This window comes from Camelus ferus, chromosome 32, assembly GCF_009834535.1.
Source record: "Camelus ferus isolate YT-003-E chromosome 32, BCGSAC_Cfer_1.0, whole genome shotgun sequence".
Taxonomy (NCBI): domain Eukaryota; kingdom Metazoa; phylum Chordata; class Mammalia; order Artiodactyla; family Camelidae; genus Camelus; species Camelus ferus.
The window spans coordinates 3,330,358-3,569,278 of record NC_045727.1 but is presented as its reverse complement, the minus strand read 5'-3'; the positions used below and the strand labels follow the sequence as shown (position 1 = coordinate 3,569,278).

At 41.0% G+C, this 238,921-nt stretch overlaps 9 protein-coding genes, 1 long non-coding RNA gene, 1 other non-coding gene and 1 pseudogene across 27 annotated transcripts; 8 read left to right on the top strand and 4 right to left on the bottom strand.

The window, feature by feature from the left end:
• Positions 1-16,773: 16,773 nt before the first annotated feature.
• On the top strand, positions 16,774-46,458 carry PPP1CC (protein phosphatase 1 catalytic subunit gamma). 2 transcript variants are annotated; one of them, XM_032471888.1, is made up of 8 exons: positions 16,774-17,057; positions 26,359-26,490; positions 27,363-27,593; positions 31,412-31,516; positions 32,577-32,800; positions 33,009-33,143; positions 33,517-33,577; positions 34,471-34,867. In XM_032471888.1, the coding sequence occupies exons 1-8, from the start codon at positions 17,003-17,005 to the stop codon at positions 34,539-34,541; spliced, it is 1,014 nt and encodes a 337-aa protein (XP_032327779.1). In that variant the 5' UTR covers positions 16,774-17,002; the 3' UTR covers positions 34,542-34,867. The 2 variants fall into 2 exon arrangements, with proteins under 2 accessions (XP_032327779.1, XP_032327778.1); XM_032471887.1 differs by lacking the exon at positions 34,471-34,867 and adding an exon at positions 46,084-46,458 and having other exon boundaries at positions 16,801-17,057.
• Positions 46,459-50,379: 3,921 nt separating this feature from the next.
• Positions 50,380-84,947, top strand: HVCN1 (hydrogen voltage gated channel 1). 7 transcript variants are annotated; one of them, XM_014553631.2, is made up of 9 exons: positions 50,380-50,457; positions 57,527-57,607; positions 61,967-62,006; positions 63,132-63,260; positions 75,310-75,594; positions 78,713-78,817; positions 80,350-80,581; positions 82,605-82,717; positions 83,087-84,947. In XM_014553631.2, exons 3-9 carry the CDS (start codon positions 61,986-61,988, stop codon positions 83,150-83,152), a joined length of 951 nt encoding a protein of 316 aa, XP_014409117.1. In that variant the 5' UTR covers positions 50,380-50,457; positions 57,527-57,607; positions 61,967-61,985; the 3' UTR covers positions 83,153-84,947. The 7 variants fall into 7 exon arrangements, with proteins under 7 accessions (XP_014409117.1, XP_006178139.1, XP_032327781.1 ...); XM_032471890.1 differs by lacking the exon at positions 50,380-50,457 and adding an exon at positions 56,780-57,002; XM_032471891.1 differs by lacking the exon at positions 50,380-50,457 and adding an exon at positions 57,095-57,144.
• On the bottom strand, positions 83,451-109,956 carry TCTN1 (tectonic family member 1). 5 transcript variants are annotated; one of them, XM_014553630.2, is made up of 15 exons: positions 109,661-109,956; positions 105,870-105,990; positions 100,656-100,786; positions 99,215-99,366; positions 97,694-97,781; positions 96,045-96,154; positions 94,602-94,622; positions 90,539-90,673; positions 89,867-89,992; positions 89,413-89,498; positions 88,722-88,862; positions 87,340-87,502; positions 85,171-85,296; positions 84,433-84,577; positions 83,451-84,027 (listed from the first exon to the last, which is right to left on the bottom strand). In XM_014553630.2, exons 1-14 carry the CDS (start codon positions 109,878-109,880, stop codon positions 84,434-84,436), a joined length of 1,764 nt encoding a protein of 587 aa, XP_014409116.2. In that variant the 5' UTR covers positions 109,881-109,956; the 3' UTR covers positions 83,451-84,027; position 84,433. The 5 variants fall into 5 exon arrangements, with proteins under 5 accessions (XP_014409116.2, XP_006178138.2, XP_032327775.1 ...); XM_006178076.3 differs by having other exon boundaries at positions 83,451-84,577; XM_032471884.1 differs by lacking the exon at positions 89,413-89,498 and having other exon boundaries at positions 83,451-84,577; positions 88,722-88,846.
• Positions 109,957-111,978: 2,022 nt separating this feature from the next.
• Positions 111,979-125,304, bottom strand: LOC116661014. The gene is made up of 3 exons (XR_004316784.1): positions 125,222-125,304; positions 122,732-122,734; positions 111,979-111,989 (listed from the first exon to the last, which is right to left on the bottom strand). It is a non-coding gene; the product is annotated as an uncharacterized LOC116661014 (long non-coding RNA).
• A 3,700-nt stretch (positions 125,305-129,004) lies between these two features.
• On the top strand, positions 129,005-164,029 carry PPTC7 (protein phosphatase targeting COQ7). Its single transcript, XM_006178129.3, has 6 exons — positions 129,005-129,517; positions 149,083-149,262; positions 154,015-154,213; positions 157,450-157,573; positions 158,961-159,090; positions 160,205-164,029. Exons 1-6 carry the CDS (start codon positions 129,289-129,291, stop codon positions 160,261-160,263), a joined length of 921 nt encoding a protein of 306 aa, XP_006178191.3. The 5' UTR covers positions 129,005-129,288; the 3' UTR covers positions 160,264-164,029.
• Positions 164,030-164,772: 743 nt separating this feature from the next.
• On the bottom strand, positions 164,773-188,506 carry RAD9B (RAD9 checkpoint clamp component B). The gene is made up of 8 exons (XM_032471207.1): positions 188,346-188,506; positions 186,724-186,823; positions 183,276-183,382; positions 177,619-177,725; positions 177,462-177,526; positions 176,803-176,925; positions 175,508-175,748; positions 164,773-166,033 (listed from the first exon to the last, which is right to left on the bottom strand). Exons 2-8 carry the CDS (start codon positions 186,753-186,755, stop codon positions 165,905-165,907), a joined length of 804 nt encoding a protein of 267 aa, XP_032327098.1. The 5' UTR covers positions 186,756-186,823; positions 188,346-188,506; the 3' UTR covers positions 164,773-165,904.
• Positions 168,699-169,094, top strand: LOC102518243 (annotated as a pseudogene).
• A 3,325-nt stretch (positions 188,507-191,831) lies between the features above and the next one.
• On the top strand, positions 191,832-199,119 carry VPS29 (VPS29 retromer complex component). Of its 3 annotated transcripts, XR_004316496.1 has the most exons (6): positions 191,854-191,918; positions 193,973-193,984; positions 194,577-194,653; positions 196,180-196,371; positions 198,153-198,388; positions 198,605-199,119. XR_004316496.1 is itself a non-coding variant. In XM_006178072.2 (5 exons), exons 1-5 carry the CDS (start codon positions 191,916-191,918, stop codon positions 198,720-198,722), a joined length of 561 nt encoding a protein of 186 aa, XP_006178134.1. In that variant the 5' UTR covers positions 191,834-191,915; the 3' UTR covers positions 198,723-199,119. The 3 variants fall into 3 exon arrangements, 2 of the variants coding, with proteins under 2 accessions (XP_006178135.1, XP_006178134.1); XM_006178072.2 differs by lacking the exon at positions 194,577-194,653 and having other exon boundaries at positions 191,834-191,918; XM_006178073.2 differs by lacking the exons at positions 193,973-193,984; positions 194,577-194,653 and having other exon boundaries at positions 191,832-191,918.
• Positions 199,120-200,215: 1,096 nt separating this feature from the next.
• On the bottom strand, positions 200,216-208,060 carry FAM216A (family with sequence similarity 216 member A). Of its 3 annotated transcripts, none has more exons than XM_006178070.3 (7): positions 207,769-208,060; positions 206,374-206,414; positions 203,922-204,043; positions 202,669-202,798; positions 202,404-202,587; positions 201,781-201,863; positions 200,216-200,572 (listed from the first exon to the last, which is right to left on the bottom strand). In XM_006178070.3, exons 1-7 carry the CDS (start codon positions 207,858-207,860, stop codon positions 200,454-200,456), a joined length of 771 nt encoding a protein of 256 aa, XP_006178132.1. In that variant the 5' UTR covers positions 207,861-208,060; the 3' UTR covers positions 200,216-200,453. The 3 variants fall into 3 exon arrangements, with proteins under 3 accessions (XP_006178132.1, XP_014409114.1, XP_032327097.1); XM_014553628.2 differs by having other exon boundaries at positions 206,380-206,414; positions 207,769-208,024; XM_032471206.1 differs by lacking the exon at positions 201,781-201,863 and having other exon boundaries at positions 200,453-200,572; positions 207,769-208,024.
• A 406-nt stretch (positions 208,061-208,466) lies between these two features.
• GPN3 (GPN-loop GTPase 3) lies at positions 208,467-219,682 on the top strand. Of its 2 annotated transcripts, none has more exons than XM_014553627.2 (8): positions 208,467-208,604; positions 211,493-211,601; positions 215,191-215,358; positions 216,323-216,447; positions 217,023-217,138; positions 217,290-217,386; positions 218,360-218,488; positions 219,061-219,682. In XM_014553627.2, exons 1-8 carry the CDS (start codon positions 208,482-208,484, stop codon positions 219,118-219,120), a joined length of 927 nt encoding a protein of 308 aa, XP_014409113.1. In that variant the 5' UTR covers positions 208,467-208,481; the 3' UTR covers positions 219,121-219,682. The 2 variants fall into 2 exon arrangements, with proteins under 2 accessions (XP_014409113.1, XP_006178130.1); XM_006178068.3 differs by having other exon boundaries at positions 208,506-208,644.
• On the top strand, positions 209,992-210,095 carry LOC116661029. Its single transcript, XR_004316796.1, has one exon. It is a non-coding gene; the product is annotated as a U6 spliceosomal RNA (small nuclear RNA).
• Positions 219,683-221,822: 2,140 nt separating the features above from the next.
• Positions 221,823-230,560, top strand: ARPC3 (actin related protein 2/3 complex subunit 3). The gene is made up of 7 exons (XM_006178067.3): positions 221,823-221,962; positions 224,105-224,204; positions 226,450-226,526; positions 228,036-228,104; positions 228,955-229,081; positions 229,653-229,747; positions 230,236-230,560. Exons 1-7 carry the CDS (start codon positions 221,957-221,959, stop codon positions 230,296-230,298), a joined length of 537 nt encoding a protein of 178 aa, XP_006178129.1. The 5' UTR covers positions 221,823-221,956; the 3' UTR covers positions 230,299-230,560.
• The last annotated feature ends 8,361 nt before the right edge of the window (positions 230,561-238,921 follow it).

The window sequence follows — 238,921 nt, the reverse complement described above, 5'->3', positions numbered from 1 at the left end:
ACATTAGCTCTGATGAAATTGCAATGAATGTTACAGTATACATATCCTGACGTCTTTTGAGGACCAAGGAAGCAAGTTGATCTAATAGTTAAGAAAAGGGCCTTCTGGAGTCAGGCACCTGAGGGTTCAAGTCTCCATTCCACCACTTACTGTATGACCTTGGGCCAGTCACTTAACCTCTCTGGGCCTCAGATCCCCGATGTTTAAAATAATTATTAAATAATAAGAAGCTTTATCACAACTAAAAAAAATTAAATAAAAATATGCATGCAAGATGCTTCTCTAAGCAGTGTGCCTGACTTGAAGTAAAATCTTAGCTGAGATTTTTGCATGTCCAATTTTCCATACGAGCAGGAAGTTGCTGCTCTGTTGGAGCAGCCAGGAAGATATAATTCACTGGGCAATATTTACTGCACAGTGCAAGTCACAAGACACTAAGATGGGAAATGAGGACTCTTAAAAAGAAGTGTTAACACTCTGCCTTGGCCCTTTTGGTGGACTGGAGTTCTTGCATTCCTCCCCCAGTAGAATCACACACTCACACCAACTGCTTTGCTTCTCCCTCCAGTGGGCAGAGTAAACTTTCCAGCAGCCTTGAGATCATCCAATTTATAAGTCAATTCAAAAGAAGGCAGAGGGCAAAGTTAGGAAAACTTGGTCTTTGGTGACTCTGTGGCATTACAAGCCCTGGGCTGCCCACACATGAACTTGTTTTAATGTGAAAGAAAAACAAACTAGTATGTGCAGAGTTTCTGTTTTTTGCAGCCAAAATTAATTCTATGGTGTCTGTCCTTTGTATTTTATTATTTTTTATGCTCTGGGCATGGCCCAGGGGGAGAATTGTGTTGTCTGGGGGTGTTGCCCAGGAAATTCTCAAGTTCTACAAAGAGGAAACAATTTCCAAGCTGATTCCTGCAGAGTTTTGCTGCCCTGTCGCCATCCTGGAGTCCAGCCCTCTTCTTATGTCTGTCACCTTGTCACCTGTCAAAGGGCTCCAACCGGGTGTGTCCTGATTTCTCTAAAGACGTGAAGGGGAGACTTGTATCAGTGTGGGATCGAGCCTGAGGGGTTGGAGCTGCCGGGATGTCAGGCAGGCCTTCTTCCCCTCCCCCTCTGCCCTGACCTCACCCGGCGTTTGTACTCACAGGACACCTGTCCGTCTTCCTGCCAGGCCCATTAATTAAGCAGCTGAGCCTTTATATCCCGACTGATATTTTTTTTTTTTTTTTTTGGCAGAACACGCCACAGCTGCCGAACAATTTTCAGAAATAATTTTCTGACTCAGCCAAAGATAGCCGGGTTGGAACCTTGGAGAAAGGAGGCCAACTGTTCCCTACAAGTTCGGCTACCATCTATTGACCACCTACTGTTTCCCTACCCACCCATCCCCCTTTGCCCCCTTCTTCAATGAACAACACCTCAGTTTTCCTCAGGACAGCCCCTGCCCCCACCAATGGTTCTTTTGGTCTGGGTGATGGCAGCTCCACTTTGGTGACCCGGATGGTCATGTGACCCAGGCCTGGCCCGTCAGAGCCCCACATGCCTTTGGCTGCAGTGATGGCCAACTCAGTTTGGACTACTGTGAGTCAGGTCAGGATTTTTTTTCCAACTGTTTGGGAAAGGCTGGCTCCCTGCTCTGCTGGTCTTGGTGTTATGACAGTGGCAGCTGCTGGCAACCATCTTTCCACCCACAGAGCAACATTTAACTGGGAGAGTAGAGTTAGCACAAAGGGAAGCTGAAATGAGTGATGGGAGGAGTGGCAGAGAGAGATCTGCCCTGATAGCATCATTTGAGCTCCTGGATCAAGCCACACCTGAATGTTTTCATTGTTCATGTACTTTTCATTCACATAAGCAATTAAATTTTCTGCTTAAGCCACTTGGAGTTTGGTTTTCTGTTTCTTACAAGTAAAAGTCCCAATCTTCTACCCCCCCTTTCCCTCATTATATCACCATATAATATTCTGTATAGTTTACTTATTTATCTTGTCTATTGCATTCCCCTACCTCTCCCCAGTGCTGCATAAAGGAAGTATTTTTTATCTTTTTCTTTTGGTGGTGGGGAGTCTGTTTTGCTTACTGCCAAAACCCTAGAGCCCAGAATAGTGCTTGGCACATGGCAGATGCTCAATAAATATTTTTAATAGAAAAATAAAGAGGCCTGAATAGTCCTGACTTGGAATTTGCCCCCAACTTACAGATAAGGACACTGAGGCTGAGAAGTTTAGTGTATCCAGAGTGACTGGCCTAATTAATGGACAATCTAACATTTACACCGATCCTCCTGGCTCAAAGTCCACTGCTCTTACATTATATTGCACTGAAGTTCCCCTTATCACTCTGAAGATATTACAGTCACCATGACAACTATCATTTACTGAACTCTTGCTGCTGTAAAGGAAACTCTCAGCCCTCAGTATTGCCTTGTTGAATCTAACTCCCCAATCTCCACCAAAGTAGGTACCATCATCATCCAACTCATAGAGAAAAAAACACTGAGGTACACAGATGGGATTAATGCTCTTATAGGAGACCCTACAGAGCTCCCTCACCCCTTTAGCCACGTGAAGACACAGTGAGGAGACAGCCGTCTATGAAACAGGAAATAGGCTCTCAGCAGACTCCACCAAACTGCAACACCTTAATCTTGGACTGTCCAACCTCCAGAACTATGAGAAATACATGTTTGTTGTTTATAAGCCACTCAGTCTATGATGTTTCTCATAGTAGCCTAAATAGACTGAGACATATGTATTATTACCTCATCAGAATATTAAATCAAAAGATAATTTAAAAATAAAAAAATTAAAAGAGCCAGGTATTCCAAAGCCAGCATTTTTCAAACTTATTCACAATGTTTGCAATGTGTTTATACCCTGTGTACTGTTACATATTTAACATGTTTAATCAACTTGCAATGTTTGTATTTAAAATCTATTTTAAGAAGAAAATGTTCATACATGGAATACCAGTGTCACTTGCCCTAAGTAGAAGATAAACGTAAATATAGATACTTAAATTCTCACAGGGTATTTTCACACCTAAAGGCTGGACCTGAAGTCTAATTTCTCTTTATTAAAAAGAGATTATCAGGGTTAGGAAACCATTAAGACTTATTAGCAACAACTGAGACTTTCTCCTTAAGGCAATCATTGCTTTAAATCAAAATATTAAATTATATTAGAAAGTAAATAACTGCTGTAAACCAAGGGTTGTCAGACCACGCCATGGGCCTAGCACATGTTTTTGTAAATAAAGTTTTATTGGCACACAGCTATGCCCAGTCATTTACATATTGTCTCTGATGCCTTCGGGTTACAATGGCAAGTCAAATAATTCCAACAGAGATCATTTGACCCATGGAGTCAAAAATATCGATTATCTGGCCCTTTATGAAAAAAGTTTGTTGATCCCTGCTCTAAATCATGTCACACTCAAATTCTTTGGTGTAGATTTTTATCACCTTTCAATGGAAGCATCTCCTTGTAATAAAAAGCCCACAGCAATCTGAAAAGGCCAAATGCCATCCAGCTTGTGTTGAAGCAGACTCTTTAGATGCAAAAGCCTTCCCAGCTTTCTGAAGGCAACAGCCAGAAATGCCGTCCCCAGTGGGAGAAGAATGGTGGGCCAAGCCCTTGTTTCTCACTCTGCTCCAGAAGTGGCATCTTCCCATGGACTTTGCTGGGTGATGGAATTATGTATGATTTTATTCTTTCCATGTTTCTATATTTTCCAAATATTTGATGTATTGTATTAGTTTGCTTGGGCTATCATAACAAAGTACTGTCGACTGGGTGGTTTAAACAACAGAAATTTATTTTCTCACAAGTCCAAGATCCAGATGTCAGCAGGGTTGGTTTTTCCTGAGGTCTCTCCCCTTGGCTTTTCAATGGCCACCTTCTCCCTGTGTCTTCTCCTAGTCTTCCCTCTGTGTGGGTCTGTGTCCAAATTTCCTCTTCTTGTAAGGTCCCTGGTCATATTAGATTAAAGCCCATCCTAATGACCTCATTTTACCTTAATTACCTCTTTAAAGACCCTATCTCCAAACACAAATCACATTGAGGGGCTGGGGGTTAGGACTTCAACATATGAATTTAGAGGAACACAATTCAGCCCATAGCACATGTATTAGTTGCGTTACTTAAAAACGAGTAGACTCGCATTTCTCGCTCCCTTATTGTCTTCGGAGATGGCCCGCTCTCTGTCTACAGAGTGTGTACCTACTTTTACTTTAACCTGGGCACCCAACCCCACACCTCGTGGTCTTTCTCTAGCCTTCTAAAACAGCCTATACACTATGCAGTATGTGTCTCTCTACAGAAATCTATCTTTACTCAAAAAAAAAAAAAAAAAAGAGTAGTAGATTGCTAAATATTTTTAAAATGTGGACTAACAATCATAGGCAACACTTTAGCCTAAAACTTCTAATATGTAAATAATGTGTGTCCAAAACTTTAAACATTCAAACAGCACAGACAGTGGCAAGAGGTTGTAGACACCTTCCTCTACGCAACCCACTCCCCGCTGTTGACAGTTTCTTGTGTATCCTTTCCAGAAATGTCCTCTACCTTCATGCTTTTTATTTTACACAGACAGGATTATGTTTTATGCACTGCTCTGCAACTTGCCCTTTTATACTGAACAATGAATAAATCATTGTCTATTTTCGAAGCAGTACATACATCTTACACCCCTAATCTCCATCTCAATGCCTGCTTCCAAAGAACCCAACTTGCAAACAAGTCACTTGGAAGCAAATCTCAGACATTGTGTCATTTCACTTATAAATATTTCAGTAACTATCACCAAAAGATCAGGACTTTGTTTTTATTTTTAAACTTAACCACAAGAACAATCAAACAAAAACCAGAGTAAGAATACAGGTGGTGGTTTGAAGAAGGGGGATGGTTAGTCTTTTAATTTTTATTGCATTTGATGATATTGCAATGCTGATTTGGGACTTTGGAAAACAAAATCAGTGAAGAGCCATTTGTTCCTCACCTCCATTCCTATCACCAAAATAAGCAAGGCTTTTCAAGCCCTAAGAATCCTGTTGGTGCTATTCCTTCCTTAGCCTGTAGAGCAGGGAGGCCAGAGTGTCCCAGGCCTGTTTTCTTACCCTGTAGTGATGGACACTCCAGGGCCAGACAGAAGCCTGCTCTGCCATGTGGGATGCTGGTTGTTGCAAACAGAAATTTTTTTTCTTGCAGCTGCTCAGGTAGATCTGGTCACAATGTTCCTATAAACCTCCAACAAGACAAATGTTATTCTCTGTTCTACAACTTTTTATCTCTACATGAATTTAAAAAAAAGTTAGACCTTTAAAAGTCAGAGCTTTGAGCATGGGCTGTCCTGTATATTTCAGGCTCTAGGCAACATTATTTTACAGAAGGTACAGAGCCAGCCTGACTAAGCACGGAGCACAAGGGTTAGAGCTAAGGGACTAGATCCAACATGGAGTCAGGTTTGTTCTTCTCTGTTAACAATGGCTTCAATTTATTCATTCGACAAAGTTCTACTGAGCATCTTGGATGTGCTAGGCCCTGGGAATACAGCAGTGAATCAAGCAGGCAAATCCCTACCCACACAGGAGACAGAAAATGGACAATGACATAAAACAATGGCAGATAACGAAGAGTGACATGGAGAAAAATAGAACAAGATAAGGGGAGAAAGGGTGATGGAGGCATTGGGGAGAGGGAGCTATTTTAGCCAGGGTTGTCAGGAAAGGCCTCTGACAGGGTGATGGCTGAACAGAGACTTGAAGGAAGTGGGGGAGCAAATATCTGGGGTAAAGCATTTCTGTCCAAGGAACTGTTTCAAGATGGGTTATGTGCTTGGCAGTTTTGAGGCACAGCAAGGAGGCCAGAGTAGCTGCCAGTGGCAAGGAGGGGAGGTAGTGGAGTCTGAGGCTTGAGATGTGATGCAGGGTCTCGCAGCCATGGTATGCCCCAGGCTCATTCATGTGACTCCCAAGAGCTGGGTGATGTTGCCTTGGTAGCTTGAAATTGATCATGGTGAGAGTATTTACACCATGGAAACTGGCAAAGGCTATACACCAGGGCTGGTTTTGTTTTTGTTTTTGTTTTTTGTTTTTTGTTTTTTGTTTTTGAGAACTGACTTACCAGCACACCACTGTTTGCCATAGGCCACAATCAGGGGTTTGGATTTTATTCCAAGTTTGACAGGAAGCCATTGGAGTCTTCAGAGCAGAGAGTGACATGATCATATTCCTGTTGCTAAGAGCTGGTTCCTGCCTGCTGGGTGGAGAAGAGACGGAAGGAAGGCAAGAGTTGAAACAGTTTACTTTAAGTCCTCCAGGCCAGAGGTGACGGTGGCTTGAACTTGAAAGGGTTGGATTTGGGACATGTTTGGATTTGCTGTTAATGGGGGGTGTGGAGTGTGAGTGAAAAAGACGTCAATAAAGATACACCAGCATCTATTGTGGCTCTTCTGTGTTCTGGTTATCCATTGCTGCATAACAAAACACCCCAAACTTAGTGGCTTAAAACAAGAGCAATCATTTCTTTAGCTGACAAATCTGTGATTTGGGAAGGGCTCTGTGGGAACAGCTCATCTTTGCTCAGGAGTGGAGGGAAGGGGGCTGGCAGGACTGCTTGATGCTGAGATCTTCTGAAAACTCACTTGCGTGTCTGAGAGTTAATGCTACCTGTTAACTGGGACCTCACCTGGGGCTGCACTACTGGGAACACTACTGGGACCCTCTGCATGTGGCCTTAGCTTCTTCACAGCACGGGGGCAGGGTTCCCAGAACCAGTGACCCAAGCGAGAGTGCTGGGGGAAGCAATACTACCTTTTCTCCCCAGCTTAATGGAGATGTTATTGACCTGGAACATAGGTAAATCTAAGGTGTACAATGTGATGATTAGAGAGATATATGTGACTATTGTAAAATGAGTACCACAGTTAGATTAGTTAATGCTTTCATCCCTTCACATAATTACAATTTTGTATGTGTCTGGTGATAGCATGTAAGATCTACTCTTAACAACTTTCAAGTATGTAGTGTAGTATTGTTGATTATAGTCACCACGCTCTGCATCAGAGTCCCAGGTCGTATCCATCGCATAGCTGGGAGTTTGTCCCCTTTGACCAACATGTCCCCATCCCCTACCCCCAGCCCCTGGCAACCACCATTCTGCCTTCTATTTCTATGAGTTAGGCTTTTTTAGATTCAGCATGTAAGTGAGAACATACAGGATTTGTCTTTCTCTGTCTGACATATTTCAGGCCAGGAAACAGTGGGATGGTATATATTATCTTTTGAGACCCAGCCTCGGAAGCCACATGGCATCACTTCCCCTATAGAGTTCCATCCAGACTCAAGGGTAGGGGCCGGGAGGGGGGGGGCACCTAGATTTCATCTCTTGATAAGGGAGTGGTAAAGGCTCTAGAAGAGCAAGTGGAACCGGAAATATTGTCATGGCCAATTTTAGAAAATACAGCCTGCTACATAATATTTCAGGTTCCACTCTAAGCAGTCCACATACACTATTTCATTCAATCCTGCACTATCTTCACTTCACAAAATGGAGGCCTAGAGCTGTCACTTGCCCGAGACTACTCAGCTACTAAGGGGAGAGGGCTGGAGTTTGATTCCAGGTAACAGGGAAATACCCGATGGAACAGATTTGGAAGTGGCAGAGAATGGCCTTTGGAGGTGAACCCAGAGTGGGGGCAGCCAGCAGCGCAGAGCTGGCTGCTCTGAGCCCACACGCAACCCCTCTGCTCCCCAGGGTGAGCTTTCCTTTCCCAGCTGGCTCTAAGGCCCCAGCTTTACTGTAATTTCAGGACTATAAAGAGATGAGGTTTGAAACACTCACAGGCAAAAAAAGACAATTTGCTCTGAGTCAGGCCCCGCCCTGGGAGGCTGCTCTGGTTTGGCTCTGGAGGGCCTGGAAATCTGGACAGAGCTTTCCTGCTGAGCTGGGTGGGGGCCAGTGTGTGGGCAGATGGCAAGTACTGGTGGAAAACATTTCAAGAACCCCTCACTGTGCCTCACAGCCTCAGCAAGGGAGCTGGAGCGCTGGGCATTCCAGACCATGCAGATCCACAGATCTGAGATCCCCAGAAGGCTTCTAAGCCAAGCCATCAGCCACTTTATTGCGATCGATCGATTTCCTGGGAGAAAAGGCCAGGTCAGAACAGAAACCAAGATGGTCTCTAGGGGCCGATGGTTTCTCTGCCCAGTGGCCTATCGTCAACTTCCGCTGCGGGCAGCTTTCAGTGGTTTTCCAGAGTCCTGGCAAGGAAGCCTTGATCTGGGGATGTGACCCCACAAAAATCGGCAGAATAATATGGGGGAGGAGTGGCAGGGGGGTGTCATAGAGTACATTTATTATTTTTTGTTTGTTTTTTGTGGTTCCCTTTTCTTATTTTGGAATGATCTCAAATTGTGTATTTTATTTTAAACCATCTCAGACATAAAAATGATCCAAACATTTTCCAAAAACTGGAAACCACCCAAATGCCTGTCAACAAGTGAATAGATAAACTTATTGTTATCTAGTCATACTATCAATATTATTCAGAAATAAAAAGAAATGGATTACTGACATACACAATCTGTACGAATCTTAAAAACATTATGTTGAGGGGAAGAAACCAGACACAAAAAGAGCCCACTCTGCATGATTCCATTTATCCAAAACTCTAGAAAAGACCAATCTAATCTATCATTGCAGATAGGAAATCAGTCGTTGCCTGGGACTGGGACTTGGGGGTAGAGGGAGACTGACTACCAAACGGTGTGGAGGAAATTTTGGGGGTGATGGAAATGTTCTCTATCTTATTGGGGAGGTGGTTACATGAGTGTATTCACTGGTCAAAATTCACTGAACTACACACTTAAAATGGGTGTGTTTTATCACATGTAAGTTGTATCCCAATGAAGTTGATTTTAAACACGTAATACAACGAACTCCCACCCGACCACCTTCCAATATAGGAAACAGAATATTAGAAAGAAAACTGTGCCTCCTGTGTCTCCCTCCCCAATCTCTTCCTTTCTCCTTTCCTCCTAAATATAATGTGTTTCATAAATGTGTCTTTGTATTTTCACTGCATGGAAACACTTTCCCAAATGTCTTATGTGTCTTTCTTGTGTGTCTTTATACTTCTACTGTATGGGGTATATTCCTAAACTGGTATGTTTCAAACTGCTGGTTGCTACCCTTTAGTAGATTATGAAATCTATGTAGAGAGTCACAACCAGCATTTTAATAATAAGGATAGGATAGGATTAAAAAATAATTGGAGTATGTCTTGTGAAATTTCTGTTCAAGCTTTACATCTGTATATATGTGTACTCGGTTGAGACATTAAATATCTTTTTCACAGCACACTGTGGCCCCCCCCACCAAAGTTTGAGAAACACTGTCCTAAATGTATGTTATATTACGTCATTTTAACTTTTATGTAAATAGTATGATACAGTCCTAATCCTTCCCCAGCTGGTTTTTGTTCACTTGACATTAGCTTCCAGATGCAACCATACTGATACATGTAGCTTGGTTTCATGCACTTCCATCTCTACATAAACATGCCACAAGTTATTTTTCCATCTTCCCATTATTGGATTTTTTTCCTTTTGCCAAATGGAACATTACAAAAAATAGCTGTCACTATCAGCACCATTTCATTTTAGGAAGGATGTTTTAATATAAGTAAAATTGGAAAGCGTTTCTCTCACGGTCTTTTTAATGGAATAAATCTGGCTTTATAAAAATGCATTCCATTTGCCCCCCCCCACTGGGGGAGGGGTAAGGTTGTTGTAGTTCCTTGTTGATTTTTAGTTTGTTTATAGTTTGTAAACTGATTTTAAAAAAAAACAAAACGCGATCCCCCATACAACAATCTCAGGCCAGCTGTGCTGGGGAAGGGGAGAGGAAGTGAGTAGAACGGAGAAGGGGTTTAAAGGGGGTCTCAGGTATAATGCTTTATTTCTTTTGTTACTAAGAAAAGTCTACATCAAATATGGCCAAATGTTAGCATTTTTTAACTCTGGAGTGTAAATGGGGTAATCCAAGCTTTGCTCTAAGCTTTAAACAGTTCATTAAAAATGTTTTCATCATCAACCAGAGTTAGGAAATTTCCGCTATAGATAAGACAGGTAAAAGTTTGGGTTTTGTCGTTTAAAATCCAGAGCTGCCAGCTTGTCGATTTCCCCTGTGATGTGGGTGAAGTCATTTATCTTTGCTGGGTCTCACGTCCCTCATCTGAATAAAAGGGCTGTGTCAACCCAAATGTCCATCAACAAATAAATGGATAAACAAAGAGTGGTCTCTCCATACAATGGAATATGATTCAGCCACAAAAAGGAGTGAAGTACTGACACGTGCTACAATGTTGATGAACCTCCAAAACATGATGCTAAGTGAAAGAAAGCAGGCACAAAAGGTCACATAGTGTATGATTCTACTAGAAATATCCAGGTCAGACAAAGCCAGAGACAGGAAACAGATGGGTGGTGCCAGGAGCTGGGAGGAAGGAGGGACAGGGAGTAGCTGCTTATAGGTACAGGGTTTCTTCAGGTGTGTGATGAAAACGATTTGGAACTAGATAGAGGTGTTGCTTGCATAACATTGTGAATGTACTAAACACTGCTGAATTGTACACTGTAAAATGGTTAGTTTTATGTTATATGAATTTCATATCAATTCAAAAAGGTGGGAGGGGGAAGGCTTGTGCCTCCTAGAATTATTGAGGAGGAAATTAAAAAGAACACAGATGCACAGCCCCCAGCACGTGCCTGCACAATGCCATCATTGCTCAAATTGCCATCTCACCTGTGGTGGGAGAAGGTGGGGCTGGGCTTATTAAGCTTGTTTCACCTACTAAGTCAAGTTAGTGACTTGCTCAAGGCCACACGGTGAGTCATGTGTGGACTCTGCACTAGAATTTGGCTTTTCCAATCTGTGAGTCCAGAATAACTTCTCTCCATGCTGTTTCTCCTACTTGATACCAGCACGGCACTTCATTGTTTATATTTTTCCCCATGATTTTCTTTCGATTTTTATTTTTATTGAAGTATAGCTGATTTATATTGTGTTAGTTTCAAGTGTACAGCAAAGTGATTCAGTTATACATACACATATATATTTTTTTTCAGATTCTTTTCCACGATGGGTTATTAGAAGATATTGAGTATAGTTCCCTGTGCTATACAGTAGGTCTTTGTTGTTTCTCTATTTTATGTATTGTGATCACCACATGATTTTCTAACACCCCTGGCTTCAGAGGCTCAGCGTGATAGAGAGGTTGAAGGGCATGGCCTCTAGAGTTGGACAAATCTGGGTTCAAATCCAGGCTCTGTCACTTCTTAATTGTATGTCTTTGGAAAGTCACCTCTCTGAACCTTGTTTTCTCCATCTATATATGGATAATAATGACCTACCCTATGCATTAAGTAGGAATAAAGATGGAAGATATATAAAGCAAGGGTTAGGTCGATGCCTAGTACATAGTAAACTCCGAATAAATGGTGGCTATTAGTATTAGTAGTTGAGTTACCCTGGCAAAGCACTGAACACATGCTCTTCTGAAAGAAGGACAAAACAACTTCAAACAACTTGTCATAGGCCCTAGATGCTGCAAAGGTTCTCATCGAGGAGTGGGAGGGTGATTTTGACCTTCCAGGGGACATTCTTGGTGGTGCCTGGAAACATGTTTGAATGAATATTGGGGAAGGGGGGATGCTTCTGGCTTCTAGTGTGTAGAGGTCAGGGGTGCTACCGAACATCCTAGATGCACAGGACCGCCCCACAACCGAGAATGAGGTGGCACCAAATGTCAGCAGCGCCCGGGTTGAGAGGCTCTGCTCTAAAATGAGCCTCCCTTCACCAGACTTAGTTGCAAACGACCGTGTAATCCACCCTCCAGATACTGGGACAACGTGCTGCTTTCCTGACCGGGGAGTGAGTCATTTTGTGAAGTTAAAGAACATTTAGCAAGGCGATAATGATCCTAATTTCTGTTGGGTAAGTCCAGATGGAAATATTTTTGAGGCCTTCTCAGACAGACAACACCCAACATCAATACAGATTCCATGAGGACCAAGGATGGTTTGAAAGACCCATCTGGATCCCCCCTTTTCAAATAAGGCTTTTGGAAACATCCCAAAGAATGTGCTCTCCTGATCATGCATGAAGGGCCTTAAGCGGAGAGAATGGTACACAGTAAGCACTCAATAAATGCTAGCTATCATCCTCCTCCTCCTTCTCCTCCTCATTATTACTATGCTCTCCCCAGGTACACAGGAAGGTACAGTCTCACAACCACCTTCTGAGATGGGTGATACTGTTCCCATTTTGCAGATGAGGAAACTGACTCAGTGATGCCACATTTTTCATCAGATCCCTCCCTGACTTTACAGCTTCCACTCCTCCTTCCTATTGTCCATTCTCCTCACAGACACCAAAGGGATCTCTAAAAAATGAAATCTGATCTTATTTAGCAGAAGATGCTCTCTGACGTTATGTGATATTTTATGATCTAACATTTCTTTTTTGTTGTTGTTAGTGGAGGTACTAGGGATTGAACCCAGGACCTTGTGCATGTGCCCTACCACTGAGCTATACTCCCAGCCTCCTGATGCACCATTTATGACTTAAGTATCTTGAAAAATTAAGAGTAATGCCATGGTTGCATAAGATGTTAATATTAAGGGGAAACTGAGTGAAAGGTATATGGGAAATCTTTGTACTATTTTTGCAACTTCTCAGTAAATCTAGAATTATTTCAAAATAAAAACTTGTTTAAAAAAAGAATCAGATCGTGTTACTCCTTGGCCTAAAACCTAGTGATTTCCCATTCAGCTTAGAATAAAATCCAAGTGTCTTCCTGTGGCTGACAAGGCCCTGAGTGATCTGGCCTTTGCCCATTTCTTCAACTTCCCCTCCTAACACTCTCCCTCTCTTAGTCTGCACTCCAGCCACTCTGGTCTTCTTCCCATTCCTCCACCACTGGAAGATTGTTCCTGCCTCAGGGCCTTTGCACTTGCGATTTCCCTCTGTTGGGAATACTCTTCCCCAGTGCAGTTCTTCCCATAACTTTCTCTTACTCATCCTTCAGATTTTGATCCAAATGACAAATCCTCAGAGTCCCTCTCCTATGTGGTCACATGACCCCTTCTAATTCTCTCACAAAACTCACGACCCTCTGAAATTAGCCTCTTCAGTGATTTCTCTGTTCCTGTCTGTCACCTCCAGTAGACTGGGAGTCCCATGAGAACAGAGACTGGGCGGCTTTGCTCACTGCTATGTCTCCAGCTTCTCATACGGAGTAAGGCCTCAATAAACATTTGCCAAAAAAAATATCAGTGGCTGCTGGTAATACCACAGGACATTGAAATAAAGCTGTGAACTTTGTCAAAGCACTTTCACCCATATGTCTTCCTATGGTTCCCTACTTTGCACAAAATCTCCAGAATATCCAGGCAGGTCCAGAATTGCTGGCAAACCTCATCAACAACATTTCTTTGAATCATTTAACAATAACTTGAATGCTCCTTAAATTGGGGGAAGGGAGTGGGAGGAGTTCATCCCCAACCTCCTAGAACAGAATTCCAAATTGTTGGCCTAGGGACAATTGTGGTCCATGGATACACGTTGTCAGCCTCACGCAGCGTTTTAGAGGAATCTGAGTTCATGACCAACTTTTTTTTTAAGTTGACTTATAGTCAGTTTACAATGTTATGTCGATTTCTGGTGTACAGCACAATTTTTCAGTCATACCTGAATATACATATATTCATTTTCCTATTCTTTCTCACCATGACCAACTTTTAAAAATTGGAACATTTCACATAAAACTCCAGATGCCCAAGTTTCCCTGAAAACTGAGAGGTTCTGCCCACACTGGGTCCCAGTTTCCCACAGGGTCGCCAATGGCCTAGAGGTGGAAAGTGGTCACTCCTTTGACGGGGTGTGCACATCTCAGTGTACCACAGTCCCTACCCAGCTGGGTTAATTCTCTCATATCAGCCTCTAGGCACTGGGACTCACCCTCAAAGTCTAAAGTATCCTTAGAAATATTGGTTTTCAAATATTTTGGCTACAGTCCTCTCCTGAAATCTTACATGGACACTCAATGTCTAAAGCAGATAACAATGATAATAGTTCATTTTGGTTGAGTGCTTACTGTGTGCCATGGTTTTGCGTCAGTTGATTCAAGGATTTGAGGACCAGAACCCCATCATCTTCAGGCCCCTAAGAAAGCTCTGTGGACCCAAGGAATACAGTTCAAAAAGTACATTTTAATCCTTCTCCTCACTTCACAGATAGGCAAACTAGAAGGGGGAAGGGATACTCCAGCTATTGGAACAGTTACCCTGCAAGTAAATGTTTGTCTGCTTGTCCCTAGGGAGGACACAAGTGTTGACAATGGCATAAAAAAGGCCAATAGGGGATTCATTCTTTCCTCCTAGAGCTGTTTGCCGTTTTCTGGGAGCCGTTCAGGCCTACCCTGTGAGCTCATGCCACTCTCAGGCTTAGAGCCAATTCTCTTAGACACATCCCAGTGAAACTGGACTCTGGAGGGGAGTTGCCCAGCAGAGAACGGCATGTGACGAGGCCCTCCTCATGTCTCAGTCCAGTCTGAAGTCCCCCTCCAGCCCTGATGTCAGCAGATATGAACACATCTGCTTCTTCGTATATGGAAAATTATGGCGCTCATTGTACGTAAAGACCCCTTTAGACCATTCCATTGGGTCCCACATTTGTTATGTGCCTAGTATGTGCCACAGTTGTGCTAGGCACTGGTAGTCACAGTAGGAACTTATTAAATGTGAACAAGGGCTTTGGTTTCTCTCTGTCCTGAGTTACAGCCCTGACTCTGTAACTTAATAGCTATGTTACCTTCGGCAAACAACCTAGCCCTCTCTGTGTCTCACTTCATCTGCAAAATGGGTGTGATTGACAGGAATAGTACATAATTCCTAGGACTGTCTTGGGGCTTCAGTGAGATAATTTTTGGCACAGAGAAAATGAGTGCAGTGTTTGTTTTTTCCCTCCACGAGCACTTATCAGAAGCTGACATTTTTATTTGCATCTTTGTTTTTTGTCTGTCTGGCTTACTAGATGACTCTCCATGAGAGAAGGGCCTTGTCTTTCTTGCTTACGTGTTTCTCTGCCTGGAACAATGCCTGGCACAGAGTAGGTGCTCCATAAATATTTGTCTGATGAATGAATCGCTGTCTTTCACATTCCTGCTCTAATTGCCACTGCCATGATGCGCCTTGAAGGAGCCCAAAGTCTAGTGGACTCTGGGGAGAGCCACCCTGACCTTGACAGACAGTTGTTCACAACAGAGCCGGGCATCCTACTGTTACCCACTGGGCTTTGTGCCCTGGACTGACAAATGACACTTGTGTGTCTTCTAGTGAACAGAGCTACAGCATGGGAGAGTGAGTTGGTGACTGGGGACAGTGGAGTGGGCAGCTGAGCCAAACAGGGGAGCTCTGAAATCTTGAAGTCCCCATGCCAGCAGCAGGGAGGCCACAGGTCCCGTGCAAGGAGCCTGGCTGCCACCATGAGCCTGGGTGCCACCGCTTCTTGGGCCCTGGGAGGACACCACTTCTGAGATTGAATGCTCGGGTGGCCAAATCAACACGATGGCATTTCGGCATGGGAATTCATGCATCCTGTGTGACTTGAGAAACAAAATTAACTTATCTGGGGTGAGGAGGGAGGCAAAGGGTTTTGCAAACTGTAAAGTGCTGCAGGAAAAAGCATTTAAGTGAAAAGGTCAGGATCCAAGAAAGCAGATGTGTTTGCTGAGTGTAGGCTGCACTTTCAAACTCAGCTAAAGGCGACATGTAGTCCCCAGAGGTGGCAAATTTTGGGGCCTCCTGAAGAGAGATGTACTTGGGGGAGACTGGGAAGCCGAGGGAAATGGGCCGAAGTTTCCTGGGGTGTCTGCAGAACCCAGGACCTCACCCCTGCAATGCCCGCGAGTGCAAACTCGCTCCGCTCTTCTGGCCTCGAGCTTCGAGCTCCGAGCTCCGACGCTCGCAATCTGCAAATGTCTCCCTTTATCTGCTGCACACTCGCTCACCTTCTGGCTGGAATCAGGGTAACCGTTCCTATAATTATGTAACTTCCCAAGTTCAAGAAAGATAAGCCAAAGATAGGGATAATGAAATTTTTTCAAGGGTGGATTAAAACAAAATTTTCCCCAAATGTAAGTTACAGACTGCGCAAAAAAAAATGTACATAAAAATAACCGTATTTCCGCCACTCAGAATGAATAACCTGTTAACATTTTTATTTATCTGGGAGGAGACTTTTTTTATTAGTCATCAAATAAACTCTTCCCTTCCCCGCAAATCCCAGTAAATCTGAATCCAAAAACATCAACCTACTTCTCTTTATTATTCTCCCTCTTGACCTCCTCGCCAGATTTACCTCAAGGGGGAATTCCAGGGCCCTCGAATGCTCTCCGTGGGCAAGGTCTGAAAACTTCTAGCCCCACTGCCTAGCGTCCCGCGGAGGCCGCAGTCCTCCGGCACGTAGTTGCACATTCCCCCACATCCCGCGTGCAACTTTGCAACTCACGCTCCCGCCAGGTGGCCTATTTACTCGGCCCGTTTGGCGGAAGGATTCCGCGCGCGATCGCAGTTACTCTCAACCGTCTCCTCCCCCTTCCCGCGCTCTGGCTCCGCCTCTTTCCTGAGTCCTGGCCCGCCCCCTCCCGCGCGGCCTACGGCCCATAAAGAAGTCCCGGCCGGGCCGCTGCACTCCCCGCGCGCATCCGTGCGCCGCCCGAGTCTGGCTAAGGAGTCGGCGGCCATTTTGTTCTTCTCGTGGTTCCAGTGGGGAGAGAAGGAGGAAGCAGGGAGCGGGGCGGTTGGGGGGGGACCCGCCGCGGCTTCTGCCACCGCCGCCACCACCACCTCTGTGCTCGTGGCGTGGGAAAGGAGGTGTGAATCCCGGGCGCGAGCCGGCGGCGGCGCCGCTGCGGGAGGGTCGGTGGTGGGAAGGCGATGGCGGATATAGATAAACTCAACATCGACAGCATCATCCAACGGCTGCTGGAAGGTGAAGGGGGCCGCAGGCGGGCTGAGGGAGGCGGGCGGCTCCGGGGACTCGCGGGGGAGGGGAATTTGGGGGGCCTATTGGGCTTGCAGCGCGGAGGGCAGTGAGTCCCGCGAGTTGGCCCGCGGGGCCGGGGCCAGCAGCCGGAGGGAGGCCGCCCGGGATCCCGCACTTGGCCAAACCCGCGGAACCTCTAGACTCCGTTCATTCATTGGAAGAGGGTGCAGCCTTCCTCCTGGCCATGAAATTTTAAAAATTCGCTCCCCACCCCCACGTTTCCGGTACGTACCCCTATGCGCCCCACAAACCGGACAAATCTTTGTAGGAGAGAAGGTTGGGGGCCCCAGTCTAACCTGCAGGACGGAGTGTGCCGAACTTTCTGGTACTCGTCCTCTCGGAAAGCAATTAGTTGGGGATATGGATTCCACAGGGCTTGAGGGTTTCTTTCCTATCCTGCCCATGTTAAATTTTTTGTGAGGCTGGAGGTCGAGAGGTCCGTTTATTGTTACTTGGTGACGAACGTTTGTATCTCAAGGCGATGTTGAAACCCTTCTCCTGCCCTCCCAAATACTCTCTTTAAGTTGTCCTTGTCTTGAAAAAAGGTCTCCGCGCTCTTTTCTGAATGTGTTTCTGAACAGGAAACCAGCGATGGTGACAGTTTCGTTAGGATCTTTCCAGTGTGTCAGGCTCTGTGTTAAGCACTTTGCGTTCATCTGATAAATAGTCATAATAATAGCCAGCCCTCCTAAAGCGCTTACTATGTGTCAGGCATTTTTGGAGCACTTTTACACAGATCTCATGTAATTCTCCGAACAACTTTACGAGGTAGGTGCTATTATTTTTTCCTGTTTTTCAGAGGAAACTAAGACACACAGAAATGAAGTCACTTGATCAGAGTCACACAGTTAGAATCAGGTTTTAAACCCAGGCAGCCAGGAGCTAGAACTCACTCAGTTCACCCTATGTGTGAAGGAAGGAGGTGTCTAGTGATTAAGCAAAGGTTAAGGTGAAGCTTTAATTTTGGCTGATCTAAGACTCCTGACGTGCCTGGCAATTGACTCTTATTGATGTGGGAGACATTTGAAGTTCGGATTTTAAAGAGGACGCTGAAGTGAACCCCCCATCACCACCCCTCCCGAATTCCAGAGGCTACTAATTCTGAAGTCTAATTACAAACTTGGGAAGAATTCAAATACCTTTCTTGATTTGGGTACTGGATGATACAGATTTGGCTGAGTTTGAGTTGTTTTTTGCCTCTTACACTGTTGTAAAATGTTATTGGACTAGAAATGCTGCGAGAGATGGAGTCCATAGTGTGAACGATTGGACAGCTCTGGTATTAGAATTTGCAGATCTTCTGATTAAGTCATTGGAATGAACTCTTGAAAATATCTTTTCTTAATCTGTGGAGGGTGTTTTATAGTTTTCTCAAAAGAAAAACCCATTAAATAGCCCCCTGAAATGTTTTTCGTTTGTGGGTGAAAACCTTGTTATTCATTCAATCCCTGGCATTTATTATAAGAACTGCAGTTTTAATACTAGTTAATACAGTTCTCTAATATATATGAGGCAGCAGTGGGCCAGAGACGGATTAAAACAGTTTGCAGTAAGGAACTTAAAATTTTTTTCATTCAGAAATTGTAAATTGTGTATATTTATGCAGGGACCTATGTGGCTGATTAGGGGTGGGCTTCATTTTGTTGAGAAAGTAGGAAAAAATGGAACCTGTGGATTACAAACATTAGAATTTTAAGATTAGTTAAGTCTTGTTAAGGTCTGGGTTGCACATAACTCTTGGATTCATATACCATCTTGTTAATATTAATCTTATTCTAAGAAATTTGCTTTGATAAACTTGGATCATCTAAAATGAGATTAATCATTGTTTCTTAATAGTTTTTTAAACTTTAAATTAAAAATTAATGTAATGAAGCAGTGTGTGTTAATGCCTCAGAAATAAGCTAGCTGCTCAAAATACTTAATACGAAATACTTAATTTTTTTCTCATCAATATTAAATTGCCAGAAAACAGTTGAAAATGATCCATTGAGGATCAAGGTAGAAGATGTTAATAAGTTTTGTGATTTTTTTTTTTTTTTATGCTCCACAATCTTTTTTCTCTAAGAATTTCAGTTAAGATTTAAGTATATCTGAAAGTGAGGGAGTGTAAGTTTTGTGAACTTGTTAGAATTTTTTACATGTTAGGAATTGTCTCCTCTTTTAGGGTAGAGGATTGTGCAAGCTAGTTGAGAAGTAGCTTGGTAACAATACTAAAAAGACAAAAGTGAAGTCTTAATTAAGAAAACACCATGTTGGTTTTAGATTTTAGTCACTACAGCTTTGCACTTCTTTCCTACTCTAAACTTGTAGTTTTTCCTTAAGGAGGCATCACTTCTGCAACCCACCATGGAAAGTCGGCCTTGGGGGTGATAAAACCTTAAGGTTGTTACTCCTTTGTATTACTAGTGTTCAATTATTTAAAAGATCTCACAGTAAAACTTTGGATTTAGAAAATAAACCAGCTGTTGATTTCTCTCAATTCCTACCTTGTGGGAGAAACGTGAGATTAGATGCGAATTTACTTTGTAAGCGAAGAAGTGGTGGTGATGGTGAACAGTTTTCTTGCGAAGCAGGCATTTGTAACTTAATTTTCACACCCTGATTTGCGAGAAGCATCTTGGCTTTGAAGATGGCCGTTGTCAAACTGCACGACTGTGCCAGGCTCTGCACAATTGCTTGTGTTGCTTTAGTAATTTAAATGTGACCTCTGCTTTTGCTCTCAGGAAGTGTTTACTAATTCAGTCCTTTGATTTGTAAAAGTAACCTGTGTGTTTAGCTTTTCAGTGTAACATGAATATGTTTATATTCTAATGTTGAAAAGACAGTGGTCTCTGGACCTGAAGAAAATAAAGGACAAACATAATGGCAAAAAAAAAAAAAAAAAAAATCTTGAAGTGCTGACCAAGGAAAGCAAAAGTAATCTTTCCTAATGAGACCTCTGCCATTATTTTTTCTTCACATGTCAGGTAATTTTAACAATTAGAGGCTTTCCTTGGGATCAGCTATCATAGGACATTATATAAAGACAGTAATAACATGAAAGTTGTGTTACTAGTTCCCTAACTGGCAAGAATTCTGTCAGTTGTATGCTGCATCCTCTCCTGTAAGAAAAGAAAGCTCTGTTAGAGCCGTGATCTGCAGTCTGCAGCTTGCACCAGACCTAAACCACAGCATGGAAAGGATTACTCTCCTTGAGCCTGCAGTGCCCCCTTGCCTGTCAGTAGTAGCAGGAGACAGTGAAATCTAACCGGATGGTGTGTGTCATTCTGTTGTGTTTGAGGGAATATTAGCCTTGGCAGCAGGCGGCCAGGCTTTCCTTCTCCAAGCTGGGCAAATGGGTACAGTGCTGGGCCATGTGTTAGGAGCCCGTCCATGGTTGAGGTTGGCTAGATTGTTTCATGCATCTTTGAAACTGCAGTCCTACAATGACCAGTTCTGCAAAAGTATGTGCCAGTGCCAGGGAGTCTTCTTGACAAGGTACGGATTACTGATCTTGAAGCAGGGAAATGATACACAACCTGGATCGTATATTTAATTTACAGTCGAGGGTATTAGTAGACCTTAAAGATCGAAATGTGAAGAAGATAATATTCTGATATGAATTGCTTTTTAAATGAGGAAACTGGAAAGTCTTATTCAAGAAGAGTACGGGAGGTTCAGTCCCTTTGGAGTTTACAGAATTCTGGGACAAATTAGCGAGCTTTGCTTAGCGAGCTTGATGATTATCTGAAATCTCCGTTTCTCCACTACTCTGGGATTGACTGGCATCCCTCATCTAGAGGAAAGTGTATGTCACTGATATTAAGGCTTATGAAAATGAAAACCACTCATAAACGTAGGGTCAGATGTCGACGTCTAATCAGTGGTATTTTATCAAAATAGGTAGTTAGACTATTGAGAATTAAACACTTTTCAATAAATTGGTGTCACTCAGTATGGAAAACTTGAAGTTCTTTATAGAGAGCAGTAGCAGTGTTTTGCAGCTATATCCTGATTATCTGCCTTGAGAAATGCCCAAACACCAGCAGTTAGGAAAGTCAAGATGGGAGAGAGGGTGACGGTGTGGAAATTAAGATGGTCAGAAAGTGGACGTCTTCCTGCTGGTGACTTTGCAGTGAAACCAAGTGATTGTTGATTAACATTTTTGTGGCTTACATTTTTTGTAGAAAAGAACTCAGTTGTTTGTGAGAAAGTTTTAATGTTACAATATTCACTTTTTTTGTTTTTGTTGGAGGTTTTATTTCCCTACATCTGTCAAATATTGTGAGGTTATTGATTTTGTCACTGAAATGAATGCGATGTGGCATATTCTTAAGATTACCACCTACTTTAATAGGATTATCTTATTAGGAAAATCTCTGTTGACTTATTTTTATACTGGTTGTGCCAATCTTAGGTTTTAAATCTTGATTATAATTCAGCTGAGGCTTTTTTAGTGGGTATGCTGTTGCTTTTCTGTGACCTTCTTTCAACAATTAAGGGGCAAAAAGAATACTTTTTTATTCCTCATAAATAATCCCAAAGTAGTCTTAAATTTCCTTCCATAATTCTCGTCTCTGCTATGTTGACAGTCTGTCAGAAAAGTTAATGTTGCTTTGTGAAAAAAATCTGGCATTATGCATAATCACTATTGGCATCCTTTTATTATTTCAAGTTTTTACCGTTTATTTTCAATAAAATTGCGTGCAAGTTTTTATCATGTGCTCATGTTAGTGATTTGCCAGATAAATAGATCAGATAAGTTGGAACGGAACAGTCTTTGCTGGTAACAGCCATAATGCATTTTTTCTGAATCTGCCATTTTAGCCAAATAAAGAAAAGCTTTTACTCAAAAGTGTTGACAATTTTAATATCTCGATCACTAACCTACATATGTTCACAGTGCCTACTGGTTTTATTTCTATGCAATGCCTAACAGTTGGATTTATGAGGAACATTCTACCTGGAAAATGATATTCTTATTTGTTAGAGTATTTTGAATTCCTTTGGCAGTTGTTGAAATAATTTATACGTCCTCCTTGAACTGCTACTTAGGAAGGTACCATGAGGAGACAACTTGACTGTCCCCTCCACGGTGTCCTTTTTGTGTAGGTTTCTCTCATCATGCACAGAGCACAGTGAGAGTTCTAAGCCTTGAAGTAAGTATTGACTGATGTTATTGAGCAGAGCTGTGTTGTTTGCATTTTACTTTATAGCTAATAGCCTTAAAATAGATATTCAAGCCTTTGTCTTTTTAATGGCATTGAAGATGTTATCCCTCAGATAAACTTCCAGTTTTACAGTTTTTATGGGGGGATAGTTCTGGCTATAGTGTTTATAACCATCTGCAGTTACCTAGTTTAGTTTGTCTTACTTCCTGTGTCCTCCACTAGAATGTGAGCCTCTTGAGAAGAAGAACAAGGTTTTAGTCTATCCCGTTGCCAGAATGTCCCCAGGATCCAACACAGGGTCTGGCATATAGTGGGTGGCTAGCAACTATTTTGTTCAATGTTTGAAGCATGGTAAATGAGTTTGGATAGCCTGAACAGACAGATTACATCATTTAGTTCTTTCTTAATACTTCCCATTTGTAAGGAAAGATGCCTTATGATTTTATATCCCATATCAAATTTTTTTTAGGGAGCAGTGACTGTATATTGGAGTTTCAGTAGTTTGTCCTGTAAAAACTCCTTTGGTTTAGAAGTTTAATGAAGAACATGTTAGTGAAAGAGTGATCGGGTAGAAGTACCACTTTAGACCTAGAGTCAGTCAGGGCCTGATGTCCTTAAAAACTCTGACCTTGTACCGAGTCATTGAACCTCTTCCAACCTGTAACAGAGAAGTGACAGTGTCTAACTTCATGGGATTGTTATGAGTATTAAATGGCAAAATTGAATGGTGTACAGCCTCTTAGCACAGTACATGGGAAGTGCTCAGTACGTGTTAGTAGCTACAACTAATAAATTTATTTGATGGACACTGAAAATAGTGAAGTAGAGTTTTATGCTATTGGCTAATAGGCCATTTTAAAGAAATGTCTACAGTGTTCATTCACTTGGACTGCCAAAACCCTTTTTGAAATCTTTACCTTCCGTTAGATAACTTATCTTCAACTTGAAACTTAAGAGTAATCCTAAATTTTCACAACTAGAAAAATACTCTAGTAAGACCTATAGGAAAAGGAAAATGACACTGTTGCTTTGTAATTTTAAAGCACAGACACAAATTTTGTTACTGTTTTTTGCTGATCAAAGATACATTGTCTGGAATGCATATTAATTGTAATGTCACAGATCAACAGTGCTTAGAGATTTATCCAGACTTCGTTCATGCAACATATTTTGAGCACCTGCCATATACTGACCAAGGCATGTACACCGCAGACCAAGTGGTGTGGTCATGGGGTTTACATTCTACCAGGAGGTCCAGAAGAATGGGTGGAAGCGAGCTGGCAGCTATAATACACACTATGTACTGGACAGTGACGGGTGCTGAGCATTTCAGGAAGAGTAAAGCAGGCTTGTTGAGGGGAGAGGAGATGGATAGGAGATGAGTAAGAGAGCTTTTTGAGGTGATACCTAAGCAGTCTCGAAAGATGAGCAGGTATTTGCCAGTTGGTAGAAGATGGTTTTGGCAGAGTTTCTAATTTCATAATTTTATTCCTTAAGCTAATTGTAGGGAATTTAAGAAGCTTTGGGACCATGTGTTGTTTGTAATGAGCGCTGTTCATCAAAAATCTTGATTTTTGGAAAAACCGCGTTTAATCCTCACTGCACATTAAGGGTATATTAAATCGCTTTTTACTAGTCTCTGCACTCCTACTCAGGACAAACAGAAAAACAGAAGAGAACTAAAACTACCATGAACTATGTCTCAAGGTGGTGGTGGGAAGCCTGCCAAACAGTAAAAATTTGTATTAGCATTGGTTTAATCTGATGGCATTGGTGAAATATAGCAGCATTCATACTAAAAGTATAGCCTGTGTTCCTTACAGGTGTCCGTCAGTGCATACTCTCCTGAGGCTTAAGAGTGCGCTCTTCACTTATAAGTGTGGGGCTCTGCTGAAAAAGATTCAGGTTGAAAGCAGAAGCGTCCAGGAGTCCCCGAGCCAAAAATAAAGTTTCTGGTTGCGTGGTCGGCCCCAGCTCCTGACTGACTTGTGGTAAAGTCACTGATGTTTGGGGTTTTCTGGCCAGGGAAGCAGGGCTCCCACTATCTTTCAACCAGGAGTGTTTCTTACGTTCTTTCCTATGTGTGTCTAGAGAGAAAAAATTGCTGTGGTTCTGGGGGAAAGACTTTTGTTTTATAGACTGCTCAGTCGCTGTTGTATTATTATATGTGTCTGTTTCGCATCTTCTGTCAAAGGTTATCCTTACTATGCTTTGCCTTTGATTGCTTCTTGTTTCTTAATATTCTGATCAGAATGAGACGGCAGTCATTTAGTTCAGTTTACATATTTTGGGGTCCAAAGAGGTGATTTGCCCAAAGCTATGAAACCAATACAGCAACGTGGGGCTTCAGGCACCCAGTCCAGCGTGCTCTCAACATTTTCTCTTCGTTGTGCCTTTCAGGAGTTTGCCTCTTCCCTTGTGTCACCCTTTCTTGTTTATTATCTTTCATTGAAAAAAATAATACCCCTCTACACAGCATTCCATTTCTGCTCAAAACTTGTTTCTTCAGAGAATTCAGGGTTTCAGTGGCTATTCAGATTGAAGGATGGCTTTGCCTAAGACAGTATTTCTCAAACTTGGACACAGTCCCTTTTAATGGAAGAAAATTCTTAACAGACATCAGGGGTTTTTTACTTATAATTTTAATTACTCTGTAATTTTACTAACATATTTACAGAACAAAGCTAGGTAAAAACCAGTTAAACCTATTGCTCTTGTTCAGCTATTAGGCTAAGTGATTTTGTCATTTAAATACAAACAAGGCCTCCACAACTGATAAAATTTAAATTGACAACATTGATTTAATCTGTATCATGGTTTTGCTAAAACGAAATCGCTTTATATTAGGTTTAAAGGTGGAAAGATGTAGCCTTACATTCTATATTTTGTCTGGTCCTGTGTTTTTGCTTCAATTCTAATTCAGAGAATTCCTGCTTTCATAAATCTTTTACACAAAACACGTGTTAAGACTTAGATTTCAAATTGATGATAATCAGTCCCGGTATTTAACCACTGTGCCAGCAAGCAGGCCAGTTCATAACTATAAAATTAGGTTGAATTTTGCAATTCAGTGCTATATTTGTTATGTATTTAATGAATGTCTAATCTGTTATAACTGGAATCAAAACAGAATTTTATTTCCTACTGCTTCCTACCTGCTGATGAATGCCTTGTTAGAAACCCAGAGGATATGTTGTACTTCACTTTGATAGTAGAACTCAGTGCTCTGATGCAGGCACTTGTGAGTATAGGACGCCTGGTGCTGTGCCATGATGTCTGTCTCCCTTTTCTTGATTTTAATCTGTTCAGATTTCTAGGAAACCTCTTTCTCACAGCACGCGCTGACTTCCTTTGCCCTGTACAGGCATGATTGTATTCACAAGTGCAGGCCCAGAAATTGTACAGCAAAATACACACAACAAGTGTACAATGTGTTTTAATGAAATGAAAACAACACTTAAGTTTTTTCATAGGATAAATCTGGGACCCTTGTGAAAAACCCTGATTGGGGGGGGTGGATTCTGAGCATTTCCAGTCTCACATTTTAAAACAAGGAATTCTTAGGACCAACTCAGTAACATGACAATCTCTGCAGTCTCCTGCTGTACAGATACAAATTCATTGTAACGCTGGAGAAGAAAAGACAAGACAGGGAGGCAAAAAGAGCTGGCCTGGTTGACAGGTTGTAGGTGAACAAGGCTGATTGTTTGGCTTGGATGCAGAAACGAGGCTTGGAGCTGTGCCCACGGGGAGTCTGATTTCAGCAAGCATTGAAAGGAAGACGTTTCTGACAGTGTTCGTGCACAGGGGGGGCCGACCCCTGGTTCAGGATAGTGTAAAGAAATCTTAACTTGGTGTAGAAAATGCAACTAAATAATCTCTGAAATCTGTCTAAGATTTTGAGATTCTAATTTGGTATTAAAATCATGGTTTTTTTTAAGTGTCATGAAAATAAAGCCCAGCCAGAAAGCTAGTTAAACTAAATTTTTGCCTCCTTTTTATTTAAAACTTGTATCTTTTCAGATATTTTTAGTTTTTATGTTAAATCTTACTTTGACTTCACCTGACTAAATTGGGGTTTTTCTCTCCTACAGTGAGAGGGTCCAAGCCTGGTAAGAATGTCCAGCTACAGGAGAATGAAATCAGAGGACTGTGCTTAAAGTCCCGAGAGATCTTTCTCAGTCAGCCTATCCTACTAGAACTTGAAGCACCACTCAAAATATGTGGTAAGTTTTGGCACACTCGTTATCTTTGGTTAGGTGATTGACTGAGTCATGGATATGTAGATGACCTTATATTAGTCAGCCATTTACTATGTATGAATAACCTGAAAGTACCTAAAATTGAGTTAAATAATTGTGGCTTTAGAATAGTGCCTTCTAATGAACTTAGTTTACTTAGATGTGCTTCAGATTTTGTAAAAATTATTTCACTAAAGGAATATAAACATTGCAGAAGGAAAGAAGGAAAGGGAACAGAATGGAGAGCTAAGAAAAGGTCTGAACTATATGAATATATAGGAATTACATTTAAGCTTAAAGAAACACTGGTTATACCTAAAAATAGACCTTCCTTGAGGCCGTTTTGTAGTTCTTCTGTGTCTACATGATGGATGCAGATAATCTGTATAAAAACTAAGTAGAAACGCTATATTTATTCTAGCATATTTGACTACGTTGATAAAGCTTGTATGCATATTTTTAAAGTAAAACGCTCTTTGGTGTTATCTGGCAAGGAGAAATTGAAAGCCAGATGCATGAGTGTGTGTAATGTGTGCACCTTTGATCACAGGGGGCCAGGGCTCACTAGAAGTGCAGCAGTCCTGCCAACACAGTACCGGAGACTGGGCTGTCGGAGATCTAATCTTTATCAGCCGACCTGGAAGGAAAACCATGCCACTTGGCAGGAGTTAATAGTCCTTTCCACAAAATAAGTTCTTAATTAGTTGAGTTTTGTGTGAGATTCTGGATATACACATACATTTAAAACTTTTATTAAGGTCAATTGAACTAAATATGATACAAGATTGGAGGCTAGTTATGTCAGTGGTTTGAACTGTAAGTATGAAGACACCATGTAACAGAATTCTTCCTTCTAGGTGATATCCACGGGCAGTACTATGATTTGCTTCGACTTTTTGAGTACGGTGGTTTCCCGCCAGAAAGCAATTACCTGTTTCTTGGGGACTATGTGGACAGGGGAAAGCAGTCGTTGGAGACTATTTGCCTCTTACTGGCTTACAAAATCAAATATCCCGAGAATTTCTTTCTTCTCAGAGGAAACCATGAATGTGCCAGCATCAATAGAATTTATGGGTTTTATGATGAATGTAAGTACTTTCTACGTCTAAGGAAGAGTTATTTAAATTGAGATACTCAGTCATAAACTGAACATATTTCTGTTAAGAGTTTAGATGCAGTGTTATAATCTCCTTATAATTTCATTAACTTGTTTTTACCCTAGTTTTTTCTTTTTTGGGGTAAAAAATAACACTGTCACTGCAGTATAATAATGCCCTGGATTCTTTTATGATGTGATGGTTAGATTAGGAGGTATTTGTTGCTCTCAGTGGCCATTTCTTTAAGATAATTGTTGTGATGAATATTCACGGATAACTTAATTCTTAGTACCAGAGAATCTGTCCAAATAGATAGCTTTGTTTTCAACAACTTTATTGAGATAAAATTTCATTTTATGAAATTCGTTTATTTTAAATGTATAATTAAGTGATTTTTAGTTAATGTATAGAGTTGTACAGCCATCACCATAGCCCTATGCAAGCACCAGTCTACTTTCTGTCTCTGTAGGTTTGCCTTTTCTAGACATTTCATATGAATGGAAACTTGCAGTATACAAATAACTGTTTTTTTGAAATTTGTAATGTAGTTTTTTTCCCTTCTGATATATCTGCATCCAGGAAACATGACAGTTACTATCTAAAATTATGCTGAAAGGAGAAAGCAAAATTTTTTTTAACCTAATTAAAAATATTTGTAAAATTCATACATTTTATGACCCATTTTAGCTTATTTAGTTGAAGGTGCACTTTGAGTTGATAATTGACAAAAACAAGATTCTTTAAACCTTGAAAATAATGAGTTTTGGTGGAGAATTTTTTTGTTGATGCTACTGTTTGAATAACTATAAATTTTTTTTTAATATTTTTTTAAATCCTTACCTCCACCTTCCTTTTGAATTCACAGTTTGTGCCATGAGAGGAGTGCTTAAGGAATTTGAATTACTAGTGCTTGCTAATATAATTATAATGAGTCCAGTAAAGCGTTGTCACTGTTGACCCTTCCCTAGACTATAATCATAACTTATAGCCCAATCTGTAGGAGTTGGTGTTTTTCCATCTCAGTTTCACATAGATGTGTTTGGCTAGCTTATTTGTTAGAAGTTCACTGCTAGAAAAGTTACATTAGTAGACTCAGCCCTGATACTCCCAGCCTCTCCCATGACTATGTTTGCTTGGTCTGTGGCCCTGAGACTTAGCTGATAAAGATGAGGTGGGAGGGATTACCAAGGAGAGGAAAAATCCTGTAGGTTCTGAACTGACTGGGACAACTGAGGGGAGCAAGAAAGATATTTGATATTGACACTGAGTCTACCAGAAAAGTACTAGTAAGGTAGTTACTACTCTTTAGGTAATGAAATGAGAGGCAGGGAGTTTTAGAACATTGTATTTTGGATATTTGTTACAGATACTACTTTTTAGAACAGGTTAAGAAGGGGTGAGAGGGGTATAGCTCAGTGGTAGAGTGCATGCTTAGCATGCACGAGGTCCTGGGTTCAATCCCCAGTACCATACATACATAAGTTCTCTTCAAAAAAGGGGGTTCCTTTTACACAGCTGTTAGCAAATATTTTGATGCTTTCATTGATGAAGTTCAAATCCATAAGATCTCTTTGTTGTGATATATATATCCTAGTGTGAGTGTATTAGCTATATCATTTTTGGTTTCTGTTTAATACAGATGCCTTAATGATTTAGAAACATCAGCATTGATAGTTGTGAATTTTGACTTGTTTGTCCTCAAGACTGATTTAATGACCTTGTACTCCAGCTTTCCCCTCTCCTATCAGGCAGGTATAATTTGCCACCCAGTCTGTTTGTGGGCCTAAAAGTGTCCTTGACATAGGTGGCTTTCAGTTGATGGTTTGCTGAGTTTTTTTTTAATTGATAATTTTATTAAAGATTTTATTCAAACGTAGATTTCCGTGGAACAATTTAAAAACCAGTGCTTTACGTGATAAATTAATTTCCTAAGTATAATAAGCACTCTCTATGATACCATCTTTTTTTCCCCCTATCTTTATGACTACAGTCCTAGAAAGGCTGAGGTATCTGTTATTAGATAAAATGTGAATGTGTATTATCCTTTTCTGATACCAGAGCTGTCGGATCTGTAGTAGTAAGAGACTGCAATTAGGGGTTCTGGCTTAGAATCCCAGGATTTGGAAGTTTGAGGAGACTTTGGCAATTATCCAGGAATCCTTCCAGAGCCAGATGCTCCTAGTGTCTGAAGTGGCCTCAGGGAGGAAATGTAGAGAGGAAAGAAAGCAGGGACCCAGGAGTTAGTTAAGATGCTCAGAGACAAGGGAAGGAAAAATCTTAATTTTCGATGGAGAAGCCAACAAAAATAGCAAAGAAATCTGCAAGAGAAGCTGGAGTGCGTTATGTAACTAAAGAATTGAGGAGTGAAGCAGACTTCAAGATGGAAAAGATTTTGTCAGCCCTGGCAGATGCAGCATCTGGGCAAAGGAAGGATCTAGGGGAGCCCCTGGATGGTTCTTCACCAAAGGACTTCAGCAGAAAATGAGACAGAACCAAATCACTTTAATAGATAGGGGTTAAGACAGCCCGGCCCTGTTCTTGTGTGATGATCATTATTGGATATTGAAGGTGGTGATTGTACACAGGTTCCCCTTCAGACTTGTAGAGAGGAATTCTGTTAAGCTTCCAGAACCCTCCAGTGAAGGAAGATACGGGACAGGGAATTCATGGCCTCCAAAGAAGTACAGACCAGGGTGAACCATGGGGAGGGTTATGCCCATGTCAGGGAAAAACAGACTATTAGGGAAAAAGACAAAAATCCTCCTCTGTAAAGGGAGAAGTTAGATGTTTGAGTTTGCATTGCATTTCCGACCCTGTGCTCATCTTCAGGCTTAATTTGCAGTAGAGGGAGAGATGTGGTCCAGGAGCCTGTTGCATGGGCCCTTCTGTAGCTCTCAAAGAAGGGGGTGCATTGAAAGCTGTAACTTTCAATGTCTGCAGGATAAGAATGGAGAAGAGACTGAGGACAAACTCTTGGTTTAGGAATAAGATTATGCTTTGACCTTTGGAGTTTTTTTAGTATTGGGTACAGGAGTCAAAGACACCCCAACAACGGGGCCAGCCTCAGCCAATTCAGACAGATAAGTATTTCCAGAGTTTATGACTAGGTTTTTAACTCAGAACATAATTTTCTTGGGGGAAGAGTGACTTAAAGGCATGCTTCTGTTTGAATCACGCAGTGAACCTAGAAAGCATGAGATACATGGGCTAGTCAGGGGAACATAACCACTCTGTTAATGTCTTATCTGAGGGAAGTGTTCTAAGCGTTTGTGCAGCATGTTAGGGACATGCCTGGTGTGCCTGCAGTAAGCAGCTGTACCCCTGTTATCATTGTGCTTCCTACTAGAATATTTAGGGGGGCTGGAAATTATCGGGTACCAGTAGCTTATTGAGGGTGGTGGGAGATGGTATGGGTGTGAACTCTCAGGAAGATGAAAATGGCACATGTATGAGTTGTTCTTAATTGCCTTTAGAAATAGGAAGCTACCTGTATGTTGCGATTGGGCAAAACAAACTAGATTTCAGAGTTGGTGCTACCAAATAATTGTTGGGGTTTAATGGTAATCCTTAGTCATTATATCTGGAATTCTGATTGCAGACTTACGTGGAATTTTTAAATATTGAAGTTGTTGCTTACAGATCACACATCTCCAAGTATTAGATACATATGTATCTAATTTTCTGTTTTTTAATAAAAGCGTAGTTTTTGTTTACTTAAGGTAGTCAGAATCTTTCCTTGGGGGAATTGTCCTGAGAGAATGTACCTACAGAAGACCAGTCACGCTTTAACCATCCCCAAATTTTCACAGGTAAAAGAAGATATAACATTAAACTATGGAAAACTTTCACAGACTGCTTTAACTGTTTACCGATAGCAGCCATCGTGGATGAGAAAATATTCTGCTGTCATGGAGGTATGTCGGCTGATTTTAGTTCCACACAGATTTTGATCTCTTCTAAAGGGTGTGAACACTTTGACATTTATGAGTTATCATTGGGATGATTCTTCTGTCAGATAATTCTCCTTTATCGATGTTTACTCCATGGGTTCACTCTGGCACATCCAGGATCATTTGGATACAAGTCTGAAGTAAGCAATTGATTTGTTACAGGGACTTCTAGGCTCTCGAACCAGTTTGAGTTGAAAATAGAGCAGAAAGTATTTTTGAATATAAAATGAACAATTTATATGCTGTACCAAATCCTCTAGAATACTGAAAATGTGAATAGACTTTCCTTTGGTCTGTATTTGATCTTTTTTCAGAAATTTTTCTGAGTTAGATGTTAAAAGTTGTTTTGCTCAGTGGTTGTACTTTGTATGATGTAATTAATCTAATAATTGCAAAGAGGATTTTTTTTTCATCTGTGGGCATAAATTAGACAGGCATCAAAGAGCCAGTTCACTATTTTAATAAATCCACTGTCCCTGCCCTCCCTTATATACTTAAACTGGCTTTCGTAGAGTTGGACATGGGATTTTAAACTCAGATGAGAATCAGCTACTTCTGAGCTGGTCTAATAGTTGATATTCCTTGGACAATACAGGTTTCCTAGGAAGCTACATCACCCGACTTTATGCCCAATCACCCGACTTTTGCATCCTTTATGCCCAATCTTCACAAATGGGCAATAATAAAATCTAGGATATGCACTGTTCATTATTCTCATCAACTAGAAAGGTGCCCAGAAGAGTGGAGTAGTTTTTAAGTCACTGTATTTTAATTTTCTAGGGCTCTGTATATTGAGATAACTTTCCATATTCTGTTTAAATACACCATGCCCCACTAATTAGTGCATGTAGTAAGTTCCAGTGCTTTTTTTTTTAACCAAAGCTAAATAAGAAAACATAGCCGAAGATTTAATGTAAACCTTTGTGTTAGTCATTGAGTCTCTCTGTAGACAAATGGAACTGTTAACGTGCTAACAATCCTTTTTTAAGGTTTTGTTTTCTTCATTTTTTTTCTCATTTAATAGGTTTATCACCAGATCTTCAATCTATGGAGCAGATTCGGCGAATTATGCGACCAACTGATGTACCAGATCAAGGTCTTCTTTGTGATCTTTTGTGGTCTGACCCCGATAAAGATGTCTTAGGCTGGGGTGAAAATGACAGAGGAGTGTCCTTCACATTTGGTGCAGAAGTGGTTGCAAAATTTCTCCATAAGCATGATTTGGATCTTATATGTAGAGCCCATCAGGTATTGATTTTGAATTTTACATGTACACTTAAGAGCATGTGTGTGAGCACAGATTCTCCTTGTTGATTTTGGTGGGTAGGTATTGCTTATTTATACAAAATGTCTCTGGAAGTGACCTACAGGATATCAGGCTCAATGGGAAACTGAAGAGTGGTTTTACTCACCTAAAGTTTGCACCTACTTATACTGAAAACGTTTTCTCTCCAAGGTGGTTGAAGATGGATATGAATTTTTTGCAAAGAGGCAGTTGGTCACTCTGTTTTCTGCACCCAATTATTGTGGAGAGTTTGACAATGCAGGTGCCATGATGAGTGTGGACGAAACACTCATGTGTTCTTTTCAGGTAGAGGATGTTTTCAACATTGTTTCCTTTTCTTTTGTCTGAATTTTACTGATTTAGAAAAAGTGCTACTTACTATCTGCTGTTCATTTATGTTGAGTTGCCTGAATTCTTATTTTCTTTAAAAAATTGTCACTTTATGCAGAGGCAAAATAATTTGTCCAGATCATGATTCATAGCTGTATTAGAACATTTATTACCAAAATGTTTATTTGTCAGCTTGTGAGGCTTTCAAAGTTAATATGCTGTGAGGCTTTCAAAGTTGTGGCAGTTATAAACAAAAACTTCCTGAACAAAAGATTTGAGGGAAATTTAAGAAATTTAAGATTTGGGGTTGAGTATACTTCCTAAAATACACTCTTCTGAATCTTTGCAGATTTTAAAGCCTGCAGAGAAAAAGAAGCCAAATGCCACGAGACCTGTAACACCTCCAAGGGGTATGATCACAAAGCAAGCAAAGAAATAGATGTCATTTTGACACTGCCTAGTTGGGACTTGTAACATATAGTGTATAACCTTCATTTTTAAAACTGTAATGTGTATTGGTCAGCTTGCTCAAGTAGTGTCTGTGGGGCCCCCCCCTTCCATTTTTGACTTAATGAATGGTATTTGCTGGTTATAACAGCAAATGAAAGACTCCACTCCCAAGGAAAAACGTTTTGTTTTTTAATTCTCTGTTCCTTTTGCAAACAACTTCAATGATGGTGTTAAAGCTGTACTCCCCAGGACAGTTTATCCTGTCTGGGGGATGAATGTACAGCTGATCTTTTTAATTCAGTACAGCTCATGAATAATGTCAGTGCTCATTTTCTTTAGGATATAAAGAGAGCCCTAGGGTGCTCAATCTGTACATGTTATTGTTATAAAATGCATACTGTTTTTACAAACCACTGTGAACATTTTTTTTTTTTTAGTTTTGTTTCAAAGGGATTGCTTTTTTTCTCTCATTGTCTTGTCATGTACAAACTAGTTTTTATAGCTGTCAACATTAGGAGTAACTTTCAACCTTGCCAGCATCACTGGTATGTATATTTAATTAAAGCACACTTTCCCCTACGGTATACTTAAAATGACTATTAAAGCCATTATTTTAAATGTTTGTGACAATTTCCTAAAGCCAAAGTTTCTGTTGAAATATATATATTGACACTCCCCTAAGTCCAAGATGGCATGGTTGTGTACACATGCCACCTTCTTGGGGATTCAAAAACAGGTTTTTGAGTTTGAATCGCAATTAGTAACATAGTGCTGTTTAAGCTATTAATGATTAAAGTTAATAACATTTTGTACAATTTCCATATAGTCTATTCATTAAGTAATCTTTTTACAGTTACATCAGGCCTGAACCCGTCCATTCAGAAAGCTTCAAATTATAGGAACAATACTGTTCTATACGAGTGACCGATAATGCTTTCTTTGGCCTACATTCTTTATTCTGCGGTGAAGTTGAGGCTTATAAGTCAAAACAAAGGAACTAACTTACTATCCACCAGTTTATACAGAACTCACAGTATCTATGACTTTTTTAAACTAAGATCTGTTAAAAAGAAATCTGTTTCAACAGATGACCATGTACAATACCATGTGGTGAAAATGAATTCAGACTTATTAAATGATGAACTTGTTAAATCCTCTCAGTGTCTATTTATCAGCACAATACACACAGGAGAACTGTTGATGGCCTATTGAATAGATTTTAATGAATAAATTGCTCTGGAAACCATGCAGTTTCAATTTGGATTTGTCTTCCTTCAAGTAGTCTGTTTTCCAAAGATGGATTAGAATATGGATGCTCATACGTTTCGAGTTCGAGCCTGGGTATAAGTTTCTGAAGTAGAGCGATGAGCTGGCACTGTCCTCCCCTGCTGGTTAGGGAGGCACGGGACTTGGTGAGTTGTGATATCATCTGTAACCAGTTTTCTTTTTGTCTGGGCTCATTTGAGCTTGACAGTAAAATTCAGGAGCTACTTTTTAAATTATTCTAATTCAGCCACCAATGTTTTTAGACAGTCTTTTGCTCTCTTCTTCCTTCCCTTACTTAGTGGAGCACAATGTCTTACTACATTTGTCACAAGTGTGTTGAACGTGTATTTCTCAGAGTACATTAAAGTGGATGGAGAGTGTGTCATTTGAAAAGCACTTTTTTCTGTCAAAAACTGGTGTCCCTCGGGGAGTCGGGAGAGGCCCTCCTAGTGAAAGGTTATTTGAACCTGTAGTTGCATGTGGAGAGAAAGCGCCACGGGAGCGCTGGGTCAGCCCTGACCTGCGCCCCAAGCCCTGGTCCTGAGGCCGTGTCTCTGACCCCTGGTGTGCTCGTCTTGTGACCTCTACCTCCTTCCTGCTCCACGTTTGTGACAAATTCAGAGTTTGCGTTTTTAATTTTTCATGATATTCTCCCAGATCTCTGACTCCAGGAAGAAGGTGATGAGCAATAATTTGTGTCAGTTTCATAAATATTTAAGCTATGCCCTGGACATTATCAATTGTGTCACTTCTAGGATTTCAATATCCTATAGTTTTAAAATTAGGCCATTCTGCTTGGGTTATAGAGTGTGGCATGTGGTATCTAGCTTAAATTTCTCTTCCAAAAAGAATAGGCATAGCACTGGTTTAGAGACAAAATCAGTCTTTGGTTTTAGGACATAAGATCTTAGGAGAGACTCAAGTATTTGACACTAGTATGTGACAGCAGAACTTCAGGCTTTGCCTTGTAAATCCCAATCTGCACTAACATTACTTCCTCATTTGTCCTTTATCTCTGCATGTAGTTGTGGTCACATCTGCCTTTGTAAACTAGTGGTTATACTCAGTCCAAGTCCCGGCTCCTCTCCTAGCTACGTGGTTTGAGTGGTTAACTTTTTGAGCCACTGTCCCTAGCTCACAGGGACAGTGTCTGCCTCGCATTGTGAGTCACTGAGTGAAATAATGGGATATGTTCAGAAGGATGCTTGACTCAGAATAGTACTCAGTAAACATTTACTGTTTGTTATCTTATAATTAATCCCAGGTGTTTCATGTTTTGATAGCTCAGTTGGCTGAGTTCTAGGTAGCCTTTTGTTTGTAGCCCTATTACAATCTGATACTGAGCCATGGCTAGCTAAGCATGTCTAACCATTGACTGTGTAGAGAACACCTATAGACATTTTCAGCAGATACAAAAGAAATAACTAGGAAACAAAGTTGTTGCAATCATTTGTAATTTTTTTCAATTCTAGTTTTAAGTGATTATATAAAAGTATTTTGGCTCTCAAGATGACAGCACCTTTACTAAACCATTTAGAAAGACAGGTGAGAGCCATCCTTATGTAGCTAAATAGTCAACATAATATAGTATAAACCCATCTGTAGAAATTACTGATTTGTACCTCCTGGACTAGGCTTACCCACATCTAGCTGCAGTGAACAGCAGATACAAACATAGCACCTTGTTCTTCAAGCCCCTTGATTTAAGAATAGAGACTTTTCAAGTAACATAACGAATATGAGATAATGGGAGTTGAGAACAAATGAGTGCTGAACCATGAAGAAGGCACAGGATTTAGACTGATGGAGAGGAAGAGACCTAAGGTTCCCAGTGTGGAGCCATGATGAAAGGTTGAAAGGAAACTTGTGCTGGCCAGTGAAGATGTAAGAGGAGCCAGTACAACTAAGGCGAGGTGGGCATCATGGTACCCAAGAAAGACAAAAGCCATCGCAGGGAGGTTCTGTGTGAATAACATTAGGCTCATATTGGCAACTTGCAGACTAAGTGTGTGAATTAAAACAGACCCTCTAAGGTAAGGATCTTATCCAAGTATCATGAATGTAGTGGAAGAGGAGCTAGAGCTGGTGATTGTTACAAGGGCGAGGAAGGAATGTTTTGCATGTCTGGGTACGTGGAAGACATCAAAGAGCTTCAAAAATAAAGAGGTTTCAAGTTCTTTATACCATTTCCCACCTCGAGAAAAGTCAGACCCAAAGTTCATTGAGCCCTGCAGACCAAGTTAGTTTGAATCTGCAGGGATGGTTCTTCAGTTTTTTTAGTTCTGCAAATGAGATGTACACACCAGCCTACAGTGGAAGAATATGACATCTTTCCCTCCAGGCTTCGGTGTCCTCACCTGTAAAATGGTGGAATTGTGAAGATGAAACCCATAAAAAGTGCCTGCAATTTGGCTTACACGTAACAAGCATTCACTAAACAGCTATAAGACCAAAGAGTATTCCCAAAATTTATATCAGTGGCAACACAAACTTAAAATTACATGAGGAAGACTTGGTACAGATACCGGCAAGAGTCAGTTTCCATTCATCCTTGCTGGATTATGTATGGGAACCTCAAACAGAGTGAAACGGAAGATGTACTATCAGTGCCTTCAACCTCAGCCCAGGAAGAAGGATGAACACTTAAAATTTCTGCATCCCTGAATTAGTGCGTGATTGATTGTGTGAGCCCAGAGATGACTGCTGTCCATCTGGTCAGTACAGGAGCTTCAGTCCCTCACACAGGCCTGGCATTTGGATTTATTGCAAACATTTGAATTTCAAAAGCAGGTAAGCGTCTTGTGAGAATTTTGTCATGTGTAGGTATCTGTCAGTTACATGACGTGTACGTTATAGGTTTAAGTAAAGCACTTCAGTTAATTACAAACACTATTTTGTAACCAAAAAGTTAAAACTAAGAAAGTTAGCAGTAATTAAATAGGGAAATAGATTGTTACCTAGGTACTTTCAGGATGAACTTTATATTCTTTGAGCTAACAAAAGTTGATAAGGCCTGCAAGACATTAGAAGTTAATCAGTGTGGCAGAAATCTTTTAAGTCCTGAAGATAGTTAGCATCTTGAGGCACTGCACAAAGCTTCAGATGGAGGGACTGTAATGTTAAATCATTGTCATCAACCAATTCCAGATTTTAAATCTAGGAATTGAGGAAGATTTAAGTCTTACCTTACTATTAGGATTGCAACACTCACTTTGGTGGTAGGGCCAGCCAAAAGACAACTTCCTCTTCTACCAGCTTCAGGTAAAAACATCTGCTTAGTGTTACAGATGGGCAAATACTGACCACAGGAGCAACAAAGCAACTGATGGTGATAGGTGTCATTCCTGCCCAATGTGTACTTTGGAAAATTCTGACAATTTTAAGACTTAGCTTTTTTTGCTTTTGTTTTTGTTTTGGATAAATTTCAAATTCTTGTGTCCCAGAGAGCCAGTTCTTTCGCAGTGATGTTTGGCTATAACCAAACACTGAATTTTAATAATCATTCAGCTGAGATATATACTTGATGCAACTGTAGAAAAATACTAAGGAGCCACTTTAAAAACGTGTATTCCATTTTCCTTCTAGCCACTCAATTAGCACAGAATCAAATACCATGTCTCCCAGAGAGGACCAGCCCACACACCAGTTGTTCAGGGCTTGTGAACAAAAGAACAGTAACCAGTCACTATGTTCTGGGACAGACTGGCTGCTTGACCTTTCCAGCAAAAAGCTCTGACAAGTTAGGTAGGTGTGGCAGGAGAGCGGGTGGGATAAAGGGTGTTCCTGCTGAGGTTGGCAGAAGTTCACGTGCCATCTGAGGGAGATCCGCTCATTCACCAGCTCCACGAGCCTTTAGTGGAGTCAGATTCTGTACCTTTTATTTACCAAAATAAAATCACTTCTTTCCAAGTTTTGGTGATCCACCAACAAACACCAGTATCTATCTTCCTCGTCATGTTTAGTTTAAGGGATAGCTAAAGTTGGCTGTAACAGATGGTAGACTGTAATCCCCTTGGTCGGGAGGCTGTGCAGCGTAAACAAGACATGCACGTGTGGGCCCAGTGTGGTGGATCAGGGTTTAGCTGGATCTTGCTCACCAGTGTGGCTTAGATTGGCTTGAGGTCTGCTTCGTGTTCCTCCCTCTGTCCTAGGATATTTGGGTGTTTCTAATGATGATGGACTAAGGACAAGAGAAGAAAGCAAGCCAGCAATCCTAATGGTTGCTGCAGTGCAAATTGCTTATTGGGTGCACAGTTTGGTCACCATTTAAAACTTCAGTCTCTGCTTTTGCATTTATACAGAGTCAAAAAAGGTCATCGGCATTCTCTCCCCATGCTAGGGAGCTAGTATTCCTCTAAGACAATGCTGTTTAAACTTTTTTTTTTTCTCGGCCGGATGAACCCTTCAAACAAAATCATGCCAAAGGCATCGTAGGTAAAATGAATAAAATCAGAAAGGCTCTATTAGAAGCAGAGACTTAATCCTGCTTACAGGCCTATGAGCATCTGTGAGATGCTATTAGAGCCTTTTGAAACTGTGTGATGCCTCATCTTAAGATCTAACTAGCTAAGAAGTTCAATCCAAGTTCTCTATAGGTGGAAAGTGAAACAAGTTAACCACTTTCAGAGCTGCTTTAGCTGGCTTTCATTTCTTTTCATTGCATTATGGGACACAGTAGATGGGGAAAGTGTTCTGCAGTTCCAACAGAACGTCCTTTAGGAGACCAGGGTTTTCCGTTGAGGGAGTTCCAGTGCCACATTTTTTGTTTTGTGTGTGTGTGTGTGTGTTTGTACAACTTAATTAAATGTATTGTAATGTGTATATATAAATCAAAGTATTACCATTTTGTGTGTTAAATGTTTTGTATGCTGTATGTTTTTAGTGTGTTTTTTGTTTGTCTTGTTTTGGTGGGGGAGGTAATTAGGTTTTTATTTACTTATTTTTAATGGAAGTACTGGGGACTGAACCCAGGATCTTGTGCATGCTAGGCCTGTGCTTTACCACTGAGCTGTACCTTCCCCCTAGTGTATATTTATTGAATTATCTTAAACAAACAAACAAACAAAAACCTGTAAAACACCCATATATGTACCACCTGGTTTGAGAAATAGATTACCAATATCTTAGGAGCTGCCTGAGTACCTCCCCAGTTACATACTCCTTCCAAAGTTAAACACTGTCCTGAATTTGAAATATTTTGGTGCTTACCTGCTTCCCAAAATTCAAGGCTCTTCCTCTTTGTTTAGGCATCAGTCTGCTAATCTCTTTCCTGCCTGCCCTATAGTTTATTTTTTTTTAACATAACTTTTACATTTCATTCAGCATTTTAGTTAATCAAGAGGGTCTTTCAGGGTCTTTCTCCATCCTTTGATCTCTCCAAGTCTCTGAACTCATTTCTACTTCAGTAGTGGATCTAATTAAGTTAAATCCTTGGCACTGTTTTTGTTTGTTTGTTTTATGAATTCAAACATGCCACCACTTAAACCTGGAGACTTTAGAATTCAGGTGCCTGTCAGATTTCTCTTTTGATCCTGGATCCCACTTCAAATGGGAATTGTTTTTTACTTTGAAGTTACCACCTGCAAATCCTTTTAAGATCAGAGTTTGATGTAGCAAATAGTTTATTGGGTGGGTGTATTACTACTATTTTAAAGACCCATGTTGGTTTTTATTCTTATTTTTCATTGAAGTGTAGTTGATTTACAATGTTAGTTTCAGGTGTACAGCAGAGCGATTCAGTTATACATATACATGCATACCTATTTTTTTTTCAGTTTCTTTTCCATTGCAGCTCATTAAAAGAAATTGAATATAATCCCCTGTGCTGTACAGTAGGTCCTTGCTGCTTATCTGCTTCACATGTAGTAACATGTCTCCATCAAGCCCAAACTCCCAATCTATCCCTCCCCTCTTCCCCCTGGTAGCCACAGGGGGGCTATGTTTTCTATGGCCATGAGTCTATTTCTAAAGACCCATGTTGATTTGTTATGCAATTTTCGTCCTGTAAGAATTTATTACACCACTTGGGTTCCATGCCAGGAAGTGAAGCGACTAGTGGAAAGACTGTCAGGACTTGGAGAAGCCAAATAAATTGAGCAGCGAGACCAGGCAGCAGAAGCGCCTCACTCCGTAATCCCACAAGTTCAGCTTCTGGGGTTATTGGTCTGGGTCTGTGAGCTCCCTGAAATTCTATGTAATGTATTATTATTCTTCCCAAGGAAAGGATTTATAGCTCCATTAAGTTTGCATAATTTAGAGAGGTAAGTGGTGGTGTGAGTGAGTGAAGGCCTGAGTCCTACCTCAAACCTCATAATGACTGCCCTAATTCTAGAGAGGGTTTCTAAAACACAGAGATAAATTCTCAGGCGTAGAATTTAATTCTTCTTTTTTAAAATCTTATTTTTAAATGGTCTGTATGCACTCTTGTTAGTAATTATTTCACTCATGGTTTCTTTGCCAAGAGTAACAGAGATCCCATTGGTAATAACTTTAGTATTTATGTTGAGCACATCTGTGTTCATTTTGATAAAAAAGCAATAGAATCGTACATCTTCCAGCCACGAGGGAACTTTCTGAGTTGTTAATAGTTTCTTAACCAACATAGATGGGCAAGACTCAATTGAAGCTTTTTATTCCTGTAGGAGTCGTTTGTTACAAAGAAGTAGGAGAAAGAAAACTGATTTTAAGGTTTTCTGCAAACTCTGCTGCTCAAGCTAGTTCTTACATCAACAGAGGTACCCGTTTCTGTAATGAGTTTGTAGATACATGTGGCCTTGAGTGCATTACCCTAGCTCTCAAGTCTACAGAAGCCCACGTAGGCAACAGCCTGCAGCTCCTCCGCCCGAGGGCCCTACTGGGCAGTGGTTAGAGCGTGGGCTCTGCCTAGGGCCCACGTGGGAATCATCACTCAGTACAGGTCTTACTCCATCTTTCTTTTTTTTTTTTTTATGCCAGTGGTATTGAAATACTGTTTTCATTATCGTAGACTTTCCCCTATTAGTACATTATATGACTACCTCATTCCTTCAACGCAGCCCCTGATTCTGATTTTTCAGAAAGCTTATTGAAAGAACATTCTTCCTCCTTTTGTTGAAAATAGTGTGAAGTCAGGAGTAAATAGAAAAATGTGGGGAGGGAAAACCCTGCCGTGATCTGACACCGGGACCTGTTTTATGCCAACAGAATTGACAGCGTTTACCCGGAAACACTTGTTCCTCGTAATGAGCCACGTTCCCGACCCTGGTTCCTCAGGTTCAGGCTGAGGGGTGTCTTCTGAATTGGTGCCGAAAGAGAGAAATGAGCCTATAGGCCCCCATACAGCTCTGTGTTTGTACCACAAGGGAACAGAGGGAGGGCTGGGCAGGAGACAGTGAGGAGGCCCGTGGAGCCTGCCTGCCAGGTGTGGCAACTCACGTATAACGATGCTGCCCCCATGTCCATGAACCCTAGAGAGTCTTGTCCAGATTTTCTTACTGGTTTTATATAGTGGATAATGGCGATGCACGTGGTTTAAGTTTTTTTCCTGAAGATAAAACAGGATAGACAGTGAAAAGTCTCTAAAGCTTCAGTTTTCCTCCCCAGACAGCGGCTTTCCAATCCTGTGTATTTGTGAGTTGATCCTTTTTTCCTTACACACTAATTTTTAACACACTTCTACATGTGGATATAAGTTATATTAACCTATACTCCATAATAAATCTTGGAGATTGTCCTACATTATGTGTAAGTATTGCTGCCCTGTTCTTTGAAGAGTTTGTATGTCTTGACCATAATTAATTTAGCCAGCCCCCAATGGATGGACTTTCAAATTGTTTGCCCTTGTTTGCTGCTGTAATAATGCTGAATAAATATCCTTGCCCATACTGAGGTGTACACACGTTTATTAGCTCAAGTGCTATCTCTTGAATAGATTCCACAAAGTCAAATTGTTAACTCAAAAGGGGATGTCAGATTTTTAAACTTTTCATCCTGAAAATTTTTCAAATGCATAATCAGAAGAATTCTGAAGCCCCATGGAGCTGTCACTCCGCCTCCATAGTCAACTTGGAGCCAAGCTGTGTCATTTCTACAAAACTCCCCTAACATCCTTTTGAAGTAAGTCCTAGATATCATTGTATTTATCGACATTTCAGCCTGTACCTCTAAAAGATGGTTTTTTAAAACATGACTATAATACCATTATTACACCTAATACCCAGTCAGCATTCAAATACACTGAAGTCCGTGACACGAAAACATTAGGGATGGATGGTAAGACACCTATATTCTGATGCTGTCATCATTCCTTCTTTATTTGTCACCAAGAATACGTCTCTACAGAGAAACTTCCCTTCCTCTGCTATTTGATTACCCTGAGTTATAGAAGGATAAATGCTTTACTTTTCCCTTTATTTATGAATTTGCAAAGTAGATGTGTTCCCCCAGCACCCTGTCACAGGTGCCCAGTGAGTTAGGCTCTGGTGTACTATCATCATGAACTTGTGGGTTTCAGCATATTTGAAACTTCAACCCATTGCAGTTTGTCTTCTCAAAGTTCTCGTTTCACCATCAGCCTCTTTGAGTTTCCCCGCATCCTTTTTTTCCCTTCCTGTATCCTTTTGACGTGACTCTACCATGGGTTTCCTTGCCTCCTGCTCTGACTAGAGGTTCTAGGTGCGTTTTGAAATTTTCTCCATTTCTCCTTGAGTGGGAAAAATAACCTGTAGTCTGAGTGTTGGGGTTGAGGCTCAGTGCCACTGAGTTGTTTCTAGGCCTTTTCAGTGAGCAAAGCCAGGAAATAACCATTTCTAAGATAAGCTAAATGATTAATTCATGCAATTTCCAATCCAAGTTTAGGATTTCATTTCTTACTTTTCTAATTTTACATTTGTATCTTTTTTTTATTACAATGAAAATCTTAGTTCCCAGCAGTAGTAACATTTATTTGCTTCATCCTATCATGTATTAGTATACTAGTTTCAGAATAATAATAAATATTATTAGCAATATAAATAATAATTTTTTAACAGTTCTTTTTGTCCTTAGGGTCCTTTTTAATCCTGGATGCACAAATTACTGTGTTTTAAAGTCACCTGAGACAATTCCTCTCAGTGGGATTATGCCAGGACAAAATAAAATTGCTCATTTGTTTCATTTTGCTTTTTAAAATTTATTTTTATTTAAATTTTGCTTTTGTACTTAAGGATAAAATATTTACATGGTCCCAAAGTCAAATGTACAAGTTATATTCAGAGACATCTAACGTGTCTCCCTGCCCTCTCCACCCTGTCCTTACCTCACCCTGTTTATCCTGAGTGTGTGTGTCTAGTATAAGTAAACACATCTGAGTATAAACAGACCCCCTCTTTCTTGGAGAATGGAAGCATATCAGACACACTGCTCATACCTCACATTTTTCCCTTAACAGTTTCTCTCGGAGACCATTTCATAGCAGTTCCTCTTGCGCTTTTCCAGCTTTGTGGTCCTCCAAGGTTGGGGATGTAGCAGTTTATTCCACCAGTTCTGTCAGTGACGCTGGGGCAGTTCCCAGCTCTCACCGCAGTGTTGTGGTCAGTAACTTACACACATGTTTCCATGTCACTGGCCTAGTGGCGTTGGGATAGGTTCATAGAAGAGAGATTGCTGAGTCAAAGGGTACATGTATATGCTTTTTTAAAAAATATAATTTGATATAATAACTTGCCTTTCAAAGAGAGTACTCCCTACAGCATTGTAAAATGACTGTAACTCAATAACAAAATGTTTTTTAAAAAAAAGGAGAACACTTCTTGCCTTCCTTCAACATCCTTTGAGAGCACACTGGCTTGAAATGCTCATCGGCACAGCAGTGGCACCCAGTTCCGCATCCCGGTGTGTCACCGGTGTCCCTGCTTCACCCCTTGAGCCCCTGATAAGTCGCTATGTCACAGGAGGTAGGCCAGGTACAAACAAGGAAGGATGATGGGAGGGCCGCGCCGATTTAAAACCAGAAACCAGGGCCATTTAGGTGCCAGCCCTTCCATGGTCTCACGTGTCCTCTGTTCTTCTAGATCAGTTATTTTTATTTAGGGGCACGTGTGTACTTGTGAGTAGTGTGCACACATCTGGATGTGTCACATCAAGTTTCAATGACATTATCAGTTAGTGCCTTTTGATTACAGGTCAATGCATCCTTAGTTCCTTCCGTCAAAGACAGATATTTGTTGAATGCTGACATGTCCTCAGCGTACAGTAGAGGTGCCAGAACAGATTCTTCCCCCTTCCTTGGGTTCAGGGTTATTTCTGTGAGGGTGAAATTGGACACAATTGGAACACAACACGGCCTCCCACTAGGCGCTCTGGATGGGAATTTCAGGCTCAGGAGGTGGAGCCTGATGCATCCCTGGGCTCAAGTATCCTTTTTCCTCTCAAGTTTACTTTGGGAAACTCCGTTGCTCACACTTAGAAATCCCCCCAGCTTTTGGACAGTGCAGTTTCCCACCCCACACCCACCGTGGACCCCACCCTCTCCTATATATAGAGCCAAAGGTTGGACGGAATTAATCCCACTACTCCTTGGCACAGAAGCTGGTTTAGCCATAGTCAGCCCTGCCCAGGCCACCTAGCACATGGCATTTCTCTGGCCAATGTGTTGTTTAGGAGTGTAAAGACACCCCAGATTGGTCTAATCAGAACAGAAGGAAACCCAGGACCATTCTCTGGGGGAGAAGGGGTGCCAAGAAGACCTCTGGCCTTTGGAAGTTGTAAGGATGTCAATGTGAAGCCTATAACGCCTACATTTTGCAACAAGGAGGAAAACTGGTCTGAAGAAAAATCCAACCGGAGATAAATAGCAGGGCCAAGAGAACAGAGAAACAGAGCCAGAGCCTTGATCAGACTGTACTTGAAGCTTGTTCTACCACTGGACTGGTTCAGTTAAGTGACAGATTTCCTTAGAATTTAGCTTTCTATTGCTTGCAGCCAAAGTGGACTTCTGGATTTTTCATCAGTTTATTTAGTGCAATGATAGGAAACAAAGCAGCCTCTCAACAGAATAGTTTAAAAATGCTACCAAATACCAACAGCTCCTTTGTTCAAGTACCTATATATTTGGTTTTCCCAGGAAAAACCATAAATTGATGTCCTCCCAATGCAGTCCACACTTCCCAGTGGCAGATTGGGTGGAATTTTATGAGAGGATCGTTTTAATATGCTTTTCCCCCCTTGCTTCCTTCTCCAACAGCTAGAATTAACAACCAGCAGAGGCGTGAATTCCCCCACATTGACAGAAAGGCACTGAGCACCTTCAAGAGCAGTTGCATTTGTAATCGTTCCAGATGAACAGCCAAGCCTGAAGTTGGGAAGTGCAGAGAGGAAATGGTGTTGCCAGCACAAGCTCAAGAAACTGGACGTTCTATTTGGGGCCCAGGAAGAGACCCAGCAGGTGTTGTGTGGGGCCCTTGTTTTGTCTGTTGTAAAACCCGGCACCTGTCTGAGGTCGGCCCTCACGGCCCCTCTGACTGTGTGCAGGCTGCACGCTGAGCCCGCCCCGCGTTAGCTTGTTCAGTCTTCCACACCCAGAGTAGGTACTCTGATCCCCTTTTCACTGATGAATGAGGAAACTAAAGCACAGATTGTTATTATTAAGGCAAATAACATGTTTTAAAATAAAGGTCAGTCGGGTACATAGTAGCCACTCAATAAATTCTTGTTAAGTGAAGGAATGTGTATTTTACTGGAGTTGCAAAAGGCTGCCACCTCCTTAGTACCTTTCTTCATTCGGGGACTAGTCACAGCAGCTGCTCTGCACAGGCCGTGGGAAGGCAGCAGTCCGGGCCCCAAGGAACTCACAGCCTGGAGGAGAGGCAGGTGTGAGCAGGGAGCTGACCAGGGCCGGCCCGCCCCGGGGGGGTTGAGGGACTTCCCTGAGGAAGTGCCACTGCAGCAGAGCTGAGTGTGAGAGGGTGACGGCTGCACCCAGATGGTGTTTCCACAGGAGGAACCGCAGGCCCGCCAGCCCCGAGCAGGGAGCCTGGTGCAGGAGAGGAAGTCGAGGCAGGGCGGCAGGAGCAGAAAGGTGTGGCTGAGGCTCAGGGGAACAGGGCCCAGGCAGAGAGTGCCTCCTCCACCACGTTAGGGAAGGGAAGTCAGTGAAGGTTTCTGAGCTTTATGACTCAAGAAAAATACTTTATTCCTTAATCTGGTGGTGAGGATATGGCCGTTTTTATAGTATCCTATATAGTGTTTGAATATCTGCAGTATTTCATAAGAGAAGAAATTTTATAAAGATCACTCTCGGTGCAGGGAGCAGGTCTGAGGAAGAGCGTGGAGGCGGAAAGACTGCTGCAAGCAACAGGTGGTGGTGACATGGCCCAGGACGGTGACAGTGAGGACGAGAAAGAGGATGGAGAATCCTGGGGCTTCGGGTCATCAGGTTGGGGGTGGGGACAGGTCAGGGATAAGGAGGACTCAAGACTCCTTTTTTAGCAGGAGTAAAAAGTTCCTGTGCCCAACATGTAAAGAGTTCTATTTGCATTCTAAAGACAGAGCAGGCAGTATGGCAAGGTGCTGACTGGTGGGGACTTGGGACAGACAGGAACTGGTTTCAGATTCACCAGCAGAATGATACTAGGCAAGTCAGTTAGCCTCTCTGAGCCTCCATTCCTTTCCTTAAAGATTTTTCAGTGGTTGTGATCATTACGTGGGGGTGTTTACATGAAGCACTTCCACGGCACAGTGCTGGGCACCCATGAAGCAACCAGGAAGTGTTCCTGTTTGGCTGTTTTTGACTTATTTTAATATCAGAGTTGGTGGCAGGATCTGGGTTGGATCCCAGGTCACCTGATTCAGCCATTGGTTCTCAGATTGGGTGCTGTGGGAACCCCCTGGAGTGCTTGACAGAAGTGCAGGGTCCTGGGTCTCACCTCCAGAAAATCTGATTTGGAAGTTAGGGCCTAGGAAGGTGCATTTTCATCAAGTTTAATATCAGAGGGGTGCAGACACTGGGGGTTCGTGGACCACACCTGCAGAAACTCTGCTCTAAGGCCCTACTACTTTCTTAAAACATGCACTGTTCCCCGACTCCCCCAGGAGGTGATAAAAAGAGGCCTGACCTCTCTGCCTCCATCAGTTGGCCCTCTTCAGGTGGCAGTCACAGGAAGATCAGTCAGACTGGCTGTAGCCAAGCGGGAATTTACTGGCTTGTGCAACTAACATGTCCAGGGCAGCTGTGAGCAGAGCTGTGAGCAGGGCCTGAAATGAGATCAGCAGGATTCGGCCTCCATTTTTCCATCAGATGCCCGTGCTCTTCTCTGTGCTGGCCTACCTCCTACCTCCTAGGCAGGCCTTCTCCACACGACCTCCAGGCTCACCCATTCTTGCAAATAGCAGTCCCAGCAGAGGACATCTCAGCTGAGATCCCAGCCAGAGTCCTCTGTGGAGCCCCACTGGCCTGGTTGGGTCAGCCTCTCTCAAACTACCGGGATTGAAATTGGGGGGTGGTTGACATCACCAGAAGGAGGGGGACAGACGCCGAGCAGGAAACACCAAAGATGGCCACCTCGCTCTCTAAGGGAAATCTCTAATCAGAAGATATCCCCAAACACCACGAGTGTCTCAGATAGTGAGCTCCCCATTGCTGGGGTAAGACGGTCCCCGAGAAAAGCTTTTCTTTCCTCTAGATCTCAGCTCTTACGATGTCCTTTCCCTTTTCCCACCCGAGGAGACCCAGCTTAAATACCACTTCCCCTGAGAAGCCTCCTCCCCACTGCTGCCCCGAGGCTCTGCTTTCCTCGGTGTGACTGTAACCACAGCCCATAGACAGAGTGAGTCCAAGTCCTGCCATGCCACTTCATGCTCGGGTGACCTTGGACAAAAGACTTCACCTCTCTGAGCCTTGTTTTTCTCATCTGTAGAATTACTGGCAGTTTCCCAAAAATCTCTCTCCACTCCTTCAACAACTGTAGTCTTTTTAGCTGGGCACAAGGGGCCCTGGATAAAGACTGCATTTCCCCTGTTCCCTTGCAGCCAGGCGTGCTGGGACTGAGGGCTTCCCATGGGATGCGAGCAGCAGCGCCATCGTGAAGCTGCTCTGCAGCGATGGCTGCCACACATCTAGTGTCCCTTTCTTCTTCACCCCTCAGTCATCCTGCCCAAAGCCCAGAGGCTGCCATCCTGGTGAGGAAGAAGGCCCTGGGAAGGCAGAGCAGTGAGCTGGGAGGTGCTTGGTGGAACGGAGGCACCTCCAGCCTTTGGCGTGAGAAGGTGACTTCTGACACTTTGAATTTTGTATGACAGCAGAACCTAATCCTAACTCATCAGAGTTCCCGTCTCACGGGGTGGTTGTGATTAAACGGGGAGATGTGTGTAAGGGGCCTGCGCAGGGCCTGCTGTGCGGTAGGCAGGTGCGCACTCGGGTGGTGGCTGTCACTTCTTCCAGTTACCCTGCTTTCCTCCCCTGTCCTGCCACTCGTTCCAGTGGGTTGTTTAAAATCCCGCCTCCAGCACTAGGCGTGCACCCAAACAGCAGGGACTTCCTCTCTCTCCCTCAGCTCCTGGCCTGGGTTCCATGGATGCAAATGAGGGAAACCCACCCAGGCTGACTGAAGCCAACAGGGAGTCCAGTGGGAGCCAGTGAGGACCCCACAGAATGGAAGGGAAGCCTGGAGACCCAGGCTTGGTGCAGACAGGCACCAAACCCCAGAGCTTCTCACCGCAGATCCTGTCCTGACGTGAGTGCTCTCTCTGTGCCTCTCCCATTGGCTCTTTTTGAGTCACGTGTCCAGCTCTCAGCTAGAGGTGAGCTGAGAACAGGTCCACCAGATTCGGCCCAGCAGGTGAGTTAGTTCCCTTAACAGCAAGTGGATGTTGTTACCGAGAGCAAGTGGGATGGGCGCTGAGCAGCAGCCAAAGCCCAGCAAGCGTCCAAGTACGGATGAGGGCTGGGTGCTCTTGGCAATAAGTTTCAGAAACCTTGACCCAAACAATAGTGAAATGCATCATCTCTCAATGGAAGTATGCACGTGGCTGGGGGCCGAGTGGCTTGGTGACTCACAGCACCATCAGAGCCCCACGTGCTTTCCACCCCCAACCCTGCCAGGAGCCGGAGTGCACTCCAGACATTAGGTCCAGACCTGGACCAGAGAAAGGAAAAAGGCAGGCTCCTCCTACAATGCTCCTGAGAAGGGCGAACTCCCCCTTGGGTCTCACAGGCCAGAGCGTCGGGTCACACGGCCTTTTCTTGAAACAGACACCAGCCAGGAGGGACGGCATAGTTTAGACTAATCTCCTGGGTGGAGAGAAGTTGAGGAGTCAGCCCTGGGTCTGCTTCTGGACCAATGTGGGACCCACCCATCCAGCTGAACCTGCAGCTGGCCAGGAGGGCTGAGCCCCACGGGCAAGAGCAGTTTCCATGGGTAACCAGCAGGTGGAACAAGGTGCTGCGACTGAATCTTAGCTCCAGGCTCTGCTCACACAGTGGGAGTCAGAAAATACTTCCCGTGTCTTCTGTCCTTTCCTTTCCGGTGTTAAAGTCTTACTCACTTCAATAGACACAGAAGATTCCAGAGAACCAGAGAACAGGACCCCCGAACATGGGCGCCCACTGCTTCTGGCTCAGGTAGGGAAGGAGTCCGCTGAGAGTCCTGTGCTGGGAGCACGGTTCGTGTTCCAGCTCGGCCTCCGACCAGCTGTGTGGCCTTGTAATTCAGTCTTCCCTGTGAGGCGGGGACAAGACGCTCAGCACATCCTAGCCTGACATCCATCTGGTAGGAGCCGGACGCATGGGCGTCCCTGCATCCCAGGCTCCCCCTGCTAGGCCAGGGGGACCCCGGTGTGGGCCCTACCAGCCCTCCGGCCTTTGTCTCATCTCTCTGCTCCCTTCCATGGTGACTTCTTCTCTGCCTGTCCTCCTCCTCCCCTCCTCTCCGCACTCTTCAGCCCACTCCCATCAGCACTGACACCGTTTACACACTCTCTTCTTGGGTCCCAGGACCCCACGTGCCCTGGGTTTCTCCCTCTACCTCCCGGTTACCCTCTCTGTCTCCTTTGCCGCCTCTTTGTTACCTGATTGACCTCTAGCTCAGACCTGGGCCCCTCTGTCTGCACTTGGGACCGGGAATCTCAGCTCGGCCCATGGTTTTCAACACCAGCTGTGTGCCGATGACTCACTGACAGAAAAACTCCATGTTTTCTCTACACTCGATACTTTCATTTCAACAAATGTGTGGGTTTTGCACACCAAGCAGTTCTGACACTAACTGCCTGGAGTTAGCACAGACCCCCCAGGTTAAGGGTGCAGCCCCAGAAGCCTCCCTCTCTCTCGCCCTCTCCACCCTTCAGACAATAATCACAAGTCCAGGTTGTCACTTGTGCTTCTGACTGATCAGCTGCAAATCAGAGACTCCTATGACCCCTCCTTTGATAATTTGCTGGAATGGCTCACAGGACCCAGGAAAACGGTCTACTAAGTTGGGATTTACCACAAATGGACACAAGTCAGGAGCAGCCAGATGGAAGAGATGCTCAGGGCGAGGTACTGGAGGATGGAACAAGCTTCCCTGCCCTCTCCGGGCCGCCACCCTCCCGGCACCTCCACGTGTTCACCAACCTGGAAGTTCTCCCAGCCCCTTCAGTTAGGGTTTTTAATGGAGGTCTCGTTCTGTAGGTGTGATTGATCAAATCACCGGCTGCTGGTGATTGACTCAGCCTCCCCAGCCCCCAGAGAGGTGGGTTGGGAGGGGTGGGGAGCTAAATGTTCCAACCCTCTAACCATTAGGTTGGTTCCCCTGGCAACCAGTCCCCCTCCCCCTCTCTTTTTGGGGCTTTCCCAAAGTCACTTCATTAACATAAACTCAGGTGTGGTTGAAAGGGGTTTGTTCTGAATCACAAGAGGTGCTCCTTTCACCTTAGTTACTGGAACGTTTCAGGAGCTGAGGACAAAACCAAATATTATAAGAAAAGATGCTCCTATTACTCTTACCACTTAGGAAACTGCAAGGTTTTAGGAGCTCTGACCAGGAGCCCAAGGGCAAAAACCAAAATATGTATTTCTTCAATCACAAAATCACATCCTAAATCCCTCTGCCAAGTTTTAGACTCAAATCCTATTGCCTTTTATCTTGTAACCTATAATGAAAAAGAATATGAAAAGGAATATATGTATGTATATGTATGACTGAAAGATGTTGTCCACCAGAAATTGGCACAACATTGTAAACTGACTATACTTCAATTTAAAAAGAAAAAAAATCCTATAACCCTCATGACAGTGCCACTTTGACAGTTCAGACCAAACATTATTAACAACAACTAGGACGTCCCTCTGCCTGGTCCCCTCCCATCTCGGTGGTAACACCACTGTGCACTCAGGGCTCCAGCTTCTTCCTCACCCGCCTCGTCCAGTCCCTCAGTTCCTCATCTGTTCAGTCTCCCAAATGGGTCCCAAATCCACGCCCTTTATTCCTTCTCTACTCCCCAAATACTAACCGAAGCCATCATTCTCTCTCACCTGCACTTTCATTTTTGCCTTCCCTATAATCCAGTCCCACCCAGCAACCACAGTTATCTTGGTAAAATCAAACTCTCTCAGTGGATGAAAGGATAAACAAAATGTGGTCTGTCCACACAATGGAAGGGAACACTCACACAGGCGACAACAGGGATGAACCTCAAAAGCATGCTGAGTGAAAGAAGCCAGCCACAAAAGGCCAAGTGTTGCACGATCCCATTTATGTGAAATGTCTAGAATAGGCAAGTCCATAGAGATAGAAAGCAGATCAGTGGGTGCTTAGGGCTGGAGGTAGGCAGGAGCGAGGAGTAACTGCTTAATGGGAACAGGTTTCTTTTTGAGATGATGAAGAAGTTCTTAAATAGAACAGTGGTGAAGGCTGTACAACATTATGAATATGCTAAATGCCACCAACCATACACTTTATAATATGATTAAAACGGCAAAGTTATGTTACAAGTACTTAACCACAGTAAAAACAAATCAAGCTGCGACTGTCTCACTGCTTAGAGCCCCCATGGCTTCCTGCACTTTGAAGTCCAGCCTTCCCATTGGCCTCTGCCCTCTTCTCCGACTTACTTCTCACCACTATCTTCCCTTCTTACCCTGCTTCGGTAATTCTGGCCTCCCTTTGGTTTCTCACCAGGCCAAGCTCTTTCCCACCTCAGGCCCTTTGCATGTACTGTTTCTGCCACTTAGAAGATTTCCCCCTCTCTTCATGGGAAGCTCTAAAAGCTTTCTGTACTAATTTAAATGTCACAGAGAAGCCTTCCTTGACTCTCCTGCCTTAGTGGGGCCTCATCGCTCTCCCCACCACTGTTATTCTCTGCCATAACCTCCTGGCCATTTCTTTCATGTTTCATAATTTGGTCTTTGTGTGTCTCTCTGTAGAGAGTAAGTTTGATGAGAGGAGGTGGGGCCTGTCTTTCTCATTTGCCTCTGAATGCTGTGTCTAGCACACAGCTGACACTCAGAAACTATTTGCTAAGTTAATGAAAGATCACCCAGCTAGCATGATCTTTCATCAAGGGAAGGGATGGAGGCAGGATTTAAACCCAAGGCTCTTTGATGCCAACTCCTGTGTTCTTACTACTCTTTCCTGTATTTCTGAGCTATGAAGCAGAAGTTTGAGCCAAGTACCAGAGAAGAGGGTCAAGGTTAGCAAAGACCTTCTAATGTAGCCACATCACCATACATATGTACCCACGCCTGGTGCAGATATCCTTGTGTGGCTGTCACTGCTGTAGATGAATCACGTCTGCTAGGAAAGGAGCCTCTCGACCCAGATGGCAGATATAACTCTGGGAAATCCAGAGTCCTGCCCCAGCTCTGGCTGAGATCTCATGTACTTCTCTCCTCCTTTCTGTTTTTGTGCATTCTCCTACAGCCTGGCATTTCCCCTAGGAAGGGAAGTGGTCAAGTGCAGCAGCTGAAAACACTGCCCTGGGGGAACCAAAACCAGCAGAGATAGCCTTCTCTCTTCTTGCTGGGTAAAACCAGAACTGGCCACTGCCCAGCTTTTCTAGGACACAGGCAGGCCCAGACCCAGGGGCCATGCTTAGAGAGCTTCCTCAAATGCTCCATAAACATCAAAAGGCAGGGTGCCCAGAAAGCACCTGGGGCAATGACTGCCACATCCTTGAGCAAGCTGGGCTCGCTGCTTGGTAAGAAATGTGAAGGATGGCGGGTGGGGCCGCAACTCCCTTGTGAAAGAGAACTGTGTCGGCATCACCCAAACCAGAGAACACATCCTTCCTTTAGAGCAGGAGTTCCTAATCTGTTTGATAACGTGGGTCCTCCTCTTAGAGTAATGTTTTTGAATGTGTAAAATAGAGTGCATCCTATTACAGAGGACCCCAGTTATCCTGAAATGCAGTTATTGGATTATTTTTCTAATTGTGATAAAGTAATATGTGAAGTTCTCTGTTAACACATTAAACTATGAAGAACTAAGAACCAGTTTGATAACTACTGTAATTTTGAAGTAGTGGTAAGTATAAGTTCTATTTTGAGATATCTATAAATACTACATTACAATTTGAAAACATCTTTGATTTTGATTGACCACAAAGTCATGGGTGCTGCTAATACAACTGAAGTTTGTTACCTACATTCTGAAGGTTACCTATAACTGACAGAAATGCTAAATTTCAGTTAGAGGTTAATGAAAATTAAGATGTGATTTTTTTTTTCCCATCCAAGTTTATGGACTTCTGTGGACCACAGGTGACTCTGCCCTAAGGACTGTTGGCATCATGTCCTCAACTACAAAAATGGGAGCTCTCTGAGAACAGGGTTGCCCTTTCATCTTACAGTATTAAGTACCTAGAAAGGGCCTGCCACACAGTAGGTATCCAGGGCCAGTCTACTGAGCCTCTTGGATTTTCTAGGTAGACAATCACATTGATTGCAGATGATAGTTTTTCTCTTTTCAGTCTTTGTACTTCATGTTCCTTTTCTTGTCTTATTGCATTAGCTGGGATCTTCAGTACAGCGTTAAACAGAAGCAGTGATGGTCAGCATCCTTATTATGCTCAATATTCATTTATTAATTTATGCTATTGCATAATTACATAATGGAATGTAAAGTACCCGCTATGTGTCAGACTCTCTGCTAAAGATGTTAACACAGTTAAGATCTGTTCCTGTCCACCAAGAAGGCTGAGTATTAGAGGGATCCCAGTGAAAACAGCTGTATTGAGAATATTTCTAAATTCTCCAGACTTGTGGACCAGCTCCCTCAGGATCTTGATTCCTTAAAAGGTATGGAAATAGGTCCCTGCTGGCGGCTCCAGTCTCCAGGGCATTGGTAAGGTTGGCAGCTGCAGGCTTCCCCAGGAACACTGCAGTGAGGGCCAACAAGGCAGCACATGGGAAGCATAATGAGTGATGCCTCCAGCAGGGGTCAGCCAGAGGGTCAAGCTAGGGGCAGCATTTGAGCCTTGCTGTCATAGGTCCTGTTGAGACCACAGCCATCTGTACTAAGCTTAAAACTACAGGCAGGACTAGTTGTTAAAACCAACAGAAAGCAGATTGCAGCTTTGAGGTGGGCAGTTAGGTGACGGGGATACCTGAACCTGTTCCCTTACCCTCTTCCCATCCCTAACCCTAAGGGAGTGAACGCGGGGGAGGGACTGGGAAGAACAGTCCACACATTCTCTCCACTTGCCTCACTGGCCCTGGGGGAGGAAGGGAATTTTTAATAAAATATAAAGTTGAAGTTTAGAATGGATCAGACTATGCCTTAGGGATCAGAATGGGACTGTTGTAATAACAATATATGACTGAGAAGGCAGGTCCGACTGAGATGCTTATAAGAAAGCCTGCTACCCCGCAGGAAGCAGGAGACAGGATTGGGAAGAGCAGACTTGACAATGGAAACTATCTCTGCGTATGCAGAGTCCTGGCGCCCCATAGATCTCCAGAACCTGTGACTGTGCTGCATTACGTGGCCAAAGGAACTTTGTAGGTATGATTAAGTCAACGATCTTGAGATGGGGAGATTATCCTAGCTAATTTTTCAGTATTTAAACATTAACTGTTTACATGGGTCTTTTTAAGGGGGAGGGAGAAGGGTCAGGTCTAGAGAAGGAGGTGTGATGATGAAAGCAGAGGTCAGAGTGATGCAGCCAAGAGCCGAGGAATGCAGACAACCTCTAGGAGCTGGAAGAGGCAAGGAAAAAAGTCCCCCCTTGAGCCTCCAGAAGGAGCACAGCCCTGCCAACACCTTGATTTTAGCCCTTCAAGATTCCCTTGGATTTCTGACCTCCAGTGCTTTGTTGTTTTAAGTGTTATTTTTGTGTTGTTTTAAGCCACTGGGTTTGTGGTAATTTGTTACAGCATCCACAGGAAACTAACACAGCTCCGAGGAGTTCAGACTCCCCCCTCCCTGCAACTGAACCAGAAGCAGGGAGGTGTGTAGAAGGTACATGGCTTCTGCCCTTGAAAGTTTGGGACAAGCGGTCTTTTGGGGTAGATGGAGGCTAATGGCATAACTGTTTCCAGCACGGACAGTGCCAGAAATGAGGTATGAACAGAGTTCAGAGGAAGCTTGGGCAAGGGAGGGCCCACAGGGGAGGGACATTACAGCTGGGCCTGGGGGGAGAGTAGGAGTTGGCCTGAGTAGGGGTATGCTCCATCTTCAGGCAGGAAGGCTCCTCCCTCATGTCAATACCAGCCCTACAGCCCGGCACCTCCAGCCTCATCCCCCTGTCTAGGGGTGTCCTGGCACCTTCCAGGTTGGCCACCTCCTTAGGGCAATCTGCCCACCGTACACCTCGTGCACTGCAGACACTGTACAGGGGACAGTAAGGCCACTCGGGGCCACCCTTAAGTAATCAAGTGTTGGCGGGGCGGGCGCCTGGGGGAGAGGGTAGGGAGCAGGAGCCAGCCCTTCTGTCCCGACTGTGTGTGGTGGGGAGGAGGGTGGACCTGCTCCCAGTTCATCCCGTCGGAGGAAGGAAGTGGTTCCCTCCTCCCACCCCTTCTCTTAGGGTCGCCGGGGCCAGGATTCTCGTGATTCGCGATTGGCTCCCACGGGCGGGACCTTTGTCCATCTGCGGGACTGCGGGAGGCCCAGGCCGGGCTCGGGCCTGCGGAGCGGGTGGAGGCCGGGTTGGGGGAAGCTAGAGACCAACAGGGACACTGACGGACAGGCAAGAGCGGGGGACCGGGGGACCGGCCGCACGCTGAGTCGGAGGGCGGGCACCGGGAGGGGGCGGGGAAGGGGCGGGCGCGGGGCGCGCGGGCGCCGGGCGCGCAGTTGCTGCGGTGGCCGCGGGGCGGGCCGGGCGCAGGGTGAGTGCTCCGGGGCGGGCCGGGGCGCGGGCCGCTTTCTCGGAGCGTTCGCAGCCCGAGCCTGCCGGGGGCCCCGCGGGGTCCCAGGCGGCCCCGGTTGCCCTCGGTTCTAGCGTTCTTCAGCTTGGGCCACCGCGGTTGGGCAGGGATAACCCGGGGACCCCTGCCTGGCCCCTGGGGTACTAGAGTCCAGTGGACAGGAGATAGGACCGCAGGACCCGGGACGGAAGCCCCTCGTGTGTCTCCCCTTGAAAACGGGAATGTTGATAAGAACTACCCTTTGATACGGGGTGTTTGCCTGGGCCAGGTGCCTTCACTTCGTCACATGCCTGTAGCAGCCGCAGCAGGTGAGGTGGGTTCCATCCTTGTCTCCCTCTTCCAGGTGAAGAAACCAAGACTCAAAGAGGCCAAACCACTCGCCAGGGATCACACAGCTGAAGGAGACAGAGCCAGACTCGCCCAGGTGGGTGTGAACCCCTAAGTCCTCTTACTCAGCGTGCCTGCCCTGCCCTCCCTGGGCCCCCAGGGGGACTGCATGGAGAAAACTGCTGGGAATACTGGGAGGACGCCCAGCCTGCTGGTCCCTGCAGGGAGAACCTCCAGGGCAGCAAATCCTTCACCTGGGCAGGGGGCACCAAGGAACAAGAAGGTCGGTTGGTGCCAGGTTAAACTCCAGGACAGAGAAGGGAGAGCAGGGCAGCCTGTCCAGGAACTCCCAGGCCTGCACCCAGCACCCCCACTGGGCACAGGGGCCTCTTGTAGGGACTTCCATTCTCCCTGCCTCAGTTTCTTTATCTGTTTCCGTTGTTTATCCTTAACCTTGGAGTTAAGCATGGTAACTGCCTCAGGAATGCCGAGACGGCTAAATGAGGTGGTTGGCGCAAAGGCCTGGCCCCATGCCTGACCCAAGCTGTGCCCCCCTCCATCCGCTCCCCTGCCCATCTGAAAGCACTTCTCTGTCATTCAGCCTCAGGTCAGTCAGAGCTATCTGAGAGATGCAGTGTTTCTGACAGCCCTACCAGTGGCTGGAAGCTTCCTGAGTAAGACTCATGCTGGGGGCGGCAGCTCCTCCCTCTCTGCCTCTCAGGGAAAGGCTGGTAGGGGCAGGGTTTTGAAAATCTTTGGGCTGAAGCTTGCATAATTCCAGAACTACTCTGTAGCCCCCAAGCCCTCCCTCACCACTGGTTTAGCAAGAAGGAGGAAGCCTAGCATTTTCTGCTCCTCTCCTCATCCCCAGCAGCTAGGCCAGCAGCAAGCTCACCCCTCAGCATGTTTTGAATCTGGTCACTGCCTCCGCACCTCGGCCCCCAGGCCCTCAGCTCTGTCTGCCAAGCTCTCTGCACGGTCGGGTCCTGACCTGTCCCCCTCCTCACTCCACTGCCCAGTGCAGCCACACCGGCCTCCTCTTCCTTCCTTGGCCATACTAAATCCTCTGCACTCTCAGGCCTGTGCCCATGCCCTTCTGCTCCTTGGAATACTCTTCCCTGACATCTTCTTGTGACGTACCTCCTCGTAATTCAGAGACCACCGTAAAAGTCCCCTACTCAGAAACCTTCCCTGTTTACACCCCACTGCAGGAGCCACTCTTGCCTGTCTTCTGTTGCATTTCTGTTTTAACTTCTGGGTGATATTGCCTTGCTTGGGTGTTTCTTGGCTAAAACGTCAGCCTGCCTGGGCTCTGACCTTTGTCTTGGGTCTTCACTTTGGATTCCCCAGAACTCAGCCTTGCACAGAGGAAAGGTTCTGATAATCTTGTACAGTTGCAGGCAGTGTGTGCAACCATCAGGGTTCTGCCTCTCATTGCTTAACAGCCTTCTTTCTACATTTCTGCATAGACCACAGAATTATCATTCCTCCCTCGGCCTTACTCAGCTTTTCCCTAAAGTGAGGTTGATAGGCTGTTTCGAGGTTCTGGCCATAATATCCAACTTTGCTTTTAAACATTGTGGTCCAAATGGCACCTTTTTTTTTTTTTAATGCTTTCAAATGATTTTTAAGTTATGGTTCCCAAACTGATGTGTTCAACTCAAGGGTATGATCATCCTGAAGGCACATGCCACTTATTACCAGGTGGCTGCTTAGGAAAAAGTATCCCCAGCACTGTGTGCAAGTTTTCCTTCAGCCCCGGAAGCATTGGGTTTTTACATTTTTGTTTTGTCTAGTTTAATGGGGAGGTCATGGCAGGTTTAAATTTTCCGTTGCTTGAATTAGTGAATCTGGGTGTTTTTCTATGCATGGGCCAGTTCTGTTTCCTGTCTTGTGGAGGAGGGAGAGCTCCAGGGCACCCTCATTTTCCCCTTCACCTTCACTTGTGGTGGTGGTTCCACTTGAGCCCATCTCGTGAGAGCAGGGTGAGGGCCCTCAGGGGCTGGAACAGGAACACACCAAGGTGAACTCTGCTGGTTGCAGGAGCTGCTCTGCCAGTCAACCAGCAAGAAACTGTGAGAGTCCCTTGTGCCCTGAGCCTGGTACTATGGGGAGAGAAAGAACTCATTTTTTCTTAAGCCTTTGTGAATAGTTTTTTCAAAATGGTAATTTTTTAAGTTAAATTAGATTTTTAAAAAAATGAAAGTACTGGGGTTTGAACCCAGGACCTTGTGCACGCTAAGCGTGCACTCTATTACTAAGCTGTACCCACCCCCGCAAAATGGTTTTTTTTTTAAATTATAAAAGTAACATGGTGTGTAAGGTTATTCATTGGAACACTTAATCTAGAACACACTGAAGTGGAACCATCTCTGGGATACTGTATTAGACTCCTGCGGCTGCTGTAACAAATGATCACAAATCTGATGGCTTAAAAACAACATTAACTTATCTCACAGTTCACATCTCCAAAATCAGTCTTGGTGCACCAAGATCAAGTTATTGGCAGGGCTGTATTGCTTCGGGAGATTCTCTAGGGAGAATCTGTTTGTTTGCCTTTACCAGCTCCTAAAGGCTGCCCTTACTCCTTGGACTGTGACCCCATCTCTCCATCTTTGAGAAGCATAACCTCTTCCAATCTCTCTGACTCCAGCCTCTGCTTCTGTGGTTGTATAGCCTCCTGATTCCCCTGCTCTACTTGTCAAGACCCTTCTGATCACGCTGGGCCCACCTGGATAATCCCCCATCTTGGAGTCCTTAGTTTAACCACACCTGCAAGTCCTTTTTGCCACGTAAAGTGACATACTCACAGGTCTCGGGAATTAGGACATATACATCTCTGGCGGGAGGCATTATTCAGCCTACCACCCCCTAAAGGGAAATAAGCAAGGTTCGGAACAGTGTGTGGGCTCACATTTGTTTAAGGGGGGAAAAAAAGAATAAATATGGATGTGGTTGGGAAGACCTAGAATATCCCCGAAGGCTACATGGAAAACTGGTAGGAGTGACTGTTTCTGGGAAAGACAGAAGTAAAAAAGAAGACTTACTTGTCATAGTTTATCTTTTTGTATTATTTAAATTTTTTACTACATAGGTTGCCTGCCAGCATTAAAAATAAGTTTTAAGAGGTAACATATAGTCATTGTAGAAGTTCAGACCTTCCAGAAGCAAAGAGAAGGAAGATAACCCACTCTACCCCCAAATTACTCCCATTTTCTCCAGCAATAACCACTGTGAAGAGTTTGGCTATATCCTTACAGACTTATAAAAAAAAAAATGCACATATAATCTTTTCATATAGTTGGGATCATACTGTACACATTATGCTATAATGTGATGGGGGAGCTTGTTAGTTACCTCTTTCCTCCTCCGCATTTGAAGATTTAACAGCACTGGGGTCTCCCACTGTGCGGATGTGCCCTAACTGACTCGACCAGATCCCCGTTGGTCGACGTTTAGATTTTTTGCTGCTTTCCAGGGCAGTTTCGACACTAACATGTCTGTCTGGTTCTTTTTTTTTTTTTTTTTTTCCAGTCTGGTTCTTTTTAATTGGAGTGAAATTCACATAATGTTATTAACTTTTAAAATGAGCAATTTGATGTCATTTAATACATTTCTGATGTAGTACCTGCCACCTCTGTGGTGTAGTAACTACCACCTCTGTCTAGTTCCAGAACATTTTCATCACCTAAAAAGGAAACCCTGTCCCCATTAAGTGGTCACTTCTCATTCCCCTCTCCCCCTAGTCCCTGGACACCACCAGTCTGCTTCTGTCTGTGCAGATTTGCATATTCTGGATGTTACACATCAGTGGAACCATGTCATACGTGACATTTTGTATCTGGCTTCTTTCACTTAGCATAATGTTTTAGAGGTTCATTCATGCTGTAGCATGAATCAGTACTTCATATCTTTTTTTATTTTTTTATTGGGGTATAATTGACATACAACATTAGTTTCAGGTGTACAACATAATGATTAGATGTTCATATATATTGCAAAAGTACTTATCTCTTTTTATGGCTGGATAACGTTCCATTGTGTGGATATGACATCTTTTATTTATCCATTCATGTTAATGGACACAGGTTGTTTCCACTTTTTGTCTGTGAATATTCGTGTACATGTGTTTGCTTGAGTGCCTGTTTTTAATTCTTTGGGGTATATACTCAGGTTGTATGTCCTACATACACTTTGAGCTGTATTGCTATTTTCAGACAATGTTAACTTAAGCAAGTTGAAAATAACTTGTAAGAAAGTGTTTTGCAGGGGGAGGGTATGGCTCAGTGGTAGAGCACACGCTTAGCGTGCACCAAGGTCCTGGGTTCAATCCCCAGTACCTGCATTTAAAAAAAAAATTTTTTTTAAGAAAAAAAAGAAAGTGTTTTGCAAAACATATACTGAGACAAATGATGGCAGTACGACAGATGTGGACAAATGTTTCCTTATTTTCCAGAGCCGGAGACGACAGGAACATGGCCACCTGGAATGAAAAGGTAAATTGATTCTGGTGGACTAGCAGCATTAAAGGACCTCCCAACCCTAAGAAGATAGTTCTGTTTGGTATTTCTAACAGGATAGAAGGGAAACACCTGTTCTGGGTGCTTCTGCCTGACCGAAGTGTTTAAAGTCGCAAAGGTGAAAGCTATTGAAGGCATTCACAAAACCTCAAGATAACCTGATAACCGGAATCGGTCCACTCAAATGCCAGCTCTGCATTTTCACAGCCCCGTGTCATTCGACTAGGCCCTTCGCCTCCCTGAGCCTCAGTTTCTTTATCTGAAAATGGGGGAAAGTTCCTTACCACCCCTGTTCCTGAAGGCTCGTCAGGAGGAGTCAAGGAGACAGTGGTCTCAGAATGCTAGGCCAGTACTGAGCCCATAAGGGGCTTTTCCCCACCACTTATTTTATAAAGATACTTGGGCACAAAGAAATAAAGCTACTTGCTCAAGATCACACAGGTAGGAAGTGGCAAAAATGGGATTTCATCCTGGTCTAACTCCAAAGCGAATGTTCTGCTTCTGGTATTGTGTGGCCATCCAGAGCAGGACTGATAAATACTGTCCATGATATCTGGGACGCAGGCTTGTTGGATTTGGGGAGACATGGGTTGTGAAGGGTGGGACAAGGTGGAGAGGAAGTGTTGGCTTTCAATTTCAGCTGTTCACTTGGAGGTGGTGGGGGCCTGGTCAGGGCGGTGCCAGAAGCTCAGAGTAGCAGCAGGGTGATGGGGGCAGAGTCTGGGAAGCAAATGTGCGGGTTGGCAGGACCACGGGAGGGTGATGATGGGGATCTTGCATTTCATCACATTGGTGGCTCCTTTGTAAAACTGTAAGAGTGTTTCTGATTTAAAGCTGTTTACAATGTGAGGTGGGGGGAAGTGGCCAATGACACAACATGCCACCAGTTGTGATTTCAGAAATGTTGAAATATAGGGAAAATGTTCATCTTTGCATTCATGAAATATGGTGGCATTTCCAACAAAAGGATGACCATGTTGTGAAAATTCCTGATGAGACGTGGGAAGCTCAGTGTCTGCCACTCAATACGGGAGCTCCATGAGTTCCAGTTACCGTTAATCCTCATGGTGGGGCAAATGCAACAGTGTCCTTCATTTACAGCTCCCTACTAGGCAAACCAAAAAAGCAAGCGGAGATGCTGATAGCGGTTATACTGTGGTGAAACCGCCTCACTCCATCTCAAGAGGGGCTGGATCAACCCACACGACTGTGCCGGAAAAAACCTTGACGGTGTGTATTAAGAATCATGAAAATGTTCATAGTCAAACCTGGTCGTCTCGCTTATGGGAAAGGAAACAGCCCATAAAAAGGAAAACGTACAATTGACAGCATAATTTAGAAACTCAAATTTACGTGTTTCTTAGCACATGAGATACCATTGATTGTAGATGCACCATTATTTTATGTGCTGTGAAGAAGAAAAAGTGCCACCATTTACTGTGATGTAATGTGACCTGATGCTGGTCAATTGTAAGACAGGTTTCACGCGTATGGCTAGTGGGAAAAATAAGATAACAAAGTTGTCTGCAGTCGTCGATTCTAATTGTAAAGGACACAGAGAGTGAGATGGTAGCTAGGTAAATGATAAATCTGGTGTGCTGGGGTTATTATGAACTTATTTCTGTTTGCTCGTGTTTTCACAATAGTGATATTGAAATAGACCTGGGGTAAAAGTCTGCTCACTGGGATGAATGGTGGCAGGTACACCTGGGGGGCCCAGGTGAGTCAGGGATCTAGCTGCAGGGACAAGTCCTGGTGGTGGGGGTGGGTGCACGGAAACATCAGGGAAACCAGTATTGGCGTGCAGACCTGGGGACCCATCTCAGGGGACTCCTGGGGGGCGGGAGCCTGTCTGTCATGCACAGAGGCTAATAGTAGGGGCTGGCCCTAGTTGTTGGGGAGCCAGGGAAGGTTGGGCCAGGGCCACTTGGAGCAAATAAGCCTCTTACTGACTCAGAGAACAAGTTTCTTTTAGTAATTTACCCTGATGGAGTTAGTTTTGTTTTCAAGAAATTGTTTTAATAGGTTTGCTTTTAAGAGCTTTTTAATTGTCCAGCTCCTCTAGTTTGGGGGAGGAAAACAGCTGTGTTGTAGGAGAAACTGGTGGGGTTTTTAGCTGTCGTTCAGACCCGACTTGCTGTCTCAGCTCTGCTGAGAGGGGGCCCAGCAGCTGTGGACACCTGCCCTCTTCAGAAGCCCTCCCTGCCCCTTCCCACTTCTCTGGGCCTCCGCTTTCCTCTTCTGTAAAATGAGATCAGTGACGAAGAAACAGGTTGTGCATGGAAAGCACTCAGCAGGGTGCTGGGCTACAGCAGACCCTTAAAACACAGGAGCTGTGATGCCCTCACGAGGGTAAACTGAGTTTTCAGCCCGTCAGCTGACCTGTTCCTCATCACAGATAAAGATGTGTGTCACCAGCCACATCCGGGGAGCCAGATATGCTTAGAAATCCTTGTGGCCCTTTGCACATTTCTCACAAAGTGTCTGGAGGCTCTGGGTTCTTTTACGATGTTGGTTCTTGACCTTGACTTCACGTGGGAGATCCCAGTACCCAGGCCACCCCCAGACCGACTGAATCACAATCTCTGGGCCTAAGACCCAGGCATTGGGGTTTTTTAAGCTTCCAGGTGGTTCCAATGTGCAGCCAGGGTTGAGAGCCATTGGTTAAACTGGGGCTGCACTGGGCCTCCTTCCAAGGACCGCACCAGAGCAGGGCAGGAAATAGGGGTGCCCTGAACTCTGTTTATCCCGTCTTTTCCACGACTGAAGCATCACTAAGACACTGGGAGATGGGGATGGCCCAGATGACTCAGTCACACTGGTGCTGGGTCCTGATTTCTAGCTGGATGACTGTTTTTTTTTTTTTTCCTTTCTATGCTTTCATAACACAAATAGCAGCATGACTTATGCTTCCCAGTTAACGTGGCTGATTCACAGGCTTTGGGCAGGTCTGCCACCTCTCTGACAGTCAGCATCTCTCTCCCCCAGGGAAATAGATGGGGTATAGCCTCCCCACTATACCCTGGTGTGAGTCTTTCAAACTCAACCCATTGGTGACTCCTGAAATCCATTAATGGGCTACAGTCAGCCTTTTAAGAAATAAAGTGGACAACATAAGCCTCTCACATATTAACATGAGTGTTGGTTAATACATGGAACGTGTATATATCAGCACATCCTAAGAGGCGGGGTATAAAATGTGTTTCTTATTGAGTAACACTGGGCCGAACTCCCAGGGCAGCACTGGCCTTCAGCAGTGGTGAGCCAGAGCCAGGGCAGTGTTCAGAGAGGTCATGCAGGAGGGAGGGGGCTCTGGGCCAGGCATCTGGCCCAGATAAAACTGATTTTACATGCAAATTAAAGGACAAGTGCTCGCCGCCAAAAAAAAAAAAAAAGTCTATTTCAGTATTACTATTGTGAAAACTCGAGCAAAAGGAAATAAGTTTATAATAACCCCAGCACACCAGATTTATCATTTACCTAGCTACCATCTCACTCTCCGTGTCCTTTACAATTAGAATCAAAGACTGCAGACAACTTTGTATCTTATTTTTCCCACTAGCCATATGCACCAGACTTAGGCCTTTTTGATGGCCAAGAAATTTACCAAGAAGTCAGTGCTCTCACTACTGCATTTTCTGATTATTCATTTTTTAATACCTTTTCGACCTGGTTGGAATCTGAGCTTTGCTTCTTCCTGGCTGTCTGACCTGAGGCAAGTCATTTGGCCTCTCTGTTCCCAGTTTCCTCATCTGTAAATGGAGAGGATTCAGTCCCCACCTCATGGAATTGTTACCATTCTTTGCCCAGACCTCAGAAAATGGCAGGTGCCCTGGGGAGAATTACAGTCACCAGTTCCCACTACCTTAAATGTTACTCCTCACATCGTCTCCTCCCAGCCCCACGATCCTGGCCGGGCTGGCAGACTCTTCTATCAAGACAGGAAGGGTTCTGACCCTATAGGAAGAGGAGAGAAGAGTTGGAGAATACATCTCTGGGGGCACTGGAGCTGCAGGTGGGCTCCTTGGCTGATAAGCAGCCCCGCCCACCCCAAGCTGGTCAGCTGTCGTCGTGGTTATTTTCGTGAACCTCAAACTTCCTCCCCACCCTAGAGAAGGAAAAGCTGCTACGCTTATTTAAAGACTTCTTTGATTTAAAAAATAGGCATTCCTCAGAACACAAACCCCCGGGGCCTGGGCGGGGGGCGGTGCTAGAGTCTGTGAGCCGCTGCAGTACATGAGTCCCCTGAGAGGAGAGGTTTGCTCGAGGGATTCGCTCCACCCTCCAGGTATGTTTTCCAGGCACGTAGGATATAGAGGATATGGCATGAGCAGGAACTGCACCCCCCACCCCAGGTCTCTTCCCTAATGGGGAGTGGGGAGCAGAGGAGGTAACAGACTCCATTACACAAACTGGTGAATCCATCTCGACTGGGAAGGCACGTTGGCCATGCATGAATGCAACAGGGGAGGTACACATTCAGCTTCGTGAAGCTGGGATGCTTGAGGGAGACCTCCTGAAGGAGGAAAACAAAAATGACAAGGTAGAAGAGGAGGGGGCATTCCAGGCGGAGGAAATCACATGTGCAAAAGCCCTGTGGTTGAAGGAACCTGTTGAGAACAAAGGGCTGAATGGAGACATTGTGGCCACAGCAGAGAAAGTGGTGACAGGTGAGGTCAGATGGGTAGGCAGAGGCCACGGTGTGCAGAACAGGTGTGGGTATCTGGAAAGCACTTGGGTCTTTTAAGATCAATGGGAAGCCAAAGAAGAGTTTTGTGTTAGGGGTTCCCAAGATCACCCCAGGTCCAGTGATCTGCTAGGAGGGCTCATAGGACTAAGCACACAGTTCCACTCATGACTAAGATTTTTACAAAGAAAAATCAGCACAGGACATGGAAAAAAGGTGCATAAGGTGAAGTCCAGGGGAAACCAGGCACAAGCTTCCAGAATCCTCTCCCAGTGGAGTCACGTGGGACTTGCTCCAGGAACAAGTTATGACAACACATGTGAAACGCCATCTACTAGGAACGCTTGTTTTTATTTGGGGGCTGGTCACATGGGCCAAAATTCCAGGCACTCAAAATCCCAGGCTCCCCAGAGGACAGCAGGCGTTCAACATAAACTACATTGTCTTTATAAACCGCCCAGGCACAGTGTGCTGTTCTTAGCAGGTGGGAACCATTCCCAAATCCAAGCTCCCGGATGCCAGCCAAGGGCCAAGCAGGCCTTTCTAAGGGCAGCAACCTCAGACCTTTTCTGCACAAGGAGTGATGTGATTGTGTTCCGAGAAGCGCTCTCATGCTGCTGGGAGAACACTGAGGAGCTGGTACCTCCTCCAAGTAAAAGTGGAAGCTGGTGGTGGTGTTGGCAGAGGTTGGGAAAAGTCTGCACCGAGGTGGATTCAAGGGTCATTTAGATGCTAAAACACGCAGGGCTTAGTGATGGGTGGGCTGTAGTGGAGGGGGAGGGAAGGCAGGGATCGGAGACGACTTCTCTGCCCTGGACCCAGAAGACAAGAGACCCAGATGTGAGTCTGCAAACTGTCTGCTGGCTGGTGGTGGTTGCCTTGTTGCAAGTTCTCAGTTTCCCTTTATAAGGAAGGGAGGGTTGCATCTCAGAACCTTGATTCTAACTCTTTCAGTATCATCATTCTGTTGCTTTAAAAAGCCACCTTTTCTGCCATGTTTTCCCCTGTTGACAGAGCACCTTGGAAAGAACGAGGCTAGCAGACTTGAGCTCATGTGCCAGCTTTGCTACTTACTTACGTTTCTTTGTTTTTAAAAATGTATGTGTAAGTTCTCAATGTAAGAAATTAAAACAACAAACAGGCGTAATTAGGTTGAACCATAGGAAATTGTCAGTGTCTACCAATTTTAACCTACAAAAATGGTAATTTTTTCAAAATTCTTGATTTCAGGAAAGTTGTCTTGAATTTTATCTTGAACTATTCTGTTACATTGTTTTGGTTTTCTCATTCAGGGATCCACTTATGTATATATTGGATATATAGTTGTATGTGTGTGTGTGTGTGTGTGTGTGTGTGTGTGTGTGTGTAAATTCTTCCTCTCTCCTGCCCCCTGCCTCCAAATACTTCATTCTTTGCAGGCTGGATCTCACCCCTAAAATGGCTATGTCTTATGGTTGAACTTAATAGAAAAAAAAAAATTGCAAGTCTCTCTTCATCCTCCACCCCAATCCCGGCCCCTCCCTAGAGGTAACCTTTTGGTATGGGTTGTTGATTTCATCTGTTTCTAACAAAAATGGAATTAGGATACATTCTGGTCTGTAATATGCTGGCTTTTACTTGACTATAGATCAAGGACCCCTTTCTGTGTCAGTACTTGGAGCTACGCTGACTTACTGTGCTCTTAACAGCTGTGTAGTGTTCCACAGTGTATTTAACTGTGGCCCTTGAGGTTGTTTCCAGTTTGGGGTGTGGTAACACCAAGCATCTTTGTGCTCTTGTGTGAGTCCCTTATCAGGTCAAACAATAGGGACATTTAAAATTTTGATAGAAGCTGATTGAAGGCTGATCCCCTCTTTGCTCTCATGCCTGGCACATTGGAGAGACTTAAATATTTTTTCAAAAGATGAAAGAAGCTGGCCCAGTGCGCTCCTAAGGAGGGCTTACCCATTTCCACGCCCACCAGGGAGTAGAGAGGAGTGCCTCCCTCCCTCCACCTGACAACCTGCCACAGCAGGTGACTTTGGGCAGTCGGTCTCTCCTCCCCAAACCTCAGTTTCCCCTTCTGTAGAGTGGAGAGCCTGCCCCTCTCTGCCCTGCCTACTCCTCAGGATTGTTACCAGCATCAGGTGAGAGCAGGGGGTGCTGAGGGTGTCCTGTAAGCTGTGAGCAAGCAGCAGCTCCTGCTGGGATTGGCTGCAGAAACAGTCTGGGTGGTTTTGTGACCTTCAGAGGAACCTGCTTCCTCCCAGGAGTCAGGGTGGATGTGTGGCCCACCAAGATACAGGGGGAGAGAGAGCACGTGGTCTGTGGCCACCTTGGCTGAAGGCACAGCCCCTGTGTAGTAGCTTCCTGGGGCTGCCGTAACACGTGACCGCCGACAGGCGGCTTAACACGACAGAAATTTCTTCTCTCAGTTCTGAAGTCCAGAGGTCTAAAATCAGCGTATTGGCAGGGTTGGTCCCTCTGAAGGCTCGGAGGGAGGATCTGTTCCAGCTCTTTCTCCCAGCTTCTGGTGATTGCTAGCAGTCGTTGGCACTCCTTGGATTGCCATGCACCCCTCCAGGCCCTGCCTCCGTCTTCTCGTGGCCGCCTCCTCTGCGTGTCCTCTCCTCTTCTCATAAGGACACTGGTCATTGCATTGGGGGCCTACCCTAAGTCCGGGATGGTTTTATCACAAGACCTTTAGCTAATGACCCTGGCAAAGCCGTATATTCCAAGCGAGCTCACATTCTGAGGTTTCAGGTGGATGTGAATTTTGGGGGGCAGCCACACCTCAACCCACTCCACACTCCCCGCAGGTAAATCTCTAGTCACCGCTGCCCGGCTGTTTCTTGGCCACGGGTTCTGTCTAACACGGGGGCTCCGGGTTGTCCAGCCCAGGGGCAGAGCCTGGCTCTGCCATTTTCTGAGTGTGTGACTTTGGGCAGGTAAGTCACCTTTCTCCCCCTAGACCCAAAATAATGGCCTCGACCTCAGAGGGTTGTTAGGAATTAAAATGAAATAGTACATGTAAGGAACGTGGAGCTTAGCAGTGTGCTAATGTAACAAATAATACATGATCGGTAATAATAGACGTCGCTCCCATTGTGTCTGGTCAACGCGTGGGGGCGGGGCTGTTGGTGAATAAGAACACCCAGTCCCCAGAAGCAGGCTCTGGGAGGGAACCGGGAAAAGGGGACTTAAGGAGCACTGGGCCCTGGGAATCAGGAGGTGGCTGAATTTCTTAAAAGTACCCTTTCCTGTGATTGTTGGATGACCAAGAGATAGGGACTTTCCCCTCCCACAGGTGGCAGCTTCAGAGCCTGTAAAAATAGACACGAGAACATTTTCTCTCCTTCAGTTCTAGGTCTGTTTTTCTCATCTCTCCCCATCTCTCCCAGGTAGTAATTTTTCTGGTATAATACCTGTCATGTGTAAAAGAGAAGTAGGCGATGTTTTTACCTTTGACGTTTTGTTGCTAATTCATTTATTAAATATATATTGAGCCCCTCCCTGTAACTGAGGGAGGAAGAGTGTCTGCCCTCCCAGCAAGCACAGACCAGGGCAGGAGACAGACAGCGCCAGGCTGTCACAGTGCTCGTTAGCGAGTGGCTCGATGGGGAGAGAGGAAGGGCCCTCACCAGCGGGCGGCCTCCCAGGGGAGGTAAAATCTAGGTGTCTGTAAGGCCGGAAAGAGCACGCGGGTGAGATCAGGAAGGGTATTCCAGGCAGTGGGGACAGGCCGGCAAAGTCCTGGAAGCAAGAGAGAGCGCAGTTGGTTCTAGAACCCCAGTGTAGTTGTAACTGGAGTGCGGCGGGCAGGGGCTGGGGGAGGAGACCAGGGCCTGGGGAGACTGAGCGAGCTTGGACTTTGTCCTGAAGGCAGTGGCTGGCAGGGGGTGAGGGTGGGGGGTACTGAAGGTAATGGGAAGGGGAGGGTGGGCGAGAGCAGGGACTCAGCCAGACCAGCCCTGCAGAAAGGAGACCCTGGCCACCGCCAGGTGGAGGAAAGCTCAGAGGCTGGTGCTGGCGTCCTTGCAAGAGGTGACAGTGCTAGGAGGGAGTCAGACAGAGAAGAGACGGTGCAGTGTGAGTGATATTTAGGAAGTGAGATTGACAGGCTTGAGGAAGAGAGAGGAGCCAAGGATGAGCTGTAGTTCTTGGGCAGCCGAGTGGATGTGATGCCCTAGGGGAACATGGAAGGACGAGTGGATTTAGGGGAAAAGATAAGAAGTTAGTTCATTTTGGGTCACAGCAAACTAATGGCCTGGCAGGCTATCAGACAGCAGGCTGGAGACTGATTCGCACTGAGCAGCATTAAGAACACAGGTGTGCAGGGACCACCAAAGGGAAAGAGTCGCCCTGTGCCAAGAGAAGCTCAGGGCTGGGGACTCGCGGACTCCACATGGCATGGGGGCAGGGACATGGGACAGGAAGGGCGGCCAGAGAGGGGAGAAAAACCAAGAACCGAGTCCACGGTGTGAGAGGATGCAGTACAGTCCAGGTGGGAACTGCAGTCCTGGGGTTTGGTATGGAAAGGTGACCCCAGAGAGAGCAGTGACAGGATGTAGTGGAACAGCAAGGGTTAATGCAGCAGAGGTGGAGACTGGGGTGGGGGGGTGTGAATGGAGAGATGGGACTCTATATTCTCCAGTTCACAAGGAACAGAAACCGCTCCGTCTAGCTTCAGGCACAAAGGGCATCTATCAGTCCCTGTCACTAAATAGCCTGGGCTTGTAGAGGCCAGCCGCGGGCCAGTAACCAGAGAAGTGCGAAGTACCCACAGATGGTGATGGAGTCGGAGTAGTGGAGGTGAGGATTTTTGTTGTTGAGAAATAATACCAGCCGGCGCTTACAGAGGGGCTGCTCCAGGCCAGGCTCCGAGGCTGGTGCCCCAGGTAACTCACTGAGTCAGCTCTTCCGTCCACCTAGGCAGGGTGGGGTGGTCCTGAGAGCTGAGAGTCCAGGCTGGGTGGTAAAGTTGCCGAGGCCCACAATGTTTTCATGATCAGCTATATCTTTGCCCCTTTTGGAACTTATCTGCTTCCAGCATGACAGGTTCTTGACTTAAAACCAGAGTAATTTTCTGCTCTGCTGGGTGCCATAAATATTTTCATCCCAAATTACTGAAAGTTGCTTCTTTACTGGACGCAAAGTTTTAAAAAGAAAATTTCCTTTTTTGTGTAAAATGTGAATGTGGTTTTTGCAAAGCACCCTGAGGCTCCTACCATGCTAAGAACTAGTACAGGAGGTTTCCATCTGCCAGGTGAGGTGTTTCAGGGGACAGTTGTGGCCCGTAGCGCCCAGAGAGCTTCAGGTTAGCTGCGGGCATGGCCCTGGGAGCCCAGTAATTGGAGGGCTGGCCCAGGAGACAGGGCACCAGTGCTCTCAGCCATCAGGCACTTGACAAGCTTCTGCTCTAGGTCAGGTGGCACATGATACTCTGGGGACACAGACTCTTGGATCTACATGTGTATATTTTTCCATCAAATTTGGAAATTTTTTCCAGCCATTATTTCTCCAAATATTTTCTCTAATCTCTCATCTCCTTTTGGCTTTCCAGGTACATGTATATTAGGCCACTAACATTGTCCCTAAGGCTCTGTTCCTTCCCCGACCCCCAGCCTTTTTCCTCTCCATGCTTCCACTGGTTATTGTCTCTTTTTCATCTTTAAGTTCACCAATCTTTTATTCTGCAGCATCTAATCAGCCGTTAAGCCCATCTAGTGATTTTTCATCTCATGTATGTATTTTTCAATTCTAGAGTATCCATTTGGGTATTTTTTATAGCCTCCATTTCTCTATTGAGATTCTCCATTTGTTCCCTCAGTAAGTTCATGTTTTCCTTGAAATCCTTGAACATATTTGTAATAGCTATTTTCAAGTCTTTGTTGGCCAATTCCATTATCTTTCTCTGTTTTGAGCTCATAAGCTGATTTTTCTACTGGCTATGGCCACATTATTTTGCTTACTTATCTGTCTAGTAATTTTTTTTTTATCACATGCTGGACATTATGAATGTTATGTTGTTTAGGGTATTTTGCTGTCTTCTCCAATGGAGAATTGAGTTTTGTTCCAACAGGAGTTTAATTTACTTTGAGATTATCTTGATCTTTTTTAAAAGTCTCATTTTTGAGCTTAGTTGGGACAAGTCTAAGGTAGCCCTGACTGGAGGGCTAGAGTAGGTCTGCTTATAAGGCATGACTTTTCTGGACTTGCTGCTGATGCTCAGCGTGTTCAGTGAGATTGCTTTACTCTAGCTATTTGAAATTTACAGGCCTCCCAACCCAGCCCTGCATAATCTCTGGCAGTTCAGCTCACAGTTTCGTAAGAGTAGAGTTTTGCCTTTTTGTTTTTGTTTTCTCCCTGAAAGTTATATTTTGCCTTGCCTCATGGATTCTTGCTCTGCACATGTGAAGTTTAGGACTCAGCCAAAGTCCGATTTTTGGAGTTCTTTCTCGGCAATGCTTCCTTTTCTCTGGTACCTTGCCATGCAAATTCCCGAGGAAGGGAGGTTCAGTAGCCCTGAACTATCATCTTTGCCTCCACAGTCCAGAAAGTACCTCCAGGCAGAAAGCCAGGGTGATTGTGGGGCCCACCTTATCTGTTTCTCTTCTCTCAGGGATCACAGTAAATTTCAAATATTTTATCCAGTTTTATGGAAGTTACTCTAACTGGTATCATTGGTTGTATGGCAGTTGCTCTAACTGGAATAGTTTTTTATACTAATAAAGTTACTCTCTCACAGCAAGAAGCAGAAATCTCATTCTTTTATATATGTATGCTCACATTCCAAAAACAGTATATGGTAACATTTTGCAGCCATTGAGGTAGGAGGAAAACCAGAAGTCTGTGGAATCCTAGAAGCCAATGAAGGAAGATTTTGAAGAAAGGGAGTGATCTACTGTGTTCAGTACTGCTAGAGGGGGTACACGTGGGTGTCATCAGTGATTATATAGAGACTTAGTTAATTTGTTTTACCTGCTGTATAGTATTCCATCACACAAATAGAGAAAATTCATTCCTCTCTCTCCTACCATTTAGGTGAACATTTGCAGTAAACATTCTTAAACGTGCCACTGATTTGAGCACATGCAGAGAGTTTCTCTTTGAGGCCTGTCCAGGGTGAAATTACTAGATTATTGATATGCACAACTTCAACTTGACAAAACAATGCCAGAGTGCTACCACAAATGGTGGTGCCAGTGTCTATTCCTGTCTTCAGGGTTTAAGAGACCCCCATTGCTTCACATCTTCACCAATATTTGCTTTTATAGACTTTAAAATTATTGCCAATCTCAGGAATGAAAAGGTGTGTGATTGTTACTTCAATTCACATTTTCCTGAATATTAGTGAAGTTGAGTGTCTTGGCCATTTGGGTTTCCTCTCATATGACCTGCCTGTTAATATTCATTACCTAATTTTCTGTGGAGTTGTCCTTTTCTGATAGGGTTTCTTTATATGTGCTAGACACTAAATCTTTGTCTATTAAATATATCACAAATATTTACTCCCAGTCTGTGATGTGTCTTAACTTTGTGTGTGTGTGTGTGTGTGTGTGTGTGTGAGACAGAGTGAGAGATAAATTTTTGGGCTTTGATGAGTTAACTCTATCCATTTCTTCTATGTGTTGTGTCTTGTTTAAGCACTCTTTCCCAGTTCTGAGGTCATGAAAATACTTGTCTGTATTTTATTCTAAGACATTTAAAGTTTTTAAAAACATGTTTATATAGGTTAATACCACTGAAATGTATTCTGTGTGTGTTATGAGATAGGAATCCTTTTCTTCTTCCCTTGTTGGAAAAGCCAGATGTTCTAACCTCTCCAGCCTTTCTCCACTGACCTGGACTGTCATCATCATCACATCCAGGTTCCCACAGGGACCTGGGTCTGTTTTGGGCTCTCTCTTCCTGTCACACTGATCATACTGCCTATTCTTGTCCCCATTCCTGAAAGTTTTCATTATTGAACTTTCTAAACTGATGTCTGGTAGGATAAGTTGAGCAAAGAGGGGTGGGCAGGATGGATTACTAGCTTTTTTGCTTTGAAGTTATTGGTCTTTAAACAACTGTCCTTAATATATTTAAAACAGCACCGGCAGAATGTAGGAAAAATCCACTTGGCGCTCACCTTTCAAGGACTGATCTGTGACTTGAAAGCGGGGTGGCGGGTCTTCACTTTTCTGTGAAACCCTGGTACTTTTACTTTTGCCTTTTCCCTCTCCCCACCCTACCAACTCTCACCTCGGGGTTTTTAGGTAGTGATGTCTCTGAACCATGAGCCTCGCTTCCGGCATTTACACGTGGGCCTGTGGTGGGTATTTTGCGATGGGGCTGCAGTACCTCTTTTGTTGGTGACTGCCAGTCAGACCGCAGTGATAGGCCTGATGGAGTCTGGGGTTTCCTGTTGCCTCACCAGCCCCGAGACCCTGGATTCCAAAAATACACTCGCAAGAAACCACTGTGACCTCACGGTCTGCTTGCACAGTGCTCTGAGCGCTGGGACTGTCTTCCCCCCCGTGGCCCAGGGTGGGAGGGCCCCGGTCCCCATCAGAGTGACGTGGGATCCCAGTGGTCCCGCCTGAGCGCTCGTTCTCTGTCCCCTCCCTTCAGGCCGTCACCCGCAGGGCCAGGGTGCCTCCCGCCGAGAGGATGAGCAAGTTCCTGAAGCACTTCACCGTCGTCGGGGACGACTACCATGCCTGGAACATCAACTACACGAAGTGGGAGAATGAAGAGGACGAGGAGGACGAGGAGGAGCAGCCGCCTTCAGCACCGGCGGCGGCAGGCGAGGAGGGCAGAGCTGCTGACCCGGCCACCACCCCTGTCCCCACGCCCAGGCCCCGCCTAGACTTCAGGACCACTTTGAGGAAGCTCTTTAGCGCCCACAGGTTTCAGGTAGGTGGGCAGAGGCCGGAGATGCCCGGGGTGGGGCAGAGCCGTCAGCCAAGAGTCACGAGGCTGGGTGGGGCCACCTCCGCCACCACCTCATTCACTCGCCACGCGCCCCCGCGTGCCGTACACCACTGGGCACAGCGGGCGGGTCCTGTGTCATCAGGGGTAAAATAAGTGCTAATCCAAAAGTCAGGGGTTCATCACCTGATGAATGGATAAACAAAGCATGATCTCTCCAAACTCAGCCACGAAAAGGAAGGAAGCACTGACACGGGCTACAAGGTGGATGAACCTTGACGACGTCATGCTGAGTGTAGGAAGCCAGACACAAAAGGCCACCCATCTTATAATCCAATTATATGAAATGTCTAGAATACGCAAATCCACGGAGACAGCAGACTGGTGGTTACCACAGGCTGGAGGGAGGGAGGAAGGGGGTAACTGCCTGATGGGTACCGAGCTTCCATGTAGGGTAATGACGATTTTCTAGAACTATGTAGTGGTGATGGTTGTGCAACTTTGTGAATGTGCTTAATGCCACTGAAGTTTATACCAGTTTTAGAATAGTTAAAATGGTAAATGTCATACCAATTTTACACACACACAAAGTAAATTAAAGGGTAAGCATTGGAGGCAGATAAAACATTCCGGCATGTATTCAGCAAACACTCAGGGCCTGGCTAAAAGGGTCCCATGCCTCACAGACGGGGTGCTCCAGTCTCTCATTTTGTGAAGTGAGGCCAAAAATATCTGCCTGGCTTAACCTCCAGGTGTGGCTGTGGGGGGAACATGAGGGGAGGTGCAGGTTTGAAAGAGCAGCGAAGGGACTGGGACTTCCTGCAGGGTTCAGTGTCACCCCAGCATCGTCCCGCTCTGAAGGACAGGTGCAGGCTGAGTCTGGCCAGCCCCGTCTGAGCCCCACTCGCGGCCCCGAGGTGGGCCAGCAGGTGTCTGCAAGCACGTTCCGAGGCTCGGGGAGATTAAGCAAGCACGCAGCTTCTCATCAGCCCAGGCCCTGCACAGCGCCACTCGGGGCCCCTGCTGTACGCATCGTCCTCGGCCACAATAACCCGGTCCCTCCCGAGAGCCGATGGCCCTTCTGGAAGCAGAGAAGCACCCCTTGCCTCTCTCATCACTGACTTTGTTCCAGGGTAAAATAGAAAAAAAGGAAATTATTTTGTTTTGTTTTGTTTTTGCGCTCTCATGTGGCTTAGACAACAAAGCAGGCCAGACAACCCAGCACTGCTGGCAGCTCGGAGCTTTCCTCTGTGGTTCTGACAGGAGAGGAAACGTGGTATTAAGTTGTTGAGGTTGAAATCCCAAACCCTCAATTTCAGGAGCAGAAGGAAGGAGCTAGCTTTCTTCCAGCTGCAAGGGGAGCCCTCGGGAGGCCCCCCTCCTGACTGGGCCCACCAGGCCACGTGGCTTGGGGGAAAGCAGAGTAGAGATGTTTGTTTATTCATTCACTCAACAATCCCATCTTAGCACCTACTAGGGGCTGGGGGTGCAGCACCAGGCATGGTGGACACGTCCCTGCCCTCACTCGATGCTCTGCAGAGAGGCGGGCCTTCCAGAAATCAGACAGAGGCTGGTTACAAGAGGAGAGAAGCTCTCTGCAGGGGAACTAAGTTAGGGGGCTCTGAGAGATCCCAGGGGCTGGGGGAGACCTGATCTAGGGTCGGGAGGTGACATTTGACCTGACACCTGAAGGCTGGGCAGGAGTCAGCTCTGTGGATGGAGGGGAGGCGCTTCCCAGGCAGAGAGGCCATGTTTGCAAAGGGCCGGAGGGAGGAATTGAGAAGGGTCCACGTGGCTTGTGTGTATCCAGTAGAGGGAGAGGAGGCACTGGAAGTCCATCTGTGGGCAGCCATCGAAGGTTCTGAGTGGGGATGGGGAGGGAGTGACACGACCAGATTTGTTGAGGGGCTCAGAGTGGAAGTAGGGACGCCACTTTGGAACGGGGGACAAGGGTTCAGGGGTTTGATCGCTGCCAATATAACCAGCATACAGGAAGATTCTGGAATCCCCTTCTTGGATGCAGTTTCCACCTATTCCCATGTTTCAGGGTGGCCAAAGCGACATGATACATACATAGTTCACTGCTGTCATTGTCACTTCTCACATGGGATGGTACAGCCAACCTAGGGAGAGAACTTGGGGTGAGTCAGGCCTCCATGGAAACCACGGCTGGACAGGGTAGCTGGGCCAGGGGAGGATAACCATGAAGGTCAGGACCTCGCTTTTATTACCTGCTCACTGTGCCTGGGCCCTGTGCTAAGCACTCCTCACACGTCGTCTCGTGCGATGCTCCCACTGTCACTCTGGGGTGCAAAATGCAGCCAACCCTGTTTTCCCCGGAAGGACACCGAAGCTCAGAGTTAACGCCGAGGCTCGGCACTATCGAGAGCGGGGCCCAAGGTCCAGGCTAATGGGAGAGCCAGGAGCCGGCCCAGGACCGGAGCCACTGTATCTGCTGCACAGCACGGCCGTCTTCCAGGAGAGGATTTGGAATTAACCAGCTCTCCCAAATTCTCAGCCATTTTCCTCTGTGATGTGGCTCCCCTCAGAACTGCTGCTGCCTTGTGGAGTGGCAAGTTCAGGGCCTGAGGGCCTGAGGGGTTCGGTCACAGAGGCCAGGGCTAGGACTGTGGCATTGTAATTTTGTGACTTTGGGTCTCTCACTTTTTTAAATTGAGGTGAGATTCACATACCGTAATCCTTTAAGGTGGATAATTCAGTGGCATTTAGTACATTCACAGTGTTGTGGAACCATCACCACTGTCTAGTCCAGAACACTTCTGTCACTGCAATAGGAGATCCAGTACCTGTTAAACTATTAACCCCCAGTGCCCCAGCTGTCGACAGACACTAGTCTACTTTCTGTCTCTGTAGATTTGCCTATTCTGGACATTTCATATAAATGGGATCATATACGTGGTCTTCTGCACTTGGCTTCTCTCACTCAGCATCATGTTTTCTAGGCGCTTGGGCTGTGGGCAGTGACTTCCCATCCTTGGCATCTTTCCCCAGTGGTTTCACTCGGATGTTTCCAGCCCTTAAAGATGGAACGAGGGCCCCTGTTTAGGTCTCATGATTTCTTGCTCCTTCTGTTGGTCCACAGGTTATCATCATCTGCCTGGTGGTTCTGGACGCCCTCCTGGTGCTCGCTGAGCTCGTTCTGGACCTGAAGATCATCCAGCCTGACAGGAATAACTATGCGGCCCGGGTAGGGTGTCAGCGGCCCTTTTGTACAATTCACTTCTGTTACCTGCACTCAGGGTGGGCAGAGTGGGGCAGACGGCACCTGCCTTGGAGTAACCAGGCCTTATCTGAGAGTAGTTTCATTGGGTGCTTTCAGTCACAGAGCGGAGCAAACGTCTTCCTTTCCCAGTTATAGACTCGCATTTACTACAAGCAGGACACCTCCTCTGGTCACTCAGTGGCCTGAATCTTGAGCTGTCTTAGATGGCAGAGCTGGCGTGTGTCACTGATTCTAGGGAGAGGGTCCGCCCAGGAGAATGATACCTTCCCATCTCAACAGGAAGACAAACTGTTTCTCCTGTCGACATTCTGACGTGGTCCCTGTGCTGGAGCCTTTTGGGCGATGTGCCCACCATTTACTCCCTGATTCAGTTACTGCCTGAGGCTGTCCCAAATCTCCACCCAGAGGGCAGTGCGTGGCCTGGTATGGTGGCACACTGGGCCAGGGGCCCACTACTAGTGATACTCTGATGGATCACTTGGTTAAGGTACTAAATGCTGAGCTGCTCCAGGGGCTCTTAACTGGCCAGGGGCTCTTTTCCCTTTGCAGTTATAAATAATCTGCCCAGGGCCACTTCAGTATCATGCAAATTTCTTCTTCCCCCATTTCACCCACTAATGATCACTGTGTGAGTCAGTGAATACACAGGGGGCTGCAAACTGGTGATTTCTAATTCTTTCTTTCCTTCTACATCTAGTAGTCGGTATTCGTTTATAAAACATGTTCCTTTTGTTCCGTGTGTGCAAGTGTGTGTATCACTGTGGACTTGTGGATTTCCTTTTTTGGTATTGAGAGTATTACAATCATAGTCATTCTCTTTGCTATTCAAACTGTCCCAAATCTGGTCGCTGGGAGCCTCTTTGAGCTGACTGCCTTGTCCTTGTGACATGACTCCATGGCCTTTGAGCATTTCCTTGCTTTCCAGCCCAGGATCTTGTCCCAGCTTACTTTGTACTTACCATGTCCCAAAGTGGAAATGGTTACTTTAGCGAAGATCGGCATTTTTAAATCAAGATCAGGGAACTCTCTTCACTTACCATCCACCTTGGTGATCATTTCTAGTCTTCTGAACTGCGCAGCGCAACACGTGGAGGTACCGTAACGCATTTAACAAGTGCCCTAGTCTAATGGACATTTTTATTGCTCTACAAACAACGTAGAAAACTCTTTTGTTCTGCGAATGATGCTGCAGTAAATATCCTTTGTGCCCGTGTGAGCTTAGCTGTAGGATAAATTCCTAGCAGTGGAACTGCTGGGACAAAGGGTGTGCTGGATGTTTTTGATTCTGCCTTTGCCCCACTGCCCTTCAGAGAGCAATGTCAGTGCTGTTCCCAGCTGTGTTCCCAGCCTGAGAACAGCGCCTGGTGCTGGCAGGAATTCGGGATGGGTCAAACGAATGGATTCTCTCTCTGGTGACCAGGCAGGTGCACTCAAAGCCAGCTCGTCCGTGCGACCAGCCTGGGTCCGCTCTCACGGTGCCTCCTTGTCCCTTTCAGGTGTTCCATTACATGAGCCTTGCCATCTTGACCTTTTTTATGATGGAAATCGCCTTTAAAATATTTGTCTTCCGCTTGGAGTTCTTTCACCACAAGTTTGAAATCCTGGACGCCATCGTTGTGGTGGTTTCCTTCATCCTCGACATCGTCCTCCTGTTCCAGGAACACGCGTTTGAGGCTCTCGGGCTGCTGATTCTGCTCCGGCTGTGGCGGGTGGCCCGGATCGTCAATGGTATGTCCTCTGTGCTCCTGAGCTGTGGAGGGGATGGGACAGTGGGTGGAGCCTGGGAGTGGGCATGGCGGCCCCATCCTCCCGGCCCTCAAGAGAAAACATGAAGTGGTCTGATCCCATGTCCCACTGCCACCTCTGTGGCTACAAACTGATACCAGGACATGTGCTCTGAGAGGAAATACCTCTCTCCTTTAGGCTCTATTTTCATGATTATTGAAAGATAGCTATGGAAGGGGTTAGGCTAATCCCTGATCAGTCCTTCCTGGCTTGCTTCCCAGAACACCTTTGTTTCTAATTTAGTGTTTCCTGGGGAGTGTTCTAATCAACCCCGTCCCCCACTGGGAGGGCCGCCATCCAGAAGGGGAGCAGAGCAGGGAAGTTGAAAAGTGCTGCACTGTAGATTCTGCCCACTTTGAGAAGGTTACAGCACAAGTTAGCATGATGAAGGCTCTGATAACTGTTCATTGTTTTCCAAACTGACCAATTTGACACCTATTAACGTGCTGTAGACTCTGGTCTGGAGAACACTCTCGGGGAAATACCTCCTTACTTATTCAGGTCCAAATCCCTCACGCCCACCCTGCTGGTGCAGGGGGCCGCCGTTTCAGAGAAGCTGTTTGTGCTGTGACTTTACGTGGAGCTAGTGGCTGCCAGCTGGGTAGCTGTTCAGCTGCCTGTCAACTAGTCAGAGTGGCTCAAATGCCTGTCTGTGGACCTCCTGCATCAGAACTGCCCTTGACATGTTTTTTAAGTGGAGGGTCAGCTGCGGAGGTCTGGGGTGGCGCCCAGCCCGGGTGTCTGTCTGTGAAACACTCTCAGGTGATCTGGGTGTCCAGCAGATTTGGGAACCCCTAGCCTGGGGCCCAGCACAACAGGCTGTGTGCCGTTGTTAGGAGGCAGGCCTGTCCTGACCGGCTCCTTCTCTCAGTGGCTCAGCGAGTCCCATCACAGCCACCTGTGCCCTGCAGCCCCACCTGCTGCACGGGCACCTGGCAGGTGAAGGGGCTGAGTGGCTCTGTGTGGGCATGTGGGCTTGCGATGGCTTTAGGGACGGCCAGTTCAGATCTAGTGATTAAAGCCTATTAAGAACATTTACTTGGGTTCTGTCAAAGGAAATAAAGGAAGCTTTTGAGATAATATTGAAGGTACCTATGCTGATTGATGTTTTTTATTAACCTAACAAAAAGATACTCTGTGTAAAGGTTATGTGAGGGAGATAAACCATCAGTGATTATAAATGACTCATGAACCAGTTACCACCCAGTAGTTTCCCATCACACTTGTGAGATGTGCTTTTGCAGGTGAAACCAGAAGTCTAAGATTTGTTCAGTTTCTTTGTCTAAATGGCTAGTGCCCATTATCACATTGTTATCAAAGTTAGTAGTGAGGCTGAAAAAGCAACGCAAGGCCAAACCGGACTCAGTGAGACAACCAGGGACTTGCTGCCAGGCCTCGTGGGCACTGCACGTGTGGGTGACGGGTCCAGACTCTGTCACTCTTACTTGGAAGGGAAGGGAGCAGCCCCACGGTGGCACAGCCTCGAGGCCGTGTCCCCCTGCGGTGTGGGCACTTGGGAGCCATCAGACGAGGCTGATGACCCGCCCCTGCCCCATTGCCTGACAACTAAAATGGCCACAGCCCTGGAGGCCGGGAGTTGGGACAGTGCCAGCCCCAGCTCCAGGCTTGAGCATTTCCAGGCTTGTACTTCTTGCCTTTCGAACAACTGCTGCTAAGCAGTGATTCTGTGAACAAACTCCGTATTGAGGAGCTCAGTGCTCATCTGGTCGGTGATTATTTTTAAGGACGTCTCAGCCCCTGCGACCAGAGGGAGGGACTGCACAACTGGGCAGTGAGGAGCTCAGAAATGCACCTCTGCCCCTCCTCGTTCTGAGGCCTTCAGGCCGGGACTGTTCTACTTGTCACCACGCTTCCCAACTGTGTACATTTATAAAGAATACAGATTTGTTTTCCAGTGGTTAAGTTAGACACCAGTATCATGGAGACCCTCACCGTTATTTTTCAGGGATAATTATCTCGGTTAAGACACGTTCAGAACGTCAACTATTAAGGTTAAAACAGATGAATCTACAACTGGCCACCAAGATCCAACACCTTGAATTCAGCTGCTCTGAGAAGGTAAGAAGACGCCGGGAGATGCTGTCTGTTTACACACTGTGCCCTCCCTTCAGCTCGGCACTTCTCCCCGCCAGGCCTCTGCTCATGTGGTGCCCTGAGCCCGGGGCCCCCTTCCCTTGCTCAGGTCTTTCTCCTCCTTTCAGATTCCGCTCAGGCACCACTTCCCTCCCTGCACCTTCGCCAGGGCGCCCCTCCTCTAGGTCTCTCCCCTCACTGCTGTCCGCTGGGCCCCTGAGGGCTGATTCCACGAGGAGTGTGGCTTTCATTCAGCTGTGTCCCCTGCATGCCTGGGGCTCACTGCATGACTTGCCACATCCCTGGGGAAGCTCAGAAGGTAAATTCAGATTTTATCTGCTTTTGTAATAATAGGAACAAGAAATTGAAAGACTTAACAAGCTGTTGAGACAGCATGGACTTCTTGGTGAGGTGAACTAGATACCTACCTGCTCCACCCAGAAGGGAAGACCCTGCCTCACAGGCCTGTGCCTGCGATGAGAAGGCCAGCCCCTCTCCTGGGGCCGTGTCGGGGAGACGTCTGGTTTGATGCCGTTGCCTCACTGCCGCCCACTCGGATTCTGGGGGACACAGTCTTTCAGAGGCTCTGTCTCTTCCTTGGTGTGACTCAGACTGTCCCATCCCATTCCCACCCCACACTCTAACAAACGTATCAGAAACTCTACTTCTCTCGTGTTGAACACTTTACTCTCGCTTGAAAATGAACGAAGCTGGACAATTACGAGCTGTATGTAAAATTTAATCTCATCAAATGTACAGTTTTCACATTTTACATGTATATTGAGAAACCAGTGCATCCTTTCACATGAACACTTTGAAAGACAAAAAAAAAAAAAAAGGAAGCTACCTTAGCTACCAGCCCAGTCTAGAAAAGTCTTTCATATTTCTAAGTTGTTCTGTCTTACCGCAATTCCCCCCAAGGAGGTTGTTCTCAGAGCCCAGCCCCCTCCTGTGCACCCTCCAGCTTTGAGCTGGCTCCACCCAGTTCTGCCACCTGACAACATTTTTCTCAATTACTGTACAATTAACATGTAAAATAAACTGTCTCCTTCCCTCGGGCCCTCCTACTACTCTTGCCAGCTTCAGCTGCCTGGAATTGCTCTGTGGCAGCCCACACCAGCCCACTCGCTGGAGAGTAGGCGCACTCCCGTGCCTGGGACAGAAGTGGCAATTAGACCCAAGACTCCACTGTAATTACCATGACATTTTGGGGAAGATCCCCTCGTGAGGTCTTGTACTCTACTTGCACGATTTTATACAATAAGTTGCTATTTTTGTACTCATTTCAACGGGACCTGAAAAGAAAGAAAACCTGAACTAAAAACAATGAATATTTTATTTTAAACTCACATTAAAGCAGGGGGTGAATAAACTGGATAAACCCTCAACACCTCGCTACTTCAAGATCTGTCCTCTTTACCGTCCTCCCAAATGCGCAGTTTGGTCCCACAATGCGACCTGTGTGTTGAGATTATTGGACATGACCAAGGCCAGATGGCACCCCTTCTAAAGTCAAACCAAGTAGAATGAAATTTCCAAAAGGAGAAAAGAGGGAAGTGAGTGGAGAAGGGAAGTGTGCTGACTTGGGGGCAACCTCAAGGGTTATAAGCGTAATAAAGTGGGATGTTGCCAAGGGACCCTGGGCTCTGCACGTGCTCGATTCTATAGGTGTGGTGTTGTTTCCTTAATTAACGACTTACGTCAAACAAATGGGAAGAAGAAATTGAAGGGCAGCCTGGCGTTGATGGCTGGCCGAGCTCTGAAGCCTGCCTCTGCAGGTGCAGATACGTCCACAAAAGTAACCGCAGTGGAAATAAGAATCGTCCTTTCATTTCCTGAGCTGGTCTGTAATGAAAAGCCAGAGTGCTGAAAGCCCCGCCCCCCAGGGCGTCACCAGGATGACAAAGCTTTCATCCCTTCCTCAGCCAACTGCTGGCAGTTCATGGACTTGGTGGATACATACATAGGGGGGGTTAATCAGTCGTTAACTCAGAAGAGAGACAGTTTTCACTCAGGTTGTCCTAACACATCAATGTCAATCACAATTCAGTCTTCACAAGAATTTTAAAGATCAAATCTAAACAAGAATGCTAATGTGAATAAAAGCATTGTGTTCAGAGGAGTTGTTTTTCTCTAAAATATAATGACTGCTAAATTGTTTTTAAGAATGCAGATTGTTTAAATTTTATAAAACAGTAAATTTAACCTATCACAACTGACTTGTGTCTGGACTTGTGTCTTAACCTGTACACAGCTTTAAAGTCAGGCCTATTTGCACCTCTTGGGGAGTGATAGAAATGTTAGGTATCTTGGTGGTGGCTCACAGGTGTATATACATCTATCAAAATTCATCAAATTGTACATCTGAAATATGTGGTTTACTGTACAGAAATTATACCACGATAAAGTTGTTTAAAGAAAAATAAAGTTCGGCCTACCTCAGGAAACGAGGATGAAATTAGATTTGCAGTTACATTGACTATTTTAGCCTGTGGGTTCAATAAGGATCCGTATTTAGTCCACTTCACTTCTATAGCCAAAGCCACTGGGAGCTGGCAAGAATCCTGCAAAACAAAATGCCATTAATCAGTTTGAGTATTATACTACCTCAAGTCAAACTTAATCTGCAGTTAGGCAGAGTTTTAATTATAAAATGTTTCACATATTACAAAATGTTCTGAACAAGAGAATGAATAGACTCCAAAAGTTCAGATAAAAACAGCTTAGAGAAAGCACATGTTTTAAAGTACTCAATGCTCAAAAAATATTTTAATACCTAAAGCATAATTTTCCATCTCCTCCTATTTCTAGAGGCCAGTGTTACCTGAGAGGTGTGGGAACCCCACACCCAACTGGGGAACCTCCGGGGCTTTAAGTACTCTGACTTCACCCACCTGTTCACATTTACCCCAGGATAATTCAGAAGAGAAATTATGGGGGGGAAGGTGGAGAAGAATGCTGTTATTAATACACAGAAATTAAACCAGGCTGCATATCATGTTAAAAATGCACTTATAGGAAATCTAAGTGCTTTCTTTTCATTTATCTGATTCCATCAGTTGGCAATTAAGATGTTACACTGGGGTATACAGGCAGGGTCTGAAGCTGTCCAAGATATAAACTGTCCACCTGAACTGATGGCACTGGCTCCACACTGGAGCTGCCCAAGGTCAGGCCCGGACACTGGGAGCCAGGCCTGAGGCTCTGCCCCATGGGAAAAACAGGCCAGGGGGCCTGCCAGACCTCCTCCCTGCCTTTAGAGTCTTCAGCTGGCAAATGTGACCAAGTTGAAGCTGCACAATGGGGAGATGGAATTCCACTGTAGTATCCTATTTCTGTGTATGTATGAAATTTTTCAAAAATAAAAAGCTTTTAAAAATAAGCCTCTTCAGGACATGTAAAGCTAGCAGGCCTGCTAAATTTGGTGCCTGCCAAAAAGGCATGGGTGGAATTCCTTGGCTTAGAACTCCCTTTTAAGAAACTTACAGGCTGAAAAATTCTTGAGAATATCCTGTTATTAGGAGAAGATGCAACATGCAGCTGGCACAAGCTGAGGTTAGCAGATGCTGCCTTGCCTGCTCCACCTAAAAAGCCGGCACAAAACCCGCTCCAGGCCCCCGGAGCTCCCTGGACCAGCACAGACCCCGGCAATGCTGATGTAAGCGCCACTGCCTTTTTCCTATCAACCTACATTTTCCCTTCTGAGCGGGAAGTAATAACTGGATGTCTTAACCCATCTCCAAGAAGCAGAAGCAATCTGCCTGGTTCACTGAGGCAGCAGAGCTGAGGCAAGACTTGGCAGCTGAACAGTAGGGACTGAGTAATCACGGGTCTGCCGGGACTTGGTGGGGAGGGCGGGATCAGAGCTGGTGAGCTAGTCCTCACCCCCATTGTCCCCAGGCTATAAATATGCTAAGCAGATAATAAGAGGCCTGAAGGAACTGTGACAAGAAAAAGCTGGGCAATTAGAGGATAAGCCGGAGAGCACACCTCCAGTGAGGGGCGGCCCGCACGCTGACTGCTGAGACAAAAGGAAAAGGTGGGCAGAAAAAGCACACGTGAACCTATTTGTAGGATGTCAGCTTCCATTAAACTCTTCTGGGAACTTTAGACTTGACAGCGCTCACGTGTGGACTGCTTCTACAGACCAGGGGACAATGGGTGGGACAGCTGGGTGGAGGGGAGGACGTCTGTGGAGACAGTCCTCACACTCACCTAGCCTACCACGATGCCTGGAGAAAGCCTTGTGTGACACCAAAAAGGAGCAGGACAGTGACTGGTAGCGGTTCCCTTTTATGGGGTGACCCCTAGGCACCATGAATGTCATCTCATTTAACTCTCAACAAGCCCTGAGGTCGGAACTATAGGTACCAGATGAAGAAACAGAGGCTCAAACCTGTATAGGTCACTGGGCCAAAGGCAACAGTGCTAACAAGGGACAGAATCAATATTCAAGATCCAGGCCCACCGGACAAGAAAGCCCCAGCTCCTCCTCCTCAACAGCCCCCACCCCGCTGCTCCCCCACCCACCCCGGGGGAGGAGGGGCAGGCACACAGGGAGAGACCACGAGCATGTGGCCTTCAGCTCCACCCCCACCCCGCTCTACCTTCACGTGGGATGTCTGGGTTATGAAGTGGACGGGCACCCAGTCCAGCACATCCTGGGCCCGGGAATTTCCAAAAGGGGCCACGTAATCGGGGAAGCCCTGGCCCTTCAGCAGGCTCTTCACCTTCTGTGCTACCAGCCGACACGTGACAGCTCCGGTCAGTCTTTCAGGAAGGAAAACGAAGTCAATTGAATGAGGCGATTGTTCACACCTGCAGTTTATACAGGTCTCAACAACACGTGTGTTCTCTCCAGTTTATCTTCTCACTCTCCAAAAAGGAGATTATTTGATAGAATTTAAAGTGTCCCTCGCTTTGTGAAATCCTGGTTGGCCATGGAGATGAATCCAAAACCATGTTTCCCAAACTGTATTCCGCTGAGGCTCCGTACAAGAAGGGTTCCATGGCCGAAAACTGGGGAAATACTGCATACCCGTGTCCCTCCTGAAACACACCAGCATGTTAAGGAGCCTGAGAAGTCCCACAGTAAGGGCTCATGTTTTTAACTTTAATTTGGTGTTTCCCAACACACTGGACACCCCTGCTGCCAGCTTACGGAAATGTATTCCATGGAAACCTCTGAGAAATGCAGGTCTAAAGTGATCGAAACTAATAATGTAAATGGTGACTATTGGTCTAATCAAACTAATGATGCAGATACCCTGGGGAGATGTAAGGATGGGGGTGAGTGGGTGGTGGGGTCGGGGATGAAGGGGAAAAGAGCCAAATCTTCACCTTTCATAGTGGGAACTCAGTAAGTCAAAAAATTCAGAAATAGCCTTACATGTGGGTTACTTCAAGATCTGGGGGTAAAGTTCCCCCAAAATCAGCTATTAGAGTTGAAAGTGATTGCCTCTGGCATGGGAGAAATGAGAGTAATAACTACTGTTTTTATAACAAGCCAAGCAGAGCCGTTTGAAATTTTACACTATGTTTGATGATACAAAGATAAATTAAAAACAGAGATCACATTCAGGCTTCCTCTCTGTGCTGAGTTTGCTGTGCTGAGTGTATTAAAATTCAGAAATACAGGAAGGACTTTCAGGGAAAACATCTTCTGCTGTGAACTCAAGGACTACCACCACCTTAGAAAGGAAACATACAAAGCCTTGAGAGTTTTACTCTGCTGTATCTGATAAGTAAAAGGGTTGTAACGGTTTTCCTTTGGATCATGACAAATGGTTTATGGTTATGAGAATTAAAATTAGAAAACCAAAAGCTGCATCATTCTAAGTTACCGTTAACTGCTGCTATTATCTACTAATAATAATGCTAATAAGCCTGTCAGCGGATGCAGAGGTCTGGTTAAAACGGGGAAGAGTATGAATGTTTTGTTTTCTGATCAACACAAACAGGCTTGGACAGAAACAAGTTACTCTCTTACCTGAGCTTACAGCCAGACTGCATACTGTAACCAAATAACACTGGGGTCCGGATCCCCTCTGCTGCTAAGCAGTCTTGCTCAGTTGTGCTACGAAGAATCGTCAGTTGTCCGTATCTATTTGTGCTCTGAATAATCCCAGACATGCACAGAAAGTTAAGGGAGTTGCCCAGCACCGAGGCAGCTGATTCTTAGGAAATAATATCACATGTGTGACATGAGACAGGACTGAGACCCAAGTATCCCCTCCCTGGGCCTCTGGAATTTTGACAGTTATTTCATAAGAGAAGGCAAAAAATAGTTATAACTATTTTCCTTGATTAGAAGATGCTGAGAAGAATTCTCAGAAACTGGCTCCTCAAAATTAATTCTAAGTTTTCAAAATCACTAAATTTGCTTAAGTGTCTATGTAAGTGCAAAATTAAATACATCTAAATGTCTGCCAACTTTTCTGTCTTAAGATTTTCACTGGAAGACACTGGCAGTCCTGGGGCCACACTGTTTCACCCGGTCGGGCTCCACGCAGCCCTACTTCTGTGCAGGGCACAGCGACCACCGACCAGAGCCACCCAGAGGAAGCTCTGGCGGAGACTGGACTCTCCCAGCCCTCAGGGCCCTCAGCAACGGAGGGAAGTGTGGCCCACACGCATGGACAGGGAACTCAAGCCTCTCTCCACAGAACCAAAAAGGATATCCCTTCTGAGGCTGAAATCCGGCAGCTAATGGGAGCCCCACAACATAACCAGGGTTTCCACTGAGAGGAACCGGCTTTGTATTTTGCTGAAAGACAAGGCAGAAATGCCCCAGGTAATTCTCACTTTAATAGGGAAATGGCAGAGGGAAAGTGAAATGATTTTCATAATAAAATCTGGGATCACCAACCACTAGAAGAATTTCTCCCCCTACTCAGAACTATAAATACACCGACTGAGCGTAGGAGTCCATCATGCTGTAAAAGAACAAGCTCACATGGGAGAGACTCTCTGGCCTGATTTCATTACGAGCTCCGCATGCCACATGCAAACCCTTTGTTCAGTACAAACTGTTAGATGTGGTAATACTTCTAACTTGAGATTTTTTTTTTTCACTAAGTCATGATTTCTTTACACTTAGCAGTTCTATACTTGTACAAAATTGATCGAACTTACCTGAATAAAATAAATTTCAAACTTCTGCTGCAGTGGAACCATTGCACTGCTAACTGCACCCAGAAGGAGAGAGAGATCAGCTTGTACTACTTCACCTGCATCTGTGTATGTGAGGCTGTATTTTACCTAAAAACAAAATGATACTTCAGTGACCCCTGTTCCCAACACATTTCTGTAGCTGTATACAAAAAAAGAGAAAATATATACGGGGGCAAATCCCTTCCCATTTCTCTACATGTTGAGATGCTGACGCTCTTCTCTCTTATCCAATCGGATCATGGGAGGTGTTAGCTCCGCATCACCCCCGGCTGACAGCAGGGTCATCTGAGCCTCTCTGTGCCCAGTTATACAAGTTCCAAATCAGCTGGTCTGAACAGAATGTAATCAGCCCATCTCTGCAGATAATTATGTTAAAACAATAGCAGCAACAACAAATTTGGATGTATTCTCATAAGTCACTAGATTTGTGGAGAAAAACCACACATTATTTCAGAGTCAAAGAGGCTTTCTCCAGTGAGACAGGATAAAGGCAAGCAGGAGGTCAAGACAAGAAAAGCAGCACCCTGGATGGGCCAGAGCCCCCTGTGGAGGGCGTCCGGTTATCCCTCAGGATCACGCAGCCTGAGTCAACCACAGACAGAGAGAACTTTCAGAGCCCCACTGGGTGCCTACCTCAAGAACGACGTTAGTGCAGACTTGTACCTGCCCAGTCTCGACAAGAACTTGCCTCAATACGTCAGTGTCTTCTAGTCGGGTTAGCGTTTTATTTAGAGACCGAAAGACGATGGACTGAACAGTGATAGGGACCTGCAAGGTGAAGAAGCCCTGGATTACTACAGACACACCACAGCAGAGGGGAACGTGTCAGAGTAACGAACACCTCGAGCCACACCTCCACAGATACACTGCCAAGTAGGGGAAAGCACGCCAAAGACCAACATGCACACTAGAGTTCAACGTCTGTAAAAATACAGATACTGATATGTAAATCCATACGTACATTCACAAAGAAGATATGTGATGGACATAACTGAAACATTAAAAGTGATTTCCTCTGAGGGGGAGGTTATAGCATTGGTAGAGCATGTCCTTAGTATGCATGAGGTCCTGGATTCAATCCCCAGTACCTCCATTAAAAATAAACAAATAAACCCAATTATCTCTCCCGACACCCCCCCCCAAAAAAAATCTAAAAAAAAAAAAAAGTGATTACCTCTGAAAACATGTTTGCACAAATAACTTGTACCTTCACAGCAGCATTCATAATAGCCCCAAACTGAAAACAGCCCACTGTCCATCAATTGATCATTGGATAAATAAAATGTGGTGTATCCATATAAAAAAATACTATTCATCCATAAAAAAGAATGATGAAGTACTGACACAGGCTATAACATAGATGAATTCTGAAAACATGATACTGATATTACATGATTCCACTTATAGGCAATGTCCAGAATAGGCAAATCCATAGAGACAGAAAGTGTATTAGTGGTTGTCAGGGGCTGGGGGAGAATGAAGACTGACTGCTAATGAGCATGGGGTTTTTTGGGGGGCGGTGATGAGAATATTCTGGAATTAGATAATGGTGATGATTCCACATCCTTGTGAATATACCAAAAACCACTGAATTGCACACTTTAAAGTGGTAAGTTTTATGGTATGTGAATTATACACCAACTGCGCACACACACAAAACTCTCATCACACCATGAAATGCATACAGATACTCTCACCTTCAAACTGCAGCTCCTACTGATAAATGCACTCGCTCTAGACACACAATGTGCAAATTCTCCACAGTCCCCAGGGCCATCCCCCTAAGTCCCCACAGCCTCTCTGAATATAAGCCTGACCCAATTACACAACTCCTACACACACCCTTACACACACGTTGGGTGCTGGGATCACGGGTAAGAAAAACAGAGACAAATATCTTAAGCAGAATCAGAAAGCCCTGGTTAGAACAATGCTGTTAAAGGACATCATCGCCAGCAGAGTGACAAAGCACCAAGCAATCCTTTAAATGGCTCGAACCCCTAGATACCTGGGCCTCTTCATACCGTGTCTCATACCGTGAGACAAATCTGACGTTTGCTCTTACTGTCAGTTCTCAGAAACCACTGTTTAGGAAGGAACCTAACTTGTATCTAGTTGTTTATATTGCTTTGAACTTTGCCCTCAACCATGTACTATACTGTTTATAATTCAAAATTACTAAGTACTGAAGCTGTCATTTTATAGATAAACAAGTAGTTCTTACATGTCTGCTCCCATGACCAAGACGACCTGCAACTGTCCTTGTAAGTCAAACCTCTACATAAGAACGTAACATGGTTTGGAAGCAAAGATGAGCTGTCACGTGACAGTCACTAAGGGCAACATCAGCCACCAAAATGCCCTCTGCACAGCAAGTCGTACCACTGGCTTTACGAGTTAAATAGGGAAAGCCATGCTTCCAGCTGACACTGGATTCCGTTACCTGAACATGCCCTGATCCAGCAATGGTGCTGCATTCCAAGAAAGTGCACACCCTTTCATACCAGCCTCTGATGGAGCCGTGCCAGTGGTGGGTGGGTGTGGCTGGCAGAAACTGAAGGGTTCAGTTTAAACAAGCTTTGTAAAGACTATCGGACCACTGGAAGTGGCAAGAGCTGCACTAGTCTAGCCACATCCACTGGGATAGTAACAAGAATGAAACTGGCAGGGCTGTTCTGGTTTCCTGAATGTCCTATTCAGTCATAGCCCATACCCAAACTACCCACTGACAAAGGACTCAGTCACACTTAGCAGTGAAACTAGAGGACCATGACAGTCTTCCACTGACAGTTCAACAGATGTTAACAACGGTTCCAAGCAATTATAATGGGGTTCACTTAATGGGGAGACCGAATCTAATTTTCATATTCCTGATCCTCTAACAGACCTGGGAAACTGCTTTTTAAACACATCTCTGATATGAGTTGATGTCCTTCGGAGCACAAGCTTTGGTTTAACACAGATCTGAGTTGGAAGTCCCAGTCTGCCACTTCCGCTTCCTGACTGTTTGGCCACAAGTTGCAAGGAGAGAATGTGTGTGAAGCTTCGAGCCCAGGGCCTGGCACAGAGTATAGCTAGTCCAGTATCACAATTAGGAATAAGGCCTCTGGGGCCAGACAGCCTGGTTTTCTCTCGCAGCTCTGCCTCTTCCCGCTGTGTAGCCTTGGACAAGCTAATTCAACTCTCTGTAACTCATGAGCTGGAGAGTGACAGGAACAGGACCTACCTCCCAGGACAGCCGGGACAACTAAAGGACTGCAGACATGCACAGGACATGGAACAGTGCTCGGCAACAGTACACGCCTTTCAGTAACGTCCCACTGTCCCTCATAGGAGGTCTTCCCTACCTGAATGAATCCAATCCCTAGGCATCCTTTCAATTAACACATAACCCACTGAGTGCCCAACACATATAAGGCACCACCCTAGTACTAACGCTGTACAGTGGACATGGCGGCTGCCCCCAGACATTTCAAGCTTTGAATGGTATAATAAAAGCACTTCTTAGTGGCTGGAGGTATTTGACAGCTAGTCTATTATGTGACTTTCAAGATGGGTTTCTGGGATCTGCAGGGTTCCTCTGAGGGACCAAACCGGAGAGAGCTGGGGAGGCCGGGTAGGTAGAAGGCTTCTGGCCCCACTCCTGCTCCAACTGGGGGCTTTGGATTCAACCCATGTTACACACTAGGGAAGGTGCTGCTTGAGATTTCATTTGAAGAAGCACTATAACTACAAGAAGTTTGAAAGCACCTTCACAAACGAGGAAATCCAGGCCCACACACAGTAGTGTGAATTCCAGCCACATGACCATTTCGTCCACAAACACGTTTGTGTCCAGAGGCTTCCTGGAATCAACTGCAGGAGGCGCTGCTGTCCGTGCTGCTTCCTGTGTGTACGACGTTGCCCTGAGCATCTCACGTGTGCTTTCTCTCTTGAGCCTTACATGAAGTCTCTGGGGCAGATGCCTACCATCCACTTGCAATCAGGGAGACTGAGGTATATGTCACATGAGGAAACAATGGCACAGCTGAGTTCTGAACCAGGAACAACCAATTCCACAGGCTTTGGGAGACTCTGACAAGGCCATTGCCCTGGGCCTCTTTGGAGCTGTATGCAAGGCAGGCACAGGGCGCAAATCCAAAAATAAGACGTAGATCCACCATCCTTCTCTCTGACGCATCCGCAAAGGGGCCTTGGCCTCCTGACCTCAGCCCTACAGAGTCCCCAGGTCGGGACAATAATGCTTTGAACAGAACCTACCTGCAACTCAAGCCCAGAAGCTACCCTGAGAGTGCTCAGCTCCTACACAGGTGTGCACATTCCCTGTGCAAAATGTTTCTATCTTCTACATTGGATGGACAGCAGCCTGGGAGCTGGCCAGCTCTCCTGACAAGAGACCAAGAAGACATCAAAGGATGCCCTGAAAGCAGAGAAGCCAATCACACCCACTGTCAGTCAAGACAGCTATGTCATTTAAACATGAACAAGTGTGCACTACAAAAAAAATAAGGGAATTTGAAAATCTGACCCTTCTGTGATAAAAGGGTGGCCTGCTAAGGAGTTTCCCCATTTCATTTCTGGTTGCTTTTTGGCAAATGTTTTTGTTACTGGCAGTAAGGTACCCTTGTAATCATAAGTGTATTCATTTCAAAGGGCTCAAAAATAAGACAATAATTCCATTAAGTAGTAGTCTTACCTTTGTTCCTGAATTAGGCACCTAGACAAAAAGAAACAGCACATTTTGTTAAAGACAACAAAAAGAAGCATTTTTATTGCTTCTTCAGACCGTAGGCTAAAGGGCATATTCTTCTTATTAAAGGCTTCTCAAAAAGGAAAACAGACTTGCCACCTACGTATCTCTGTATCTGTGTACATTTTCCCTTCTATATTCATTTCCTGCAGATTGGAAGCTTAACAGACCAGCCCAACAGAGCTAGTCTCAGGAAGCCTCCGTGCATCTGTGAAATTATTCAGTATTTTCCATGCGATCATCAGTGACGTAACACTGGAGGGAAGACATGGCTCCCATCCCCCTGGTAACCTGCACTGTGCCTGCTGTCACTGGAAGGACAGCATCGCTGCCCAGGTGATTCCCACAGTCTCCTAACTGGTCTTCCTGCCTCTAGCCCAACTCCCCACCCACCGCCCCCGATGCCCAGCTCCTGCCTCCCCTACACAGCTGGAGCTCTTTCTGAAGGGCTCAACCTCCCTTCATTTCCTGTCCCCATCTCCCCCAGACCCACTTCTTAATCACAAGACACTCTATTAGGCCAAAGTTCCTATTAGGGAGCTCTGGGTGGGTGGGGGAAGGCCCGTGCTGAAACGGAGCTGGGCCTGTGTGCCTGAGGGACTACATGTCTCCCAGGACAACTGTGGGAAGTCAGGCGGACTGGAAGAATTCTCAGACCCAGATGGCTGACTGTGAGGAGAGAGGGAAAGGGAGGGAAGAGGAAAAGGCTAAACGTGATTCTGAAAACCGCAGGTCAGATGGGTGCAGGTGCCATGGGCCACGCTGCCCCGACACACCCCTCAGATAAAGGAAATCAGGAGAGGAGGGGGCTTCTGCAATAATCATACGGGTTTTAATCACTGAAAAATGTCTTCGCCCCTTGTGACCCTCCACGTTATCCACCAAAGTGGGCCAGTGGCCTCTCTCATCTATTCAGCTCAGGCTTCAGTCACTGTAACCAGAAAGAAGGGCCTTCACACCAGGGCCTTTCCCTTCCCCAGTAACTCTATTTCCTGTCCTTTCCTGGGTGCTTATTTCATCTGCCAACCAGAAAGATATCTTTTTGGTGCTAATAGGATCATTTCTGTGACAGACATTAAGATGTTTTTATAATTCTGAAGTCTTTGGTTATTAATAAGGTTTTTTTTTAATTCAGGAGACTATCGGTTACCATCAAAATGAAAAAAATGAATGAAAGCAAAATATGAGCTAACTATATAAAAATAAAAATTAATTTAAACGACTATTTCAAAATCTTTGGTATCATTATACCAAAGAACTGGAGAAGAAAAATTTTGCTTTGAGTGTCAATCATGTACTGAAATTCTTCTCCTCTTGTCATACTTTAAAAAGGTACAAAGAACAGAAAACAAACCTAATGAATCAGTTTCACTTCAAAATAATTCTTACCCTCAAAATTTTAGGGCTGCTGTAATAAGCCATGCTCAGGGTTTCAATTTCTTCACACTGTTCCAAACTTATGCTTCTGGTGCACTTAACAGCTTGGTTGACCAGAAATGCTGGAAATCGTAACATTCCCAAGAGAAAGAAAGAAAAAAAAAAAGAAGAAAAAAATTGCAACTGCCCGACAGTAACTAAAAAATTGTAACGTAAGTAAAACCACAAAATAAGTTACGGCACAGACTATACAACAAGGTTAGGATAGGGTTTAAAAAATTATTTTCCCAATAAGTAATACATGATTCAAACTTGATGCTGAGAGAAGTCTCCCTTCAACCCCAGCTCCCCAGCTCCTACCAGTTCCCTCCCCCAGAGACAATCGGCATGAAGTTTCTTGTGTATCTTTCTGGAAATATCCTATGCAGATCCGTGTGTGTGTGTGTGTGTGTGTATGTGTGTGTAGGATATACACACACACAGACACATCAGTATTTCTTTCCCCTTCAGAAAACAAACATAAACTATATGTTCTGCCCTTTGTTTTTTTCACTGAGCAATGCCTTGGAGTTGTCTATCCGAGTACATGAATAGCCTCCTCCTCCCTTCTTTGGGGATAATTAGTATTCTATTACAGACATGCCATAATTTATTCAACCAGTTCCCTATCAGCAGACACTTAAGTTGTCTCCAGCTTTGCCATCACAGACAAGGCTGCAATCTATTGTTTTGCACGTGGGCCAGAGCTTCTGTAGGACCAGCTCCTAGATGTAGAACAGCTGGGTCAAAGGGCATATTCATTTGCAATTCTGATACATATCGCACACGTGCTCTTGACAGAGGCTGTACCAATATTTAGTCCCACAAACCATACAGATGAGTGCCTACTTCTCCACAGCCTTAAATTTCTTGAGCTTTGCCAATCCATTAGGTGGAAATGATACTTCAGTTTGGCTTTAACTGACACTGTTCCTATTGTGTGAGCAAGGTTAAACATCTTTTCAACAGACCTCGTTTTCCTTCATGTATCAAGTACAGCTTCATTAAGCCACATGCTCTCACCCTGGCTTAGCAGGCTTCTGCACAGTGAGGCTGGCTAAGGACTGGAGAGCCATGCCTGCTGCCTTCTACTGTCAAGAGGGTTATTCCCTGGACTGGATGATACTCCTGAAAGGAGAAGCAGGACCCACCACAGCCTGAGTGAGCCTGAGCAAGAAACTGCAAGTTTCTCAGTTTCCTGATCTAAAAAATGAAGATAACCCTCCCTCAGAGGATCACTGTAAGGATTAAACGGAAAAACACATGCAAGCACTTAACACAATACCCAGCACACAGTAAGTGCTTAATAAATGTTAGCTATTGACAAATTTCAGCTCCAGTGAGTAAAGAACTTTCCAACAACTGGAAAAGCTGAACAACTGAATGGGCCGGTTGCAGGTAGCGAGTTCTCCATCACTACAAGTGCTCAAGCAATGCCTGCACATGGGAAAAAAGATTCTCGCACTGGGTGGGAAACTCAACTATATTTATCAACCTTGGAGACTCTTTCAACCCTAAGACTCTCTGTTTCTAGCTATGAAGCCTGTTTAATTATGACTACTATACATTTAAACTAAGAGCAAACTCTTTGCAGAGAGAAAAAAAAAAGCCCATTCTCTTACCCGCGGGGTTATTATCGCTGCAGAGAGATGACGTAAGGGGAGAAGGAAATCTCAAAAATGAATCTGAAGTCTGCAGACAAACCCCATACTGCAAACAGAACAACCAACAGCTGTCATATTGCTATTACGCATCTGTTCAACACTTACTGGACACTTCCTACGTGCCTGGCAGCAGTGAAGGCCCCGGGAACACAGGGATGAGCAAAACACAGATGCAGTCCCTGCCCGCACAGAGCTCACATCTAGCTGCCCCACCCTTTTCCTTTTAAGGATGTATGTTTGTGTGTGTGCATGCTACTGTACTTGCAGGCTTTTTTATTCTAGAATTCCTCTGGAAGGGTACATAAAAAGCTGACGTAAGTGCCAGCAAGGGAGAAACAAGCTCTCTCCTTCCCTGGGGCTGGGACTATAAACTCCTGCAGTCTTTATGGAGGTCAATCCGGTATCGATGTTTTAAGTTCCCATTCATTTTGACCAAGGTAGCCCATTTATTTAGGAATATATCCTAAGGATTTAATCAGATAAAGATATATGTATTTATAAGAATGTTTATTGTGGGTTATTTATAATAGTCTATCAAATAGTGGAATGGCTCAATAATAAATGATACATCCACGGAAGGAATATTTTGCATCAGTAAAGTGTAGCTCCAACACGAGCTCTTGCCTATACCTAGGTTTTCCTCATCACTTAAATGACATACGCTTCCCACGGCTGTATGCAGTAATGTCTGAAAAGTTCTGCACAGTGCCTGGCACATGGAAAATGCTCAAGAAATGGTAACTTTTATAGCGAAGTGGGAAGGTGCATAAAATTTATCACTGAACAAATAAGGATGTTTATAGAACAATGTAGATAACTGGAAACCCCGCTTCTGCACAATACTATGTGTATATTTTAATAGATGCATTTAAAAGCCAAGAATATATACCAAGGTGTTAACAGCGATTTGCAATGTGCATTTTAATGGGGACAGGGGCCTTTCCATTTGTACTTATGTACCTCTATACCTTTAACTTCCAGAATTTGCACACATTGCTTTTACACTTCTCTCTTAAAAAGATGCTTCCAAAATTTTTGAGGTTTAGTAAAAGTTAATGTATACCATTTTTAAAGGTTTACTAAGAATGGTTAACAAATAGCACACATCTTCCCAAAGTCTATAAAACTACACACAGCTTTGAGAAGAGGGGCAGGCATCAGCCCATCCACCCTGTGTTCCCAGCAGCATGCCGCAAGCACTTTGCTGCCTCTTCTGAGGCGGAGAAGAACAAAGAATTCCACAGAGACAAATGCAAGCTTACCACAGAATAAACGACTCGAAACCCTATGTTAGAATTCAACTACATAATTTTAACTTTAATGATCTTTGATTTATAGACACAAACATTAAGTTTTTTTAGTCTCTGATGTGAATTCTATGTCTCAGGAAAGATGGTTTTGCTGGGAACATGGCGAAAAGTTAACTTCCAAGGACAGGCATCTGCAACGGAATGAGTACACTTAAAATCCTTGACTCACCTCATATTTTGCAGAATTTGGAGCGTCCGGTTTGTCTGTGAAAGAAGCATCTGATTCTGCATTCAATGAAAAACCATCAGATGTTTTCATCAATTTATCAAAATTGTTTTCATCAGGCACTTCTGGATTAATAAAGGATAATGCAGGTTTATCTGTTTTTAGAAAAAGTATTTTAAATCAGTACAAAATGTAATAAGTATATTATATATAACATATATAGTATTTTGGAAACAATTTCTAGAAGCATTAAGGCTGATGTGAAAAAGTTAAAGTGGATCTTTTTATATTCACTTCCTTCAAGATTTCTTGAATCTTATTAAATAAACAGGATCCCCAGACAGGCCTATTTTTCTAACATCATAGAAGCAAGTTTCTAAAGCCTACAGGTAAACAGCATAAGAGAAGCCAGTAATAGTCTCTTTCTGCAGCTCATGGACTGTGACGTCTGCTGCGTAAACCTCTAAGGGGAAACTCTCTCCATAAGGCTACAGGAAAGAAAGATCCTGTTTCTACCCTCACACAGCCACCTCCAAAGCCCAGGAGAATAATACGCTGTGTACGTGAGAAGGAGAAGTAGGGAATGCGCTGGTGTGTTCCCTGGGCCAGTTATGTTAGAGAACACGACAATGACTGACCAGTCATTACCTCAGATTACAAATCACAGAGCATTTGCCTATGTTTTCAATTGCAAGGGAACAAGACTAAAATATAAAGACACTCTAAAAAGATGATAAAGTTTAATTGATAAAACCAGTGTGTCTCTGATTTTTGATATCTTGATAACATTTTACACTTACATGTACTTTGACACCTAACTGAGCCAAATGCTCAGATAAAAATAAAGATCCTGTTTTCATGCAAATGTTCTTAGTAAAAATAAAAGAGAAAAAAGGAAATTGAAACCAAAGCTGAATGTGATTCTCAACCATTCAACCAGGAGGAAATAAAGTAAAAAAAAAAAAAAAAACCCACATACCTAAATAAATCTAGATTCCTATGCACGTCCACATATTATAAACACCTTTGAAATACACTATGAGGTTCCAAAAGACAACCACACAGCACAATTAAGGAAAATGTGCATGCCACAGATCTATAAAGTTACTTGCAGTTGTCTGTGGAATGGCCTCAGAAGATAAACTCTAGCCAAACCATAGAATATTTGCTTTAAATCTAACTGAATGGGACATTTTCCCATAAAAGAATTTTTTTTTGAGTTATAGTCAGTTTACAAAGTTGTGTCTATTTCAAGTGTAGAGCACAATTTTTTAGTTATGCATGAACATACATATATTCTTTGTCACATTCTTTTTCGCTGTGAGCTACTACAAGATCTTGTATATTTTCCCCTGTGCTATACAGTATAATCTTGTTTATAAAAGAACTTTTAAAAGAAAAAATTTTCAGAGTTTCACAAAGTATATCACCATCAAATACTTACAGTTTGTAATATGAATGCAGAAAATAGATGGGTTGATCTGCTCCACAAGTTTAAATATTCTCTGAGGTGGGTCGGCTGTAAAATTCAATGAATAGATGGCTGCTTTTTGACTACAAAACTGACTATCACCCCTGAAAATTAAAAAAATAATAATACAAAGTTTTAAGGCATATGCACACAATCTTAGTAAGATTATTTTGAAACTGTCAGATGCTTGCACTGTACTGTGTTAACAACTACATGGAGGATATTTATGAGTGTGATGTTAGAATTGAATCCATTTTTATTTCGTCTATTCAGTGCTAAAATGTTTGACTTTTGAAATTTTTTTCATCCAACAGGGAAAATATTAAGACAACTACAATGAATAACCTTTAAGGAAATCTTGTCAAGTACGGAAATATAGATTGGGGTATAATTTTGATGTAAATGAACCTTGCAAACTCTGATAGAATCAATTTTATAAAATTTTGCAGAACTTCAGACTATTTATAATTACCCTGAATGGATCCAAAAATTCCTTGTCTTTAGAATAAAGCTGTCTTCACAAAGGACAGTGAAAATGAGAAAATGTAAAATCAGGAAGTTCAGGGGCCTGGAAGTTATGGTATAGTCAAGTCTTCAACCAATCCTATACTTAACAAACCCTAATCAATTTGATATAGATACAGATATATTACAGACATAGAAATATAACAAAAAAAAGATTATACTACATACTGCTTTGAAGCCCTTTTTCACTTAATATGTAGTATATATATGTAGGAAATATGCCCAATATTTTCCATGTCATTAAATGCATTTTTGTATTATTATACTAAATGGCATCACTGTATATCAATTTATTAAGATATTCCCAATTTTTTTAAACCAATCCTCTACCATTGATCTAGGCTGTTTCAAATTTTCTGTGATTTTATATGATGCTATAATGACATCTCTGTATGTACATTTTATTAATGTCTCCAGTTATTTCTTTAGGCCGTATCTCCTGAAGTGGAATTTCTGGGTCAAAAGGCAAGTACATAATTTTAGGTGTCTGAGACATACTCCAGATTGCCCTCCAAAAAGGCAAGATGCATCCTCCCAACACTGTAGTAACAAAAGTGACTATTTTCCCATACTCTTGCCAAGATTGGATACTATCAGTCAGTTTTTACCCTTTGCCAATTTCATGGGCAAAAATCTGTTACCTCATTGTTTTAATTTGAATTTTCCTCATTTACTAGAGAGGTTAAATATTCTTCCATATGGAAAATATGCTCACTGGTATTTCTTCCCAGTAAGTTGACCATTTTTTATTAGAATGTTTGTCTTCTCATTGACTTAAAAGAACCTGTATTTTTAAGAATCTCTTTTGAGTGTTATAAATACTTTTTCCCAGTTTTTTAACCTTTCAGTTTTATGGTGTTTTTGGCCACACAGAAGTTTTAACTTTTTTTTTTTAATCATAATTCCTTTTTTCAGGTATTAAATGATTTTTAAAATAATGACATTACCAATCTTCTTTTATGGCTTGCCTTTGGGTTTATGCTTAAAAGACATTCCCGAATCCAAGATTAATAAATGTTTGCCTATATCTTCCATTCATTCATTATTTTCTAACATTTCATTCTTCAATCTATTGATAATTTACTTTGGTATAATGCTATGAAGCAGTAATCTAATGTTTTCTACTTTTCAATAATCATTCTACATCATCTACTAAATGATCCAACCTTTACTCCACAGATGTGAAATACCATACTTACATTAAATATATAAATAATAAAAAAAACTGTAATACTTTAAAAAAAAATCAGCTGTGTGTAAAATCAGTACACACAACAGATTTTTGGCCTTTCTATTCTCTTCCAACGATCTACTTGTATGTCCTGAATCAATACACATTGTCGTCTTTACTGCAGTGTTACAATATGTTTGAAACCTGGTAGTTTGTGCTTCCTACTCGGTAACATCTTGGCTGTTCTCATCTATTTATTCTTCCAGATGAATTTTAGAGTCCGTTTGATACTTTCCGTCTCCATCTGACTGGAATTACATTATAATAAATTGGATGTTTATGTGACGACTTTTCCCATCCCACTACACAGGCTATCTCTACATTTATTCAAATGTTTTGTCTCACTATATTTTGAAGTTTTCTTCACATAAATTCTGAGTAGTTAAGTTTAATTCTCATTATGTTATATTTCATTGGTGTTATGAGTAGAAGCATTTCCACTATATTTTTTCAATGGTTACTGCTGGGGTATTGCTTTATTTTATAACTGGCCTCTTTCCCAAATGCTCTATATAGTTCTAGTGGTATTATCAGTTGTTATGCTGGGGTATTGCTTTATTTTATAACTGGCCTCTTTCCCAAATGCTCTATATAGTTCTAGTGGTATTATCAGTTGTTACTATGTGCATAAAGAATATTTTGAAAAACTATGAGCAGTATTTAAAAGAAGAGATCCAGCACTGAAAAATCTATGAGTCCTACTGGCCTTAAAGGATGAGTAGGAGTCAGACAGAGAGGGACTGGGAGACTAATCCACGTGCACGAACGGCACTGGCCAAGGATGTAGTGATGGTGTTTGGAAAACTGAGTACTAAAGTTGGGCTGGATGGAGGATTCAAGATGGGGTTAGGAAGAAATTAGATCTGAAAGAGGTTGGGATGGATCTGAATCCAGGTTATGGGTTCTGTAGGTAATAGAGTTTCTGAAGATTCTTTAGCAAGTGAGTGACAAGATGAGATGTGAGCTTATGAAGAGAAAGGGAACAGGAAGGGACAGACATGAGGGCAATCATGGAGGAAGACTCAGCAGGAGGGGACTCCTTACTCCTCCCCTTCTGGTCAGCCAGGTCTCTAATCCTGTGCAGTGTATCAGTAGCAGGTCTGCACACATCCCTCTAGTCCCACCGTCATAACCTTCAGGGTGAGGAGGAACACATCTGTTAATCCTCATTCGCTATAGCTTGTTACTTGGTTCCCTGCCACCAGGCTTGGCCCCTGTGATCCACTGTCCATGCTACTGCAGAATTTAAGTTGGGAATCTGATTCCCTCACTTCTTGGCCCCCTGAAGAATTCAGGAAAAATCCAAACCCCTCAGCACACACACAAGGCCCTCAGGATCTGACCTCTGCCACCTCCCCAGGCCCCTCCTGCTCTGCCCTGCTCTAGCCATGCTAAGTCACCTGCAGTGCAGCCAACAGGCTATACTCCTTCATCCCCAGGATGCTCCTGTGCACTCCCTCCGCCTGGAATGCCCTTCCTGATTCTGTGCTCGCCAACTTCTACTTGTTCTTCAGGACCCAGCTCAGCTCAGGTATTTTCTAGAAGGCCTTCCCCAGTCCAACTATCTGGGGTGGATACCCCTCCTTTGAGTTCTTCTAGCGCCTGGGGCAGAAACTGCCATCCACTCATCTGTCTCCCTTATTCAAAAAGCTCTCTCTTTGAAGGCAGGACCATGTCTAACTCATCTTTAAATCCCCACTGACACAGAGGAGGAGCTCAGGAAAGGCATGGTGAGGTGTGAAAGATGGCTTAGATGTGAGAAAACAAGGAAGAGGCAGGAGTCAGGGCAGCCTCCTGGTTTCTGGCCTGAAAGAACAATGGTAGAGAAAGTCAAAAGGGGATACTAGAGAATCAGTCAGGGGTGGAGGAGAGAAATTTCATCCATTCAACTCATTTTTAATGAGGGCCAACTATGTGGCAGGAGCTGTGCCAGGCACTAGTGGTAACGTAGTAGGTAAGAGAGATCATTGTTACTATGATGCTTACACCTAATAAGGAAAACAGACATTAATCCGATAATCTTTACATTAAGTTTACAATTTACTAGGTGATAGGATTAGTTAATGACAGTTCAGCAAATGTAAACATACCTTTTATGAATTAGAATCTACACAGCAAGAACACTCAATTAGCAGTATTAGTTTTGATTTCATTATTTCTACACTTTATATTTAGGAGAAAGTCACAAACAAAACTAACTCAAAGAAATTCTGAGGTCCTTTCTTGAGGGCACTATGGATTCAGCTATAACTTCTAAACCTAATTAGGTGTGGTCCATAAACCACACCTAATTTTGTGAATCAGTTTTACTGAAACATAGTCATGCCCTTTCATTCACATACAGCCTATGCCTGCTTTTGCTCAACAATGGTAGAGTTGAGAAGCTGCAAGAGAGACCATACGGCCTGCAAAGCTTAAAATATTTATTATGTGGCCTTTTACAGAAAAAGCTTGCTGACCCATATTCTAATAGTCTGTATCTAAATTTGCAATACAGGCTGATTTTTTTAAAAAATTATATTCTAAATAATGGTCTCAAATTGGACTCTCAGTCTCCTAGTACTTACTAAAGCAGGAAAGCAGAATGACTTTCAGCAGAGACTGAACCACAATGCAGTCCGGGTAGCCGCAAAAATCATCTGACTATAACATCCCATGCTCCAGGCATTTTTACAGTATCAGAAGCAGACTCAACTTCCCATTGATCAGTGAAATAATTTCTCATTGGAAAAATACACTGCACCTCCAAAAAGGCATTCAACCTATCAAGTATCAATTGCTGCAACTTGGTACAAGGCTCAATTTAAATTAGCTGTCTCTGAATAATAAGTTGGTCCCATCATGAATAAATTAACCTCTTCTAAGTGCTGCTATTTTATCCAAAAGCTTTGAAATCCTGAATTACGAGAAAACAGATAATTTAGAAGAGATTCCTGACTGGGAATGTCATTTTCCGTTATTCTCCTACACAATGCGAATGAGAATTTCTGGTAGATTTATAAGTCAAAAAAGTATAAACAAAGCTTTCCTGACTATTTAATTTTTCTGTTACAAGTATTATGTCTACAACAAAAGCTGTAAAATTAAACTGCACTTTTCACCCTATGCTATACATGAGACTAATTCATTGACACAAAAATGTAACACATTATCTGTTTACAAATCAAAGTGAAATGCAATTCAGTCTATGAACACAAAGATTTCATTATACTCTTTGTCTCTCTTCTCTTTTGCCCGCACTATCATCTAGCTAACGCAAATACGGGATAGACACTCTCCTACGCATTGGTTTGGACAGCATGGCTTCTGAATGATGTAAAATTCAGGAAATCAGGTTTGGGTTTTTCAGCCTGGAGAATTTTTCACTTTCTGTCCCCAGATTCTATAATCTTGGTCCAATTTTATCAAAACTGCATGTGTCACAAACTTACATGACAACTGGAATTGAGCAGGCAGAAAAGATACTGAAATCTGTGGAGCTGCAATCAGGATCACAACAGCAGTTGACGTCACACTTTTCTGGAGACAAGTCACAGACACACAGAGCAGCAACTATAGAGGAAGAGAGGAGGGGTGCACAGCATCACAATCAGCAGGTAGTGACTGCCCCCTGCCACTGCAATGTACCAAAAATCCATTTCGTACAAAAGGTCTGTTTTATTCTTCCTATTGCGTTTTGGGGTAAATCTGTGAAAAGTTGTCAGTTTGAGCACTTCTCAATCTGAGGTTTCCCCAAAGTGGCTAATCATCTGATTCACTTGGGAAGTTCTGTTTGTGCTCCACCTACAAAGACTGTTTCGGTAGGCTAACTCTGAAACCCAAACGCCTGTGTTTTTCAAAAACTTTCCAGATGATGCTAATAATTATGAAAGGTTTAAGAACCAGCAGGGTAAATCACTTGCCAGACCATAAGAACCATCACAGATCGTTGCAAAGTCCCAAACTCTGCCTCTGGAGATGGAGATTCAGATGAAGGGACCACTTGAGGCTGCCCAGAATGAAGGTTCTCCATCTTGTTCCTCTCCTCAGATGTCACCTTCAGCTTTGAAGCTGAGCCCACGTTCATAGGCTACTGGCCAAGGATCCAACAGGCTCAGGTTCTTTCTACTTGATGTCCTAGAAATACCTTTGGTAATTTAGACAATAAAGCAGGGGAGGGGTAGGAATCCCCACTTAGGAAGCTTTAATTTTTAATAATGATGGCTATTTGGATTTTTAATACCTTATTTTAGTCTGTCAAACAGGGGAGAAGCTTTTTGTTTAATTTACTTTTTTTCCCTTAAACGGAGGCACTGGGGATTGAACCCAGGATACTGTGCACGCCAAGCACGCACTGTACCACTGAGCTATACCTCCACCGCAAAAAATCTTTTAAAGAAATAGCAGAGCATGAGAATGATAAACACTGAACTCACAGTAGTTTAATTATTGTTAGAAAAAAGGGAGTCAGATCAGTCTTCAATCTTACCTGTAATGTTTTGTTTCTTTTTTCAAAAAAGGATTTCATGCAAAAACCAATCAAAATAAGAGATCTCAAGCAAATGTTAGTAGAGCATCCATACAACATTCTTATTTGCATGCATGAATTCTTTCACAATAAAAATGAGCTTTAGAAAAAACATAGCTCAAAAAAAGGTCTAAAAACATACCCTGGGAAGAAGTGTGTAAGGAGAAGGGGAAATTTTTGTCAATAAATACACAATCCTTTCTTAGACACACACACACAAGTTTTTCCTCTAAAGTTTACTATGTTTCTCTCTAGCCAAGGGCTTCTCCGTGTGCTTGGTAAAATAACACAGCTCGTGCATGCTAATACTAAAAATGGTGTTTAGGCGGTCTGCCTTATGTGTTTAAAATTAACCTTGATTTGTTTTCCAAAACTTAAACCCCTCATAGGTAGGTAACTATAAGACTACTAGGGACAAAGCCATAGTGTTTAACAACTCTACTCAGGGGAAAAAAGTCTCTATCAGGATGTGAGTGTACTTAATCAGCCAACAAGTATCTGTTGAGAACTCCCAGAGTCTCAGTAGCACTCAGCTGCTCTTCCAAGCCTCTTCATATCTACATGCCTGGCTCTCAAAACAGGGTACTAATGAACAGAGCTCAGATTCAAGATGAAAGTTATTCTTCTCTTCTACCTGTAACCCATCCTTCTCTTCTACCTGTAAATGGCTGCCCAGTTCTCCACTCAGAGTCAGCCTCCTGCTCCAACAGTACCAGGGGAGTGTCCTAAAATCAGGCAAGTAATTCACTTACCTGAAAAATGAGGATAACCCACATCATAACGTTGTTAAATACAATAAATGCAATACATCACAGATGAAATGCTTAGCACAGGGTCTGCCATATAGTAAGGAGTTAATAAATGCCAGCTGTCATTTATTATATTACCTGCATAGGTCTAAACAGATGCCCTTAAAAAAGATGAAGGAAAGTGCAAATTCCTCCTCCCATATTGGGAAAAACACCCCTGAACACATAATCTGTTAATGATGGTTCATTAATAACTTCATTTTGGGCAGGAAATGCATTAACAGATAGAATACTTACAATGGATAAAAGACAACTCAGTCCAAAAAACCTTAGAGAAATTTGGATATTGAATACTCAGCTGTATTCTGTCCCAATTTATCACTTAACTTCCGTACTAATTCATCAAATCAACAATTTCAATATAAAACAAAGCTTTGTTTATACTGAAGTGGCATATATGTTTCTCTGTACTTTTTCTTACAGACTAATCATAATTTATAAAGGAGAAATAAGGGTTCAGTAACTGAAGTTAAGTTCTAGAGTTCAGGATGTCAGCCAATGATGACTTTTCTATTTACTAATACCAAGCCTAACTCAATTTAAGAAAAGATCGTTTTCTCTTAAGAAGGGCTAAAAAATACTACGTATCTATTGCGGTTACAGTCAGAAGACATAAAACGTTTTTTTGAGATCACAAACCCATTTGAGAAACTACTCACTGCAATGAATCCTCATCCCAGAAAAATGCATATTCATAAATATGCACTTAATCTCAGAGCCACAGATATCCTTTGAAGTCATCCTTGTCAAGTAAGATTACAAAAGTCACTAAATGTGTAACTCCAGGATTAGATCATCCCCTGATAAATGTTAATGACACCTAAGAAAATTAACCTTGATTAAACCTTGATTAACCTTCTTTCCTAAGAAATTGGCATAACCCCTCACCCCATAACTTCCTGTAATAGAAAAGAACAAATCTGACTCCATATTTGATCTACTCCTTTGACTTCAACCCCATGCTGTTTCCTGTACTGAGTCATGCTGATTCTGCACCTTTTGTAAAAGAATGTTGCCTATAGCCTCAAATATACAGGGTAGCCCATTCTCAAGGCTCTAACCTTTAAGGGTATAACATTTTCCCATTCATATAAAGATAAAAAGTAGCAGAATAGAAAATAACATTTATCTTGTTGGAGGTTTGCAGGAATACCACCACCTGACCTACCTGGACAGCTCCAAGAATTAGGATTCCAATATCAATAAGTCTGCAACAACCAACCACACCCCCTTCCCTTTGTAGTTTAAAAGGAACCTGAATCCTGACTTGGGGGAAGATGGTTCTCCAGAACTATTACTCTGCGGTCTGGGTCTGCTGGCTTTCTCAGTAAAGTCGTTATTCCAACACCTTGTCTCCCAATTTACTGGGGCCTGTCCTACAGTGAGCAGAACAAGTTTGGACTCAGTAACATTCCCACCTCCAACTCAACACAGGAGGAATCCTGGGATTTTATAATTCAAGTCAACAGACACAGGCCTTGAGCTAGTCACTTTCAGTAAGCTAGCCTTTTGACGTCTTTTTTTGATAAGTGAAAAATTCAATGTATTCTACGCACTTAATTTCCACACCTGTCTAGAAACTTTAGATTTAATTTCGTGTTCAGCTGCAAAGATGCAAGGATTCATTATTGCCTTTAGCATTAATATTGTCCAGGACCACGGCAAGTTCTTTCGAAGATTTATTACATTGTCCCACTTAGCTCTCTGAGCCTTGGTTTTCTTATCTGTATGACAGGGATAATACCTCTAAGGGTTTAGAGAATTGATGCCTATGAAACATTTACCAATGCCCGCACATAGTAAATGTTCAATAAAAGTTAACTATCATTATTACAACCCCACCCAGGCTATCCACCCCCCAGGCTGGATCAATGCAGATCCCCAGGAATTGGCACTTAGTACTCACCGTCCGTGACTGGGGTGGGCCTGGGGCCTGAGGAGGGCCTGGGAGCCCTGGAGGTTTCAGGGGGCCTAGGAGATAAGGCGGGTCGGAGAGTTGTTGGGGCTGGCTCTGTAGAATTGAGGTCTTCCATCGTCACCACCGGGGTGGCCCCGGCCTGGGCGCTCACGAAGGCCCAGCAGTCCAACAGCACGAGTAAGAGGTGCAAGAGGCCCCGCGGTCCCATTTTCCAGCCGAACCCCGCGCGGGCCAGCCGCTGAGGACCGCTTGTTGCCTAGCTACCGCAGCGGCCGGGCGCAGGGCATCACGGGAAGGGTCGCGAGAGGCTGCAAGGGACGTCAGAGGCGGGGGCGGGGCCTGAGAGAGGCTGGCGGGCGGGGGCGGGCGGGGCGGGGGCGGGGCGGGGCGGGGCGGGCGGGGCCTGGGAGAGCCGGCGACAAGGGGCGGGGGCGTGAGGCGCGGACGAGGTGCGATGTGAAGCCATTGGAGAGCAGGGGGTTGTGAATTCTTGCAGTGGTTTCCCAGTGGACAGTGGTGTTTGTTTACAAATACAGATTTCCAGGTTCCATCTCAAGGGATTCTGACTCAGTAAGTCTAGGGCAGAGTCCAGGGATCAATATTTTTAACAAATGTCTTAACGCAACCAGTGGGGGGTAGGGGACAGAAATTTGGGGAACTGCTCTCCTAAAGCTACTAAATAGGGTCTTCTGAAGAAGCACAGAGATCACTTCACGATCCTTGAATTTTCTCTCACTGTCGATACTTGCTTTGCCTTTTCTGTTTTAGATATATGTATCCCAGGAGGTTGCCATATAACTTATGTCCACTGTTTCGTGGTAAGGGGAACAGATGAACACAATAATTTTATAAATTAAAAATTGACGGAAACTAAGAATGACTGATAGGTCTTAAAAGGAAAAGACAAAGCAAATCTACTGTAACACTACAAAGTGACACGAAGACCACAAGACCCAGGGAAGCCCCTCCATTCTAAACTGGCTTATGTATAGAAGTATTCCAGCCCAGGGATGTTGGCTATACCTTTGACGCTTAATTGTCTTACAATTCAGAAGTAAATGTCAAAATACTTAAATATATCGTGATATTTATTCAACAAACACATTTACCAATTCAGAAGAATGCCAAAACAATATATATACCTAGTTTATTAAATTTATATAGCAAAGCTAAATCATCAAAATGACATCTTTTACATATTTCCAGAGAAAGTGTATAAAATATAATTGGATCAAATGTGTAATACAGATATTTCTAATTTTTTTTACAGACTAATGCTTTAGCATCCACCTGAAATTCTGAACCATTTTTGATAACTGATGTAAAATTTCCCTTAAAAAATTTTATTCTCTAGGCCTCTCACTCCCTTGCCTTCAGAGATAGCCCGCACCCTGTACTGTGTATCTACTTTTACTTTAAACTGCACAACCAACCCTGCCCTTGTTGCCTTTCTCTTGCTTTTTGAGATGGCCTGCACTGTCTACGGACTGTGCATCTCTCTGAATAAATCTTTTACTCAAAAAAAAATTTTTTTTCCAAACCTTCATCTTACAACTTTTAAACCTGCGACTTGTTATTGTTTTAAAATCTTCTTTCTTCCAGGTCTCTCCTTTCTTTTCCATTCCTCAATATGTGTATCACTTTGTCCCGTTTTCGGATTTGAAATTTTAGGCAGTTGGACTAAATTTTGATAAGGTGCCCTTCAGCACTAACATCTTTGTCTTTATGGTTTGGGAAATAATCTAACCAATACTTTTGGTTCAATCTCAAACACTCCGTAGGTACCCCAAAAGTAAATTTATGACATCTTACACCGTCAAAATGAGGGCTGCGTCAACTCAGATCCATTTTGCAAACCTGGAAACTTTTCATTTCACAGGTGTTCCATTTCTGCCAGGTTTTTTTCATCTTTCAACCCAGAGGACTCCTTCTCCCTTCCTTCCCATCTAGTCTTGGCAGGTTCTGTCATTAAGATAGAAAGACACAAAGAAGGGCTAAGATCTATTTCCATATTTTGTCCAAAACTGCAGCATTTGGGTTGTGCGTAAATGTTTGTGATTTAAAATGCCCATCTGTTTCTCTAGGATTATCGTTGTTCTCCACTCCTTATAGTCTGTGCCAACATTGGGAGGAATCAAGACAATTCAGCTTTTTGGAATTCTGCTTTTGAAAGCCACCGCATATGAGGAGCCTGAAAAACCAAAGACAGGAGTAGCTCGGCAAAAAAAATAGCTATGGCATTGTTAACCACTCTGTCTCGGTTTTGGTTTGGCTACATTGGCTATCATTGTTGTTATTATCATTGCTAAAGTCATGGCTTCTAATCTGTCTAAAATTAAGTATCTGGTTTTACCTATGATTAAATATATCCATCCATCTGTATTCATCTGAGCCAAATATTTTATAAATAAGGAGGCAGAATCATCAAGCTTTATAAAAGGACTGCTTAGAACAATGGGAGATCAAGGCTGTGTGAGGACAAAGGACTGACTGTCATTTTGACTGAAGTGAATAGTTCAGTAGTTGAATTCTAAATCACCACCCAGAAGAAAATAATCCTCAAAAACTTCTCTCTTCCTCCCATTTTCCATGTGCTTAGTCAACCACCGGATACTGTTCTTGTTCTTCAAATGTTTTCTGAAACATTATGGGGGCAGAAGGGCTATTTGAGCAGACTTCGCATTCTTGAAAGGTCTCAAATTTACAAGTTTGACCTTTTCTGACAATGCAGTAAGAAATACGGTCACAGACATACACTGACAAGAATGAAATAATTCTTTGTTTGCCAGACAACTTTAAACTTGCATCCTATTATTGGAGCATACTACAGTTTGAATAAACCAGTTGGCTTTTTAAGAATCCTTTAAAAATTATTTTTATTATATGTATATTTGTTTGTTTTTTGGGAGGGATAATTAGGTCTATTTATTTTTTAGTGGTGGTACTGGGGATTGAACCCAGGTTAAAAAGTATTTTTAGGTAGAAACATTTCAATCCTAATAAAAAGTATAAAAAAGACCACCATACACTGCACCAAGATCATTCAGATTTGATATTTTGCCACATTTATTCCACATTTCTTTTTCGTCAGTTTTATTGAGGGATAATTCAGATACAATTTTTTGTGTAGAGTTTTTGATATACAGGTTTTCTCATATATCAATGTACAGTTTTTCTGGTGTACAGTTTTATGAGTTTTAACAAACACACATAGTCACGTAACCACAACCACAAAAGAAACAGAACAATTTTACCTCCCATAAAATTTCCCTCATGCTCCTTTATAGTCAGCCCCTCCTCCTGCCCCAGCCCCAGAAGACACTGATCTACCTACTTTCTGTCCCTATGGTTTTCTCTTTTCCAGGATGTCACATCAATGGACTCATTCAGTGTGTAGCCTTTTAAGCCTGGTTTCTTTCACTTAGACTAACGCCTTTGAGATTCATCCATGTTGTGTGTATCTACAGACTATTTCTTTCATTATTAATATTAAGGTAAAAAAAAAAAACCCATAACATTAAATTACCATCTTAATCATTTTTAAGTGTACAGTTCAGCAATGTTAAGTATTTTCACATTGTTAGGCAACAGATCTCTAGAACATTCTCACCTTGCAACATTGAAACTCTCTGCCCTCTAAATACTAATTTCCCCTCCCTCCAGCTCTTGGAAACCTATTTTCTTGTTTCTATGATTTTGACTCATATGATTTCATATGTGTGGAATCATAGAGTATCTGTCCTTTTATGACTGGCTTATTGCGCTTAGCATAATGTCCTCAAAGTTAGCATGTGACAGGATTTCCTTCCTTTTTAAGGCTACATAATATTCCATTGTGTATATATATATCATGCTGTCTTTATCCATTCACTTCTCAATGAACATTTGGGTTGCTTCCACCTCTTGGCTATTATGAATAATGCTGCTATGAGCATGGGCACACAAATACCTCTTCAAGATCCTGCTTTGAAAATTGTTTTATATTTCTTTAATTTTGTATTCAGATAAGATGATGGATTTTCACTAAACTTAATGTGATAATCACTTCATGATGTATGTAAATCAAATCATTATGCTGTATACCTTAAACTTATACAGTGTAATATGTTAATTATATATCAATAAAACTGGAAGGGAAAATATCCTGCTTTGAATTCTTCTGGCTATATGCCAGAAATGGGATTGCTAGACCATATGTAATTCTATTTTTATTTTTTTTAGGATCCTCTATACTGTTTTCCATAATGACTGCACCATTTTACATTCCCACCAACAGTATACAAGTGTTTTAAATTTTCCACATCCTCATCAACATTTGTTATCTTCTTTCCTTTTGACAGTAGCATCCAGAGGAGTGTGGAGTGATGTTTCATTGTGGTTTTGATTTGCGTTTCCATAATAATTAGTGATAGCAAGCATCTTTTTCTGTGCTTTTTGATGACATGTGTATCTTCTTTGGAGAAATATCTATTCAAGTTTTTTGCCCAATTTTTAATCAAGTTTTTTTTGTTGTTGAGTTATATAAGTTCCTTATATATTCTGAATATTAATCCCTCATCAGATATAAAATTTTCAATTACTTTCTCCCATTCTATAGGTTTCCTTTTCCCTCTATTGTTTTTTTTTTTTTGACACACAGAAGTTTTTAAGTTTGATACAGTCTCGTTTATCTAATTTTTCTTTTGTTGCCTGTGCTTTTGGTATTACACACAAGAAATCATTTCCAAGTCCAATGCCCTAAAGCTTTTCACCTATGTTTTCTTCTAGGAATTTAATGGTTGTAATCTATTTGAGTTAACATTCGTACATGACAGAAGGTAAGGGTCTAATTTCATTCTTTTGAATGTGGATATCCAGTTTTCCCAATGCCATTTGTTGAAGAGACTGTCCTTTCCCCACTGTATAGTCTTGGCACCGTTATTAAAAATCATTTGGCTAAATATGCAAGGGTATCTTTCAATCCGCAAGAATTCTGTAATGAATATGCCATGATTTCTTCATTCATTCACCAGTTGAAGGAATTTGAGTTTTTCGAGTTTGGGGCAATTACAAGTAAAGCCACTGTAAACATTCATACACAGATTTTGTGTGAACATACATTTTCCTTTCTCTTGAGTATATACCTAGGAGTGAGATTTCTGAGTTGCATGGTGAGTGGATATTTAATTTTATAAGAAACTGCCCAACTTTTTCCCAAAGTGACTGTATATTCTGCATTCCCATCAACAATGTTCGAGATTTCCAGTTGTTCCCAGGCTTGTGAAAACTTGCTATTAGTCAGTTCTGTTCTCATTTTCATTTTCAGCTATTCTAATAAGCATAAGGTGGCCTCTCACCGCGATTTGATTAGTTGACTTTTAATAAATCGAATCATCCTGTAATGGCACATTTACATGGCATTTTAGCCTTGGGATGCCAGAAGTATTTGTTAAATATTAAGAAATGGATTATTCATTTTTCTGTAAACAAAGAGCCTCAAAAATGGAAATGAGCTGACCTCTTGGTAACCCTGAGGGGCACCGCTCTCTCCTCCCCTACTTCTATTTCGGTTTCTGTGTTGTAAACATGTTTTCACCGTTATCCTCAGGATCTGCAGGCAATTCCGTTTTCAGTCACCCCTTCCTAGCAGCCTGTGAGTGAATTCTTCCTGAGAGCTGAACTTGCTTCATTTTGCCCCATCATGGGGTCAGGCATTTCTGCTACAGCTTGTTCCAAAGCTTTTATTTTTTTGTTAACCTAAATTTGTTGGAAAGAATGTGGAGATCAAAGAAAAGCAAATACAAGATTGGGTAAGCCTATGTCAAAGGCACCAACCTCACACTGTTAAAGCATGTTTTCCACGCCCCAGACGCATGGTCTGAAAAGTGTGATGTAGTTAGGAAGACAGTTAAAAAAAACTGGAATGTCCTGGAAACATCAGAGTTATCATGGCCATAATCATGAAAATTCTGGATGGAACTAACCCTAATTCCAAACCCCCAGAATCCTCATCTCTGCATTATTGTCAATTTATTGGGCAGGGGGAGGAGATGGTCTGATGAGAAAAGATGAAGTTTAACGAGGTCTGTTTGGACAAAGACTCATACTGACATCTCTTTTTAATAAAGGTCATTTGTGAATTCCTTGAAACAAACAATGAAAGTCTATCCAATCTAACTCCAGCTGCAGGTCTTCTCTCAGAGGGCAGTTGCTTACTATCGTGGGGTAATAAAAGATCAATCATATTTTAATCAATCAATCATATTCTGTCCCCTTCTAACATGGATCCACCTAAAAATTTCCTCTTAAAATGTTCTCTGCAAGACTTAACAAGCTGGTAATTGTAACCGTTTCTAGGGAGGAGAAAGAAAGGAGAGTCAATCTTCAATCTATTGTACATGTATTACTTTTCACTCAATAACTGATTTTTTAAATTAAATAACCACAACAATAAAACAAAAATTTAAAATATATGTTCCCTCTCTTAATCATCTCATTCCTATATTTCTTTAGGCGGAGCATTTGGAAAATAGGGCAAAAGTCCTTCCCTCCTGCCAGCCTTGTCCAAAGTTTACTGCTTAAACTAGACTTGAAAGCAAAATTTAAAACCTGTGAACATTTTTCAAGTCTAAAAAAAATTAGACTCAAACCAACACTGTAGTCTTCTATGGTTGTACTGTACAAAGTATTTATTTTGAGGAATTAGTGAAAATACATATCACCGCTTTTGAAATTTTTTAAAGGGATGGCACAGAGGGAGACTAGTTGCTGCCCAGGTTAACTTCTATTGGTCACTAGTGACCATGATTTGGAGGCTGGCTCTTGGTCCTGACATTCCAGAAACAAACTCTTTGCAGGTCAGCCCAGGATTCCTGGGTCATGGTAAGCAGATCTTCCACTGATCAAGAGAAGAGAGGTCCATTTATTGCTCCTACTTATCCTTCAAATTTCACCTCCTCCAGGAGGCCCTCCTGCCCTGACCTACCAAGGAGGCAGACCCTCATAAATTTTGGAGTAAGACCAGTCTGGGTTAATCCTGTTCCATCCCTTATTAGCTGGGTGACCTTGAGCAAGTTATTTAACGTCTCTGACAAAACCCATCACACTGTTTCCAATTAAAATCAAGACTAGAGGGGTTTTACTTAACCACACTGATCTTACATATGTATTTCCTTTCTCCCACACCACAAAGTTTGGTTGTCAACAGCTCCAACATAATTTATTGTTTGTTTTGTCCCACAATACGCTTAACATAGTGCTGTCTCTGAATAGCAATACCAATACACAAAACACATGATTATTTTTTAACGTTAAGACATTTTAGCTGCACACTTTCATTTAATCCCCTTGCGTTTGGCATGCTGCCTCACCTTTACCCTTTTTTCTGACTGCCATCTCTGAACCTAGAGCTGCCATGTTTCAAGTTCTCCAGAGAACTTTGTTTGCAGTGACTGAGGCAAGGAGTCACAGGAGGGACTCTGGGGTTAACAGTTCCTAGTATACATTTAAAATTAAAGATCTCATTTCAGCCCCACCTCTCACCCAGGTACCTAGGACCTTCAATTCCTGAGCCTGCTGGGCTGCAGCCAGATTACTCCTCGTTGGCATCCCCTTCTGCGAGACCTGGGGCTTCTCCACTCAGGTAAGTCATCCATCTACTTCCTATCTTTCAAAAAGGATTTGACAGACACCTCTCATGAGCAGTCATTTCTTTCCTATTCTTTGTGGGCTTAGACATTTTGGATTCCTTTTTCTATCGTTTTAGTAGTGTTTCAGGAGAGAGAAGAGAAATCTGCATGGGTTTCATTTGCCATGTTTCTATATGTTTCACGTAAACATTTTACATATCAGGCATAGACAAGTAGTATAGTGAAACGATTAAACACACACATTCTGGAGCCACAGTGTTTAGGTTCAAATTCCTACTTTTGCCACTTGCTAGCTGTGTAATTTGGGCATGCTTTCTGTGCTCAGATTCCTCATTTATAAAATGGAGATGCTAGTGGTACCTAATACAAAATTGTCTGTGTGTGGGATGGCGCTGGGCACTTATTAAGCACTCCAAAGGCTTTAAAATGTTATTAAAGAAAGGGTTCAGGGTTCCTTAATTGGAAAGGACCAAACGATGTTGATAATTCTGCCTTAAGCTAAAGGAGGAAAATTGATTCGTTGGTAACTTGCCTTGAAGCTGACTGTGTTTCCCTCAGGGTTTAGCCATTCTGAATCGTGTAGTTTCCCTTTTTTTCCCTGCAGGTGGCAGCCTTTGTCACCAAAACTTTGCTCCTCACACAAGCTGACCCTGAGAGGAAACCAAAACCTCTCTTTTTTCTTTCATTGGATCTATTATTCAATCAACAAGTATTTACTGAGTACCTACTACATGTCAGGAGCCAGGGAAATGGCAGTAGTCAAGCACACATCATCGCTGCCTTCTCAAAATTTACAGTTTGCTTCACCAAAGATGACATATAGATGGCAGACAGGTGCATGAAAAGATGCTCAACATCGCTAATTATCAGCAAAATGTGAATCAAAACTACAATGTGGTATAACCTCACACCAGTCAGAGTGGCCATCATAAAAAAGTCTACAGTGGTGAGGGAAATAGCTCAGTGGGTTCAATCCCCAGTACCTCCATTAAAAAAAACTACAAATAATAAATGCTGGAGAGGGTGTGGAGAAAAAGGAACCCTCCTACACTATTGGTGGGAATGTAAATTGGTGCAGCCACTGTGGAGAACAGTATGGAGGTTCCTTAAAAATCTAAAAATAGAGTTACATTATGATCCAGCAATCCCACTTCTGAGCATGTATCTGGAGAAAACTCTTAATTAGAAAAGATAGACTCACCCCAGTGTTCATAGCAGCACTATTTGCAACAGCCGAGACATGAAAACAACCTAAATGTCCATCAACAAATGAATGGATAGAGATGTGATACACACACACACACACACACACACACACGAATATTACTCAGCCATAAAAAAGAATGAAATAATGCCATTTGCAGCAACATGGATGGACCTAGAGATTATCATATTAAGTGAAGTAAGTCAGAAAGAGAAAGACAAATATCATACGCTATCACTTATATGTGGAATCTAAGAAAATGATACAAGTGAGCTTATTTAAAAACAGACATAGACTCGCAGACATAAAAAACAAAGTCATGGTTACCAAAGAGGAAAAGAGAAGGGGAAGGATAAATTAGGAGTTTGGGATTAACATATACACACTACTATATATAAAATAGGCACCCAACAAGGACCTACTGTATAGCACAGGGAACTATACTCAAAATTTTGTAATAACCTATAACAGAAAATAATCTGAAAAAGAATAAATATATATATATATGTATAACTGAATAACTTTGCTGTACACCTGAAACTAACACAACATTGTAAATCAACTATACTGCAATAGAAAATTTTTTTTTAATTTATGGTTTCTAAGTTTGTTACAGCTGCAGAACTTAATTCAAAGAAGTGGAGGCACAAGCCCTAAATGGAGTCCTAACTCTGAGACAGAATGCCCTCTTGAGCAAAATGATGCTGTAAAGGGCATTACTTAGTACCAATTATTTTTCAGGCCTACTTGCCTTCAAAAGGAGGTTTTCATGAGCTCCACTCTCAGAGGAAAAGATAAGGAGGCTAAGGGGCACTGAGATAGTCACCAATGCACAAGGGGGTGTTGAGGTATTGGAATGGGTGGACAGGAGGATTTAGGAAGTATAGGCCAGAGATGATAATTCTGAAAATGTCCCCACATTTTTAAGCTAAACATTTCCTTTTTAAGAAAAATTATCCAAAATTTGGAAATAAGACCAAGAGAGGGAAGTGTAGTTCCTTCCGTATCAAGGACATTGTTTTTAACAAGCCCACCTAAGGATTAATTGTCTAGCAGGGGTTGGCAAACTTTCTGTAAAGTCCAAGATAATAAATATTTTAGGCTTTGGGGCTATATGCTCTCTGTCAGCTATTCAACTCTGTCACCATACTACTCTGATTTTGTAGTGCAAAAGTAGACTTAGACAATATGAAAACAAATGGATATGGCTGTGGTCCGATAAAACTTTATTATAAACACAAGCAGCAAACCAGATTTGGCCCACTGGCCATATATGAAGGCCAATGAATGTATCTTTGTTTGCCTAGCAGTTTACTGCTGATTAAAGTCTCAGAATTTTGCCTGGTTTGAGTTTCAAAGTATTCCTCTCCAAAATAGAAAAGAACCCCAAAGGTTAAGTTTTTATTACGCTGACGAGATTAACCGGTTTAGTATCTAAGACTCCTAACTTCCTCAAATATCTACTTCCTCAAAACACTCTGAACCAGCTTAACCATCTTACTGTTTCCTCTTTAACAAGCTGAATAAATTTTTGACATGTGTTCATTCTCTATTTGAATGAGTCACGCTTAGATGTTGTTGTCTGTTATACTTTTGTTGTTCCCCAGTAATTAGCAGTAAAACCTATTAACTAAGACCCCTGTGCTACCATGGAGGGTACCAAAGGAAGAAGGAATTTAGGAACTGCATCTCATTCTATTGTTAAACTCAAGAGGACAGAAGGAGGGAAACCCCTTGTGAAGGGGACAGAGTTTTTGCGCCTTTGGCAAATAATAAAAAGCCTATATAACTTCCCCCCAAAATTCCCCTACCCTCAGCCTGAATAAGGCATAATTCTTTATACTTCCAAAAATGGACTATGGGAAGAGTCATTCTATCTCACCCAGCCTCAGAGTTGATCTCTAGGATTTCACTTTCACATTTCAGTCCTAAAGTCCTAACCTCCTCAAGTCGACTTTTTAAAACAACCCCACACCCAGGTGTTATGGACTGAATTTCTGTGTCCAACTTTTAGGTTGTGCATTTTTTTCAGTCAATACCTGGACTTTTGGTATCAAATCCATGAAATCATTGCCAAATCCAATAAAATGAAACTTTCCCCCTGTTTTCTTCTTAGAGTTTTATAGTTCTAACTCTCATATATAGGTCTTTGATCCATTTTGAGAAACTTTTAACTATTAAAATAGACAGATCCATCAAATTTTTCCTTAACAGCCTGTGCCTTTTTATATATTTTTGAAACCATCATTTCTTACCCCAATATTCTGTATCTTCTTCTAAAAGTTTTAAAATTTTGCTTTTGCTTTTACCCCTGGAATTTACTCTTGTATACGGTGTGAGTTAGGGATCCAATTTAATTTCTTTCTCCCAGAGGGATAACCAATGTCCTCCTTCCATTTTTTAAATAATTTTTCCCCCAAATTTGTAACCTTACCTCCATTTCCTCTCAGGTTTCCACATAGGCATGAGTCTCTTCTCCCTCTTAATATTTACCTAGCTGAGCCTTCAAAAAGTCCTTTCCCTTTCATATCTGTTTGGTTGGTCTACTAAGATCACAGTTCTAGCTGTAAAAAATCCCTGCCCTTCTTGGGAGAGTAATCAGTGTGAAAATGGGAGCAAGCTGGCAGGGACCACAGAGGAAAAACATCCCACAGGGCACAGGGGACCTGGGTGAAGTCAATTATGCCAGCACTGAAAGAAAAATCCAAGCAAAAACAAGCAGTTTATGGAGTACAAGCCTCCCCCATTCTCCTCCTGAGACCAAGGATTTCATGCCCCAGAGAGGGCACCAGATGGGAGAAGACAGAAATCTGCTGTTACCTCTGCCAGTCTCACTTCCATATCTATGTGTCTGTTTCTCTTTCACATGATTAAAAATACTGTAAATTAAAAAAAATCCCTGCTTTCCTCCAGTTTAGCCAGCCGGTCTTCCTTTATTTGTCTTTCACTCCTCTACTGGTTCTGTTCTGGTAGTATGACAGAAGCTTTTTTTAAAAAAAAAAAAGTTAATGTATTTGAGGTATATTTGACATTATATTAGTTTCAAACTGATTTGATATTTGTATACATTGTGAAATGATCACTACAATAAGACTCGTTAACACCCGTTACCAAACATGCTTAGGATCAAAGTTTTTTCTTGTGATGACGACTTTTACGACCCACTCTCAGCAACTTTCAAAATTATATGCCAGGGGGAAGGGTATAGCTCAAGTGCGCACATGCTCAGCATCCAAGAGGTCCTGGGTTCAATCCCGAGTACCTACTCCAAGTGGAAATCAATGAAGAAACCTAATTACCACCCCCTCATAAAAACAAAACAATACAAGCCAGAAAATATGCCATTGTGCTGTACACCAGACACTGACACACTGTAACTGACTGTACTTCAATAAAACAAAAGCGTATGACAGAATCATATTTTTAAAAACAACCTAGCTCTTCCTTGATTCCCTAAGCAAACCTTTTTCCCAGAGACAGCCTTCTAGGCATAAGCTTCATTAACTGCCTTTTTAGGTTCTGTATTTTCATTAGCTTTCTCTACCTCCACCCACAAAGAAGTATATTTCCTCTATAATAAGGATCATGTTCTTTTCATTTGTTTTCTGTAATAAAATATAACCCCATTCTGCAGGTAAACTCAGTCTGGTCTCCTCAAAAGTCCAAAACCATGATCAAGGATTATACAATTAACAAATCAGAGCCAACTTGGGATCCCAGGAGTGAGGTGAGCCTTACCAGCATGTGACAAGCCAAATAGAGTCAAGAGATCAATGCCTCCACAAGTCCTGCTCATGACCCTGATTGAGGCTCAGAACAACCTACAGAACAGATTCGGGGCTGCTAACTTTGCATTATCCACCTACTCCCTGTGTTCATGCTGTAAAAAGACTACAATCTCACAAACAAGAGCTCTGTTCACCCTGTAGAATTTAGCTGGCTTTGCTGTTTAAAATCCAGCCTAAAACTTTGCTGAAATATGTAATATAAGAAACAAAAAATTTCTCCCATCAAAGCCTGACCGTCTGTAAGCTAAAGTGCTGCCCTCTTTAAAGTAAGCCTTCCCTGGGACAGAAAGACTTTTTTCCCCAACAAACGTAACCCCTGCCCGAGCCACCTGCTGAGGTCAAAGCTGTACTCATGCGGGTTAGGTCAAGGCCTGCCCTAGAGGTCCTTGAACTTGGGACCCTGCCAGTTAAAATCTTGCTGAACAACTGTAGCTGTCACAAACTGTCCAGGTCAAGCATCCACTTGACCCAAAATTACCTTTAAGCCTAAAGCCCTGAATGCATCAGAAACTCGATACCCATGTGGTATTTTAGCCCCCAAATGTCAGGCCTTATGCCTGCTTCTGAAGTTTTCTGAAGAGAAAATTAACATGTTGGGGGGTTATGAGGTGATAATTAATTATCCCCTTCTTGGCCTTTCTCAATTCTAAACCCACTGAGACATACATGCATAAATCGGGCAGCTGGAGTGCCAAAGTATCAGCTTTATCAATAAGGCTTATTAGAGAACATGGCTTTATTATGCACACAATCCCCATTTGGATTACACTGACTTACCTGGTCACAGACTGGGTTCCTGCAGGCCTCCTCCCAAGGGACAGGCTCCCCATGATGGAGGAGGAAACATGAGTATCCAAAGGTCAGACCACAGCAAGAAAGAAAAAAAGAGAAAAGACTGGGCCACATGCTCGCTAAAACCAAGCTCCCCCAAAACTGAGTTCCCCTGCTGAGTTTATGATTGATCTCTCTATCCAAAACTTTATTACTTTTCCTGTCCCCCCTCTTCCCCTCAGGATTGAGAAGTATCAAGAAAGGAGGGTGGCTGAAACTGAGCAGGACCTTGTGGGGCCTTCCCAGGTACAAGTCCCTTGGTGTTCCCCACTTCTTGTTTGATTGGAATCAGAAGGCTGATGATTAAATATTCCCAAAACATCACCCTGTTACCTCACCACCAACCAATCATAAAAATGTCCATGGGGCTGATCAGACACCCTACAACCCTCACCCCAAATGTTGCCTTTAAAAGCCCTTGCCTGAAAGCCATTGGGGAATTTGGGTCTTTTGAGCACTAGCTACCTGTTCTCCTTGCTTGGTGCCCTGCAAATAAATGCTTACTTTCCTTCACCACCACCTAGTGTCAGTAGATTGGCTTTGCTGCATGAAGGGCAAGGGGACCGAGATTCAGTTCAGTGACATCAGCACCTTCTTCTGAATCCACCAATCAGACCCACTCCTCATCCCATGAAGGTAGTAAGAAAGAGATCACAAGTTTTCCCTCAGTAGTTTTTCTACTGAGGAACAGTAGTTCCCTATCCTCTATCTAAATTAGCAGAGCATAAATTCCCTTCTAAAAGCTGCCTTTGGTTTGGTGACTTATTCTTGATTCAAAATTGTAGTCATGGTATCAGGATCACAGGGTGTTTTCAGGATTCACTTTGTTACAAGCCAAACTCAAAGTGGCTTAAGGAAAAGAGGAAATTAATATGAGTTCAGGGACTGATCTTCCTACAGGCAAAGCTGGATTCAGGGGTTTAATCAATATCAAAAGGCCTCTGTTTCTTACCATCTTTAGGCTCTGCTTCTCTCTGAATTGCCTTCATTCTCAGGCTGGCTCTTCCCAAGTAGAGGCAAAAATGGCCTTCAGCAGCTCCAGACTTTCATTCTACCAGCTTAGGAATCCTGGTGAGAATTTCTTAATGCTTTCAGCAAAATCCCATAATGGTGTTTTGTTGGCCTAGCTTGGGTCAATGTGCCTTCTTACTGCACCAATTACTGTGACCAAGAGAATGAAATGCTCTGACTGGTTAGACCTGGGTCATGTGCCCTCTCCCCACCCCACCAGTGATCCAGTTCCACCCAAAGTGCATGAATCAACATGGATTATTCCTCCAAGGAATGAAAATACTATTGTCAGAGAATGGGAGGAATGGATTCTAGGTGGGAAAAACATGACCATCACACAATGCAAAGCAAGATAAATTCAATGGAAAGAACAGCCTGTGGCTAGTGCCTTCAAAAGGGCTTTGCAGGGCAGCACAAGAGTGTCCTGGACACCTCTCCAGTTAGCCCAGCTCAACCCGTTACATTTCTCTGGGAGTATCATGTTACTTGCCCCCCTTTTCTCAGCTCTAAAACAAGTTGCTTGCTCTATGCGACCTCTTAATCAACAGCATTCACTTCTCAGGTACTTATTTAGCACCTATTGGATGCTAGGCACTGTTCCTGACACTTGAGATAAATAGAATGGTGAATAAAATACACAAAATCCCCTGCTCTTCTGGAAATTACATTTTAGTCAGGGAGGAGACAAAAAATAAAAAAAAGAAATCAGTCCTATGTGTTATGAAGGGAAATGCAAATAGGCCGTTGGGAGTTTTCGCATTTAAAGAGGTGGTCAGTGTAGATGAGGCAGGTAATGTATATGGGATGTGCTCAGTCTATGGTATCTATTGTTCTCACTATCATTATTACTCTTATTTTATTTTTTATTATTTTATTATAATTATAGTATTATAATTAATGCATATTAATAGCATTTGGTGACCCCCTTGAAGTCTCCGGCATTAAGTATCATCAGCTTAGCATATAAGGCCCTCTGCAGTAGGTCCTAAGCTATTTTTTTGATTGTGATATAATTCACATACCACAACATTTACCCTTTTAAAGTGTACAGTTCAATATATTCAGTATGTATCTAAGGTTGTGGGACCATCACTACTGTCTAATTCCAGAACATTTTCATTACCCTAAAAATGAACCCCAAACCCATTAGCAATCATTTCCCATCCCCCCTCCCCTCAGCCTCTGGCAACTACTAATCTACTTTCTGTCTCTATGGGTTTGCCTATTCTGGACATTTCATATAAATAGCATCATATGATATGTGGTCTTTGGGGACTGGTTTCTTTAATTTAGCATAATGTTTTCAAGGTCTCCATGTTGAGGAATGTATCAGTCCTTCACTTCTTTTTATGGCTGAATGGTCCCTAAGTTATTTTCCTAGCCCCATTCCTCATTATTCCCCATTCAAGCCCTGAGGCTGAGCTGCGCTAGACTAGTTGTTCTCCAATCACACGCTGCCTTCGTTGTGGTTCCATTTCTTTTTCTTGGAATGGTTATACCCCCTCCTCAGACCTCCGTCTGTCCATGTAGGCCTCTAACAGTTGTCACCACTTCATGAAGTGCCCTGAGTGTTCTTTCACCCCATAGGATCCTCTTTCTCCTCCTCACACTTTGCTTTTATTTTCTCTATATATTTACTTAATTTTAACCCTCCTACTACACTGTGACTGCCTTGAAGGGACCAACCTTAGCCCAGAGCCTCAGATATAACAAGTGCTCCCCAAATATTTGTTCTGTTATAAGGAATTGGTATAACCCAGTGTTTCTAAACTGGGACTGACTTTGCCCCCTGACCCCAACCTCCAGGGGACATTTGGCTATATCTGGAGACATTTTTGATTGTCACAACTAGGGGGTGAGGTGTGCTACTGGCATCTAGTAGGTAAAGGTCTGGGATGCTGCTAAACTCCCTCCATTGCATAGGACAACCCCCCACAGCTAAGAATCGTCCGGCCCAAAATGTCAATAATGCCAAGGTTGAGAGACCTTGCCATAAACTAATTAATTCTTCTTTGAGTAGGTTAGCAAAAAGAAATCAGACAAGATCTGTGTACCAGTCCGGCAGAAAATCTCATTAGGGATTTTGTGTGTGTGTGTGTGCTTTTTTTAGGAGCTAGGGGTGACTCTAGTGCAAAGCTCTTTCCTAATGCCATAGAGGTGCCCTGGGAGCACAGATGGTATTTTCACCACTCGCTCGCTTCTGAGAGTGACAACTGACCTCCCAGGAATCCTTGAAGTGCTAGGAATGTAACTCTGCTAAGGAAGAAAACTCTTAGGGTTTTTTAAGTCTAGCAAAATGCCACAAGTGAATTGTGCTCCTAGGGGAGGGCACGGGAAGATGGTTTTTGTTTCTGGTTTTATTTTTTTTTCCCAAGTAGCCTCTTCTGGCTACTGGGGTATTGCCATGAAGTGAAACTTTTCTTAATTGCTCTGGAATAAATGATTCAAGGGAACCTGAGGCCCTGTCTCCTCTCCTTTCCAAAAAGTGCAAAGGAGCTTTGAGAAAGGATTCTGTTCGCATTGTGCTCCAATGAGCAACTCATTTGCTGAAAACTCATTTGCAGGAAATTCAAGGCACTCGTATCATCTAACTGTGAAAACAGTAGCCCTGTCAGAGCAGAGGTTACCAGCTTCAGAGTCACATCTTATGTTCCTGCTCATCTCAACCAACCGGTTCTTGTGAGTGACATGGAAATTAGGTAATGTATGCCTTGGAAATGAAAGGTAGGAGCAGTCTGAAGGAGTTTGACGAGGCAAGGAATAGGGGTTGACATGCTATTTTAAAAAGTTTGTCCTTGGGGTAGAATTACCTGACAGCCTGGTTGGGATTTGGAAGTGGTGTGAGCTTAAAAAGAACAACCTTTAGCACAGCTGGCATAGACATAAATGCCAAGTAGAGGTTCCGCAAAGCTCCACCCCCTCTTCTAGGTGTACTCCAATTCCTGTGGGTCATAAAAAAAGGCAAGGTGTGATTGCATTCCTAGGATTGCTGTATTTTTTATCCAATAAATGATCTTTTTTTTTTTTTTTTTGGTCTACGTATTTGACAAAATGCCACTCACTATGTGAAGTGATTTGTTCAGGCCCATTTTGATGAAAGCTCAAAGGACAGAAACATATACTTAGCACACTGTGAACCGCAGAAGTGTTTAATGATGACGGTAACAGGATAACGGAATGTGCTTGGAGTGGATGGTTGGCAGGCCTTTAGATGTATTAAGACAGGTATAAAAAAGAGTCATTTAAGAATGAGATGGGACTCCGCAGAGTGACTGAAGTTCTGTCAAAAGTGAACTGGAAAAGGACCAGTGCTTCCGGGTGAGTTTATGTTTCAATAAAAAGAAAAATTATTCCAAATTAGATCACTTGCCTCAAATCTCTTTTTCCTTTTATTTGTGAACCCTTTCATTCAATCATTCCTTTATTCAACAAATACAATTTTTATATTATTTATGGTTCCTATTCAATTATGCCTTCTTTAATTCAACATTTACAAATTGCTTTAGTTCTAATAATACAATGGCAAATGATCCTTGCCTTTGGGGAGCTTGGGATCTAGTGAAATATTTATTCATTATTTCATTTATTTACTAAAGTGTTTACTGTGTGCGCATATGTTCTGGGGATACAGTAAGAAAGAACACAGGAACCTCAGGTAATGGAATTACAATCTAGTGGGTGGAAGGACGGCCTAAAGCAAAGGTCCTGAGACAGCTGTGAGCATGGCTAGAGCCCAGTTAGTGAACGGGGCACAGCACCAAAGAGTATGAAGAGGTATGCAGGTGCTAGATTATTTACTGTTTCACTAGTATGGTCTGTAATCTGAATGTACTCATATACACATACAAACATGTAACACATATTTGGTGAGCTAATCTTCCCACTAGATTACAAACTCCCTCATTAAATTTAGTTATTATTCAACCTAAGTCATTTCAGAAGATTGCTTAGTCAAAATCTGGAGAAGGCAACTGTGATGTCTTTGTTAAGGGTAGGCTGAGAGCTTTAAAAAAAAAAAAGTAGGGGAGGGACTGCCTTTCTTGCCAAGGTCTGTCCTTTTGATGAGAAGGGATGGCAGCTGTAGGAGGAGAGAGGCGGCCTGTCATCTTTGCAAGTCTTTGGCACTGCATGACCTCTCTGAGTGCCCAAGTCAGAGGTGGGGAGAAGACCTGCTTACCCAGGTGGACCCGCAAGAAAATTAAGATTTGGGGCAAAAAAATGGGGGGCTGGAATTTTTTATTCCCCACTTGGCAGAACCATCTGCAAAGTCTAAAACACTTCTGTATGACAAGTCTTCAATGGCCATTCCTGTATCTCCATCATCATGTTAATAGGGACAGATAACATTTTCTCGAATTTCCTAAATATTATGCAAAACGGCTCTTCTTTACAAACAGACTGCCGCCCCTAAACCTTTCCAATATATAAGTTCTGGAGGTGTCACGAAATTTGTGTACTTCAGTTTCTTAGTATAAATACTACAAAATAATAATACGTAACCCCATAGTTTCTTTCAGGTTTTCCTCTAAAAGAACAGTGGTGTTGTTTAGAACAACACCCTTTAAAATATATGGTTAAAACAAGGGAGAAAACTTTCAAGTACCCACTTGTAATTCTCAGTACTTAGACTCGGCGTCTGGGGAATCCTCCTAGGTCCTAGATGCTAGGCAGCGAAGCAAAGAGCGACTACAACTCCTGGACTACAGCTCCCAGGAGACATTGTGTCAACACCCTCTGCGCACGCTCCACCTCTGTGACTGCATAGGGCACCGAGCCCAGGAGGTGGGGCTTGAGCATGAGCCGCGAGTCGTGGGCGGGGCTAGAGGCGTGGCCATAAAGGGGGCGGTGCTGCCGGGGGGGCCCGGAACACGCTAGTGGAGCGGAAGATGGCGGCGGTAGCGGTGGCTGCAGCTGGGACCCCGGTCGGGCTGAGGTGGAGGGGCCGCCGGCTCTGACCTCACTCTGGCTCCGGTGCGCGCGGCAGAACGTGTGCGAGGCTCCGCGCGGCGGGCAGGGGCGGCAGCGGCGACTGCGCGCCGCCCTGAGGAGCGTCTCAGGGGCGGCGCGGCTGCGGCTGAGGAGAGAGCCGGCTCCGGGCCTCCGCGTCCTCTTACTCCCCGGGGCCCCCGCCTCCTCGGGGGGGCGGCGGCGGCGATGTTCTCGGTCCTCTCGTACGGGCGACTGGTGGCCCGCGCCGTGCTCGGCGGCCTCTCGCAGACCGACCCCAGGGCCGGCGGCAGCGGCAGCGGCAGCGGCGACTACGGGCTGGTGACGGCCGGCTGCGGCTTCGGCAAGGACTTCCGTAAGGGCCTCCTCAAGAAGGGCGCGTGCTACGGGGACGACGCGTGCTTCGTAGCCCGGCACCGCTCGGCCGATGTGCTCGGTGAGTGCCAGGCCGGGTCCCCCGCCCTAACCCCGGTCCACCTCCCGGGGACTCCCCTGCTCCGGACTTTCCCCGCTCCTCTGGGCTGTAAGAGGAACCCTAGAGCCAGTAGTAGCTCACTTGTAGGGAGCGCTTACTATGTGCCAGGCGCCGTGCCAAGCTCTCCAGGGTGCGCGTTCCACTTGAACAGCCCCCATTTTAGAGATGAGGAGACTGAGGCGCGGAGCGGGTGAGCCACATGCTCAAGGTCACACAGCCAGAGAATGTGACCAGTTTGTCCGATCCCGGAACCGCAGTGTTAGTCACTTGGCAGTACTAGCCCCGGTCGACCTCGTCCCCTCCCCCGGCGACACCTGCAGGCTCCGAATCTCGCTCCTGTTCCCTCCCTCCTCCCTCTGCGTGCCCCGGGGATCCCTGCTTCTTCGTGCTCCTGACGCCACAGCCCGGTTACGGGCTGCGGGATCCCGAGCAGACTGCCTGTCAGGAGCCGAGCTGCATTCTTTCGTCGCCTCGTTAGAGACAGATCTCCATCCTTGTCCGAGTCTCGCAGTGGAGGCCGCTGGCCTGGTGAAAAATCACTTGCATTGCATTCTTCCAAACTGACCTTGCCCACTTGAGGTCACTTGGGGTAGAAGAGAGTCTCCTTGACGCAAAATAGAGTGGCCAAACCCTCTTCTAGACTGCGGCCAAGAAAGCCTTGAGAATTGGTGAAAGCCTTTTCAGACCACAGGTGCTTCCAACGGCCTATTCCAGTTACACCTTAGGGGGTAAGAGATCGCAGAGATGTTTAAGTATACTTCACAAGCAATCAGAAACTTTAACATAACGTGTGCCTTTGGAGACAATGTGTATGCCGTAGAATCCTGTGCCAATAAATCTCTTAATAAAGCACTTCCTTTGAAAATGAAGGACATGCTGTCATTGAACTTAGGTTCAAGTATCACTTTGGTTTCACTTCTCAGGTGAGATTGAGTTTCTGATTACTTTACATTTCATATGCCAAGGCAAAATTTGGCATTGGAACAAATGGTCCTGTAACTTTATGACAATTACTTTTAAATTTGGTCTCAGAATAACTGCCTTTTATCTTTGTTTCTACTCATGTAGTTTTGTGAACATGGAACTAGAAAGGTTGTTCTCAGTTTAATTTATGAAAGATTCCATTACCTGAGTTGAAAAATCATTTAGTGTTTAGGCAATACTTGAGACTCCTTAGAAGTGAACTTGCAGATTGAAGTCTGTACAAATCCACTGTGAAGTCAGCTTGACCCCGACTCAGTATCTTTTCTTAAAGGGCCGTTGTCAGTCGCTGTCTTTTTTCAATACAATTAGAAGCACTTCACTCAATGAGATTGTGACCTGTGCTACTTTTTCAAGTTGCAGTTACAGTGCAACAGGATAGGAGATATAAAGTCACTAAGGTTCCCCTCTGTGTGCTGGCTTATGTGAAGTGTTTGTAATTTGAGTGATGATTTGGGGATATTTTAATGTGTCAAATTCCTCTGCTGAAGCTTGATTTAAAGATTTTTGAAGGGTCCCTTAATGGAGTGGGGTATTCATAAGGATATTGGGAAATTTTGATCAAGCCCATTCTGAAAAAAGTATAAACATGACGTCCTGCAGAAACTGGCCTAGTTTGGTGCTCAGCTTTGCCACTCTGATCTGTGGTTTGGGGCAAGAGCCTCTCAGCTCATTTTACTCGTCTAGACTAGAGGATGAAGGGGGTGGACTTCCTGACCCTGAAGAACGTCTGACCATCAGATCGTATTTTCTTTCTATTTTGAAAAGACAGGACCCTTTGTTATTTTGGGCCTCAAGTAACAGACATTACTTCCTATCTTACATGGGCACCTTCAGTAGATTTCTTCTGTTTTCTATCTCACGCTTAATCAGTGGTTCTTAACTTTCTTTGGTTCACTGCCCAAGGGCTCTTTCCCCAGAAAAAATGTGCAAAGAGACAAAATTTTGCATAGACCTTTCGAGGACTTCACTGACCCCATGAGATCCATCCATGTACCACCTATCAGTCCATGCATGGATACCAGATTAAGAACCACAGCTCCTTACCCTTCTTGAAAGGAATGTCGCTAGGCATAACCAGACAGATAATTGCTTATATGACCTTGGGGTGGTTGTTGACCATATTTGACAAAGAGCCATTTTGAGAGAGAGAGAGAGTGTGTGTGTTGTAGCAAATCAGGGGAAACATTCTCTAGGACTGTCCTTTTCTTCCAGAAAGCCATCTTGGGAGCCACCTGAAACAACTTCTGAATTGGCCTCATTTGATCTTTAGTTTCCACAAACCAGGTCATATGATGGTGATTTCTATTTTATTGACACTGTCGCATTTTGGGCAGGTCTGATTATCTTGGTGTGAAAGGTAATGAGTCTTAGTCTTTAATACTGCTTTTACTCTGAAAGTTGGAGTTGTAAACTGAATTGCATTAAAAGGCTATGTTGAAGGGGGAGGGGTATAGCTCAGTGGTAGAGTGCATGCCTGGCAAGCAAAATGTCCTGGGTTCAATCCCCAGTACCTCCATTAAATAAACAAACAAACAAACAAACCTAATTACCCTCCCTCCCCAAAAGGCTATGTTGAATAATAATGTTGTGCTGAACCTCAGTGCTTTGAACCTTCTAGTTCTATAGATAATTCATTTTCTTTGGGTTGACACTGTTTATTGCTAAGTATCTATGCAACTCACTCTGGTTGTCTAGGACTCATTGTCTGTTTGGAATGAAAACTGTTTTTCTTTTCATATTAGAAAGAGAAAGCTGTTTTATTTCTTTAATTTAGAATTGATCTGTCCTGTTAGTCATGCAGTGACTAAAAGTACTTGGTCCTTTACAACATTTTTGTATAGTCCCACTGGATTTCTTTTAGGAAAAACCAACTATGGCGGGTGTGGTGAGACATAGGAACCACTCCTATCCCCTGGAAAATTGGCAAAGGTGCTTTCTCTTTATTAGGTCCAACAGGAGTAAACCAGTACCAGCAGGAGCTATGTGCACTCTTCTTTTTCCTTCCCTGTGACTAATACTGAGTTCTCTTATTACTCTATATGGCATGGATGCCTAAGTACACAAAAATATGAGAACTGCCTGGTGTACAATTGCTGGGCCTCCCACAACCCTAAGCTACTTAACAATAGAATCAAAGACTGTTGAGAGCTGTTAAGACTTAGAAATCTTGGAATCCAGTTCTTTCATTTTACTGAAGAGAAAACGGGGGCCTACAGAGGGTCAAATGATTTTGCTAAGGTTACTCCACTAGTTAATTGCAGGATTAGGACTCATGTTAAGACTCCTCATTCCTGTCCTTCTTCCATTAGATCACTGTTTAAGTTTTCTTGAGAAGATAGGTGAACTCAAAACCAGTCTGTCTTCTGGTACTGTTAAAGCATTCTGGTATTGCTTTTCTTACTTAAGGGTGTGTGTGTGTGTGTGTGTGTGTGTGTGTGTGTGTGTGTGTGTGTGTGTGTGTGTGTGTGTGTGTGTGTGTGTGTGTGTGTGTGTGTGTGTGTGTGTGTGTGTGTGTGTGTGTGTGTGTGTGTGTTTACAACTTCTTTGTTCACTCTCTGACTCATAATTAAAATGCAACAAAAACTCCTCTGCATACTAAACCACAGTTTACTGAATCCACTTTAAAAAATGACAGCATGTTGTATGCCATGTAAATTCTAGAAATTCTTATAAAAGTAGGATATTTATTTAAGCTTGATTTAACTTGAAACCTTAAAAAGAAATGAAGACAATTTCATATTCTAGCCTTTAGATATGATTTTGATTGTGGCCAGGAATTTGAAGTGTTTTTGTGAGTAATGCCAGTCTTAAAATGAATTGTTTTAAGGTGCAAGAATTACATGAACAATATAAAGATCAAAATTTTATTTAGGAAGTGGTAAGGTAGCATTTGATGTTTTCCGACAGTCATGATAATTTTAATATATTTGGTAGAATCTGTATGAATGAGTTGTCCTTTTAACTCATTTAAAGTACTGGTCACCTTGGGAGAGTGTGTATGTGCACTAATTTCAACCTTTCAGAAACCCTTTTTCTGATTTCCCTCAGCTAGATTTCAAGCCATGTCAGGAAAGGAATCTTATTATATAGTTATAATTTTCTGAAAGTCAAAGTTCAGCTTGATCTGCCTGTTGACAGCAGATATGACCCTGATTGAATTTTTAAAAATTGAGATATGTAATTCACCTGCCATAGCATTCACCTTTTAAAGTGAAAAACTCAGTAGCACAACAGTCATAAGGTTGTGCAACCACTACCACTAACTAGTTCTAGAACATATTCGTTACTCCAGAAGAAAACCCCTATTTAATAGCCGTTGCTCCCCAGTCTCCCCTCCCTCAATACCTGGCAACAGAAAGTAGATTCTGACTCTATAGATTTACCTATTCTGGAAATTTCATATAAATAGAATCACATATGTGGACTTTTGTGTCTGGCTTTTTTCACTTAGCATTAGATTTTCAAGATTTACCACCATCATAACATGTATCAGTATTCTGTTCCTTTTTATGGCTGAATAATATTCCCATTATATGGACATTCCACGTTTTGTTTATCCATTCATCTGTTAATGGACATTGGGTTGTTTCTACTTTTTGACTGTTGTGAATAGTGCTGCTTACGTATAGGCTTTAGTGTGAGCATATATTTTTTCATTCTCTTGCATATGCACCTAGAAATGGAATTGTTGGGTCATATTGTAACTCTAATTTTATGAGCAATAGAGTTGTTTTTTATATATTTATTTTAAATAGTTCTCATGTAATTATTTAATAGGAGGGAAATATTTTTAAATGTCAGATATGTAAAGTTCTAAGATCAATCACTACTTTAAATATGCTGGATTTAATAATTATGCTTTTAAGAAAAAATTGTGGAATGTTAAGGAAGTGTAACAGTTGTGGGTTCAGTAAAAGAGCCTTCTAGGACTCAGAAACAGCAGGATTTAAGAGGCTACTGATCACAAAAGAAAAATAAAGCTACTGACTTGTTGCTCTCTGATTCTTCTGAGTATTTCTGTCGTTCTGTAATAAACAGACTATACAATTGATGGATAGAGGAATTTGCTGTTTGTTTCTTAAATTCCTGCTCCCTGATATTTTTCTCATTTTCCTATATAAATATATTGTACTTCTCATAAGGTTCTTATAAGGCACATTATTTTTAAAGTCATTTCCTCATTGTTATACTGTCAGAGCTACTTTTCCTTTGTGCAGTCTTTAATCTAGAAATTCTTGAGTGTAGTTTAAAATTTTCCTAACTTCCAGCTTCTTTTTCACTTTGTTAATAATCACTTTAAAGAAATCTGGATGAATCTTTTTTATAGAGCAAGTAATTGAATTTTAAAAGCATGACTGTTTATGCTTTTTAGAAAGTATATTTTTGTTAAAAGGTTTTAAATTGTAGCAGAAGGTAGGGTACAGATGTTGGCTGTTTGTGCTGGGTTTTAGAGGGGGGGAATGGGGGACGTTGAGGGAATCTGGATTGGAGTGTTCTTGAACTTTAGCACTGCTTTCTGAAACTGGGCAGTCCATAACCTGAATGATTGCAACAGTATCCAAATGGAATTTGTACTAGTGTGTGACTTAAACACTACACCAGGTTAGAGTATTTGACCCACAACCGCATCCTTTGAATAAACGCTTGTGTCAAGTTCAAACTCAATGTCAAATTCACTTTATGTAGGTCCCTTGCCTTTTAGAGAGTCCTTACCTGGTGCTTTAGATTCAGAACTTTCAGGAAATGCTTTGGAGAGGTAAGTTGACAGTATTTTTTTTCTAAAGAAATTTTACTTTTCTCATCAGTTGAAGAGTGGTGCGCCTTGTGAAGTTTCCCTTTCAAAGTTAATGTTAACTTTTGGTCTCACTTTAGGAACTGGTTACCTAGATCCTAAATTTGTCATTAGTAATAAAATTCAGTGATCTGTCTTGGTGGAGAGTTGCTGAATATTTTAAAAATCTGGTAGTTTTATGTCTCTCTGAGGTTGAAAATAATTTGTTTCCTGTTGTTAAACAATTCACAGAATTACATCATAAATCACAACTTTTTTTGCAAAAGCTGATCCATGCAGAAGGCATTGGGTTGATAACACACACTCATTTAAACTTGAGTTGGCAAGTGGCACAGCTCTTTCAGTTTAGTTTAAAATTTTAAAGAAGATGCTAATTACATTTGAATGGGATCCCAAACAGGATTTTGGGTGGATAGGGTAGGCAAAGCTTTTCTTTAAAGAGTGAAAATACTTCACTCTGTTTTCTCCTAAGCATTTATTCAATATCTGACACAAAATATGACTCGTCTTACCAGTGGTTTAAATAGAGCTTTTTATATTTTACTACGTATTTTTATGTTGTACCTTATTGAATCTTTTAACCATGAAATAGCTGCTCTTATCTCCCCTTAATCTGCATCTGTTTCCTCATCTATAAAGTTGACTCATCTGTGAAGTCAGTCCAGCTAGTATCAAAACTGAGACTTGAACCTAAGTTTTCTGCTTGTGCATCTAGTGCTTTTAAATAAATGGTTTTGTTTTGTGCTTATAAAAGTAACACATGTTCAGAAAAGCACAATATTAAATACCTGTAACTCATACTCAGCTTCTCAGTGTGGTTTCCTCCAGCCTTTGTGTATATACAATTGTATATTCATATTATTAAATAAAATTGGGTTAATGTGTATTCTGCTCTGTAATGTTATTGTTATGTAATGTAAATTGAGCATGTTTCCATACTAATAAGCATAACTGTCATGTTTTACTGTGTGTATAGTCCATGGAGTCCTCTACTTTTAGTTATTTAATTTCCAATTTTCTTTTGCAAGTAACACTTAAATATCTCTATATCTGAGTATTTCCTTAGTATAAATTCGTTGAAAAGGAGTTCCTGAGTCAAAGAATGTGAACTTTTTGAAAGAGTCTGATTTAAATATTAGCATAGGTCCTTCCAGAAAAGTTATACTGATTTGTGCTTTTCCATTTGTTGTGAAATTGCTCTCATCAATAACAACCACTTAACAGTTTATATATTTATGAGGTTCTTGAACAGTTGTTTTTGAGGTGAATAAGTTTGTAGCTGGTGAATAGTTCTAGAATCGATTGAATTGTTGGTATGAATCCCAAGGACTACAAAATGACTGCAAAAAACTTTGCCAGAGACTACAAAACTGACTTGCTACAAAGAGTGCTTTCTGTTGAGGGACTCAGTACTGTTTTGACTCAAGTCAGTTCCAACACATTTTTGCACTAATTTTTCTTTTATTCATTATCAGACTATGTTGAAGAGGGAACTTTTTTCTTTTTGTCTAAGTATGACTGTGCAGTTTGATCTTTCAAGGATGCCATCATCCAGCAGGTTTTTTTTTTTGACTTATCAAAATTATTCTGTACTGTCATTTGAGGTAGATGCAAAAGTTTAGTTGTGCTGAATGAAGCAAGCAAAATGCTTTTGTTTTCATATCAATGTTTGGATAGCAGTTTTGGGTAAGAAAATAGATTTGAGCTATTTACATGAGAGCTAGAAAACTGTTCGTTGCCTTTAGGTTGAACACTATTTGGTAATATGGTCATCAGTGTTTCCATGAAATGAGAAAGTCTAAACAGAGATGTCTTACTCATGCACTGTTTTTAAAAATCCACTTCTCTTGATTCTTGATTGATAACGTTGATCTTATTGTTTTTCTTGTTCATGTATGCTGAATTCACGAACAATCAATGGTCTTTGGATAACAAGGTTAGTGTGCTTTGCGAATACATTCTACACATATTTATTTACAGATCATCTAAATTCAGTGAAGCCAATTAATCTATAACTATCTTTTATTCTTTTATCAGAATTTCAAATTGAAAAATAATTGGCTTGCCTATTTATTAGTGGCTTACAAGAGAAAAAAACTTCTCCAACATTCTAGTCAGATGGTTAAGACTAAAGTAAAAGGACATAGGCCAGTGTTTTTACCCTGAATCATTATTGAAACTTCTCTGAAAACATATATGTGGCAGGATAATGAGGGGAAAGGATAAATTGAGAAGCCTGAAATGGAGCCTTTGCTTCAAAACTAGTTCAAGCAGTGAATGTAATATCGTACGTGAAAAATAAAGTATAGCTGTATCTGTTAACTTTTATAGAGTTTCTAAAACAGTCTCCCTTTTCTTGCAGTGTGACTTAGAATCCCAGAATCTTAGATCTTAGAAAAAGGAACTCTCAAGAGATTTGTCCTCCTACCCTTTATTTCACAGATGACAAACTAAAGTTTAGAGATGTGATTTGGCCAGTGTCCTACAGTCAGTTAGTGGCAAAGAAAGCTGGGAGCTGTGTCTTCTCCAAGATTCCTTTTTAAAGCTCTTTCCACCTGGCCTTTTAACAGTCTGAGAGGAGCATCTTTTAGCCAGCTCCCACCCGGGGCACAACACCTTGTGCAAGTCTAGGATGACATATGGGCTCATTCTCTTTTTGGAGTTCTCAGATGAAAGTTGGTGTACCAGAGTGCTGGGATTCTCACTTATCAGTACTGCCAGCTATATTCATTTACTCATTGTTCTGTTAGTCCTTGACAGGTGCTGTGGAGAAGACCAAGAACAAAATAGACTTTAGCCTTGAAGCTTCCTAGTCTGACGGAGAAGGTACACACATGAACCGGAACAATAAAAAAGAATATTCAGAGATTAGATGTTGTGGAAGCTTGGATTCAGGCCTCGAGAGATGGGTTTTTCAGTAAATTGAGGCAAGTGAGGAGAAGATCGGCAAGGCTCGCAGATGGAAGGATCAGCAGAGGCACAGAAGGAGACTCCCTGAACTATGCTGTTTTGTGGCTAGAGTAGTTTGGGCTGGCAGGGTGGATGGGAGGGCAGTTGAGAATTTGTTAGAAAACAGGTTAAGACCAAATTGTTGAAGGTCACAGTTGCCATGTTGGGTGTTTTGTTTTGTGGTAGGAAACCATAGATGTTTTTGCTTTTGTTGTTTTGGGTTTAGTCTGGTTATTTCTGAAGAGGCAGCACATTTAGATGGTACAAAACTCAAAATGTATTCAAAATTCAGAAGGATTTTGAGGTTTTGCATCTGGAAGCTTCTTTAAGTTTTCTGGCCTGGAAGTATGGATAGGTTGGGCTGCCATTGATCGGGTTAGGAAATGCAAGAGAAGAATCACATCTGGGAATTAAAAATGGAATTGCATGCTACAAGAGGCATTTCACAGACAGAATCACCTGGCTCATGGTACACTTACATTCACTTGGCCTTTGTTGAATGCTCCTGCAGTGAGTCTCATTAGAATCACCTGTACAATTTGTGGGTTTGGTTTTAGTTTTTTGTTTTGTTTTATTTTTAAGTACTTTGCTAGAAGGCCCAGGCCTATCCTGGGCATACTGACTCAGGAGGTGGGGCTTGGGTTCCACAGGTAACCTCAGTGTGCAGCAAGAATTGAGAACTGTTGTGCCAGAAACCAGGCCAGCACTTGGGGATGAAAGATGTTTACCAGTGTGAAAGACATCCCTGAAGGGGGTCACAGTATGGAGAGGGAGAAAGGAGACAGGAAAGTCATGATAGAGGCACTGTAATTATTGTAGTGACCCAAGGAAATGGTTAGACCCACTAACATTTATGTTAGTAGTTGTTAAAGATTTTCCATTTAAAATGAGATTTTTCTAAGTCTGAATGCTGCACATAGTAGGGAAGCAAGCCCTTAAGAGATACTTGTCAAATAAGGTTACTTTCAGAATCACTTCTAGAAAAAGAAAACTGATTTCTTCAAGGTGCAGGTGAATCTTTTTTTTTTTTTTTTTTTGCCTTGTGTATTTTTTGGAGACAAATATAGATTTGTTCCTTAGTAATTGAAAATGTTGCTGCTAAATGTTTAATGGAATATTGAATGGTGGTAGATGTGTGACCAGAAAAGTTGAATGGACCACTCATCTTTTAAACATTACTTGTGGGTGGGCATTGTCTTTTGATTGTGACCACAGAACATATTTGTAGAGCTTGCAGCCTACGCTAATCGAAGACTCCTTTTTTCTGATTGCCACAGGGTAGACCAATCTGTATACTGTTATTTGGTCTTTTTTAAAGAGAGGCATAATCTTCATTTATTGCATGTCAGCTATGAGCTGAGCACTGTGACAGGCACAATTTAACACCATTATCTCTGTTCCTCACACCAGCCCTGTGATGTTCATAATTTTATTTCCATTCACAGGTGAAGGTACTGAGGCTCAGAGAGCTACCCAAGGCACCCTTCCTAGTCCTGGAGCTGGAATTTGAACCCAGATCTGACTCTGAAGCCTGTGCCCTTGCCCATTGTGGGTATGCTGCCTTTTAAGTCAGAAGTGATCTCTTAGAACTTTGTTTTACTAAGGTGATCTTTGCTGAGTCTGTGTACTACTTAGAACTATTCCTAGTTTAATAGTTGAGCAAAGCCCCCTAATTAAAGCAAATAAAGGCCTCAGGGAGCCTTGTTGAACTAGTCCAGTGGGTGACAGGAACTTTGGCGACCTCAGGCCAGTCCTTTCCTTCCGGGGGACCTCCTAAATACCTTAACTCCTGCAGTGCATTATTTGGGCTGATTGCTTGTGAGTGGTTCCTGGCAGGAGAGTGATAGTCATTTAGCCGGAGGTGAGGTTTCTCTCCTCTTGGAGCTGAAACCTCTCCTTTATTACTTGTACTTTATCTGTATTAGTCAAAATCTGCCCCAAATGCCTCTCTCCTCAACCTCCTCCCCAACAACTCATATATTCATCAAGGCTTATATCAGACACTTCTCCATGAATACTTTTCTGATTCCAGTAACTTTCAGATTCCTTCAGCTAGATGAAATCTGATCTTCCTTGCTTTTAGTGGTGCATATTGTTTTGTTTTATTACAGCCTCTCCAACCCACCCCCCCCAGTCACAACCACTTGATTTTAAGTTCCCGTGGGCAGGAGATCTTTTATTATATGTAAATCTCTTTTGATTCCCTTTTACCATAATGCCTCACTATAGGAAGTGTTCAGTAAAATGTGTTGAATAACTTTAATACTGAATGTAAGCCTAAAATATAGTTCTAACTGGATTTATATAGTTTTTTTGTCATCTCTCCCATAAAGGTAACTTGTACTCATTACTGAAAAAATGGGAAAAGCGTGGAAAATAAAAAGAAGAAAAAAAATTATTTGTCCTACCCTCCCCCCTGCCAAAGATCATTACTTAATTGAACAGCATGTAGGGAAAACATAATTAGTGTTCAGAAATTAAGGGACAGCTCTCCACTTGTCAGGCTTATTCAAAAGAATTATGTTGTCACTTAAAAAAAAAAAAAGGGAGCTCTTGTGCCAGGGCAGCATGTGACTCAACCTCTCCCAGAGGGTGGTATTTTAGTAAAGGCCAGCTCTTATTTTTATAGAGGGGTGAAGAAAGCAGGGGGTAAATACTATTCTCTTTGGGGTTAGGTCAGGGATATATGACTTAATTGTTATAAATATTAGGTTAACCTTTAAGACCAGAATTCTAGATACAATCTTAGGAAGGAAAAATACTCTCTTAGCCTAAAGGGCTGGTATAAGTAGGTGCACATCAGATAACTGGGCTTTAATTGCTGTTACTTTCTTACTTAAACGTTAAATTATTAGGCATTGTATAACACTACCTAATATCTGGAAACTATAGAAACCTCAGCTTTAATAGAAGCCCTTAATTCTGTAACACAGAAAGGGCCCTGCCTCTACTGTTCATAATTGATAATAAGTGTGACCACCCCCCATGATTTGCTGCTTCCTCCTGTCCAGAAGGCGTTGCTAACAGCATTTAACATTTGAGGAAGATACAGTTACTGCTCAGAAAGGAGTGAAGTGACCTTTCTCTGCAACTTCACCTTCAACTTTAATGACACCCAAGGTCCCTAGCTGCAGTTAAGCCAAAATACCTCATTCCTCTTTAAGTATTTGGTATTTAAATGGAAGAGCTAAAGTGAGAGGAAGAACATTTTTCTTTTAAAAAGGTTGGCTTTGAGTTTCTTTGCCTTCACACTGTCATTTCCTAATCCTCTTTTTTGCTGCCCAGGATAGTCTGGAAGTTACCGTCACTAGTTAATGAAGTATACTGGACAGTAGGTGTAAGTGTTTGTGTGTGTGCATTTTAATTTGATTAATTATTAAGTAATTTCATGTTTACTAAGCTAGAAAGGAAGAGCTATTTTGGTTGGAATTCTAAAACATTTAAAATAGACTGTTTATTCCTGTTTTGAGTCCATATATGAGTTTCGTTAACTGTCCTGGATAGTACCATTTCCTTAGCAGAATTTGAGTTTTGCTTATAGATTACCTTTTCATGCATTTTATCACAGGGTTGAACCTTTCTTCCTTCCATCCTTTCAGCTTTATTGTCTCAGCTTTGAGTTAGCTGATCTGCTTAGAGATCTTGAGTTCTTGACATAGACTTGGTCTCTGGAGAATCAGAAGACGCAGGTTTCATTATGATTAAAGCAGAGTGGTTGCTTTGGGGAAACTTCTCTCAAAGGGAATATATCAGTTGCTTGTTAAAGTAGGAAGAACATCATATCTATGTAATTTCACCTCTAGAGAACTGAAAGGAGTGTTAGTCAAAGTAAATTGTATTTTTCTGAATAAATCGACTTTTGAATACATTTTTCCAGTAATCTTCCTTTTTGTTCCCTTTGGGATAATTATTTGCAGATACGTTTCACAGTCTTGAATCACAGGGGAGTGTTCTTAATACCCAAACAGTTGAGGCTTCAGAGTTGTTGATACAAGTGTGATCTGTTCCGTTTGATAGAAATTGAGTTTATACTCTGATCTCATTTTTCTCTGGTTATAATGCTTCATGTTGTGATGCCTCTAGACAAGTAAGTTTGGCTCTGAGAACACTAGATTATAGTATTTGAAGAAGAGCCTTGGCATTTGAAAAGAAGCCAGCTGTAGCACTGCAGTGGATACTGCCTAATCAGAGCCTCATTAGATGGAACACTTGCTGCAGAAAGTGTAAAACCAGATATCCTTCCTTATCCCTTGAGTACTGAGGGTCTCCTGCTACTCTTATTATTCAACTCTTGTGATCCAGCCAGATTCTTACTCAATTTCTCCTCTGGAGTTTCAGTTGACTATCAAGTACCCATCCTAGTAGATAGGAGATGTTTCACTGATGGAAAAACAATCCCTGTAGAACCATCTTGCTTCATTAGAGAGTGTGAGGCTCAGTGTAAAATGCCTTGAGATCATCAAAGATGCAAGGGATAAAGCTCTATTACCTTTGAGTACTACTTAGTATTTGAAATTCTGCCAGAGCTGTTTTTGGGCAAAATCAAATTACTAATTTTTCTTCACTACTACTTATATTAAAATTAAAATTTAGAGGGTGGGGGTTATAGCTCAGTGGTAGGGCATGTGCTTGGTGTACATGAGGTCCTGGGTCCAATTCCCAGTGCCTCTGTTAAGGGGGAAAAAAACAAAAGAAATTTTTTTTTTTTTTTTTTTTGAAATTAGGATTTATTTTGGGGGCCATTACTTTCTTCCGGAAAATATTTTGTAACTGATTGCATGTCAGTTTGAAGATGAGTATAGCAGGAAGAATTTAAGAAGAACCACAGCCTCCTGCTGATGGCTGATAATGGACTGTGCTGGAGAGACTCAGGCCAATGTTGTCTTAGTTCAAAATCTTTTTCAAGGTGAACCTTTTGCAACTACACAATTAGGTGGCCATATGATTAATTGGAAAGAGGATTTTTAAGCTTCCATAATTTCAGCTTACTTACCAAGCCCTTTTTTCTCTTGAATTTTTGGCTTAGAATAAAGCTATTAACTAAAATTCTGAGTTTAATAAAAAGCCAGATGATTTATTCAGGTACAGCAAAGTTTTGTTTTTATATGGTTCTAACTAAGGCAAAGACAAAAATGTGTTCATTAGAATAATTGAAATTGGCTATTTAAGAATTTTCTTATGAAAAGACATTTAAATGAGATGATAAAGAATATGAAAAAGAATATATATGTGTATGTATAACTGAATCACTATGCTGTATATCAGAAATTAACACAACATTGTAAATCAACTATGCTTCAATTAAAAGAACAAACTAAAATAAATGGGAGACACCAGAATTACTTTCTCCTTATGTCTTAACTCTTCACTTTAAAAAGCAGTCAATGGAAAACTTAGCAAAATATTATATACAAATCATAAATATAAATATTTTCTAGTGGCTGTTTCCGACTTTATAAAACTTGACATTTCTAGTTGTAAATGGTACAACTAAAGGAATTTTCTGTACCTTAGCCTTTTTGCACAGCTATTTCAGATATGTAACCGTTATCTTAATCTAATAATGGTTTTAATTGGATTTTGGGTCAAAGGAAACACTTAAGCTAGACATGCGCTGACAGAATGTTATTAATGGAGACATAAGATGATTACAGTGAGTTCAAGGAAATAGCTTCTGTATTCGGTGCAAACTCTTTATCTTTGCATTCAAAGCCTTTCCAGTTCAGTCTACCGTTTCAGCTTCTCCTTTAAAGAAATTTCATTCTTAACAAACTGGATTACTTAGCTGTTCCTTAAACTTAAATCAGTTATCATACTTATGTTTGCAGTGTGATGCCTAGAGTAAGGTGCAATTCACAAATGAGCTACTTGGCCAGGAATTCTCATTCCTAAGATAAGATCCCCCTTAACTTTTTTTTTTTCCTTCCCCTTAACTTCTTAAGTTTTTGCTCTCTTCTCCCTGAGTATCCAGTCTACCCCTTGGTGTCAGTTCCAGATCTTTGTCAAAGATCTGGCCCTGATTGCCTTCCCAGCTGTAGTCTCATAGTTCTTGACTTTATACAGAACATTTCCACAAAAATGCCCTGCTGGCGCCTGAAACTCAGCATCCCTGAGACAGAATTTAGTATCTTCTAAAGGCATTTCCACCCCCTTAACTAGGGAATCATCTAATCAATACTCAGTCCTGAAATTTGAAACCTATTGGTATAATACGTATTGATAAAGAACCCAGGTGTCTTTATGTCCTATGCATTTCCAGTTATTGTCTGTTCTACTTTTCTCATTACTTCTAACCTAAAATCTTGCAGCTGATGTCTGACCTCTTACCTCTCTCAACCTGTTCTCTCCACTGCTATCAGGATTATTTTTTTTAAATATAGATTGGATTATCACTTCCACCTAGAAAACTTGTTGACTTTTTATTGTGTATAGATAGTAGTTCTCTTCATTAGAAAGATACTGTAAACTATGTGTGTAATCTTAAATTCTCTAGTAGCCACATTAAAAGAATTAAAATGAAACAGATGTTAATTTCAATTAATATATTTATTTAACCCAATATATCTGAACTATTTCAGGACATTCAGCATGAAACCAGCATGAAAAAATTTTACAGTTTTTTGGTACTACGTTTTTGGAATCCAGAATGTATTTTACATTTAACAGGACATCTCAATCCAAATTAGCCACATATCATACTGACTAGTTCACATGTGGCTAGTGGCTCCCATTTTGGACAGTGCAGGTCTATAGCATAAAGCTTTGAGTTCCTGGACTGCAGTTTTGGGCCCTCTACAACTTCAGCTCCTGCCCTGCACATGTCAGCTTCTCCCCACTCACCCAAGCTCCAGTCGTACCTCATTGTCTGCCATTCTTTTCCTTTAATTACTCTTCCCTGCATGTGGAAATCTGACTTACCTTCCAGGGCCAGATCTGAATGCCACTTCCTGAGTAAAGGCTTGCTCCATTCTCTCAGTGCCGCATAAGCATTAACCACTTGCTCTTGACCCTTCTGTAGCAGCATTTGTGGGAGCTGTTTGCCTAGTTCTCATGTGAGTATTTAACTGCGCACCAGAAGGTGAGCTTCTCAGGGGCAGGATGTGTCTCCCTCAGCCCTCTTATTTCCCTAGTGTTCACTGCAGCCTCCCTCCATCTGCTCTTTAGGTATATTATCCTTTGTTGTTTGATATCTTCAAGATCTGAAGCAGCACTCCTTCAACAGTTGTTTTCTTTACCTCTGAATGAAATTTCCCTTTATATCTGGATCAATTCCACGGTTTAAAAAGTGTTCTCTCTCTTTGTGGATTGAAGCTTTTTCTTATGCAAGAGAGGAAAATATTCATTTCCTATAGAAATAACTGCCTAATATGAATTAAACTGGGTTTCAAATGTAGGTTGTTCTCGTTTTAGCCTGGTTCTAATTCCAGATACAATTCTTCCTGTTATGTAACTTGTTCTTTGTAACTAAATTATGTATATATATCAAGACTTTTCCACAGCTTTATTGAAAAGTTTATATGCTTTTTAATCTCTTTTCCCCTAGAGAGATTTGGCCTATGGAGCCTGTTGTTTGGTTTTTGTTTTTTTTTCCCATATTAAAGCAAACAGGTGCCTGAAAGGTTGCACTCTATTCTGGGAGAAATCTGATTAATGTTGAAGGGGTATGCCAGGTCAGATTGTATAACCCGCTGACAGATGATTTAGTGAGTGTCAGGATCAACTCTCAACATTATCTCAGGTTTTAATGGTTTTCTTCTGAAGGGCATTTGCAGATGAAACTAGTTTGTATTTAAAGTTAATTGTGGCTCTTACGTCAGAGATTGGTTAAGAAGAAATTATTTTCTTCGAGCAAGCAGTAGTTTGAAAGAATGAATGATTCATCAGATTATAATTGCAGTCTATGTTGTAACACAAGTTGTTGCATTTTATATTGTGGTAAAATCTTAACCCCTGGTGAAGTAAGAATTCCTCAAAAGAATTTACTATTAAACTATCTTAAATTTTCTTAAGAATTTCTAGATATCCTCACAGCTGCTTGAAAAACACAGAAAGAGGTAGTACTTCTTCCTGGTAGGGTAGACCTCAGTCATCCCTGATGTTTCTTTTTTCCCCACTCTCACTGCCCCCCTTCCAGTCTTACCTGTAAGTCCTTTTGTTTCACTGGATCCCGTATCCCTGCACTGCCACCATTTCACAGCTGAGCTGCTGAGTTAGATTCTTGACTGATTCCCTTTTCTGCTCTTGCTCTCCGCACAGCAGGCAGAAGGATCTTTTTTCTTTTTCTTATCATTATTACTATTTAAACTTTATATACTAGAAAATTTCAAGTATATCAAAGCAGAGGGATGAGTGTATGTACCTCTTATTCAACTTCAGTTATTCATTCATGGCCAGCTTTGTTTCATCTACTCTTCCATCACCTCTCCCCCCTATTTTGAAACAAATCTCAGATGTCATATTATCTAATCAGCTAATTTGAAATTGTCCTAAAGTGAAATTTTGCCTGTTGGTTGGTCACAAAAGGTCGGAAAGTTTGCTGCCCCATTAGTGATAAGTTGTCACCTTCTTTACTGTCTTCCAGTTCTGTTTAGTCTTATTTTTTTCAGGATGTATCCACTTCTGTTTGATGAATACCGTCACCAGAAAAATAGTTTCATGTGTCCATTTCATGTTAAGCCAGTTTTTCAGGGCTGCATATATAGCTACTCTCCTGCTTTTGCATTATATATGTTCTTTAAAACGTGTGTGAAAGTACAAAAAATGTAAATATAGGTCAATTATACTTCAAAAACAAACTCATAGAAAAAGAGGTCAAATTTGTGGTTACCAGAGGCGGGGGAAGGAGGAATTGGATGAAAGCAGTCAAAAGGTACAAACCTCCCAGTTGTAAGATAAATAAGTACCAGGGATGTAATGTATAACACAATAAATATAATTAACACCACTGTATGTTAGATATGAAAATTATTAAGAGAACAAGTCCTGAGTTCTCATCACCAGGAAAGTTTTTTTTTATTTTTTTAATTTTGTATTTATATGAGATGATGATGTTCACTAAATTTATTGAGATTATCAGTTTATGATGTATGTAAGTCAAATCACTATGCTGTATACTTTAAACTTTTACACTATTGTATGTCCATTGTATCTCAATAAAGCTGGAAGAAAAAAAGTATAAATGTGTATGTGGCAAGGGTGCTTCATGCTAAGAAAGCCTTAAAAATTATAAAAATCCCTTGCAGGGGAGGATATATAGCTCAAGTGGTAGAGTGCATGTTTAGTGTGCACAAGGTCCTGGGTTCAATCCACAGTACCTTCTCTAAACATAAATAAATAAATAAACCTAATTACCTCCCCCCTGCAAAAAAAAAAAAGAGAAATAATTCGAGAACCAGAAAGAGGAAATAGAGAACAGAATGTTCCTATTAAAAAAATGATAAAATCCCTAATTAATATTTTTAATAAAATAATAGATGTTCATTATAAAAATAGAATTTAATATAGAACAGTAGGAAGTAAAAAGCTAAACTGTGTCATTTTTTCACTGATCACTTTCAGTTCCTTATTTCCAAAACAACTACTGTTAATATTTCTTGTAGATACTTGAAATGTTCATTTATGGTCATTTAAAGCCTGAATAATGTATATATCTGACATTTTAGTTCTCTGTTTGTTTGAATATAGTAGACAGAAATTGATTTTAATGTTGAACAACTAGCTTGGTGTTGCAAGGAGTTGGATAGGAGATGGTATGATGTTGACTTTGATGTCTTATTGGCTTTCTTGAGCTCTAGTTTGCTCTTGCTAAGAGGAAGTCTTACACAGACTTGAGAGTCTTACACTCCTTGATAAGGAGTCTTACATAGACTGTGAACTCATCAACAGCTCTATAGACCTGTAAAAATCTCTACCAATGTTGTCCGATAGAAATACAATGTGAGCCACACATGTCATTTTGAATTTCCTAATATTCACATTAATTAAATAAAAAGAAATAGGTGCCATTAACCTTAATAATGTATTCTCTTTAGCACATTGTATCCGAAGTATTACTTCAACATGTAATCAACATAAAAATTAATGAAATCTTTTACCCTTTTTTTCATAATAAAGTTTCAAAAATCCAGTATGTATTTTATACTTAGAGCACTTCTCAGTTGGGATCAGCTCCATTTCAAGTGCTCACTAGCCACACGTGATAGTGGCCATTATACTGGGCAGTGCAGCCCTGTACAGGATAGTGGTTGTCGCTGACAGAGGAGGAAAAAGGATGGGATATACTCTTAATTTTGTTTTCTCTTTCACAGTTACTGACCAATATTTGAAGTTAAAAGTTTGCTGCTAGTACTTCCATTAAAAAAATAAATAAACCTAATTACTCCCCCCCAAAAAAGTGTTCTGCTTTTGGTATTCTTAATGATGGCCAGCTCTGGCTCAGTTGTATTCTCACTAGCATCAGCACTTAAAAAAAAATCAATTTTCATTCTTATAAAATACAACAAAGATTAATAACACAAATACTGTACAAAGATGAAAATCCTGCTGAAATTAAACTCTTGGCTGGTAGGCAGTGCTACTCAGTGGTAGCTCACGTGTTTTATTCATTAATATGTGAAAGATCAAATTCTAAATAATGTGGCTTAGGAGTATTAGTGTAATACATTAAACCGAGCACTTTTTATTCTGAATTTCAAGGTAAATATATGTACTAGTATGTAGTAAAATTGGTTATTAGTAAGACAGGGGTAAGAATTCCTGAGAAGCTGGTAAAAATATCCTTTAAATTTTTTTTTTTTTTAAGGGGTTGCAGATGGTGTAGGAGGATGGAGAGACTATGGAGTTGATCCGTCTCAGTTCTCAGGGACTTTAATGCGGACATGTGAACGGTTAGTAAAAGAAGGACGGTTCGTCCCGAGTAATCCCATTGGAATCCTCACCACAAGCTACTGTGAGTTGCTGCAAAATAAAGTACCTTTGCTTGGTAAGTAGATAATCTATGCATTTTCCTCTCTAAAGAAGCCCAGGAAATGGTTAACAATAAAACCGAGAAAATCACTTGCCAGCCCAGTTCTTCTTCTGAGGTTCTTCTTATTAAGCAGTTTGATAGAAAAGCTGTGGGCTAACCAGAGTCCTTAATGCTGCTTGAAATAGTACAGCTACTTTGGGATAAAGTTAAACATGAACAGGTAGTATGCCCCAGCAGTTACACACTTCTATACCGTGGACTAGAGAAACTTAAATATTTGTTTATCAAGAGATAGGTGCAAGAACATTGTTTATAATAGCAGAAAACTGGGAATAACCTAAAAGCCCATTTATAGTAGAAAAATGAATTTTGAAAAGGAACAAATTAAGGCTGCACGCAATACTCAGGAACATGTTGAGGGAAAATAAGACATTGCAGAATACCACTCAGCAGTCTGATTCCATATATTTCAAGTTCAGAAACACAAACAAGTAAAACTGTATTGTTTAGAGACTCTAAAATTAGTCTATATAGATCCCTGTTAATTTTGTATTAGAAAATTTACAAATACCTAGTGTTTGTTTATCTGGTATGCTAATAGAGCATCCTTTGGCCAAGCTTCTGCATTTGTTTCTTAAATGGTTTCCTGGGAACTTACCCAACAGCTTACCAGCTTCTCAGAAAGCAGACTCTCAGAAAGGGTATTATTAAGTTTCTGCTAATTGCCAGCATCTTTTTGGTTACTAGAAGGCCTTCCTCCCAGTCACCATCTACATTTAAAACCAGTTTCTGTTCAGTGTTAGAGATCTCCATGTTGTAGAATTTTGCCTTCAATTTAAATCCTTTGTAAGAAGGAGTTCTTTTCATCCTGCTGTCATCTTCTGCATTCTCTGTGCTGTGATTAACCAGCTTATTCTCCTACCTGAAGAGAAATCTTGTCTTGAGGTTTCAATATACCACTTTGTCTTAATCTGCTAATTTAGACATGCAATCTTGAGCTTGCCTGGTCCTAAGAAATGTCCTAGATTCTATTTCTAGCACCTGTTTGTCAACTTGCCATATGACTTTGGGCAAAACCACTTAACCTCTGACCTGCCCTTTCTTTGTATGTTAACCGGAGGAATCTTTTTTTGTAAAAAGCAATGACTTAAAGCTTTTTGGAATACCCAGAAACATGTCGAGGGGAAGAGGACATTATAGAATACCATCTGTCATCTGACAGAGAGCCTTTAGACACAGATGCCAGGGGCCTGACTCCTGCACATTCCCATGACTCTTCTGCTAACACCATCCCACCCACCATCTTGCAGTGCATTTACTGTGACTTGGAATAACCAGTTACAAAACAACAGCTATCCTGATTTTGCACCTTGAAAGCTTTGGGTTTTGCTAGGTTTCTTCCTTATTCCTACTTTTTTTCCTATTCACCTTCATGTAACTGGGAGATCTTAATAAAATAAATTTAAGGACATAGAAGAGATTTTCTTACACTGAATATTACAATTACCTCTTTCTCCTAAAAGACACATTGAAATAATCCTTTGTTACCATGTTTGACACATACTTCTCTTTCACCTTCCCTAAGCTATTTTAACTAAACTCAAACATATTTTGGCAAAGACAGGCTGCTGAGTATTACTGAACCTCAGCTATAACTGCAGATAATGAGAACTTTATAAGATTAGGTAATCCTTTTTTCTATCCTGCAATTGCTAGAAAGCCTATATCATAATTTCAATATAAAGGGCAAGCTGCTAGCTGTAATCACTTATTTCTTGAGAATTTCTCACTGCTTTCAGATCTGGGTTGGCATCACAGGCTAATTGTTGACATACACTATTTCCTCAAACCCTTAAGTGGATTTAGGTCTTATGAAGCCAACATACCTTAAGAATTTTGAGGGGTCAGTCCTAACAAGGTTATCCCCTTCTCTCTTTGCTCCACAAAAGGCTTAGTAGTAGTTTATAAGATAAAGGGCTAGGTGATAAAAATATTTCCATTTTAGCATGAGAGGTCTGCCTGGGGACCTGTCTGGATTGCTCAGTCATCAGCCATCTGAACATCCAACACTGCCATTCTTGACACTCTTTTCTTCTTTGCTTGTTGTTCCTCTCCAAACGTAAGAATGTTGAGCTCTTGTCCCAGCATTAGGCTTTCAGGGCCTGAGCCGTGTGCACACATCAGTAATTTGAAGAGGTAGGGGGGAGTATACTCACCACAAGTCCAGCGGATTCTATAAGGCCAAACTTCCGTTCGTTGGTGCTGCTTTGCATATTAAAGCTCCGCCCAGCACTCACGAGGACCATTTTGATTCTGACTCTGCGGGTTACTGCCACAACGGTAACAAAATGATAGCCTGGGTTTGACAGTGAGTAATAATGAATCAACATGAGTCCTTCCTACAGCGCAGTTTTCAAGGCTGTTGAATTCGTCTATCTTTTTTTCTGTTCCGTTAGATTAACCCCATCAGCTTTCAGATCTTTTGTGTAGTGATTCTATTAATGATGTATATGATTGGAGTTTTTGTGCATTGGGTTAGGAAGGAAGAGTAATTGGTGATCTTTTCTCTAATATAAGCTATGAAGTAGGTTCTCTGGCAGCATGGCCAATTAGTAACAATCCCCATGTTTTTCTTTTTTTAGATGATTAATGGATAGGGACTAGATAGATTAGCATTAAAGTGTCAGGTTAGTACCCGTGCATATACTGTGGATAACAAGGAAACAGGATTTCTGAACATTATGCCGAGACAAATGCTTATATTTAAATTAAAGTTTTTATATTTAAATTGGTTTTTAAATTAAGTAACATTTTCATTAAGAAAAAATTATTAACAAATTACCTGTAATCCCACTAGGAAGACTGTTTATTTTTTAGCGATTATGCTCCCTGATTTTTTTTCTATGTATGCTTGTACATAGAAGGATAGTAAGAGGAATTGCATCTGCTGGGTGCCACAACAGCCTCAATGAGGTAGGTTTGTAGGTACTTTTATTCCCCATTTTGTTAGGAAGAAACTGAGGCCTAGAAAAAACAAGTGGCTTGCCCATCGTCACATCACACGGCTAGAAAATGATAGAGCACTGGGATTTAGCACAGCCTGGGTTTTTTTGTTTGTTTCTTTTTGCTTATTTAACTGTCATCTTAGCAGATTAGTCTTTGTCTATATATTGTGCTATTTAAAAAAATTACAGTAAATATCACCCTTTTTGATGTGCAGCTCTTTAGATTTGATACCACTTTTTTAAGGAAACATTAATACTTGTAATCTACTTGTTTCACTTGAATTATCTTTTATTTTCAAATACATTTCTCTAACACAATTTTAGTGGCTCTCAAATAGCTAGCTAACACTTATTATGTGTTATAAGTGTTTGACATGATTTAACTGATTTTAATCCTTACAAACAACTTTATAAGATAGTTACGGTTACCCTGTTTTTATAGATGAGGAAATTGAGGCACAGAGAGGTTAAGTAATTTGCCCTCGGTCACACAGCTAAGTGACAGAGCCAGCATTCAGGTGCAGGCAAGCTGACTCCAGTGTCTGCCTTCCTAAGTATTTTGCGACAGTGCTGCATAGCTTTCCATTGTATGGATGTACTGTAATTTATTTACCCAGTCCCTTAATTTTAGATTTTGAAGTTGTTTCCAGTTCTTCCTGATCTTAAATGGTGTTTTTGTACTTGAAGTCTTGTTTATGTCTCTAATTATCTTCTTATGATAAATTCTTACAAGTGGAATTGCTAGATCAAAGGAAATGCATTTTTTTCGGGGCTGTATTGCCCTTTTAAAGGTTGTTTAGTTTTACTCTCACAGCCACGGAATGAGCGTGACCAGTGTTTCCTGTACTGTTACCAATACCATGCATTATCTTCTTTTGTCTCTAGTTAAAATAATAGGCAAAATAGTTACTAGTGCAGTGATCACTTTCTAAAAATATGTTTATAGACCATTTATGTTTATTTTTTGGTGAACTGCTAATTTTTCTATTTTGCCATTTTTCTTTAGGTACAGGTTGAAATTTCAGTACTTGAAAGCAGTCTCACTAATTGTACTATCAGCCTCAGTCTGGGGAAGGTCATGTGAGAGCTGTGTGCTGCAATGGTGCACAGAAGCTTTTTGCTCTCTGCTTTGAATGTGTTCTCTTCCCTGTGAACATAAGTCGTCTCCGTAAAGTGAACAGGGTGATTCCACAAGCTCCCTGGGAAAATTGGTCTTGTTACTTCATAGTGAGTCAGTCTCTAGTAAAAGTTCTTCATGACCTCAGCAGATGGAAATCTAGTTAAAAATTGTAGTTATGGACCCTGTGTTAAATGTTGGTGAATTTCACAGAGAAGGCTTCCTGCCAGTGACTAATGAGAAATGTCAGGGAAACGTAACATTCTCATTCTGGCATTTAAGTATTAAAACTTAGTATTTCAACAACATCCTTTTGAGCATTTGGCATAGGTTATAGTACTATTGAAATGAAATGATGTGGTTAAATAGCAGCCATTTTTATTGTTTTTTAATCTCTGCAAATGGAAGAATCCAGATCATCAGTGACCCACTTACTATGTATAGTATAAATCCTTTTTTCTTTCCCCATTATGTTCACCCTGATCAGGTTACTATTCACAGTGAAGGGAGCATAGCTAAGAAAGGTCCTGTTCAGACAAAGGAGGATCAAATTATGGCATGTTGCTCTTTGGGGTGATATGATAAAATGTGTATTCAGAGACAGCCTAGGAAGAGAAAATAAGTGGTAATCATTTTTGTTTCTAGGTAGCAGTACTGCCTGCATCGTGGTGCTGGACAGAACTAGCCACCGCTTACACACAGCAAATCTGGGCGATTCAGGCTTTCTGGTTGTCAGGGGTGGTGAAGTTGTACACCGATCAGATGAGCAGCAGCATTACTTCAACACTCCATTCCAGCTCTCCATAGCACCCCCTGAAGCTGAAGGAGTCGTCTTGAGTGACAGGTAATCTCTCCTTTCTAACCCACGTTCCCCCTTAACTACAGTGGAGATAGGCATTTTCCATTCTCCTGTGAGAAAAGAGGATACATTGAGGACCTTTTAATTTGACTTTGAAAGATATTCTGCTTGAACTCAATCTTGCAGCCAAGTTGAATTTTGATAAACACCCAATAATTTGAGAAGACTGTGAAAATACTATTTCAAGTTTACAGAATACCAGTTTTTCACACCAAGAAAGACCACATGGTACCTATGGTCGTATTTGTTAAATTGTGCTGGAGAACTGAGTCATTGTTCCTGTGTGCCATTGCGTATGTGAGATTTTGCGTATGTTATTAGGGAAGAACACCAATAGACAATCTACTGTATTTACCAGAATAACTTCCTGATTCTCAGGGCCTCCTGTAATACACATCAAATAGAACTTGCAATCCCTGCAAAACCTGACAGAGCCAAGTTAACTTGCAGGAAATGGACTTAAAGGTGGTCTTGGGTGTGTTCTGTGATGGTACTCTTGAGGTACCTTCTTTTTTTTTTTTTTTTTTTTTTTTCCTTCTGACACCTTCTCTCAGTTCTTTTTTAAATTGTTAAGAACCTTCCAAGACAGTGTGTACTTTTTTGAATCTTCTTTTACAGTTTGTCTTTTCTAAGATCAGAGTACAGAGTAACATTAAGACAGTCTCAGATTCCACTGCCTTTAACAATCTTATAGGGCCTGGCACAGACATTGTTGGCGGTTCATAAATGTGGTTAAATGGGTAATGAACCTTTTGTAAAAGTAGAAGCATTCTAGCAAGTGCCTATTGTCTCTACTTAATAGTTCTTATTAAGCTAGATCTTAAGTCCAAAAATAAAATGATCATTACTGCCATCTTTTAAACTGGAATGAGCAGATTATATAACTAGGTGTTCAGTATTGCCCATCTAAAGTCTGTTGCTGGCTCCTAGAGAGAGGAGCATTTTTTACTGTAACTGGAAGAATATTTGATTATAGGCCCTTCTTCAGTTGACTTTAATGCACATAAGTATTAGCCATATTGGGGAGAACTCAGAACCCCAGGGCTTGGTAGATGTCAAGTTCAGCTAGCGGTTTTTGGAGAATAGTGTTTTAATTTTCCTTTATTTGATTTTTGTTGTTTTGGCTTCTAAGTGCTAGAGTGGCCCTGCCGTATCTCACACACTGTCTTTGGGACAGTCTGGTTAAGGCAGCACTTGGCCTGGCTTGCCAATAAGGTAGAGGTTGCTTCTCCTGGAGCCCAGAGACAGCTTGCTCGCATGTGATTTCAGCTCATGTTTCCGTGCAGTCAAAAGTTTCCAGCAGCACAGTATGTTCAATCAAAATGGGCAAAACTGCAGCTGGCGGAACACCAAGCTCATGGGTGGGAGTGTTGGGAGAAGAGGACAAACTGTCCAATGGTAGCGAGTCTCTCACAGGCAGAGTAGCAAAGGACACTCCTGGGGAAAGAAAAACCTCAGCATAAAACAGAGCTTCAGTGCCAACCTGGTCATTAATCTAAACTTCTAGAATCTGTTAAGTTTCCAAAGACTCAGCACATGCAAAATTTCTTCTATTGTTTCTCTTTATTTCAGGAAGAAATCGACCTGGTTTTTACCAATTTTACAGTCTTTTTTTTTTTTTCTTTCCTTTTTCCCCCCTTGCTTTATGTTATCTCAACTAGTCCTTCTCATCTATAAAGTATTGTAACCTTAACTCTCAGGTTTCCTTTAGTAGCTGTTTGTACAAGGTGTTTGTTGTATCCATGTGTAAGTGGAAGCTCACTTTCATTTGTTCCTTGCCAGAGCCCGTCACAGAGCTTTTAGATGTGCTGCTGCTTTCCTTAGAAGAGAAGACGAGCTAGAAATTTTCTAGTGCACTTGTATAAATCCCTCGCAAGCATGGGTGGGCTGCTTGTTTTTATGTTTTCCCTTCACAAATTTTGTAACATGGCACTTAAACTGAGTTAGAGGGGTTTTCTGTCAAGCTTAGGATGCTTTGGTTCTGGTCTCTTCCTTCTGGGTCAGTGTATGAATTTTTTTCTTGGCTCTTGTTCCCTAATTACAAGTTAAGGCAGATTATCAGATATCTCACCTTTCCCTCAACTTGGAGGCTTGGGAATGGTGGAGCTGGCCTTTGGAAATGGCCAAAAAGCCTCTGAGGAGGCCATTAACTCCTTGAGTTATCTTTTCTCTTCTCCCCACCTTGGATTTCCCCTGCCCCCATTCTTATGTCTCTTTTCATCAAGGAAAAAAGAAAAATCCCCCATCTATTTTTTTTTTAAGTTTTACACAAAAAAGATGTAGTGAAATATATACCTCCTATCCTTGCCCCCATCCACACAGTCAGTATCTCCTCAGAAGTAGCCACTGTTACCTGTTCCTTTGAATCCTTCCAGATTTATTCTCTGCATATGGAAGCATCTGTATCTTTGGATCTCCCCTTACACACACACACACACACACACTCTCACACTCGCACGCACATACACTCACACAGTACCTTGTTCTCTTTGTTAATATAGTAATGAGTTTTTTCTCCAGTTGGAAGTTACTTTGTTTCCTCATCTATTAGACATTTCTTGAAGACCTGCTATATGCCAGGCTCACTAGTAAATAAACACCTGTGCAGGATGAGCACTTTGTAAGCCCTGGGAGACACACAGTCCTTACTCTGCCAGAGTAAGTATGACTTAGTAATAGTGATTATGCTAGTAATTGCTAGTATTATACTAAGAAATACCATTGTAGGTATTGCACATGAATTAATTATAGTATTTGTGCACTCTCCTCCATGGCGCTCGGTTACTCCACTGTAATGCAGCCTCCTGAGAGCCAGATTCAAGCCTGCAAGGAAACTGATGAGTGGAAAGTGAGTAAGAGAGGATGGAATTTGGCTCTAAAGAATTAGGAAAACAAAGACTCATTTCCACTTGAATTTTAGAGGCATTTTAGTATCTGACTCAGAAAAAACCCTTCTGCTTTTTAAACCACATTTCAGTAATCATCAGACTCAGTTTTACTTGATAGTTTTAGTTAAGCTTTTGAAATATTTATATCAGAGTCTTCAGTTAATTTTTTTCAAGGTTAGGAATTTCAGAATGATGGTTTTTATTTTTGACCATTACTATAAATAAGTTTTTCTTAACGCCTCATTACATTGTACCATAGCGCCCATTGGAAATTTTTAACAGTTATCTCTAAAGGGCTCTCTCAACTTTGCCCCTACCCTGTCCTTGTCACAGCCCGGATGCCGCTGATAGCACATCCTTTGATGTCCAGTTAGGAGACATTATCCTGACGGCAACAGATGGACTCTTTGACAACATGCCTGATTATATGATCCTTCAGGAGCTAAAAAAGTTAAAGGTAATTAACTCAAAGGTTGGCCCTTGGAAACAGTAGCCCTCTCTGGGCAGCTGAGTTTTATTGATTCAATTTTATTATCTTTCTCTGTAGTTTTGGAAAGACTATTTTGTGAATTTAGGAAGATGATAATGGTTCTAATCTTTCAAGCAATTGTAAATGGAAATAATCACAATTAGAAAATTTGAGGGGAAAAGAGGCTTCTCATCCAAGCCTTTATATAGTTGGGTGGTAAAGGTAAGGAAAGTCCAGTTGGGGAGATTTCTTGTTTGTTTTTAATTGCATTTTAATTGCATTTAATGGTGTCAGTTGCTGGTTATCTTTTTCACTTTTTATTCTCATAACAAACCCAGCAGGTGTTGAGGCTGGGAAAGATAGGAAGTCATCATGCCAGAGCCAGCCAAGGCAACAGGCAGCAGGCAGCTAGGGCCCTGATGTGATGTGAACTGTCAGTAGTAACGAAACAGTCCAGACTTGGCCCATACAGAGAGTGAAAGGAAGTGAAAACCAGTCTTTGCGAATTCTCCTGGCTTTGTAGAAGTGCTAACTCGTCTTTCCTTATGTTTTTACTACTATCCAGTATGACTTTGAGTAAGTTTCTAAGCTTTTTAAGCAATATTTTCCTCACCTGTAAAATGGAGAAGGAACAAAAGATCTATTTCCTAGGGCTGTGGTGAGGATTAACCAAGACCACTCGTTAGAAATCCTTCGCGCCATGCCTTGTCTGTGAGGCTCAGTAAAGGTCGGATGCTTACACACTTGGGCACTGTGCCTCTGTGGTGACAGGGCAGCAAACAGAAATGACACATTCTCTGCCATTACGGAGTTTATGTTCTAGTGGAAGAAGACAGATAATACAGAGAAAGAAATAATAGATAGAATGTTGGTGGTAAATAAGAAGGAAAATAAAGCAGGGCAAAGGGATAGAGACCAGAGAGGGCTTTTTAGTCAGGCAACTGACAGCCCTTTCTTGGACAGTACTGTGGTTGGCTACGAGTGAATTCCTAAGCAAGGAAACTTTTGAGGTCATCCTTAAAGTGCTATCAAAATCTGCCTTTTCAATCCCATCCCTTTTTAGCAAGAATGCCTTAAGAATTTCAAAGGTGGGGGGGCAAGTATGAAAATCCAGACTTTAGGGCCCAAGGGCATCCTAGCAAAGGACTTTCTGATTGACATCTTGGGCAGGCAGCACTGTTGAGCTCATTCATTTTAGCTAAGGGGTAACGCTTCAGTGTCTTCTCTAACTGAAATAAAACTTTAAATAAAGGTGGAAACTGTGATTAGATACATGTTACCATCTTAAAAAGTGATGTTTGCAAGAAGTATACTTGTCTGCAGAAATCATGTGAGGCATTATGGTGAAAATAACTCCTTCATCTTTTCATCTTAGAATTCAAACTATGAGAGTATACAACAGACGGCAAGAAGCATTGCTGAGCAAGCTCATGAACTGGCCTATGACCCAAATTATATGTCACCTTTCGCACAGTTTGCATGTGACAACGGTTTGAATGTGAGAGGTAAGCATTCTTCAGGAAGGTCATAGAGACTAACTGGGGACACAGAAGGATGGGAACATTCCGGGCTGTGAGTGAAGCAAACTACAGCCCTGGGAAGAGACTGTTGTGGTGTCCTTGCCCAGCTGTGAGCCCGTGGCTTTAAGAAGGTCAGGAGGCGTAAACGCTGGAGGACAGAGCAAGTGCATGTCATCGTGTCTTCCCCACAGGGGTGCCCTTCAGACCTGAACTCCGTTGGCCGCAGAGGCAGGTGGGAACTGAAGCGTTTATTGCCACTTGCACTGCTTGGACCTGAGCCCAGAAAGCCTCCCAGCTCTGCCTGGAGGGCCTGGACATTCCTAACAGTTCAAACATTCTGCCCTTCATGAGTCTGACGTTTCACTTCTCCCTTGCCCTGGCTCAGAGGGACTCGTTGACAGTATTTGCCTGCCAAATTGCCACAGCAGGTTTTGAAGAGGGAAGCAATGTTAGACTGTCCTTGTCTGAAGAGTCCTCCTATCTGCTGAGCGAGGTGTGACTTTGGGAGCAGGCCAGTAGCTCAGTCTCAGTGCTCAGGGGACATGTTGATGCTAACAGAACTAACAGAGTGGTCAGTTTCTCGCTGGTATAATATTATGACATATACAGCATCTCTTAGCCATTCAGGAATATTAAAATAGAAAAAAAGCACATACCATAGCTGTTTGCCAGATTAGAATACAAGACTATTTCTGGTTTCAAAACATTGGATATGTTTGTCCAAATTAGGATTATGGGTAGAAGCATGTAACTTTCTAGTCAAGCAGAATTTATCTTAGCCACATTTTGTCTTTATTGTGATTGCTGTAAACAGAGGATATGGTGGTTGGCCATTTTAATGGTGCTCCTGTTGTAAAGGAGCAGGGAGGTTTTTTTTTTTTTAAAGCTTCAGTTAAATTACATGTAATTTCTTGATGTGTTTTGTTTAATTATTTCTCTTTATCAACTGTTTTTCCTTTTTTATAGTAGAGTATATTGACAAACCAAACCTGCCTGAAATGCCAGTATTTGTCTCCTAGTACTTATTTATTTAGAATTCCTTTTTTTAAATTGACTTTTCCTTTTAAAATATACGAATGCATTTTCATTGTCATTGTAGGTGGAAAACCAGATGACATCACCGTCCTTCTTTCTATAGTAGCTGAATACACAGACTGACTTGCCTAGATCTCAACTCCTGCCTTTCCTTTCATCATCCCACATTCTCCCCTGCCGTGTGTGCTGATCCTGCTGGCAGGACCACGTTTCTTTGCCACTGATCTCAATGGCCAGTGATGTAAGCCTTTTGCCTGTCTTTTTGAGACCCCGTTGAGATCTTTGTTGAGAACCACTACTGTCATTCACTAGCTCATATCTGCCAGCAACATTTGAAGAGAATCAAGATTTGAAGATTGGTTTTCACTTCCTCATCATCCTTTCCATGATGGGATGGAAGTTTTCAAAGCCAAAATGGCTATTACTTTTCAAAAATGGTTGAAGTATTGAAGATGAGTAATATTGGTAAAGTGGATTCAAAATTACAGTGTGTAAAAGGGATTTAAAAAGTCTAACACAAATTGTATGTTATGGTATATCTACTAGAAACATACACTATTCATCGAAAGAAATGTTACACGTGTACTATACATTCTGTGTTATGATTGGATGTGGCTTTATATTTCCATTATAAACTCCTATTTTTCAGGAGCTTATAATCCTGCTCTAAAACATTGCTCTGGATTACAAAATCTTGATCCCAGGAGCTTTTTTTGTTACAGGCTGGGAAGAAAAATTCAATTCAATTCTGTGGATGCAAATGTTTCAAGGTTTTTGAAGGATGCTTAATTGTGCTTCTGTGATGAAATTTTGAGCAGCTTATTGGTTAGTGTGTGTCACAGGCTGGCGGCCTGATCTGCAGGAGGGTTTGGGGAGACTCCTTACTGAAATTTTTTAATGGAAATATTATTCCAGATTGTACAACTCCTCAAAGCCTAGAAATTCAATGTTATGGCTAAAATTCCTCCAGCTGTCTGATATGATGCCTTTGTGTGGACACTCTAGGCCCGTCGGCCTAATGGGTTGAGAATGGACAGTTCTAACTTTGAATTTTGTTGGCTGTTGACGGTCGTGCTACTCCTAGTCTCACTCTCAGACCTGTTATTAGCAGCCTTGCTTTCTGTAGAGCATGCACTAAATTCAGGGAGTCTACGTGGCAAGAGCACCGCAGGCAGTGGCAGCAGCACAAGAGTTCACGAGGAAAACTCCTGGTGACGGTCTGACATTTGCATTTGCCCTTCACAGAAGTTTGGGGGTTTCTGAATCAAGCTTAATGTTTACAGTTTCTGAATAGCCATCTTGCAGTGTATAGTTTCCTTATAAAATTACCCCACATTCAGTTTTTCCATTATCTGCAAGCTCAAACTTATTTTTAAGGTTTGTGTACAAGTCGACTGCTGTAAAGATACATATTTTGGGGTCAGTTTTTTTCCTTTATTAACTTAGGTGGTAGAAAAATATATATACTTAGAAATCCTTAAATTAAAGCCATGTTTTATATATAAGTCAGGTAACATTGGTGTATAGATGAGGATGCAATTAAACCTGATGAGAATCTACTTGAGGAGAATATAGAAAGTTTCTTTCTCTAAAGGAGATACTTACTCCCTGGTTTATTGCATTAAAACTTATGTTTGAGGTTACCTCAACTTGTTTTAAAAGATTTTGTTTTGTGAATTTGTACTGTATATTTGAGTAACTGTCAAGCTTTTGTTTTATTTAAAATTGTTTAACATGTACCATGTACATGTCATTACTATATTTCAATACATCATGCTTGTAACAGGCATTTCATTTATAATAAGAATGAGTTATTCATTTGTAAGCTGTTCAGTAATTTATCTACTATTCCTAAATTGGCATAATGTTAGATATCTATTTTGAATCACCTTTAATTACATGTCAGAATGCCTTAACTCTAACTTGACAAAACAGAATTCTTTGGTAGAGGAGATGGGGGAGGGTAGCAAGGGGGTGGAGAGAGGCTCTGTTTAAATAATGAGGACCCATTGTGCTATAATCAAACACATGAGTGTTAAGTGGCGGGGTATTTATTTTGCACAAACTATTTGCAGTCTCTGTGTATTTAAAAAGTAAAGAAAGTTGCATCCAGAAGGGTTTTGTTGGAAGGAATACATTTATACTTGGGCCGATGACTTCAGTTCTTTCGTTGGGTTTTTATTTGTGGTCAGAGGTATGGAGCCTTATGATTACGATGTATTTTGTGTTAATTTTCCAATGCCTACATTTAATTCCTGGTAAGAGCATGCTGGTCAAGTCACTGGCTTTTCTCTGCACTCATGTAAACCTGTCAAACACAACCTTCATAAAGCTAGATTGGTGGTGTTTTACTCAACAAATCAACTTAGTCTTTCTTGAGAAATAATTGTTAGAAATCAGCAATGGGTTTGTTCCAGTGACGTTGAAAATAGTGGGACAAGAATTGAGTTTCACAGGGGAACTGACTTTGGACCTGGCCTGTAGAATAGGGACACAAAATATTTTCTCTCTTCTTTTTTTCTTTGCTCTTTTTGTGTTAAGCACTTAATTTTATGACTGCAGGGGTCAGTTGGAGTGCTGCTTAACAAGTGACTCTCCTACTCTCAGTGGTCAGAGGCTATGTAGTACTTATACTGGAATTTTCCAGGCCAACGGACCCAAGTCTTTGTGGAGTGTGACTGAGATTACCACTTGGTGGGTCTAATTCTGAACTTGACATGTGTGTTAATTGTATTTTAAATCAAGCAGTATAAACACACACATTTGCCTCACGTAGTGGACTTTTATAACAAAAGAATTTGGATTTCTAAGTTAAAAATGGCAAATTATTTATCCCTCTCTGGATGCACCAAAGACCAGTAAAGTTTATAGCTTTTCCATCTATATTTATAAAGCAATACTGTATTATAAAAATCAATATTTTTATCACATGCTTGAAATTTTTATTTTGTTCTGTTTTAAAATGTGCACTCTAAACATATCAGAACCTTATTTCTTCCTGTGAACTTAAGCTGCCTGCGCACAAAAAAAATTTACCAAACGGATATGCAGTAGAGTCTATAGGCTCTTAAAAACTGAAAGAAGAAATGAGGTGGGGAAAACAAGTTTTTTGTCCTGAATTACTGTACTGGCTTAAAATGGTTGATGGGTACTAAATCACAAAAGAATCCATTCCAGGTGTGCATGTCTGGGGGTTGGGTTGTGTCTAGATTAGAAACTAGATTTCAAGCTTTGCATGATGGGAGAGTGTCCTCTCCTATCGGCTGCATTTGTTCTGGATAGAACAGTAGCCTTCAGTACCACCTTCATTACCACCAACCTACCACGTCAAATAACAAGGCAGAAATTGTGGGAATTTACTGAGTCAGTTTTGAGCATTTCGGAGATTGTAAACAAGATTGGCTAGAACTGTAAATGTCTGTACTTTTGATTAAGTTCATGGTTCCTTGTCACCTTATACCAGCTATCTTTGGTAGAAGCTACAGTGTTCAATTTCCCTGGAAACTATCACATTCTTGCATTTAACAAATTCTGCAATAAACCAAAATCTGCTTATATAAAACAAAATATGAAACAGAAAACATTTGGATTCTATTTGTTTTAAAAAGTTAAATTATTTGCAAAATTGAACTCTCGACTAAAAGTCAACAGTGTCCATGTCAAAATTTTAACTGTAAGCAGGTAGTTTGTGGCAAAGATGGCTAAATAATGAAGCAAGTCTGAATTTGTGTACTAATGAGCTGCTTTTTCCTGCTGAGACTATCATTTGTCTTACCCAAGAGGCAATGACCTGAATTGGATGTCCGAAATATAACTTATGCAGGAATAGTTCTGTAAATACATTTAAATAAACTGTAAAAATATTTAATAAATATAGTATTTATACTAATTTGTGTATGCCTTTTAATTTGATCAGTAACTAAATAAGACCACCAGCCCCTGATACTGAGCTTACTGGACTCTATCAGTTCCTCATTTCCAAGTCTCTTAGTCTAGCCGTGACTCCATACTTTGTAGCTGTCACTTCTGTCTTTTACTAGTTTATCCACTAAGGCTCTTTCTCACTAGCTGCTTTATGCATTGGTTTAGCTTCCGCAAAAATCTATCAAAATGGATTAATACTTGAATGTAAAATATAGATGTTTATTCCCAACTGAGAAGGTTTTTGCATCTTCTAAATGGTATGTGAAGTCACAAAAAAAAATCTGGTGTCATTTAAATTTAGCATTCTGTATCCAAATTCTAAAATCCAAGTTATATACAACATGACAGTGTGTCTTACCGACCAGTGCTGCATCTAGGTGATCACTGACCCTGATGCCTTCACAGCTTAAACTACCCCCTGCCCATTTCAGTGAGTGAACCGGAAACGTTCACATTGCAAAACCCGCAGCAAGGAGACACAGTAACTCCTGGGTGTGAGTGTAGTCATCTATGTAGTCATCTGCATTGACTAGGAAAATGTGAAATTGTGTTAATCATCAGTGTAAGCATAAGATACAGAAATCTTCAGCCTGCAACGTGAAATTATGTGGGCATTGCCAATTTCTACAAAAAGCCTGGTGAAAACCCATTTTCATTCACTGACGAACATTTTGGGATGAACTTGAGTTTTTATTAGGTTATTGTGGGTAGCTCTGACTCATTACCAAGCTACAAAAGCCAAATTCATTCTGGTTTTAGTTAGAACTGTTCACATTTCTCAAGTTTACTAATCCACTCAGCTATCTTTGTTTATGAATTCCTCACAAAATCTAAAGCACAGTTGCTTGCCAGTTAACATTTCCTTGTGATCTGATGGTTTCACAGACTTAACTAAGGTGCTACAGAAGTCTATCTAGTTGGTCAGGTTATAATTGACTGTAAACAGGTTTGGGGGAGGGAGAGGAAGAATCATAAGATATTACATAACAAAGTTTTGTGCCAGATTTTTTTTAGTTTCTGCAGGTAAGAAGCTAATTCTTAAAGAGGCAAAGAACAGAGACATTCATCTTGCACCTCATTCCACTCCAGGCCCAGGCTTTTGGCAGTGGAGGCTGCTTTTCTATGTCAGATAATACAGAAATAATTTCTTGGCATCCCTTCCATTAAATTTTTTACTGCATCACATTACAAAACACATCTGAAAGTCAGGACAATTTAAGGCTATAAAATAAAATTTCACCGTTTATAAAAAGACTCCAAAATGAGAGGGGTAGCTATATATTTTTATTCTTGACCTTTTATCCCCTCAGGGGTTACTTAAAATCTTAAAATATAATAAACACTGGACAGAAGTAACAGCATTACAAGAGAAAGGGTTGCCTAACTTTTTGCGATGTCTGAGAGCATCAAAACTCAAATGTTTGCAGTCAAATACAAAAGATACCTGATGACCAGTCACAAAGCTCTACAAGTATATTGATGCACTTAAAATGGCTGCTAAAGAAAGTTTAAATACCTTTATAAGACTGGCAAAGAAATTCGTGCTAAAAGCTCTAGTGTGAAGGTGCACTGAACTGAAGAATGCTAATGAGATTTTCCCTGCACAGGAAACTGTTCTGCCTCTCAAGTAGCATAATGGATTTAAAGCAAATTACATTTACTTGACAAGCAGCTATTTCTAGATATGGTGGTTGTACAGATGAGGTTCAGAACACCAGCAGCCCACCCTCCATTTCAAGGAAGTCCAAAATAATATCTTCATAAACTAAGTGTGAAAATGTGTTTGAGTTGCAAGTGAGCCAATAAATGGGTTGGAGGCCAACTCAGCCAACATTTAGTGTTACAATGTGGGAAAACTGCCATCATTCATGTCCTCTTCACTGTCACTTGCTGTTGCCAGACTGTTGAAAGGGTGGTTGAAGTGTTCTCGTTGGTCAGAAGAAACTGCTCCAAAGAACATGCAAGAAAACTGGAGGAGAAAAAAGTAACTGTTGATTCAAAGCTAAAGTCAGCGCTCATCAAACGCTCCAGGTGACAGCCCCTTTTCAGAAACTCAGCCAGTGTGGTCTCCCTAACTTTGATGGTGATGGTTCATGAAACACCCAGAACCTTCACGAGTGACCCAACACATCCTAAAACAAAACCCTTCCCTGGACTCCAAAGGCACACAGTTTGGGGTCAGCAATCTGCTTCTAACTGCCCTCCCTGAGCCACTAAAACCTGCACAAGGCCTGTGGGCGACAGAGACAAAGGGAGGCTGCAGGCAATCCTGCTTGACATCGCCCCCCCCCCCCTCCTGCTGCGACTGCTGACTAGAGTCAGCCCTTCCCTCCCTGGCTCTGCCTCCCGGCCCCTCCCAAGCCTCTCCTCTGCTGGATAGGAATATTAGCATTTTAAAATAATCAGATGTCTCTCATTAAAATATATTAAAAGCCACATCCCACTCCTCCCTCCATCCTTACCTCTGCTATGGAGCTGTATATACTTGCTTTCTCCATTTTCTCATCCTCCTACTCTTCCATCCTATCCAAAGAACTTCTGACCCCACCACTTCACAGAAGCCGTCTGTATAATGGTCACTCCAGATCGGCACATCCCAATGATGATTTTCAGTCTTCATCCCCCTTGATACTCACTCTGACGCTTTCTTCTCGTTCCTTCCTCATGTCACATTCTCTTGGTTACTCTTAGGCTTCTCAGCTGGCTTGCCCTCTCCTACCCAGCCTTTGAATTAGGGTTTCTCAACCTCAGCGCTACTGACATTTGGGGCCTGACGCTTCTTTGTTTTGGGGGGAGGACGTTGAGCAGCATCTCTGGCCTCCACCCACCAGATGCCAGTAGCATCCCCCCTTCCTGAACTGCGATATCCAAAAAGTGTCTCCAGACTTTGCCCAATGTTTCCCGGCCCTGGTTAAGAACCACTGCTTTAAATGACAGCAGTCCTCTCCTCCACTCCCTCCCCCTAGAACTCTCATTCACACTCCTGGCTGAAATGATTACGTATATGCCAGGAGCCTCAGAGCTAGAATTTGAACTTCAACCCATATATCTATCCGACAACCTACTTGATTTCTGCAACTTAACACACCCAAAAACTGAATTCATGATCTTAGCATTGAACCTGTTTCCAAACATTTTCCTTTAAGTCCCATAACTAATCCATCACAGTCCTGCTACTTCTACCTCCTCAGTTAGCTGTCTACTCTGGCCACTTCTCTCCATCTCTAAGGAATCACCATCTCTCCGATGCTACAACTGAGCTTCCATTCTTGCCTCACTGCATCCCATTCTTCACACAGTAGTTTATCTTTCAAAAATTCAATTCTGTCAGCCCTCCCTATTAAAACCCTTCTACTACTTTAAATGCCACAGCACTTTATATGGCCATTTGCATGGTGTTTATGTCCAGCGTGAGCTGGCACTCACCAGTCGCTCTAGCTTCATTCACCTTGTGCCACTGTTTCCTCCAGCTCTCTGCTCTCTAACCATACTGGCCATCCTCCAGTTCCTTAAACCCCCACGCTCTCTCCATCACAGGGGCCTCGGCACATGCCACACATCCCCTCAACTCCCCTACTACGTTATCCTTTCTAGCTCAGCCCAAACACCAGTTTCAAGAATGTCTGACCTCCTGGATTAGGTCAGTTCACATCTTAAACCCTCTCAAAGCACCCTGAACTTTTCCTTTACTGAACTTTTCAGAGTTTTTTTTAAAATTATCATATACTTAGTAATGTGACTATTTGTTTAATGTCTATCTTCCCCCCTAGTTTATGATCAAATTTAGGAAACTTTCTTCTTTATTTTGCTCACCATTGTATACCCCACACCTACAACACATGACTCAGCAAATACTTGTGGGAGCTGCTTGATAGGTAGCAAGAATGAGTAAATGAATGATCCCTGTTCTTGGTTCATCCTCATACATCCGAAGATGAAGGTGCCCTCTGCATGGTGGCAGTTCTGACAGCAGCTGTTGCACTCTTGCTCCAGATGAAACACCCCAAATTAGCTGTGATATTGGCTGTGGTAGACAGAATGATAGTCTGCCCCCACCCCCAGAGATAGCTACATCTTAATCCCAAGAACCTGTGAATAAGTTATATTACATGGCAAGGGGCAATTAAGGTAGCAAATGAAATAAGGTTGCTCATCAGTGACCTGGACTATCCAGGTGGGCCCAATGGAATCACAGTGATCCTTCAACGTGGGAAACAGAGAAGAGTCAGCATCAGAGTGAAGCCATGTGAGAAGGACCTGACTGGCCATTGCTGCTTTTAAAGATGGAAGGAAACCACGATCAAAGAATGCAGATGATCTCAAGATAAGACAGACAGGAAAACAGGTTCTTCCCTAGAGTCTCCATAAAGAAACACAGTCCTGCTGACACCTTGCTTTTAGCTCAGTGAGACCTGTTTTGGACTTCTGACCTCCAGAACGATAAGGTAATTTGTGTTGTTTTAAGCCATTAAATTTATGGTAATTTGTTAGCGCAGCAATAGAAAACCAATACGCTGCCTTTGATTTTAGTTGGAGGTATACTCTCAGTTTCCTCCAAAGAGTCTAGTCTTGATCAAGGTCAAGATCTGAAGGCTGGGGCACCAGGCAGGGGAGACGCGGGGCTGAGACTGACCATGACGAAATGCGCGCGGTGGCTGTGGGACTGGTGCCCCTGGGCTCCACCTGGGCAGCCCTGCCTGTGGGAGCCCCGGGCCTGGAGCTGCCCTCATCCTGCCAGGAGGTCCCCTGGCCACTGCCCACCTACCTGCTGGTGTCCACCGGCTGCTATGCCCTGGGCACTGTGCTATCTATCGCGTGGCTACTTTTCATGACTGCGAGGACGCCACCTGTGAGCTGCAGAGCCAGATCCAGGAGGCCCCAGCCAACTTGGCCCACAGGGGATGTGCTTCTGACACCCTAACCCCATTCCTGCCCAGAGAGCCTACTCTCCCATCCTCCATTAAAGGGCCACTTTATTTTCTAAAAACAAAAACAAAAACAAAAAAAACTGAAGGCTGGAAGTGACCTAAAGATAGCATCTGTGTCTATTCAATGTATAATATCGTGCAAATAGCTCTTCATAATGTTTATGGTACAATATTAAACTAAAAACCTTAGTTTACTTTGGTCTTTGAGAAGTGCCCTGAATTTGCTATTGACTTAGGTTAACTGTCATTTGCTCTCTCTTGTCCCTACCTACTCTTCAGCCTTTCAGTCTTTCACGGCTGGATGATCAATGTTTTGTCTGGTGCCTAACAATCGTCTACTGGAGAGTTTGTGAATAGCTATGCAGCTGGGAATTAGCCTCAAGTCTTATATAAATTGGGTAAGAAGACAAATTATTATAAAAATTTTTAAATAATATACATATTTTCTTAAAAATAGAACTACCATGCAATCCAGCTATTCCACTTCTGGGTATTTTACTGAAAAAAACAAAAATACTATTTCAAAAAGATATCTATACCCCTATACTTACTGCAGCATTATTTACAATAGCCAAAACATGGAAGCAACCTAAGCTTCCACCAGTAGATGAATAGATAAAGAAGATGTGAGATGCATATACAGATAGACATATCTGTATCTACCTATATATATATATATGTGGAAGACTACTCAACCATAAAACAGAATGAAATCTTGCCATTTGTGACAACATGGATGGACCTAGGTGGTATTAGGCTAAGTGAAATAAGTCAGATAGAGAAAGACAGATGCTGTATGCTTTCACTTATATATAGACCCTAAAACACAAAACAAATGAACCTACACAACAAAACAGAAAGACTCACAGATGCACAGAACGAACAAGCGGTTGCCAGAGGAGAGGGGTGGAGGGGGATGAGCGAAATAGATAAGGGAGATTAAGAGGTACAAACTTCATTTACAAAATAAACGAGTCATGCGAATGAAATGTATAGCATGGGGAGTATAGTCAACAATATTATAACTTGGTATGGGATTCTGGTCTTTGAAAACTGCCCTGAATTTGCTATTGACTTCCTGCGATCATTTTGTAATGTATAGAAATATCAAATCATTAGGCTGTGCACTTAGAACTAACATAGTGTTTTAGGTCAATAAAAAACATCATCATCATCGTAATATACATATTTTCCCTATTTTGGTGCCCTGAGAGCTATATAATTTCTTGCTTAAACTTACTGAAAATCCACAATGAAAAAAAATATTGGTCGTTGTTTAGAATATAGTAATACTCCTTTATGATAGTTTAACTTTTTAAAATCCCCTTTCCCAAAGTAGAATAATACTATATAATAGATGACGTGAATTAAAATTGATTTTATTTTGGAATTTTGTGATATTACTGGAGAGACTTTAAAAACTTTCTTAAGCTATCACAAACAAACCACTGGCTATGCACTAGGAATACAGAGATGAGTAAGACTCAGGCCTGCCCTTGATGAACTCACAATCTACCTAGTGGGGTAACAAGCATATTTATTAAATTATTACGTGACAGTAATAGTGACTAGGATGAACAAAATGCTTTGAGTTCCCAAAATACTTTCGAGAATGAGAAGACTTCAAAAAGAGAAGTATCACTTGTGCTGGGCTTTGAAGGGTGGGGAGGGGTTTGAAGGGTGAAGAAAGCAATACTAGCACCCCAAGCTGCAGGAGCAATAGTATGAGCGAAAGTAGGACACAAAAGTGTATGCACTCTGCTGTCCACCTGAAATTAACACAACATTGTAAACTGACTACACCTCAATTTAAAAAAAAAGTATATGTCAAACATTTCCACTAAGATCAGAAACTAAACAAGGATGCCCACTCTCCACTGTTACTCAGTGTTGTCCCAGAGGTACAACTAGTACAACTGAATGCAACTGAACAAAACAGATCAGTTGGAGGCATTAAAGAAGAAATGAAACTATCTCTATATAAAGATGACAGTATGTCTGGAAACCCCGAGAGAATTGATGACAAAACTAATGGAAGCAATAAAATAATTCAGCAGGGTAGTAGGATACAAAATTAATATGCAAAAAGCAATAGCCTTAAAAAACAAATTTCTTCTGTATAGCACAGGGACCTATATTCAGTATCTTTCAATAACCTTTAATGAAAAAGAACATGAAAATTAATATATGTGTATATATGTATGAGTGGGACATTATGCCGTACACCAGAAACTAACACACTATAACTGACTATACTTCAGATAAAATTTAAAAAACCAATAGCCTTCATATACACAAACAACAGGCAGTCATAGACCACAATGGTAGAGAAAACTCCATTTACAAAAGCAACATAAAAGGTGAATTACTTGGGATTAAACTTAATAAATGTGTGAAACCTATATAAGAAACACTTTAAAACAGTCCTGAAAGACACAAAAGGAGACCTGAACAAATGGTAATACATTGCCTGGTTTTGGACAGAATGACTCAGTTCTGATTTTTAGTGATGTGACTGGTTCAGCACTCAAAATAAAGAAACAAATAAAACCAAGAAAGATTTGAGGAGAACCAAAAGGGAAGTCAAGCAAATAAATAAAGCTACTGGTATTACAGAGTAATACACAACCAGGCTGAAATATAAGTGAGGAAAGAACTAACCTAAGTAATTTTGTAAAACAGTATTTTGAATATATACGTTATGGCTAAAGGCAGAATAATGTAGACAAATATTGTACCTTTAGTAAGCAGATTTGTTTTTTTCCAGGATATAGTTTAGCAATTCTGAAACTGTGTTTGAGGACTCAACAATAAGAAAACATATTGTGGATAATAAGAGACAAGTTTCTTAGTGCCAGAGAAAGGAGTTATAAAGAAAAGGGAAAGGCCAGCACGAACCCTGCGGGATTGGATTGGAATTGGAGGTATTAGTACGAATTCATGGTTTTTAATAGATATAAAAGTTGATCAATAAGTGTGTATGTGCCAATAAGTGCATATATTTCCTAGCTCAGTCAGCTGAGAGAGCCTAGAAGTGATGAAATCTCAGTGCAAAAGGGCACACCTAGCACCCTGAAGCTGGTTTCTATATATCACCTCCAATCGAAGGAATCAGGGCTCCTGATACCAGGGCTGGAGCATGGGAAATATAAATTAAGCCTAGACAAACATTCTCTGATATAAATCTTGGCAATGTTCTCCTAGGGCAGTCTACTCAGGCAATAGAAATAAGAGCAAAAATAAACAAATGGGACCTAATTAAACTTACAAGTTTTTGCACAGCAAAGGAAACCATAAGCAAAACAAACGACAATCTACGGAATGGGAGAAAAATTTGCAAATGACGCAACTGACAAAGGTTTAATTTCCAGAATATATAAACAGCTCATATAACTTAATAACAAAAAAAAACAAACAACTCAATCCAAAAATGAGCAGAGGACCTAACCAAGCAATTCTCCAGTGAAGACATACAAATGCCCAATAGGCAGATGAAAAAATGCTCAATATCGCTAATTATCAGAGAAATGCAAATCAAAACTATAATGAGGTATCACCTCACACCAGTCAGAATGACCATCATTCAAAAGTCCATGAACGATAAATGCTGGAGAGGGTGTGGAGAAAAGGGAACCCTCCTACACTGTTGGTGGGAATGTAGTTTGGAGCAGCCATTATGGAAAACAGTATGGAGACTCCTCAACAAACTAATAGACTTACCATATGATTCAGCAATCCCATTCCAGGGCATATATCTGGAGAAAACTCAGATTCAAAAAGATATATGCATCTCAATGTTCATACCAGCACTATTTACAATAGCCAAGACATGGAACCAACCTAAATGTCCACTGACAGATGACTGGATAAAGAAGTTGTGGTATATTTATACAATGGAATACTACTCAGCCATTAAAAAGAATAAAATAATGCCATTTGCCACAACATAGATGGAACTAGAAATCATCAGTCTAAGTGAAGTAAGCCAGAAAGAGAAAGAAAAATACCATATGATATCATTCATATGTGGAATCTAAAAAAAAAAAGACACTACGAACCCATCTACAAAACAGAAACAGACTCGCATATGTAGTAAACAAACTTACGGTTACCAGGGAAAGGGAGTGGGAAGGGATAAATTTGGGAGTTTGAGATTTACAAATGTTATCCACTATATATAAAAATAGATTAAAAAATAAGTTAAGCCTGGAACACTTTAAGATTCCGAAAAGTAAGGAAGTACTCAAAAAATGTTGGAGCTGTGTCAAAGGGACAGAGGCTCCCAATGGCCAAATGGAGCAGTTTAAGCAACAAGGAAAAAAATAATGATAGTAATAGATTATAACCCATAGAATAATACTCAAGCATATCATGACATAAATAAACAACTGAATAGCAAATGGGGGAAAAGGGACAGTTCTGAAAGTGGGGTTTCATCTAATAAAAAGGAAAAAATAATTGAAAAATCACCATTTGGCAAACATCACAGTAATAACTATTTTGGACAAAAAAGCATCAGTGGATGCTATAATTAGGCAAAAGTACAGTGAGAAATAGGATATTTGTATAGTCTTACAGTATCTCTCCACAAGATTCTTTCAACTACTAACAGAAAAACAGTAACTTTACAGTGGAGAGATCTGGCGGACAGTAGTTCAACCATGATAGGAATTAATACCACGAAGAAGAACACAAATCTCCATCACATGCCTCCAGATGTAATGTACATGAAAAACACAGCATCACTCTGTTAAATTCTTACCAAAAATGCACAGCTAAAATTTAATCAGAAATCATCAAAAAAATTCAAATTCAGGGACATTCTTCTGAAGTGTCAAGGTAAAGAAAGACAGAGCAAGACTCAGAAAATGTTCCAGACTAAAGGAAACTGCTAACCTATGATAGTAACATTCAGGGAATCTGGATGAGGCATATATGGGAATTCTTTATATTAATTCTGCAAGTGAGTCTAAATTTTAGATTTTTAAAAATTAACACCTGATGTGCATGTATACAAGTATGTGTGGATATATATGCATAGGAAAAGCCTCAAAGGGAGAGTAATAATAAGAGTACTTGTAGTATCTCTGATTATCTTATTTGTATTTTTTCATCTTTCCTCAATGAAATGATAATTGTGTTATTACATAAATATACTTTTAACATTTGGAGAGTCTGGGAGAAGAGCATGTAGGAATTTTTTGTGCTAGTTTTGAAACTTTTTAGAAGTGAAATTATTTTGAAGTGAAAAGTTAAGCACAAAAAAGCAAACAAATAGGGTGGGCCATATTATCATAAGAACGTTACTAACACCATATGGCTTTAGCATTAGCCTGGTTCTCAGGTGCTGGCCCTCCCGTGTAAATGACAGATGCTGCTAATCCAGTAGACATACAGCTTTATAGTCACTCTCAGCATAGTTTGACCAACCATGTGACTGGTGGTGTCATTAGAGAGGAGATCTATCTGCCACTCCTGGCATAGAATGTGTTTCGTATGAGGGCAGGAGGGAGGAAAGGAAGAGGCCTTGTGAAGATTATATTAAATACCGTAGGGAAAGTCCCCGAATGCCATTCCGAGGAGTTCAGGTGAAATCCTAAGGGAGAAGTGAAATGATTCAAGTGATTTAGAAGCAGGAGAGTAACGCATAATAATAACTAACATTTACTGAGCACTGACCATGTGCCAGCTCCATGTATTAGCTCAATTAATTTTTACAACAATTCGATTTTAATGGGTAGCATTAGTATTATTCCTACTTTATTAATCAGAAAACTGAGGCAAAGATAAGTAACTTGTCCAAGTTACACAGCTAACAAGTGGCAAGACAGAGATTCAAACCCAGGAGCCCTATACCTCATTCACTGTAGATGTAAGGGCTGGACAGCACACCGCGGGAGGGAGAACCAGAGCGGGGGAGAACGGAGGCATGGAGGCCAACAGGAAGGCCCACTGTAGCTCAGATGGAAGATAAGGGTCTAAATAATTTACCCATAATGTAATTTCATTGTTGCTAGAGTTTGCCACATTAAGGCAAATAATTCCCTTTGAAAATAGACCTTTTTAGAATTTAGAATTTAAGTGACATGATAGGAAATTTGAAGAAAAGAGTGCTGTATTCATACTCAGAGCTTACAGTTCTAAATGGCACTTTCCCTAGTGAGGAAATTGTCAGTCTTGGTGAATTTCAGGGAGGCAAGCAGCAGGAAAATGTGTTCCTGCGGTTGCCTGTAAAAAAGGAAGCACAGTATGTGTGACCAAAAAACAGGACGAGGAAAATGCTTTTGTATAATGAAAGGACAGTTTTTAGTTTTCAGTTTAACAGTTTTGTACTGGCATTCTTATAAATCAGCCTTTTCTCCGTCTCAGACTGGCTTTACCTCTCCCCTATGGAAGACTAAGAACATTAACTTCCAGGATACTGGGGATGCGGTGGGAGAGGGAGATTGCAAAGAGAGACGGGTGATGAGAATTCTTGACTGAGACATGATTGTGTCTCAACCTTTTTCTTTTACCTTCCTGAGATATGGAGACCCGGGCACTTCCTCCGTGTCGCTGACACTGCTTTCTGGTACGTCACTAACGTCTCGGTTCCCTCTGTTCTTTAAAGGGCTGCCACCGTTTTCCAACACAGAGATGTTTGTGACGGTCTCATTATGATAAAGCCTTCTGGGTACTACTTTTCTGGAGATATACTCTGGGGCCTTGCTGGTTGCATTTTTACCAGCCTTTGAATTTGAATGTATTGAATCTGACCTGAAGTATTAAGAGAGATTAAATGAATGAACTGTTTAATTTGAAATAATATTTTTATATAACTAACAGAGCAGTATGGGATGACAACAATAACACTGGTTTAGGAAACATGCTGAAATAACTTTGAACTAATTCTTGAAAGCTAAGATTTACAAATATGATTATTTAGAAATTCTCTTGGCAGTACAAATTTTTCAGTAATGCAACCCTGTGTACATGAGACAATCTTGTGCTATGGTAAAAGGGTGAAGTTAGAAAAAAAGTCAAATAAATTATGATGCATCTGTATGATAAAATTGTGTACAGTCATTAAAACTCATGTTTCCAAGTCATAATCAGCAATACTGGACATGTTCACAATATAATATTTTGTCGGAAAAAAGGACACAAAATTATACATGCTATATGATCGAATCTTTAAATTACACGTGCTATATGATCCAATGTTTTAAAATACAAATACACACAAACTTAAAAGTCTGAAAGAAAATTCAGTGAGACAAATGTTAACAGTGGCTACTGCTAGGCGGTAAAATTGTGGGTGCTTTTGATTTTATTCCTTATACTTTTCTGCATTTTCCAAATTCCCATAGTAACTTCATGTTACTTTTACAGTGAAGCACCCTACCCTCCACCAAAAAAAATTTATGAAGAGACAAAAGGAAAAGAAAAAGAAAGAAAAACAATGGCTGTACACATGTTTAAGAGAGTTCTAGGTAGCGAATACAGACTTTCCCATAAAACTTAACACTGTATCACGCCTAAAAAACAACTACTGAAAATGGAAATGAGTTATAGGTAATTACAAAGATAAACCAGATGGTCCTGTTAAACTCTGATCACAAGAAAAAAAGCAAATATCTAGTGAAAGATGGGTGATATTTCTATGTTACAGTTAGATGTTACTGTAACATACTGAAATAACTCTTAAATTTTTTGACCTTCTAATGTTCTCAACCTCAATTGTTTCCTAAACGAATGCCATTGAAGTATTTCAGAATAAGATTGCAATGGTTTTATCTCAACCAATAAAGATATTAAAATATGGCCTCACCTTTTTCGTTTTTGTGAAAGACACAGTGATTGTGGCGAAGACACTCTGCTCGGCTCATCAGCTAACGTAGCCAAAATGAAGTTGGCTTCCAATAGCATATCATCAACACTTAAAGCCAGTGGTCTAAAAAAGGCAAAGTCAGAGCAAACATCATACTCATTTTCTGATGGACACTGGGAGAACATTAGAAAGTGATACTTCATTTGGGAGTAAAAAGAAATAGTAAAAGTAGAAGTCCTCACAAATTAACACAGTCCTAAGAGCAAAAAAGGCCCTTAGAAATTATCACATCCGGTTTCATAAAACACATCTAACCTAATCTCTCTGAAATTTTAGTTCTGAAATATCATATAAAGTACTATAGTTTCATAGAAATTTGACTTGTTTAAGCCATGTATAATTTCCTAATTCGGCAATTTATTCAGCAGCGTGTCAAGTCTATAAACATTTTCACTCTGCAATAATATACCTTTCTCAATCATGTTACCAATTTAAAAAAACAGGTTATGACATCTTTCAAAATTTTAGTTTGATAAGTATTGCTAGTAGAGTTAAGAATTTCTGAGGTGTGAATTAATTTCAAAGTAATCCAAATGGTTTTATTATTAATACATAGTAAAGGAAAAAAAAACAAACTCAGAAATTTCCCAAGGACCTACTTTCCGGGAAAATCAAAATACATGGATATAGGCACATGGGTAGCTTCTGAAAATGTCAGCATTCCCTGAAAAAAAAAAAAAAGGAGAAAAAAAAAGAATGAAATCTTTATTAAAAACTACCAGTGATCATCCTAATTGGACACAAATTTTGATTTACCTTCAATTCTTTGAAGTAAAATGTAATTTCAGTGTTGACTCCAATTTGATAGAAGTCAAACTCATCTCGGCCAACAAACATCTCACTGTATACAGACTTGGTTAAATCTGTTCAATATTATAGGAAAGTAAAGAATAAAATCAATTCTAGAGGTATCTGTTAAATTTAACATGAAAATATAACCATAAGTGGTAAGTTAAAAATAGCCTTACATTTTAAAAAAATTAGCCACAAATTCTTGGACATTCCTTCATTGAGAAGTGGGGTCCATGTCTATGTCCATGTCCCCTCCCCTTGAATCTGGGTAAGTGGGTTCTCTGACTGCTGTAACCAATAGGATATGGTGGAGTGACCTGGTGCTGGTTTCTGTGCCCAGGTCATAAGGGACTGGACACCTCCACTCCCTCTACCCTCTGTCCTACAACACTAACTCTTGGGACTCAGCCACCATGCTGAGTTTATACTATATGGAGTCTAAGCTAATGAAGAGGCCACATATGTGCAGGCAGCTGAACTCCCAGCATCGAATACCAGCCACATCAGTGCACCATCTTGGATGTCTTCAGATGATCCCAGACCCAGCCACTATCTAACTGCAGCTGCAGGGGAGATTCTAAGTGAGAACTGCCCAGCTGAACCCATCAACCCAAAGAACCATGAGAGAAAGAAATAAGAATAAATTATTTTAAGCCACTACATTTTGGAGAGAACTGGCTATATTTTGGAGTGGAAAACAATTAAATAACCAGAATACTATAAAATTAATTTATTCTAAAGGGAACTACTATTTATGAATACAGTTTACATATATAAATTTATTATATATATATATAAACTATATATATAAACTATTTTAAAGTGTACAATTCAGTGGTTTTTAGTATATTCATAAGATAGTACAACCATCACCATTTTCTAATTGCAGAACATTTTAATCACCTCAAAAAGAAACCACACAGCCATCACCAACCACCCCCCATCCCCTCCCCTCCCAGCCCCTGCAAACCACTAGTCCACTTTCTGTCTCCATGGATTTACTTAGTCTGGATATTTTATAAAAGTGAAAGCATACAATAGGTAGCCTTTTGTGTCTGGCTTCCTTCACTTAGCATCATGTTTTCAAGGCTTATCCATGCTGTGGCATCTACCATTACTTCATTCCTATTTGTTGCTGAATAATATTCAGGTATATGGATTTATCATATTTTGTATATCCACTTATGAGTTAATGACTTTTGGGTAGTTTCCACTTTGTGACTATTATGAATAATGTGCTATGAACATGTGGACTAGGAGGTGGAAGCCACTTATTAAAGATGTCAGAGAAACAAAACAGAAAAAAACTTGTGCCTTGATAGCAATGGAGTGATACCAACCACTATTATTTTATTTTGTGTTTCCTGTCACTCATAGTTGAAAACAATTTTAATGCACTCTGTACTTTTTAATGTAGATTTTTGCATATTGTTCTCTTAAATAGAAGTAAATAATATCTTATATGTCTTCTATTCAAGAAGAAATTATTGGACTTGGATTTTTCTCAACTAGTGTCATAATGTTTGGAACTTTACATGTACATTCCAAGATAATTAAAGATGCAGATTATTATGCTCTTTAATCCTTATCACATGTTCTTTTATGATTTAAAAAATGAATCATGCACCAAAAACACAAATGACAAAAGAAAAACAGATAAACTGGACTTCATCAAAATAGAAAACTTTTGTGCTTCAAAAGACACTATCAAGAAAGTAAAAAATTACTTAACAAAATGGGAGAAAATATTTGAAATCATATACTTGATAAGGGGATAGATTTCAGAACAATAAAAAGACAAATAACCCAAGTGAAAAAGTAAGCAAGGGACTTGAGCAGACATTTTTTCCAAGGAAGATAATACAAATAAACAATAAGCACACAAAAAAGATACTCAATATCATTAGTTATTAAGGAAATGAAATTCAGAACCACAGTAAGACAACACTTCACACCCACCAGTATGGCTATAACCCAAAAGACAGATAATAACAGAGCATTAATGAGGGTGTGGAGAAATCAGAAACCTCAAACACTGCTGGTGGGAATGTAAACTGGTGCAGCTGCCTTGGAAAACAGTTTAGCAGTTTTTCAAAATAACACAGATTTACTGACTCAGTAATTCCACTCCTAGATATAAACCCAAGATGAACGAAAACATACGTCACACAAGTATTTGTACATAATGTTCATGGCAGCATTATTCATTAAGAGCCAAAAAGTGAAACAACAAAAGTGTCCACCAAATGATAAATCAATAAATCAAATGTGGCATATCCATACAATGGATTATTATTGAGTAGGAAATTCATTTTCAATACATACTACTACATGGAGCGACCTTGAAAACACTATGCTAAGAGAAAGAAGCTAGCACAAAAGGCCACATGTTATATGATTTCATATGCGTGAAATGTCCTAGAGTAGGCAATCCATAGAGACAGAAAAGAGACTTGCACAGGGCTGGGGAGTTGGGAGGAAATGGGAAATGACTGCTAACAAGTATGATTACATGTTCTAAAACTGATTATATCCATACTCACGTTTCTCTTCAAATCTAAATCTTTTCCCTTTTACTAAAATTGATTGTGATAATGACTGCAGAACTCTGAATATGCTAAAAACCACTGAATTATACACTTTAAGTGGATCAGTTGTATGGTATGTGAGTTACATGTCAATAATGCTGTTTTTTAAAAAAGAATGATCAATTTGGAGGAAAATAGATGCTTTTTCAATTTCCTGATACCCCACCTTATCGCCACACACAGTATCTGTATGCTATTTGCAAATATAAATTCAATGTGGTATTTATAATAATTATACACTCCTCTTGAACTCCCTAAAAATTGAGGACCTGCTACAAGTTCACTTCCATAAATGAAACTGTTTATATTAAATACAGAATTCTCATCTAAACTGATCTAAGAAGAATAAAATTTCTAATGAGACTGATATAAAGATATAATTTTGATTCCCATGTATTTTTTGTTTTTCATTCATATGTTTAGTAACTTAAATATCATTCAGTATTTTTAATAAAACCTTACAACACAAGGATTTTTATTGATAATTATATCTGTAGGTAGGGCCCATTTTGAAAATCCAACTTTATTTTCAAACCCTTCAGCTAAGCAAATTCTAATTTTAAAAGCCCCAATTCTCACATCTGTGTCTACTAGCTCTAGCTATCAATGAGTCATCAAATATATTCCTATAGCTTATGGATAGATTTATATTAAATTCATTATTTATTCCTCAGTTATTAATCTTCTTGTTGCTACTGTAAATGGGGCTTTTCCTTCTATTATGTTCTCTAACTGAATATTGTTATATATGAAAGTACTGATTTTCTGCATCTTGTATATCCTGCTACCTTACTGAAATTATCTTGCTGTCTGAGTTAGTTCCATCATTGATTCTCTAGGGTTACTGGGTGTACTATCGTGTCATTTGCAAAGATAGATGGTTGTACTTTTTCTTTATTGCCTCTAATTGACTTCTCTTAACTAACTGCATTGACTAATAACTCAAGCACAATGTTAAATAGTAAAGGAGATAGTAGGTATCCTTGCCTTGTTTCTGATCTTAGTAGAACTTACTGTTTTCCTATTAAGTAAGATGCTGGCTTTGGTATATGCAAATACATATATATTATATATATATATAAAATATATATATATGATATATTATATATATGATATATTATATATATATATAATCATATTAAGAAAGTGTCCATCAATTCCTATATTCTTCAGCATTTTATATCAAGATTATACTTTTTCTAAGGCTTTTTCAGCATTTTTGGAGATAATCATATAAATTCTTTCCTTAAATCTATTAATATAGTCCTTTATGTGACTAGCTTTTCTAATATTGAACCACCCTTACATTTCTGAAATGAATGCCATGTGGTCATGGCATATAATATTCTTAAAGAGGTGTTGGATTTTGTTCCCTAATATTTTATTCAACTTTTATGTGCATTTTTAAAAAATGAAAATATCATACTATGCATATTATCTTATACTCTATTCAATAATATATCCTAAGTATTTTTCCATGTCAATAAGTACATTTTCCTAATTATTTGTGTGTGTTGGTGTTTTGTTTTCCACCACAAAATGAGCTTCAATAAACATCTTTGATACACACATTCAGAAAGAAAGAAATATATATTATGCACATACATAAAACTACTTTTAATAGCTTCATAGTACTTCACTCAGCCCATCTCCAGCTGTCAGATGTGAGGTGTAGAAAGAGATGTACCAAACTATTAAAATTCCTTGTCTCTAGATAGTAGAATTTCAGGTGACTTTTTTTATTAGTGATTTTTCTGTGTTTTTAATTTTCTCCAATGAACATAAATTATGCAAATGTTAAGAACAAAGGAGAAATGGTACATATATTTTAAAAGGACCAAACAATACCTTGCAAATACCATCATCTCAATTAAGAAAGCTCATGTCACTCCCAGGGTGCTGGCACAGAGTAAGTTCAATAATAAAATTAAACAATTGGGTCCCCAGTCAAACATAACTATAACTACTCATTAGAAAGCTGCTCACAGGGGACAGTGTCTCTTGGTTACTAAATGGCCATCTTTATTCAGAGATGGCATTATGAATATAAAACAGACCCTTTCACTAGCCAAGCGTATACTTTCCAGATCATGCACTCCTGAGTGCAAAAAAAGAATGCTAGATGAGACTTGAGAGAAGCAATAAGAGCATGCTGGTAATGAGCCTGAGCCCTGGAGCCTGACGGTACTTCGATCAGAATACACCACTCATTAACTGTGTGACAGCAGGCAAGTCACTTGGTTTCTCTGTGCTTCATATTCTTCATATGGAAAACGGGGATAATAATAGCACCGACATCATAGAGTTGTTATGAAGATCAACTGGATTCATAAATGTAAACCATTTAGAACAGAACCTGGCACAAACTAAACACTGCAAAAAGTCATCTGACCCAACTTAAGCTCTGGTTCTACTGCTTTTTCACTTTAAAATAATATGTTTCTTCCTTTCTATTCTTTACTGTTATCACCAAAAATAATTAACCAAGGTCAGAGTCTCAAATAGCTTGTGCCAAAATGACCCTAGCAAATTTTCTTAACACCAAAACTTCCGATTTAATCGTGCCTTAGTTTCTCCATTCCATCTAGATAACTCTTGGAAGAACTGACTTAAGAAGTATTCACATTTTTTATGTATTTGCCTTCTGCAATATCTTACATTTCTAATTCAGAGTTATTTTTCCTTCTTAAGTGGTCAAAGATCATCTCAATTGGATTGCTGGCCTTTTAATTTTTCTTTATGCTAAACAAAAGGATGAGAAACAGACTTTAAAATCTTAATTGAAAATGTATTTTTCTCAGTCACCATTCTCCAAACTTTAAAACAACCTGAATTTCAAAGCCAAGTATTTTCATTACTGATTGTGATAAATTTCTTGGGTCTCTTAAAAAGTTTAATGATCTTTCTATATCTTACTGCTTTTTAGACAAGAATAAAGATTATGCCACTAACATTTACTATACAACCACGCAGTAATCAAGAAAGCCAGGAAGTAATATTCCATCAAAGCACCATGACAGACATAATCCTTACCCATCGAATCCTCATTAGAACTCTTAATGCAAACACTCAGTGGAGTAGCAGCAAGAGTAACTTCCTCTTGACTCGATGGAAAAAGAACAATTGCCTCAGCAAGTACTCTGTGAAATGTGATGAAAAATATTACACTATTTGAAAAACAAACAGAAAGAAATTAACCTATTTAATGGCACTCAAATCTTTAATCTGGAAATAAATAGGTTAATTGTCCTGGATTTTAAAAAAGCTACCCAAAAGACTTACCTTCTGTCTTCTACATGAGCTGCTACATTTTTAGCATATCTTAAAATTATAACATCATTTGAAGGCCAAGAGAATAGTAAAATATATTCTAAGTAAAACATATGAAAGCTGCAGGGTAAATAAAACCCTAGAATAAAATGTCTTTAATTTTGTTTTTATATACCCTATACATTCTTTAAAAAATGACCTGGGATCATACTCCTAAAGGAGAGAGTAGAAAATGGAGTTATTCAAATGGGCTGAACTGTGCTGAAGATTCAGTGAAGGGGTAGAGGCTTACAAGGAGCTTGATTCTCTTTCCCTTTGTTACTTGTCCTAGATTACTAGCTTTTTCTTTCAAGGTTGTCTTGACATCATCCCAAATGCCCACTCTTCCCAGGCTCCCATTTTAAAAACATCTTTATTGAGATATAACTCACATTCTACACAATTCACAGATTTAAACTGTGATTTGCATTTCCCTAACGACTAATGATATTGAGCATCTTTTCATATGCTTTTTGACCATTTGTATATATTCTTTAGAAAAATATCCATTCAAATCCTTTGCCCTTTTTTTTTTTTTTTTTTTTTTGAGTTAGGTCATTTATCTTTCTATTATTGCAAGTTCTGGCCTATTTTTGAAATTGAGCTGTGGTTAGATAAAAATGAGGTTCTTAGAATTTATGTAATGTTGGTGTTAACCTGATGCTAGACATTAGATTAGCAGTGTTTCTTTATGCCAAAATGTCAGGAACACCCTACCAAATTAATCTGGGAGCTTTTCCAGTGTTAAGGGAGAGGTGCTGTACAAGATATGAAATAACCTGATACAAAAAATGACAACATGAATGTGCAATTCAAAAAGGAAGAGAAATACAAATTGCTAATAAATATAAGAAAAGACAGTGAAAGAGAATGTGACAATGAATGTATGTATATTCATGTATAACTGAAAAATTATGCTCTACACTGCAATCTGACACAACATTGTAAAATGACTATAACTCAATAAAATAGTTTATATATATATATATATATATATATATATGAGAAAAGATGCTCCCACTCCACAGTAATAAAATAAACACAACAATAAAGAACATCTAATAATGCTATTTCTACCTATCAGGTTGGCAATTTTTAAATTAATCATATCTTTTACTTGGAAGGATTCTCCTACACTTTTGGTGGGAATGTAAATTGGCACAAACTTTTCAAATAGCACTTTGGTAGTCAGTATGTATGCAAATTAAAAATTTGTGTAAGCCTTTGACCCAGCAATTTCATTTCTAGGACTCTGTGCTTCGCAGCCTATAAGATGGCCCTCAGTGATCCCTACCTCCTGGTATTCATATACCCTTACGTACTCCCCTCCCCTAGAGTATGGGCTGGACTTTCAGATTCACTTTTAACAAGGAGAAAATGGCAGAAGTGATGAAATGTCAATTCTGATAGAAAGACTATGGCTTTCATACTAGGAGTTCCCTCTCTCTCACTCTCTCTTTCTGATTACCAGTTGCCATGTTGTGAGGACAATCAGACAGCCTACAGAGAGGCCTACACAGTGAGTACCTGAGGTCTACCAGCCATCACCTGACTGAGCTTAGAAGCTGACCTTCTGAGGCCTCCCAAAAGCCACAGGAGTGAGTTTGGGAATGAATCCCCCCAAAGTCTGGCCTTCAGATGAAACCACAGCCCTGGCTGATGGCTTGACTTCAACCTCATGAGAAACCTTGAGCCAAAAGCACCCAGCTAAGTCACACTGAATAAATGTCTAGTTTTTTAAAGCTTTAATTTATGTGGAAATTTGCTCCATAGAAATAGGTAACTAACATTCTTTCCTATGCATTTCTAGCAGCATTGTTTTGATGGCAAAAAGTTAGAAACAACCAACTTTTTCACTAATAAGTTAATGGGTAACTAAATTATGGTTCAGTCATACAATGAAAAATTATGCAATCATTAAAAAGATAGACTTACTTAAATTGACATAGAAACTAAAAAAAAAAGTTTCCAAACAATAAAAATAGTAGGACATTTTCTTTAAAAAAATTAAAACTCTGAATAAGTATGTGTCTAGTATGTGATATAAATTTGAAAGAGAGAGGAAGAGAGAGAAAGAGATAACCATAGCTTTAGGTAGAGGGAAAGTTACCGACATACTGGCTATAAATAGAAGATGTAGAAGGATCTACACCAAATTGTTAGCAGATGTTACCCCTGCCAAGTGGGATACATGAGGCAAGCAGAGGAGAAAGACTTCCAGTTTTCATCTTTGCACTCTTCTATAAATTTTAGATGTATTGCAAGGAGCTTGCATTGATTTTGTAATTTAAAAACCAAAAAAGATAAAATATCTTTGGGCTCACAAAGTAATTAATGTTTCATGTTTAACATTACAGCTTAACTAAAAAATTGAGTACTTTTAGTAACTGACATGCCTCACTCATCCCCTAAAGGGGGAAAAAAAACAGAAACAGGGATAAAAATCAGTTCATGTAAGAAATGTTAAAATTTCCTTGTGTATTTCTTTCAGGTATACGGCTAAGTGATTCAGTATTTTCACAGATTATACTCCTTTAAAAGTTATTACAAGGTTAAAAAGACTCAGAAGGCACCATATAATTGCAAAGTATTATTAGATAATATGTTTTTCCCTTAATATCACTTGATGTAGAAACCCACTGATGGATATTTCTAGAACTTTCTTGGCTACTAAATTATTATTGCTACCATTAGGCAGCTAGTATCTACTGTTATCTTTCTCAAGGTTTCCTCTTGATCCTGTAAGGTGATTGCTCCAAGTTCAGTGGTAGCTTAAAAAAAACGTAACTGATTTAAAACTCTAGGGCATTAATTCTTTACTCTGTGATCATACATATTCAGAAAAATAAAAATAAACAACAGAGGGGGGTGGGAAGGGACAAATTGGGAGTTCAAGATTTGTAGATACTAATATATATAAAATAAAAAACAAGTTTATACTGTATAGCACAGGGAACTATATTCAATATCTTATAGTAACTTATGGTGAAAAGGAACATAAAAACGGATATATGTATGTTCCTATATGACTGAAGCCTTGTGCTATACACCAGAAACTGACACAACATTGTAAACTGACTATACTTCAATAAAAAATATATTTTAAAAAATAATTTGTGTAAATATAAGATACCCAAAAATAATAATAAATAAACACCAGAGGACTCATTACCTTGGTTGAATCATTAGTGTATTAATACACATATTCTTTTCAAAAATAACTTGCACAGGCTGACTTTCTTGAAAACAAATATTATGAATCCTTTTAATACCTTAAAAATAAAAAAGCAAACTGTTAATAATTTTAAGTGCAAAACTGACAGATTAAAAAGGCTTTAAGTTTCACAGTCAGATTAAAATAATAAAATTAAAGTAATATTTAATATGTGGAAGGTGCACATAGCCTACAAGAAGCACTATTCCTTAATGAATGTGTTTATCGCTCCCTAGTGGACATCATGGAACATGTCATACCCTCCGACAAATTGGTCGAGTTCCCACAGCAGGTTCAGGGAGTTTATGTACTGTGACAAAGCTAATAAGAAATACAGAAGAATCCACACCCAAATCTGTGCGATGTCAAAGCTTGCTATGCTTTTAATCACACTTTTTACATGATTCTGCTTTGACATGAAATGAAGTTCAAAGAATGGAAAAAATAATGTTAAATAATTGATACTTTGCAGGAGAAAAATTAAGGAATATAATACAAATATGAGATGAAATTAAAATATTAAGATGAATGTAAGACAAAATTAAGAAATATAAGATAAATTGTAACATGAATATAACCTTCCAGAAGATCTTTCCATTACAAAAATATTCGGACCAATATTACAAGGACAAGACTTTTTAAAACATACAATCCTATCTGGTAACTTCAAATAAAATAGCAGCAATCATAATACCTATAACTATAGCTAACTACAGCTAGCTAACTCTTACAGAATGTGCCGGGTATTACTTTAAACACTTTAGAAGTAAAACTTCCTGTAACTCATTGAATCTTCATAAAAACCCGTAGGAGGCTGGTACTACCATTGTCTCCATTTTACATATTAGGAAACTGAGGCACAAAGATGTAAAATAATTTGCCCAACATCTCAGCAAGGAAGGGGCAGATTCCACCCCAGACCCTATGATCTCCAGAGATCCTGCTCTTAGCTACCATGCTATACATATTCAACCATGTAAAATCCTGTATGATTACAACATTTGAATATCCACCATGTAAGGCTGGAAGACAGGAAATCTCTTTTACAACTTGATGTAGCAGAGAGAATGAATGAAGGTTTTGGTTCCTTCTATTGTGAGGCTGGACTCAAATCCAGGCTCTGTGACTTACTAGTTCTGTGACCTTGGGCCAGGTACCACGCTCCTTTCAGTCCCAGATAAAATACTATTTGCATCCTAGAGCACTTCCAATACAGGTAGGCATTATTCTTTTCTGTTCTTACCAAGGGACACTTACCAAGACACTCTTACAGAATATCATCAAGCAGCCAGTTAAGTTTAGAACAATCAATTGTTTGAATTCAGAAGGACATTAAAAAAAAAAAAAAGTTCCGTATACAGGCAAAGCTTGTGCCATTGACAAGCCAAAAAAGGAAATCATTAATACCTACCATCTCACAAGACTTCTACAGAGATAATACTTACAACTACCCTATCACAAAACCACACAAATTCGAAACAATAAGGAAATGGGAGGTCCTGACATGCAGTTTGAATATTAAACATGAAAAATACTTTTAAAAAACCACAATACTTTACACTAGTTTTAATTATACCTACCATGTCTGCAGAAGAACTGAATAACTACTTTGCACTTATCAGAGCTGGTGAATATTTTGCACTTCTCTACATTTCTTTCGAGGGAATTGAGACATCTAAAGATGGGCAGAATTGACTGTAACACAAATAAATTATAGAACAGTACACACTTAATATGGCTGGTTGATTAGTTTAAAATAACTAACAAAGGAAGAGTACGTATATTCAGAAATGAACAGACTTATCTTACATGCCATTTAAACCAACTATTAAGTATAGAATAGGTATTATGTCCCGTATAACAAATATTGCTACAGTACTGCAGAAAACCAGGCCCACGTACACTTACTTTCATTCCCAATTTGCAATTTAAGTTCAATATTGTGTCACTGTCATTCGTTTTCACTGACCATTGATAATGTTGAAAAAACACAGAGGAGAAGAAGACACATCCATATGCTGACCGACCAGAATTCACAGATCTTAAAGAAAGCTAGAAAATAAAATACTAGCTATTTAGGAAAAAAATCAACTTTCTTTAAATGATTAATTCAAAATATTCTATTATGTTTAACATCACATTGAAATATGTTCCAATAAGGCTATAGGATATTAACTGCATTAAAGGGGCTACATTATACATATGAATTATAATATACACATAATATGGACTATATTATACAGTGTGTATTGAATTTGCATATGCATACACATACGTGTACATATCCATATTAAATACATAGCGGTATTAAATCTAAAGTCTTGCATGTTGAAATTGTAAAAATGTACATGCCTACAGGCACTTTGACTTTAATGCACAAAGTGGTAGAAGGCAATATAAAAGGGAGTGAAAAGATTGCAGCAAAATGGCAATCCCCTGCCTCGTCTAAAGGGAGAAATTGTTAGTCAGCGTCAGCCAACTACTTCCACTTCGGAAAGCAGGCTCAAAACTGTCCGGTCTTCTGAGCTTTCAGAAGAAGCAGGAAATTCAGATTTTTATGTGGCCTTTCCCAATTATTAAGTGTTAGAAAATACTTCAATCTTTTTAAAAACAGTGCAGGCCCCACAAAACACTTCTGTAAGTCATATCTAGCCTCCTGACCAGTTTGTGATGTTTGGTTTACATTAATTGTGAGTATCTGTACAATTTTTAAGTTAACTATGCTCTAAATGTACTCAGATATGTAAAATAAAGATGAACAGTGAAAGAGATGTTTAAGATTTCTAGATTTCCTAGTTAACATTCAGTCTGTACTGGGATCTTTAAATAGCTTTTGCCTTAATAGATGGTCTATTAATTAATTTTCCTACTTACACCTTTTTCAGAGGGGTCTAGCCACAGCTCGTCATTAATTCGTGAGAGAGCTTGGATTGCTTTCCCAAATACTACGGAGAAAAAGAAAGGTACTTTTCCATCTTCTTTCTCTCCAACAATAAAAACAAATCACAGAACCACTTGAGCATTCACAGGACTCAAAAGAAATTCATAAAGAACAGTGTTTTACAGACTAGTACTACAAACTGCTTTAAGAAATACAGTATAATACCTTTGGCAAAATGCCAGACACATAGCAAGTGCTCAATACATTCACAGAATAAGTGTGTGAAATGATAAAATGCAACAAAATTCTTCCTTTCTGTATGTTTGCAGCATCGCATAGAACTACTATGGCAAGACAATTTCTATATTAATATATTTTAAAACTTGGTTTAAATAAATGTATTGCTCTGTCCCCTCAAAGTGTAAAAACAGAGCCTAGAGAAGATGATTTGAAGGGTTTTAATAACTTTAATAATTTGAAGGTGGCAAAATCAAAACAAGTCATGAGAGGAAATTAGAAGCATTCAAGATATATCGCTGATGTTTGAGTATGGAAAATGCCAGATCTTCCCACCAAATACAGATGCCCTGTCAGAAAGAGAGGCTAGGGCTGGATAAAACAGTGGTCTGATCTGGTACGACACTGTTAGTGTTTTTATAAATTATGAATAAGTTAAAATGTGGCAAATAGATATGAGATACTATGCTGAAAAATGAATGCCATATCAATCCATGGAGAAGTATAAAAAAGGAAAACTAATTCCAGAACATAAAATCAGATTATAATGCTCAAGAATCCAAAGTGTGTGAGTTGGGGTGCAGGCCTCAAACTGAGAAAGACAGGATGACCAGGAAAAGAAAAGAAAAGAAAAGAAAAGAAAAGAAAAGAAAAGAAAAGAAAAGGAAAGAAAAGAAAAGAAAAGATAGAGGCATTTGTCCCTTTCTACCAACTCACATTCACCCCTTCTTCCTGGAGCTGTTTTCTGAAGACCTTTCATTCATTCAATGAATATTTATTGAGCACCTAGTATGTTCGAAGTACAGTACAACCCAAGGCAATAAGGGAAGAGCAATAAACTAGACAGGTACAGTTCCTACCCTCCTAGTGCTCACAGTCCAGGAGGAAAAACAAAATTAAACAATAATACAAATAATTACTTATTGAGAACTGAGGTACACACTGCAAAATAGAACTTTCTAGAACTCTGGGAAAATACAACAAAGGGGGACTTGTGCTTCCCTTTCCTGTTCACTAATACTGTTCCACAGATGCCCTCAATACAGGGGAAGCCAGCTGCAACACAATGCCTTTCAACATCATTTTTAGGTTACAGTCTGTAGGAAACCTTTTCTAAATAGAGACTTCCTGGAGTAACTTACACGTTTAAAGTACCATTTATAATAAACAATAGTTTCTGTACATTCCCATTTACTACACAAACCCTTTAACAAAGATGCTGTTATTATTCTCATTTTACAGATGACGAAACTGAGCCCTGAAGTGAGTCCGTGGCTTGTCCCAGGTCACACATTAAAAAAGGTAGAATTTGGAATAAAAGCCATATTTATGCTTTTCTCATGGCACTTAAATATTTTAACAGCCCAAGCATTATTTTCCTCAACTCCTCCCCCACGCAGTCCTTATCACCGCGAAGTTGAGGCCTGCCCTTCCCACCGCTGTCCTTTGATGCAGCTTCCTCTCATGGACACCCATGAATATTAATACTACGCGAAAATAAAAGCAGATGGGCCTTCATTCTCCCCTTGGAAGCTAACGGGACCCTGGGTGGGTGGGTGCTAGCTGTCGCCAGGCCTTGTGTCCTCAGCCCTTAGGCACAAAAGCAAATGTCAAGAAATGAGACGATGGTGTAAACTTCCCCATGAACTGTTGGCTTTCTCTTCTCTACACATCAAGGCAAGGAAGGCCACTCCACCTTTCACCTGACTACCGCTCATCCCGCACTTCAGCATGGCTGCAAGCCCTAAAAAATTGAGGCAAACGGCGCGCCTCAGCTCGACGGCCCCAAGTGCCCGGATATTTCCCGCGCTTTTCGAAACTTCGCGATCTTGGCCCATCCCCCAACCCTGCCGGCTATTTTCCAAAGAGTAACTTCGCTTTACGGCGGGGAAGGGCCTGCGGCGGCCTCCGTAGGGCGGTCTCTTGTCAACCTCTTTTTTCATTGGCTGTGAGCTAGTGGGCGGGTCGCCGAGGAGTCTGAGGAAGAGAGGGCGGCGGTGGTTGTGGTGACTGAGCGGAGCCCAGTGACAGAATGGTGAGGAACGGCAAATGCGGCGACCGAGGCCTGCTCTCGGCTGGGGTGATGCGTCGTTAGGAACCACTGGGAGTCTCTGGGCGAGGGCTTGGGCGATCTTGGAGGCGGTGGCGGGCGCGGCTCGGGCCCGGGCCTGGGGAAAGGCAGGGAAGGAAAGAGAGCGGCCACCTCTGGGTGCGTCCAGCCCTGGCCTCGCACCCCCGCCCCAGGGACCAGAGGACGTCTGAGGGGAGAAAGGGCCCGTCTTAGTTATTCCTTCTGTCACGAGACCCATATACCCGAACCGGGAAAGGCTTTGGGGCCTGTACCTCGAGCGTTCCCAAGAAAAGGGCACGGGTTCCTCGCCGTTTCCAGACGTTTCCCTGTTCCTTTCCCGCAAAAAGCACCTCCCGCTGGTTGGCGTGTACCAGTTGCCACTCCCATGTGGCGAAAGCTAGTTTCTGGATGCAAAACGGGAAGAAGCTAGGAGAATCTCTTGTCCCATTTTAGTTTGCCATCTAGGGAGAGAGGATAAAAACTATCCCCTTCGCCCCTGAAATAACGTGCAGCTGCCATTGAAATGTGGCGGTGTGCTCCCAGAGGACTGGATTTGGCTCGTAGAATTTCGGGAACTTCTTGTTTCCTCCGGATGCTGCGACCATTTAAAGTACGATTCCTTAATGGTTTTAGAACTCCTTGAAATTGTTTGGAGAATTTTGCGAGTATGTTCGTTTTACTCGTTAAAGGGTCCATTGTTGGCGCCAAGGGGTAGTTTGGAGAGCTTTACCTCACTCGTTCATTAGATTGACCCAGCCTCGTCCAAGGCTGGCCCATCACCCCCTGACCCCAATTAGGTCGCTTCCCCTAAGACTTTCCTACATAAAAATTTGGGAGCTGCTACTGGAGAAGGCTCATAGTTTTAGTCAGCTTTTCATAGGTGCCCTCGGCTCCCTAAAAGTTAAGAACGATTTCAAAAGGAGCTGTGGATGATCTTGGTATTTGTGTTGATGAAAAGGGACTTCTCTCTCTGATGAATTTTTGCATTTTTAAAACTAGCAGGATATTATGACAAGCATAGCCTTTAAGGTGACTTGCAGACGTGACAGCCGAAGATTCATGTTACATGCTTTAGCTTCTTTGTATGTGTTAATGGCTTTAGTCCCATTTTTGATTCTGAACTCGTTTAGAGTAATCCAGTTTACAATAATTTTCAGACACTTATCCTGCGAAAAGATGAAATCACCTGACATTTCCATAGTCATGTTTCTGAAGTTTTTTTGAGAGGTAAACACCTTTTTAGGGTAGTTGTACTGGAACGTCACTTTCCATGTGAAATAGAAAAAACTGGGCAAAAATTAGCATTAGTCCATTCTTTTATGATTAAAAACATTTTACTAAAAGGAATGGAGACTAGAAATGTTCATCACTCAGTAGTATCCAGAGTTTATGGTCAAATTCAAGTGTGGGGAAAGTCCATTTTTAGCTGGAGGAATGTGTCTGCTTTTATCATCTTTAGTTAGTGATTTCATCATTTGATAATGTCATAGTGCTGTGTTATTACATCTTATGTAGAAGATAATGACCTAGCTGCAGCATGACTTTCCAGCTACTAGAATTTTGACCATAGAAGAATCAAAATCAATATACTTGAGAAATAATAGGCCTAAAGAATCCAGAAAATGTTAGCTTTCATTTAAGCTATTGCTGATGAATTTTCCAAATTGTTTTATAAAATTCTGAATAGAACAGGAAACAGAAGGGATGGCAGTCAATGTGGAGAATAAGATTAGGAAAAGTAGAAAAAATTGACAGGGCAAAAATTTTTTGAAGTGTGTGTGTGTTGTGTTTAATAGTACAGCAAATGGTTCTTTTGTTATTGTTTTGAGCAAAGCTGATTTTTAACATTTTCTTTCATAACACTCAGAAATCATTAACAATTGTTTGCATATTCGATATGAGTTTTTGTTCTTTTTTTGATTTTGTTTCTTTTCGTTGCTTTCTTTTAACATTGGTCATGTTTCACCCTTTTTTTTTTTCACTCCACTGTCTGCAATCAACTTCTTCATTCCACTAAGGCTGGGCACAGAGTAAGTTTCTTCTCTTAGCTCCTACTAACAATGGTGATTGGGTGGCTGATTACTGGGATTTCACCCTTTTATGGTCTATCAAGTAGGAAGTAACCAAATTCCTATGCTTTGATTAGGTTGGGTTTTTATTTGAATTTAACAAGACTGCCATTTCCAGGATCTTTTGCTGTCTTAAAAGACTCTGTGTCTAACCTGAACTGTCAAAGTGTGTAATTTGGGCAAAGACACTGCTCAAAGTATGACATTTGTTATGTGACACTATTTCCCCTATAATTTCATCACCTGCAGGAAACCAGAGTCCTAGTAAGGATACTAATTTGAAATAATTTCTGTGTGGTCATTCATAGTTATATCTTTAGACTGCTAATAGTCTGGGCACACTTGTGCATAATCCACAGTACATTATAGACTTTAGGTCATCAGTCATTATAAAGTACCATGCCTTACTAATGTTCTTTCCACCACATTGGTTTGAACAGCTCATTCATTATTAGTCCCAAATATTTTCAGCTTGTTATACCCTTTTATGAGTTTGAGGTGTTTTTTTTTTTTTAATATAGAAATCTATTTTTACCTTTTTCTCAAATGCCAGCTTCCCACATTAACTATGTACTTCAATCTATATCTGAAGGGATTCCCCTCTAAAGATGAAGATTGTTCTATCTCCAGGTACTTTTGTATTGTTTACCAATGAGGGTGGAAACTATGTGGTGTTTAATTTTACACATGTTTTGTCCACTAAGATCTCGATTGAAATAATTAATATAAGTCATTGAGCAAACACTTGTTGAAACTACTCTTTAAAGCTTATTTAATAATTTCTTTTAAAATGCACTAATTTAATTTGTAACCTTGTGTTACTTTAGTTACTTTATATCCTGATAACGTTTTCTTTCCTTTGTAATCATTTTGGTATTTGTGGCAAGATGAGTGAAGCTTATTTTAGAATAATTTGAATTATTTTATACATTTTGATTTTGATTAATTTCAGTTTATAAAATCTATGGTGGCCAAACTGTTACCTGTTTTATCCTGTTTTAGATACTTAATGTTTTATTTGGAATAGTAACACCTTATTTAGACCAAGTTAAAGGGCATGTGCATTTATGGATGGGTTGTCTGTGTGGAAAACATCCTGTCATAGAATGAAGGTGCTTATATTAATCAACATGGAGAAATTGATTCTGTTTGTCCTTTGGAGGACAGGTGCTATTTTTAAATGACCTTTTGAACAGTATTCTGTTAATTGATGTATATATATCAAATCTGGAAATTTTAAAATTAAAAATTTGCAGGATTGAGGTTTTTTATTTTATACTTAAATGCAAATTTTTTGTGTGTCAAAAAATAAAACAAAATTTGTTTTTGTCATTTGAGACTATGTTCCAGCTCTAAACCACCTCCTACTGAATTCATCACTTATTTGGCTGATCTTTCTCTCTCTCTCTTTTTAAAACTGGTGCATGTGGAAGATTGTGAAAATGTTACTCTAAGTTTGGGAACTAAACTAAGAGTACACAGGCAATTTAATCTGGACAATAAAAATACTGACAGTGAGGATTTCTAATGATGAAGGAAAGAGAATATAAAGATTATATATAGTTCAGAAGCACAGATTTGCCCTATTGAAACTCTTTGAAACAAGACTTATTTTTCTGTAATGTATAGTTAATATTTTAAGTAACAAGTATTGTAAATTTGGCTACTGTTCCTCCAAATAGTTGTCAATCTAGTAATTTATAGAGTTAACTTTTTTCCTCTGTCGTTATAATTTTAAGTTATTTTTATTAACGTTCCTGGAATTAGTATATGAAGTTTTGCATTACAACTACAGAAATATGAATTACCATATCATTCCATAGGGCCTACTAGTATATTTTTCATTTTTCAGTTTTTTTATTCAGCATAATTTATAAGTCTCTAAATGAATTGCTTTAGAAAGCTTGATTTTATTCTTGGTAAAATGATTACCTGTATAGTGTATGTACACCTGTTTATGACCAAAATAAACTTAAGATTGATTTAGAATCATATGTGTGTTTAAATGGTCATGATAGGAACTGTATGAATAACTTCTCTTTGGTGTCCTGAAATCTCTGGTTAGTTTAATTTAAAAAGGAAGTAAATGGGAAAGGAATATCTTGTTTTGACATCCTGTTTAACATTACATCTTTTCTCACCTTGACACTTTAAAGTTGGTGTTGGTATTAGGAGACCTGCACATCCCACACCGGTGCAATAGTTTGCCGGCTAAATTCAAAAAATTGCTGGTGCCAGGAAAGATTCAGCACATCCTCTGCACTGGAAACCTTTGCACTAAAGAGAGTTATGATTATCTCAAGACTCTGGCGGGTGATGTTCATATTGTGAGAGGAGACTTCGATGAGGTGATGTACTTTCATTTCCCTTCACAGATATTTCCTTTTCTTGATTCTTTTATATATATATTAAGGTTTATTTTTTAGACCAGAGCTCAACTGTTAAGATCTATTTTTTTAATTTTCCACTATAAAATTATACATACCCTCCCTTACTGTTTGAAAATCACTGATTTTAGATTACTTAATAAACATATTAAATACTTCTAGCTTAATTGATTCAGACTAAAAGTGGTTTTGTCACTGTATTTGTACTATCATTTAGTTTATAAAGTTTTTGTTGCGAACTTCACCACCACCACCTCTGCTACCCTGTTCCAAGCCTATCACCTTACTCTGTTCCAGCTTCCTGATTCTACCCTTGCTCCCTCCACAGTTCGTTCTCCAAGTAGAAACCAGTGTGATCTTTTTCAGGTGAAGTGAGATCACGTCACTTCTCTACTGAAAACCCTGCCATGGCTCCCTGTCTCAAGGGTTAACTATAAAGAGGCGTGAAGGAGTTTGGAGGAGCTGATTGAACTGTTCTATATCTTGCTTGTGCCAGTGCTTACACAGTTGTGTGCATTTGTCAAAACTCCTTGAATTGTACAATTAAAAAGGGTAATTTTACTGTATGTAAATTATATCTCAGTAAACCTAACTTTAAAGAAAAAATAAGTTAGGAGTTCTGGAGTTCCAACTTTGCCCATTAATTAATGATGAGATGTTAGGCAAATTACATTCTCTTTCTGACCTTGGTTCCCTACTATGTAAATGTGATTGGAATAGATGATTTTTAAGACACTGTCAGTGCTAATAACATTGTATGATTTAACATAATAAATCTGATTTAAATATGAAAATTTTATTTTGTATTTCTGGGAATATAAACTTTCCAGGAATTATTTAACTTCATTGGTGCTCTTTTAGTGGACAGTGGGGTTCCTTTATGCCAGAATGAATGGCACTGTGTTTTGTTTTGTTTTTTTTAGTGTTAAGTTTGGATAAACTAGAGGTGGCATGAAGATGAAAGACAGGGTAGGAGGATGAGAAGGGAAGGGGTAAACATGTTGTCAGTATTTTAGAATATAGTTTTGGTTTGTTAAAAATATATTTGTGTTTCTGTTTATAATATGCTAAAGATAAGTTTCAGTAGCAAGAATTAAAAGTTTTCACTTCTGAGTTGCTAAATTTACAAACCCTGGAGCCATACGATCAGGATTTGGATCTTGGCTCAAACTCCTAATAACATGTGACCTTAGGCAAGTTATTTAACCTCTCTGTGCCTCAGTTTCCTCATCCATAAAATGGAAGTCATAATAGAACCTACCTTTTAGGATTGTTTCTAAGTGTTAAATAGGTTGATATTTATAAATCCCCTTAGAATGGTGCCTGGCTCATACTAGATGCTATGTAAGTGTCAACTATCATTATTATTTTAAGCTGTCTGTATAACTGTTAAAGCCTGGAATATAATTTGAACACATCCTAGCTTACAGGTCATGTTCTTAGTATTCTTAGATAGAGGAAACACAGATTTGGAATAATTTTTCTCTACAGCAAGCCCAAAAGAACACACATCCTATAAAAATAAACACAGTAAAGCAATTGCCTGATAAATTCCAGTTTACCTGAAGTTATGTTTTGAGCACAGTTGCAGCCTTAGAGACTGAGAAGAAAGCAAACATTTAATAAATGCGTTGGTTGTGGAGCACTGTATCAAAACACCCAATGAGACTGAATATTTTTGATTGTTTTTTAAACATCAGTATCTCTAAAATACTTTTTCTTGTGTCTGTTTCATATTTTAGAATCTGAATTATCCAGAACAGAAAGTTGTGACTGTCGGGCAGTTCAAAATTGGTTTGATCCATGGACATCAAGTTATTCCATGGGGAGATATGGCCAGCTTAGCCCTGTTGCAGAGGCAGTTTGACGTGGACATTCTTATCTCTGGACACACACACAAATTTGAAGCATTTGAGCATGAAAATAAATTCTACATTAACCCAGGTTCTGCCACTGGAGCATATAATGCCTTGGAAACGTGAGTAGTATGGAGTTTGGGAATTCTGGAATTTTATAAAGTTAATAATTGCACATGTGACATTTCATAAAATTCAGTTTTTTATGGTGATTTTTCTTTTTAATATGTCTAACAACCAGATCCCTCCTTGAATTTGAATTGTCGTCCCAAATTAAGATTTTTAGTGTTACTGCTTTTTTAGTACAAAACACTGACATTATTTATATTTTCTTCCAGAAACATTATTCCTTCATTTGTGTTGATGGATATCCAGGCTTCTACAGTTGTGACTTATGTGTATCAGCTAATTGGAGATGATGTGAAAGTAGAACGAATCGAATACAAAAAATCTTAAAGCCAGGCCTGTCTTGATGATTTTTTCTGTTGGGTTGTTTTTTTGTTTTTTTTTTCATTCCCCTGTTTAAATCAAGTAATTAAACATTTAAGAGCCACCAAGTTGTATCACTTTTATAATATTTTGCAGTAAAATATAATATCATCTTCTGTTAATACAATGTTCTAAGCTTCTTGTAAACTATAAGATTATATTTAGTTTAAGTATATGGTTTCTATGAAAAAATGTCCACCACGCAGTAAATGGTCACATGTTAAGAAAAATTTATCCTTGTAAATATCTTCATAGTTGATATTTGGAACTTTATTACAAAAGTAGTGCATGAGGAGAAAGAATCTAGACTTTCTTGTATACTTTTTTCTCTTCTCCAGTAATAAACAGTTACCTTTCATTTATACTTTCTTGATAAGCTGTGTTCTAATTTTTAAAAATCGTGAAAATGAGAGGCCAAATGAAGCTGCAGACAAGTACTATAGTGTTGAGGTAGATGAGGTGAACTTTCAGAGCTCTCTCCCTTGTTACAACATTCTGGGTCATAATTTTGGACTCAGGTTTTATTTTCTAAATAATATACCATATTCACATATTAAATCATCAGCAGTTCTTCAGACTATTACTTTTAAATGCTATTTTAAGTTTTAACAAAAATTTTTAAAATTTTATTACACTGATGTTTAATTCAAAAAAAAATATGTGCCCCTTTTCATAGTAGCACTATTTACAGTTGCCAAGACGTGGAAGCAACCTAAGTATCCATCAGCAGATGACTGGATAAGGAAGGTGTGGTGTATATATACAACTGAATACTGCTTCAGCACAAAAAAGAATGAAATTTTGCCATTTGCAACAGCATAGATGGACTTGGAGGGTATTACGCTAAGTGAAATAAGTCTGATATCACTTATGTGGAATCTAAAAAACAGTGAATATAACAAGAAACAGATACTGAGAACAAACAAACTAGTAGTTACCAGTGGTAAAAGGGAAGGGGAAGGGGCACAACTGGGCTAGGGATTAGGAGGTACTGTTATGCATAAAATAAGCCTGAAACCTGTATAATATTTTACATCAACTATACCTCAAAATAAAATAAATTTTTAAAATAAAATTTAAAAACACTAATGTTCAGGAGGGAAGCACACTAGAGTGAATATGTAATGTGAAGAATCCTTTCATTAGCACCACTACTCCCAACTTAATCTAGTTTGAGAATCCAAGTGTTTGCGTGGCAATTTTCACAAAATAGGGCAAACTGCTATTTCCATTCTTAAGTTGTATCTAAGCAGCAAATATTAAGCACTTTCTCTGCAAGCCAGGGTGTTATCGCTATCAAATTCTATTCTATATTGGGGTGTTTCAGAGTTTTCCTAAGCCTGAACAAGAAAATACTTGTAGGATATTCTAATGTTGCTGTTTAGGACTTAGTGTAAACAGAGAAAGAATTATACAATGTATTTATCAGATATAAAGAAACATAATTACATTTTAGGTGATGAGAAAAATTTTAATTGTTACCTAGCTAGAAATATATTTCACGTAAATTTTATTACACAGGTATCATTGGTAGATGGAATGACATCACACCAATTACACTGTTGTAAAAGTTTCTGAACAAACCAAAATTACTTAATGACTTAAAGGTGAATAACAGTATTATCCTAAATGTATAGTGAAGACAATTCACAACCCCTTCTCCCCCACTTCGGCACATCAATACACAAGACAGGATTGTCAAGTTAACATCAGATGTTCTCCCTGTTCTTCAATTGACATTGATTGCATGTACTTATTTAGTAAATCTTCTTCCTTTTTTTCTTCATTCATGTAAGATTCAGAATCACTTGTAGAAACTGGAGGAAAAATAAGAGGTTATAATATGTTTTGGAAATAAAGTTGTATTTCATCCTGAAAATTGAGATTTGCATATAAGAACAACCTTCAAAATGACCTATCTTATTAATAAGCCTTTAGCAAAAACAAATTGCCTGCAATTTTCAAAATTTAATTACTTCGCCTTCCAATGCCCAATGCCATATTTTGGGCAAGTTGTATAGCAATTCTCTATTACTAAAGCCTGTTTTCCCATTGCTCTTCAAAATCTTTCGGTGGAAGTTACAGCTTCAGCATTCTCCATTTTCCTTAAGTTCCTTCTCATTTCTTTTCTCTTGGGGACTACAGGGAATTTTCCTCTTCCTGGGGTTTCCTCCAGCTGTTCTTTAAAGAACCAGACTTACCTTCTCCTGCCATTTCCCTCATTTCTTGGATGGACATGGTATTGTATTTACAGCAGAACTGGGTGATGCTGTCACACAGCAATGGGATATGAGTTCAGAAGGCCTAACTTGCCTGCTTGCTACGCACTTCCCTACTCACTGTGGTAATACTAGGAAATTGTTTAACTTCCACTTAATCCTTTTCCACTTCATCAATTCTGAGGGATATTTGTGAGAATTTCATCTTCCTGTTTTGCCTTTTTCATTTTGTGCTATTCCTTACTTGCAGAAGGATCCTTTATGCTGATCCTTCCCAAGTCTGGATTTATCCAAGTTGCTCTGTAAAATGTTGATAATATCACTTGGTTGGCTTGCTTCCACTGGTTGTTGAACATTAAACAAAATGGTATATAGCCCTTTGTAAACTATTTTATGCCATACAAAATAAGTTGTCCATTCAAAAATGGCACTATCATTAAAAGTGCTATAGATTGAAAATCATATTTGTGGCCCTGGATTCTGACAAATTTCATTCTCTGTTAAGACTCTGGCCTTGATATTATAAATATATTTAGAATTAGAAATACCTTCTTGAATCTTACTTCCTTGAGCACTGTCTGCTTTTAAGTGAAAGCAGAAATTGATTTCATATTTAGTTTTGTTTGGAGCAATATAAGCAAATTACATTCTAAATTTTAAAAAATGTATTCTGTAATAGAAATGGAACTATATTGGGTTTAATATTTTTAAGCATAACTTTTTTTAACATTTTTTAATTGAGTTATAGTCATTTTACATAAGCATAACATCTTTAAAGATGCATACTTTTAAAATTCCACATTTACCTGATTGCATTAACAGTCTGCCTGGTTTTTTAAAAATCTTCAGTGACTTACATCTTGTTTTAGATGCATATCCAGTTTTTAAACTGTAAGAAAGATAAGAATCTTAATTGGAACCAGCAAAGTGAACAGCTGCCTAATGCATGTGGAAGACCATAAAAATTCTTTTTATTAAGCTGCCTGCATCACCAAAGAGACCCTTTTGGCCCCTGAATTCTCCTGAGGCTTATTAACACTGAAATGCAAAGCTACAATTGTAGTGCAGGTTGATTATTCTTAATCTCTTTTTTTCCTTTTTTGTTCATAGTATTCTTCTGTGCAGAAGCAACCATATGCTTCTCCTTTTGGAATTGTTTGTATTATTTTGAATTTGAGTGGGAATCATTGTAAAGGGCAGTCTTCCATGTCTCTAGCTTATTGAAATTTTTACAGTTCCACAAAATTCTAAAAGCAGTAGCATATCCCAGTCTGCTCGGTAGAGACCATAAGATAGCACCTTTTTGTGCTTTTTGTCCAACCTATTCTGAATTTAACAAAGTGAACAAATTAGAGAACACATGTATCCTTTAGCTACCCTTCATATAAAGTTAGGGGTACATTTTTCTCTTAAACAATAGGAAACAGACCCTTGTCTGTTTCTCACTGGTCGCCAAAGGGAATGCGGTAGGTTCATCTCAGGTGCAGATGCAGCTGTGGTGTTAGAAGGCCCTGAGCCCTCTCTCTCCAGTTGATGTCGCCAAGTAGTGCAAGGGAAATGCTGTTTCTCTGAGTGACGAGAGCTGAGGTGGCTCCTGTGATGAGTTAGGACACCTGTCATACAAATCACCTCTGTTAGAAGACCCTCTTGTTTCTCGTGACAACTGGTGAAAAACTACCTGGAGCTGCACTTGCCTGGCTTTTGTGAGCTGCGCTGGATCACATGCATATACTGCCTCTTCATTAACGTCCTCAGATAATTTGCATTATAGATCTTAGCAATGCTGCACAGGTAACGCTTCTGGCCTATGGTGAGGTCGGGATGCTGTAAGACAGAACAAGAGTTATAGGCTGCATTGTACAACAGAAGCTGGCAATAATCTGTACCTGAAAGGAGAGTTTACCATCTGTACATTTTACTTAGGGAAATTCAGCTGTGTTAATTTGGCGAGAGAAAGAAATGACAATTTCAATAGTACAAGTGACTGCTTGCCATCTCCACTCAAGTGATTCATATCCCCACTAAGGTTTGAGAACCACTGCACTAGAAGAATAAGGAAAGTGTGAATCTGCTGTTCTGTCAAAAGCCTTAGTTCTCCCGTGCCTCTCAGTGAGTGTGGACATCTTGCCTTCTGAATATGATGTTTGTGGTGGTACCTCATGAGTGGTACCTAGAAGCAACCCAATTACTCTACTTAGTCTTAACTAAAACAACAGTCTTTTCTAGCACCAGAAGAACAACTAAGTGTCTTGTGTTGGACAGATTGAGAGAGAGTCTGTTGGTCTCTGATACAAGTAATTTTGACTAAGATTTTCACAGGACTTGGTGATTTTAGAAATTGACGCTCACCTAAAATGCGAGATTCCATTATACATCCATGTGTATATACACACACAAGATTTACGGAACTGAATAGGTAATAAATTCAGAGAAAATTCAAAATTTTGGTCAGAAAAATTTACCATTTTGTACAAATCTATAGTAACCCTACTTTGCATTGCTCCTGAGAAGCTGCTTCTGGCAGCTGTGATTTTTAATGGGTAATGCTGGTCAACAGTTATAAAATATAGCCATTTTCTTTACTTGCTTCTAATTTTACAGTCCCTGAGCAAAATCTTTATGAGGCTGGGTTTCCATCTCTAGAGTGGAACTTTCCTCAAGCATCTTTGTGCTTTGGGGCATTAAGCTTCTTGAGTAAAGGTATGTCAGATCTGAAGTATCATAAAGCCCTGAAAGAACTCTTATGATAGGGAATCTAAAAAGATAAAACCCTTGAATTCATTAATGAGTTTACCTAGCAGATATTCATGAATTCCTAGACATGCTGGGTGTACCTTGTCTTCTGCAGTGCCTTACCCTCTAAGTAGCTTATCTTCAATACAAAGTTCAGTTCTGAATACAAAGACTATTGGTATTTAAATAAAGTATTAGCATTTAGTTAGCATACCTTTAGAAATGACTCCTCAGTCATTGATTTAGGGATGTGAACTGTTTGAATTTGAGGAGTTTTCCATAACTCTTGCAGCTTGACTACATGTGAGTTCACTTTGTGTTCATCTTTGATTCTATCTGTAGGGAAGGAATTATGTGAATTTCACAAGCAAAGACCAATTTAACAAATAATTAAGCTCTATTAAGGTCTACATGTTTCAGTGATTATCCTGGAGTAGTGGTATGAGTCAGACTGTTAAATCTGAAGAGATTTTTATGATATGCCATTTGTTTTCAGAACACACAAAAATCTAAGACATTTATAAATATTTACTATATATATATAAAATTACATATGGACTTTATTATTTTGAACACAGCTGCAATGCAAACCGTTGATAGAAACTTACTTTTTTGGTTTATTATATCAGACCATACTAAACAGGAACATACATGAGGTATTTGTGTTTTAAAGAGTTTCAAAAATGTTTTATCATTCATTTGACTTCAGTATGTAGTTTTAAAATTTTATTCTGTATTAGACTTGATAGAATAACACACATTTTACCCCTTTAATGAGGCAGTGTTAAAACGAAGAGCTTTTCAGACGTTAACTAAAACTTATTTTTACAAAACTTCAGTTATTTCATTATTTTAAATACTGATGTGGGTAGATGAAAATAATAGTCTTTTAATAAAAATTAAAGTTGAGACATATTCCCAGAAGAATAGGAAGTAGTTTTTAGTTTCAGATACATTGAGAAACTTCAGTAACAGTTTAGGGAAAAACAATATCTGGCAAAATTTAATCAAGAAATAACTCTTATCATACTGAGTGAAGTTAAGTCAGACAGAGAAAGACAAGTATATCACTTATCTGTGGAATCTGAAAAAATGACACAAATGAACTTATATACAAAACAGAAACAGACTCACAGACATAGAAAACAAACTTATGGTTATTAAACGGGAAAGAGAGGGAGAAAGAAATTAGGAGTTTGGAATTAGAGATACAAACTACTATACATAAAATAGATAAACAATAAGGTCTGTTTAGCACAGGGAACTATATTCAATAGCTTGTAATAACCTATAATGAAAAAGAATATGGAAAAGAATATATATATGTATAACTGAATCACTATGCTGTACACCTAATACAACATTGTAAATCAACTATACTTCAATTAAAAAAATAAAATAACTCTTGCTCTCCTCCCTATACAACCCCTCCTTAAGAGTTATATTTGCACACTGAAGGACTAACAAAAAATCATCCAGAAATTGTTATTATGTTCCTTAAAACATAATTTGGAGTACGTAATAATAAAATGAACACCAGTTCAACATTTTAAAATTTTTTCATATCATAAATGTGGGATAATTGTTTAAGAATATCTTTTTTGTGTGTCCCTGTTAATCAATATTTCTAAGGTGTGTATTATATCCTGGATTAAAATTTAGTTCCTCAAAAGGTTGATAGCATTTCTTTATAGAAAATTAAACATTTAAAAGTAATAGTTAAATGCAACAAACAACCCAATTGAAAATGCCAAAGGACTTGAATAGACTTTGGATGTCTCCAAAGATAAACAAATGGTTAATAAACACATGAAAAGATGCTCACTATCACTAATCATTAGGGAAATACAAATCAAAATCACAATGAGACATCACTTTATACCCATAAGGATGACTATCATCAAAAAACCCCTCAAAAAACTGGAAAGCAAGTGTTAGCTAGGATGTGGAGAAACTGGACCCCTGCCCTTTGCTGGTGGGAATATAAAATGGTGCAGTTGCTGCAGAATCAATGTGGTGGTTCCTCAAAAAGTCAAGCAGAATTGCCACACGACTCGGCAATTCCATTCTAAAACAACCACGTAATGTATATACACATATCTATTTTTTTATATGTATAAAAATAGTAGTATGTATGTATACACATACAGATATGTGTATTTTTCCTAGGTAACAGTAAGGACTATACATTTTCCAAGGAAAAGCAAAGTGAATTCAGGTTTATACATCACTTGATTGAAATTGTTCCCCTGCAAAAAATTAGTGAGAGGTCTTTGGAGGCCTGTCTTAACCATTTACCTCCAGCAGCTCTGTCCTTTATTTCAACTGAGAAAAAAATAGCAGCACTGAGAAATATTTTATGTTCTTTGAAGTTGTACAGTTTAGAACTTTTTCCTTCAATCTGTGTATAAACCCCAGGTTTATATCAGTTATAAACACAGTTCTTTTCAGATTCATTGCTATTTTGAAGTACTCTTTTGATGTGAGATATCTTAACAGGAGACAAAGAACCTGCTGGCTTGTTCTTTGAAAATCTTAAAGACTGAGTTTACCAAGGATGCTAATAAAGACTATTTTAAAAACTCCACTGTATGAGTAGTTATAGCAAAATTGGCTTCTCTGAGCCATATTATATAGGTATTATCTGCTTTATATGTTCTACTCACCAGTACCTTTGGAACTCTGGTAATAAGAATGTTCAGCTGATCTGTTTTTTAAAAAAAAGAATGTAAAGAATATATTAACAATTGACAGCTTTATAAGCATCGAAGAAAGTATTTTAAGTGAAAAAACGACAGTATTGCATGTGCTTTTTACTTTTCATGTCTCAAACATAATGTCTTTCAAATTTTCTCCTATAATTCTGGTTATATCTTAATGACTCTAGGCTTTTTCAAAGTAGGTTATCTGAGTTTTTTTCCATACTACAAAGGACTTACTTTAAGCCAGTTTTGGCCTTACTTTATAGTCGCCTAATCTAATTTCTACATTGAGCTCAATAAAATAGTTTGGGCTTCTTGTACTATCCATGATACTCTCTTCCTTTAATTTTAATAAGGAAATGTTATTTGTTGTATGTAATTTAAGGTGTACTGGAACTGATAAATTGGTCTAGAATGTTTCTAATTTTGTACAAGCTCATTTTTTTCTTTTCTCAAATTAAGACAAAACACTCTCGGTTTCCTTTTCCCGCAATTTATTTAATGACCAAGAGATCATTGATCCCTTGATATACTAGGATTCAGAACTTTGCCGAGCACTGTGATGAACAAAAAAAGAAACACAAGACCTCGTTCCATCTTTAGAAGTTGCAAATCCACCAAATCTATATATATATTTTTAAAGTGGTCATGGGTGCAGCAGGAGTCATGACTGTGGGCTGGAAAGCAACACCGGGCTGTTTTCACTTTGAGGGCTAACTGTTGAAAGGGATGACGAGGTACTGCCTCCAGCAGTGACTTCAGCAATCCAGGAAATAATAGTAAAAACCTGCTCAAAATGAAATGGATTTATGAAGAAAGGAACTTCTGAGTGAAGAAAATGTCAAAATCAAGGTACCTCTAACATTCACAGTCATCTGTCTCATTGGCGATTATGAATCCCAATTTGAGGAAAAGGTGGCTAATATCACACACAGGGAAATGATTTACTGACTTGGAAGCCCTCCTTTCCTGTGGTCCCCGACCCCCGTCCCACCTCCCTCCCTCGACCCCTTTTTGTGGAAGTACTGTGGTCAAACCGCAAAATTTCCAGCAGATTTCGCAGCGCCCCCTAAGGGCAGAAAGAGGCACCCAGGCGACTGTCGCAGTCAACAGCGTTTAGTCAGTCAGTCATTGCACCAACCCTCCCCTAAGCTTCCCTCAGAAGCCCTTCTAAACTGTGAGTCTGTTTCCATATTTCCCATCCTGGCCACAACAAAGGTTCTCCCTTCCTCTCACTTCAGTGCACTGGGGTCCAGTCCATCGGAGCAGCCAGCTCCCATCCCCTCCTCTACACGGGGATCACGACCCGGCGGAGCTGGTCGCCGTCCTCCCTAACCCCTCCGGGTCCCGCAGCCTCACCCGCCGCTGCCACCCTCGTTCCTGGCCACTGCAGGCGGCTCTGCGGAAGAGCTGCACTCCGTCCAGTCGGACACTGGACCCTGGCAGGACATCTCCTCCCCGGTGCCCAGACGGCGAGCTTTGTGCAGAAGCTTCCCCGTTTCCCCTCCCCTGTCAGCACGCGTGCGTCAGGCCGGGCGACATTGGGGGTGAAGAGGCTGACGCCGGATTCTAGCCCCCTCCGAGCAGTCCGGACACTGCCCGAATAGCTTCGGGAGAGCGGGGCGGGCAGATCCACGATCCTGGAGTTAAGGTGGGGGAGGCCCGGGAGTTCTTTAGTTGACTGAGCGTTTGTACGTTTTTATCTTTTTGTGGAAGGGATGCGTCACGGAAAGGAAGTATACCTTTCCTCTAAAAAGGTGCCTTCCACCTCTGTATTCCAGACCCTCAGCAAATCTGTAAATCTTGAGGGTCACCATATAAGTCAAACATCAGTACTCAAACCAAGGACCAAAGCACCTTGCTCAGGGACACAGAGTATAGTCGGTTATCCGTTATCACCAAGGCAACCAGGCTTTTCTCCGTATCCCAACCACTGATTTCCTCCAACTACTTCTGCGCACGCGCGAACCTTCCCCGGGCTTTTCGCAGAACGCGTTTCTCGTCGAATTTGGCCTTTGGGATGCTCCGTAGTCAGAGGCGTGGCAGAACAGAAGACGCAAAAGGAATTTGGAATGCGATTGGTTCATAGGTCATGTTTCCGGAACTCGGTGGGCGTCGCGCGAAGGCTGAAGGGAGCGTGGTGGTCAACCTGTGCTGCGGGAGGCACCAGGAACTCGAGGAGCTGGCATGCCTCGGTATGCGCAGCTGGTCATGGGCCCCGCAGGCAGCGGGAAGGTGAGGATTTGGCGGGAGAAGGAGAAAAAAAGTTTGAGTTTGTGGGAGGCAAGGAGGTTCTGGGGGAGGGACTGGCGGGTGTGTGTACTGGGGACCCTGAGACCCTTGGCCGCTCGCTTCTGCTACTTGGGCTTCGGTGTCCTTTTTGTTGTTGTTTTGAAAGGAGATTAATGATAATTACTAATATTTATTGCGTACTTAAGCCATAGATACTACGGTAAAAATAATTTCCACAACAACCTTGTGAGAGAAGTCTTATCATTCCCACTTTACATATAAGGAATATGAGACAGAGAAAGGTTAAGTTTTTGCCCAAGATAACACAGCTAGTAAGTGACAGCTGGAATTTGAATCCAGTATTGTATAACTCCAGAACGTGTCCCTGTCTTGCTCCCAGGAGGTGAAATGGTGTCTGGTTAATCACTGTTACTCAGAGCTTGAGACATGGATTTCTGATATTTGAGGCTATTTTAGGAGGTACAGGGACGTGACATTAATGAATACTGAATCTAATATTGAGAAAGTTGCTCCCTTTTCAGTTCTCCTTCAGTTTGCATTGATGTGAAATTTTCAGTTTGGTGCTAGTGCACCTTCAACACTTATTTAATACTCAAGTCTTTTTGGAAAGCTGATCTTAGACTAAGAGCTTTTGACAAGCAATGTATTTAGCTAGAACTGAAAGAATTTTGAAGTTGTGTTTTATTTTGTGGTTAACTTCATGTTATGATAAATATGACTGGTTTTCTGGTTAGAGATACAATTTTTTCTTGTGAACTGCTATTAAGGGACTCCTATTAGGGACATTCAAATATGGTAGAAACTTTGTGATGATATTGATCAAATAACAGGAGAGTGGGAAACACTGGAGTCTGTGGAAGTGTTGTGTGGCCTCAGTTTTTATATTGACACATTGCTCTGATGCTTGACCTATCCTGGGTGCAGGAGATACGCATGTGACTATGATATGGCCCTTGTTTACCCAGAACCTATAGTCTGTCTGGGAATACTTATAGATGACTTGTCAATTAAAATACAGTGCGATATATGGACAGGGCCTCCTAGACAGAACAGTATGTGTAAAGTCACTGAGGAGAAAGCTAAAAGCATGATAAAGATTGTTTCTATATTCCAGATCAATATTCCAATCAATTCTGACTGATTGTGTTAGATAAGTGTCTTACTATAAACTTTTGATGCCTGCTATCAGAAATACTCATTGGGCATGCTCTTTGTGCCAAGCACTGTTCTGGGCCCTGGGGATTGTGTAGTGACTAAAACACACACAAAATCCTCTGCCCTTTAGTTTATTCAAACATATTAAGTCAGTCAATTAGAAATAATCAAGAAGTGCTTGCTTTGGCAGCACATATACTAAAATTGGAATGATACAGAGATTAGTGTGGCCACTGCACCAGGATGACACACAAATTCGTGAAGCTTTCCCTGTTTTTAAAAAACTAAAAATAGAGATACTGTTCGATCCAGCAATCCCACTCCTGGGCTTATATCTGGAGAAAACTTTAATTTGAAAAGATACATGCACCCCAGTGTTCATAGCAGCACTATTTACAATAGCCAAGACATAGAAGCGACCTAAATGTCCATCGACAGATGATTGGATAAAGAAGATGTGGTTTATTTATACAATAGAATACTACTCAGCCATAAAAAATAATAAGAATGCCATTTGCAGCAACATGGATAGACGCAGAGATTATCAAACTAAGTGAAGTAAGTCTGACAGAGAAAGGCAGATATCACATGATCTCACTTATATGTGGAATCTAAAAAAAAGATACAAAGGAACTTACAAAAGAGAAACAAACTCACAGACATAGAAAACAAACTTACAGTTATTAAAGGGGAAGGAGAGGAAGGATAAATTAGGAGGTTGGGATTAGAAGATATGAACTGCTGTCTACAAAATAGATAAACAGTAGGGCCCTACTGTATAGCACAGGGAACTATATTCAATACCTTGTAATAACATAATGAAAAAGAATATGTGTGTGTGTGTGTGTGTGTGTGTATAACTGAATCACTGTGCTATACACCAGAAACTAAGACAACATTGTAAATCAACTATACTTCAATTAAAAAAAAAAGAATCATCAAACATTTATTTTGTGTACCAGATACTGTTTTAGTTCCTGGGCTTATAAAACTAAATGAGACATATCTCTGCCTTTAAATAGAGAATGGGAGAGACAGACAAGTAGCTTAGAGATTTTAACATAGTATGGTAATGATTACATGAGGGATAAAGAATTCTTTAACCAAAAGCTGTACACTGATAGCCCACCTCCAGGCTATTTATTAACCTTGATGTTCTCTCATCTTGGAATGCTCTTCCCCTGGCTTGGCAAGCACATTGCCATTCCTCAGCTCAAATATTCTGCCTCTCTTCTCAGAGACAGTACCCCCGACCACCCTACCTAAAGCTTTGGACTGTACCAATCCTAGTGGAGACCCTATGTGTTAGGTGCTGCACTGTATGATCAGAAATATACCCTTTAAATTCTACTTGTTGCACATTAAGAGAAGTAAGGAACCTTAGAGATCATGGAGGCCATCCCAGTTAAAGACAAGAAAATGGAGGGACAGAATGGAAAAGTAACTTTCCCAGGGTTACCTATGAGTTTGAGCCAGGTCTGGATCCACAGCTCAGTCAGGTGTCCCGACTCCCAGCCCAAGGCCTTTACTCTGTTTTCAATCAGCTTCTTCTTGGTCAATGAAGGAATAGTTTTGGCCTTAGTGGACACTGCCCAAGGGGTGTGGAGAGTCCTGGAGGTATAGGGGATAAGCAACTACACTGCCTGTTGCTCTCACCCTCTCTGTGACATTACAGAGCACCTACTGTGCCACCATGGTCCAGCACTGTGAAGCCCTCAATCGGTCTGTCCAAGTTGTGAACCTAGATCCTGCAGCAGAACACTTCAGCTACTCCGTGATGGCTGGTGAGTCCTGAGCAGAGCCCTCCCCATTCTTCAGGAAAAATAGGGGCGTGGGGAGGCAGTAAGTGCTGGCTGCTCAGCACAGAAGCTGAAAATTGTTACAGTCTGGTCCTCTGGTTTCATGGTAACAGCATGAGGCTGAATGTCATTTGGTGGCATCAATTCATGTTGATATATGTGACAGTATCCTTTCTTAGTCTCTGATAGAAGAATTAAAAGTGAGTGGACTCACCACCACCCCCAATTCTGTTTCTTTCATCTTTAGTCCTGCTGTGGGAAATCTGGTTTGCTGCTGATCACACTGTAAGTGAGCGGTCTAAGTTTTGTTTTTTAACGTCTTTCAATTTATTCATTCAAATGTCTGTTGAACACCTACTATATGCCAGACACCAAGGTTATAGAAGAGGACAAGACAGATACTATCCCTGCCTTTGTGGACCTTTTTGCAGGGGAGATAAGCAAAATGGTAAACGTATTACAGATTGTGATGAGGACTGCAAATAGCCTGGTGAGGAGGAGGTTGCTTTAGGTAGTGTAGTCCAGAACCATGTCTCTGCGAAGGGGATATTTGGGCCTAGACCTGAAGATGGCAGTGTGCTCTCCAAGCTGGTGAAAGGCTTTCCAAGATGAAGGAACATCAAGGTCAATAAATTGCCTAGAGATGGGAAAAGCTGGAGCTGGGTCATAACGAGTGAAGGGAAGAGATGGGTAGAGCTCATTGGACATGGTAAGAATGGGTTTTATCCTGTTTTCTTAATCTGTTTGGGCTGCTAGAATAAAACATCACAGACTGGGTGGCTTAAAAACAACAGAAATAGACTTATCATAGTTCTAGAGGCTGGAAGTCCAATATCAGGGTGCCAGCACGGTCGGGTTCTGATGAAGGCCCTCTTCCCAGTTGCCCTCACATGATTGAAGGGGGTCAGGGGTCTCTCTGGGACCTCTTTTGTAAGAGCGTTAATCCTATTCACCTCCTCAAAGCCCCACCTTATATCATCACCTTTAGCATTAGGTTTTCAACATACGGATTTTATCGAACACAAATATTCAATTCATAGTGTCTGTCAACAGTGGAATGCCATTAAAGGGTTTTACGCAGGGGAGAGGATTGGCATGTGATTTCTGTTTTTAAAATAACTCTACTCTCGGATGAAAAGTGGACTCTAGAGGGTCGAGAGTAGAAGCAGGGACCAAGAGTGCCGCTATGACAGTTGTCTGAGTGGCCTGGACTAGGGTGGTCATGGTGGAGATGTAAAGGAGCAGACAGATTTGGTATATATTTTGCCAGTATAATTAGCAGCAGTTTGTGGGTGTAGGAAAGGGAGAGATCAAGAGTGACACTTGGGTTTCTAACTTGAATTGGTGAGTGCATGGCATTGTTTACTGAGGAGGAAGACAAGTCAGTTTAGGTTTGAGGCAGTTCTCTGCACTTAAGTTTGAGATGTCCAATAGGTATCTAACAGGTGATGTCAAGGAGATAGTCAGATATAATAGTCTGGGATGCAAGACGAAGTCTGGCCTGGAGATAGAAATTTGAGGGTCAGCAGTGTATAGATAGAATATTAAGCCACAGGACTGAGTGGGATCATGTGGGGAGGGAGTATGGTTAGAGAAAAGGACCCAAGACCAAGCCTTGAAGTTGTCTCATCTTCAGAGATTTGGTAGAGGCAGTGCAGTCAGTAAGGTAGGAGGAATGTCAGGAAAACATAGTGTCAGAGTCCAGCAGGAGAGACTGTTTCAAGAAAGAACTGATGGTTGGTTATATCAGATACAGCTGGGAAGTTGTATAAGATGAGGACAGAGGAGTGGCTGTTAGATTTGGGGACACAGAGGTGTGGGTGACTTTGACTAGTGATTTCAGTGGAGTGGCAGGGATGGAAGTCAGGTGGGAGCAGTTTGAAGCATGAACTGGAGGTGATGCCGTGTAGAGATGACTGAGCAGAGGTGACCTGCTGAGGAAGTTTTGCTGTGAAAGAAGCAGAAAAGTGGAATGATAACAGGAGGAGTATGTGAGGGTCAAGGAAGTTTTCATTTTAAGGTTGGAGATGTCAACTGGAACAATTGTATGCTGGAGAATGGTCCAGTAGGAAGAGAGAAATTGAAGATGCCAGATAGTAGGAATGACTGCAAGAGTGAGGAAGGGGAGGGTCTCCCGAACAATTGGAGGGTTTTGCCTTTGCCAAGAGTTGGGGGATTCTTCCATTGTAGCAGGAGGGAAGCCAGGGTGGAAGGCATCATGTAATGTTGGTGGTGGGAACGTGGGAAATTCTCTTTGTTGGCATCTGATTTCTATGAATGTCCTGTGTGGTCATCAGTTGAGAGTGGCCGGAAATGGGTGGGAATGGGGAAGGTGGGTTGGAAAAAAAGGAAGAGGCATGAAACAGTCACCTTCCTTGAGAAGAAGCATTGCATTGCTCTGAGGTGGTTTGGTTGGGCCCAACAGAAAGCACTCAAACTAGCTTGCATAAAGGGAGGGAATCAGGAGACTTCTCACAAAACCTAAGAGCAAGACTTTGTGAGAGACTAGAACCCAAAATGCAGAAACTAACGTGAACCGAGGCTGGCTTTCTGCCTCTTTTTCTCTCTTACAGAGCAGCTTTCTCTGCTTCAGGATACGCATGGCACTCGGCAAGGTCCCCCACCCCAAGTTCACATCACTTCTGGTCCTAGTGTCTTACTGATTAGTGTCCTTGAGTCATCCTTTTAGAAGACCAATTGTATTGGTCCAACTCAGAGCAGACGTTTATCCCAGAGAAAGTGTGTAGGAAGACGTTATCTGTATAAATGTAGCAGAGTAAAGCACAGTTCTCTGTGAACCGAGATTGTAGGTTTGAGCACAAAAATACTGATTTCCAAAAATTTCTAATAGAAGAGAACCATGCATATTCCAGAATTGTTTAAGCCCCAGGTATAGATGATTTAGCTATGTGATCTCATGTAGTCCTCATCCTTCGACCCCAGGATATGTGATTTGTCCCCCTTCTTATAAATAAAGAAAGTGAGACACAGGGAAGTTAAATAGCTTCCCTAGGGTCATCATGTTAAAAAATGGAGATTGGTTTTCTTGGTTTGGTTTTGTTTGACTTGTTTTGAAATAGGTGGTATATATTCACATTGTTCAATTGCAAAAGGTACAGAAGAATCAGTCTACAGGAAAACGTCTTCCAGCGCTGTGTCCTGGCCGTCGGCTACCCTTCCTGGAGGCAGTCAGTGCTGCTAGTTTCTGGGGTGTCTTTCCATAATCTATGCATATAAAATAAAATATGTATATTTGTATATATAGTGAATTTTAATTTTTTAACACAAATTACGGCATTCCTACACAGAGTTCAGCACCTTGCACTTTTCACTTAACAGTGTACTTGGGAGATTATATCAGTGCTTAAAGAGCTTCTCCTATTTATGGCTGCATAGGATTCCATTGTCTGTACAAATATTTATTTAATTTATTCCCATGAACATCGCTACAGTGAATAACCACATGTAGAAATAATTTCATACATGTGAGTTTTTATATAAGTTAGTTACCACTAGTGAGGATAACTGTTTTCAAATGGACACTCTTATTCTGGGCCCCGTCTGTCCTTTCCAGATATCCGGGAGCTGATCGAGGTGGATGATGTGATGGAAGACAATTCTCTGCAGTTCGGTCCCAATGGAGGATTGGTGTTCTGCATGGAGTACTTTGCCAATAATTTTGACTGGCTGGAGAACTGTCTTGGGCATGTGGAGGACGACTACATCCTTTTTGACTGTCCAGGTAAGTCAGCAATTTGAATGTGTCATTTTCGTTGAAGTCACGTTCGTTCTGCCCTAAGTGGGAGAAAGTGGAGTGAGTGTTCATAGCTTAAACTCGGCCTCAGTCAGGCACAGCTCGCTTATTCATTGACTATTTCATTCATTGAGCTTACTGAAGGCTTATTTTGTATATTGGAACTACCTGGAGAGCAAGGTAGCCGTGGTCTCTGCCCTCATGGAGCTCATAGGCAAGTGGAAATGCCTGACAGTATAACCACATAAGCCAAATGATTATTTAATACTCACCCGTGACAGGCGCCGTGCAGGGTTAGCACAGACCATCACGTAGCAGGGAGGTTGCGGAGGCTTCTGATCGAGTGAGCCGGGCCGTAGGGTGAGCTGAGGGAGACTGCTCCAGGCAGAGGGCACGGCTCGCTGAAGGCCTTTAGACAGGGAAGGAAAGAGGTGGGTTTGAGGCACCAAAAAGGCCCATGTGACTGGAACACAGTAAACAAAGGGAAATGTGAGGAGAGGCTGATAGGGGACAGATAATCACACATGACTTCTCAAGCCAAATTGTGAATTTTAGACTTGAGCCTAACCTACCTTTGATTGTCTGTGGCTCTCACTTCGCCCATTCTGCCCTTACTTTTAATGGAACACACACACCCCCACAGAAAAGTGCAGACATCATAAGTGTACAGGTTGATGAACGCTCCCCCCCAAAATCACTTGCTTTTGGACAGAAAAAGCAGAAGTGTGAAGAACGTCATTTTCTACATAAAACTGAATTGTTTCCTTAGGATTTTTTTGGTATTGTGATTGCTTCAAGAGCCTGTAAGACTCCTTAAAAATTCAATATATTAACCACCAGAGGTTGACTTGCTTTTTTTTCCCTTAGTTGTTTTATGGGAATTTTTTTCCCTGTAATTTGGTAATTTAACATATTTCCTGATTGTAATAGTCTCGTAATGTTCTTCATGTAGGTCAGATTGAGTTGTACACTCACCTGCCCGTGATGAAACAGCTGGTCCAACAGCTAGAACAGTGGGAGTTTCGAGTCTGTGGAGTTTTTCTTGTTGATTCTCAATTCATGGTGGAGTCATTCAAGGTTTGAGGATAAATCTGTTGTTGATTTCTCAGTCATGGGTACAAGCAGAGGACAATCTCCTTTAATTTTGTGATTCTGGACATTTCACAAACTATACTCCAGACTTACTTAATATCCCTTATTATTGAATTATAATAATGTGTTTTTAACTCAAATGGTAAATTATGATACTATATAGATTTGGGGGAAGTACTTGCAAGGAAAAATTAGGCAGATGCATATCTGCATATAAGTCTTTTTCTGAGAACCTTTTGTCTAGTTTATGGACTATCTAAAATAAACTTTATTTCTTATCAACAGCCCTAAGGAATATTTGATGATGAAGGAGATTGAAGATATGTCTAAATTGAGATTTGTGATCACTGTAGATTAAATCTGCATTTTCCCTCTTTGTCCTCACCCTTGGAGACCAAGGGTCAGCCGTCTAATTAGTGGTGTCTTTCTTTAGAATTAGCACTTCTTTTACTTAGGCCAGTTTTTCTCAGAGAGGAGCAGGAGCCTCTCTTTTATGGGGAGACCGGGGAACTTTGTTGGTACCAGTTGATTCATCTTCCCTTTTCTGTTTCCTCCTTTAGTTTATTTCTGGCATCTTGGCAGCCCTGAGTGCTATGGTCTCTCTAGAAATTCCTCAAGTCAACATCATGACAAAAATGGATCTGCTGAGTAAGAAAGCTAAAAAGGAAATTGAAAAGTGAGTTCACTTCTTCTGTTAACCATCACATTTCAGTTGCAGAGATGAACCTTCTAAGCTTTACTTAGGTGTGAGGTTCTGTCAGTCAATAAATCTAGTTTCTTGATATGTTCTTCCTTTTATTCATCAGTCTTCTTTCTCACTTGTAAAGGTTTCTAGATCCAGACATGTATTCTCTATTAGATGATTCTACAAGTGACTTGAGAAGCAAAAAATTCAAAAAATTGACTAACGCTATATGTGGACTGGTAAGCTTTATTAATTGTTGGGTTTTGTGTTTTTGTTTTTCCTTTTTAAAGACTTCTATTTAAAAAATTTTTTTATTGAAGTATAGTTGCTGTACAATGTTGCATAAGTTACAGGTGTACAGTATAGTGATTCACAATTTTTAAAGATTATACTCCATTTACAGTTATTATAAAATTTTGGCTATATTCCCTGTGTTGCACAATATATCCTTATAGCTTATTTTAATACCTAATAGTACCTCTTACTTGTCCCTCCCCCTTCCTTCTGCCCACTAGTTTATTCTCTATACCTGTGAGTCTGCTTTTTTTAAATTATATTCACTAATTTGTTGTATTTTTTAGACTCCACATATAAGTGATATTGTATGGTATTTGTCTTTCTCTGACTTTTGTCACTTAGGATAATGCCCTCCGAGTTGTTGGGTTTTATTTTTAATGACCTGGTCAGGTGTTTATTGACATCCAGTCAGTGGCCACCATTATGGAAAGCACAGTCTAACCCTATTTCCTTGCAAAAGGAGGAGGGTAGGGAGTCCGTGGGCTGGCTGGTCAGCAGTTTAATTTAGAAACAATTTTTTGGCAGTATCCAATAAATTAACTGACATGTCTATTATTCCAAGCCATTTTGGAAGTTCAAAACTGTCTTTGTCCTTTTGAAATTTCCAGTGGTTATCAAATTCAGGTAAATGCCTATGAAACAATGTCTAGTTAAATAATAAGTTAACGAGTGTTCTAGTTGGTCAGAGGTCGGAAAAATCAACATTGATTTGCTGTTGTTTTGTATATGTCTGTCCCTCCTCCCCACACGCGCGCGCACACACACACACACACACACACACACACACACACATACACACACATATACAGATGGTTTTAATCAGAGTATAAATGGTGATGAAACTCAAATATACTTTGAAAATTAAGTATTTTGTACAACTTCAGAATGGCCCTTTCTGAAAACCCCAACTTGTAGATCGATGACTACAGCATGGTTCGATTTTTGCCTTACGATCAGTCAGATGAAGAAAGCATGAACATTGTATTACAGCACATTGATTTTGCCATTCAGTATGGAGAAGACTTGGAATTTAAAGAACCAAAGGTAATTTCTGGTTTGGGGTGTTTATTGCCTTTTGGTAAAAATGTTTGTCGGCATTCACTGGTCTCCTGCGAAATCCCAGGAGCTCTAATTTTTGTCTTCATGGTGGCAGAAACCTGGGCTGTTCTGGGTGATCTTTGAGATTGACCCTTGTGCTGAACAAGTGATACCAGTTTTACTTTGCCCTTTGTTAGGACAATATATATTATTAAGTTTCTCTGTACTTAGGACTTGGAAAGATACGCAAAGGGGAGGTGAAATTCAACTGGAATTGGGCCGACCTCCCGTGTCAGTGGGGCCTTAGCACAGTGAGTTAGCTGAAAAGCAGCGTGAGTGTAAACTCAAATAAGAGTTAACCTCTAATGAGATATAAGCCCTTTGATTCACCACATATCTGGAAACATTCTAGCAGTCATGCCTTTTGTCACTATTAATGATTACCTATGAGCAACACCTGGAGCTGGACCTGGGCCTTAGCTCCTTACAGAGCGTTACCTGAAAAACATGTAAACACATACTAGGTCCAACTGAGGAGAAACGAATGTATTTTATATCTTGTGTTTCCTTTGTGTCAGGAACATGAAGATGAGTCTTCTATGTTTGATGAATATTTTCAAGAACACCAGAATGAATGAAGAGTTTATTAAAAAGTAACTATATATATGAGGAGCTTGTGTCTGAACAGCAGAACCTTCTTCTCTTCAAAAGATACAATACTAGGAAGCTTCTGATTTTAATGAAAAAAATAATACCTGGCTCTTTATCAGCAATCAGCAGCATGCCTGAGTCAAGTTCTTAGTTATCCTGAGATGCTGCTGTTTAAAGTGTCATCTTTTAGTATTATTTTAACAGCATCAATTTAGATTTTAAAAGTCAAAATTGAAATGAATGTACATAGATTTGTATAGAACATAAACTAGCACCTGTGGTACAGTTGAGACCAGTCTACTTTTAGTTTTACTGTTTGATTTTTGTTATTTTTGAAAATTTTTTGGAGGAACAAGAACTGTTGTAACAAAGTATAAATGTATGTGTCCAAAGAAAAATCTGGAAGGATGTAGGTAAGACCGTTGCTTATCTGTATCTTCTGGTTTTCCTACATTGAAAATATATTATTTGCATAATTAGAAAATGAAAAGCAACTATGTTTTAAAATATATATGTATATAAATAAAAGAAACCGAAAAATAGCATTAACCTTTTGTTACACTCTTGTTTTCCAGTTAGAATTTGAAGTAACTCAGCCAGGGCAAATTTTTGAATGAGTAAATTTCCCCAAGGGTCAAAATGTAGGCAGTGACTTTTTAAGAAAACATGGTTTGTAGTCTCTGAGCACTTAAAAATGTATACTTTCTTTGAATTACAAATGCACACAAAAAGGGAGAAGATACCATTTTTTTCTTTTTAATTTCTTGCCTCATTGAATTGTTTATTTTTAGTATTTCTGAGTTCATTTGGGATGGGCCCTGGGGAATGGCTAGTCAATCAGCAGATACTTCTCTAGCACCGCTGACAGCCCAGGCCCTGCTGAAGGAAAGCAGAATCTCATTTATTGAGCTCTGCCCAGCTTTGTGCTGAGAAGAAGCATTTTACATAATCCTTTTCATTTAATCCTCACAACAGGCCCAGGCTCCACTGGTGCTGGATCTTCTGCTGATGCGAATTAAATCCTTAGAGAAAACCTGCAACTCAAGTTAAATCTTTAATCATTCTTGAGCCTAGATAGCAGAAGTACACCTGCAGTGTCAAACTTGATCCATTTTAATTAAAGATGCAAAGTGTGAGGGGCCATAGTTCTCAGTGGTAACTTGTGCCTGCAGGCCCAGGCTGGGGAAAAGAGTTGGATATTTGCACCTTGGTCCGTTAGGATGAGCGATTCTCCCAGCTGTACTCGTGATGAACGGGCAACATGGGGATGCGCTGGGCTGCTTCGGGACTTTCTCTGTGGCCCTCAAGTAAGGAAAGGGCAAAAACACCCTGAGCTCCCAGTGTTGCTCAATTTTAGAAATGTTACTGTCACATGGGAGAGGAAGAAAGAAAAGACAACTTTTTATTCGCCGTCCTCATTACTCCATGAGTTATACCTCCCTAGTTTAGCCTCTGAAGAGTCTGGTATGTGCCTGTGGGAAAGAAGTACAGGGCCAGACTCCATTTCCTTCCCCTCTGGACACTGGAGTTTAAAAGATGGATGTGACCGTTCCAGTCCTGAAGGCTTTCACTTTCTTGTAGGAGAGCCTGACATGAATCCTCAGGCAGATTTACTAATGGGTGTCAGGCATGGGGATAAAATGGAAACACTTAGGGCAAGCCAGTCCTTACTCTCATTGAGCTGACATTCTGGGCTCTGGGACTAACCATAAACAAGGAAACCTCTGATAAGGAACGTGAAGAAGAGAAAACAGTAACGAAATGGAGAGTGACTACCAGGCTGCTTTGGCCTCGTTGTCAAAGAAGTTTCCTCTCCTCCCCCTGTGCCTTTTAAGGTGCAGTTTGGCCAGAGATCGAAATGAGAAATCTGACGTGGGAACATGGGACAAAGTAAATCAGTCTGAGGGACTGGCAGGAGAAATGGCCAGAGGCAGCAATGACCTTGGCTTTTAATGTAGGTGCTTTCGAATAATAGGCTAAAAATTCCTGAGCCTTTGGTATGTTCTAGGCATGTAAGTTCTAAACACTTACATGCATTTTATTTCCTCCTCACAACACTGAGGTAAGTACTGTTATCTTCATTTCCAGGTGAGGAAACAGGCAGAGAGGTTAACTTGCCCAAAGATAAGCAGTTAATAAATACTAGAGCTACGATTCAAACCCAGGGTCCATTTCCTCACCACTACAGGAAGACTTGCAGAACAAAGTAATACACAAATCCCTTCTCACTGATCTTTTCTCCTTTAAAATCAGTGGATTGAGTTCATTCTTTCACTCAACGAATATTTATTGATGCTTACTATGTACCATCACTGTTATAGGCACAGGGGTAAAGCAGTGAACAAAACAGACAAAATCATTTGCTTTTTTGATGTTCATGTGGTTGGAAAGGGGGAGACAAACGCCAAAATAAACAAGTCATAAGAATTTAGGGAAAAAGAGAGAAGGGGGGGTGGACTGGAACTCATTTTAAAATAGAGTGACCCAAGGAATGTTCCACTGAAAAAGTGATCTTTGAAGAAAAACAAAGGAGGTGACTGGTCACCGGGATTTTGTAAACCCAGCATCCGTCTCCTTTCGCCCACACCTCACTCATGAGCGACACTCAGAGCCCCTGCCTAGGGCTCGAGCGCCCCCTGGCGCCCCTTTGCATCCGCGCAGCCGCAGCAGTCAGCCCCGGACAGCGAGGCCGGAAGTGAGGCGTTCAGCCCTCGCCCGCCCCTTCCGGCTTACTTCCGCCTACCCCTCCCAGGCTGCCAGACCGGAAACGCCGAGCTCTAACCCTATTCTCCTCTTCTGGGTTGAAACTCCGGCGCCTCCAAGATGCCGGTAAAGGGGCCGAGTTGGGGGTGTCGCGAAACGGCGGGAATTTGGGACAGTGGCGAGAAATAGTGCGTGCGCTGAGAGAAGCGGGCGGAGGAGGGCAGAGAGGAAGCGGGGGGCCTTAGCAGGGGAGAGGCGAGAGAAAGGAACCGGCCCCCGTAGGATGGGAATCGCTCGAGAGTGTCGGCCTTGGGGAACTTGGGGCGCGGCAGAGTGGGCCAAAGACCCGAGGCGTGCTGAGGAATCTGCCTCGGCCCTTCTGCCCTCTCCTCTTCAATCCCGACTCGTTTTCTCCCTTTTTCTGCATCCCTCAATTCCAGCAGGGTTCCCAAAGCCTCACTAGAGCCGCGAAGCCACGGGCTGCCCTTCTTATTTTTTGTATCTCAAGTCTAGGGTCCGTCTTCTCCTTTTTTTTCCCTGCAGGCCCACTTCCTCCTCCGCCCCTGGGGGCGGGTCCCTTTCGCTGCTTGTCATCTGTCAGACCCCACTTCCTCGACTCCTCCCCCATAGCCCCCGGCAGTGTTGGCTACCCAAGAGCCGCTGGCTTTAGGGCCCTCAGAGCAGACGCAAGGTTCGCGCCTGGTTTCCAAATATTTCTGTTTTCTTGTGCATCAGAGTAGGAGTGAAAATTGATGGTGGTCTGGTTGCTCTTAAATTCTGACAGCTAGTCTGTGGGGTGGATTTATCACTATCATGGTATCCATATTTAAGATGAAGAAAAAGGCCGTTCAATAACATGTGGTTATTGATGCAACAAACATTATTGAGCACCTGCTGCATGCCAAGCACTGTTACAGCAGTAAATAAGGCCAACAAATCCCTACTCTTAAGGAGTTTACATTTTAATGGAGAGACAGACAATAAATATGTAAATGTAAATAAAATGAAGGGGATCATTTCAGATAGTGACAGATACTATGAAGGAGATAGATGGCTAACAAAAGATGCTTTAGATGAAGCATATTAGTGATTAAAAAAGCAAGGCATAGTTATGGATATATATTTTATGGATCCCATGACTACTATTTGGTTCCTAATGTGTGCCAGACAGGCCCTGAGCTACACACTTTATATAAATCATCCTATTTAACCCTCACAGTGACTCTGAAGTAGATATGTTATTGTTTTCTCATTTTGCGGAGGAAGAAACTGAGGCTCAGAAAAGTTAAGTAACTTGCCCAAGGTGGCACAGGAGTGAATCTTGATATACCAAAACTCTAAAGCTTTGTGCTCATCATTCTGGTTGCACATAGAGCACCCTGGACTTCCCCCGTGATCAGTTACTTAGTATCTGTCTTCTCCATTTGCCTGAAAGTTCTTCAGGAACAGAACGGGAGCCCATACTGGTCTTGTGTGCCTTGCACATAGAAGGTGCTTAGTAATCTTTTGGTGAATGAATGAATAAATGAATGGGGCCTATGTTGTCTTACAAAAAGCCAGACATCTTGTGAAAAAGCAGAACTGGGAATCAGCATATAAATTGCTCTCATAAGTGTGATATTTACTCCCTCTTCCTTTAACTCACACCTACCCACTGAAAACAAGTATATATATCTCTTCATTTTACGAATTTGGAGACAGGCTAAGAAAAGAAGTTATGTCTTGGTCAAAAGGCATAAAACCAGGAAGTGGCAGAGCTGAAAAGCCCGTGCTTGGGTTGTGTTTTAAGAATACTTGGGGGCTGAGTACCCCTGATTTATATAGTGTTTGCCTATATCTGTAGTGTAAATATTCCACCAGCTACCAGTGTAACGTCATTGCACGTGAAGAGGTGCGCAGTAGGACCCCAATATGTAATATTTCCACCATAAAGATACAAAAGACAGAAAAAACATTAAGATCATAGACAGTAGTAAAATAATATTTTTAAAATAGAAACTAATTCATTTTGAGTGTTTATTACCTTTGTTTTTAATATAACTTGTTTAATTGTAAATTTACATAATTTAATTTTTAATAATGGCTGTGTTCAACAACCAGCTTGCCTCAGATTTTCTCAAAATTCCTCAAAATTTAATAGTCCGTTCTCATGAGCCGGTTAATCTTGAGTGGGCTATTTTTTTTTCCCTTTGGGGAAGGGTACTTACCTGTCCTACCGATATTTGCTGTCTTTCTGCTTCTATGTTCTTACCTGACTTACCACTACAGGCTTACCACTCTTCCCTCATGGACCCTGACACCAAACTCATTGGAAACATGGCACTGTTGCCTATCAGAAGTCAGTTCAAAGGGCCTGCTCCTAGAGAAAGTAAGTAGAAACCCCTTTCCGTTATTTTTAGATTTTGGTTTGAAACAACTAGTAACTGTCTAACGTTAAATCAGGGAAATTCTGTCTCAGGTTGCTCTTGTATTTTCTGTTTGCTTGGTGGATGTTGTGCGCTAGACTTTTTAAGATTGTGGGCATATGTTGCATTTAATAGGAAACTATTATTGCTGCCAGTTTCTCCAGGATATTTTGTTGAGAGGAAAGAGGAAATGTGCTTAATCGACACTTTTCCACCATCACTATCAGCCCTAACGTTGCTACTTCTGTAGGGTGCCATGTCCCCATCCTGTCTCTGTCATCAACGTGGGAAAAACAAAACATATTTTAACTTCTTCCTTATCTAAATCTGCCTCCTTTGTCCATTATTCAGGCTCTCTTAATTTTTAGCAGTACCTCAATCTTAAGTCTTAAGCGTCCTGTATAACATTACTCATTTCTTCTCTTGCTTTTCCGAATTTTATATCCTTGCTTTCTTCTTGGTACTCGCTTTTTTGGGGGAATTTTTTTTTTACTTTTCAAAAAGTTCCATTCTTTCAGATACTGAGACTCTTCTGGCACATTCTAAGATGTTCTGCCAACAGTGTAATTTATATTATATTAGAAACGGTTTCCTTACACTGAGTTCCATTCATGGTTTCCAAGACCCTGGTTTGGTTTACTAATTTTGTCCTGACTATCTCTATTCCTCTGCCAGACTACTCGACTTGACTTTTGCTTAATTTAATTTTGTTTTCAACACAAGTTGAAAGCTCGGTAAACTTAATAAATTTGTTGAGTCACCACAGTCTTTATTTGATTCCGAGATTAAAAAAAAAAAAAAAAAAAAGAACCAGACACAGTGAAAAAAGACCAAAAAGAGGAAGAAGAATTACAGTACAATGGAAGAGTAAGAATCATTGTTGGCCCAGATCATCTCAGGTCATTACAAAATGCCACATATTATGTCAGAGGATGAAATAGACCAAGGATGGAATAAATCTAATTATTACCTTTGCAGTTCTTGGGCCCTTGAGGGATGGCACCCCAAGAAACCAGAACTTCATGGTATTTATGGATAAAGAATAACCTGTTACTCTTCCCCAGGGGGGGTAGGTTAGAACTGAATCGAAAGTATGGAGAAGTGCAAGCCTATGCTGTGGGCTAAATAACTATTAGCATTAACCAAATTAATTTATTTACATCCACAAATAGGTTTTGAACACCTTTGATATGCTAAACGTTCCTGTGGTCTAGCCTCCTCCCCCTACCCCCACCCCCTCATCGTGACATTTAGAACTAGCTGGTTTTGGTAAGCACTGTTGAACCATCTGAGGAAGTTGCCTTTTCACAGATAAGAACATAGATGGCAGGGAACACAAGGCTAGAGTTAGAATTCTGTTGAAATTCTTCAGCAGGGGAATTAGCAGGAATAGAGACAACTGGGTTCTGGAGTACTAGTCAGAGACGAGAAATATAAATAACTGTTTCTGCATTGCTGAAACCAGCTGCCGGATATCCAGACCCTGGGATTTTGACCTTTTTAAAGTTTAAAAAAAGGAAAACCAGAAAAAAGCCAAAGAAATTGTATAATGTGAGCTGTCTTCATTACAGCCGTGTTTCTGGCTTTTCTCAGTCTAGCAACCTTGAACAACTTGTACAAATATATTTGAAGTCACAGTTTTCATAAAAAGAAAGATGTGTATGTGAGTCCCAGTGTGTCCCTAAATGACAGTTGAGTGTTTTTTTCCTAGACACTATAGTATGTAAATTCAATTAAAACTGTTGAATACTTTTTATTTTTAAAAAGCTTTTATTAAAGTTAGTCAATGTCTCAGACTGTTTTTATAAATGCATTGAGGAATGTCTAGAGTGATGTTTACCAATTTTTTTTTTAATTGAAGTATAGCTGGTTTACAATGTTGTGTTTGCCAAATGTTGATAATAGTTATTTCTGGATAGTGATAGTAGGGTGACAATTAAACTTTTTCACTCTTGATTGATTTATTTCTCTAATGAACATGTATAATTTTTATAAAAAACAATAAAGCTATAAGAATAAATCACATATTTATTTTTCTAGAAATTGTTTCTAAAGACTTTACATTTCAGTGGCCTCATTTTTTTTTATTTAACTCCAAAACTCTTGACCATTGAGCTCAGATCTTTTTTTTCCTTCATAGCTTTTTTAGGTGTTATGTTTTACATTTGGCTAATGTTCTCTGCCTTCCTCCTCTTGTGTCCTGCTTAGCAAAAGATACAGATATTGTGGATGAAGCTATCTATTACTTCAAAGCCAATGTCTTCTTCAAAAACTATGAAATTAAGGTAAAGTGCAGAGCTTTTACTATTTAATTTAGTTTTCTGATGGGGGCAGTATCTACCTGGTAGTCAGGGTTGCTATGAGGAATAAATAAAATGAAGTGAGATTGTGTGCTTGTGAAAATCCAGGCCTAATTCTGTATCAGTATTAACTCCTCACTTCTCCTCCAAACTTTACACCATGGGTTGGCAAACTACAGCCTGAGGGCCAAATCTGGACCACCCCTTCTTTCTCTAATAAAGTTTTATTGGAACAAAGCCATGTGCATTTGTTTTTATATCGTCTATGGCTGGTTTCACGCCACAACAACTGAGTTGAGTGGTTGTGAGAAAGACTGTGGCCCACAAAGTCTAAACTACTTCCTGTCTGGTCCTATACAGAGGAAATTTGCCAACCTGTGGTCAGGACACTTTATATTTATTCAACAGTAATTAAGTGCCTATTGTGTGCAGTCCAAAACTAAAAAATTCTGCATGCTATGTAATTTTTTCTGTACTTCTGTGTCCTGGACCTAAGAGAGAAATAAGGAAACTTCAGTGACCTGAATCTTTCTCTCAATTACCCCTTCTTCCGTTCTGCTCTTAGTTTTTGTGAACTCAAGGGGAAGGTGGAAGAGGGGGTGGCAGAAAAAGAGAAGGGAAAATGGAAAAAAAGAAGTTCTCTGAGCTTCTGCTATGAGCAAGTTACGAGGAATATCAATAAATCTTCTTGATCATGTTCTAAACTATAGAACTTCAACTCCTTGCCAAACTTTGATCTTTTGAAATCAAACAGGGTATGAAATCTATCTGTAGACTCTTGGTCTATAAGCTGTCGTCTAACAGTCGGTGATGTTATAGATGTTTCTGTATCCAGTGCGTGGTCTTAAGTGTTGTGTTTTGTAATTATCATTTTGCCACATTTCATTCTGTCTTGAATATCATATAATCTTAAAAATAGGGAAATGTGTAGTTTGTTTCTTTAAAACTATAAATCTGTGTAAAATTTGACCTGAAGTCCTTGCCACATTTGATTTAACATCCATTTGTCTTTTCCCTATTTTCCTTTGGGTTCGATCAAGAGGGGGGCTTATGGCACTCTTCAGGAACGAGTCACTTGTGAAATAATTGCTTCCTCCTTTAGAGCCATGAAGTTCTCGGCAGAGATCCCAAAGTGAAAGGGTTTTTAAAAATTAGCCAGCCGTATGGTTCCCTTCAGGTATCCCAGGCAGCTTTGTTAACTCTCCTTCCTGCACAGAGTGAGGGGCTGTTGGCATAGCTCCCCTGGGTGAGGGGAGCCAAGGAAAACAGGAGCAGCCAAAACAGCTCAGGGTGGAAGCTGGTGGCTCCCTCCCCAGAAGCAAACAGAAAGGGGGCTTGAGAAAACTGCATTTGGAGAATGGGAATTTTTGATGCCATAGTAACTATGCTTTTGCTGTTTTCAGTTGATAAATCAAAAGACAAAGATTGAATTCATTGATTGCACATAATTGTTACATTTTGATCAGAACCGTTTTGTTTGGTTTTCCCCCATAGAATGAAGCTGATAGGACCTTGATATATATAACTCTCTACATTTCTGAGTGTCTAAAGAAACTCCAAAAGGTAATTCAACTTGGATGATCATCTGTCAGAAAAACAAATTAATTGGTATTTGGATTTGTTGAGACTTTAAGGACAAGCAGGAAATATTTCCTCTGACTTAGAGAATGGACTTAAAAGGAAAATCTGAATGTATATCTCTAAACTTACAGTGTAGTTGACTAATAAGAAGATAAGGGTAGTGATGTTTTAGTGCTTTGCATATATTTTTCCCAAGACAGAAATCTTGACCAAAAAATTCCCTTTTAAGCCCTTGGCTCAAAAGTTCTTAACATGGAGTCCAAGGTTAGAATCCAAAGGTCCATGAACTGGAGTGGAGAAAAGGTTACATCTTTCTTTTCACTAACTTCTAATTGAAATTTAGCATTTATCTTAATTATTTTTTTTATCTTAATTATTAATGTAGGCAGCAGCCCACAGTAGTATTAGCAATAGCTGTGACTTTCTGCGGCATTTCATAGTACATTTAGAGTTGAAGATGTTTTGAAATTTTGTTTACGTTCTTTACTACTTCAAAATTTAGTTGTTAGGCCCACTGCTGGGTCTTGTTGTTTAGTGCATTAATAAAGAAGCAGATGTGTGACTATGTTGTAAATTTGGTTTTTTAATATTGTAATTATTGTATTTCATTATAATTAGTTTGTTTTGTAGTTCTGTTTTATCATATTCATTTAAAACATTAGTCTGAGAAAGGGCCCACAGGCTTCACCAGTTTGCAAAAGGACACCAAAATCATGACCTCAGACAAAGCTACTTAGACTAAAAAACTGGATATTATTTGGATATTATTATACTTTTCCCCTACATTTGTGTGTGTGTGTGTATATATATATATATAATTTTTTTTTTTTAGTGCAATTCTAAAAGCCAAGGTGAGAAAGAAATGTATACACTGGGAATCACTAATTTTCCCATTCCTGGAGAGCCTGGTTTCCCACTTAATGCAATTTATGCCAAACCTGCAAACAAACAGGAAGACGGTAAGAACATCATCTCTGCCTCCCTGTGTGGCACAGGATTGTCTCCACTTGACTTTTTACCCTCCTCTTTTTCTTGCCTTGATTGGTGTATAGGTTGAGAGTGGAATCATTAGCATGTATGTTATCTTAACTAGTCACTCTCACAAAAAAATCTTTGGCAACAAATAAGATGTGTAGAGAATCTTTTGGACCAAAAGGAGTATAACAGTTATAAAACCATTTGTGGGGAGGGTACAGCTCAGTGGTAGAGCACATACATAGCAGGCACCAGGTCCTGGGTTCAACCCCCAGTACCTCCACTGAAAAAAAATTAAATGAATAAACCTAATTACCCCCCCTTACAAAAAAAAACCAAAACCCTAAAAATGAAATAGGTGGACCAAAAATACAAACAAACAAAAAAAAAAGATTCTTTTTTTAAAGAAAATTTTGAACTGCCATTTCTATTTGTTATCCTGTTCAAATGTATAGAAATGTATTGCCATGGTCAAGTCCAGATCAGCAGCCAGCACATTTAGGGGAGGCATTCTCAAATACAATTTTTTATTGTTCTTCCCGCTCCTCATTTTAGAAGTGATGAGGGCCTACTTACAACAGCTGAGGCAAGAGACGGGACTGAGACTTTGTGAGAAAGTATTTGACCCTCAGAATGATAAACCCAGCAAGGTAAGACTCTCTTCTTTACCGATTTAGTTGATAAACTCCCTTTTACCCTGTAGCCACCATTTTAACAACTAAAATCTTCTGTTTCAAAAATACCTTTAGTTTTCGCATTTCAGTGTTGCTTAGCTTTGAGTAAGTGCGTAGTAGCAGTTCACAGAATCACGCTGAATGATGAATTGCATGTGATAAAAAAAATGTTGGTTCTATGTTCTTAGGCTGGGGCATTATAAACCCATCAAAAGGTTTTCTGTGTGGGATAGCTTGAATGTATTACATTTATTTTACTATTGTAATTTTAAGAGACCTGTGAGTCACTCAAAAAAAAAAAAAGAAAGAAAGAAAGATTTTACATGTGCTTTCAGAGAGTTTACATGAAATAAAAGCTGGCAGACCAGTATTAAGTTTTAAGTAAATTCATATTCTGACCTTGTCTTGAACTTGCATTGTGATTTGACCACCACTGTTCATTCTGTTTTGTCCCCTCTTCTTAGTGGTGGACTTGCTTTGTGAAGAGACAGTTCATGAACAAGAGTCTTTCAGGACCTGGACAGTAAAGGGAGCCTTGGGCAGACACAGCTCCACATCTGTGGCAGCATTTCCCAGCAAGGTGTACACAGTTCTTTGCCTTTACTTCTTGAAGTTTTATACAGAGGAGAGAAGAGAGCGAGTCCTTACTTGAAGAGCTCTTTAGCAAGGATTCGGGGTGGGGGTGGGGAAGAATGGGTTGTTGACAAGGGATTTGAAATTTTCTGCACAATTAAGCTGGTGCTTAATAAGTAATAATAAAGAAATTTCTAACATTTCATGTCAGAAAAACTTCATTGCTTATCTTTGACATTCATTTAAAAATTTTTGAAGACAATATTCACCCTTTTTAACGTGCACAGTTTGCATTTGATATGTAAATAGTTTTGATAGAAGTTTTGCAACCGTCGCCACTAATTCCAGAACATTGTGCCACCCCAAAAAGATGTACCTGTGCTCTTTAGCAGTCACTCCCTCCCACTCCTTTCCAGCCCTTTCCTCCCACTGATTTACCTTCTGTCTCTATGAATTTGCCTGTTCTGGACATTTCACATAAATGGGATCATAAAATAAGTGGTCTTTCCTGTCCTGTTTCTTTCAGTCAGTATTATGTTTCCAGGGTTCATCCTTGTTACAACATGTATCAGTACTTCATTCTTTCTCTTTTCTTTTTTTTAAATTGTGGTAAAATATAGTATTTACTATGTTTTAACTACGTTTAAGTGTGTAATTCACTAGTATTAATTAAACTCACAATGTTGTGCAACCATCACCACTGTCCACTTCCAACGCTTTCTTGTCACCCCAAACAGAAACACTAACCATGATACCTGTAGGTACCCTGGTACCTACAACCCTCAGTTCCTGGTAACCTCTAATCTACTTTCAGTTTCTGAATTTACCTTTTACCAGCACCTCATATAAGTGGAATCAAAGAATATTTGTCCTTTTGTGTCTGGCTTCTTTTCCTTAGCATGGTCTTCAGGGCTCACCTGTGTTGGAGCTGTATCAGGACTTCATTCCCTTTCATGATGGCTCTGTAATATTCCATCGTTCTGTTTATCCATTCATCAGCGTGTGGACATCTGAGTTGTTGCCACTTTTCAGCTCCTATGAACAGTATTGCCAAGAACATTTATGTACAAATTTTTGTGTGGACACGTGTTTACAGTTCTCTTGGTTATATAGCTAGGAGTAGAATTGCTGAGTCATATGGTAACTATATTTAACTTTCTGAAGAACTGCCAGCGTTTTTCCCACAGAGGCTGCACCAGCCGGACCATTTTACATTCCCACCAGCAGTGTACGAAGGTTCTAATTTCCCCACATCCTGTTTGTTGTTCATAGCTATCCTAGTGAGTGTGAAATAGCTCATTGTGGTTTTGATTTGTATTTCCCTGATGCTAATGGTGTTGAACATCTTTTCATGTGGATATTGACCATTTGTATATCTTTTTTTTGAGAAATGTTTATTCAAACCCTTTGCTCATATTTTACTTGAATTATTTGTCTTTTGTTGTTGAGTTGTAGGGGTTCTTTATATGTATTATGAATACTAGACCCTTATCAGATACATGATTTGCAGAAATTTTCTCCCATATCGTAGGTTTGGTTTTTTTGTTGTTTTTTTTTTTTTCCTTTCTTGATTGTGCCTTTGGAAAAAACAGGTATATTTAATTTAAATCTCATTTGTCTATTTTCCTTTAGTCCCTTCTGCTTTTTGGTGTCATATCTAAGAAACCATTACCTATCCACAAGTGTTAATTTACGCCTATGTTCCCTAAGCATTTTATACTTTTAAGTTTAGGTCTTCAGTCCATTTTGAATTAACTTTTGTATACGAGTTTACAAGTTTCAAGCTTTTGTATATGTATTTGTGAAGTATGGTAGTGGTCTAGCTTTTTTCTGTTGCATGTGGCTATCCATTGGTCCCAGTACCATTTGTTGAAAAGACTATACTTTCCTCTTTGAATTATACTGGCTCCCTTGTCAAAAATCAGCTGACCATAAATATATAGGTATATTTTTAGGCTACTATTGTCTATCCTTATGTGACATTCATTTTTGTATTTGGCCAGTTTTTAGCATTTAAGAGGTTTTCATTATTAGGCCAACAGAAAATGGAATTCTTCCAAAAGTTTATGGGACCATATATTTCCTGCATGTTAAGGTTACAAATTAGATATTTTAGGAAGTGCCTTGAGTCCTTTGGACATAAAGTTATTGCATTGCCACCTCTGTCGTACCTTTACATGTTTGGGTTTTACTATAAAAGGCAGTTGTTAGTGGGGAGGGTGTAGCTCAGTGGTAAAGCACGTGCTTAGCATATACAAGGTCCTAGGTTGAATCCCCAGTGCCTCCATTAAAAAATAAATAAAATTAAAATAAATAAACCTAATTACCTCCCGCTACAAAATAAATAATTGTTAAAAAAAAAAAAGAGGGAGTTGTTTTGGTATCTGTGTTGGGATTGTATTTGGCCACAAGCACAGAAAACCCAATTTACAGTGCCTTGGGGTTTGGGGGTTTTTTTGAATCTGGAAGTAGTCCCAGAATGGGACAGCAATTTTAGGATGTCATCAGGGACCCAGGCTTCTCCTGTTTTCCTGCTCCACCCTCTGCATGTGGCTCTCACCCTCATAATCTCTAGATGCTCCTGCATTTCTGGACTTGGCAGGAAGAAGAAGGGAGAGCATGAGAGCTGAAGGAACACACCAACTGAGTGCCATCTTACCTGCCCTTCCCAGAAATCCTGCCCAGAATTACACTTGTGTCTCCTTGGCCTCCAGCTGCAAGGGAGTCTGGAAAGAGGAAAGTTTTAACTGAGTATGTTGCTACCCTGATTGTTCGTATTGTCCTACTGAGGACAAAGGGAATGCTATATAGGAGCAGAACAAAGTTTAAAATTGTATTAAAACTGGATCTTTGTTGGGGAGAGGGTATAGCTTAACATGTAGAGCACATGCTTAGCATAAGCACAAGGTCCTGGTCCTGGGTTCAATCTCCTCTAAAAATAAATAAATAAAATGAATAAATTACCCCCCCCCCAAAATAAAAGACTGGATCTTTGCAGTGATACTTTATCAACTAGAGTATTTCCATTTTGATTTTATGGATTAACAGGTAATTTTAATGTATGAGTTAAATGCTCTTGAGCATCTATTCACTGAAGAGCTGAATTATGAACCGAGTACCACATTTCACATACTCAAGAGTGTGGGCCTTTCAAAACGTGCTCATAGATACATAAAAGGACAGTCTTGAAGCCAAGAGTGGTGGTGTTGAGTTGTTTGTGTTTTTGTTTTGTAATTCAAATTCTTACCTAAAATCAGATTCTGGGTGTTTGGGTTGGAACTTCTGTTACAGACTCAAGAGACATCTCGGAAGGAAAAAAAGAAAGAAGGTCACAGTGATTATATCAAGATTAAAGGTTTGTTTCTAAAGAATGTATTTTATTTTGTTCTTTTAATTATAAAGCGTTTATAGTAGAAACCAACTCACTCTGGTGCGAATTGCAGTAGTGCCAGCAGGGGGCGCACAGAAAAGAAGAGTTAAAAACCTGGCTTCTAAATCATTTCCCGTTGATGCTGTGTAATGATAGGTGTTTTGTTTTTTAATGTACCAAAGAGAAGTTTCCAAAGGATTTAGAATAAATTATACATGAAGTAAGGCATAATGGGTTTAAAAATAAAGCTTTAATCAAAATTTAATGTCGACACTAAAAGAATAAGGTGCAACTTATGAGGGATGACAATTTAGTAATAATGATCAGGTTCTTTCTCTTCTTTTTTTCTTTTCTTTTTAAAATTGTATCAGATTTTTAAATGTTCATTCTTTCTGATTCAGCAGCTCAACTTGAAGTATTGCTGAACACCAAAATACACACACACACATCTGGAAATAATTCAGCTATCTTTCAATAGAGAATTAAATAAGTAAATTAACTAACCGTAGTGCATCCATAAAATGAAATATGCAACCATTAGAAATAAGGGTCTCTACCTGTTCTGTCATGGAAAGATGCCTTAAGATATATCATTGAGTAAAAAACAGTCAAGGGCAGCATTATGATATGGTTCCATCCTTGTTCATTTAATTCTGTGTACTCCAAAAAAAACTATGGGAGTACATACACCAAACTGTTAATAGTGATTGTCTTACGGAAGGGGCAATTACAAAGTCTCATACTTTCTAAATTATATATACTGTATAATTCAGTACGAGGTGTGTTACCTTAATAACCAGGGGGGAGAAACTGCTGTTAAAAAAAAGATTGAAAGAAAATCAAGTATAAAAAAAAATTAGCCAAAAATAGGCTGAGGACAACAGTCACCTGGTTCTTTTTCTTAGGCATCCTGCTTACATTTATTATTTTAATATGGCTGTCATGTGTAGAAAGATTATAGTACATGGAAATGCTTGAACAAGATTTATGAGAATTGTTTTACTCTACATTTTCCTTTCCTCCAAAATTACTAGTACTGAAGATCTTAATAAAAAGTTTGGAGCTGTGTCCAGAAAGGGATGTCATACTATTATACCAAAAGCCATTTGGTTTGTTTCTCCCTTCATTTTGTTTATAAAAGTTTGGAAGACCATTCCATTAGGAGAGTGGAATTTTAGGGCCACATCTGCTCTGTGTTGATTTTGAGATAAATCATCAATCACAATTTTCCACTTTGCTTTAACACAGCAGCTCCAATTTACAGGTGTGCTGGCAGTGTGCTAAACGATTTACATTTTTACATCCTATTTAACCCTTTCAAGAACTTTTGTGGCAGATAAACAGTACTATCCCCCTTTCCATATGAAGAAGGAATTAAATAACTTGCCCAGACTCAGTCACCTGGAAATTGGCAGAAATAGCAATGAAACGTAAGTCTTTCTGAACCCAGGGCTGGCCCTCTCAGCCATTATAAGGTGGTCACTTGGCTACATTGCAACTTTCAGCAATATTCAAGGCAATAAGATCAGGAGATTGCTTTGTTCATGTCAGCTATTGGAAGGATGTACAAGAAATGTAAAGGGGAACTGTGCTCTCCAGGACCTTAGCCATCTAACGAGAAATGTGTATATCAAGGTAGAAACCGAGAAACACAAAGATTGATATGACTGCCCAGCGCTGTAGAAGCCCAGAGAAAGGGCAGGCTGTTACTGCTGAGATGGGTTGGGGAAGACTTAGTGAAAATGGCACTCAAACTAACTGAGCTCAGAACAAGTGAGCCACATCGGGCAGGCTAAGTGAGAAAGGAGTCTATTGGGCCAGCTAAGTGACATGATCAGGTCTGGCAAAAATCTTTAGGGCAAAGAATATGATTGGGACAAAGCTTTCTAGCAAGTAATAATTAATGACTCACATTTTTGAGATCCAGGGTTGGGCTTAGAATTTTAAACTGTATTCTATTAGCTGGACAAAGGACATGGCAGATTCTCCACTGTAGGGCACCGTTCTGCTTTTACCCACCACTATGAGAAGGATGTGCCTGATTAATCATCATTTTCCTATCCTTTTTCCTTTCTAAGCCAGTCTACAGTTTCTGTTTTAACTCTCAAATGCTTTTTTTTTTATTCCTTTAACAGTTTTATTGAGATGTAGTTGATACGTAATTCACCCATTTGAAGTATGCAGTTCAATGGTTTTTAGCATATTACATGATTAATTTATCTATATATAACATAAAATTTCCTTTTTAAACTATTTTTAAGAATACAATGCAATAGCATTAATTACATTCGTAAGGTTGTGCAACCACCACCATTATCTCAAAGCTTTTTTATCACCCCAAGCAGAAACTCTCCTCATTAAACAGTAACTCCCCACCCCCTCCCCACCAGCCCCTGGGAAACTCTAATTTACCTTCTGTCTCTGGATTTTCTTATTCTATATGTTTCATGGAAAGGGAAATCATATAATAATTGTCCTTTTGTGACTGGCTTCTTTCACTTAACATCATGTTTAGGAGGGTCATCCATGTTGTAACATTTCTTTTTGTGGCTGACTAATACTCCATTGTATGGATATACGTTTTGTTTATCCATTCATCTGCTGATGGGTTGTTTCCACCTGTTGGCCGTTGTGAGTGATACTGTAATGAACATCAGTGTACAAGTATCTGTTTGAGTTCTTTTTTCTCACAGTGCCTTAAAAAAAATTCACTCATTTGCCATTTTATCACCAGTCTCCTGAAGACTTCTCCCTGAACCATTATGTGGCTGTCTTATGTTGCTGTTTAAGTCTTTTTTTTTTTAAACATGGTCGTGGGCCAGGCCTATCATCCTTGTAGCCTGGAACAGTGAGGTGCATTTAGTAGGCACTCAAATATATATTGAATGAATGAAGGTTTTTGAGGGCCAAACAAAATGCTTCTCATATAGTAAATACCTAGGAAGTGTTCACTGAGTTACTACATTTACATTTTCAAGCAGAGGGGGTGACAGGATAAAGTTAGGATTTTTATAAGGTTGAGTTAATTACAGTGCACTAAATGAATTGGAGGATAGAGAGATGGGAGGGAAAGACACCAAGGAGTAAGAAGCTTTATTACTGGTCCCAACGTAAGGGCTTAGTGGATGTTACTGGGAATGAAAAAATAAGGGGAAATTTGAAGGACATTCTAAAAGATTCTACTGCATTCAAATTAGCAGCTGAAGGTTAGGTTGAGGCTTTGAGTCTAGCTGACTTGGAAAATAGCAGTTTCTTTGATTAAAATAGGTTGAGGGACGACATAATTTGTCATCCAAACTCTTGAGCATAAAAAAGCATCCGATGCTTAATTCTTCTGGGACAGTAGGCATAAACTGGGATTGTCCCGAGCAAACTTCTAGAAATCGATAATTGAACTGGGAGCCCTTTGGAAGGGAATGGGAGTTGAGTTTAATTCTGAGCACACTGAGTGTGAGGGGACAGCTGATGGCCCAGGTGATATCCAGCAGCAAACAAATACACAGTGAAAGGAACAGAAATAAAGACTTGAGAGACAGGAGGTCCTTAGCGGAATTAGGAGACAGAATCTGATCCCTGGGACAAATCAGCAGTTAGGAATCAGCAAAGAATCAGTCTAAGGTTAATCAGCATAGATGGTTGATCAACAAAGCATAGGGAGGAATTTCTTGGAGGAGGTTGTAAATAGTATTAAAATCTCCAGAAAACCTTATTTTATGGCAGTTGAACTCTGACTCAGCAAGCCTTCCTGATTTCTCATTCGCGTGCAAATGACTTGGTTGCTCTATCCTTTCTTGTCTGACCTTCTCGTAAACAAAATGCCAACCTGGACTTCTTAGAACCCCAAAATATATCGCCTTGCCAGCCACTTTTACTGAAAAGAGAGAAACTCTCGATTAGAAAGATGGCCATATTTATTCCCTCCAGTTGTCCAGGCAAATTCTTTGTCCTGAAGTTACTTTTCCACTTCAGTGGAAGCCTATCACTGCCAGGAGACACTTAAGGGATATTAAGTAATGTTTCCCTTAGAGCAATTTACAAGTGTTGTGTTTTTCCCCTTGTACAAAAGACAGATCTAAGAAAAATGCCTACTGCAGCTGGGAAAGATTTTCATTCTTAGGAGGCTGTTGGACATTTAGAAATGAACTTAAGCGGAGCAGAGCATTTACATTTATAAATTTTTCCTCCCGTGTATCTGATCCAACACTCCATGGAAACCATGTCATTCTGCATCCACTTAGCTTATCTAAAGGTTCATGGCCAGCAGTGTGTCTAAAAATTCCCCTCTAGTTATGAAATTATCATTTTGGAAGAGAAAGGTTCCATGAGAGAGAGGAGGCCTTGTCTCCTTAGATATATTTCTTGTGTGTCCCATGTTAGTTTAACACTGTATGTGTCCTCTGTGTGATGTGAAAATCAGTATGATCTGACTTACATGAGATTAGTGGAACCTTACCATGGAATCCATCATACTTTGGAGTAATTTAGTTTAAAGAGGATTATTTTAAAAAAATTTCCGGAGGAGGTGGATTCTCCTTTGCCTGTTTATTTTTTTCTCTATAAATATTTTGCTTCATGCATTCTTTTTGTGGGTTTATCAACCCCAGTGATGTGTTTCAGCACTACTTCCTTATAGAAATTATCATTGTTTCTCCTGCCATTTAGCCAGTGATAAACTCTCCTTCATTTTCATCAGGATACAAACATGTTATTTCTTCCATCTTAAAAAAAAAAAATCCTCTATTCTTCCCCCATCTGCTACCTCTTTCCCTTTACACGGAGCTCCTCAACCTTGAAACTTGGACATTTGGACTCCATATTTAAATTTATTAATTTAAATTTCTGCTCCACTTTACTATGTTTGTGGGGGATCTGTCCCGTGCATTACAGGATGTTCACAGCATCCCTGATTTCTACCCCTAGATTCCAGTAGTGACACCACTCCTCTCACCCAGTCTCCAGCATTTGTCACATATCCTCCTGGGGGCAAATACAGCGCAGTTGAGAACCACTGCTCTGCAGAAAAACTCCTTAAAAAAAAAAAATCTAGCTGTACTGTCTCACATTTGCTGCCTCCCATCCACTCTTGACCATCACCCCCTGCCAAAAATGCTCTTGTCAAGGTCACCAACAACCTCCATGTTGTTAATGTGATGGCCATTTTCATCGTACTTGACTTTTTGCATATGTGTGTGTGTGTGTGTGTGTCT

What these genes read in the sequence shown, in the direction of transcription:
- PPTC7 (XM_006178129.3), top strand. Translation starts at nt 129,289, where the DNA reads ATGTTCTCGGTCCTCTCGTACGGGCGACTGGTGGCCCGCGCCGTGCTC. An exon ending in CCGCTCGGCCGATGTGCTCG is followed by an intron (nt 129,518 to 149,082) that starts GTGAGTGCCAGG and finishes TTTTTTTTTAAG; the next exon opens with GGGTTGCAGATGGTGTAGGA. An exon ending in AGGAGCTAAAAAAGTTAAAG is followed by an intron (nt 157,574 to 158,960) that starts GTAATTAACTCA and finishes TTTTCATCTTAG; the next exon opens with AATTCAAACTATGAGAGTAT.
- ARPC3 (XM_006178067.3), top strand. An exon ending in TCAAAAACTATGAAATTAAG is followed by an intron (nt 226,527 to 228,035) that starts GTAAAGTGCAGA and finishes TTTCCCCCATAG; the next exon opens with AATGAAGCTGATAGGACCTT. An exon ending in AGAATGATAAACCCAGCAAG is followed by an intron (nt 229,748 to 230,235) that starts GTAAGACTCTCT and finishes CCCTCTTCTTAG; the next exon opens with TGGTGGACTTGCTTTGTGAA.
- HVCN1 (XM_014553631.2), top strand. Translation starts at nt 61,986, where the DNA reads ATGGCCACCTGGAATGAAAAG. An exon ending in TGCCGGAAAAAACCTTGACG is followed by an intron (nt 63,261 to 75,309) that starts GTGTGTATTAAG and finishes CCCTCCCTTCAG; the next exon opens with GCCGTCACCCGCAGGGCCAG. An exon ending in AATTCAGCTGCTCTGAGAAG is followed by an intron (nt 82,718 to 83,086) that starts GTAAGAAGACGC and finishes TTGTAATAATAG; the next exon opens with GAACAAGAAATTGAAAGACT.
- RAD9B (XM_032471207.1), bottom strand. Translation starts at nt 186,755, where the DNA reads ATGTGTATTAATACACTAATGATTCAACCAAG. An exon ending in CTTTCACAAAAACGAAAAAG is followed by an intron (nt 175,749 to 176,802) that starts GTGAGGCCATAT and finishes TTAATACTTCAG; the next exon opens with GTCAGATTCAATACATTCAA. An exon ending in GGTCTCCATATCTCAGGAAG is followed by an intron (nt 166,034 to 175,507) that starts GTAAAAGAAAAA and finishes TTTCTCCTCCAG; the next exon opens with TTTTCTTGCATGTTCTTTGG.
- GPN3 (XM_014553627.2), top strand. Translation starts at nt 208,482, where the DNA reads ATGCGATTGGTTCATAGGTCATGTTTCCGGAACTCGGTGGGCGTCGCG. An exon ending in CTAACGCTATATGTGGACTG is followed by an intron (nt 217,387 to 218,359) that starts GTAAGCTTTATT and finishes CCCAACTTGTAG; the next exon opens with ATCGATGACTACAGCATGGT. An exon ending in TGGAATTTAAAGAACCAAAG is followed by an intron (nt 218,489 to 219,060) that starts GTAATTTCTGGT and finishes CCTTTGTGTCAG; the next exon opens with GAACATGAAGATGAGTCTTC.
- FAM216A (XM_006178070.3), bottom strand. Translation starts at nt 207,860, where the DNA reads ATGTCCTGCCAGGGTCCAGTGTCCGACTGGACGGAGTGCAGCTCTTCC. An exon ending in CCAGAGTTCCAAAGGTACTG is followed by an intron (nt 204,044 to 206,373) that starts GTGAGTAGAACA and finishes CCTTCCCTACAG; the next exon opens with ATAGAATCAAAGATGAACAC. An exon ending in CAGACTGTTAATGCAATCAG is followed by an intron (nt 200,573 to 201,780) that starts GTAAATGTGGAA and finishes TTTTTCCTCCAG; the next exon opens with TTTCTACAAGTGATTCTGAA.
- VPS29 (XM_006178072.2), top strand. An exon ending in TGAGAGGAGACTTCGATGAG is followed by an intron (nt 196,372 to 198,152) that starts GTGATGTACTTT and finishes TTCATATTTTAG; the next exon opens with AATCTGAATTATCCAGAACA. An exon ending in GCATATAATGCCTTGGAAAC is followed by an intron (nt 198,389 to 198,604) that starts GTGAGTAGTATG and finishes ATTTTCTTCCAG; the next exon opens with AAACATTATTCCTTCATTTG.
- PPP1CC (XM_032471887.1), top strand. Translation starts at nt 17,003, where the DNA reads ATGGCGGATATAGATAAACTCAACATCGACAGCATCATCCAACGGCTG. An exon ending in CATCCAACGGCTGCTGGAAG is followed by an intron (nt 17,058 to 26,358) that starts GTGAAGGGGGCC and finishes TCTCTCCTACAG; the next exon opens with TGAGAGGGTCCAAGCCTGGT. An exon ending in AGCACCACTCAAAATATGTG is followed by an intron (nt 26,491 to 27,362) that starts GTAAGTTTTGGC and finishes TCTTCCTTCTAG; the next exon opens with GTGATATCCACGGGCAGTAC.
- TCTN1 (XM_006178076.3), bottom strand. Translation starts at nt 109,880, where the DNA reads ATGGGACCGCGGGGCCTCTTGCACCTCTTACTCGTGCTGTTGGACTGC. An exon ending in GCCCACCCCAGTCACGGACG is followed by an intron (nt 105,991 to 109,660) that starts GTGAGTACTAAG and finishes CTTCCTCTATAG; the next exon opens with TTGCTGCTCTGTGTGTCTGT. An exon ending in TGCCTAATTCAGGAACAAAG is followed by an intron (nt 90,674 to 94,601) that starts GTAAGACTACTA and finishes TTCACCTTGCAG; the next exon opens with GTCCCTATCACTGTTCAGTC.